The sequence below is a fragment of the Haliotis asinina genome, chromosome 10 (genome assembly GCF_037392515.1).
Source record: "Haliotis asinina isolate JCU_RB_2024 chromosome 10, JCU_Hal_asi_v2, whole genome shotgun sequence".
NCBI lineage: Eukaryota > Metazoa > Mollusca > Gastropoda > Lepetellida > Haliotidae > Haliotis > Haliotis asinina.
The window spans coordinates 39,882,679-40,164,199 of NC_090289.1; the positions used below are offsets into that span (position 1 = coordinate 39,882,679).

Genomic DNA, 281,521 nt, shown 5'->3' on the forward strand with positions numbered 1-281,521 from the left:
TGGTTTACAGTAAAACAGGCGACTAAGTGGATTCTGCGGTCAGACTCAATTACTTGGTTGAGACACGTCATCGGTTCCCAATTGCGCAGATCGATGCTCATGTTGTTGGTCATTGGATTGTCTGGTCCAGACGTGATTATTTACAGACATACGCCATATGACTGGAAGTGCTGAGTGCGGCGTAAAACTAAACTCACTCACTCTTACTTGTACGAGTTAAATATCCTTACCTCACTTAGCAAACACCAGTGAGATGAACCTTCTTGAAGTAAATAAATACATGAAAACATGCAAACAGTAATGAAGAGAACTATCATTGTTTGTACATAATTGTCCCATATCCTGCCTGTACTGAAACGCGTGCTCCGAGTAAACATAAACACAGAGGATGACACACAATTCTGTACTCTTCATCAACTAATGATTGTCTCTCCAGGTGAGACCAGCAGTGAGTTAATAATTTCGATGACAAGGAGCCAGTGGATCCCTGCGATGATTTGGTCACAGATGGCGCCACAAATTAAGTGTCAACGTATAAAATGACATTTCAAAAATGCCACAGCAAAAGGGAGGATGGCGTCCCTTAAACATCTAGTGCTGCTGACGTCTCTTCTTGGACACGCAGCATCAGCAACAACTGCCGTCAATATACCCGGCCTCGGCATCATCGTTGGCAACGTCAGACCCGGGTGTTACGAATACCTTGGCATTAAGTACGCCACGGCTTCGAGGTATGTTTAAGTTTAAGGTAACCTCGGTGAAAACGACCTGGATAATCCGAAATTCCCCCTTTTCTGGATGACTGAGTGATGCATTGTTACGACTGACTGATGCATTGTTGCGACTGACTGATGCATTGTTACGACTGAGTGCACTTGCCACGCGTGAGTGTTGTGATCGGATAAGGTTAGTTACTGCTTCTTTATGATCTTTAACATTTGCCTATAGTACTACGTTGGAAAATTCATGAGCGAGGTTTTCTCAAAGTCGTCCTTTTCTTACCTGTCAATGTTCAAACAATACATCTTGTAAGCATGTCATGTCTTACTTAGTTACAATAGCTATTGATATTTCCTAAGTTAGTAATATGAGTAAATGATGCCATGAGTTGCTTAAACCTTCTTCCATTGTGAGATAATCAAGACACCTCAAAGATTTGAACAAACACACATTGTATTCGATTACCAGCATATCACTGTTGTTCAATTTTGCCTGGAGCGATACAGCCCAGTGGAGCGCCCGCTCGTTACGCTGAAGAACCGGGTTCGACTCCGCGCGTGTCTGCAATGTGTGAAGCCCATTTCCGGTGTCCTCCGCCGTGACATTGCGGGAATATTCCTAAGATGGTTGTAAAAAAACCCACGTCCTGTTTGTTTCATCTTAAGTCATCGTTTTTGCTATTGATGCGTCAAATTTGGCAGTCTCCTCCATATGTCCACCTTTTGAAAGTATTACCAGATCTTGATTGTTGTACTCCTTATCAAAAGGTTTGGAGCATGACAGTTTGCACAATTAATTCCATTTCAATTAGGTTTGAAGAGCCGAAGCCTGTGCGTCCATGGCCAAACCCCTATAACGCAACATCACGTGGTCCAATGTGCTTCCAGAAATGTCCTGCTGTTCCACGCTTGGTGTGCCAGGATAAGGTACACTTACGTTTCCGTATTTCAAGAACTGTTGAATTCCTGTATCTCGTATATATCCTTTAGTCAACAGACAAACCCTTGATATCTCCATTAGTCCCATCTTACGATAAGCATGTGTCGCTGAAGACCAGTTGTAACCCGGATCGTTACGAGTATTATACTCATTGTTAAAAAAACCCATTTTAGTCATTGTACTCATCATTTGTGACCTGTATCAGTCATAAAATGGACACCCACTTCCATTTAAATGGGATTATTTGTTATGATAAAATCTATCTATCTATCTATCTATTTATCTATCTATCTATCTATCTGTCTATCTATCTATCTCAGTCATAACAAAACCATACTAATTGTTCTACATCTTATATCATAGGTTTCAAAAGTATGCTTCACATACGTTAAGCTTCATACACACATTTAACCAATCTTCCGCAAGGTCTCGGAGGACTGTTTGTTTCTGAACATCTTCACACCGACGGGAGCGCCTTCTGATAGGTGTGTCATGGTGTTTGTTCATGGCGGTAGCTTCACCTCATACAGTGGAGGATCTCAGCTATACGATGGCGAGAAGTTTGTCCAGAAGGGTGGATGTATTCTTGTAACTATCAATTACAGACTGGGTGAGTACGTGAAGTTTATAGGTTAACGTTTCTCGTGTCAGTTGGCAATATAACGCTGTGGTGAACACAACATCTGCACCATGAGGTGTGAAGTGAGAGAGTTTAGCTTCACTCCAGAAATGGGTTTCACATTTTACTTATGTGGAGAATCGAACCCAGGTGCTTGGTGTGACGATTTAACCATTACGCTGGCCCACTGCTCCCTGTTTAAGGGTTCAAGTCAGGACCACACAGTGAATGATATTATGAGCAACGAGCCACGGTGTCGCGGTAAACAGAGGTGGTATTCATAAAGAATTCTTAGTTTCCATAACAACGTTCTTAACTTGTAAGAAAACATTTAGATAGTCATTTTGTTCTTGGTTTACTTCTTAACTTCAAGAAACCTCATGACACCTAACTAGTTAAGAAAATTCTTAGTTATCCAATATGGCAGCTAATGTTGTGACAACATTTTCAGTTAAGATTTTTTTCTTAGTTCAGGTTAAGAGAGAAAGTAAGAAATGTTCTTAAACTTAAGAATTCTTAAGGAATCTTAGGTGAAGAATTAAGAAAATTCTAAAAAGCCTTATGAATACCGCCCAAGGTACCCCAGTCACATGCAGCCCGAGCAATAAATCCACCACATTCTTTCATGGCATCCCTACGGATTGTTGGAGGCATGCACTAGAACGGGTGGGTGTTGTTGTGTTTGATGAGACACGATTACGCTGTGGGACATCGGGGAGAAATAAGGAGGGCGAATCGGGAGTTCCCATGGTCCACATATCAAAGTGGATTGAATTTCTCATCGTAAGACAGGTAAAGACAGGACTAATTACAAACCACCTTCCCACCGCTACTGAAAATGCTGAATGCGGCTTTGAACAGCAACAGTTCGCCGACATTTGAAATTTATGAATGCAAAACTCTATCCCAACGTCAACCGTTATCATACCGAATGAACTGAACGTAATGCCTTTAATGTACAAGCAAAATGCAAATGGTTGCAGCTGCCTTCGGATTTTTGGGCTCAAGAAATCTGGGACTGAGAGATCAGATGAAGGCTCTTGAATGGATCCATAGGAACATTCAATACTTCGGGGGAAACACAGGGAAGGTAACTCCTTGAAAAACAAAAATCCATTTGACGGAGATAAGCACAAGCCTCATCTAATGCTAACTGGTGTTTATTCTAACCATTGTTTGCCTGATAGAGAAGTGTATCACCCTGTGTTTACCTTCTAAAACTAGTGTGTTTCACTCAGTGACTGACTGTTACAGTAGTCTTTTATACAGTGATCGACTACTCTTTTATCTGTAAAATGCTTATGTAAAGTTGGTAAATTGGTCGTGCTGATGTTTGTTAATCCTAGACAATGAAGGAAATCTGCAAATTAAACTGGCTCTTTCCATAAATCAGCATAATCCATAACGGGACGAAATGCAGATTAATACGATCACTTTGACTTAGCGTGTATTTTTCTACTAATTTGATAAGTAAAACACCATATCTTCCCAGATAACTGTCTTCGGTCAGAGTGCTGGGGCCCAGTCTACTGCTCTGTTGATGAGCATCCCGTCCGCCAGTCAGTACTTCGATCAAGCCATCATTCAGAGTAGTCCTTTCACATTGCCCTTCAGAACCGCAGCTCAGTCGGACAGCCAAGAAGCTCAACTGGCCACCTTGATGGGATGTGTTAAGGGAAACCTCAAGTGCTACCAGGAGGCAGATGCTGATGACATTCTAGCCCTGCAGGATGAGGTTGAACTTCCAGAAGCTTCCTTCTTAATGTCCTTTGAGTTCTGGGGACCTGTCATTGATGACTCTCTGGTGAAGGACCACCTGTACAATATCTTCGCACGAGGTCTTCATAAGAAAATGAATATAATTATCGGAACTGTCCGTGATGAAACTTTGGGGTATGCATTCAGTTTGTCAGCATCTCCTCTTTCCAAGCAGCAGCTTGAGGAACTTCTTCGCATGATCAGTCCTAAACTGTCGCTAGAGCTTCTTAGCCCTTTCTATGATATTGATGGCAACGATGACAAACGCTTCGTCCTGGCTGAAATGTCCACAGACTACTTGTTTCGATGTGTTAGCCAAGCCGTTGCAAACATTGTGTCAAAGAATGCAGTGGTTTACAGCTACGCCTTTGACCAGGAGTTCCATGTCGACATCTGGGGCGAAGGCAACATCTGTAACGACTACGCCTGTCACGGAATGGAACTGCCAATGGTGTTCGGTACGTATGGCCTCTGGAATTACACTCTGACGAGTGACGAAATGAATCTCTCTGATGACCTCATACAGTACTGGAATAACTTTGCCAGAGATGGGAGTCCCTCGAACCAAAATTCCTCGCTTCACATGTGGTCATCGTTCAAAACTTGGCAACAGAAGTTTCTCCTACTCCAGGCTGGAGGCACAGAAATGCAATCGGACCCATCTACTTCCATTAAGTGTTCCTTATTGGAACAATTTCTTGGTTTTAATCCAATTTGATAGCAAACCAACTGAGAATTCAGATTGGTTTCATGTTAAAAGATTTAAGACACGTTCAGAACAATATTATGGATTTCATATAAATGTGCAAGTTGGACTAACGCTATTGGCTTCGTGGTTAGTGTTCTAGCATTAGTATAGTCGTCTGTACATAATCGAGTCATGACTAGACAAACCAGCTGTTGCTGTCATGAACCCAACTATATCCCTTACCGCTGGAATACTTTTGGAACCCCATGATTTATTGAGGGGAATCAGTTTAAGTAAACTTAGTCTCTTACAATAATACTGAAACTAGGTTTACTTAGACTGTCATGGAAATGTGTGTAAGGATTTGTCTCTAACTGGGATTGTCATACAAGAAAACGTATGGACGATGAATGGGACAGTGCTTAACCCTGACATCATCTGCATTAGTTACGGAACCTGGCTGGTAAACACCAGCGCATGAGAGAATGAGATTAGTTTTACGTCACCTCTACCAATATTCCAGCAACATCATGGCGGGGAACACCAGAAATGAGTCTCACACACTGCACCCATATTGGGAATCGAACCCGGGTCTTGAGCGTGGTGGTCGGACGCCTTAGCCAATGGGCTAAAAAAATAATATAATAAACATAATAAAATAATAAAAAAATAAGTTCGAACCAAACCAACAGTCTCCTGATGATTACGTCACCCAAATTCATGAGCCACATCTCTCGATCGATGATTACGACGAGGTACTGGAGAATAATGTAGTATGTCAAGAAATGTCAGAACACTATACAGTGGAAGCTGTCTGAACCGGCTCTCACTGAGACTGAAAATATGCTCTGGTATAGACAATGTGCCGGATTGTAGAGCTGATGATAAATGTACAAGTCGTGGATGGGACAGCTTATGTGCTGGTGTTGACAACTTGCCGAATTGTACAGATGCTGATTTTGACAGCTTCCACTGTATTAGATTTGTATTTGTTAACATCCAGGAAACATTTACAGACAGGATGAAATGTGGAGATAGGACAAATCCGAAACTTTGACAATCATTTATTGACATTGAAAGTTTAATACAAATATTACCAAAATAGTGCATTTTCCTTGTACAAATCCACTGGATTATTCATAATACCACAACACGTATACATAGATGGTTTTTCAAGACGGGTGCTCTGAAATCGAACCAAGTGAAACAACTTTCAGAGTGTTGGGACTAGTTTTACCGAAGACAACGTATTTCCACTACTCTCAGAGTGTTAGGACTATCCTTATTTCAAAAAAAGAATTGCGGTAACTTCTATCTAAAAGTGCTAGGACTATTGTTATTTTAAAGTGGTACAGCACCCTTATATCAGAGTGCCAAGACTACTCTTTTCTTAAATATAATATTACAGCAATTCGGAAACAATTACTGCTCTTATCTCAAAGTAAATGTTACTGATCCACGAACCCTGCTACTACAGCACTTAGAACGTTATTACTACTCTCATTTCAAAGTAAATGTTACGGCTACTTGCACAAGGAGTGCTAGTGTTACTTTTCTCTTAAACTGAGGTAACGACAGCAGAATGATGGCATTGACCATCGAACACGACCTCTACACAACAGACTTTCGCAGTTGTATGTTAACCGTTTTAGGTGTTTTGTGTTGTATGATGTCGGCCTGGGCACTCCTATGTCGGGACAAGAAACACAAGTGATGTTATAAAACGAGCTACGTGAGGGTCCTGGGGTAGAATAGGCCTTCAGCAATCCATGCTTGCCATAAAAGGCGACCATGCTTGTCGTAAGAGGCGACTAACGGGATCGGGTGGTCAGGCTCGCTGACTTGGTTGACACCTGTCATCGGTTCCCAATTGCGCAGATCGATGCTCATGTTGTTGGTTACTGGATTGTCTGGTCCAGACTCGATTATTTACAGACCACCGCCATATAGCTGGAATATTGCTGAGTGCGGTGTAAAAGTAAACTCATTCACTCACTCAATTAATACAAGCTATAATCACTACATGAATAGAAAACATATCAGCTTAGATTTCCAGTATATCATTAACATGCGCTTAGGAATCACTAACAAGACTCCTCATGCATTTAAGCCGCTTTTAGCAATATTCCAGCAACATCACTGCTTGTGGACACCAGAAATGGCCATATTGTACTCATGCGGAGAATCGAGCCCGGGTCTTCAAACTGAGGAGCGGACGCTTTAACCACTGGACTGCCCCGCCACTCCTAACACGAGAATAAGCTGCCGATCTGAAGGCAATATCGCCTGTCATATCGTTTGTCATTTTTTATTAAATGTGTCCATTTACACGAGGAAGACATAAAGCAATATATATGAACTTGACTGTGAAATTGATGTTGACATTGACTTAGTATGGCTGTAAGCAAACCTGAGATATACATACATATTTCAGATCGAGATTTATAGCAAGTTAAAACATTTAGGACTTACAACATTGATGGCTCTCTGTATGACCCAAAACGAACCCAGAAGATGATGGAATGATGTTAGATCATTTAGATGAATAAATATAATTGTATCTTAAGGATTACATGTCATGTTTGCAGTTAGACAATAACCTTTAAAGTATTTAACACATACTCAAAAATTGTTAGCATGCAAAATCAAACGTAATGTAAATATGAACATATATACCATTTGAAAAAGATAACATCAGTTAAGTGTGTGAATTCATTGAGTTTGGGCCGAATTCTATGAACGTGGTTCCAGGCTGCAACGTCCATACAATGTAAACAGTCGTGTCTGGACAAGATAATGCAGTGACTGAGTATGGTCAGTGGATTAGGGATACGTTGTCAAGCATCATCACCGAGACAGACCAAATGATTAATCTCCTCATCTACCAGCAATGACCGACCGCTGAATGAAGGAGCAAACGCTTTAACCACTATGCTACCGTACAGCTCCCCCTGGACTGCTGAAGATGAGCATGCATGTAAATAGTACATCGTCACAACCCTTTGCCATGAGTGGGTATAGTCTGCAGTGAAAACATACCGATGAATTTCACTTTTAACATTAACGTAAATCAAATATAGTGAAATTGAGGTTGAACATTGTCATAAATACCCTTTGCCAATTGAACATTTAAATATTAGAATTTCATTTAACAAAGGATCAGTGATTCAAATCAACAGCATTGGCTTGTATCATAAGGGGATAAGTTCAGTAGTTGGAACGGTGAAACAAATGCAGTGAGGGACGTGGTGAGTGTTAACTCAGACAAACCCTACTTGTTCTCGGTGTTACATTTAATGGGTATGCCCCCTTGTCATACAAACCAACAATAGTTTGTGAAACAACTTTTACCCTACGTTGAATAAAATTCTGAGACTTAAATGTTCATATGACAAGTTAAAATTATGAGGATTTGCAATGTCCTTGCCCGATTAATTTTTTTGTTTGAAGTGAAATTCATCGGTACATTTTCACTGCAAGCAGACTATAAGTGTGACGTCCTTGCCAACATTTAGTATGGTAAAAATATACATAACATATCCTTTAAATTCATTACATATGTAGCGGTCATTAAGTTGCGGTTTATGTGTTACACACAACTCATTGCCTGTCATTGTATAGGAAGAAAATATTTATGCGATCGTGAAATAGATAAGTGGCTGTGGACCCTTACAACACGGATCAGACACAACTATAATAATTAGGATTCGAGGACTCGAACTTACGAAGGGCGGTCACTGAAAAGGACGCTATCCTGTAGTTCACTGGTTTCATAGATTTCTCGACTTGTCCAGATATGTTCGAAAGTATATATCAAAATTAAACTTTCATCGGAATTTAGGTCCTGACACAAAGTATATTCAACCTGTCACCTGTAGACTTGTTGCTTGGAATCGTTATACTGTTGGGTCAGGTGCGAACATACTTTTCATAAATGCACGTAATCAAGATCAAGTACTTTACGAACAGTCATCAATCTCCATTAGTCACCGCCAAGCTAGGTGATGAGTTTCTGGTTTTACCATAAGTTAAATAATGTACCACGATCCTAAATTTTACGGATTGGTTTCTACAAGATGAGGTGTCCTCGATTTACTGACAGTTTACATGATGTCATTCATAATTAATGAACAGTTAGGTCGTGCCATCATACATTCGGGCGCAACAAACGTAGCAATTTCACTGCCATCAAATCGCCGACCGTAACAATTTTACTGCAGTCCAGTCTCCTAACGTCCATTTCTACTGCAGTCAAGTAAGGAAAGGTAATAATTTTACTGCAATCAAATCTCAAAACATATCTTAAAATGTTGTACTTTGTATACAGCGGAATCTCTAACAAATCTCCAAAAGGTAGTACTTTCACTTCAGTGAAAACTACAGAAATGTGCGTTGTGATGACGAACCAAGAATTACAATCACGGCAAATCTGGATCTTAAGTCTACAGCCAGCTGATCCAGTTTTGCAAAGGGACATAACTCTCCAAACCAAACTGGCCTTCCACTGGTTACCCACGTAAAATAAAGGAATATACACATTTATACAGACGCACTTTGGCATACAAATAACATTTCAATGTGCCAGTTTAAAGTATTAACTATAGCGTGCAAGCATGCGATGAAAGTTTAAGTATTAACAGAAACAACATGCAAGCAACAGTGCACGTAAGTGCCAACTAGGGCATGATTAAGTATCCGCCGTGATAACTTGGGTAATAACACACGGTAATATATGAGCCCCCACCCCCAACCCCACCCACCAGCCACAGAATCTTCTGTGTGATTCCATGTTTGAAACTTGTGTTATTTACAGCTGACATCAAGCTGAAGGGTTCATGGCGGCACCTCTGAAAATGAGTAAAAAGGTTCATAGATTATTTGGTGATTGCTGATAAAGCTACACGCATGATCTTTCTGTGCCTTCCATATTGCATCCTATTAACACGTTGGCTTTACACAGCACCCTGTAATAAAGTCACTATATCATAACCAAATGGCAAAATGTGTTATACAGTTTCTACTTTGCGTTGGTTCCTCTGTATGAAGTCCAAGCGCAGTGATCCAACATCAGGATCTTCTTTGACATATGACTCCTGTATCAGCCTGTCTATTACATTTGAAATGTTCATAGTCTTCTATGTAGAACTGCTCTTCGTCCACGGGCAATCGAAGCCAGGTGAAATCTCCACAAACGTGGCAATGTTACTATAGTTCAAATTCCGAAAGTAACAATGTCACTGCAGTCAAATCTCTCGAGGTAGCAATAATACTGCAGTCAAATCTCCAATACGTAGCTGTTTTACTGTATTCCCATCTCCACACGTAACATTTTCACTGCAATGAAATCTCCGACTGTACCAATTTTACAGAAATACAATCTCCAAACACTGATGCTGGTCTTGTATATCCTGCATCTCAGATGCCAAGAGTTCCTATCACGATGATCTGTGAACGAGTCATGTGGCATTTGAAAGCAGTGGCCAACCCTCTCAAATGTGTGGTTTTTATTCGGACGTTTGGTCAACAACACCCTGCATAAACTCGTTAATTGCTGAAATCATTAATTTTAGGTAAAGGAAGCCTGTTAGCTGTAAATGTGCCGCATGGCGTGTTTGCAGTGTTAAAGTCCAATCACACTTGCGATGTTTCGTCAATGTACATAGTCATGTTCAAGCGATATGGGCTTAAGCTGTGACAACGTCGTGTTTCATGCCTTTGGTTTCAAAGATTTCATTTTGATCTCTGTCACGTTCTTCAGTAACAACGTCTCCTTTGGTGTCAAGGTCTTTCTAACTATGGGCAGTCCCGATGGTCGTCTATGTGCAAGACACGGAGTCGTGGATTCGTTGCAGCGTTTTAATGAATGGTTATCCATCGTACAACATGTCTGGTCGGTGAGAGACGTGGGATGACCCATCACCCGAGTCACCGGACTCTTCTTTGGCGTTTTGCATCTACAGAAGGCTTTGGCAAGGCAGTTGAAAACAGGTAATCTTCTGAAACGGACAGAAATACAATGTTTCAGAATGAAATACGGGATAATTGAAACTGAAACTCTGCACCTTCTTGAAGTCTAGAGTCGGTGGCTGTTGGACAACACTGGCAATTTTGGACAAAGACTGCGACAGGTATGTATAAAACAAGTATTATCTCTTAGCACATGTTACACTTGGGATTACACTTCCTTCTTAAAGTACAGATTCTAGTACTTTTGTTGGGTTGAGTCCCATTCGAGATTCGAACCCACTTAGAAATAGGCGCCTAAGCACTAGCACACAAACTCAGCATCCTCACCCGACCCGTGGAAGCCGCAGTGATTGAGTGATTGTCTTTGTGTTACATTTGACCAATTTCTACATGACATTCTGTAATCAAAGCATTACCTTGATTATCACCAAGCATTACGGATCAATGTAATCGTTCCTGTTTCAACACACATGTTTTAGGCTCTCTCTGATGTAATGTGCATGGTACTTAGTGGTTATTAAGTAGTTGCGACTGTGCTGTCTCAAAATTACGACTTCATTGTCCGGGAAATAGGACTTAATCACAACACAATCACGACCTCGAAGTTTCGTAAACGCTATATATCTAAAATGTTTTTGGGATACTTCCTGATAATGATTTAATATTGCTTCTTTGTCCAAATCCTGAAATGGGCATATAAAAACATGTTCCAAAATGTATGCTTGTATGTACACTTTTTACATACATAATGAAATCATGTGGTTAATAAATCTTCTTCGAATGAAAGAAGCATTTTAAACTTTTTTTTATATTTTCACTACTTTGAATATAATATGGCTACATTTACAAATAATTATATCTAAAATTGGACATCTGAAATAAAAGTACACTTCCATCCAAATTTCAATTCATGAAATCTAGCAACAAAAGAGCGGAAAGCGCATGTCTGTATACACCATTAATCAATACCAATGCCAGAGAAATCTATAGATCATGCTGTGCCAATCTCTCGTACCTTCTATGAAGAATTGATTCGAAAGTAATAAATAATATGTTCGCTGATTAGGAGATGCTGTTGATGAAGAAGATGTCTGGTGAACTGACTGGGAACATGAGTAGGTGGATATGGGGTATGGATTATTCACATCACGAAACAGACATTTCTACGTTTATGACTGATTGAAACCGTGGGGTATTAAGAGCACTTGCCGTCACTACCAGCTTCTGCGCAATGTTTAACATTAATGGATCGGACATGGTCGCAATAGATTAAATCTTTCCTTTCGTGGAAACTTAATAAAATCATTAGGTAAAGTTCTGTCTTTGTTGGTGCTACATTCGGTTTTTCATAGATCCCAGTAAATCATTCCTGTCGTAGGAACTTGGATCAAAATATTTCGTTAAATACTGTCTATATTGATGCAAAATCTGTTATTCAGATCCCCAAAGTGAAAATTATTTTGAGACGGATTCGGCTGGATGTTAGTTTTAATCAGTTGCGGCCATCAATATCATCCTCGACGATCTGGTGTATTTTCCATTCTATTACAACAGGTTCCCTGAACTTTGGGGCGGTGTGGTAGCCTAGCGGTTAAAGTGTTCGCCCGTCATGCCGAAGACCCGGGTTCGATTCCCCACATGGGTACAATGTGTGAAACCCATTTCTTGTGTCATCTGCAGTGATGTTGCTGGAATATTGCTGAAAGCGGCATATCACCATGCTTATTTCTTGAACCCTTTCGCTGTATTCTTGTCTTGAGGCTGATTCGTACACCATGGCATTATAATTATACTGCAAATGCCCCTAGGGTATTAATAGAATGGAAATATTACGCCCTGGGTTATCGAGGATGCTGTACTGAACTGAAAGGATGAGGATATACAAGACGACAAAATGACGATGTTTGAAAGACTTTTGTTCAAATTAATACATCAATTACATTGTCAAGTTGTTGGTACCATCAAAATAGTGCCTGACACTTATAAAGGTCTTTGAGTAGCATTTACAAGCCGTAGGGGATAAAGGAGAAAATTTATGGAAGTCAAAGTCTTTCATATCTATATTAAGCTGACATTTGAATTTTTCTCCTTTAAATATTGAAATAAATATAATGTACCATATCTCGATATGGTTTCAACTGTACACCTTCATGTTTGTTTTGGAATATGATCCACTAGAATAACAATGACAGTCTTTCAGACACTGGACAAGTTGATGAGTGTTTGGACACCAGCAGCGAGCAGAACGCAGATAGTTGGTGCGCAGCTATAGGGATCACATGACAATCTACATTGTGATATCAGAGGACTGGGATCGGATGCTGTTACTATGGATACACATCATCATCGAAAAAAACTGACGTTGAAAACGTCCAAATGACTTCGAAGGAAAATTAGTGGTGTTTCTGTCATATTAAAATATAAAGTTACATCAAAGAATGTGTTCATCATGAAAGCAGAGATCCCATGCCTTGACAACACATTCATCGCATTTTGACGCTGAAGCGAAATGGAAAGTCTCGTATGTGTTACTGTACCGGCTGCGCTCGGCGGGATTGATCGACGTGCGTTGGGCGACAGTTCTGAAATAAACACATCCAGCAAAACATGAACCTCTTCACTGATAGAAGCATTTCAATAAAAGGTTAAAGCACTAACGTCAAGTATACCTTTTTCTCTTCACTGACTCATATTTGAAGAAACTAGGGACGGGCACGAATTACGTACTTATATTACGTTTTGATCGATGTCCATTAAAGTCAGTTTGAAACATTTCAGACAATTAAATATGTCTCATGTTGCTTCGCATTTACTGGATCGTGATTAAAGTTTAACGCATCCCCCTTTATGAATAATTGGTATAAAATTAAATCATGTGATATTTCTTTACATTTCCTGATGTTAAAATGGATCACATGAACAACTGTAGAATCACACCAAACATTTAATCAAAATTGAAATAATTAGAAATTCTGTGCTTTCATTTAAACTGGTCGTGAACGCTGTTTCTTTTTTGTTACGGAATAATTGGAATGTAAAGAGTCCGTGGTCAAATACAGTGGTCAGTTACATTGTCTAAACAAAATCGGTATATTAATTTGTTAGACCAAAGAATATTTATGATTATTTATATAACATAGAAAGGCTGCAAAAATGTCATCTGTATCAACGAAAGTATTCCATAATTTGTTGCAAATGAATTCTTTGAAATGAAACCGGTTGTGAACATTAAAAAAAATATCCATATGTTTTGTTGAATTTGTGTCTGTAAGCTATAGCAGTTAACATCATGAACATCCAAAGAAAACTATAGACTATTAAAAAGAGACTGGTATTTTTCTTATGTGCCAGGGTGTTATATACATTTACATAGGATGGGATGGTCGGGTGGGGCTACTGGTGGTAGGTGAAGGGATGGATGTGGGGCTGAGATGACGCGACTGGACCAGATCCTAACAAGGGTGTTACTGAGTTGGGATACAGGACTTGTAGAACTGTTTACCGGCTTTGAGAGTGACTGTTGATAGATCCACCGCGACAACCTCTGCAAATGTAAAAAGCTCTGAAATTAAACACTGGACAACCGATTTGCATGCAAACACACCGACGTTGTGAGTTCAAAGCAAATCAATACACTCAATGATGATCAATGAGTTTCTGTTAAAGCTAAGCGTTTGATCGCATGCTGTCATCATCAGCCACATGAGGTGCAAATATTTGCAAGAGCAGTTGCATGAGCGAAGCGTCTTTAAATGAAAGACAAGACAAACAAAAAGTAAGAAAATATTATATACTTTGAATATACATGAGTTAGATTTAATGTCTTTAATAGTTTTATCACGGCTGCTTAATGTGGGAGAAAAACCCGAAGGAATGTATGTCTCGTTTGTGAAACCCACGGGCATGGTGCTGAAAACTGGAACATACAGTAGTTGACCATACGTGTGCCATCATTAGTGAAATTTCCATAAACGTACATGTTAACTAGCTCTTGTACGAAACATTTTCAGAACTTGATCAGATGTAATTTTATTTCCATATTGTGCAAACATCTCGGAAATCATCTTCAGCTACGTGTACATAATCTTCTTTCATCTTTCCGTTGATTAGTTATGGAATGGCATCTGATTATGCACCATACATAAATACAACAAAATACAACTAAATACAAATCTATCCCATAGACATCCATGTTAAACCTGGTTGATATGTCTTATGTGTGTTGTGTAAATAGTTGCAGTTTTCTTAAAGTCATTGGGAAACAGAAAGGAAATTATGTGTATGTAGCAGAGATGATATCATAGCTGGCAGATAAGTAAGAAAGCAATTCGACAGAAACTCACTTTATGAAAAATATTCTTGCAAGAGTTAATTAACATGCAGGTCTATGGGAATTTCTGTAATGATGACTCACTTATGCCAACTACTTGTAGGTAGAATTCCGAGAATAATTCCCAGTACATGCCTTTCGGAGGACAGTCATCACATAATGAAGTATATAATCTGAGCTGATTTCGAAATAAGCTTTAATTATCATATACTTATCAGTTTGTGAAAAAATGGGAAGTTGAAAAACACATATCTCCAATAGAAGCAGAACTAACTGATAACTATAATTATATTAAATTAAATTATATTAAATTGTGAATTTCTTTCTCTCTCCAGATCTGTGCACATACATGAATATATCATTTCAAGAACAAAGTTAACACAGTTGTTGAATTAACATTTTTTTGGTCAAAACTAAACATTTGATACACTGTTTTAAATTGATGCAATGAATATATAAATATCCACATATATATTTATTTCAGAAATAATATACAGTACTTTTGCATTACCTTGGGTGATTTTGTGAAAATTATTGGAAATGTGAATCTATCGATGATGCTTGGCGATTGTGATTGACAACTTGTAATCAGCTGTAGTCTCACCTGAGATTCCTGCATATCCGAGTACTGAATATGCCGTAAATGATGGGGTTTGCGGCGCTGTTTAAGGGCGCCACACTCTGTATTAGTGTACTGAGGGCGTTGTTGGACGGGATGTGTTCATACAGCTCCAGAATGTTGTACACAATGTAGGGGCTCCAGCACAGGATGAACACTGGAACAGTGGCTTAGTGGGTTAGTGAGATAGAATGCGAGTGTGCTAGTGAGGCAGATAGTTAGTCACTGATAGTGAATGTGTTAGTGAGGCAGTGGGATAGTGGGTTAGTGAGGCAGTGAGTTAGTGAGTGTGATAGTAAATGTGTTAGTGGGTATGTGGCATTGAATTGGTGGCTTTAGTGAGGAAGTGAGTGAGTGAGTTTAGTTTTACGTCGCACTCAGCAATATTCCAGCTACGATAGATATATATACGTATATGGCAGCGGTCTGTAAATTTTCGAGTATGGACCAGACAATCCAGTGATCAGCAGCATGAGGTTCTATCTGCGCAATTGGGAATCGAGGACATGTGTCAACCAAGTCAGCGAGCCTGACCACCCGATCCCGTTAGTCGCCTCTTACGACAAGCATAGTCACCTTTTATGGCAAACATGGGTTGCTGAAGGCCTATTCTACCCTGGACCTACATGGGTCAGTGTGAGTTGGTGGGTTAGTGAGGCAGTGAGTTAGTGAGTGGGTTACTGAGGCAGTGAGTATTAGTGAGGCAGTGAGTTAGTGATTGTGCTGGTGAGTTAGTGATTGTGTTATTGAAAAGTGGGTTAGTGAGGTTAGTGAGTGGGTCAGTAAATGTTAGTGAGGCAATGGGTTAGTGAGAGTGATAGTGAGTACACTTGTGAGGCAGAATGTGAGTGTGTTAGTGAGGTATCAAGGAACTAAGTGAGTCAATGAGACACTGAAATAATGAGGCAGTGAGTTAGTGAATGAGTTAGTGAGGCAATGAATGTGTTTGTGAGGCAGTGAGTTAGAGAGTGTGATAGTGAGTACGTTAGTGAGACATAATTTGAGTGTGTTAGTGAGGCATTGAATTAATGAGACATTGAAATTGTGAGGCATTGAATTAATGAGACATTGAAATAGTGAGGCACTAAGTTAGTGAATGATTAAGTGAGGCAGTTATTGTGTTAGTGAGGCAGCGAGTGCGATAACGAGTACGTTAGTGAGACACAATATGAGTGTGTAGGTGAGTTAATGAGACACTGAAATAGTGAGGCAATGAGTTAGTGAATGTGTTAGTGAGAAAATGAGTTGGTGAATGTTAGTGTAACTGTGAGTTATTGAGTCATTTGAGTAAGTATTGCCTTCGTATTACCAGTGATGGTTTAGTATCAGTATACATTCATCTTATCGAAAACAAGTGATTGTGTATTGCCTTTCCACTGGCAACAAAACCAGAATAATTCCAAACTCGTCTTTCTAGCTAACACACACTCACGCATACACGCTCAAATGCACGCTTGTTGTAAAACAGTAGTAACGTGTCACCTATCACAATGATAAGGGTCATCTTGATAGTCCTGATCTTAGCCTGAGGGATGACACCACGACCGGCATTCATCCTATTGCACTGCAGCGTCACACGGGGGCGCTCCGTCCTCAGGCTGTCATCTGAAGCAATGTGTGAGTGAGTAATACATCACAGCGTGTCAGCTCAATGAGGGGCAAAACGCAAAGTTATACGTGTCAACTTGGTGAAACCAAATTACATGAGACTAATAGACCAAGGGTAATAATCGGTGTGGAGCAGGGATTCGAACCAGAACTAACAGATCAACGAGCCATCTGTTTTACAGTCAGGGGCGACTGAGTCAGTGATAGTTTTACTCCGCTTTTATGAATATTTCAGCAAATTCAGGGCTGGGGACACCAGAAATAGTTTTCACATATTGTACCATTATATCAACCGGCGGAAACACAAATGTTATTAACAGCCATAAATACGATTTCTGGACAAAACTGAAATACTTAACACGGGTTTACACTGTTATCGACAACCACGTACAACCTTTACGTAGCGTTCATATCCTACGCACGGTCACATGATTACGCATTTGGTTCACTCTACAAAGCAATGAACCGAACCTTAGCTCAACAATAAGATAAAGTCTACAGGGCAATCGTGCTACACACGTACAGTCTTTATCGGTGAGGTTTCTCTGTTCCGGGACGTCGACGCTGTCTTGGCCTTTGGTCCATATGATAAAGATGATAGCGACGTAACAGGCGGCGATGATCAGAGCAGGTAGGATGAACGTTACTATGGCATTCAGCGTAAAATATAACTGAAACAAGAATAAGGCTCAGTGATGATGGAAAAGATACAGTTAACGTAAAGAGTGACTGAGCATGGTTTTCCACCACTTTTACCAATATTTTACCATTATTTCAGCAATATTTCAGCAATATTATGGCCGTGGACACCACACACACGTCGCGTCGCATGAGGTCAATCGTGGAATGTCACAACACGTTAATAATTTAGAGATATTACTTAAATGGTTTTACCGATTACCGAACAAAATAGTCCACGGACATCCAGATGTGATTATAGTGTACAAGTAACCCGTCAAGTTTGCTTTTATGAAAAAAATCGATGTTGGTTAAGTTGGCCATTAGCCTAAAATACACATTTTCAATCAACAGATTAAAATATTTTTGCACATATTTTTTGTTTCTATGTAATTGATGCACATATTTCTTGCCATAAAAGGCGACTATGCTTGTCGTAAGAGGCGACTAACGGGATCGGGTGGTCAGGCTCGCTGACTTGGTTGACACGTATCATCGGTTCCCACTTGCGCAGATAGATGCTCATGTTGTTGATGACTGGATTGTCTGGTCCAGACTCGATTATTTACAGACCGCTGCCATACAGCTGGAATATTGTTGAGTGTGGCGTAAAACTAAACTCACTCACTCACTCACTGACGTTACGAGTGTGTATTTTCTGTATATTTGTGTTATTAATTAAGTAATAATTATTATTGGGTCACAATGTTTAGTGTTTGGAATAATAATTATGATGGATCACATTTCGTTTAATAGATGGTCAACACTTTTAGGATTTTGGTTTTCCGGAATTTATCTGCTCCTAGTTTTCTATATGTTTACTTCCGGGAGACTTATTCGAGGGCATTCTACAGTGTTGACGATTGTCGTATGTGTCCGAACTTTCGGAAAGTGACTGTATATATATAAAAGGCTGGTTGCCGTGTTGAGGGCGACACACATTCACACAATTGGAGGATAGAAATCACTGCCAACGTTTGATCATCAAAACCCATTAACGCCTGTATCTGCATCATCCGCTGTCAGACCGATCGCTGTGTTTACATTCTGCATAGTTGATTCTCTCTCACACAAAGGCTTTGGTGAGTTTGCTACTAAATATATTTTGTGACCCATTGTCTTAGATTTTGTCTCACTTATATTGTATTTGTATTGTATTGTGAAATTGACTTGTGACTTTGTATACCTTGCTCTCGTTTCATAATAATACAACATTTGAACGTTTATGACATGTCTTTGTTCTGGTTTGCTGGTTCACAATGGGATTTCTTACATCGTTTGTCACGGTAAATTCTTAACCGTAACACTCAACATAACTCATAACTACAATAGTATGTAATGTTGTATAAAAATAAAGATGAGGGTGAGGAAAGAATGGGCAACCATATGATCCTATGTTGGAAATGTATTTTTGAGCTGTAGTGTAGTATGCAGTGTAAAGTGGATGCGCTGATTGCGAAAGGCATGCAGATGCCTCCTGTACAGATGTCACTGACATCTGAAGTAACATCGCCGTCACAGCAACTTAAGGGTAATGTATATAAGATGCGACTCAACACTCTAATGAAGACTGATGACAGTGTTAGTTGGTGATCAATATGTAAGACCTAAGGTTCGATAAGGATTGTCCTGTTATTTTAGATAATGAATGTTACTGATTGCTTGGAGATGTTGTCATTCGATATGATACATCACAAAATCGATAGCAACTTATCCCACTTTTGCCGCAACACCTCTTAATGGTCTTAAAATGTATTTTGAAATCGAATTAATTCACTGATATCTACGCGGAAAAAGCTGATAAATCATTATTATTTTAAATGAACCATACCATTACAATAATATGATTTTGACATGTCAGTTAATCATTGGCCTCTGCGTAAAAATCATATACAATAAATCACGATAATAAATATAATTTCACCAGAATTACACCATTGTTGAATACTATTGACAATATCAAAATTTGTCATATAAGTTAATCATTTGCCGAAATCTAAAAATCGAATTTCACTAATCATGATTACTTTCACAAATTAGTACGGAATGTCAGTAATAGAATCATATATGATATCAATTTATCATGCAGTGACATCAGCGTATGAACTATTAGGACATGAAATAATGAGTGAGTGAGTGAGTGAGTTTAGTTTTACGGTCTCAGCAATATTCCAGCTATATGACGGAGGTCTGTAAATAACTGAGTCTAGACCAGGCAATCAGTGATCAACAGCATGAGCATCGATTTGTACAATTGGGAACCCATGACTTGTGAACCGAGCCTGACCACCTAATCCCGTTAGTCGCCTCTTAGGACAAACATAGTCACCTTTTGGTTGCTGAAGACCTATTCTACCCCGTATCTTCACGGGCTAAGAAATTAGGAATGAATAGTAGGTATCAATCTGTGGATGATTAAGACACAAAACAAGGAATACATAGGATGCATTCATATACACTGAACACCAGAAGAAAGGCAACTTTATTTCCTTGTCACGTTTTCAAATTCTTGCTGTTCAGTATATGACTTATCAGGAGATGAATTATGGAATGAATAGAGGATATCAATATCTGAATTATTAGGGCATGAAATTTAGTCTGAATAGGAGATATAAATCTATGAATTATTACTACACGACACAGTAGAACGCCACATCCTAATCCACATTTTACATTTCTATATATACCATGGTGGGTTCTTGCAATAAGAAGTTTTTAAGCAATACGGCGATGATCTGTAAACGGCGTCTGGGCCAGACAATCCCGTGATCAATAGCACGAAGATCAATCTATTCGATTACATGTGTGCCAACCAAGTCCACGAGCCTGACCATCCGATCCCGTTAGTCGCCTCTTACGACAAGCATGGATTGCTGAAGTCCATTTCGAACCCAGATCATCACGGGTATGCATATGTACTGTCTTGTGACAAATTATATATATATATATGTGTGTGTGTCTGTCTGTGTGTGTGTGTGTGTCTATGTCTGTGTGTGTCTGTGTCTGTGTGTGTTTGTGTCTGTGTGTGTCTGTCTCCCCTACCTGCCAATGCCAGTAAAACGGGAAATCGATCCAGCATTGCTTCTTGTCCTCCCTGACGTCTTCAGCATAGATGAATATTGTTGGCAGCGCGAACAGAAGACTCAATAGCCACGCCATGGAGACTAGCATTCGTGCTTGATAGGCTGAAACATACAACACAAAACGTCAGTGAAATACTAGCATTCGTGCTTGATAGGCTGCAATATACAGCACAGAACGTCAGTGAAAAACTAGCATTCGTGCTTGATAGGCTGCAATATACAACACAGAACGTCAGTGAAATACTAGCATTCGTGCGTGATAGGCTGCAATATACAGCACAAAACGTCAGTGAAATACTAGCATTCGTGCTTGATAGGCTGCAATATACAGCACAGAACGTCAGTGAAATACTAGCATTCGTGCTTGATAGGCTGCAATATACAGCACAGAACGTCAGTGAAATACTAGCATTCGTGCTTGATAGGCTGCAATATACAGCACAGAACGTCAGTGAAATACTAGCATTCGTGCGTGATAGGCTGCAATATACAGCACAGAACGTCAGTGAAATACAAGCATTCGTGCTTGATAGGCTGCAATATACAGCACAGAACGTCAGTGAAATACTAGCATTCGTGCTTGATAGGCTGCAATATACAACACAGAACGTCAGTGAAATACTAGCATTCGTGCTTGATAGGCTGCAATATACAGCACAAAACGTCAGTGAAATACTAGCATTCGTGCTTGATAGGCTGCAATATACAGCACAGAACGTCAGTGAAAAACTAGCATTCGTGCTTGATAGGCTGCAATATACAACACAGAACGTCAGTGAAATACTAGCATTCGTGCGTGATAGGCTGCAATATACAGCACAGAACGTCAGTGAAATACTAGCATTCGTGCTTGATAGGCTGCAATATACAGCACAGAACGTCAGTGAAATACTAGCATTCGTGCTTGATAGGCTGCAATATACAGCACAGAACGTCAGTGAAATACTAGCATTCGTGCGTGATAGGCTGCAATATACAACACAGAACGTCAGTGAAATACAAGCATTCGTGCTTGATAGGCTGCAATATACAGCACAGAACGTCAGTGAAATACTAGCATTCGTGCTTGATAGGCTGCAATATACAACACAGAACGTCAGTGAAATACTAGCATTCGTGCTTGATAGGCTGCAATATACAGCACAAAACGTCAGTGAAATACTAGCATTCGTGCTTGATAGGCTGAAATATACAACACAGAACGTCAGTGAAATACTAGCATTCGTGCTTGATAGGCTGCAATATACAGCACAGAACGTCAGTGAAAAACTAGCATTCGTGCTTGATAGGCTGCAATATACAACACAGAACGTCAGTGAAATACTAGCATTCGTGCTTGATAGGCTGCAATATACAGCACAAAACGTCAGTGAAATACTAGCATTCGTGCTTGATAGGCTGCAATATACAGCACAGAACGTCAGTGAAATACTAGCATTCGTGCTTGATAGGCTGCAATATACAGCACAGAACGTCAGTGAAATACTAGCATTCGTGCTTGATAGGCTGCAATATACAGCACAAAACGTCAGTGAAATACTAGCATTCGTGCTTGATAGGCTGCAATATACAACACAGAACGTCAGTGAAATACAAGCATTCGTGCTTGATAGGCTGCAATATACAGCACAGAACGTCAGTGAAATACTAGCATTCGTGCTTGATAGGCTGCAATATACAACACAGAACGTCAGTGAAATACTAGCATTCGTGCTTGATAGGCTGCAATATACAGCACAAAACGTCAGTGAAATACTAGCATTCGTGCTTGATAGGCTGCAATATACAGCACAGAACGTCAGTGAAATACTAGCATTCGTGCTTGATAGGCTGCAATATACAGCACAGAACGTCAGTGAAATACTAGCATTCGTGCTTGATAGGCTGCAATATACAACACAGAACGTCTGTGAAATACTAGCATTCGTGCTTGATAGGCTGCAATATACAGCACAAAACGTCAGTGAAATACTAGCATTCGTGCTTGATAGGCTGCAATATACAGCACAGAACGTCAGTGAAATACTAGCATTCGTGCTTGATAGGCTGCAATATACAGCACAGAACGTCAGTGAAATACTAGCATTCGTGCTTGATAGGCTGCAATATACAGCACAGAACGTCAGTGAAATACTAGCATTCGTGCTTGATAGGCTGCAATATACAGCACAGAACGTCAGTGAAATACTAGCATTCGTGCTTGATAGGCTGCAATATACAGCACAGAACGTCAGTGAAATACTAGCATTCGTGCTTGATAGGCTGCAATATACAACACAGAACACATTCGTGCGTGATAGGCTGCAATATACAGCACAGAACGTCAGTGAAATACTAGCATACGTGCTTGATAGGCTGCAATATACAACACAGAACGTCAGTGAAATACTAGCATTCGTGCTTGATAGGCTGCAATATACAACACAGAACGTCAGTGAAATACTAGCATTTGAATCATAATAATGTACGTACGTGGTAGAAGTAAATTAGACGAGGATTTCACATAGAACAACTGATGATGCGTTCATAGGTTTATAAGCTCATAAAATGCTACTTTCACTCTTTGCATGAAAATATTCAAACATTAGCATCCGTGTACCAGATGCATCCGGTGTTATGCCACTTAACGGAATCCTGTTAACCAAATCATGATTGGCATCCTCAAGAATGTCTTTTTTGTAAATTGATATTAAAAATAAACCAACACCAAACAGTTATATTCGGATCTAGTACCAATCCCAGTCATTTGCCTTGAAATCAATAATGAATACCCAGAACGTTGGTGTTACAACAGCACAAAACAAATGTTTGCTATTTCCGGAATAGCACCACATTAATAGATCATTCTAACGTCATTATTGCCATCTTAATATATTTAAAACCCATCAAGAATCTTTACCCTGCAGTCTTCCTGATGACCTTCTCGGCATAAAATAACCATCTTAACTCAGGGAGGAATTCATTAGGTTATGAAAGAGTTTAACGCAAGCAGATTCTTTTTCACATTCTATCAAATTGCAAGCACCTTTGACACATTCAGAATACAGCACGTCACGTAATGCATTAGACGTGTCTACTAAGGAACCTCACTGCAATCGATAGTATTTCACGACAGGTCTTCGGAAATGGTTTTTGCGTAAGACTACTTTGGCACCAGTGGCCTAAAATGTAAAGTAAATTTAAACAATTTCATCTCTTGCATCTTCCGCTGCTCTGGTGCCATGGTTAAGAGGATCATTTGAAGCCACACTAACAATGGTTCTTGAAGGTGGCGGAAAGAAATTCGAATTACGCTCAAAGGGCCGAGAAATATCTTTGATTAGTTCATTTGGCATTAGTTAATGTGGTTACAAAGGTCAGTTATTGTACATCTCGGGTCGTAGCTGAAACTCAACTATTAACGTCACAGGGCTAGTACCCTTTCCTATTGCCTTAACCTACCCGGACACCCGTTGTGTTAATTTGCAAGAAATGGCAATATCTCCTTCAGCAAAGAGGCTTAAATTTCGATCATGTATTATATATATTCAATAGAAGTGACTGCAAATCATGTCAAAATCTTAAAAAACAAAATAAAAAAAACACAAAAAAACCCAACCTCTCTCTCTCTCTCTCTCTCTCTCTCTCTCTCTCTCTATATATATATATATATACATATATATATATATATATATATTGGTTGGGTTTTCTCATATATATATATATATATATATATATATATATATATATATATATATATATATATATATATATATATATATATATATATATATATATATATATATATATATATATATATATATACCACCCAAATAATCATACGTATGGCTGAAGGAGTCAGGTGTTCTTTATCATCCCAGTTTTATCAAATTGCAATAGATCTGTCGGGTGTCATCCAACATGGATAGTTTTCACTAACATGTTACTTTATATGGAAAAACACAATTAACCGAGTTAATTGGTTAATTGAAGAACACAGGCACAGTAAAAGAGAGAACACATGAGACAAATTCAATTATAGTTATTCCATTGATATTTATATTTGTCATTTCAATACAACACAACCCCCTTGATGACACAGGTTTATTCCACCCCATTGTTTTGACATATTAGTATGGCTGAAAGGCGCGTCTTTTGATTTGATTATATTACTGAATCTCCAGCGTTTACAGTTCTGTTGCACAAATCATATTGCTATAGAGGAAGTAATACACGGAACCAATACATTATTCGAACCTAGAACACGCATTAAAACATGTTGTTTTGAGTATCAGAATTAATCTACAACACAAATGGCTCCGAGTACATCGCTATCCCATTTACATCTGTGGTTCTTTTTTCCTAGTTGATTACTTGTAAACTTAATTTACGTGTTACCATTTTGTTTATTATATCTAAAGAAAATAAGAGGTTTGTATCACTGAGGCTAATTATCACAATGTGCCGCTCGTAACGGCATACGAAGGTATTAATAGAAGAGAAACTCCCGAAGAAAATTTGCATATAACAGCTGTTTATTGTCTGTGTTGTGGGCGATGAAAATGTAAGCAGAAATATAAAAAAATACTAGGAAAACGTTAGAAAAACAAATCAAATTAAAATGACACACCAAATCACCCCCCTCTCTCTCTCTCCCCCCCTCTCTCTCTCTCACACACACACACATACACGATCAAGCAAAGCCAAGCAAAACAGTTCAACAACAACTAAGAAACAAAATACAAGGTCTACGTCTATAATTAAGCCCCTAAAATTCAAATTTGCAAAGATACTTCAGCTGAGAGCCTCATGTCTCTGACATGACATTAGCTTCAACTGAAAGGAGAAATAGCGTGCCAAAGGACATTAAAAGAGACGTCGTTTCAAGAGCGCTGGAACATAATGAACAATCAGCAAAGATAGTGGGCTTGTTTTTCTAGTTCGGTTTAAATAATTGCCCTTTCAGAACCTTTATATGTGGAAACTCTGGGGATTCCGGTAAAGAATGGATGTTTAAGAAACTAATAGTATTTCATAGTATATACAAAATTAATAGACTGGTCAATCTGGGTCTCTCTGTTTGATTGTGTCTCATTGTGTCAATAGGCGATGTTAATATTGTGGATAGGATTGTCTGGTCCAGATTTAACTATTGTAATCAAATCGCTTGAATACATGTATTTTATTACAACCTTTACAAATGAAATGATTCATACCTGTCGTGTGGAACATGGGAGTATATCATCTTGTGGCATGAGTCATAGACGGTTATTAGTTCGCCCGAGTCAGAATCGCAAGGGATAGCTTAATGGTTAAAGCATTCGCTCGTCACACGGAAGACCCGGGTTTGATTCCCCACGTGGGTACAGCGTGTGAAGCCCATTTTTGTTGTACCCCGACGTGGTATTGCTGTAATATTCATATACACGGTGTAGAACCAAACTCTCATCTCTCTCCAAAAGGTCGCGCTCACTATTGTTGAAATACAGTATGGTTCAAAATTATTGAGAATAGCTAATGCATTTCATATTATTAAACGAGAACAAATCAGATAAAATTGAATGTATTGTGAAAGTGAACTGACCTTTTCATGTTGTGTAGGTAACAATTTAATATTTTATCAAGTCTCCTTGAGCTTCACGGCACAGTCTAAGACGGGTAGGCATACTTCCTATCAGAGAGGTTAGTGTCTCGTGAGTTATGCTGTCCCAGTATCGGACCACTTCTCTCTTCATGTCTTCAATTTTTGTCAACCCCTTTTGATTCACACATTCCTTCATCATCCCCCAAATGTTCTCAATGGGATTTAAGTCAGGACTATATGCAGGAAATGGTAATGCAGTCACATTTGTCTCCTGAAACCACTGCTTGGCATGTTTTGCGGTGTGTTTAGGATCATTATCTTGCTGCAAAATCCAGTCATTTCCATAAAACACATGTGCACTTGGAAGGAGAAAATTATCTAATATGTTAATGTAGCGTTGACTTGTCAGATTTCCCTCAAACACACACAGCGGGGTCGTTCCTAATAAGGATATCCCTCCCCATACATGAAACATTGGGCTGTATTTAGGTCGTCGATACAACGGTGCTGACGCAGACTTTGTCCATATTTTCACATTATTGGGATATACCCATATTGAGCTTTCATCAGTAAAAATCACATTTTCCCTGTCAAAGTTTTCATGTGCCAAACACCACTCAACACGCCTGTCTTTATGTTCTTGTTTCATGAGAGGAGAAGGAATTCCAGTCTTTTTCTCCCATCCAAGATCAATCAAATTTCTTCTAACTGTAGATTTTGATACGACTGTTGATCCCCTTTCTATCATTTCATACCTGATGTTGGAGATGCTTGCCCTTTGCTTTTTAGACGCTAAAATTCCCAGCCGGACGCGATCTGAGAAGTCCAATTTTCTGGGTCTCCCTGCTCCTTTCTAGTGCCCAAAATCCTTTCCCTCTTTAAAATTCTTCCTAATCCTATACACAGTAGAAAGAGGAGTTCCTGATCTCTCTGCCAATGTATTTACATCATCAATTCCTTGATTACACAACTCAAAAATCAACCTTCTTTTATCTTCAGCAGACATTGTTGACAGTGCTGAGGAAAATGACGTCTGCTACAAATTCAGGGGAGGTAACTCTAATTGTACTATACTCAGTAGGCCAAGATGAGTTACCTCCCTTATACCATTACTTAGTTTTAAGTATCAGTGAATCAGTTGAGGTGTTAGGATAGCTCAAAGTAAGAAGAAAAATTCTCAATAATTATGAACCAGACTATATATGCCAAAAAACGACAATATTTCTCCAATATTACACGGGTTGCCCAAAAGAGCAAGAGTGGGGTATAAACTCCTTAGTATAGCACTCCATTCCTACCATCAAACTGCTCAATGCGTTTGTGAATAAACGTGCCATCGAGAGCTTTACGATCAGCTGTTGGTCATCCCAAGACGTCAACTAAAATCCTTTGGTTTGAATGGAATCCAGCTCGGTGTAACTATACGTATATATAAACAGTGCTACTACATGTGCACATTCTGTTGATACAGTTTGAATATTGACTGCGTCGTAAAACAACATAAAAGATGTGTCCTTCATCACATCAAATTAAATTACACACTGATAGAATGCTACATCTCCAGATTCTTGCTCATGTGCGCTCAGTCGTAAGCTCTTTTGAAGGGGTCTTTTGAAGACATGATTGAAAACTATTGATATTCTGAGATGTTTTGATACTTTCCGTCAGGGCATTCCTGACAATAACGTGCGATGTCCCACATGTTCTCTACCAGTACGCTGTGGTCAGAGGATGTGACTCTGGTGACTTGTTGAGTGTTCGTCCAGACTTAATAAAATTGACTCGTTTCTTGAGAAAGATTGGAGAGTGTCGTTAGACGGACACAAAGGAACACGACATGAGTGGTGAAGGGGTTAGAACACCTGTCCGGATAGTTGAAGGTCAGTGTGAACGATAAAGGTCAAACTCAACGCGCCCCCAATCTCACAGTTTACTATATATATAATAAAGATAAGCCTCTGGAATTAAAACCATTGAATACATCGTTTATGTCTTCTCTTGGTCAATCCCATGTAATCAGATTGTCCCAGATGAAAACTTTACCCAAGATTGAGTGACCCTGATTAATTAGTCCTGACAGTTTCCGGGTTTCTGGTCCCATGCCCGTTTCTATAATCATTTAGATTGTACTTGCATTAATTTTGTTTTGAACCATAGATATTATTCTACTCCCCCCAGACAATGCGATTAATTTTTGTTGCGTGAACTTATTGCAAAATATCATCTTACATTTTACTCACCTTTACCCCAGGCTTGAGGACAGGTGAAATGGTATCCTTGGCTCTGGGATTCCTATAGGCTTTTCCTTACCTTTAAGCCATGAAGGTCCACGTTTGAGAACAATGGTTAATGACATGACTGTGCGATGTTTGATTAAAGGATTCGCACAAACCTCTGCACCTATATTGCTCCTGTGGGTTCTGCGGTACAGCTGGCCAATAGGTATCAGTAGGTGTCAATGGGTGCACGCCATTGAAAAGAGTACAGGAGAGTCTTTGTGACCAGGGCAACTGCGTCTTATCCTGAAGTTCTGAATCTTACGTTCAGTTCGGTTTAGACTATATGAACTGGTCAAAATAATATAGCTGGTCTATATATAACTAACAGTTGCGTAAAACAACATTCACTCATTGTATCAAGAAGTATTTCTACTTACCACTTCTTGAGAAGTTCATAGGTCGAGCAACGGCGTCGTAACGGTCAATGCTCAGTGACACCAACACGTACGGAGATGCATAAGTCACAACAGCCTGGAATAATATGTATTATTTTTAAAACAAAGTCACGAAAATATGGAGGAGGCTGTTACTCAGAGGAAACTTTACTACAGGACAACCAGCTTTGTAGAACGTGTTTACGCTGTTTCCGTTCACTTACAGGCACAATGACAATTTTATTAGAATACACAATAAACATAAAAAACAATGTACTTTGACAGACACTGTAAAATGAACTAGAGGTTATGTTTCCCTCATCGCCCTTGAATATGTAGGGACCATATGAAACCAAAATGAGAAGAAACAAATGAGACCAACGAGCATTTAATGAAAGTGTTGTTTCAGCAGCTTTAAGCCATATTCCAGCGACATAATGGCGGATGGCATCAGAAACCGGACTGATGTCATGTCGGGAATCGAACCGTGCTTGGCAAACCCACATGTTAGGTACAGATTACCCATGTTGCTTCTGGGCGCTGAGAATCCTTTGCACAGGCGACTTCATTTTATTACAATACCTGTCACAGTTGCCAGCTTAGACTAACATTTAGTGGGGAAATGATCCTTCCAGACTTAAGGCTATTACGTGGTTTCAAGCTGAACATATTGCTTCAGTGTCGACGTAGCTCTTACAAACTGCTTGCACAGGATGCTTCTTGTAATTCCAACAGTTATGCATTACCTCGTTTCATTACCCGACTAGAGACAATGTGCCTCTACCACACATCCAACTGCCATATACTCATGGGCGATAGACGAACGTGTACAAACTGATGAACTGACAATGACTTAATGATATCCCTCAGAAAACGAGTGAGTCTACTAAAGCCATAACCTCTCCCGTTTATATCTATCAAAGTCATATCATTCACCGATACAGCCGCTGAGTCTGGAGTCCAACAACAGAGAGGGTTCTTCATCTTTTAAACATCTAATTCAAATGAAAATAATCACTTTCTGTCGAGATGAAGCCAAGGATGGATGGTCAAATTCCTTGAGGATCGTGAATACCTCACATTTCAATCCCCCAACATCATTACCAAACAGGAAGGTCGAGCGTTTACTAGGTGAGAAAGTTATCTGGATGAAATAATTCATATTCTGTGGCCCAGAAGAGGAATGAAGATTTCCTACACATGTGTATTTTGCAATTGAAAGTCATGACAAATGAACTCAGGCCTCGTCAGACAAGACAGCTCATCAGTCGTCTGACCATGGCTTGTGCAACCCCTTGTAATCATTGGAATTGCAAGTTATATCAAAATATACGTCATAAGGACTCCAATAGACCCTGACATTCAGTATTCTTCCTCTGAGATGCAGTTGCAGAGTCCACTGTATAATAGGACTTCTGAACTTGGAACAACTTTCAAATTTTGCTGCTGCTGACATAAATGGTGGTATATATTCCGTGCAGGAATTGTATATTGTGCATAATTCATTTCTGAATGTAAATATAGAATGTTCCAGTCAGAGAATAATCTGTTTCGATTATATGCCGATGCAGATTCCTTTGAGCATTGAAAGCAAAGTAATGGTTAAAATAATATAAGTGGATCAAAGAGAATCAATGAAGCACCAGGTGTCGCGTGACGAGTAAACATGGTTGCAGATAACACCCTGTGAGAAACAGTAATGGCGACTTAAACATTTCACAAATAAGTGAGTTTAATGCCGCCTTTGCACAGTATTGTGTCAGCATTGTGTAGAGGGTGAATGGGGAGTGAGACAGGTCCTAGAGGTTCAAGCACAAACAATAGGCGTCACGGTGTAGACAAACCGGGAAACTATGTTCGAGCCAATCTGGGATTCGAACTCATTCCAATTCCTATTTACAGGTTTCTGGCTCGCTGAGAGGGCAATGTATAGTGGCGTCTGAGAGCATGGGGTCAGGAAGGATCAGTATATTGCTGAACTCACTCACTCACTCACTCATTTAGCACGATGTGGCGTTCATATGAAGCTTCGGTATTCCTTCTTGAAAATGCGATTTTATAAATACATTTCTTATAAAAAATATTGATCTGTTACAAGTTATGGTAAATTATACCGTTGAATTCCAAAAGGTACATTATTCCATTAAAATTTTATCTTCTTTAAATCGCTAAATCGTTTTTCAGACTTTTCCATATCTATAGACTATTAGCCTTGATTTGTCGTTGTGTGTTCTATCTGCTTTCTGACGTGTGGCGTGTGGTCAAAACCATCTTTACGTCTTTATCTTTACGTCATATCTTACGACATGAAAATACGCCATTCGTCATGCATATGGCTCTGAACAATTATCGATTCTGCTATGGAACAAAAAAAACAACTCCATAATTTTCGCAAAGGTTGTTATCTTCAACAAAATGCTGTTGTCTCCTTGTATCAAATAAGAGAAGCAGTGCCACGGGCGTTCATTACCCTGTCGTTAGGTGAACAAAGTACGGAGAACTGAAAAATATAAAGGACAAAGAACGAAAGAAACGAGAAATATTAGGCACTTGTGTTTGAAATGCCGACAGGCAGATGATACTCGAGGTTTGACATGTTTGTCATTACCCTTAGATTGGTCTTTCTAAGCAGGAAAACGGTAGCATCAGAAGGTATAAATTGGAAAAAGTGTCGAATACTATAGAGTTTTAAACTGGCATGATATTATTTCGGTGAAAAATTGAAAAATGTAATCCCCTCAATCTAAATTATAGATTACAACACCGTTTTCAATATGGAATACTGTCAAGGTTTTTTCATAGTATTCATGTGTTGTCTTGCACCATTGGTTGGTATTGATATCAAGCTATACATGTCCGTTGTTGTGTCATATCTCCGATTTTACACAGTTGGAGCTGGTAGCTAGCCTAATAGTTACGAAAAGCAGTTAAAGTAGGTTGCTCGTTCGAGACCCGGGTTCGATTCCCCACATGGTACAATGTGTAAAGCCCATTTATGGTGTCCCCCGCCGTGATATTGCTGGAATATTGCTAAAAGCGGTGTTCTCACGAACTTACTAGAACGGAGTTGTGCATTACGAATGGTATTCTTCATACGCCAGTCCGTAAGTCACGAAGACTGTGTGGCAAACGTTTATTGAAAGATTTCATCTCGGAAAAGAAACTTCTCTTTTCATTACCTCTCAACTTTGCCAATACAAATATTGACAAGAGCCAAGGATGGTGAGGATGAATGATTGAGATGACAGTTATTCTGATGTTAAACCGTTTCACTGTGAGACGTGACATCGGCTGAGCTAGGCTCATTCAAAGGTGTCACGGGAATCGTGTTAGTGACAGGGCCTCGTTCTGATTAAGGATGCAGTGATTCCATATTTACAAAGAACACGCTTTTAGTTGTCTTTGTTAAGGGTTTATGGCCGCAGTTACGGCCATCGTATCGCTGAGGTCAACTGTACAACTGAACTGAAGTTATAAATTCAGTTTAAACAGGAATGCAATAATACACACACACACACACACACACACACACACACACACACACACACACACACACACACACACACACACACACACACACACATACACACATACATACAGACATTCTATTTTCTATTTGGCTTAAAAAGTAGTATAGTCTAATAATTATGAATACACAATGCCATTTAAAAAGTGGTCAAATGTAACAAGTATTATATTTTGGGTTACATTACGCAGTAAAGCAGAGATTATAATACTTTTATTGGGCTGTGTCTCATCCAGGATTCGACCCCTTTCTAAAAACTGTATGAGAAAATCCCTGGTAATCAGTGATAATACAAGAATTTTGATAAAAGGGTACACGTGGCTTGTTCTAATGGTATCATCCACTACTTTTATGTTTGTGAGTCTGGTTTTACGCCGATTCTAGTAAATAGTCCCACAATATCACGGCGGGGGACACAACAAATGGGTTTCACACATTGTATCCACTTGGGGAATCGAACCCGGGTCTTTGGCGTGACGAACGAACGCGTTAATCACTAGACTACCCACCGCCTCTGTTCCACGTAAATGGAATGTATATGTATGCAGTATGTGTGGTCCAAACGCTGGAGTGGTGTCACGGAGTCCATTCTCTTGGCATTTGTGACAACGCTAAACAAAACCCCACATCGGGGATCACGTTCATAAAGTATACAGCCCCCGGCCCGAAGCTTGGGCTGAAAACCAGTCGCTGTACAGCCACAATTAAAAGGACAATATCTCTCAAGTGAGTCTTTGAGAAGCGCTGTCTGGAGCGTGATATTAGGAGACCAGAACGGCAGGAGTGACGTGGTCAAATTTGTCTTGTTTATGTGACGTATCAGCGTTAAGCAGGCATTTGGGAAATAGCGAGCACTAAAAGAAATTGCCTTAGGTTTTCACTCATTTTGTCGGTGACTTTATTAGTCCAAGGCCATTAAGTCAAAGTTCTTTAGATCGTATCGTCGTGTAATTAGAGTACAGGGTGATGGCGCCTGACTGAAATAGTCAAACGATTGTGTGATGGCGATCCGATAGATCCCTAATGTTTCAGTTGTCCGCAGTACACTGCAGTGTATAAATATTTGAAAATCGATATAAGATCAATAAGTGTAATGAGAAGTCGGTGATATCGAGGGTTAGTTGAGAAAGGTTATTTTATGGTGCTAGATAAAACGTTTGACGAATTAAACGTTCACGTGTCTTGAGGAAACGTTTCTGTTTAGGGCGTGGTGCTAACAGTTGAACGATTTTTTCTGTAAAGTACAGGTTTGAACAGATTTATGTTTTGAATCTCCAATCTAACGTATTTTGCATCAGGCCACTTTCTTAAAAGGCACTGAAATTACAATCAACACGTCTCTGTTCAAGGTGTTAAGAATTATTCCTCTGTGGTAAATACTTGAGGGTAAACATTTTAGCGAATCCTCATTTCTGTCAGTATCAACCTGCTACACAATGGACATGTACCCAAAAACACTGACGAGTATTTCTTCGATGATTTGTTGACGGCTGAACATATTCGTACGTTTACAGGCTGAAGTTCATGGTTCATGCCATAGCTGTGTTCAACCTGACGTACCGAGGGATACTAAATATTTCATTGATGTTTAATCCTTGATCTGATTCTTCGACCTTCAATATTCTTAATCGTTGAATCATACATAATCGTTGAATGATGCCTAATCGTTGACTTAATGCCTTATCTTTGATTGATAATTAATCCTTGATTGATGTTCAATCCTAGATTTGATATTTAATCCTTGAATGATACATATTCGTTAATTTGATGCTTAATCGTTGAGTAAAACATAATCTTTGACTGATACTAAATGCTTGATTAATGTTTGATCCTCGATTTAATACATAATCGTTGATTTGATACTTAATCCTTGAATGATGCTTAATCGTTGAATGATCATGAATCCTTGAATGACAGTCACGTTATCCTTGACTAATATTTAATCACTGATGCACTTTCCGGCTACAACACCTAGATATAATCAGGACATCCAATATATACGTCATGAGGTGTAAGGTACGTAATGCGGAAAGACAATTCTACACCATTCCTACACTCAGTTGCGGGTCTGGTGCTGCTGTGTTCTGTGATGTGATACTAACTTTAACGCGTGTTTAAGACGCATCTCTAATACATCTCAGGGCCTTTTCTCGAAAGTATCCCAGCTAAGACAGATACTAACTACATGTAGTTAGGACGGGAGTTAGGACATTTTACTGTTAGAATAAGACCCATTCTCGAAACGATCCTACCTCTGTCCTAACTTGGGCTACCAACCATAGCTAGGATAGCGCGCTCTTCGGTCGGCGAGATAGAAAAGTCAAGGGAATTCCCGTATGATGTCACAGCTTTAGGGGAAATCCCCAAGACGACGTCAAAATGCTATATTTATCAGGTGAATCCACTTATCTACAATATAGATTTTCTTCAGACCGTTAATCAGTCGAAGCCTCATCTCACCTGGTTTGAAGATTAAAGCATGTAATGTACCGTTGGATATGATAAAAATTTTCTCATTAGGTTAATTTGGAATCGGAAGGAATCGAATCCTTCATTGACGCAATAAGCGAATTTTGTTCGATACCCTGATTAAACTATATTATAACATCCTCTAAGAAGATGCTAATTGTGAGAAACGGCAACTGTGTGTGTTTGCCGTCAATCTCAACAATGGTACAGTTGTATCCAATCTGGACCAGACAATGCATTGATTGATATGGTGGTTGACGTAGCTGAGGAACGACGACAGCTTGATAATAAGCCACGACACCTGGGTGACCGCTCGATCCAGAAAGTCGCCTTCTGTGATCAGGATTCTTGCTGAGGACCAATTCTAAGCCGAAATCCCCGCGGGTACAGGAAAGGGATTACATCAATTATTAATAAGCAGGTGTCAGATAGTCATTAGTGGACATGACACCGGACAGGGTTCAGTCTGACAAGATATAAACCATCAACGTTAACAATGAGTTGGTGCTGTTCCGGCAGCACATATGTTCTATGGTAGCATTTAGACTTTCTGCGGAAGTAGAACATGTAGGGTTGGTTGCTTCGTGATTGTTTAACGCCAGCCTGAGCAGTACTCCAGCTATACGAAGACATGCAAATGATTGAGTCTGAACCAGTCAATCCTGTGATCATTAGCATTAGCATCGTTTTAGGTATTCGGAAAACGATGACATGGGTCAACCAACTTAGTCGCCTCTACAAGGTTACTGAAAATCAAACCTGTGAAGGTCCCGGGGTAGAATAGGCCTTCAGGAACCCATGCTTGCTATAAAAGGCGACTATGCTTGTCGTAAGAAGCAACTAACGGGGTCGGGTGGTCAGACTAGTTGACTTGGTTGACACATGTCATCGGTTCCCAATTGTGCACATCGATGCTCATGTTGTAGATCACTGGATTTGTCTGGTCCAGACTCGATTATTTCCAGACCGCCTCCGTATAGATGGAATATTGCTGAGTGTGGCGTAAAACTAAACTCACTCACTCACTCACGCACTCACTCACTACTGAAAACCAATTCTAACGAGGATCTTCACGGGTCAGAACATGTATGGGTGTAGACAGAGGTTTAGCTTTGGTAAACCATTAGACATGAAGATGGTGCCGAAAAGGAACTGGGCTTGAAACCAGAATTTATCCTGGCGTCGACCACAAGGCTAGCAAGGAACGTGGATTTTGAGTGGGCCTTTTAGGGTATCGAAACATCGCTAACACGCTACATCGGTCCTAGAAAGCGACTGCGTGATTAGGCTTGGTCGACTAAGTGCCTATCATCACACAAGTGAGTCAATCTTTGCTCATAATATCAGTCATTGGATCGTTTATTCAGATATATCTTCTTATAGCTCTCTCACCTACGACCGATAATCAAAATGTTTACGACAAGAAGGACGGTAAACACGCATGTGATGTTTTTATTCCAGGTAATAATTCATCCCCACTGCTCGTCGTAATGGACTTATATGAGGAAAGTTGCGTGTCGAACATGTTAATCTGTGCTGAAAACACCAACGCACCAACAAAATGCAGCACTAAATTTGCGAGGAAAAGACTGACAGTCGCCGGATCTGACAATGATATGGTCATTGGATGACCATGAGGTGACCATTAATTGGAGTTGTCCTGGCGGTCAACTGCATGCAGCACGAATAACTCGGTAATAGCCGTTGAGTGAGTGAGGTAGTGAATAAAGTGGGTTTAGCGCTGAATAGTATTCTAACTGTATGGTGTGTAAGATTGCTTTGGGAGGATGGTCCGAAGTTAGGCAGGTCTCAGAAGTCTACTGCTTTGGTGACACTTAAGCTCGGGTTTGATATTCACAAACCTAGAAAAAACAATCAGAAGGAGTCGACATTCGAACCGACGATGAGAGTGAGTGAGTGAGTTTAGTTTTACGCCGCACTCAGCAATATTCCACCTATATGGCGGGTTCGGGCTCATACATTTTGCGGGTACCCAAAGGACGATGTTCTGAAGAGAGACACAACTGAGCCGTCAGAGAGCCCAGAGAGATTAGAGATCGAGGTGTGCGGCAGAGGTCTCAGCTTTCAGAAGAAAACATCATCATATACGTCAGAGGCCATTACTAGCGTTAAGGGTTGACGGAGGTCAGAGCATAAAGCTTGAGGTCACGATATACACCACAATGTGTTCGCAGTAACGATATATACGACCTCGTGAACAGCGACACATTGAAATGATATGAGATGGAATGACGGCGGATGTTATGAGCATCTTCTGACTTTCATGTCAAGGTCAAGAATGTACCGATAAAATGATCATTAAAGAACGCCAATTGCAGGGCAACTTCTGAGAATTTTTAAATGCAATATTATTTTGAACGTGCGTCACATGTCATGCAATAACTTACCTGCAGATACTGAATGACCTTGCACATGAAGTTCCCAGCGTACCATTCTATTGTAATCTTGGAGAGGAGGTCAGTCATCACGCACATGAGGCCCACTAATAAATCTGAAAGAACGAATAATAGTGGTCAGAATATGACAGCATATCTGAGGTGGTATGAAACACATATCTGTAACGACTCGAAAAAGGAATGCATGGTATATTTCTCTTATGACAACCTCGACAATGCAAAGGGTCATGTATGTTATTAATGAAATGTGATGAAAATTTAGGTATTCCACTCATAGCCTCAGTTTGGAAGTGGCGTAAACATCATCATTCACCTGTCAGTATTTCCTTAAGGTGTTTATCTTGCATATGACTGTAAGCGGTTGGCTGTTTAATGTTAATCCTGGCAATGCCGGAGATTAGTCAGTCTCGATTATCTGCCGAAACATGTCCATTTCAGTTTGAAGTGAAAGAAGATCTGGCAAATATATGAAAGGATTACCGAATATCAGTAAGGGCACAGTCAGGTTTTCGCAAAAGGTAGTAATTTTCTCGCCTACCAGTAACACTGACCACTAAAACTGAGTAAAATGGATGCTGTGAGAGAGTGAGTGAGTTCTACGCTGCTTTTAGCAATATTCCAGCAATATCATGGCGGTGGACACCAGAAATGGACTTCACACACTGTACCCATGTTAAGACTCGAACCCTGTTCTCCGTCGTGACAAGTGAACTCTTTAACCAATAGGCTACCCACTCCTCGCAATAAAGGAGTACGTCTCAAATAAGTACATCGACTTCCTCCTAACAAACGAGTCCTGATAAAACAGTCCAACAATCAAACCAAACAATTTCGTCTCTCCTCAATCGACGTGGACACTGAACGGCGTACACAATAAAGTACACATCTGTACCACGATATCAATATGCCCATCCATGTCAACTTTTTGAAATGAGTTTCGACTGTACCTTTCAGTTTACAGACATCGTGTACATGTTGTCAAAACACCTCAGATTGCATTTACAGTGTCGTGTGTTGGATGCCAAAACACCTCAGATTGCATTTACAGTGTCAGTGGGATGCCAGAACACCTCACATAGTGTTTACATTGTTATGTGTGGGATGCCAGAACACCTCAGATAGCACTTACAGACAGAGTGACCTCCAAAGACCAGCTGTGCATTCTCCATCTGCGCAACCGGATGCTCATAGTGATGGGTTACCGCAATAACAGAAACACGATTGTGTAGTGTCGGAATGTGCGCTCATGAACCGTTTCGTGACGTACGGTTAACCCATAAACAATTACCGCGACGTGTCTGCGTTGATCGAAGAACGCTAGCAAAGTCACAGTTATGTGCGGTGGTGTTTTGGCAAAGCGTGCACAATGTTTAGAATTTGTTAGTCACAACTAAAACATAATTTTGACGATTTTTTTAAAAATAAGTAATCCTTAAGGACTTGTTTACAGAGGGCGCTAAAGGTCATGGCATTATCAATCCAAAGTGACATACAAAATAGATTAATTAGGTCGATGTCATTAGTTCTGCCTTTGCTTGTTCATCGACTAACATGACCGTTTGGATGAATAAGTGTGCTTCCTCATGGGACTTCACATTTGACATGTACTTTTTCATCAACAGTAAACTTCACCTTACTATTCCCCATAGTGAATACACTTTAACCGTGAATGTTACATGTGAACATTGCAGAATGATATCAGTGTCAGCTCCAAAAACATGGTTGATTGATTAAAGATTAAAATGAAAGGATATCACTTTTCCTTTCATGTACGCATCAATCAAAGCGTTTAATCCCCTTCCCAGCATCAGTGTTTATTAAACCCTAGCAACCATATATCACTCTTAAGACTGTCTCGCATGTCATTTTCTCTCAACCCAGTAAACTGTGTGGAGTTCCTCATTTGTCAGTCTCTTAATTACTCTTGGAACTTCCTCTTGTTTGTTTCAATGATACCTGAGGTCAACTGCCAAATTGATAAGACCCATTTAGGGCCGCATGAGCAAAGAAAGTTAAATGAACAGTGGATATTTTACATTATAACGTGTATGAACCTTACGTTCCCGTCATCTTTGCGAGATCTCAGTTTCACGAAGATGTAAATGAAGGGGGACTGAACCCTGTAATCAATTAATACAGCCACTATCAACGGAAGAGCCTGGGAGATTCCATCTGTTTTCGATACGATCAAAGCTCCCCGTAGACATACCTGTCATTCACAGAGCACTAGAAGGGCCTAAAGTATCATGTATGGATAATTGTGACAGGTTCTTGTTTGGGGTGGATGCTTGTACTTATTGAAGTGATGTATATATTCTCACTGTTTCAGAAATGGTGGTTTATTTAAGGAAAAATATGCAAAAGGGAGCTGAGCTGAAGTGGGTGCTATTACATTTATATACCGGCATGCGCTCGACGACTGTGCGTGCGTGTGTGGAGAAGGGGTTGGCGTCGGGGTTGGGGTATGGGTACTACTACTCGGCAGAACCAATGCGTTTTTAATAATGAACGTCCTTGCACACAAATACTAAGTCCTGGCAATATTCAGGAGCAAATTCCGTTTGATGTAATAGGGAAATATAGCTGTGGAAATTGTGGGGATGAGTCACCAAATATAGGGACTGACATCAGGTGTCCACGAAAAGAGAAGGCATTTCGTTCCCTTTGCTAGCCCACTGAACTCCCAAACAGCACGGACACCCTTCCAAGACACATCATACGAATACCAAGCCTAGAGTCCACACCTTATCCGCACAATTCCTGGCACCAAAGCAACAGAGAGATCCATCGTTTCTTGTGCTTTGGTTTGTCGCAGTGAAGGTTCCGTTCTTTACCTCCTTAACTTAATCCTCTAGAGCACAGTTGTTTAATGAAAGTAAGAACAACCTGAGAGCTTGATATATAGATTCATGACAATTCAGAGCATAAACCCTGAAGTTCGTTTAATGCGTGTGTTTCTTTTACATTTTGAGAGTATCACTTTTACGCCGCTTTTGCAATATTCGTCGGGGGACGCCAGATATATTCTTCATACATAGTAGAAACGTTAGGAATCGAACCTTAAAATCAGAACTAGACTGTCCTACCTAACAGTAAAGTAATATATCAACGAAGAATACATCAAAAACATTTTTTTAAATTTTGGACAGTTTGAAAACATGCTGGTAAGCATACTGGTTGATGGAGTAGTCTGCATAGCTATTATTAGCTGCATCTAAAGCGTGTCCCGAGGCAGGGCTATATTTGCTGTCAGTTCAGTTTTCTTGAGTGTCAGTTCGTGAGTATGACTAAACGGCCTTCCAAGTGCAATCATGCCGCACCACAGTAGGGTAAACTAACTGGTTTACCGAGTGACGGAGCAGACTTGCTTCGTAAACAAACCACCCACCTACTGAATTAACATGTGTTGAATAGCTACAAGTGGTCGTTGTGCGTAATGCCCACATTGTACGATAGGTTTGTCCTTACCAACAGATGAGCCCTCAATGTATACTGGACAAAAATAATTATGGATATATGTAGATTTTGAATTAGGAATAACGATCTATCTACTCACTGAGACACTGATAAAATGTCAGTCATAAAAATACCAATATCCCTAGCTTATTGTGTCTAGTATATATTAATTCGGCTTCTGTAACCCATAGCGAAGGCGAGGTAGGGGCTAAATAAAGTGGTAACGAGTCATGCCGATGAGGGTGGCGAGTGGTTTTACACACACCGCTTTTGGCAATGCTCCATAAATATCACGACAGCGGAATACCCGAAATGGGCTTCACACATTCTACCCATGTGAGCAATAGAACCCAGGTGTGACGAGAAAACCCTTTACACCCACTAGGCCACACCACCGCCCGACATACCGAAGACCCAGGTTCGAGTAACTGATGAGTACAGCGTGCCAGACTCATTTCTGGTGTCCTCTGGCCGTGATCTAGCTTCATTTTGCTTAAAGAGACGTAAAGCATATTTACCCATTCACTATACATAGCACACTCGCTTATTCATAAAAATACCTAAAGGAAATTAGTACGAGACGTCAAAAAGATAAAAAAAAATATGCAGCAATAATAATATCCCTGTATTAATTTCTGCCTGCGTTTTATCAATTAAAGGCCGGTACTAAACTAAAGTAATTAAGTATCCATGATCCAGCGGTTTAACAAGGGATATAAACATGACACTCAAGTTCAACGTGACTTTGATGAGCGCGCAAGGTGTCTGAAAAATGGGAGTTACGCATCCCTCGCACAAAGACCGGCAGCGACCTCCCCGGACAGTGATATTGGCTGTATAATGTGCCTTCATGTCAGCAACCACAATAGTTCTACATGTTCTGCCAGATGCTCTGCCAGCTCCAAAACAGATATAGTGCGTGTGTGTGTGTGTTTGTGTGCGTCTGTGCGTGTTTGTGGTGTGTGTGTGTGTGTGCGTGTGTGTGTCTGTGTCTCTGTCTGTGTATGTGTAATAATTGTTAGTGTGCAAAAGAAATCTGAACACATGTCTTCTATTGTTTCCGTCACTTGAATACAACAGCATTTCTACACTTGATACGGAAGACATAATAAAAAAAATTACATGTCCATTCAGATGTTAATAAAAGGTCCTTTCGAAAATAAATACGACAGGCATATGTTAATGTGATAAAAGTAAACCTTGAGTACCAGATGAGTTGTCACTAATGTATATAAAATCAAAACGATTACAAATATACATGTTGGCATCATTTACAGTTATCCTCAAAGAATCAAAGCAGTTTGAAGTATTGAAGGCGATGAGTCATCGTGTGATTAGGTTCTCCTCTCTTGCGCCTTAAAACCTATCAATATCACTTATCACCGTATGGATATCAAAACAATTCTCCTCTCCTTGACACTTGGTTAATCAATCATGAATAAAATGCGACATTTTCTAGAAAAATGTTTCCATTTAATCATCTAAACATTTTAAAAGAAATGCAAGAAGTCTTAATGGAAAAGCTTGTCGTCTTTAATCAATTCTACTATTTGTAAAAAAACAGGTTTTTAAGCATTGAATAAACTAAAGATATCTATTCTTTGATGATTATACTACAACAAGCCCCCAATAACACGCTAAAATTGTAACATTTCATTGTCACTTGCAATCAGATGGACGTTAAAATATAAGGTCGTTGATTGGTTCAGGGCTTTGAGGTGTCAAACTGTTTGACTGGTTCCTTAAACCCACGACAGTCTAAGATGCGCAGTGATTGTATGCTGACAAGGCGCCTTGGGGTTTGAGAGCACTGAAACAGTAAACATCCTTGAACTTTTAGAATAAAAGATGGAATCATATTTGCTGCATTTCGCAAAACCACGTTAAGACGAGAGTGTGGGTTTGTGCCGGTTTGCAAAGAAAGATTTGACAACGCTTGCGTTAGATGAAATTATTCATGACGAAGGTTTTTATCGTCATGTTGCTGATTTTTTTTAGAAAAATACAACTGAAAGTAAAAATCAAAATTAAAGTTTATGACACCTTATATTTTGAAAAAAATATATATATAATAACGAGAGGCGTGTGGTTGCGTGGCATATAAAGATATGACAACGTTACGAAAATATCTCCGAATATCGCTGGTTGTAAGCTCACAGTTCATCTAGTGCAAGAAAGGTATGAAAGCCTGAACATGAAATTAGGCGGTTTATATGATTTGTTTTATTATCAACCTGATACATCACAGATGTTTGTGTTGTTCTCTAAATGTCTTGTTTTGTTCATTCTGAAAAGCCCTAAATGTGAAAGACATGACTTGTGGTTTAATAAATGTCGTGGATGTTCTATTATGCATTCTGGGTTATGTTCGCCAAGTCAAAACCATGTTATTTGGCATCACAAGGTGTTTTTGCCTTTCAAACTACTTTCGAGAGTAAGCGTGTGTGCATATGTGCGTATGTGCGTGTGTTTGTGTGTGTGAAATCAGGACATACTGCTTTACTCTCAAAATGTACCACCCGTGAAGGTCCCGGGGTAGAATAGGCCTTCAGCAACCCATGCTTGCCATAAAAGGCGACTCAGCTTGTCGTAAGAGGCGACTAACGGGATCGGGTGGTCAGGCTCGCTGACTTGGTTGACGCATGTCATCGGTTTCCAATTGCGCAGATCGATGCTCGATCGATTATTGACAGACCGCCGCCATATAGCTGTAATATTGCTGAGTGCGGCGTAAAACTAAACTCACTCACTCACTCAAAATGTACAGAGAGTACAATTCTGACCTCGTATAGAAAGACGTTACCATCACAACGCATCTACTCGATGGATCTATCAATGATGAAGAAAGCCCTTGAAAGCACATCCGTAATATATTGACGCTGGCGGTTACTTGGCCATTCATAACAGCAATTTAGGTGTACGTGCCACATTTGATTATATATGCATCAAGAATGTTAAGTTGGCATCTTGTTGGTTCATCGAGTTAATTGTACGAAAACATTTCCACAAAAAAGTCAATTAACGAAAACTGAGTAAATGAGGGTCACGACCTTTTAACACCCAAGTGGTAGCCTTGACACTGCTACGTGTCAAAGATATCAGCACATTTGGTGATCTGCAAAGCCACAAGCGTGGAGTAAATAGCAAGTATAGAGCATCTGTCATCTTCCGTATCAATCAACTGAAAATGTAGACCGCCTATCAATGATTCACCCAGCCAATTGATGCTATAAGAACTCCTGAACCTTTTTAATTAGGAATACGACAGATCCTGGCGCAGGTTTAGCTCAAACATGGAGAGCAATAATTTCATTATCATACTATGAATAACTGCCATGTGAAAACAAGCTTGAACTCAATTTGGATGTTGTGAATTCGTTGAAACCGAATTCAGAACCTGACGCTTGGAGTTGAACAGACGGTATCGAATTGAACCTCTTACGTTACGTATGGATAATGAAATCAGTAAGCATTACACCTATCTTCGAAATAAGTTTTGAGTCAGTTTGTCGGATGAATAAAGTTTTGGCTTCACCCCATTGGTCTATTCACACTGATTACTGGGACTGCCGACGAAGGCACCTTGTAACGTGACGTCATATCAGTATGTTATTGTCTGTAAATGAGATGACGTCATTCATTGCTCTGGACATCACAAAAAATAACGTGTTTGACATTTGTTTTATTTTTTAATTGCGGACTCAGCAATATTTCAGCTATATGATTGTGGTCTGCAAGTATTTAAATCTGGACCGGACAATCCAGTGATGTGGCTGACACCATTAATATCGATCCATGCAACTGAGGTCAAAGGTCCTGAAAGCCAACAAATCACCAAGCATGTCCATCCGATGAAATATTTGCTTAACACGATAGTCGTGGGTTGCTGGGGACGTGAATTCTTAAATAGAATCATCACGCGTATGTTTGTCAAATGCATTATGTGCTGATATCACCGGCAAACGTCAAGGTTCAAAAGACTGGCTAACGAATATATAGTTAGGAATTCAACGATTATCTGATTGTCCTGATGTTCCATTGTGACTTTCAGAATGTGTATTATCATGTTTTTCTAGGTAAATAGCCGACTTGACTCGCATGTGTTTGTGATTATAGCATTGTCTACAAGTAATTAGCAAATAAACGATTACCTGATTGCCTTGCCCTTCTCATATGGAGAATAATGTCTTCATAATGTTACCATGCATTTCTAGAGGAACTGCCGACATGGCTCTGCATGTGCTTGTGATGGGTTGCTTACATGTGAGTGAGAAATGAACGAGTATCTGATTATCTTAGTGACGTTTACCATATAACTCCATGTGTGTGTGTGACATGTATCGTCTGCGGAAGTGGACATGCTCTCTTTTTCTATGAGCACAAGGTATCATCATCACCATCTGATAATCATTCATAAACATGTGATCAAGATACGGACGGATTCGCACAATAACACGTGAGGTTTTACACCACATTTAGCAATATTCCCGCCATATTACGGAGGAGGATATCAGAAATAGTTTTCACACATTGTACCCATGGGGGAATAAAACACGGGTCTTTGGCGTGACGCGCGAACGTTCCTCGCACAACAGACTGTGCTGATAGTAGATATTTCATTTGATTACTGAAAGTCTCTTATCGCTGTTGTTGGTTTTGTGAATGCCTGCTGAAAAATGTATTTAAAACAAAACGAGCAATATAAGTTTACAGTAGCTTATAAGGTATTTTCGCAAGTATACTTTTGACATTTGGCCGAAAAACCAGTAGTAATGTAAACTTCCGGCATGTGTTTCTGATGCAACAAAACCTGCACAATAAACAAAGCTGCCCTCTACGAACCCCGTGTATATCACAGTGTAGATTTAATGGGCACATCAATGACATCCACAACACTTGGACTGGTCAATTTCAAAATGGCTGCCCGTCATTGTGATTATCTCCCCCTAATCTACATGTCTCAAGCACGTTTCCGGCAGCGATCAACCCGACGAGGCCATTACAGACAAAATGTGACATAAATACCACCCACCTACGGCAATTCCCGACACAAGAGCAGGGTCAAATTGCGCGGGACCTCCCTTTCATTGTAGATTAACCGTTGTGATTGAGCGGCAACTTCCATTTTTTGTGTTAACCGATATTCCTCTTCATCACACGGTGTATGATGGCGGGATGTAGTATAATTCATTATGTCTCATGCGTGGTATTAGGAGCATCGCGTCATATACCATACCGATGGTACTTCTTTGATGACTTACAAGTCTTTGAAAACGAAAATAATACGTAAGTACTAGTCTTTAAAATCCTTTGAAGAAGATAACCCTTGGGTAAGGTTTTTCCAATAGTTGAAGGGACGATTATTGATGAATTTAGGGAAGCGTATATTCTGGGTATTGGAAATGACAAAGTAAAACTTCAATATTGTGCGAAGTTGGTCGTAAATTATCACTTGCTACAATAATACCTTTTACCTCGAATGCCAGAAATAGCAAGACATTATAGAATTATCACTAGTTATTACTATTCCGTAGTTAGAGCAACACTTCAGTTGCAACATATGGCCATTATGGAAGCTAATAAGGATCAACTGGACCGATATCATGGTAGCCAGCCTACTCTCATCGACTGTCAGGAACCTACGTGTTTATCTTGATCCTTGTCTCACCATGGTGCAACTTATGAACCATCTGTAGAGTAGGTTACTTTCAACTTAACTATATTGGTAACATCCGCCATCTTGTCACCGCAGATACAGCTATAGTTCCCACTCAGTCACTTGTTCTCTTCTAAGAATGACTGTTGCAATAGTCTATTGTTTGGAATCTCCAATGACCTTCACTTCAGACTTCAAATACTTTAAAATGCAACCGCCAGAGTTGTCACTAACACGTCCAAATGATCTCGCATAACCCCAGTCTTCCAGAGTCTGGTTGAAGGTAGAATTCAGTTCCAGATCCCCAATCTTGTCTTCCGCTAAAGACACGGCCCAAGAATCAAAATCTTCTCTCAGTCATCTCAAGCACTTGACATGTCCCCACGACATCGTCTTCTCATATCAAAAGCATTCATGTCAGGACACAAAACCTACCTCTCATAAAATTCTAAAACCTGATCTTTAGAGGAGCTGTCATACTTTCCTCATGAACTTCAGCGATCTTTGATATGTAGCGCTTTAAGCTTGCTTTGAATTGACAATGCTGCCAAACAATAATATCTGTTTTATTTTCAGGCTAACAGAAGGTTTTGAACAATCTTCGCCGCTCTTAAAAGTCAATCCAACCCCGTGTACCGCCATATATATGAAACTCTAGTTGCCTGTCTAAGGCAAAGCAGAAAAAATGGAGCAGAAAATCTAGTATGGCAGCAGTCGATTTACTCGGCTTTTGTAACTGAAAACGAATTGTTAATTTTGAACAAGGTCCTGGTTCACCGCTGTTACAAATGCAGAAATTCTGCAGTATTGACGAAAATGAATATGTTCGGTTTGCAGCAGGGTTTGGGCCAATTTTAATGTGTCGGCACAGATATCTGTTTTGTAGTTTACTTAAACAAGAAACAATAAATTTTACTGAGGCCATAAGTAAACTTTGGACTTTGTTGATCTCGAATAATTAGTACCCCGATCTTGATACTTTTAATATAAAACATGGTATCACAGACTGGTTTCAGGGCACCGATATATGGCTGTTACAAGCGTGTGGTGTGGAAAACAACAGGAAGAAGACGTGCATAGGCTCCCACACTATGCCAATCCCAATTACATTACAAATTACTTATCTTCTTGTACATTGGCGAGTCTTAATTAAATCACTTTGGTTTGTAGACTATATTATTGTAGAGGACAGGATGGAATGATAACAAACCCACGCTGATGACTTTACGTGAAGCAGAAACGAGTTTGTAATGTGACAGATAAAAACACACTTGTTTCCAGGGCCACAAAAACAACACAAACAACCCAAACGCAAGATAATACATCTGATAACCCATTGTCATTTCAACCGCAGGGCAGTGTTGCAATTATACATGGTGTTACTACTGGAGTGACAGTCTGGTGCTGATCGATAAGGGAGGGTTAGCAATCATAATCCAGAACTGAATGAGAGCCTGAAAATCTATGCTGCGCTTCATGAGGAAGTGGCTACTCTCCTTGTTACTAACATACAAGTAATCAGGCGACATATTGATGGTAATTACTGTAGGATTACTAAGACGCCGGTTGATGCTGGGGATAAGGTGGATATCCTTGAAGCGATCATGGCTTGACCATTGAGATAAGGCTGCGGCAGCTGGCCAATACTTGATGGACATGCTGGTGACAGCTATTATTGTCAATGAACATATCTAGACATGAGTATTAGTGTAATGAGCACAACGAGGGGCAGTTCGTGGAGAAGCCACCTGTCCTTGAACTGAACACGAGAACTGTATTAATGCGACATACTGGCGTGATTAAGCGTAACGATGGAACCTTTGGAGACGTTTTTCTCTCATTTTATACCCGTTATCGATTCTTTTGGCATTGCGGTTGTTAATATGGTGGGGGTTAAGTTCTGGCTTAGTGTTTGTTGCGGATGTCACCACTACAGGCAAAGGTGCGGTGTGTTGGTACGTTGAGAGTTTTGTGCGGTGCGGTGCGGTGCAGTGCGGTGCGGTGCGGTGCGGTGCGGTGCGGTGCGGTGCGGTGCGGTGCGGTAGTATCATACGAAGTGGTATGGTGTTGAGTGGTGTGACGCAGTGTGGCGTAGCGCAGTATGGTGCCTAGCGGTGCAGATGATTGTTTAACAGTACTTTATTTAGACGTGCGTTGCGTTGCGTTGCGTTGCTTTGTGGTGCAGTATGGAGTCTAGCGAGTTTTGTTGAGCAGTACGTTATTTAGAGCTGCGGTACGGTGGTGTAGGGTGCGATGCGATGTGGTGCAAACATTATATGAAATGATCACTTAAAAGCAGTAAGAACACCAAGCGATCAAATTTAGTAAATCTGACATAGAGTTACAATGATTTACAACAGTCGTAGTTCTAACATTGCCACATGAAATTGGGCCTTTAGTCATTATCACACCATGCTTTCATGTTATTACTTTCAAGATTCATGCATGTGATATTTTGTACCACATACCAAGAACAAGGCATGGACCGTATAAAGAATAGTGCAAACCTAGACATGTAACAACAGAGTGCGTTGAACTTGCTTTTGTCCTGTATATTGGTGAAGCGATAGGATTGGTTCATAACGCCTAAGGCTGGAGCTCGATTCCCTGCTTTGGTAATAATTATTGATGCACTGTATCTGTCAAAGGTCATTACTTGATTAGCGCTCCACGAGGCCAGGGTTCAAGAGGGCATAGATTCTGGATAGGTGAGAAATGGGGTTTAACGTCGTACTTTAGAATTTTCGCTCATACGACGTGCGTGTGTGCGCGTACGTGCGTGCGTGCGTGTGTGTGTGTGTGTGTGTGTTATCCTTAAGATTTAAGCACTTTTATAATGCTAGCTCACTGAGATACAAAGCCGCAGTTAGACATTATACGACGAGCGCTAGGCAGGGATCGAACCAGCGACTTTCCGCGCTGTCCGGAGATGGTTAGATTCTGGATAGAGTAATATCATGTGATCACGCTACAAAGAGGCGGTTGACGCGTCGTGTGACCCTTTCTGTGATCATGTCTTTGGTTGCCACAAATCAAGTACTATATTTAACGTCTTTATGATGCGGTCGGAGATCGAAACCGCGACTTTTCGGTCTCTGGGCGGGCGCTCTTACCACTACACCACGGAGGTGGTTAGATTCTGGATAGAGTAACATCATGTGACCACGCAGTTGTACAAAGAGGCGGTTCATGCGTTGTATAACCTCCTCTGTGACCATGCCGTTGGCTTTCACAAATCAATTTCAATTTATTGTGCAACAGTTATAAACGAAAAGGTTGGAAACGACAGATCATAATTATTTCATCATTTATGGAACATGACCCGGAATCAGAGAGAAATGTTTCTCGTTTTTTCTTCTCACTTTTATTGATATGAAATTGAAGCTTTTGGATGTTGTCTCAGGGGTGCAGTGAAAAACTCTGAATCAGTTTCCATGTTCACTTGTTGCATTTATAGCGAGAGCGACAATCTGGAATATGTGTTTTTCTACAATTTTCATCAAACATTCGGAAACACGTTTTTCTTTTATTTCGAACGCGTTTGCACGAAACATGATAAACATCTTTGCCATCTGCCAATGAAACAGCAGGCTTGCAAAGTTTCTATTGGATTAAGGAAATACACGACAACAATGAACAAATGTGATTAACCTATTTATTGTTTCAGATCGACAAGAGAGAAATTTGAAATTGAAGTGAGAATTTGTTCGGGGTCTTTTTAAATAAATTTAATTTTTAATTTCTTATTCCTTTTTGTACATTTAATTGATGTACCTGTGTAAATATTTCAATATACAAGTCTTTCATTACCAAATCCTTTTTCGCAAGTAAGTGTCGCTGAAAGTGAGTGCGTTAGTTTAGTTTTTACGCCGCTCTCAACAATATTCTAGCCATGTGGCCGCGGTCTGTTAGAAATCGAGTCTGGACCTGACAATCCACTGATCAACAGCATGAGCATCTACGCTGTTGGGATGCGAACCTGACCACCCGATACCGTTAGTCGCCTCTTCCGACAAACATGGGTTTATTACTATAGATCTGTTCCAGCCCTGATCATCGTGGACCCGGCTGAAAGTGAACTTGCTTTAAAATAATCTCGCACACACGCATGACCTACAGGTTTTGTTCGATCATTTTGACCTGATTAGTAAAATCTTCTTAAACCCATATACAACAAACACAACAGCATTTCTCTTTCGAAAGAAAATAACAAAGAACGTCTCTCATTGACATAGTTTACGTGAGTGACAATCACTACACCACTGATTTGATCGATTTGACTCCAGAAAGACGTGACGACATAAAGCCAGTTTGGTAACTGGCTGCATTCCTCAAACCAATTTGGCTCCAGTGAGCTTCCATACTACTCATTTAGATGCATGGATCGCCGGACGCTGTTTGCAATTTGTTCAAGTATGAACCGGAATATCCTACAAAGCGTGTCACGAAATGAGACATTTGGACAAAGAAACACTTGCTTGGTTAATGTTGAGCAGATTTAAAAGGCTTGGAATGAAGCATAGGGCAAAACAGGGTGAGGAAGCGCTGGTTTAGAGATGCAATGCCACCATTTATGTATTTACTGGAGGAACACAAATTAGAAGTAGGCTCCAGTGATATGTTTGTGGTTTAACGTGTGAGTAAGGAGAGGCTTATACATGAACTGGGGTATTGTCTTGGATTGGATGAGCATCAGTCCTTGACGTCAACGAATGTCAGGATTTGGCGCGCCAATCAGTGGATGTTGTAGACGAATAACGGTTCTGTGATGTGCTGATTGAAGTATAGGATCAAGTTCTGTTTTTTTTCGCAGGCGAGGGCATATAAAACAGATTGACACATATTTATTGCATATTCCGGATTGTTCTGTTCAATAAACCAAATTACGATCGATATACGCGCGCTATCACTTTAGCTTTGAACCAATTCAAAGGGGTAGTTAAATACAATTGGAGATTAATTCAGTGAGCGTTGCGTTACGAAATTGTAGCTATCACCATTTCATGTTTTAGTCATGACACAGCAGTATTATTTACAGTAGGTGTATGGGTAAGTGAGTAAATGAGTGAGCGAACGAACACAATTTGTATGTGAACCGATGTTTTCTTAAGTGTTTACATAACTCACTAGCTGACAATAGTAATTAAATGAGCAATCTAGCACATGTTGAATAAAAACACTGATGAACCACAGCTACGGTAGAAGTTAAAAAAGAAAAGTATTTTCCATTAACGACCGGCAATTTTCCAACATGTGTTACACGAAAGAAAAGTCAACGCAACAATAATGATAAAAATAAGCAATATGAAAAAGACAATGAGCATAAGAAAAGCCAGATTTAGGGATATCAACTTCTTTATTGTGGATAACACAATGTTTCGAAGCGTGTGCTTGCTACATTATCAGGTTGTGTTATCCACAATAGAAATTAAACAATCAGCAGTATATGAAAAAAAACACTCATTTCATTCCAACCAATGACCCCCAAAAGCTCTGACAGCAGTTGGGCAGTGGGGTAGCCTAGTGGTAAAAGCGTTGGCTCGTCACGCCGAAGACCCGGGTTCGACTCCCCACATGGGTACAATGTGTATCCAACGCCGTGATATTGCTGGAATATTGCTAAAAAGCGGCGTAAAACTAAACTCACTCACTCTGACGGCAGTTATGCATGATGCGGCAACACCCTCTATTGCTAAAAGGGATGCCGATTACCATATTGATTCTAGGCGTGTTGGGCCGGATTGGGTCAGCAGCTTATCAATATGTCAAAGAAATTTATATGATAATAACTCCTACATAATAATGCAGATATTTCTCCGAGGGCCGATCTAACGTGTGTAGGGAGAATGGACTTAATCACAGTAATTATTAAGATCACTTTCATGTCGTGTTGATAATAGGTTCATTGGCATTCACTATTCAGAGAGATTGGTATCGAGTCCCTGGCCAAGGAAAATGACCGATAAGACTTAGTGGTCAGACACTTTGTTTATGAAATAATAAGTCATCTTCTATAGCGCATTCTCCAAACGCCAAGTGATTGCTCGCTGCGCTTAATCAGAATCTAATTCTTGTTACCCCGGGTAACCCAAACTGCCTGTTAGGCGCTAGGGGGCTCACATGAATTTATCAACCGGGTACCCATTTTATGCTGGGTGAACAGAGTCAATTTGGAACAAATTCACTTGCCTAATGTTTGACCATATGTATCTCATATGGTTCGTTATGGGGCAGGACTGGCGTCCTAGAAACTCTCAGGAGTCAAGCTGCCAAGCACTTCACCTATCCAGGGATTGTCCGAGCTCGACGTTGCTAAACTTCAACTGCTTCGTGACCTGAGCACTGTGCACAATACCATATGCCACCACACGTGACACCTTCAAATGGCAGCAGTGAAGGTGTCCCCTATTTTGACAGGATATCACAGAATTCAAGGAAAGTATTTTGAGATGACTGATGAATTATCACTCGTCACGAGGCATTTGAAAATATCAATATAATTTTTACACAACATTTTCTGTCGGTTAAACATTTATATTATACAAAGCTTAAGAGTAATCGATTAGAATGTGTCACAGCGTATCATTTAAATTTCTAAGAGCTTTGACAAGTTAGTACTTTACAATTTGTAAAGTGTTTAGGACATCTCACCCTGTTTAGTCATCTTGCGAAATATACGTCAATTATTAAGTTAAGTCTTTTGTGCATAAGGTTGTGGAATTCATCCTCAATTACGTAAGTGCTCGTGGTAAATTATCGTTTTGGCTTGTTTCTATTTGTAGTTTCTAATGTAAAATACAATAAAGGTCTAGACGTTTGTTGAATGTGGGTAGTAAATTTTCTGCACTGGTCATCATTGCAAATGAGTGTTCATATATCATGTTGGACGGCAAGATATTTCTGGAGTGGGTGAAAAATGGATTGGTACATGCTTTTCCTGTCAGGCCCCTTATTATCACGAACCGTGTGCGAGATTCAGAGAGCAAGGCCTCAACGTGTAATGGCATTAATGAACTATGGTGACGTGGCTGCAATGGCTAAATGAAACCTTTTGTTCCAGGACAACACACGAAGCTTCAGATCCGCTGAGTAGCTAGCACACCGGTCAACAACGGCGTGTACCATATGGCACGCGCAGGACGTGTTTGCCCTGTTCCTTCTTCCGTTGTGCCCCCTCCGTTAAAGGTATCAGCTTGTGATAAGTATAAGCACACTAATGAAAACAAAACAAAACAACAACAAAACAACAACAAAAAAAGAAAAGATATTGTTGGGTATTCGTTTAAATTCAATTCCTTAAATACAACTTCTACCGGTATTTCTCGCTGATCGAAATGTTTGCATTTATGCTGTCATCTGGATCGGTCATTTAGCATTGTGACAGGTGTTGTTCGTGTAGCACAGAAGCCCTTCGATTTCAAACGTAAAGAAAAGCAGCAAGACCTATTCCATATCCTTTACAAATCTCTGCTATTGAGAATGTGTTTATAAAACACATACACAGATATTTAAAACAATGATGATATCAGATGTGCTGTCACACCCTGTCGACCGCACCTGTTACAGACATATGCAAAAGTGTTTTCAGAATAACAGATTGAAAACGCCACCCATAACAGCCTATGATGGCTAATTCCTTACCTGCAATGGCCAAATGCATTATGAAGAAGTTCATCCGAGTCTTTCGTCCATTTTTGGACAGTTGTATGGCAGCAAGGACGCACAAGTTGCCAATAACGATGAAGGCGAGAAGCATAGACACCAGCACCAACTGGGGTGCCTGCAACATAACATAGATAATATGGTTTTTATATATACATGTAGTTAAATATTTCGGATTAACAATACGAAGTAAGAAAGGGTGAAACTTCAACCTCATATTTACAGACAGAAATGCTTCAAGATCGTGAAAATGATATCTATAAACATTGTTTTTAGATAGTTTTCTGTATTATTGTCATATCATATCTGAAACACTTTTAAAACAACCATTAAAATAGAAATATTTTGTAAAATTGTCACCAAAATTAAACAAATGTTTAAGAATTCAGACATGAAAATTTACAAATACAGCTGTCATTTACAATTACTGATAAACTTGTTTGTTTTGTCTTTTGAACTAAATTCAGTCTGTGTATATCGGTCCAGTATATTTATTTCATTTATCTAAGATGTGTAGATGATACATTTTCGGAGCATTTTTCTCGTCCTTCCTACAAATTATAAAAATAAGACCTTGAATGTAAAAACGAACGTTAAAAGATAATATACGTATATTTCATCAATGCACTTAAAGAACGAACAGATTGTTATCACTACCTAGATTAGCTTACGTACGTGAATGCGTGATGTTTTTAAACATTGTAGCAACAATACACATACTTTGTGTGAAAGAAGAGGTGATGTAAAACTAAATTGTCACGCCACTTTCGTTAAACTCACTGCAGAATAGAGCCGTGATGTGACACCGAAACACTGCCACGATAGCATCTCTTTACATTAAAGACAAAGAATCCCACACGCTCCAATGGAAAGGGCAATGAGGTGCCACTTTTATACTTCGATAAAGGAAAAAGAGGTGTTAGGTCCGAGAATTTTAGCATTACCAAGCATCAGGCTCAGCATGGAATTTCTTACCTTTCGTTTTCTTACACCCCCAATTTGACATCCATAATTTTCAGTAAGATACCTCAAAGACCACAAAGTATAAAGATTGAGTTGTATCCTACTCACATAAAGGTAAAACAAAGGATATACAAGAACTGGGAATTTATGAGTAAAGGAAAACACGAATAACTTGAATTTTTAATATCATGGTATTATTTCACTATTTCCATGACACCTACCTACTACGGTCCATTGTTATCGTTGTCCTGGAGGAATTTGAATAAGTTGTTTCAAAGGCATTTAGAAGTTGGAGGAATCAAACTAAAAGTGCTTTATGGTTCAACTTCTTTATTATACAAGGTCACAACGTTTCGAGACAGATTCTAGTCTCTTCTTCAGGTGAAGTGAGGGTAAAACTAAAGGGTTGTAGTATATATACACATAACAGTAGACTGATAACAATGGGTAACAAGATATACAGGTTTCTATTAACTGATGTACAGGCATAATAAAGTATAATAAAGTATAATAAAGTACAGTATAATAAAGAAGTTGAACCATAAAGTACTTTTAGTTTGGATTTGAATAACTCTTCATATCACATCCACATTTAAGTGTAACTCAGAATGAGGGGTGTGCGTAAATAAAGGTAAGGACGTATACCTATATATTCCATTGAAGCACCGACTTAGAAGTGGCTTCATATCATTTAGGCAAAAGCGATGTTGACAAAAATATATTTGTTGGAGGTTAGTATTTGGTAACATTTTATTTTGAATCTAAATGGATCAACTGCCCACATGAATTTAAACAATTATAGAAGGGATATATGTATTCAATTTAAAAATATATTGGATTGATTGACCAGCTCGTCAACACTGCAGTAACATCGGTTTCTTTTCGACGTATATAAAACGAAAGCATCGAAATCAAAAACGTGACTTGAAATAACTAAGGTACCATCATGTCTGCCCAGCATATGGACATCAGACGTCATCTGCGCATTTAAGAAAATTGGGTTTCATTAAATATTATCATCCAAAGTATCAGTTTCCCGCGTCACTAGGAGGACATTATCGGCACGGATGATGAGAAGGAGCCGGATGATAGTTGCAGACTTGTATTGTCTGAGATAATACGCTAGTACCGCACTCCATCTATGGCTAATGACTAGAGGATGGGCGTCTTCCTGTAGGGTGGTCAAACTAGATGGCAGACACAGTCGTGGCATTAATGAAATCAACACCCACAACTTGATTTCAATAGTGTGCCCGTTTCACGTTAGTTCTGCCTATCCTGTGTTGTTTATTGCTCAAGCTTCAGTAATGTCAGACATTAAAGTAGGACGTAATTATATATTTTGCAATGCATGTGTTAGTGAGTCTGGACCAGATAGTTCACTGGCTAATGACTTAACAAGGAAACAGGTTACGATGACTCACAATAAGATTATGTTAAGTTGAGTTGGTTCTTACGAAATTCTTGGTAATTGAAAGTGCGTCCTCATTTTAGGGGGAGAATATTTTAAGCATTGGGTAATAAATACGTAATACCTTTTATTGTGCCTTAGTAATACTTGTTATATTTTGGATTACCCTTCTCAGTGAATACGGATTCTATATAGATTAGCACTTGTCAGAGGGGTACTGAAAGAACGTGACTTAGGCGTTATCTGATGTGTCTCTTCTTCAATTGTAAATTAAAAATGAAATCCCCAACATTTTTAAAGTTAGACTATTTGTACAATGTTTGTCTTCGTAGAGCTGTGATAGCCTTGGGGTAGCCTTGTGACTAAAGCGTCCACTCGTCACCCTGAAGAACTCGGATGGATTCCTCACACGGGTACAATGGGTGAAGTTCCTTTCCGGTGTCCATCTAGCTGGATCTGCATATTTAGTCCCGGGTCCCCTTACGGGTACAATGTGTGAGTTCATTCCTAGAGTTTCCCGCAGTGACATTGTTGGATATTGTGGAATAAAACAATGCTCACTCCTCCGTCTGATGACGTTATGTCAGTGTAAAGGCACTGCGCAAGAGTGTACTCAAATCTCCAACAGAGTGGACCTAAGGACCATGTACTTTCAAACACAGACAGGAAAACTACAACCAATTCTTCTTCATGTCATCTGCATTAACGTTACCTTAGCTCATTCTCACGCAACAAGGGGACATTTGCCGCTATTTCCTACCTCCAATTTATGTCCTTTCTCACAACTGTCTCCTCAGACTTCTCAAAAGGTACTTAACCTATAAACAAGGCAAACGTTCAACGAGTCGGGAAGCCTCGCCACAGGCCATTGAGTTGATGACCATTTCTAGCTTGTAGCGTCGTAATGACAAATACATTTACAGGCTTTCAGAGAGTATATGAGTGTTATCACTTGCATGCTGAATCTTTATTAGGTCGTCTGCCCTGCTGAGTAAATATTTTCGGTTGACGTACTTGCTCCGGGCATTGGGTACAAGTTTAGATAGGTGGTGATCAAAACTGATGGTAGGTCGTATTGATAAATTATACGGTTTACTTTGATGGAGTATGTCAGATTCAATTCTTGAACAAGGGACAAGGGCGACGAGAACCCGAGATGGCACTCCTTTCGTTGCGTCTTTTCCCATAACTCAGTCGGCCATTTTCTTTGGGAATTGGAACTCTGAGATGACGCGTGGTCATCGTATACCGGGACTTAATTTAACCCTTGACCTCATTAGAACGTGAATGTCACGTGCCCTTAGCATTTCTGTCAAGCTTAGTGGACGCATATTTCAAAGGTGCCGACAGTTCTTTTATCAGGCAATAGCGTATACGGTTTGCACAATGTCACACTGTATTGAATTCACTGCGCTATTCTAGTCTGCCCCTCCTAATCTAACATACCCTCTGCACGCTAAATATCAGTGACTAATATTACAAGTCAGCCAATACTTCCGTTTTGTAAGATGGCAACAACTGTCTACCATACTGTGCGCCATAATCAACTTTGTTTGTCACCTTGACCAGGTAAATGAACTATGCAACGTCCTGCGTGCGCGCGTCTACGTACAGTATATTGAATACACGGATGCAGTTGTCGGTGGTTATATCCTCATTGAAAAATGGTGTCACCATCTACCATACGACGCATCCATCTTGGTTACACTTTCTCTCTCTCCATCGTCTCTCATCTCTTTCTCCTCATTCTATCTCTCGCTCCCTTTCTCTTCTCTTTATCTCTCTCACTCTTCAGTCATTTGTCCCATCCTCTTTCTTACTCTACCTCTTCTCTCGCTCCTTATCGCTCTGTATTTCTTTCCCTCTCCTCCTCACTCTTTCTCTCTCGCTCTCTCCTTTCCTCTTTGTTATCCTGTCTCTTTCCTTTCCATTTCTCTGTCCCACACTCTTTATCTCTCGATCCCTCTATTTGTCTATTTCTTCTCTCTCCCCCTCTCTCTGTCTCTCTCTCCCTCTCTCTTTCTCTCTAAATCTCTCTCTCCCTCTCTCTCTCCCTCTCTCTCACTCTTTCTCTCTCTCTCTCTCTCTCTTTCTCTCTCCCTCTCTCTCTGTCTCTCTATTAAGTACCGCGGAGGAGGGCTTTACTCATGTAGGTAGATATCAGTCTCATCCATCCCGTTATTAGCTAAAATTGCCAAATCACGCCCAGCAGCTTGAGCTCATTTCCAAACGTCAATGTGAAGATTTTACACTGCGCCTGTCTACAGAACGCCCCTCAATAGTGGCCCCGGGGACACCACTTGGTAAAGTAGTTAGCCGTGCATTTCGGTCAAGTTATCCCAGATTGTCGTACCAGGATTATTGGTAATACTTTTACGCTTCACTCAGATTTGTATCCATCCATAAACACCCCTCGGCAGCCCTTGAACAGACCGCCGCTATCACTGCAAGAGCCTCTTGAATGAAGACGTCAACATGTGTACGATTGCTACGTTCAAGTCTCAGTTACTAAATAAATAAAAAACACAAAACTTTTTTGTCCGCAATAAAAGCAAGGACATTTCCTCTAAAAGCAAAGTTCATTGAAGGGTTTAGTGTATCAATAGTATTTGATGAGTCTCTTTGAAACGGCGACGGCAGTGAATTTTGTCACTGAAATTAGTACATACTCTCCAGATATCTACCATAAAATATTAATAAACATTTGCTTGGATTTCGTTATGTAGTCTACACTACTGGAGAACATGCTCTGTGATCAAATCACTTGAGAATGCACTTACGTACATTTGATGATCTAACCCTTATCTGACAACTATTGATCCATGCATGTGAGGACGCATTCAGGTAGATTTGATTGACTGTATTGGCGTTTATGAATGAGTGGTGAGAAGCTCAATACACAAAATGCATGAATGTCCATGAGAATGATTGAGTAGAGGTGCAGTAACTAACTGATGGATGCATAAAGGTAAAGATTAAACGAACGGTGTTGCACGATCAGCTGATTCATCAAGCAGTGACTGGCCAATGTCATGAAGAGTTTGTGGGCGATGGCACTTAGGTTTTCGGCGTGACCAGCGAAGGCTTTAACCGCTAGGCGACCCATCGCCCTTGCTGTCGTGGAAGTGAGTTCAGAACCATCACCACAGAGTGCCAGATGTTCAATTTAACCCCGTGAATCTGCCGGTTAAAGCTGGTCATTAGCAACCCATGTCGCAGGAGGCTACTAACGGGACCAGGTGGTCAGGCTTGCTGACTGATGCATGTCAATGCTTCCCTTTTACATAGCTCGAAACATGTGTCAAACATTTGATTACCTGGTTCAAATTCCTTTATTTAAAGTTCACTGTCATGTTACTGGAATATCGCTGGATGCAGATTAAAAATGGTAAATTGAACAAGTCAAGACTTTGATTACACAACTGTCTCGTTTCCTGCTAACTGGGTTCCGTCCTATTGAGCTTAGTACAAAAGCCAGTCCAAACGTTTGAAAACCAACTCATTCAACTGGATATAGGATATTAATCAATAGGATACTAACAGGATATTAGTCAGTATTATTTGATAATCTAATCACTTACATATTGCAACACTACGCGCCTTCTAATCAAACACGTCGCGCAGCGTGCTGTGTCGTGCAGCATGCCCTGACAAACAGAAATCTGGAAACCATGGAAACCTGAAAACGGGGCTCGGCCGCTAGAAAACGTTTGGCGGTCTGATATTACGCAATTATATGTTACAAAAATACACTTAATATGTAGAAGGAACACATAACAGGTGTAACCAGTAAGCCAGGTGAATTGTAAGACCTCTTCTGAAAGGGCCAGCCTGTGACGTCCGAGTTAACGCGACATGCAGCCTGTACCTCGACATAAAATGTAAAAATACGATTTCATTCAACTTTTTACTAAGATCAATTTGGAAAAAAACATTTTCTTATGAAGCAAGGAATTGGAATTCTGTGTAACCATACTTGTTTGTTGCGTCTCTTTTCACTTTCACTGGAGAAAATTCGATTCGGAGGAAAATTTGGTCATTGAATAGGTTTATGAAACTCATGTTTCGGTTTGGACTATTTGAGCCATGAATTATGCATTACGATTTATCTTTGGTGATTGCCGTTAGGCATATACAGAGGGGCTCGTCAGCAGGCATGTAAGAGAGTTGTGCTCTTCTTCTCGGACTCTACACATGTCAAAACATTTAGGTCCACTTTTCATCTTACGTTGTCGTATCCAGGCTTGGACATTGTCTCTCCAATCCCAGACTGATCTCTCTCTCTCTCTCTCTCTCTCTCTCTCTCTCTCTCTCTCTCTCTCAACTGTTGAGACTGCCTTCCAGAAAACAGGAAATCAACTTTCTATTGCAAAATACCTTGTTCTTCTAAAGAGGTCAGTGTGTTACGATGCCGAAGAGCTGAGTCACTCTGTGGAAGCTGGCAAACTTACAGACTGCAGGTGCCCTTTCGTATGGACCACGTGCCCGAAGCTAGTCATGAGATGATCAGATTTAAGATGAGCAACTATCTAGCGCAAAGGAAAGACTTCAGACACTGCCCGTCAAATATTGCCGACGTAATCAGGTCATCGCTTCCGGCACTGGCCTACTGTCTGCAAGTGCTTCCGGTATCTACCAAGATGGCGGACAGGTTCTAATTGCCGTGTACTCGGTGCTCTGTGCCTACAGGTAGTACATGGAGACGTCGCTACGTTTGATGACCTTGTTATTGGGTGTCCAAGGAGCGGTCGTCGCGAAGCATGAGCTATTAGGGATGGTGACACAAAGCGATACAGAATGTTCGTATGGCACTGAGACTTGGCAACTAAACCACTCCCAACCCTAAATGTGTCACGCCATTAGTGGCCGTGACATTTAGTTGATAACTGTCCATCAAGGCAAACATAAAAATGAGGTATTTGGAGTTATCACTAATGGAGGTTGGCTTCTGGGTAGTCCTATTGAAACGGTTAAAGTCTCCATTGTCAAGGACGTTAAAAGGTCATGGTCGTGACCGTAAGCAAGTCCGAGGTTTGATGGATTTCGCCCCTGTGAACGGGGTTAAATAAATGCTATACCTGCTGAATCAGCAGTTCAAGAAGACAATCCGTTGATGGCATGTTAAATACCTGAATCTAAACAAAGAAACTGCCGAAGCAAAGTTCAACGTTCAAACGTTAACGTCAAAATGGTTTTGAAGGAAGAGTGTGTTAAGTATTTACCCACCAGAACGGTCTAACTCCCTCGTAGAACATATAACAACCTTCGTATTATCACCACACAGTTTTCATTTCCTGTTACTACAAACACCTTGTGCTGAAGTGAGTGAGTGTGTTTAGTTTTACGTCGGTTCAAGCAATATTCCACCAATATTACGACGGGGGACAAAAAATAGATAAACCAATAATTAAAATATTAATATTTCAGTGGGTTTGTGCTTGAGGCACTAACCCGATGAAACGGATCAATCCTGCCCACAAGTTATTTCATACCTGCCAGTTGAATTGATAGTATTGTCTACTTTCAGGTTAGAATCTTCTCTGTTGTCTGGCATATCATGCGTCCTGTATTCATCACAGTTCTGTGAAGCTTTGTTTGTGGCATGAATTATGCATTAGTGATTCAGACGGTAATTAATGTTGCTGATACCGGATAGCGATCAAGACATAGATCGTGACGATAGGATGTCTGCAATCTGATACAAACCTCCTCCCGATATTGTTCATTTATACCAATTCAGTGGTTTTTAGTTCATTGCAGAAAATCTGTATTATATTGTTGAGGGTCTGTTTCCAGAGTCCTTGAAATAGCCGTGAATACGATTATAGCATAAATAAGATATCATTAAAAGGGCGGTTATCCATGAAGACATATCCTTTTACATTACTAGAAATGCTGCGGGGGCCATGGAATGATTGTTTCGCAAAGATGCGGGACATGTGTCGGAAAACAGCAAAGTAAGTCTTGTAACTTGCAGTTTAAAATGATTTGTTTCTTGTTACTAGGAATTCCGAGTCACGTAATGGGATCTGAACCACGAAGGTTCTGATACGGGGTCGGCTGTCCTGTCCACGTGACCAGAGAGGTTATCCCCGTCAACCAGCAAAGTATGGGATGACTCCAACCCTGCTCCACGCTAACTCTTGATCAAGTACTGCTGGCGTGGTCATGTGTGACTGGGTAGGTCTGCAAGGTATTACCGATGTACCGGTATATCGCAATACGCTTTTAAACTATATGCATTGCAAGATATCGGGTAAAGAACATTTATGAAGTTTTTGTAATAATCTTTACGGTTTCAATTAAAATACACACACATGTTTATTCACAATAGATGTTTTCATTTGTTGTTCCATAAAAGTGCATTCTGTAATACACTAGAATACTTTTATAACGAACTCATATATATCGAACTGACGGCTATAGCAAACTGTTTTAAATGTCCCGAATTAACCTCTGTATATTATCATATAAAAACGTCGTGAATAACGAATTCGCTTAATGGCTATAGCGAACTGATATGCAATCCCCGCGAGTTCCAGGTAACATCAATTAACGGTGTGAATAACGAACGGAGCGAACTGTACTATAAATTGTATGAAAAGGAAAATAGTATCGTTGACTATGCAACCTAACATTGAGATTGCTGTTATCAGAACCATAACATATATCTTTCAGGAGTTGTGATATAGAAAATAGGACTGATATGCACAATTAGTGCCACTCACTCTCAAACACATGAAGTGCCAATATATCGCAATACGGGTACCTATATCGCTATATATCGCAATACAATGGCAACACACACCCCTATGAGTGAGTACCTTTAGTGTTACACCACTTTTGGCAATATTCCTGCAGTATCACCGGGGACACCAGAAATGGGCTTCACACACTGTACCCATGTGGGGAATCGAACCCCGGGTCTTCATCGTGACGACTTTGATTTATGTTATCAGACCGAATAACTACCTGTTATCTTGGTGCACTGCCGTATTCCTTCTTTAATGTAACCTAGAGTCTCGGTATGGTGGGGACACACCCAGGTTCATAGTTAGTTGAGATTCGAACCAGTAATCAGCGGGTCCAAGCTCAACCTGTCACCTGTTCCGGGAATTCCGGAATCTGGACTACTGGGCTACAGTTAACTATTTCTGACACTTGATTGAACAGTAAGAAGTCCCAGGAGTCTTCGAAATATTAAAATCCAGTTTCCTTGTCTCGGAAGAAGATCGATTTGGTGAGCAAATTGGTAACTTTAACGCTGGATTTTTGGGTTATTTTTACATCGTTTGGTGTGTCAGGTTGATGAGGGGCAAACGTGGAATCGAACCCGAGCCTTCGATGTGAACGCTTTAACCTTTGGACTACCCAAGGGCGATGGGGTAGCCTAGTGGTTAAAGCGTTCGCCCAACCACTGAAGTCCGATATAATCCAGGACTTGTAATGATTTATCTTGCTGGCCGGAGACAAATCACTGAATAGGACACAATGTTGTCTTTTTAATAAGAACGTCAGAAACGAAGAAAGCGTCGAACATCTTTAATATTTCAGCAGATATGTAGTCAGTGTGTTCTTTATCTTCGTATCACTGTTTGTAGTTGCTACATAACAGAACGCACATTGGCTAATACTTTGACGTATTGGACATATCGATCCTGTTATTTCCGGATTCCGATTGATAGTTTTTAGACTAAGTTCCTTTGTGTTTCAAAGAACGGAAGAATTCTTGGGATTGGCGTGGTGTTCCCGTACAGTGTTGTCTGTTCATGCAGTGGGAGATTTCATCAATCTCGGAACAATATAGCGTATAAAAGGATATCCAATCGCGTCAACCAACTCAAAGAATTAATATGTATAACAGGATGTTGCGAGTCTACGAACAATTCACCGTGTCAAATTACGTTATTCAGCGTGACCTCAATGTATACTGTTCATGAAAATGGAATGTAAACAATGGGATATGAGTAATGATTTCGGAGTTTATGATGGCATTGTCAAATTGGTTTTTCTGCCTTCAGTTGAAAAATAATTCAGAACTGATTAACCTGAAACTCACAAGAATAGTTTTCATTTGCAAAGAATTAACGACATATTTGATAAGCAAATAAGAATGTAAGTTGGGTTTTAAGCTTGTAAGTGTAACTTATAAAGAGCTTCTTAACTCTTAAGAAATACCATTAATTTCACTTTGCATAAACGTTGGCGGTGGGTTAGACATGTACATGTGGTTAAACCGTTCACGAGTCAGGCCGAAACCCCGGGTTAGACACCCACATGACTACAATGCGAGAAGCCCAATTCTGGTGTCCCTTGCTAAAACCGGCGAGAAAAGTAATCACACTCACTCACTTATTTGAAACCCACAAACAGACGCGTGGCGCAGAAAAAGGAAGGAAAAGTCAGGGACCTGTTTCACGAAACGGGAGTAGCTCTATGATCATCAAAAGCCTGCGTTAAAGTACAGGAGTTACGACCGCTTTGAGTAACTGGATCCGGGACCAACAAGGAATCGTAACCAACATGTTTGACAATCATGTTTGACTTTACAGTTGAACCATCATGTTGACGTCACGCAGGCATTGTGGCACACTCTGAATTAGACACTCTAGCTATTCGGTGTGTGTACGCCTGACCCAGTGGAATGTCAGTAAACAAAATAATAAAGAAAATACATATAAATTGACCATAACATGCTATACATCAGAGAAATCATTTTAAAGAAAGCTGGTTAGTAACGCGAAGATATACCGACATTCTAGCCTCAGTGTGTTAATGCTAATACCGTTAGCGCAGCGTATGCTTACCTTTTTGCGAACACCTGGTGTCATCACTGATTTTAAACGGTCCTTTCGTATGATTTGCACAGTTGACCTTGCAAAAATATTGGTGTCTGTTTATACACCGAGACAAATGGTATATATTTTTGAGAAAAGTCAAACCGGACATATTTTCCCATTTTTTACCAAGATACTAGTTCCCAAATCAACAAAATCCGGTGATTTCTCCTATAAGTAATGCGCATAGAGTTACTGTTACTTTCCGATTGGTCATCCAATATCTGAGATAGAAGAAGAAAACACACAATATATATAACCACATTTAGATGGATGTCACACGAACTAATTGAGGGGCAAATCTAGATCGTGCTGGACAATTATTGAAAAATGTGCCGAAACGGAGAGTGACTCCCTAGTTTCAACCTCCTTTCTCTTACCTCGACATTAAACGATATCGGACAAACATGACTTTGTGTGTATTTCAGATCCACAAACCATAAAGGACTTAGAGATCGCTTATTCAACCATTCCTCAGCACACACAACCATACATCTGACTTGTTCGTGGGTGGTGGGGTAGCTCAGTGGTAGGAGCGTTCGGTCATCATGGAGAAGACCCAGGTTCGATTCCCTACACGGGGCCAATGTGTGAAACCCGTTTCTGGTGTCCCCTGCCGTAATATGGCTGGAATATTGCTAACAGGGGCGTAAAACTAAATCACTCATTCACTTTGATTTGTTCGCACTCTGACATATCAAGCTTCTGTAATTTCCACCATAATTTTCAGTTCTCATTCCACGATCCTGATTATTACATTTTTCGCAAACAATTTCGAAACCCAATTGAGACCACATTGCATCTCATCGCCCCCACTATCTACATCACATATCATCGTAACACTGGTGAAATAACCGTCAAGAACATGTTCATTAACACTCCACGTAACGTGTTAATGGCTTCGCTCTGTTCGATATTAGATTTCACTGAGCGCACGCTAAAACAGCACCTTTTCAGATCGGGAGCTTCCATCACAGGCTGTACGCAGTATACAATCAGTCATTTGTAAATGCATTTTTTAAAAGACGCGTTGCTAGTAGCGTTGGAATCACTGGTAGTAACTCCTCACTGTTGCCTCTAGATCAAGTCACTGGTTGAGTAGGTCGGGTTGAGTAGTGCTACGTGTCTCGTCAAGTTAAATATGGGTCGTTCAGAAGCGCGCATGAATAGAAAGCGTTTTCGTTTGCTGAATAAAATGTATTACCGCTGCAATCATAAAAAAAATCACTTGAAATTTAATAGCGTTTTGGTGGATATAACTCAGTGTTGTGGAGGTACGGTTTGTTCCTTGTGTTGTTCAACAGTTTGACAGCTGTTTGACCGTGGTCTGCCATATTAGAGTCTGGACCAGACAATCCAGTGATTCCACTGTGTACAGTGTGTCGCAAAGATGGATTATGACATGTGTCTACCAAGCCAGTGAGTCAGCCACCCGATTCTGTTAATCTAATTTTACGACATCCATGGGCTGCCGAAAACCTTTTCTAACCCGGATGTTTTGAGGGATGATGAAAGACTGTCAGGGCATGGTCAATAATGGTTAAAGTCCTGAAATTCCAGAAATGGACGAATTTGTCATCTCCCTTTCAAGGAGGGACTCTTCCTATGCTTCATCCCATAACGGCCCCGTGAAGGTCCCGGGGTAGAATAGGCCTTCAGCAACCCATGCTTGCCATAAAAGGCGACTCAGCTTGTCGTAAGAGGCGACTAACGGGATCGGGTGGTCAGACTCGCTGACTTGGTTGGCACATGTCATCGGTTCCCAATTGCGCAGATCGATGCTCATGTTGCTGATCACTGGATTGTCTGGTCCAGACTCGATTATTTACAGACCGCCGCCATATATCTGGAATATTGCTGAGTGCGGCGTAAAACTAAACTCACTCACTCACTCACTCATCCCATAACAACATGTGACATTTTGAGTCTCTCACTTCTCAGTTTAGTGTTGACGATACAATATGCTGTTTAAAGGTAACTGGCAACTAAACCTATTTATTCAAAAAATAATAGGGTCATATGCTAACAACGGACAGAAATGGGTGTGAATCTGTATCGATGGTCCAATGTATCTTCATCAAGAGATAACGTTCGACAATAACATTGTTTTATTGTTCGGAATGATTTTGTTTATTTATACATATTTTTCAGTCTGCGTCCATCGAATGTATCTATAGTCCGATGAGATAGCCGACTAGTCGTTTTAATAAAACGTCCATGTACTGACTCCGGATGATGTACAATCGCAAAATCATAACCGATCTCAATTATGAATTAACATTTTTCCATGTATTTTCACACATACGATAGGTTTACTCTGCGATATTTTTACAGTTACATCTGAGTTCACCAGCCACTATCACGTAAGTGAGGTACGAAGCTCATCTATGGTTTTCCGGCCATGACATGTTGGATTCAGTTGAATCAGCGTAAAACCTTAGGTCATGAACTCCAATAAACACATTTTCACAATCTTGAAATTCATGAAACTCTTCCAAATCATCGACATTTCAGTTTCCCCCACACACATACGTAACCAGGGTCATCATAAAGCCATTCTCCACACAGCGTGTAGTTTTGACACATCTGTGAGACACCGGATACAGACACATGACACTTGCTGAGAGCTAGGATGTAACATGTCGACACAGAACACTGGTTCATTTAACATGGTGCGTTTTGACAGCGTGTACATCTGGGATATAAATGGATCTATACACTGACTATATTACCAACGGAAATACATAAGACACCGTCCTCCGTGTTGCAATATTAACTTTGAAGACAGAGTACTTTGACTGGATATGTTGTGTTCTTTTGTCGTGGATTAAAACAATAACCAGGGTTGAATTCGATCCGGATTCCGGAAACTTGCTGGTGTAGATTTTCTATACACTATGCTAATTACCATGGTCATATACAGACTGACAAAACATACGACGGTTTCTCGTTTGATGAAATCTATGACAACCTTTCGAAGTTTATATTTGGTACACGTTGAATGTTTTTAACTAAATGAAACGCTGTAACTTTAACTAACATAGATTGTATGACTACAGCTTAGTCAGATTTAGCTCAGTTTAAATTAATTAACTGACAGCAGACCCAGACTCATTTATGAGGTACAGAATAGTAAGGAGGCTTTCCATACTTATAATACCAGATTTAGTTTTTAAAGTTAGTAAATATTATGTTTTCAAGTAATTTCACTTGAAATAGAAACGGTGACCTTTACTCTTATTAGTTTGAATTTGCACATATCAATCCTGTTCTTTGTTTGTTGTTTAATGCAGCATTCCAGCTATGTGGTGGCCTTCTGTAAATTGTCGAATCTGATCCAGACAAACCAGTGGTCAACATCATGAGCATCGACCTACGCACTTGGGATACGATCTCATGTGTCAAGCAAGTCAGTGAGCTGACTTCCCGACCGCGCCGTTTGGCGCCTCTTACGACAACCATGGGTTGCTGAAGACTAATTCAAACCCAGACCTTCACTGGCTCTGTTCCAATGGTAAATAATCGAGTATCGACAATCCAGTGACTGCCAGAATGAGCATCAGTGCCCTGATATTCATTAACTTAATCAGTTAGTCTGACCACCTGATCCCGTTAGTTGCTCCTGGAGACAAGACTTTGGACAGTATGTCGGACCAGTATAAACTAACACTAGTTCACGTCATGCATTGAAACAATCCGATCCCCATACATCGACCCCACAGAAGCTGGTACTGAGAATGTCCTCTGCACAACAAAAAGCAACACGTACAATGACCTAATCACCAAGTTTAAAAACTTCATAATCAAACACAAGCAGAAGGGGAAAGTGTGAGACTCAGATATCAGTTTTCTTCAAATTACACCTTTGAAACCGACATACTAACATTACCCTTTCGGGTATTGGATCGATAAATACAACGTGTCAACAGACTACTTTAATGTCCAAACACAGAGGTCCATTTCGATAGGCAAGTAGTAGGTGAACGCATGACCTAGATTCCATCTTGACAACGTTCTGGAACTACTTAGAGGCTTCAGAACTAGACACGACCTACATAGTACCAACCAACACTCAATAACAACAAACATGATCTAAATCCTTGACTTATATACATCAACCTGGTATTGATCATTAGCGTTCATCATCCATTGTGCTTGTCTGGGTCAGTTCGAGCTTATATTCCTTGGAGGATAAGCTGATTAAATAGCAGTTCTTTGACATGATGGACACTTGTCTTTGAAAGGCTCCACAGATACTAAGATGACATGTTTGGCAACATCAGGCAGATAATGTAAGTTCGTTTCAAGAACATATCCTGATAGCAATCACAAATATAGTGTGGTTATTTTTAATAAATGGGAAACTAATAGCAATGTAGCTTCGTTTAGCAGGAAATACATAGGCGATTCCTGGCAATAGACCTCACAGACATTGGATGGTGTCCTAAAGACAGTTCATATGTATAATATGGTTGGTTATTTTTCTGTACTAATTAAACAGTTCCTTGTTTCATTATGTAGTAAGTTTGATTCCTGGAAGTGAGAACTTTAAAGTTCTGAATACGTTTTTCTTGTGTTTAAATATTGATGAAATGATTTTTCATAAATTACATTTTTAACTGGGCTCTTTTGTTCTGACTGTCTGGGGTTTTATCAAATGTTCCAATATTCACTAATTACAAAAATGTTGTGAACTGCTCTGTTGGAGAATGTTGTATGGTTCTGAAACAAATTATAAAACAATATATAGAGTCGGGTGTTTGGGGGAACATCAGTATGTTCAACTAAATACATTAGCTTCAGTCTTGAACAGCGTTATGTACTCCACACAATATAGATAACAGATCCCGATTTCATGTGTTAATACAGGATCAAAGACGCCACAGTTGGGAATGTAGACCAAGAGGTGCGACCCACAATCGGACTGGGTTCCTGATCTGTTGATAGTGGGTTCGATTTTCCTATATTCTGTGTAATCAGGTCTCCCCTAATCGCTCGTGTGTCGATAGCATCCCTGGGCATGTGGGCTTCTTCAAAGTGGTCTATATACTCATGGAAACAAATAAGGGAACATATGAAACTAGAGATGTTCCGTTCCTTATTTCCAGAATTTCAACCACATTGCAGTCCATACCTGGAAAAGCATAAAGGAACACTTGTACTTTCATGTGTTCCCTTATTTCTGTTCTTGAATATATTTCGGCTTTGACCATTCTATGGCAGCCGGATGGCTTTTGAAGAAACTCTATATCCCTGAATATACTTGAAAAAATATGACTGTTAGAAAAGGGAGTGTATGCCAAATAACGAAAATTTGTCAAAAATTAGACGGTTTTGCAACTGTTGACGATAAACATGTAGTTTTTACACACCTAAAAGTCGTGTGGTTAATATTTCTATTCTTGATATTTGGAAACTTGCAGATTTAAATATGAAATTAAATCTAGTAAAAAATGAAGGTTTACCTCTTTTGAGCTATATTAACTACCTAAATATATAAAACCTCTTAAGGAAAAACATGTATAATATCTTTTAACGTTTCACATTCGTAATATTCCTGAAGCGATAAAAAACACAACACAACGGAAGATAAAACAGGTCCATATTTTCACGATGTAGCAAAAATCACAGCAAACTGCTTGTAATCCTAATTTTGTGAGGTCTGCAAGTTTTATGCGTCATTCCACAAGCCGTCAATAAGAAACAGACACGCTGTGTTTTCATGGTGATCTAAGAATCCAGATCACTGAACAGGAAGCTGCATTAAGATCAATCTCTTTCTATGTTTGGTACAGTTTTTTCTCTTAAATAATTCAGAATAAGGCCTTGTATTCTGTCCTCTTATAACTAATGGCGCCATCGTGACCTGTACCAGTTTTGTCGGAGGACATAGGAGCCGCTACGAAACTTTATGCAAAAACCATATTGATTGTACTATCCTTAACCTTTTACGCATGACCACCCGGTGTTCGTACTTCTCGTTGAACTTGCTAGTATAGAAATAGTGTTTAGTAAGTACGATTTATAGACAATGATCTGAATGGATGTCAATGTACGTATCTGTGATGTTGGATGTTTCTGTTTGGTTTAATGAAGTAGTTTTCGTGTTTATGTTTTTTTATTGTGACAGGAGAAGGAAGAAACTCCATTTTTGTATCAAGTCAAAGTAGGACAAAGGTCGAGTACTTTGAAAGACAATGCTTAATAGCATGGTTAACTGGTCACATAAATCTCCACTTGACACGTTGTTTTGTTTCAGCCACTGTTACCGGTACAGGTATGCTGTTACAATAATGAGTCATACTATTTATTTGGAATCGTATTCATTTTAGACAGACTCGAGCCATTATTTCACAGACACGAATTCATGAGACAGATATACTATCAAAGTATCAATTGACTCTCACTATCGGTCGTCGCACGAGATGACGAACTCGTGCCATCAGTTGACAGACACATTATATCAATTGTGAGACCCGCGCCATCAGTGGACAGACACCCGATATCAGTTAACAGACACGCGATGTCAGTTGATAAAGCCGCTCCATCAGTTGACAGACTCGCACCATTAGTGACAGGCATGCGATGTCAGTTAACAGACTCGCGATATCAGTTAACAGACTCGCGATATCAGTTGACAGACTCACGTCATGAGTTGACAGCCATCAGTTGAAACACACGTCAAACTAATACAGTAACTAATATGGCGAAATATGATTGACTGTGTTTGATAACAGTAACACATGTAAATGAACTGTATCCTACTAGTGAGTGAGTGAGTGAGTTAAGTTTTACGCCGCACTCGGCAATATTTTCCAGCTATATGATGGCGGTCTGTAAATAATAGAGTCTGGACCAGACAATCCAATGAACAACAGCATGAACATCGATTCGCAACACTGGGAACCGATGACATGTGTCAACCAAGTCAAGGGAGCATGACCACCCGATCCCGTCAGTTGCCTCGTACGACAAGCATAGTCTTTATGGCAAGCATGGGTTGCTGAAAACCTATTCAACCTCGAACCTTCAGGGGTCCTAGAAATATTTGTGCATTCGGTGTTATTTCGCAAAGGCCAGGGTTAGAAGGTTAGCTCATGGTCTTCAGCAAGCCTTGCTTGTCGTAAAAGGCGATCAAAGAGATCGGGTGTTAGGACTCGTTGTTTGTTCAATGTTATTGTAACAGATCGATGTTCAGGATGGCAACCATTGTATTATATGGGCCGGGCTCAATTACGGGCGGATCCTCGTCATAAAGTTACATGTCTCAATCCAACGTTAAACAATCATCCAGAGCAATCAGTATTAAAACGTAACGAGTAAATGCAATTTCAAAATGAAAACCGTAACATTATGTATTGAATATAAATAGAAGTAAGCACATGTTATGAAAGTTTAAAACTACAACCATTTCACATTTTACTCCGTGGGTTTTCTTTATGGACAAATCTGAAACACATTTTGCCTTAATGGAGACATCCTATTTAAACAACCTCTAAGGATAATGTAATGCAATAATCTCCTGTATTTAACGTCAGAATTAGATCGCATTACACTCTGATGTGGCTGATATTAACATTCGTCAAGCTTATCTTATTGGTCAGACTGAATCCTCTGTCTGCAAAAAGTCATACACTGAGATCAATCACACGGATGCCATACATATAATCGCTTGAAATGAGTGAGTGAGTTTAGTTTTACGCCGCTCTCAGCAATATTCCAGCCATATGGCGGCGGTCTGTAAATAATCGAGTATGGACCAGACAATCCAGTGATCAACACCATGAGCATCGATCTGCGCTGTTGGGAACCGCGTTAACCAAGTCAGTGAACCTGACCATCCGATCCCGTTAGTCATCTCTTACGACAAGCATAGTCGCCTTTGATGGCAAGCATGGGTTGCTGAAGGCCTATTCTACCCCGGGACCTTCACTGGTCCATGTATAATAATATTATTAGGCACCCGCAGCGTAATGGTATAACTCAGTTAATAACATATATTATTATCAAATAAATAACAATATAATTTCTATATTTTCATGTAATCATACATTTGTTTCTTTTTTTATAAGTATTTTTCTTTCCCGTTGCATGTTAATGTTGTACATCATATTTCAAAACAAATGAAAGTTTTGTAAGTTATTATATAGAGTTGTTGCAGCTATGTTATACACCGCTTTCAAGAAATACACATGCCACAGTTAATATTGTTGGCCTCCTTCTAGATTGTTTGAAACACATTTTATTCATTTACGACATGGCCTCCTGTTGTGTAAGCACCTTGTACAGCTCTTGTCAACATATATACATATTACATTCCCTCTTTTTTTATTTGCACATTTTTTCTGGGTACAGGTCACATTTTACATGTTGTAATCGTCAAAACGGTAGGTAACAGTTGTATGGTCTTAATATTTCCAAGAGAGCATGCAGGACTGAATTCAAAGATTGCTATCCTGCTTGTACCACGTGCAGCCTATGACAAGAACCCAGCTGCACCAGCCAAATTCCAAAACTCCAGTTGTAGAGTAGTGTGTAAAACATCAGAGGTTTCGGTGTATATAAACTTGATCAGATTACATTTTATTATGTAAAAAGTCTCCAGTATCAATGGCCATAAGTCATATTTATTACATAGCTGTTTATATGCATATGTGCTCACAAGTACATACAAGAGTTTTAAAGGATTGGTGTTTACAGTGTCTTATTATGTTTTATCATGTATGCAAAGTATGACACGTAAGTGAAATAATGCTTCATTACCTGTATTTCTGATATGATGATGAGAGGATACGCAAGGTAATCCGAGTTGCTTTCATCAAACTTACATTCCTGAGAACAACTCAGGAACCATCCACAGTGAATAAGAATATTTAAGTGATATCTAAGCATTCTCTCTTGATATATGGATGAAATACATGTATATAAAATTTGACTAGGAATTTCTTTCATTGTCTCTATGGTGACAAAACATCTGACCGGAGAGCGCATGTCATTTCAACGTTTAAATATTCTGCTTGTTGTTACCCTGCCTAGTGTTCGGCATAAAGATGAGAGTGAGTGACTTCAGTTGTACGCCGTTTTAAACAGTACTCAAGCAATGTAACGACGAGGGACACAAGAAATGGGCTTTACTCATTGTACCCGTGTGGGGAATCGAACCCGGTGTGGCGAACGAACGTTTTAACCAATAGGCTAGGCTTGGCATAAAGGGGAAAAAAAGGACTGGTCGGTTTGGGGTCACTATGTTGTGCTAAGTGGGACTATTAATTCACATCTAAGCCGGCAATAATTCACACAAGAACAAGCAGTCATACTCACTCACAGTCACACACGCACACGCATACGCACACGCATACATCTGTGCAAGGAACATTGTAATATACTGAATCTATCATAAAATTAGGGGGTTTGTCTATGGAAACAATTCTTTGAACGAGCTTAACAGCATTTTCCATACTGGTCAACGTAATGCTAATCCCATTAAAATGCAAATATAGAACTATTACTCGATGTCCTGAACTATAATCTAAAATCATTTGGCTCAAGAACCTTTTCATATGCAGCACCTTCTCTGTTGAACCCTCTTCCAATCGAGTTAAAATCATCTCCTTCCCTAAGTACATTCAAAACACGTCTCAAGACGCATCCATTTCTCCGCTACAAGTGTCTCTTAATCATCTGTACCTGCCAGATGTATATAGGTTTAACTAGTCTGTCTCACACTCCCTGAGCCACATTATTTTGCCTACTGCCCAGCATTCTCTGCAGTGCTAAAGCCTTGAATGAAGCAAGTCTAGATTTTCTTAGGTTCAAGATCTCTGATCTCCCTTGGGCTCCTTTTCAATTAAACTGGGTTTGTTTGTTACTATCAAAAGTATATATATTCAGAGACTAACCCTTAGTCTAGGGTTTAACTTGAGCTCAGGAAGGTCTATGAGCATATCCCTGTGACGTGGAAAGGCGCTATACAAATGACCTTTTAATATTGCTATCACCTCTTCACAACCTAGCCTATATTTCAACAGTTCCGACTAGCATGGAATCTATCCCATGTCCACTGAAGCACCTTGTTGTTAGTGGGTAATGTCTTCACGCCTTCGGGAGATTCAGGAAGCGCCAGCAACACAATAATTACATCACTGTAGCTTGGAGTCGAATATGATGAGTAGCAAGGAACTGTTTTAACTGACTGACATGCTCGCGTATAACACGTGACGTCCACGTGCAGTGTTGTTAAGGTTTAGGTTGAACAAGGCAATAAGACCTGTTTACTTAGAAGTCAGTACAGCCCAGATTATGGATCTTCGACGCGGTGTTCGATGATTAGATAGAGCCACAATTTGCTCGTTGATAATATCCAGACGGAATTTGTCCTCCAGAGCCTGAAAAAACACATCTGCATCCGGGAAGGGTTCTCCAGCTGTCTACATATGGTGCATTTTCAGTCAGAAAACGGATACTGACTCGCGTCGTGACACTGACGTCTCAAGCAGCCACCACACCTTACGTGTCTGACTTTTGGGCTCGAGTCTCGGGAGATGCTACTTCCGGTACTAAGCTGGTTCACAGCTCCCTTTGTGCACCTAACTTGCGATATGCGAGACGGAGTCCTGCTTACTTCCGGCACAAGATTTCGGATGAAAAACGTATAATCAAGAACCAGTTCTGGTTCCAAATTGCGCGATCGCCAACAAACAACCATTCGAAAAGGTATGTATGTCACCGGAAGTACTAAGGTCTCGCGAAGTGCTGTAACCTACTTACGGGCATTATGAATGGGGTTTGTGAGAAATTGAGATAGAATGGAATGAAATATATATGAATAACGGTTGTGCATTCGAGGAAACTCATGTGGATCGGTAATCAACTGAAATCAACCAGAAGTCAGGTTTCATGCGTTTTAAATCGTAGCTTCATTCAAATCGGATCTTTGTGATTGCAATGCTACACAAAGGGCGACCCGATAACGATCTTGTTTAAAATAAAATCTTGTTAGTCTTCAGCAACCCACGCTTGTCGTAAGAAGCGACTAACGGGGATTGGGTTGTCCAGCTCGTTAACTTGGTTGATACATGTCATCGTATTCCAAATGCGCAGATCGATGCTCACGCTATTGATCACTAGACTGTCAACTCCAGACATGATTATTTACACATCGCAGCGATATAGATATCAAACCAGAAAGAAACAAAACACAAACAGATAATGGACACCCCATGACCGGTCACGTGAGAACGACCTTCCGCGAACTACTACTTCCTACCCCTGAATGCAGCACTACATGAAAGTGACCAGAAGCAGGAGACGCGGCCACAAGTAGGACTCGCTGTTGACAACATGCCGCTGTATAACACGGGCATTAATGATGAGAAGAGTCTCCGAGTTATGGTATTAGCAGCCGCTTGGCTCTCGGATTAGGCCTTGTTGCACCCTCTTACGCATTTAATTGAGACCAAATTGCAAGAGACGTGATAGAGGATTGACATCTTTTCTACGGCACGGAGAGATGGAAATATAATGAAGTAATCTATCGCAATGTTAACCCTTTATCTGACACGGTCTGATTCAACACCTTCGAGAGCAGGAACGGTGGTCTATAGAGGAAGGACGGTTTTTGAGATGGTATAGCAGAGTTAAGTTATAGATAGTGAGATAGTAACTGATTGTAAGTGAGTGAGTTGGGTGTTACGCCGCTTTTAGAAAGATTCCAGCAATATCACCGCTAGGGGATTCCGGAAATGGGCTTCATTCATTGCACCCACGTGGAGTAGCAAATCCGTGTCGATAACCAGCGAACTCGAGGATACCCCATTGCACTTATCCGATTGTGAGTTGCAGTTGTGGCGTTAAGAGTAGTGGGAAGGAGAGGGTAGTTATTACAACTCAAGGAGATGGGTTGAAAGAATAGAAATACAGGAGCAGAGATAGAAAACAAATGAGTAAGAAGGGCTAAGTGTATAAGCGGAGCGACTGAATTTATGTATATATGATACAGATGCGGTTTTGTTGAGGGGGTTAAGGGTTGGTTGGTGGTATAAATGAGACCTAGAGGAGTGAGTGAGTTTAGTTCTACGCCGCGCTTTAGCACATTTCCAGTAATATCATGGCGGGTGACACCAGAAATGGGCTTCACATATTGTACTAACGTGGGGAATCAAACCCAGGCCTTCGGCGTGACGAGCGAACGCTTTAACCACTAAGCTTCGCCACTGTCCAGAGACTAAGAGGCAGTGTGGAGCAGTGTATTACGGTGCAGTTTGAGTGGTAGTTATTTTTATGCATATATGTAGAGCTGGCTACTAGGATCAATGATTATCGTAAAGAAAACTGTGACAACATCGTACATAAACTCTTGTGACACAGTGAAACATTTCAATACATGATGATCTGTCTTTACTGGTGGGCAGGTTCCAAATTTTGCTCAAGAAGCGAATTCTATCAGTAATCCATTGAATATGTGTCTTCACTCACGGATGATGTGAAATGATTTCTATCAACGATCGATGTTTGTTTAACTTTTATCAATCAGTATGATCTATATCAAAGTCAGCCGTAGCAGGTACTGTGATGTGAATAGGTGTGCGTTAAGGTAGCAGGGGTTAAATGTAAAGAAGGTGTAGGTAGAAGTCATGTAAACTTCTTGTGAGCTTGGGTTGCAGGGGCTGAATATAGACGAGGTTGGGTACAAATAGCTGAAATGAGCACTTATTGTGAGTTAGGTTAGGAGTGGTTAAATATAGAGAGGATGGACAGAAGCAGTTGAGACATAAAAGTATTGTACGTTGGGGTAGCAGGATTGTATATATACGGAAGTGAGTGGATATAGTTGAGATTGTGTCTTGGGATAGTAGGAGTCAGATATGCACGGGGTGGGTAGAAGTAGGTGAGATTGATCGGGGTTGTTCATATAAGCTATGAATGGGGCCAACAGAAACTAGTTATTAAGTGATAAGGTGTGTAGTGTTTAGAAAGGAGGGGTACTACAAAATGCAAATTAGATTACGATAGCGGGGATTAGGGCTAGATTTCCCACATTGTACCCATGTTTGGGAATCGAACCTGGTTTTTCGGTGTGGCGAAAGAACGCTTTAACCAGCCAGCTGCCCCACCGCCCCGATTCCGATCTGAGGAAGGTGGGGTTAAAGAAGACGGGCAGTTTGGGTAGTCACTGTAAAATGGGAGAGGTTCAAGAGAGAATATCGTGTTGTTCACGCTTTCAAAGTTGTGACGTAATTGATTTAAGTCATAACTCCATTACGTCGCCTTAAACCCTTACAAGTTACGTAGCTTGTAGCAATTCAAAAACAGAGGTTCCTCTCAGTTTTAACTCCGTACAAAAAGTGTTAAAAGCTCAAGCCTTTGTTAAACCCATTCATTCCAGAAACTGTTTCTTGATCTCCTACTTCGTAATGTTATCATTACTTGATCACACACACTTGATCGTGATTTTAACGGGATATTGCAAGTTGGAAATTACAGATGCGGCAACTTCACCAACACAAGTGTCCCTGCCCATGCCGTTGATCTTCGATCTCTTGATAAGAAGCTGATTGCGACTTTTACCTGCAATGTTCTGTTTTCAAAACTTAATGTGAACACTGTTCTGAAAATCTGACACACGTTTTAAAAAAATAAGCGAATCTCTGAAAAACTGTTATATTTCTTGAGATTTTTCCAAAGTACACATTGAATGATTATTGTTATTGACCATGAGTGCATTTTGCGTTTCGATATTATCCGAAGTTAAGCATAATGGAGTGAGTGAGTTAACTTTTACGCCGCTCCCATGACAAAAAGGGTTCACAAGACGGGAAATACTTATGTCAGAATGTCAGAATTCCTGTATTTCTTGACGTGATCAATACAACAGCGTCTGAACTGATATCTGTCCTTAGAGATGCGATTGTTGTCATTTATCATGCTGTTTTTGTACATATACAAAACATAACAACACCCTATGCAACATCTGCAATAATTACTATCTGTCAACCCGGACAGTCCTTGGATGGGTGGCCGTGTTTGACAGTTTAACTCCTGGGAGTTTCTAGGACTTCGGTCCTGCCCCACAACGAAGCACATGAGAAACATGTGGTCTCACCTTAGGCAAGCGAGTTTGGTCAGATTTGCACCTGTTCACCCAGCAGAAAATGGGTACCCAGTGAGCATCTAGTCAGATGGATACTAGGCGCTATATAAGTGAATTATTATTATCAACCTCAAAACACTCTTTACTTATAGTTCTAAAGCTAATGTGAAAATATCACATTCAGTATTCATGGTAAAATGGACAAGTTTTTGTTCCAGAAGTTACTCAAGTGGTCTCATAAAGTGAATGAAGTCTCTGCAGTCAGGTATTTGTGGTAAAGTATGGAGAGTTGTCTGCCCCTGTTCCATAGGTCATATGTCATCATACTTACTTCAGTTTTTCATTTCAACTCACAAAGTATATGTTGGCTCCTATTCATGTCTGACTGAGATTGCCGTGGAAGTAGACATAGCCTCTCTGACATTTAATGAAAAATCCAAATATCCTTTGCTTTCCAAGAGAGTGTGTTTCACATGGTGGATGGTGATACGACAATCAAAGTATGGTACTTGTCTGGGAGATGTTATGTGAAGTTCACTGTGGAATACTTGAGACAGACCTTTGAAGGTGAATAGAAAAAGGGAACTAAACAATACATTGTCTCGGCGGTTTAAATGGCGAGCGTCAAACAGCAGTTTTTTGGAATCAGTGACTCTTAAAACAAATATAGAGGGGCACGATACTCATTTTATCAAAATCTGTGAGGTATTCAAATGTGCCCAAATGTGTTACATTTATAAATCTGTTAGCAGTACATGAATGTTTCTGTTTCAGAACCCTTGAAAACCCCACATACAATTGGTCTTCAGCAAAACACTAGTGTCGAATTTGTTGACACGTATATCATCGTATTCCATTTTCAAAAATGGATGATCATGATGTCAGTCTCTAGATCGTCTGGTCCAGACCTAATTACATACAGACGGCCATCGTATAACTGGAGTGCTGTTCAGTGTGGCATTAAACAACAAACAAAACACTAAGAGGACAACAAATACAATATTGTGAGTGAGTCTAGTTTTTTTATGCCGCTTTTAGCAATACTAGTATTCCAGCACTATCACAGCGGGGGACATCAGAAATGGACTTCACAAATTTTACCCATGAGGGGAATCGAACTCGGGTCTTGGTGTGAGGAGCGAACACATTAAACACTGTTGATATACGCGTCTAGCTACACTCATGGGCGTGGGTGTGCGTACGGATATTTCAAAAAACATCAATGACATTCAGACGAAGTTCATTCCCAAGGGCCTCGTTAAGATCAGGGTGAGAATCTGTCGTCAACCCATGCTGGGCGACTGAAAGGATCGGGTGGTCAGACTCACTGACATGGTTGTCACATGTCATCGAATCCTAATGATGTTGATCACTGGATTGTCTGGTCCAGACTTGATTATTTCAAGACCACCACCATACAACTAGAATATTGCTGAGTGCGGCGTTAAACAACAGCCAAACCAAACCAAATCATACCTCAAGGGGGATAACAAAGTACAGTGGAAGCTGTCTGAACCGGTACTCATTAAAACCGATATACAATCCGGTTTAGACAATGTGCCGGATTGTAGAGCTGATGATAGATATACAAGTCGTGGATGGGACTGGGATGTCAACTTGCCGAATTGGAAAGATGTCGGTTTTGACGGCTTCCGCTGTAACACTCATATTGCTCTAGCGGGTGATAGATCCATCTGTTAAGGTATATTAAGGTACAGATAAAACTACAGCACAAACATAGACTAAATAACTGAGCTAAGTGATAAACTACAGATTAACTTACTTTGAGTACTACCACCAGAAGCGTTCGACGTCCGTTTATTCTTGTCAGACGTCAGTTTATTTTAGGAAATACCATGGCCACCGTTGAACATGGGGACGATAACACTAACAGGTATTAGTGAAAGTTATTGTTAATCACCAACAAAATTATCATGGTTGGACCCAAATTACACCCTTAACTAATAACAGACTTTAACCAGACATCGCTCCTAATCCTCAGAAACACGATGCATCCCATACATAATTAGTAACGCATACAAAACTCAGTTTGTATTGAAGGCAACTGTGAAGGTAGGTAACATGTCCTATACAGTGTTAGCACTTGCGAGAAGAAATGTCAAAAGATCGTCTACAAATTGGTTGTTCACCTCGAAGATCAAATTTCCATTTTGGTGAGAGTTATTAAGGGGAGGTCATCGGGATATTGGGGATCACGTTGTCATCACGTTTCGCTCGAGTTCACGCGAGAATAGTTTGTTGAAAGAAGAGCCAGCGGCCGCTTTTGGCTTTCGCGCGGTGTACAGTGATAATTGCCTGTTGAAATACAACCCCGGAACCTGTCTGCCAGACAACACGTATATCAGATGGTTCCACGAATATTCCGTCTGATTCTTTTCTGTAAAACATGCTTAGCTTGTATTGATTCGCTGCCAAATAAAAAACACTATTTTGATTTGATGTAATACCTGAGATTTGTTCATTTTATTTATCATCATCACCATCATCATTCATGAAGTACAGTAGGCAATGAGACCAACAGTACAACATACGTAACAATTATACAAAAACATGCACATGAGACACACTGAAAATATAGATCTTATTACATCAATAGATTGTGTTCACAGAGTTTTCGTTTCGATCGGTAGTCAGAATAGCTTTTTGACTTGTTCTCATCAGTTCAATAAATATTGCAACATGAGGGTAATTAAGATAGTATTCGAGTCAGTTGGGACGTTTTAACATTATCATTTGATAAGATCTGTATCATATCGCTAGAAATCGCCTTCGAGGACGTGCGCGTGTACTAGAAATAACCAAAAACCTACACAACAGTATACCATGTATGGGATTAATACCAATACTGGTCAACGTATACAATTAAAAATCGTTTCGAAGGCCTGTTTTCAAGTGAAACTCCAAACTTGAAGGAAGTCATCGATCGTTACTCTACAATGTAAACTCAAAGCACCACGTGGCATGTCCTCTCTATGCATAGCATCAGTGCTAAAAGGGAGAACTGGGGAAATAGAGGTTCAAGTATTTTTCACGTAAACAACGACGCTTGTGTACATGCGTTTGTTAAGACACAGTCGTAGGCTTCACTTTCCGCCCTCAGCAGTGATAATTCACCCATCTGGACAACGTAGTGGATTCAGGGATGATATAATTTCATGAAATGTGGATTTGACGTCAATTTCATGCCCAATTGGTGCCTTTTATTAAAAGATTTGCGTCACTTTGAGTAAACTAAATACACAATTATTAATGTCCAGGTGAAGGGCTATGTGACTACAGAGACAGCAGTTGGCACCGAAAGGGTTAATACTGGTGTGAAATGTGTAAATCAAACAATAACAGTTGTCTCTCCCCTTCACCAGCCTTATTACGTGTCACAGAATAACAGTAAACTCCCGTCCGGTTATGCAGTGCAAGGTTCTTGCGGTGTTCTTCAGGGATCTTCTCTTATTAAGACTTGCAATGAGTTTTGTACGATCAGACATGGTGTAATCAAACGTCGGGGCAACTCAACATCATCTGCTAGTCATATCATTGCAGAGTGACACTGGGGCAACGGTGACTGAGATATTCTTTATTAGGTTTTTCCTAGTCCTTAAAATGTGTTTAAAAAGACATATACACAATTCCAGTTTGTCAAAACGCCATCAGTGTATGTTCAAAGGTCCACTTCGGCGCCCTACCGAGCATGGGGGGATGGGGTGGGGTTTATATTCGGTATTCGGGGTAGTTGCACTAACCACTTTTGATGCTTTGAAAACATAATTTTACGTCTTCCTTTATAGACAGCACAAAGGATGTTAATATCTGTGTTAATATTTTCAACATAATAGCTAGTGTTAGGATGTATATTTTTTTATACACCACTTTCAGCAAACATGATGACAGCATGTAGATATTCTCGTAAGTATGTAACAATCCAGCAATTGATGTTATGAGCTACGATCCGCCATCAAAGGTTCCGGTGTCACCCAACCAATTCGTTGTGTCACCACCCGATCCTTAGATCGCCTCTCACGATTTGCACAGATTCATTGGAAACCATGTAATCATGGAACATTTACGGGTCTAAAGCTAGTGCTAATATACACGTAATAATAGTTTATACAAAGCATGACCATGTTTAATGCACCCAGGTGAATAATCCGTATACAAAGTACTCTATTCCCATGATATTTGTTCTTAAGTAAGTGAGTTTGTGACGGTTTACGCCATTTTAAACAATATTCCAGGAATATCACCCAGAGGGATCACCAGAAATTCTCTTTACATATTGTTCGAACAGGGGAATCGAACAGGGGTCTCCGGCATGACGAGCGAACACTTTAACCACTAGGCTATACCCACTGCCCCTTTTTGTCCTTGAGACAAACCACCGATAACCAGCAATGTGCTCTTGTTGTTAAAATTGTCATTATTATTCTACATATACCGCTTACAAACTTCATTATACGACCAAACTCACACGTGGTCTATGATAATTAAATTTAAAGATCATGGAACCCGTTGCACCGCTTTCATCTACGTACTTGACAGTGACATAAATGGCCAACTTCTAGACAGTAGAATGTTTATATGTTTACACAGACAGGAATGACGATCGTAAAGTGGATGTGATATTAAAACTGATGCGTGTCTTCCAAATGCCATTGTATATCTTGCTTTGAAGTTCGGTGTCAGTCTTTATCGCTGGAATGTAGGTTCAAGTGAGTGAGTGAGTGAGTGAGTTTAGTTTTAGGAATGTTCCAGCAATATCTTAGGACACCGGAAATGAGCTTCACACATAGTACAAATATTTCATTGGTTCACAATGTGTCTTCGGCACCCATACATCTGCTGCAGTAGCCGTAGCTAAATAACTCTTTAAACGCCCACACACAGCGCAAAATACTTGACAGGGTAATGTTTTCGGGGTTTATTTGCAGTATTAAGAAATACTGCTGTCGTCATCGGAAACTATTGGTCTCGCAATAGCTATAATTATTAGATTAACCATCAGTCATCCTGGGTTTCGTATTTCCAGAGACAACAGTCTAACGTTTTTGAAAGAAGTAGCTTATCAACGTCTGGTATTTATGTGTCACCTCATCGTCACATAAGCTCGGCCAGACTTTTGACGCACATAACCGCAGCAACGGCGTTAAATATCGAGAGATTTAGAACTACTGTTGCTGATGCTGCTAAAATTATTCTGTCTGTTAAGAAAATGATGTTTTTTGTCTTGAGACGGTGTTATCCAAATGATGAATATATGATTGTTGTACATTAATAACAACTGTAAATGTGCAATCGTTTGATCGGTGAGCGAAAACTGTGACAGGAAGGAAATGTGAGATGCCAGACCATGTCGGTAAGTACGCAAGGCGTCATTCACACTGCATTCGCAGGACACTAGATTCCATACTTCCGTACACTTTAATTTCATAAAGGATTTAAAAAAAACAACACTCATGTTTTCGTTTTAGTGATGTGAATGACCAAATATGTGTCGCCATGCTATTCAAGTTCAAACGACCATAGAAAATATATCACGTCTATTTCTGTACAGATCACCACTAAACCAAGCTGTGAATTCCTTGTTCTACCTCCAGGTCCATGTGTACATTCTTGTGAAGCTCTTTCAAAGAGCCTGAAGTAGTAAATTAGTAAAGAGGCTTACATTTGAATAATTACCTAGACACGTAGGCTCGAGAACATCTAACGATTTTGTTGGCACCGATAAAGGTCAAGGATGGCGCGAACAGACCGGAGACAACGGTGAGATTACAACGCTGAAATCAGGTACATTATTGCCATTAAAATGCCCCCTTCAGAACACAATAACCGTTGTGAATTGAATTTCTCAATGACTATTGAAAGGATTAAAAGTTTCAGCACAGAGGTAAAATGATAGTCATGTGCATTACTCTGTGTTGGAGACCCGAAAGGACATGCCTGGACGCCATTAGACGGTTGCGTCAAGGACTTTGGAGAGCAGTAATATAAAATATACTATCACTTGTCATCTTTTTTAATGTTTCTTTGCGTCACAATAGTTTCTTTACCGATTAAAAGGATGCATTGATTAAGACCACTTAATATATGAAAGTGTTTCAGGAAATACTCCAAGTAGTTAAATCTGAAACCCGTGATGTGTATTTATCAAAATTTTATTGTGGCTTACAGACTGTGTCACAGTGATACTTTGTGCTCTGAATATTTTCAGAGAATATACCTGAAGCAGAATAGTTGCTTCTGTTGATTCCTCAAACATTCACTGCAAAAAATATCTTCAGAAGATACACCATACACGGCCCGCGCTTGTGTGGGTGTGGGTGTGTGTGTGTGTATGTGTGTATGTGTGTGTACTGGACAAAATAAGTTAGGGATATTGGTATTTTATAATTGATAATGTATAAGTGTGTCAATGAATAGATAGATGACATAGATAGATTTATTGTTCATAATTTAAAAATTTCAGTTTACATATATCCCTAACTAATTTTGTCAATGTATATAAACATACTTGGAAATTGGTTTAAATATTATACTGAATACACAGGTAGTGTAATCTATCTAAACACACTTAAGGGCCAAAAAATGAAGTGAGCTATAGTCCCAAACACCCCATCACATAGGATATTAACAACAATTAGTTAGAAGAATAATACTTGGGAAATTCCACAGAAAGACTTGAACTTTAAGACAGAAAAATATGTTGTCCACACTGTTGTGTTTATGCCAACCATTTAGGAAAGAATTATACCCTTCTCGGTGGAAACTTAGTATATGACCAGATGGTGGCCACATGAATACATGCATACACCTAGTTGCGGGTACAGCAACGTGCAGTAAACTTGGGTACCCCACAATAAACTCGGGGTGCCTAATGGCAGCAAGAGTTGTATACTCATCGGGGAGCTGAGATTGATGTGACGTTGAGGTTGACATCCAATGAAACAAGAGAGGCACAAGTTGCTACTATGACGCAACAGATGGGCCGAAATGGGTTTAAACTTGAACTATTTTCCTAACAAGTTTAATTACCCCATGCTCTGTCGGCTACCCTTGAATACCCTCAACAGAGCCAAAAGGAAGGCTACAAATAATGGTGTCTTTTATTATCCGTTCCATATTCTGGGCGTATTATAATGTCAGTCGCGTACCTATCATTGGACATTTTAAGCACGTGCCTACACTAACTCTTTTCGGCAATTTTTGTGCATGTATGTCATGGGTTTATTTTTTCAAAAGTTGTCTCCCTTTCTATGAAAGGTGAATAACTCTCATGCTACTTTGACGCCAATATTGTGCCTACCACTTCGGAAAACAGACGTGTCATTTGTTCAAATTATGTTTATAAAGTAATAAGGAACTAGCATTCCGGCATTCGATATGTATTCATAATGCTATACTCAGCAGTTGGCTTCAGCCGATGTAACTAGTGCTAGTCCACAGATTTTTCTACACGCATATACCCAAAAGTAAATCAGCTGGTATATACCACTGTATGGCCAAATACAACACTGGCTTTTGCCGAAAGAGCTATTTTGTCATTGCTTAAATATGCTTTTGATATATTTGTTAGAATTAGATTTTGATGTTAAAATACAATTATATACATTTACCTGACGAAAAATGGGATATTTGTGAGGACAGATATTTCTAGCTGTTGAGCCAAGAAATATTTTGATTCGTTCGTGATAAACTGATATTAGTCAAGGTCGACATTTTGTATCAAACGTTCAGGTAATCACGACCATAGTATCTCAACGTTTGCATGAGTGAGTGAGTGAGTTCAGTTTTACGGCACCCTCAGCAGTATTCCAGCTATATGGTCTGTAAATAATCGAGTATGGACCAGACAATCCAGTGATTAACAGCATGATAATCGATCTGCACAATTGGGAACCGATGACATGTGTCAACCAAATCAGCGAGTCTGACCACTCGATCCAGTTAGTCGCCTCTTACGACAAGCGTAGTCGCCTTTTATGGCAAGCATGTGTTTGCTGAAGACCTATTCTACCCCAGACCTTCACGGGTCACGTTAGCATGAGGCTCTCCGAATTTAATTTGACTTGTCGTAAGGTTTACTTGCAGTGAATGCTTTGGTGTCAGGGATTCTTTCACAGGGACATCGGGTCGGATGACTGTGTAGGACAGTAGGAGATAGTGGTGACTCAAATAAAAAGAGCTTCTCGCTGCCATTGATTATGATCTCTCGTTTTTAGTTTCAAGGCATTTGGTCCTGGTCAATTATCTAATCTGATATATAACCTGCAGTAGGAAAATTACCACATGTAACATTGAGGCATAGCTTTGCAGACTGATGGGCATACATGGCCTGCTAAGTTGTACAATATCGATTTCATATTGTTAATAAGCGCCAGACAATATTTGTGCAGCATTATGTTTCAGCAGCATAGTTCTCGAGCAATACCCAAACAGCTGCTGCCTTCGTGTCTACATTTTACATTTTTATTTTACAATTTTCTTTTATTTTAAAATTTCAAGTATGAATTAAAAATCCGTAAGATTTTTTTCAAAAGAAATTCACTCTGCTTTTCGACCATTAATTAAAGCTGATCTGAATTTCATACGTTGGTTTTGCCTTAATTTGAATTTATATTCGTGCGCTTAATGTTTTCAGAGTTTTGAAACGTCGCTCAATGAATACGTAATGACAAATAAAACCTGACTGAAGAGCTGAATTGGAAATTCCTACAAGTTTTACGTATCGTCTTTTTGCCAGTGTCGCCTTACGTTGACCGTGTTTCTAAGGTGTATTATGGGTTAGAGCATTATACAGAAATGACCATGCCAAGCAATGTTGTGTTTCTTTGTTCGAGTTCTATTCACAAAAGTTCCAAAAGTTGTGGACACCGTTGTCGATCTAAACGGTAGTTCGGGTAATGACATACAAACCTTTATGCACTTACGCCGCCTTAACACTGTAGCCAGCACATTTCATGCTACAAGATGGGCGTCTGTATATAAACGAGTCTGGACCAGACAAACCAGTGTTTGACATGAGCATCCACCTACAAGTGCATAGCGGAGATTCAATGGCAGCGTAGCTCGCTTGTCACGCCTTTCTACAAGCACAGGTTCGTTGAGGAATTCGGATCTTCGTGATTTTCAGGTTGGTTAGACTCATCATCAGCGCTCTTACAGCCCAGACAGCGTATCGAGCCCCCACTCCACTCCACCCCCACCCCCACCCCCACCCCCAATAGAGAGGCCTTCTTCATAACAAATATGTGCCGTAAAGGCTGTGTCCCTGACAGCGAAACTGTGTACCATCAAATGTCTCTCAACAGATTAGTACAGAAAATGAGGCACAGTGTACAATTCTGGTGTCGGCTGAAGAATGCACAAGCTCTTAATGTTCCAATGCCATAGTGTTTGGAATCTGTTTGTCAGGAAGTGCCAACACTACTTACGGTAAGTCGTAAGTTCTGGTATGATTCAACCGATAACAACGTCCGTGTCAGTTTTCGGCACTGGAACATAGATACTGATAAAGTCGCTAGTACGTAGATTACAGGGTATTTACCCGAAGTCGTAAAATACGACCCATAAAAATATTCCGTTCCCACGTGTCCCGGATCAAAAAGACCACAAATGAAAATAATCTCCTCAATAATTAATTCTGATTGATCACATACGCTGAACGCCCCTGCCAATGCTTTCTCCACAACAAGATTATATAGCAACAGAGTTACCATCTCCCGCAAGAGATTTTATCTTCATGCCAGACTGATTACTGTTGCATTTACCGGTTACACAAGGAGTTGCCTCCCTTAGCCTTGTCCATTTAATCTCTTCCCACTAGTGAAAGCGATAACATGGACATCGTCGGGAAGAATTTCAATTAACTTTCATCGGTTTGCAGACATAATCGCCACATCTGTGATGCTATTTGACAGGTACAGCGTTTAGAACGGTGACTGACTGAATGTTTATTTGGTTGACTCGGTTGTATGTAACACACTGGTTGTCTGTACGATTAAACAGCAGGTATGTGTGTTGCAAGTCTGAAAGATGAACATTAAAAAAACCAAGTACGATTCCAAATTCGAATAGATAGTATATGCCACATGCTTTAGACTCTTCTGTAGAAAGGTTTACGAGTTGCTGCGATTCATTCATAAGCAAAGCATATGAACAAAGTATTTATATATGCTTCCGTCTCTCAGACATAAGTAATGCACATGACCAAATCATTTATATAATTATGCTTCCGTCTTTCAGGCATACGTAATGCACATGAACAAAGTATTAATACTTGCTACCGTCCTTCAGGCATTAGAAATGCATGTCAACAAAGTATTTATACATGCTACCGTCTTTCAGGCATACGCAATGCACATGAACAAAGTATTAATACTTGCTACCGTCCTTCAGGCATTAGTAATGCATGTCAACAAAGTATTTATACATGCTACCGTCTTTCAGGCATACGTAATGCACATGAACAAAGTATTTATACATGCTATCGTCTTTCGGGCATAAATATTGCATGTAATCAGGCTGCTTGGGGCTATGATGCAGCGTAATTTGGGCTCAAGTAATGCAAGTAAACGTGACATCATTCGACCAGGGACGGGGCCTTTTGTAATCATACACAAACCAGAACGCAGGTAAATTCAACAACGTATGATTACTATTGATGGCATTGTCCGCAGTGGCTTGTGACCAAGGGTCATTCCGAGTCCCACTCAAGAGTAGCCTTTACGCACATGAACATGACATGCAACACGGCCATTTATAAGGCGAACAATGCTAATCTGCGGTTAGTTATAGTGCCTTAACACGAACAACCTCTTTCATTGAGTAGCACTGAATATAAATCCATATTGATTGTTAAGGTGTAAGTGTAATTGAACTCACACTGCTGACAAGGTAATGACAGGTAAACCATGCAAGAAATACAGAGTTTTACGCCGGTGTGAGCAATATTCCAGCATACCACGGAGGTGGACCCCATACATGGTTCGTCGTTCTTAACCAAATATTAAACGATATGATAATATTGCTGTGTTTGGTGAAAGGTAAAGGCTGGTGTATGTTAAAACTGATCTCTGTTTAAATATTTTTATACTGTCAGCTGACTCACCAGAACACTATCCCGACAGAATCCATTTCGCATTTATGGTCTAAGATTGATATATTTTCGATGGCCTCTTGCAATATCATATTAACGAAGAAATGACTGCGTTAAAACGAAGAAATGACTGCGTTAAAAAGCGATTTACCAGTGTTGTGCTAAGTGATGAAGGTTACAGACATTTCCCTGTTTGGTGAAAACGACAAACAGGAATATGGTGGTGAAAATAAGAAACGAAATAGTTGGGAATCAGCGTTCCCATCTCTCCACAGCTAATTGCGGCCCCTTTTGTTATTTCACTGTTCTTATCGACGCAGTGAAGGTCCTGATCACTTGCTAGTCTGAAAACGTTGTTGGAACCCACGCCGAAACGTTACGCTCAATAAAGAGTAAGTGAGTGAGTTCAGTTTTACGCCACACTCAGCAATATTCCAGGTATATGGTGGCGGTCTGTATGGATCAGACTATCCACTGATCAACAGCATGAGCATCGATCTGGGAACCGATGACATATGTCAACCAAGTCAGCGAGCCTGACAACCCGATACCGTTAATCGAATCTTAGGACACGCATAATCGCCATTTATGGCAAGCATGGGCTGCAGAGGGCCTATTCTATCCCGGACCTTCACGGGTCCAGTGCAATAAAGAAGAAGGTTAATGAATGAACATCCTGATGTGTGGAGGCAACAGTTACAGACGCATGACCAACAATGTATAAGCAACAGTCATGTTAAAGCAATGATCCGCACATTTAGATGCCGCGATATAACTTCCCCAGTGAAAATATTTACATGTAAAGCTTTGAAGCCTTTTCGCTTACGTATTTAAGGTCAAGGTGTCGTTAATTAAAATTTCGCCAATTCTTTTTGTCTAGTTTTCGATTCATGGAATTGGTATTTGGTATAAACTGTACACGTCCAGCTATCCTTTGGTTCATCAAGACTATAGGTGACGTTTTCATGTCAGGGAAATCATTTGCCTGTAAACAACTATATTCATATTCGGCCCTTGGAAACCAACAAAGGCATTTTCAATCTATCACGGCAGCAGGGAGACTGAGTTTCGTTGTAACACGTTGACAGTCTCATTCAGCATTGAAGATACGTACGACATTTCATCCAAAAAAGTCCATGAAATGCCCCAAGACTGCATGGGTAAACTACATAACAATGAATAATTCAACAGCAAAGAAAACTGGATTGAGTAAAAACCATTTGTGTTTTTTTCAACTTTCTGATGACGCGGAGGGATTTTTTTTTAAAAATGTTGACTTGATTTTCGCTCTTTCGAATACAGTCAGGCATGGAAGACACGTAAGTGGACAATTATGTACATTAATGGCGTAAGTACGATATGTTTGATGGAGTGAGTGAGTGATTTACTTTACGCCGCTTTTAGCAATATTCCAGCAATGCAATATCGAGGGCATTGGAACAGACTTCACATATTGTTCTCACGTGGGGAATCGAACCCGGGTCTTTGGCATGATGGGCGAACGCTTTAACCACAAGGCTATCACATCGCTTCATATATTTGATGGTACGAGAAACTTTAAGATAATCTGAGACGCAGAGATGATGAAAATAACGACAGCCATTAAAGATTCTCGTAGACATGTCGCTTGTTTAAACTGAGGTAGGAAACAAACTTCAACCAATAACCACTGCTATCAACTGATGTTTAGTAGGCAGGAATTCACTTCAGTTTTCTTCGTGAATATTTGAACGAATGATTAATATTACAAAGCATGCTAGTTCTTGGAATATATTCAATATTCGCGACAACAGTTAATTCGACACACCGAAGTTGGACACAGTGTTAACTGGTTGCAACCGAATAAAGTGGATTTAAAAATAAGGCTTCATTGCACTCACCGTGTAAAACTCGTACATGCTTGAGGTGTTGTTCCCATAAGGAGACAATAGTTCGCTGATGTTCAGATAACCAAAGCTTTGGTTGTCCATGGTAGCCATATCCCGTCTTTAAGTTAAGATTGAGCCGTCTACAAGTCTTTCGGTGCCGTAGATAGTCTTCGAGATACCGTAGATACGCTCAGCTACGGCTAGACACACAGCAAATCAGCTCAGGAATGTTCCAGCTACTCACTAAGGTCCAAGCACCAAATCCAATGAAGACGTGCACAGCACAACTCTTAAATACCAATTTGTTGACGCTCTCGGGACATATGTTTCAAGACTCCAGGTGGTGCAAGCATGTGATATGTACAAGCATATTTGCATCCATTTGAGGGTAAAAACAAGTGTTCAATAACATATATCCCAATGATAAATGTTTTGATGTCGATTATCCGTTGAAATTCTCCATAGTTATTTCTAGTAATGGCTCAAACCCAAAAGCAGTTTAGAATATTAAGTCTGAAATTTGTAATGCAATCCTGAAGTTCAAGGCATCAAAACCTTTGAATAGCTGCGGAGAGCATTAGAGTCCATTAACTCTTTCCGCCAGTATCCGGAACAGGTAGCTTTGACAGGGAACAGGAGTATTCTGGCTCTTGTTGATGTCTGGCAGTCTGACTCTGTAACGATAATGACAAACCATTAATTCAGTTTGATTAATTTGATGGATTAGAAATTGGCACAGATGTCAACCATGGGACAGACATGCCATGACGAGAGATTTAAACATCGTTCTGGGGCATCTTCTATCAAAGTACATAGATAGTTTCCAACTTTCCTTCGCTAAACTGTAGCTCATTGGACATATCAATAAAATCAACAAAGTCATCTCCTTGTTGAATGCAGCCGTGTAATTGTGTTGTGGTTTTCAATTTGTCAAAGTACCTTTAGCGTTTAAGCCTCATTGTTTTGGACGATTATCGCCGCGATGAATTTAATTGGTTACTGTACTTATAATCCGTTGTTTTTCTTTATTTTCTCTCTTTTCACTCTGATTGCTCTGATGTATATTTCATGACATCATTACATTCACACAATAGCAGATAGGAGGTATGTAACTGATGTACTGTATACAGTGTATACGTAAGTCAGAGACTGAAGCAATGACCGTGTGGTATTCGTTTTCTATCTTTTAGCAAAACACATTGCCCAACAACTAGTGAGTGTGTGAGTTTAGTTTTACGCCGCACTCAGCAATATTTCAGCTATATGGCGACGGTCTGTAAATAATCGAGTCTTGACCAGACAACCCACTGATCAATAGCATCAGAATCGATCTGCGCAATTGGGAACCGATGACGTGTCAACCCTGTCGGCGAACCTGACCACCCGATCCCGTTAGTCGCCTCTTACGACAAGTAGAGTCGCCTTTTATGGCAAGCATGGGTTGCTGAAGGCCTATTCTACCCCGGACCTTCACGGGTCCTAAAATACTAATTCACTATATAATCACAATGGCATATGCAATTCTCGTGGAATTGGTAACGATTCTTTGCACCACATTCACCAACATCAAACAGTCCATCCACCTGTTTGCCTATCCCAGATCGACCCAAGCCACAACTACTCCCTTACCATAGGTCCTTACCCACGAAAATGTGTCTCGATAAATATTGTAGCACTGTATATTTTTTTTTTACATTTATATCTTCATGGAAGACTACGCTCTGCAGACAAATAATATTTCCAATATCATATTATTCTTCTGGCGAGACTAGACACACATTAATTATTAATGAAGTCAACAAAGAAGACTGTTGTTGCTATGTTCCTAGGGCCTTACGTTGTTAACCTCTTGTGTTGTGCAACGGCGATAATGAACTTGTGTTATGAATGTGGTTGAGAGAAGCCATTGGTTCATCACCATCAGTCGTTATTCAATGGAGAAAGGCGTTAGACTTTGGGATACAGTATATGATAACATTCATTACGTTAGCACTTTGCTGCTTGTATGTTTGGCTTTCACGTTATAATGCTGCTTGCATCAGTCTTCGCGAAAACATTCAGGGGTCTCTTTTATCGAATGCTAAAGAAAGAGACTATAGGATTATCGTCTGTGTTTCGCCATGTCATTAGGTAGTTTCATACCGGAAGTATACATGTGAAAAGATGTGTAGTGAGTGAGTGAGTTTGCTTTAACACAGCTTTTAGCAATATTCCATTGACATTACACGGGGAACGCCACAACTGGGCTTCACCCATTGATATCATATGGGGTATCGAACTCTTTCTTCAGCATGAAGAGCGGACGCTGTACCCACAGTTCTAACTCACCGTCTCCGAGTGTGTAAATAATGCAGAATCCTGACAATTTCATAACAAATTGCAACCGTTTTCAATAGCGTAATAAAGCATAATTAAACTAAAAGCTAATAGTACACATTCATGAACACATTCATGAAACAACAACCGCTTCCAATCGCGTAATACAATAACAATTGTTATACTATCACCTAACGATGGAGTCTAGAAAGATAGCCCACCTAATGTGATAGTAAACGTCTACAATAGCTTTCCGTCATGCGTTGGTTTAATCTAAGGAAACTGATTGCGTGCGCATGAAGTAGTCTGGGCGTTGTGACTATTACGGAACTTAGTCTGCAGTAGGCCTCCCAGGAACCAAGCGCTGACAGGAGCCAGACATTCGTTTGACAACAGAATCCATAGGAAATAATTATTCGTGACAAGGACGAAACGAAAATTCGCAACGTAGATGATAGTCGTACATTAATTGTACATTAGGACACCAGAAATCGGAATACACTCCTGTTGACCACGTTCCACCATTCTCATGTGAAACGACTGCAATTCTGCGATACAGTCTGGTTCAAAAATAAGTTTCCACATCGCAGTGATCAGGCTGGAAATTAACTAATGTCCACACAAGTATGAATAAATACGGAGAATAACAAGTACTGATTATCACAGTAACATATTCGGTTTGGCGTTCGCCTCGAATACCATACATAGCTGATGCGACGTACATCAATACTCACTCACATTTTAGGCGTAAAAGGTAAAAGCTCTTAAAAGTGCATGAATGGATCACTTGAAATCACTGAAGCCAAAGAGGGTTAACCCGTTGTCATTTTTTGCTTTTGAACTTTTACCTTCACATTCAATACAGCCAGACAGAAAAGAACACTTCTCACTGCAGGAGTCTACTCCCAGCGGTATTAACCGTGTGAATCTTGACATAAAATATGTCATATCATCAAAGTGAACTCCACACGACTGATAATCACCAGAAACCATTTAATGGTGGCCTTGCCTTTTATGACAAAGCTCCTGGCAGCGACGTTACCCCAGTGACGTCATCGCCGAGGGCCTGCGGCAGACTGGGTGTAGAGCAGGTGCGACTCAAACGGTATTCCGAGTTGTGCCCGTTCGGGCAATGGCTCTATGGCCGGGATTAGTGGAAAAGCACAATAGCCTTGGGAGGCAGACAAATAATGAACGGACGCTAATTATGTTTAAGGTTAAGCTCCGAACAGCTAAAGAAACAAACATTTTAGTTTAACCTTACAGATCGAAGTAAACGTGTTTGAAGACAGCTTTCACATTTTGCCGATGATGAGACTTCACTGTCAAGGGGAATTTAAATTACTGAAAAACGAAGAGGTAATGGTTTAAACAACATCTTGGGTGTGAACCAAATTGTGAAGATTGAGGTTGAAGGTGAGGTTGAGTGGAATTGTTGAATACCATCAAGGCGATCCGACATGTGCTGCAGCGAGCGTATGTGCGTGTGTGTGTAAACCACTCCTTTTCACTCATCCAGTGGACTCTCCAGCTACTGATTAGGTGGTCCCCAATTCATTGAAACTAGCAGTCACGGACTTTTACTAAATTATACATATACCTAGGCTTTGGGTCCCGTTCCGCAAAGTGACTTATCACTACGACAGTAGTTAAGGTAAGTCTATGTTAAAGTATGGGAGTTACGATCACCTTAGCTACGATAGCTTTGAGGAAAGGGGCCCGGGTCCCCATCCAAAAGATTTCGGAACGTTACGACATGTCGTAATTCAACCGTTTTTCATTGACATATGAATGTTGTAGTTCTCCGAACGCCTTTGGCTCGGGGCGCAGATCTTTGCTATATTAGTGCGATCAGAATACAATGTCCTGTATTTACTAAATATGCAACACGGATATGATGCCTGGCCTTTACTAAGCAAGCCGGACATTAAGCTAAACTCCTACATGATTATTCTAACACGGATTTGCAGGCCGATATTTATCAATTTAGTGCAACACACAAGGGTTTGTGTTACGACATTGACTGTGAGGGATCTCGATGTCGTAAAAAAGAGATACTACGAAGACTCGAATTCGAAAGAAGTTGACCTCAAAATCACGACCCCAGTCCCTAGTAAATCCCTTTAACTGAACTACAATCGTAATCACCAACTCAGTGAATTAAGGAACGACATGATCTGATTCTCCTCAGTTGAACTTCCATGGCAATGCACCCGTGAACATTAGAATTGGTCTTCAACAGTCCATACTTGTAACAGGCGACTTAGATGATCATTCTCTCCAACTTTATTGACACATATCATCGTATCTCACTTGCGTACATTGATGTCCATGCTGTTGATCACTGGATTGTCTGGTTCAGATTGAATAATCTAAAGATCGGCGAAATATAGCTGTGGTTTTAAACAACATGCAAATAAAATCTGTTGCAACGTATGGACAAACCAATGAATCATACACCGTGTGACGCCCTGTACAATTCTCACAACGTGACGACATTTTAACATTCTCTCCACACTGGCGCCAGTATCGTCATTTGCATTCCCACCATAAACTGACATACCTTTTTAACGACTTTGCAAACATAACAAATTCATTATTTTCTGCACGTAAAACACAAACAGGCAGATGTTATCGTCCGGGCGCTCGTGCATTCCGTGATAGGCGCGGGTTCGTTTCGCACGACAAGAAGTCAGTGTTTTCAGCAGGGAGAGATAAACATAACCGAATTCTGAAACGTCTCGTGAGATTTCCAACCTTTTCGCTTCAAGCTATCATTCAAAGGATACCATTACGATGTTCATTGACTTTTCATGTGTTTTATGCAGCATGTAAATACCGAAAGTTGACATTTAAAATTTAGATATAAAATACACTGAACCGCAAAAAAAGTCAACCCCTTTTGTAATTTGTAATCTGTTTCATTCAAACACATGTAAATAACATATTGATGGTCGGAAAGAATTCAAAATTGATATGCTTTATCATCAATACTTAAAGGCGAATTTCAGACAATTAGAAGTCAAAATGATGACAGGTGGTACGACAGTGCGATCCGAACGAGAGTCAATAACTAGTATAGCCTCCTTGAGCGTTGACAATAAAGATGCATCGTCTATACATGGTGTGGATAAGACAGTTGTTGAAGGCCATAGAAACTTGCGCCCAGACACGCCTTAGAGAGTTCTGCTGCAGTTGTCGACTTTGGTCTCACATCACTGAATCTATATATATAACATGCACAACTGAATATACAATGGAAGCTGTCAGAACCGGCATCTGTACAATCCGGCATGTTATAAAAAATCCGGCATACAATCTCAGCCCCCATCCATGGCTTGCACATTTACCATCAGTTCTACAATCAATCACTTTGATAAAACCGGATTATTTCTTCAGTCCAGTGAGTGACGGATGACGGATTAGACAGCTTCCACTTGTATATTAGATTGTTTCCTCAAATAATGTTTCCTGTTTACAGAGGTTCGGCCGTATTGAAGAGCTCGAAAAACGATGAAAGTCGGTTAACTAACTATTTTCTCCCCATAGAGGTCACCGAAGTCACATCTTCCTACGTGGGATAATGTGACCCGAGTAACCTCTGTGGTAAGCGAACGGCTAACGGACGGTAAATCATATATGTTTAGCGCCCCCTCTACGAAGCTATTCGGGTGGCCAGACTCTGTTAATGCTACCGAGAGCGACTTTAAAGAACAAATAACTATATATGGATCTTTTTGGTCATAAACTGCCTTTGTTGGTGCCGTGAGAGTTTTGAATGCTTCTCTTCCTTATTTTTATTTTTATTTTTTTAGAAGTTGACAACTGGGACTTCTCTTCTTAAGATATACTGCTGCGTTTTTCGATGCAAATAGTCATCACACGAATCCCCGTAGGTGCCATCACTGCCACCAGTCTAAAGACGGTATTCCGTCAGCTACTGTTGGGAGCTATGGTGTGCGTGGTGACAATTTAGACAGCTCCAAGGATAGGCAACGCTACCAGAAAGACAGTTACGCTAGTCGTGTAAGACAAGAGCACTCCTAATATCGTATTGGTATTATCAGTGCCTGTCTCTTCCGTAATTAGGCAGAAGGGTTTCCTTCAATAACATGAGATCAATCATAGTAAGGCTCGCGATAATCCTTTATCGGTTAATATATTGATCTGTGGATTTATCTTTTCACTGCTGCAAAGTCCGCGAAGATTTCAGTTATAGTTGATAGTTATAGATAGACAGAAAGACACCCATGACACAGTATCCTCGACAAAGTCATTATATTTATACGGTCCAAACATAATGCGTCAGGTTTGGCTTGGTGTGATGAATAACGCCGCACTTACCACTATTCCAGCAGTGTAAATAATAGTGCATCGAGGTTACGCCGCCACTTTCTCTATAATCCCTGCAAGTTTTGTTTACCGTATAAATTGATCTACGTTGTCTGATGGTCATTTACATATTAAGTAGATAGGATATTTATATAGCGCACATACCCACGCACTAGTGCATGCTCAAGGCGCTGGTATTTTTCCCTCGATCACTGGATGTCAATCTCAACAGCACATCGTATTTCAATCTCAACTCCCTGGGGTGTATACAACTCTTGATGCCACTAGGCGCACCGAGTTTATTGTAGCTCTCTCATCCTAACGAGGTACCCAGTTGACAGCTGGGTGGACGGGGACACATAGTCACAGCACTTTGTCCAAGTTTACTGCACGTTGCTGTAACCACAAGTATATGTATGCACGTGTTCATGTGGCCACCATCTGGTCATATACCAACGGATTCGTGGGTTCTTTTAAGTGCACAGGGTTGTGTACTGTACACTAGTTGACTCCAAGGTTTTTACACCCGGTCACAGGTGGGCTCGATCCCGAAACCGTAACCTCGCTGGATCACTCACCCACCATTACAAAGAATATATTTTCACGTCAAACAAATATTTATGCAAAAACAGGTGGCGGTCGGGGAGGGTGGGTGCACGTGGGTGTTAGCTTAATCATGACACGGCCTTTCTTCTCCCAGGCAGACGCTGAAAGCTCCAGACCCTGCATGCGGCCATCATTCTTAAAGCTTCTTATGAAGAACGTATTGCATTAATTATGGGAACCTCATGTCATTGGCTCTGTTGTTCAGGATTTGCCTAATCGCATTGCGCGTAATATCCCAGTGGACGCTGAATGCAAATGTGTGTCCAACACACGAATAGCAAATCCCTACAGATGTATGAGGTTTATGTCACATTTAATTAAATGATCTTGGAATCAGCGGACACAGAACTGCTAACTGGTCAACACATTGACGTCACTGCAACTGTTGACCCTGGAATAACCTCAGGTCACATCATCCATGAGAGCGTATGTCCATGATCTTAAGATATCATATACTATCATAGAAGAAATTCCGTTGAGCTTGAAGAACAGTTCCGTTACATGATATACGACATTAGTGTTGCTCAGGGACACTGTTCATCTGAAAATATCTTTGACCTTCAGTAATGACACCGTCTCTTTGTTTGTTTGTTTGTTTGTTTGTAAGTGTGTTCGTTTCTTCAATATTTCATCTATAATTGAGTCGCTGGGACACAACGACACGCAATGAACAAAAACTCCTGGCCACCCGATTTATTTCCCCTTAAGACTAACACGGGGTGTTGTGTGATTACTTTAAGTGAAGACTCACAAATCCTAATCTAACCTGCTTGCCTTGATCCAAGGCTGAAATATATTTTGGGCTAATCCTTTAAAGAGGCAAGTCAAGATATAGGAAAAGATGCCAGTCTGTTAGAGATATGTTTTATATATACTCATAGAAATAAATAAGGGAACACATGAAAGTACAAGTGTTCCCTTCTTTATTTCCAGATTGTCACCCACAGTGCAATACATACCTTGTGAAGAAACCTGGAATCTAATAAAGGAACACTTGACAATGTACTTTCATGTGTTCACTTTCATGTGTTCACTTTCATGTGTTCACTTTCATGTGAATAATTACCTAGGAGACGTGTGCAAAACTATTAACCTGAAGCAGTAATGCTTTTGTGTTTAGTCGTAGCCAAGAGCTTGGCTTTAAGTACACGTACCTGTCCTACAGATTGTAATTACATGTTGTTTAGTCCTCGTTCTCGTCAACTGTATTGGTAACACGTATTCTGACGGTATCATTATCAAGTCATTAAGATATCGTATAAATACGTAGATTGGCCTTCATGTCCTTTATCCAAAGGTCAACAGGACTTTGCAGCGTTGTCATATCTATCGTATCACATAAAGTAAATTAGAATAGTTTCAAACGTAAATTGGTAAAGCAGATTAGTAAAGCCCAAACAAGAGAATTTAGCTAAAGGTGCTAAAGGTAAATTGTTGACCTGTTATGATTCAGTGTCTATGAAATGTCAATACCAGATCTACCCATCTGAGCTAAGATAAAAGGAGAAACCTCAGATGTATCATATTTAGATAAACGTAGAAAGAATAGGAGTGACACACCTGTCTTCAGAAATGTATGACAACAGAGTGGTATATACTACAGAGGTGACTTCAGCTTGTCAATTTCCTTTGCTGTCGATCAATATCACATCAGTTCCTGCCGCTGGCCATTACATTTTGAGATACAATCGCGCATGTTCTTTCTGAGACGATTTCAAATAGCGTTGGGCCATTCTTGCTCAAAAGCTGTATGGTCAATGTTACAACTGTAAAGGTCTCAGTAGAACTTTCAAAAGTTTTATAATGGTCATGTCAATGACATTGCCAAATCTGACCATTCCAAAACAAAACTGGTGTCCATTGCAGTTCGATATTTTCACTTATTCCATATGTTCAAATGTTATTTCAAGAGAAGTTGACGTGTCTTGTATACATGTATCAATGCTCGGTGCTACGAATAGTGCAACGTTCTACAATTTGTTAGTGATTCTTAAATACCTGCACAGGATACAGTCAGTGGGGTTCGTCTAAATAGTTATCAGTTCTGCATTTAACGATGATTCGTGACGATGAAAAAGGTTTTATCGCTTGCTCAGCATATAATTAACACGGACAACCCAAGCTCCCTGTTAGGCGCTAGAGAAATGCAATGGATGACACGTGAATGTGGTGATTCTACTTCCAGAATTATCAATCCATGACAGAATATTCCGATTTACATATGGTTGGCTTGTCAAATTTCTCAATTTGTCCATATGGCCTTTAGTCGCACGAGTTTTATGGACTTTTAAAGGCCAGTGAGTGCTTTTGCTTTGTGCAGGATCATTTGCAACAACAGTTGATGGATGTCATAATAATGTAACCGTTAAGGATCATTCCTGCGTCATTAACATGTCTTGTCCATGGCTTCGTTGGGTGAAAGTTGATTGTTGAAACATACACAGATTAGTAAATATTCATAACTCTATTCTCACCCCTATTAAGGGGCGCTCATCTCTGACTGAAGTACCCTCAGTATTCAGCTATATTACATGCGTGAGTAATAATTATGCAATTATTTATTGTTATCCAACTGTGTTATCGAGCGCCTGTTAGGATTCGCTCTTCAAGAAGTCGTTCTTGGTTCCATGTACTTGAACACTGGGTGTACCGAATAACTGTCACTCAGCGATTTGAAACACGCTTTTTACTTGCGAGTAAGTTTTAGACGTTGCTCAGCAAGACAATACAAATCAATAAACACTGATAAGTAAAAATGAAGTATCCATAAAGTATTCAATTAAATAAGTCATTATGAAGACCATGCATGTAAACAATTTACGATAACATATCAATAACCATTACAACAATAAAAGTTATAAAGGCGGGCATTGTACTATGCCCTGGTTAGGAAATGTTTTGCAAAAAAAGTAAACCTTACCAGGAAATAGTAATCGATAAATATATCCACTAAATGACGCAGATGGATGCAAACAATGAAATAGGTCTTACCTGTCCCACACGATGTATACCTCCGCCACTGGCGACTGTGTTCGCGGACTGACACAGCTCGTGAAGTGACAACAGATAGCGACCCTTATACGTTGTCTTTCCTTTCCGCTTAAAGCGTTGGCGATATCGATCGGCACCATGTGTATGCCTTCCTATATCCGGTTTCGACAGCGGCATGGAGGCTCATTACGGCATCGTAATACCATCAATGTTTAGTTTGTATTTCTTAACGAACTTTATTATTAATTGTGTCCACTAATGTGTTTAGTATGTTTTATTTTGTCTCTTCTGTTTTTGGATGTGATTACACATGACATCTTAGAATTCGGTATTTGTTGATGTGAGGTGAGACTAGGTTTAACGTTGAGTTCACCACTACTGCATTCTGACTGGCATGAAGATATTAAATTCCTCCTGACTCCTGGCAGCACCTCCTGGCCAAGTAGGCTGTCATTTGGATTTGAATATGTACGAAGTAAACAACATGGCACATTCAATTGACGTTACCCTGTGTTCAAAATTTGATATAAAAATCCGTATGATACTTCCGCATGTACAAACTCTTAAACAAGCTCCTTTTCCTTAATGGGTTATTATGAATCATCATACAACATGTTTTCGATAACAATTCTGCTTGTACCAATTCACACACTAAACTGATTTAAATTCTATGTGGTTAGACCTTTACTGTTTTTAGCTTTTGCTACACTGATTGAAAACATTTTTGGAGGAAAATGAAATAATTACGGAATTTGGACGCAATATCCAGCATGTCTCAATACCACGGCATTTGTGTATTCATGGTCGGTGGGTCGTCACGCCTGAGGTTCGGTTCTCTTCTCATTCTCATGAATACAGTGGTACGTCTCTTTAATATCTCCAGGATATCGATTTAATAAAAAAAAAACATTGTAAACAAGGGCGCAAAGATTATATGTTAAAAGAACAGAGCATTTATGCTTTCGACTACACGTCTAGACTACTCACTCATTCTTGGCACCGTGGCCTTGAAAAACCACAAATCCATCACGCATATACCCACTTCGCAAGGATAGGTGACAGCGAAAATTATCAGGTTGATTTCCGGAACCTAACGTAACATTAGGCACAATCGTAACAGTAAATGTCTCACTTCATTGTGTTAAGGGTAGTTACGGTTGAATTATACTTAAAATTAACATAATCAAGAGTAACATTATTGTCTTTAGAAAAGGTGGCGGACTGAAGAAAGGTGAAAAGGTTTTTCTTAATAATAACAACTTAGAAATTGTCTCCTCATACATGAATTTTAGGGTTCACCTGTCAAGCTCAGGCTCATGGTATACCACTCAATAGGTTTTGGCCAAACGGGCGTGGAAAGTTCTATCCATTGTCAGATCCTCAATACCTAACTTTTCTAATTTACCTGTTCATGTCTTGTTTCAAATATTGGTGTGAAAATTCCACCAATTCTGCTATATGGCAGTGGAGTATGGGGCTTTCACACATCACCGAATGTTATAAACACCCACGACAAATTTTGTAAACAAGTTCTTTGTCTTCCAAGGAATACCCCAAATATTTTTGTCCGTGTTGAACTTGGCAGGTACTCATTGTAAGTGAATATATACTGTATAATTATTAAATATTGGACTAGATAAGTTGATAATGTCATCTTAAAGAAAGCATATGAATATCAACATAACCTTACTGAGAAAGGACGCCAGTGTTGGGCACACAAAGGTGTATCGATCACGATAATCAATCATGGAAGGATGAGCCTTTGTGCTTTCCTAAGGTCCGGGGTAGAATAGGCCTTCAGCAACCCGTGCTTGCCATCAAAGGCGACTATGCTTGTCGCAAGAGGCGACTAACAGGATCGGGTGTTTTGGCTCGACTCGGTTGACACATGTCATCGCTTCCCAGTGGCCTACTTAACTCCGTAAATATTGAATCTCACCTAACGCTGGAGTATACCACATTTAAGTTACTCTAAGACATGTCAGCTTGACAGATGCACTGACTAATCCAGGAGACAGGTCTTGGTGAAGGGTTTCAGAAACCTTACTTGGTGACCCTGCATTCCATGATTCAGGCTGTAAACGTTATCCAAGCAAATGAATACGTGTGTTTGTAGTTTAACGCAACACTCAGCATGTGTCATCTATATGATGGGGGCCTGTAAGTAATCGAGTCTGGACCAGACAATCCAGTGATCAACATCATAAGCATCGATCTACGCATCAGGGACACTATGACATGTGCCAAATAACTCAGCGAACCTAACCATCCGATCCCCTCAGTGCTGACAGATCAAAGAGCAAGATAGAGGGAAAGATTTGCTGATACTTATGTCAGTGAGTGGGTTAAGCTTTACGCCGTGCTCACCAATATTCCAGTTATATGGCGGCGTCTGAAAATAATCGAGTCTGGACCAGACAATCCAGAGATCAATAGCATGAGCATCGATTTGCGCAACTGGGAACCGATGACATGTGTCAACCAAGTCAGTCAGCCTGACCACCCGATCCCGTTAGTCGCCTCTTACCACAAGCATAGTCGCCTTTGATGGCAAGCATGGGTTACTGAGGGCCTATTCTTCACCTTCACGGGTCCTGTTGTCAGCACTATGTCCCTGTTCCTAAGCTTTACTGAAGTGTTCAAATCAGCGTTACGCCCAACTCACACTCGTTCTCACTATTTTGGTCACGTGGACTACGTTTTTCTTCTAATAAGGCACTGTAGAGTATATTCATACTTCTGTTGCGCGACAAGCGATAACAACTTGATAGCAAAAACCGAACAAGTTTTTTTAATGGAGCAGTTTGCTTCGAATAAACATGGCGGTGCTTGTGAGATCTGAAGTGTGTAATCGTGGAATTCAAGAACATTGTTATCGTATACAGATAGATGACTTGTGCCAACTGCTATCGGGATTAAAACGTACGACGCAAGAACAAAGGGTTTCTAATCCGATAAAGGTCTGAAACTTGAATCTTGTCTGTTATAGATCACACAATACAGAAATGTTGATATCCTGACGTGAACATGCATGGCAAATTAGATTTAAAAGTGACCCTGGAAGAGTAATCCTACTTCTCTGTAGAGAAATCGACGGCTGATATTTGGTAAATGTAGAAGCGCCATCGATCACTCAGACCTTACTACCCAGTAGCCTAAACTATATTCACTTACTATTACATATATGGGATATATAGAAATGAGAATATTTCTTCTTTAACAGAATACTCTTCTATATTGAATATCGCTTACTAATTTTGAATTCATTATACTTTCAAGGAGGTTTGCTCAGAAAGCGTAGTTTAATCTAATCCTGGCGTCTGGTCATTCGATATTACTTTGTAGCGTAAAGCGTTCGATAGACCAGGATCCAGATTTTCGAAGTTCTCTTTCGGCTAAGATAGTTTTAAGTGCCGTACATTAACATTAACTTACGACTTTCTTATCTTAGGCAGACCCGGGTTCGATTCCCCATATGGGTACAATGTGTGAAGCCATTTCTTGTCTCTCCCGACGTGATGTTGCTGGAATATTGCAAAATTCGGCGTAAAATAAACTCACTCACTCAGAACGGCTTCAGGGACGACTTCTAGGCGATCAGAGTGTGTTAGTGCGTACATGCACATGTGTATGTAAATATGTTACAACTTTCAGTGTTTCAGTGTAATGACACTGGTTGTCATTTTAAAAGTCGAGCCATGCAGACAATGCAGTGATTGGTACAGAGGTACAATGGGTACAGTTTCACACCATCAGTCCCGTCGCCGAGCCTGACTACGAGATGTACTGTATTAGTCGTCATTGTGAAAGATGTTGTAGTAGCTGAGCATATGGACGAACCGGTATATATATGCTTTGCAGTATGTGCCCTATATTCCGCGACATGTAGACTTTGTACAAACGTGACAAATATTGATTTCGTTGTCATTTTTTTCTGAAACATCCAGTTTCTCTTTGTCTGCCATGTTTCTGAGTCCATTTGCCGCATTGTCAACACCTCGGGTGTTCAACCAGCCATTTGGTGGATGTCATCATCCGTCGTGACACGGCGTGAAACAGTGCATTTCCAGTTGTGCCTTCAGATCTGCAATTGTTGGATCCAGTGGCGCTAGGCGATATCAAATATTGAAAAACTCGCATTCACAACTATGTCTTTCTATACCAAATGTTTTGAATGCTCATAATGTGTGAAGCCTATTTCTGGTGTCTCGTGATATTGCGAAATATTGCTAAAAGCGGGGCACAACTAAACTCACTCACTCACTCATACATTAAGACGCCAAACTTGTTATTTATTGTTTAGGCACTGTTGGAACATAATGAGACATCATCACAAATGTAAAGGAGGCGTATAAAAGCCTCCAATGTATTCCAAGCTCGGCAGTGCTTGTCTCTCGGATTCAAATTTTCACTGTGTATTTTGTCCAGGGAAATTTTGTGAAAGATGAAAAACGTCCGATCGTTTTAACCAGTTTTTACTCTAGGCTGAAATCTCCATGGGAACCATTAATAACAACTAATTAGGAGTTCCATTAATAACGACTAATTAGGAGTTATTTATGGAACTTATGAACCGATTATATTCATCAGCAATTCATTAAACAATGTTGACAAAAAGAATGAAATAATTCCTTTACACTCTGTTCCGAATATAATATTCCGAAATATAAGATATATGTGTATATGCAAATTTTCCATGGATGATTTCATGATGGAGGTGTGCGAAACCGTCTCCTGCTAAACGTGAAGAAAACCACTTATCGCCGACACCACATACGTCGAGTCTGATGTAACAGAAGCAGCTCCCAGAACACTTGTGTAGTATCCTACAATCAAACCCTCTCTTCACTCATTACTATAACAAAGAAGCCGCTCAGGTGAAGGTCCTCCTGATGTATAGAGGGTAAGACAACAACAGCTAACCTACACGTGTAGGAGTTGATATTTATCGAGGAAGATTTACGTTCAAAAATAACTGCTTGACGAAAATTTCAACTTTTACAAATTACACGGTGGGGACTCCATGAATGGGCTTTGCACAATGTACCTATGTGGGGAATTGAGCCTGGGTCTTCGGTGTGACGAGCGAACGCTTTAACCACAAGGCCACCCTGACTTCCCATTCCCCAGTAAACTCTGACTACTTATGACCAAAGTGTTACAAATATTTCATCAAATTATCTATCATAAGAATAATTAATTCTGTTGGCAGGTTTCTGTGAAAGTCAATATGCATACACATATATCTTATAATTCGGAATATCATGATTTCAAAGGAGGTGATTGAAAATTATTGCACTTTTTCTCTAGTCTGTGTAGTAAATCACAGCGCGTTTATACATCTCTGTTGTTTGGTGACAGCCTATTGCCACCAATCAACACGTTCAATGAACCAACGAGGCCATGGATTTTGCAGATATTTACCGGCATATTTTTTCCAGTTTTCCAAACGATTTAAATTAGTTTCCTCACCTTTTGTACTCATGACCGCCGTAATATTGATTGAATTTTGCTAAAAGCGACGTACAATAAAACTTTAACACATACGTGACTATAAATTTTCGCTTTCTAAAATCTTTTCATGGCGGGAATCTAGAGTCGTTGAAGTCTCACTACATCACTGCCATGATCAATGTGTGTTCCAAGCCACCCCACCGAGTGAATCAGAACAAATATTTGCACAGAGGTCTCACCGGTATAAAACATATAGAGTGCATCGAAGAGGTCATCTGCACTGGAGAGGGTCGTACTGTGTCCTTTCTTCCACGTTTGAACGTACACTCAAAAAATGGAATTTACAAGTTGTTACTATGCGGGAATCGAACTCGGGTCTTCGACGTGAGATAGGTTAGCTGTACGCTGTTCTTAGCAATATTCCAGCAATACCACGGTAGAGAACACCAAAAGTGAGTTTTACACACTGTACTCATTAGGGGAATCGAACCCGGGTCTTCGGCCTGGCGACATATATCGCTTAGCACTGCCTCTTTATTGTGTTCTCTACGGAATCCTGTACAGTAAAGTGCGTTCAGGGAGAAAGGGCCAACATTCAAAAATCTGTATGGAATGAATTCCTTGAGCAGAATATGATCTATGATGAGTAAGCGGGAATTTGCGCTAGTAAAATGTAATAAAGTCTCATATTCAAGTGAATATATGACGACATGTAACAGCCGTGAAGCAAAACAGGTTCTCTTGTATGTGGGCAAACGAGGGTCCATTCGGTCACAAATAGTTGCAAGAACCTTTCCGAACCAGCTTCAAACAGAACGTTTATCACGAGACGTGCCTAGTGCGTTTTTATCAAATGTTTGAACCTCTGACACCTCATCCTTTGTTGTTTGACAAAGTTTCAGATGATAATGGAGTAACTTCTCTTCAGTTTAATACCCTCTAGAGATCGCCGTGAGATCTCAACGTCGTGAGACCATTATTTGTCTATTGTATCGATTCTGCTTATGGTAGAGTTGTCGCTTCCTTTATTTCATTCATTGTTTGTTTATGACGTCAGTCGACAGTGGACAATACCGTGAATAATTCATCATCTTTGAGTGAATGAGTATGGTTTACCCCTTTGCTGTCCTGACTTTCAAGGGGCCTGAGTTTACGTGTTGTTTAAGGTCAACACCAGAACAAGGAAGTCGACTGCCAGCTCCACCATATAACACCCTGGCCTTCAATGAGCCCACAGCTATCCCCCAATGGGACAAACTAGGCAAACATCTGCATTAAAGTCAAAGGCCGTTCACCACATTGGAAGAAGTTGGACAGGCGCTGCACGATAAGTAGGACAAACTCGCTCAATTCGCTATTGGGAGATTTATACGTAGTATGCCACGTGGATCGAATGCATATTGGACAAATCGTGACGCACTGCGCACCATTTATCTAAAGTCATCAACTTTTAAATTTCTCATCTCACCGTGGTGTCCTTCAAGTACGTCAGAACATTTACCAACTCATTAAGGCGACGGACAACTATTAGTAGAAACTCATTTCTTACACAGTTTTTGACATTTTCATTATTCCTGAATATCCGTACTATTTTCTTTATGGAGAACATACCACGCAATGGAAGTTAAAGAACGCTCCATTCCTCCCATCGTAAACATCCCCAGGCCTTGCAGTTCAGTAAATGTAAGACAAAAATTATCTGCCCTTGATTTTCATTACGATTAGACCACAGGCAAACTGTAGAGCAAATGTGGTTGCGCACCATAGAGAATATGACAAATCTTGTTCTCGCATCGCTTGCATATATGAAGATTGGTCATTTTCTCTATGCTGCGCAACTCATTTGCGCTACAGTTGGACTGTGATTTGACTGACCAATCATAACTATCACAGACAGCATGCCAAAAGGCAGGTCAGAAATGTGAAACCCTGGATTTCGTCGCGCAGCTTTAGTTAATCTGTCATTTACAAGTTCACAAACGACAAGCAAAACGTCTACAACCGTTACACCTTCCAAACAGACAACAGAAACAGCCAAACTGAACATGACATTTTATTATTACTGTGGGGGAAGTCTTCAAATCCAAACAAAGACACAAAAAAAACAAAAGTCAAAATTCATAGAAACATAAAATATCAACATTCAAAGCGCTATGTCTAGAGCTATGCTATCTACTGTGGAATAAATTATTTCTTCATTCTATCACAAAGATGACATAAAATCTAATGTTTTTTCCATCCGACAGATCTGTATTTTGGTAAATCATTATCCAAACATGAACAGTTTTCCATTCACTGTGTAACATTTTTTGTGGGGAACCATTTTATAAAAAAGCATACATAACAGCTACAGGAAAACTCAAAGATTTACCTTCGGTTTGGCATCTTTAGTACTGATACCTAAATTCTTAAACAGTAGTAGCTTGTGTGGTTGGGCATGACAAAATAAAAAATCTCAGCAAAACAATCATAAAACTTCAGTAATGGAGGACAAGCTTATCAAGGCCCTGTTCAGATTAATTTCAACTTAAAAACAAACATTAAATGCCTTGTGTGAACAATTACTTATTTAACAATTACAACTGTTTGGGAAAGACAGTTACTAGTTTCACCTTAGGGGCTATAAGACAAATATGAGTTACCTGTTTCACACTTCTTCAGTCATTTTGTAAAGGGTGACAAATACTTCCTCGTGAAATTAGTTGGTAAGTGAACTTCACAATGCCAAGTTTCCAACTAAATGAAAACGTTTCAATTTACCAGGGGCACTAAGTATACACAGGTTAATATTCCTCTATATGTTTACAAGGGAGGCAAGTCGACAAAGGAAAATACATATCCCACACAGTTATTCACAGCTGATATAGAAATGAGGTACAGATTGGTGAAAACATGCTGGCAAGCTTTTATAAACAGAGACAGCCAAAGAAACAGATTGCATTACTTAGTATTTTGTTTAATGAGCCAAACATTTTCAACATGTATATGGAAAGATACAGGATGGCTTGTTTGTGCTTACAGCCTTTCAAGGATATTCCAAAACAAAATCAGTGGCATTACTTTGTGAGTACTTATGAGGTAAACCAAGAAACAAAAGATTACAAAAAGAAATCACTGTCTCAGAAAATGTTTGACAGGTTTTCTCAACAAGGAAAATGTAGAGTGACAAAAAAGCTCATGCATAATAAATAAACAAGTCTATGCTAGTAGATGAAACATTTGCATATACCAGTGAATACAATGATTAATCTTCAAGTTATCTACAATAGCACTTTCTTGCTGAGGTCTGCTTTTACTGTTACGTAATTTGCAGATTAACAAACACAATCCTCTGACATAAGCACAGAAACGTCCTCACATGTCCAAATATACCTTAAGAAAGACATGACTAACAGATTTAAAACAAAGAGCATTCATAAATATATTTATTCAGTATTCAAAGTAATCAAACATTGTCATCCAACTGTTGAAAATCTGAGTGAAATAATCCTTTTAGAGAAGCATTCCTTTTTCTATTCTGTGTCCTAAGTGTCAAAATTTTTATTTATCTAAATATCAGATTTGATTTGTTTAGACAAATTTGTCACTGAAAGAATTTGAGACAAGCAAGGATATTTCCCCTTTCTCACATCCAATTTCAAACATACAACATCTAGGCTTCCACACACAGATTGTAATACAGGGTGCAATAGTGTCAGGAATATATACAACTAATCACCACTGCAGGATTGTACCAACACAAGCTTAAACAAGATATAACCATTCAGGGAGATAACTAGTTAAACAAAACAAGTTCTCACTACTGGTGGCTTGCCCCAACTGGGATTACTGATGATAAACCTGAGCAACAGCATGTTTGAGGTCTTGGGTAAGGGATTTATCTCAGAGAAGAATGCATTCATTTTCAAACTAAGAGAGCATTTCTACTTGCCACATTATTTTGCCTAACTGAAATGAGAATGTGCTCTTCCTTGGCATACAGTTTTTTAACTTTATTAACAGTTTTGAAATAATGCTATAAACAATCAAAATATGTCACTTGATGAAAGCCTTACTTCAGAATCTGAAATACAGTTTTCAAAAATTATAATTGTTTCAAATAATAAATTTGATGTGGCTATGTCAACATGCTAAAAATCATTTCAAGCTCACTGACCAAAATTTTCTACTTCCTGAAAGAATGGAACAAAATTTGGGATTCGGAAAATTCAAGTGGACTAGATATACACTAAAAGTATCTGTTATGGTATCCCAGTTTAATGCTTATATGCAAGTACCCACCTTTCAGCTATCACAGTTTTACATACATTACAATACACCTTGACCCTAGTCTATAAACAGACATAAAACAGTGATAGAAATACACATATGCTAAACACTGCAAATGAACCATATATCACATTAGAATCATAATGATATGTCAAAGTCTAATCTAGGCTTAAGTTATTCAGTATTCAACCACATTCCTTGTGAGCCAAAATTCCTTGTAGTAACAATAATGAACGAGTTAAAAAAAACATTTTAAACATTTTCATAAATATTTCCATCAGCATCAACGCATAACATGAATGGCTAACACATCTTCAGGGCATATTAGAGAAAGATCTTTGCTTGAACCTTGAAAAAATATCAAGTTACCAATAAGGTAAAATCAGTTTCAAAGCCAAATAAAGAACAGATTACGTTTAAGCATAATCTCATTGACCAGAAATTTGAGACTGCACAGTCAAAAACTGGAGATACATAATGCCAAACTGTTGAAGCAGGAAAATGATAATCAGTGTGTATGTATTATAGAAAATTTGCTTGTTCATGTGATCGCTGTACAAGTGAGTGTATGCTATTATCCTACTCTACATCTTCACTCCAACTATGTACATCATTCTAGGTCTCTGTTCCAACCAGTCGAAAATGCATCACACTCCACACAACAACCAGACGCTGTTCAAATAGAAACTATCGCTCTCCTTTCGACATGATCATTCGCTCAGTCTTTCTCTCTCGTCTGGCAACCCATGTCACTGATTGGTCGCCCCATGTCTGGCTGCTGACCAATCCCTCTCCGACTGCTGCAGCAGCTCTTGAATAACCGGCTCCAGATCGCCGTTGAAACGTTCCAACAGCCCCTTGTTCAGTTCACGGTTGCAGAAGCCCATCTCCATCAAACGGACCATGGGATCACTGGTCACTGGCTTGGGCTCTTGTGGGCTTGGACCAGTCCATGTGCTCTGTGGGGGGACATAATTGTCCTCTGGAGGAGTCCAAGTACTCTCAGGAGGATTCCAAGTGTTCTTGGGAGGTGTCCAATTGTTCTCATTGGGTTTCCACTGTAAGATGAAGGAGTTTGTATACTTGGTAGGAAGAAGTATATTTTCAGCTTTCTCTAGTGACTATAATACGATTAGACATAAAAGTCAATACGGCCTGATATTTGCTTCTCTGCTATATTCAAAAGGATTCTGGTTATGAAACAAATTCTCAGGTGCATTCTATTGATATTAAAGAATCTTATTTAAAAGCTTGATTTGTATCATTAAGCACTGTTATTCAAAAAATGAACAAACACATCTTGGTCTAGTTTGGGTCCTTGCAATATTATAACTACTTGGCATGTAATAATGACTTAACTGATGGACACCTTTCCAGTCTAAACATGAAAATCCCTCAGCTTATTCTAGTAGTTAAAGTCATCTAACTGTTGGTGGTATGTATAAGGAAGCTTTGCCACTCATTATATATATGTCAGTTCAGTTCCCAGTTTTCCGTTCCCAAGCTCTGAATAAAGAAGAACTGTAAGGCCTAACTGTTACTGCCATATAAATTTTCAAACTGCTAAGGCAACCAGTAAAACTATCTATCACTGATCCCAGATAATATGTCTAATAAAGGAGAAGATTGCAAAATACGGCAGGCCAAGGTCATAATGATGAAAAGGGCATAGAGAGGTGGTGACAAACCTACAATCATTTGTGGATTTGTGATTTGAGCCCACATCAAAGAACTCTATCAGAACAATCAGTGAGAGTTTTGTTTTTATGCCGCTTTCAGTAATATTCCAGCAATATCACGACAGGGTACACCTGTAACGGGCTTCACACACTGTACCAAAATAAGGCAGAACAAAGAGGGACAACCATACAGAGAAATGGGGCACTCAATTCCCATCAGAGAACATGCATACCTGTTTGGCCTGCATGGAGTTGAACACATCCTTGGTGGTGCTGTAAGCCTTGGCGCCAGCCTTCGTTGCTGCGATGATAGCTGTGTGGAACAGCTGGTTCACAAACTCTGAGGGACTGTAAGAGAACGGCACATACTGTTGAGTTCAACTCTGACAATCAACACACTGTATAATAATGTAAATCTTTAAATACTTGCGTCTCAAAATGCCACACCTAGACAAATATGTGACTCAATATTAACGTGACATCCCCCTTGGGCTAGATATCAATAAAGTTTATAGAAACCACTCATTGTTAACTAAATATCAATCGATTGTTGATAAAAATCTGAGAAGTAAATTTGCGCAAATATGCCAAATCAAGATACTTGATATCACTGAAGAACAGTGACCATGGATCACGAATCAAAAAGAAAAATGGTGTCTCAAAATTAGGTCAAGCAAAAGATTTTATGACTGCTTCAAATTGCTCACGTAGACTGAATAGGAGATGTTCCCTCCCGATCCTCTTCTGAGTTCTGATTCTCATCCACCACCTTGGCTGACTGTATTGGCACAGCTGCAGAAGCTGCTCCCTGCTCCTCCTCCGCATCCTCCAACTGCTTTGTCTCAGTCTCGTCCATCTGGGGTTGTTCTCCTTCCACTTCCTGTGGAGGAACCGTGACCTCGTTTCCCTGGACAGCTGGTTCGGGGTCAAGAGCCGGAGTTGAGACTACATTGGACGTGGTCAGCATTTCATCCAACGAGGGCTGAGGAGTAACGCTCGTGTCCTCTGACAGATTCTCATCTGTATGACAGAGGCAAGTAATTGTTACTGCATTCCACATTCATTAATATGCAAAAGCACTATACATAACCTGATATGTGTAAACAAAGTTACCAAGATATCATTTGGAAAGGGTATTTCATACTTCAAAATATTTTAGTGATCATAATGCTTGGTAAACATATATTAACAATATCAAAGTAATATTAGAAAGTTGATTAAAGAACATATAACAGGTCCAACCATACACAGAAAACACCAACTTCAGAAACAAGGTCACCCAGACAATAGATACCTACATCGAGTAGGTTACTCTCCAAGTATGTTATAGTGGCATACTGACATGTAAAATATATATAATCATTTTGAAAGGACATGAAGTACTAAGTAGTTTGATCTGTGTAGACTATCCAAAAACAAATGATTCTGATTGTTACTTGGATCCCCAAACAATGATCAGTGCTGAATGGATCAACTGTTTCTTGTACAATCAGGACAGATTTCCTCACCTGGAACCCCTATCTCATTCTGGTTGTCATCCACAGGGCCTGCTGCTGAGCGTGCGAGTGGCACCTCAGTGTTGAAGCAGTCTGGCAGTGGGACGATGCAGTAGTCGTCAGAGTCGTCATCAGACAGAGACAGGCTGCTCAGAGACTCAATGTCAGCTTCATCAAATGTGTCTGAAACAAAATCGGTTCTTGGTTATTTTAATATGCTTAATTTTCAGTGGCATCAAATCTTGTCAGAAAAGCCTATAATATATATGGTTGTGAAACACTACGTAGTGGTATTGAAGACTGGATGTCAAGCTCACACCACCAATTAGACCTGTGACTGACGTAGCAGGCACTTAATGGAATGGGAGTGAGTGAGTTAGTTTTTCACATCTTTTAGCAATATTCCAGCAATATCATGGCAGGGAACACCTGGAATGGGCTTCACAGATTGTACCTATGAGGGGAACTGAACCCAGGTTTCAGCATGATGAGCAAAGACTTTAATCATTAGGTTACCACACCATTCCAAATGGAAGAGGAAGTAAAGAATCAGAAACTTAGGTGCTCATAATATCAATCACTTAAGTAAACAGTCAAAACACAACTCCAGGCCATACCTTTAATCAACACTTGCAAAAAATGGCATCTGTCTTACTGGCATTGCTAGTCTCCGTGTTTATGGAGCAGTGTAGAAGCCTGGTGGTTAAAGCATTCACTCACCACGCCAAAGACCTGAGTTTGATTAACCACATGGCTACTATGTGTGAAGACCATTTCTGGTATCCCCTTGTTGATACTGCTGGAACATAACTAAAAGTGGCATAAAACTTAATTCACCCACTCACACTTACTGAGGCAAAGAGATATAATAACACACTGAGACAAATTGGTACCTGGTTTCAGCTCTAGACTGGCCATTCTCTGCTGAACATACTCAGTGAGGTGGGGCAGGTTATTCTCAGCCTCGCTGCCCACCAGCTCCACGCTGCTGCTGTTGGACACAGTTGCAGGAATAAATGGTTCTGGAGCTGGAGACTTGGGAGGACTTACATCTGGAATACATAACCACATATCATCAATGGTCATTTGGGAGGTGCCACTTGTAATGAGTGAGTTTAGTTTTACGCCGCACTCAGCAATATTCCAGCTATATGGTGACGGTCTGTAAATAATTGAGTCTGGACCAGACAATCCAGTGATCATCAACATGAATATTGATCTGCTCAATTGGGAACTGATGACATATGTCAACCAAGTCAGCGAGCCTGACCACCAAATCCTGTTAGTCGTCTCTTGCGACAAGCATAGTCACCTTTTATGGCAAGCATGGGTTGCTGAAGGCCTATTCTACCCTGGACTTTCACAGGTGCCACTTGTACATCCTAGATTATAATAAGCTTATGTAAGCTACCCAAAACTATACCAGACTGATACTCCAAACTTGAGGACAAACTCCTGCCAAATTTCTGTGGGTAACGTCCCTGTGTTATTATACCTAGATCACAGGCCGTGGGTTGGCCATGTGATAAAAGTGTTTGCTCAGAATGCTGTAGCCCCGAGGTCGATTTCCCACATGGGTACAACATATAAAGCCCAGTTCCAGAGTCCTACTATGATATTGCTGAAATATAGCTAAATGCAGCATAAAACTCACTCACTCACTGTACACAGGTCACCTGGACTTGATTTCAGTAACAGAGATACATTTCTTGGACTACCAGTGTTATCACTTACAGTTCTTCACGCTTAACTCATACAGTACTAACCCAAACACACTCTTATTATGCCATGTACAATACCCACCAAGTGGCGTGTTGTTGGGGGTCGCTGTCTGTGAGGCCTTGGATGTTTTTCTATCTGACAGATCTAGGAACTCAAAGGAAAGCAGGTCAACCACTCCCTCTACTGCAGTAGCTTCACCAAATTTGGGTAGGCCAGCTTTGCTCACCACCTCCAACATCTCAGTTTCCACCTGTATAGCCACACTTTCTGTGACCTTGACCTCACTCTCATCAACCTTAACCTCGCTCTCTTCGACCTTGACCTCAGTAGGTTCAACTATTGCCTCTTCCTTGACTTCCGGGATAACAGCGGCAGGGACAAGCTTGGATGCCATGATGAGTGGGGCTGTTTGTTTCTCTTCTACAGCCTCCAAGAATATTTCTTCAGCTGGATCATCAACCTGTGGCTGCAGATAAAACAATAAACGGGTTCAGTACACAAACGATCTCGTAACCCTTTCCTAGTCAATTCACTTCTTTCAGTCAAATGAATTTTGTCACAAGCCAAGAGCAGAGCCATGATCTTAATACACTTGTACAGACAATTTGAATTCAACCAATGAAAAATGTTGCTGTATGGTAATTCAATACTCATTTAGAGACAGTAATACTCTTACTCAGCAACCATGACACATGCTCTGAGCTCTAATCAGCCTGACTGTTAACAATTTATAATGGCTGATAGACTGTGTAGTCACTGATTGTGTACTCAAGGACAGTACCTCCTCAAACTTCTCCTCTGGATCTTCCTCATCGTCCTTGCAAACAGCGGCTGACTCTGCTTCTCCCTTCCCATCAGTAGAATCCACCATCTTCAGCTGGTCTGGGCGTGTTGGCTCCAGGACTTCTTTGGGCTCCACATCAATGGTGCACCACACTCTGTGGCCAAAGTTCACCCCTCGGTCGAACAGCTTCCAGTGACTCTGGTATCTTCCTGCAATCATCAATATGTATCACCTAACAGTGATGTGTTTCACATAGCCATACCACCATCATCTGTTACTTGAAGTAATTCTATATCTTAAACACGACTTTAGGTGTGAACATAGAGGATAGTAATATTACCAGTAATTCACAATTTGGTATATGATACACTCCACGTACATGCACATACACCTGCTTTGTAACTGGCTTTCTAAACAAATCAAGGCTTGAATTCAACCTTGAATTCATGGAGAGGGGAAACTGAAACATCTTTGCTCCTTGTGTAAGTAAGATGTATCAAAGTCTTATGGAAGCGTATGCACTGCTTGAATGACAGTAAAAAGGGGGATACTGGAGAAAAACTTGTTCTAAGAGCAAATGTATTTAAGAGCATTTTTACATATTTCAGTATGGTGGATGCAGGTGTAGATCCTTGTCTTTCTCATGTTTGTCTGGGACAATGACCTTGGTGTTTCTCATGTGAGTTTGGGCGAGTGACTTTGATCATATTGATATGCATTTGGGACAATGACCTTGATCTTACTGATGTGAGTTTGGGACAATGATCCTGTGCCAAAGGCCAAACAGCAATTCAATACTGTCAAGCTAAATGGGCAAGGAATGGCATTTGACATGCAGGCTGTAGATATAATCACTTGGTTTGTTGCTGATGTAAATTAGTTGCAGGTAATGACATGCCTAGGGGGATGCAACTCTGGTGAGCAAATGAATTGCATTTTTCCTTCATGATTTGAGAGACTGAAATAATGCTGGGTATTAGGCGACTTTTACAAATTTTCAAGCAATGTCACAAGAGTGAATAATGGGAAGAGACTGTACCAAAGTTGTGAATAGAACCTGAAGCTTTGGGGTGACAAGAAAACAGCTCCACACTTTAACTTTCATAGTGAGCATTCAATATGAATATGAACAAATGACATGTACACAAAACAGCCTACCATTTCTTGCATGTGTGACAGGCACAGTGTGTCTAGCTAAGTCAAGTGCTTTACCAAATTCATTGCTAATATTTAGATAAGTTAATTAAGACAAAGATGACAACCTCAATGTCATCTCCCTGACCTTGACAAGAAACATGAAAATACAAGCAGAGAAGTAATAACTGACCTGGGTCCTCTGGTGCAATCAGCTCCACAGTGATGTTCCCCTCCTGGCTAGGGGGCAGGGCAGGGACTGCCACCTCAGTCTTGGGAGCAGGGATAGTACCCCACATCAGTCGCAGCTGCAACAAATAATCACTTCATGGAGAACAAAGATTATCTGGATTTACATCTGAGTATCCAATTCAAGCCATTTTATCTTCTGTTTAACAAAAACTAAAACGAGGTATAGGCACATTCTGTGAGCTAAGTAAATAATCAAGTCTCAAACAGACAATCCAGTGATTGACAATGTTAGCAATGACCCATCCTATCAGGATACACAAAAGTTGGGAAGATTAGTAACCGAGTTCTAGGTACAACAGGACACATTACATCTGGGCAAAATAGAGAGGCTGGCAGCTGTGTGAGGCACTGACCTGGGTGGAATCTGACCACTGATGGCTGCCAGTATTCTTCATCCTCCAAGTCTTCTGCATGCGAGTTCCAGGCTGGACACAAGTGTAGTCAGGGATGGTGATGTCCCTCACAAATTCTGCTCCCAGAACCCTGCAATACAGGCACAGAATCATTTTAACACTTTAAGACCATGGTAGGAGTCCTTGGCTGACTCACAAGAGTACTTCAGCTGAGCCAAGTGGATGGATTAGACGTACTGATAGAAGTATTTCAAGAGTGGCAAGGGAGAGGCTGGATTTACAGAAGGGGGTATGTCAACTAAGGCAGTGGGAGAGGCTGGACTGTCTGATAGGGGTATGTCAACTGTGGCAATGAGAGAAGCTGGACTTTGATAGGGGTATTTCAAGTGTGACAATAAGAGAGGCTGGACTGACTGATTGGGGTATTTCAACTGTGGCAAACTTAGTGACTGGACTTACTAATAGGGGTATTTCAACTGTGGCAGTGAGAGAGGTTGGACATATTGATAGGGGTATTTCAACTGTGACAATAGGAGACGCTTACTGATGCACATTTCAACTGTGGCAATGGGAGAGGCTGGACTTACTGACAGGTATTTCAACTGTGGTAAACAACATGGTTTGACTTACTGATAGGGGTACTTGAACTGTGGCAAGGGGAGTGCCTGGGTTTCAACCTTCTCCTTCTTCTGAGGGTGGTCCTTCATTGCATGAACATCCAGTTTCTCCAGCTTACGCTTCAGCTTGTCCTCCTTCCTCTTCTGCTTCTCCTGCACCTTCTCCTCACGCTTCTTCATCTTTTCCTGGCGCCGAGCCAACTTCTCAGCCACTCTGAATAAGGGGCAACATACATTGACTCTAACAATCAGGGGCAACATACATAGCAATAAGGGGTAACGTACACGCAACCTAGCAACCTGACATATCTGAAGCATTCAAGCCAGCATGTGGTTCTGTCTTGAAACATAAAAACGCCACATCTCGGTATTACCTCTTCTCCCAAACATGGGGGTCTCAGTTACCCCTACATATTAGACTTAAGCGCTCTTGTTGACAACTATAAGCATCCACTGAAGTAACATTTTAGTAGAAATGTAATTTTCTGAATAAAATTGGTATTTTATACTTATCCTAACTCATGCTTACTATGCGTATCTCCTCCCTCTCTGCGAAGGTAGCTGAACACTAGAAATCCCTTAAAGTTCCCATCCAATTGAAGCAGACGTACAATACACTCTCCCATCGGCGAATACGAAAACGAACATGACACAACCTAGATAATAGGACTGAAAATCAAGCAGAAACCTACTGCTGCACCGGGACCAAAAGCACCTCCAACCGTCCTCATCAGGAAATGAAGTCAAAAGTGAGAAGCATGGCTGGTCATGAAACTGTATTGGAGGGAGGCTGATGATCGGTGAGTTTATTGTACGTGCGCTTCGAATATAGAACTTCAAGGCATTTCAAGAGTTCCACTATCTTCACATAGAGGGAGGAGATAAGATATTACGCATTAGTCAGGATAAGGAAAAATCTGTATGTTTTGACAATTTCTTTACAGCCTTGAATGAATCATTGAATGCATGGTGCATGTGACTGCTCTGAAAGAAACAACCAAATTCTCAGCGAAGTCATGGATGTGTTGAGGGTCAGTGAATAATATTGTGCTTCCTACCTGTTGCAGAGAACTAATTTTCCGTGTCCAGTCTCAATATTTATACATACAGGGAGCACATTTGCGTGCCACGTAAAATCTTGCCACATTATCCCATTATTGTTGCCTTTGTTCAAAATCAATAATAAAGATCTATTTCCTCATACACAATGCCTGAATGAATATGCTTCCTGTCATAGAGGACACCTACTTCCTGGCTCGGAGACGGTCATGCTCCTCGGTGTGTCTCTCTGTGTTGTCTGCATACAACAGGTGTTTCAACAAAGGCACCTTCCGGCCATCCTTCAGCCCAGCGTCCAGACACGGGCGCCGTAGCTTGATGAAGACATGGTCCTGATCATGAATACCCGGCTTGCTCTCACACTCTTCACACAGATCGAAATTAGGGCAGTTGCTGTCAAGAAAATGAACATTTTATAACCATTGAAATACGATGTTCTTTAGTTGTATAATGCAGCATTCATTAATATTCTAACAAGAAGACAGTCATCAATATCCCCCGCATTAACTCCAATTTCAGTCTAAGTCACACTTGTTGCCATGGAAACACCAAAAATATCTATGAGTCAAGGTTGGTGACGAAATATTGAACGGATTTAGAGTTCTGCTCCGGAAAAGACAAATGTGCATAGACGGATGGGGTGCATTTTAATACCCCCAGCAAAAAGCATTGGGAATCTGGACCACACTATTACATGGCTGTCATCAACAGAATATTGGTGCAACTTGTACAACTGGGATATATGGTGGCATGCACTGTTGCAGGAAGTGAGTCTGATCTGCTTAGTTGTCTACAAAGTCTACACAGGCTCTTCCTGGTTAATACAAATGAAGACAAGCCAGTGATCAATAACATGAACATCGATCTAAGCACCTGCGATATGATGACGTGTCAACCAAGTCAGCGAGCCTGACCACTTGATCCCATTAGTCGCTTCTTATGACAAACATGGTTTCCTCGAGACCAATTCTAATCCACATGTTCACAGGTCAAGAAGCACTGACACGACAGTTTCAAAATATTCCTAAACACCTTGCTGATAGTAAAGATTCCAAATGGTCATGGAAGAAAATACATTGAAATCTACAAACCATTCCTGACCCACTCCAGTACACTACATGCAAGGTACATATATCCTTGTAAATGTTTAAGTGTTCCCACTTTCTTTCCCCATAGTTAAACTTACCCACACTTGTATCTTGGTCCGATGATGGTTTTCTGACACTTGTCACACAAAATCTTCTCATGTAAATACAAAGCTGTAAAGGGAACATTAGCTGAATAGAAATGTCACAGTCAGCAACATTTTATGCTACCAGTGTTTCAAAATGACTATGACAGCTTGTATAACCCAATCTGGGCCAGACAAATCTCTCGTTGATACAGTGATATATTTCCCTACCCTTAGGGGTTTAATGAAAATCAATTGACCATGCCCCTCATTCCAATTTACTTCATAAATACTACACCATTACGTTCATAGTTTATGGATCAATACGCTTTCAAATGTCATTCTCAGCCCCCGGCAAGTATATAACCATGAGATGCTAGGTTAACAGTCTTTCCTATCTAATGCTATTTTGGGCAAACTCACTTGGTTAAAAAGATGCATTTTTCAAAGAAGTCATTAGCCCTAGATACATAACTTGTATTTGAAGCCCTCGCGAAGGTCTGAAATTTGGAACTGGTCACAAAAGCTTCAACTCTGCATGACCAAATGCCCTTAACTTTCCCTGATTTCTGATTTCTGTCCTGTGCACTGTATACAGAACAATGAGAGTCCGGGTTATCCTGAAATCCCCAAATTGTTTCAAACACTTCCCCTCCACATCTTAAAACAAATCATACTAAGCAAAAATTTGAAGGTAAGTGTACATACGGTGTGAGCTGCGATTCTCCTTACGATCCCTGGCACCATAGGGCCAGGCTGAGTCCAGGCCACGAAGCACCTGCTTGACCGTCTTCTTGGTGACATCATGCACAATTTCATTCCTTAGCTCTTGCTTCAGCTGAAAGGGAAATGCTCATCAGGACCTTAGACTCATGAGCCCTATTTCTCTTTGTGACTAACTCAAATAATGAACTACGTATACAAAGTATGAGTTGATACGGAAGGTGATTATGCAGAGGTACTAGCATGGCTCGGTGGAAATCATGGGCCTTTTTCAAGTGATCTTATCACTGTGGGGATGGTAATGCCAATACTTTCACGTAAGCTAAAAACACTTTGCCATACAGGGCCTCCTTTCATGAAGCACTAAGGTGATCAAAGTCACTCAGGTAACCTTATACAGTGGCCCATAACACTCTAACAAATTTTAACACTGTTTCCATTTTTGAACTCCGTCTAGGCATTCAAGTCCTCCAAACATACAAATCCACCTTCCATCTAGGACAGTTTCTTAGAAAATCTTTCCCCACTATCTTGGACGGATGGACAGACAAACAGAGCTCAAACCTATATCCCCCTCACCTTGTGAGGAGGGATGATAACATGACGAAGCTGTCAACATCATAACACTACTATATCATTTATATCACAGATATACAAAAGGACAACAAGGTGTACTTCCTAATCCATCATAATTTAAGTCTCTCAAAGATACTGAACAGCAAAGGAAATGCAAATTAAACAAACAAAAATAAATGAAATAGCATAAAAGTAGGCATTCATGTTTTTGTTTTCTACTAAAAAAATTTACAAATAGACAGCATGGCGGTTCTTTTATTTACAGTACACATCACTGATAAAGTAAGGTGGTGATTTCCAACACAAGAGATCACTCATCAAGATTAATACTCACCTTCTCCATGAAGTGCACAAATGCCTGGTATGGCATGGCCTCTCCATCTCCTTCATCAGACTTTGTGGAGGATAGTTCTCCCGACTCCTGGTCCTGATTTTCGCCAAGTTTGTCTGCAACATGCTTGATCAGCTTGTCCATCTCCTTTGAGGACTGGTCACTGCCCTCAATTTCATAGTAACAAGCTTTCTTTCGTACAACAGGTTCATGGTAGGCAGGCTTGATAGGCTCTGGCAGTATCTAAGCACATGAAACAAGACTTAAATCACAACAAGACATGCATTTTATCTGGGATCACACTTTCTCAGTAATGTATAGAATCTGGTAACTGAGTGAGTTGAGTACCATCCCGGATTCAAACAATTACTCTCAGAGTGAGGTACCTGATCGCCTGCACACAAAAGCATTGGTTGCAGCATTCATTCCAACATCATCCAAATCACACCTGTCTGCTCTGCTCACCTGGTTGTGGATGAGTCCAGTCTCTTCATCAAACACATGTTTGGGTGTCACTTCACCAGTCTCAGCAAGCTCTGAGGCTACTTCAGGTTGACTACAGAACAAGAGACGATAAATACATGAGTTTCAAGAATCAGTTAACATATGCTCAGCATTAGCAAAAGCAAGGGAAGCAACTCGTGTCAAATCAGTTTTCAGAAAACAGTTCATAAGCTTGTGAAATGCACACAAAAACAGTTAATGCCAAGATTTGTCTCGATTAAATGCACATCATGACATCATGCACTTGTTAGTGAAATGGGTTCTCTTCTCTTTTAGCTGATGTTACATGTAGGCAATAGTTCATGCTTAACAACTGAAAATGGAAATCAAGGATTCGCTGCATACTTGGGGTTGACAATAGGTCTCTGAGCAGGCAATACTGGGTGCAGATTTTGTGGAAAGTTCACAAAAGACTTGTTAGCCCGGTTGTTTTTCGGTGCATTTTAAACACCTGAGTGATGGTATCCATCACAAAGTGTTCACAACCGACAGACATGCAATGATCAAAGCTAACTGCCTTAACTGAACTGTGTTCACTAAAACAATCAGAGAGAGAGGTGGGATAGTACTTGTGTCAACATGACAACACCTGTCTATGCGAGATCAACTTACAACAAATTAAGGAAGAGTGCATACTAGTACTCATGATGACTAAACATTGAAATCATAAAGTAGTGTTCATTGTTTATGAACATGTGTTGTTCACATGGTCAAATGGTTCATTGGCTGTCGGTTGTTCGTACTTGAGTATTTGTCACAATTTGACATGAACATATTTCACCTGGTATGATTATAGATGCACGATCTTTTAGTGCCAAAATGCGAAAATTAATTCCATGCGAAAATAACTCTGATTACAGTTGTCTGCCTTTGACACAACATACACAAGTCGACTGTACATATGACCTCACCTGTCTGTGTGCTGTGTAATTTGAATCTCCACTTTCTCAACTTCCTTTGATGCTTCAGCAATGGCCTCTGCTTTGGCACATGCCTGCTGCACAACCTCCCCAGTACCAGGAGATAGCAGACTCTGTTCCTCCTTCTCTGCATCAGTGAACAGTGACTGGGGGTCCACATGGATCATATGGACTTCTGCTGGGACATACTCAACATCCTGGTCCATGGTCTTCACATTCAGCTGCAGCACGTTGGCTGTAGTTGATGCATACTGGAGACAGACACTTGAGGTCATTATGCCCCTCACCCAATGGTGACATTTTTCACATGGTATTATCAGATTATCGAAATTCCTTTATGTTGAAATATTACTTCTAAGATGCCTGCACCTTGGTCAAGGGATAGTAACCAGTTATATCAATAATCTTCTCGGTATATGTTCTGATATATCTCAACTAGTACATTGGATGCATCTATGGCTTGGACCAATCATTGTATTACCTCCCTTTTTATCCAATGGTGTCTACACTGGGAAGTGGAGCATAACAATCACAAGACTTCATATTTATAAAAATCATAGCATATCATAATTCACTTTCACTTCTTTCATATAACCGAATAATATTGGCAACGCAATTGTTGCAGAGGTACCCTGAAAGAGATAGAAGGTGTTCTTGCATATATTTTCTTCAGGTGTCAGAGCTGTCAATTTGAAATCTGAGTCATACAGCAGAAAGCATCTTTGTTGACACTGGAAAGCTTGGTTATAATGTCTTATCTGAATGACTACTGTGACAACCTGGATCTTGCAAAGTGTGGTAATATAACTATAGGGCCAAGTCGTAGATGCATATTTGGAGATATATTAGAACATATACCCTGGAGGTCCCCGTGGATGGGTTACCAGCAAGGTATGGAAATCTGTAAGAAACTTCACTGAAAATCCCCTTTTTCTCGTAGTGTACAGATGACATGCTGTGGATATGAATCCAGGGCTCCAGATAATATTTCAGCATGAGGAGTATGTATCCCTTATGTTCTAAATATAAGAGTACTGGCAAAACTTAGAGTACTGAATGGAAATTAATGGCATGTAAGTAATCTTGTATTTCGTTTCATATATGCACCACAACATTGCTACTCTTATGTAAACAGGTCAATAAACAATAAAGCAACGTTTTTCACCATTGTAAATTATACTAAGACTGGACATCATTGCTTTTGCATATCTGCTACATTTTCTGATTTTTTCACTACTGTATTGTGCATATTTTTTCTCCATACATATGCCAATACGGCCGTTATCTGGACCCCTTATTCGTCACCAGATGATGGAATTCATACATTAACTATTCTAAATAGTAAAATACTGCTGCTGCCTAAATACCTCAAGTACTTTACATAACCAAATGACATAAATACACCAAACTTTGAAAAAAAAACTCCAAAGACTCAAATAATAATTAAGAATCTGATTGATTGACTGACTTATTTTTATCACTGTTTTAAATATTTGAGTTCGGATACAGATACCATTAACCTCATCAAAAACACATCCAGCCAAACCTATACAAAATTAACACAGGGTACACAGAATAGAGAATGACAGAGTAGCAGAAAACAGTGTTTAATAACTTAGAAGAAACATACACTGCCTTAATAGAAGAAAACACTGCTAAAGAGTGCCTTAAAAGGAAACTACACTTAACAACACCTTGGAAACAAATTATACTTAACAATACTTCAGAAGACAGATATGTTTAATAATGCTTTAGATAAGAGATTCTAAAGAGAGTTTAAAACACTTAATTACTTACCCTGAAAGCTTCTTGTAACTCATCATTGCTGCTCAAAATACACTGAAATTAAAGGTGAGATATTACAAAACATTTGGGGCATCATCTCACTGACAAAACATCTGAAAAATCATCATGGCTGCCTTTTTTCATTTTGACATGGTAAAATGTGAGCTTTACGAAAGTAAATAGCAGTTGATTCTTCTGAACATAGAAGGAGTGAGTGAATGAGTTCAGTTTTACGCTGCACACCACAATATTCCAGCTATATGGCAGCGGTCTGTAAATGATCAAGTCTGGATCAGACAATTCAGTGAGCAACAGCATGGGCATCGATCTGCACAACTGGGAACCGGTGACATGAGTCAACCAAGTCAGCGAGCTTGACCACCCGATCCTATTAGGTCACCTCTTACAACAAGCATCGTCGCCTATTATGGCAAGCATGGGTTGCTGAAGGCCTATTCTTCTCTGGACACCTTAACAAAGGTCTACAAATCTACATCAAAATGTTGCAGGATGATATCATAAAGGGGTCGTCAACCATAAAGTATAATGCACTTCTTATTATACATCAACTTCTAAAATGCCAATCAAACGATCAATGTGTGTAACTCTTATACATAAAGTCACCTACCAGGTCCCCATCTTCATCCTGGTAGCGGACATCGAGCTCATCGGGCTGGTTATCATACAGAGCCAGTAGCTGAAAGACAACATCAAAAGTGAGTAGATGTTGTGACTTACCTAGGCTCCACAGTGAGTGAGTGAGTGAGTGAGTGAGTGAGTTTAGTTTAGTTTTACACAGTTACCACTATCACAGTTGGGGGGGGGGGGGGGGGGGGGACCCCCAGAAATGGGTTTCACATATTGTACCTGTGTAGGGAATCAGCCCTGGATCTTCAGTGTGATGAGCAGACACGTCAACCATTAGGTTACCCCACTATCCCATACCCCAGATTAGTGTAAAAGGGGGAACTGGGTTAGACTATTGGTTAAAGCATTTGCTCACCATGCAGATGGTTCATGTTTAATTCCCCACTTGAGTACAAAGTGTGAAGCCCATTCCTGGTGTCCAGTGCCAGTATGTTTCATTTGTCCTCTGGTGGGTAATATATTACACAAAATCCTACATGTTTCCTTTTCGTAGTTGATGTGACAATGTGGTACCTGTTTAAATAGTTTAATACATCAAGGCAACCATACTGACCATACTGAATCTCTCATGATGCTAAACCATACCTCAAGTGACTACTTCAGTTCATGCAATACAGTTTGGTAGCCTACGAACCTTACAATCTCAAAATTACAATTGTTCATAGTACATACTTGTTTAAAAATCACATACTGTCAAAACCAATTTAACATGTACTGCTTGGGAGTACTTTTATCAAATTACCTAAATCCAATGCAATTCTGATTGGTTTGATATTTTCTCACATCACATTCATCAATAGTATGACAAGTTTTCTGCAGTTTACAGAAAAGGACGAGTTGTGACCCAAATCCTATCAACTAGAGGAAGTAACCACCCATCAACCAACTATAGCTGTGCAAGCCAACTAGTGTTGGTAATTGGTTGAGCCTTCATCATCGATCATTGGATTATCAAAACAATCGACCATCGATTAATGATTGATCATTCAGTTAGTATCTAACCTCCAGGTGATATGATACGAGACCATTACAAGTCTTGTCACTGGCTGTTACCGTCACATGCAAGCATCACATCAGATAGTTCCATGTTATGTGCTTATATGCTTGCCTTTATTACCAGATACTGACTTATTGTGACCTGAGATGGATACACATGCTATGATGTAAGTGCTAAGTGAGTGAAATTCACATTGAAAACAGTGTAAATACATATTGGCTTACATAATACAGATATATAGATACATATTAACCAGTCATGATCGATCACAGATGTTATCATTGATTCTTTTATTACTATTCAATCATTGATGAGATCAATTAATTGGCACACTACTAAAGCTAATCAATAAACACTATGCTACCAAACTTTTGGTTTGGTTTGTGTTTATGCAGAGACATGTTTAAAAGTTCTACAGCACTATCCTAGAATTATTCACATTTCCTTTTCATATTTTGGTTTCATTCACTGTTTCCTTGTTTAGCTACGATCGTGACCCTACCTGACTCAATCAACAAGAATAGTGTTTGACCTGTGTGCATGGCTCACGACAGGATCCTCTTGTTTATCATTGTTTATGTATCGATTCTAACCAATCCTGCTATCAATGCACATCCTCATTGACCTTCAGCATGAATGTAACAATCATGTTTAAACAAACTGAGATCCAACAACCTAAACATCTGTTGGTTTGTTAAAACCACAGTGAGCAATATTCCTGCTGTATGCTACGGTCTGTAAACAATCAAGGCTGGACTGAACAATCCTGTAACTGAGATTATGAACATAGATCTATGCAGGTTGGATACTATGACATTGACAAAGTCAGTGGGTCTGATCCTATTAGTTGTGTCATGCATGGGTAACTTCAGATTATTTCTAATCTGGATTTTTATAAGTATATCCCTAACGGCTATGGTTAATTCTTTCCAGCCATTGCTAACTTGTTCAAGTGGCCACACTTCACAATATTTCTTCATACTGGGAGAAAATGAATCTGTCATACAGATCCTGAAACGTTCTCAATACAGTTCATGCAAGTCTAGAATATATTGCAAGTTTAGATTACTGCAGTTTTTCAAAAGAATAGTCCCTGGGCTTCTTTTACCATTGTTTATGAAAATAATTTTGAAAATGTTTCTTTCTATAAAGCATGTTTATCCAAGGTGTTAGTCTAGGAGAAAATTGTCAGTGTTAGTCCTCTTGCCAACTTGTCTTGAGACTATCACTAAAAAATGAAGTAGCAGGCAAGTGTATTTGTCTAATCCTCACCATATTCTTCAAATTGCCCATTGCAAATTAACAGTCTTTACTATGATGGTGCGTATTAATTTGAGCTTGCTGACACATATCCAGCAACCAAAATTAATTTCACACTGAGCTGACCAGATATCAGCCTGGATTGCCTCTTGAATACAAGGAGATTGGGTAGCTAAACATGTTGGCTCATATTGCAGCAGGTCAGGGTTCGACTCCCCACATTGGTACAATATGTGAAACCCTTCTCTGGTGCCCCCTCAATGCTACTGCTGGAATGTTGCTAAAAGCAGTGTAAAACAATACTCACTCATTCATCCAATGCAATTTAGTAGACTAATTGTTATAACAAACTGTATTGGAAAATGAGAGATGGCCCCATTCATCATGCTCAAGTTTACTTTCAGCTTTCCATTGGCTCAGACTGTGTCAGCTGACTGGATAACTGTCATTGGGGCGAGGCACATATAAGCTTACACAACATGTACAGCGTGAACAAGGGATTCAGATACAACAGAAGCTGCCACAGCAATATAGTTCTTGGAACAGTTATCTCAAATGAAATGAGAACTTGTACAGACAAACAATACCAGTGGCTATCTATCTACTAACTGCCATACACAGCATGTTATGGTACATAGATTTCTAATTCAACTACAACACATTTGGACCAAATCAATGATTTGTATACTATGACTTAATATGGAAGTGTGTGCATGTGTGTTCTTCTCCAATCATCAACGATCCAATGAAACCTGCTTGCTACTAAAATATAACACCCATTATTACTCTAAATCTACACGGCTATCTACACCTGTCTAAGGTTAGTTTGTACTTTGCTAACAGAAAGGTATTATTACTATTAATTTTTATCAGGTGTGAAATACTCTAATTGGTTACCAACACAGAATCATGTAAGCTGGCCCCTTCATAAGCAAAATAAGCACAGTCATCCTCACTGATTGTACGGAGCCACATAAAGAAAATGTTTATTTACTCAATTAGATTTGACAGTATCGTAAGCCAAATGATAAATGACTAAATCCTGTTTACAAAACATGTACAAATACTGACAAAGACACCATCACAGACAAACTAGAATTTGAATGGCATTTTGCATGTTTTATGAAGCATCGTTTATTTGGTCAACAAGTCCAACTGGATAGTAAACCTTGTATTGACCGACTGTCACCTCAACACTTGTCTACAAGTGTGATGAGGTCTACAGAACCTACAGCCATATAACTTAGTTATACTGCTGAGTCATTCATCACAGATGTCAAAACAGGACAGTTCACACAAAACAACTAATCTTCATCCAAACAACTCTTTGCATGAGAATTCAGGAACAATGTCATAATACCCATATGGAATGTTCTACAGAAATGTTCTATCTTGCTATATTTATTAATCCATAATAACACAAATATTCTGAAAATGACTTGAGATGGAACACATATTTTCACCTCACTAACAATCCTAACATGGTTAACAGGCAAAACATGAATTTCCACATATTAAATTTTGTACCTTTGTAGTCCTCTCAGATGTCCTCTTGTGTGAAAGGACTATAGTTCTGGGTGGACATGTCACAACTCTATGTGGACTAATCCCCAGGATCCACAAAATATTTCAAGTAAACAAGCCCCGGCATTGTTTAACAAAGGGATCTTAGTGATAAGATGATTGTAACTAGTGGTGGTCCTATTAACTGAAATAATCGAAGACAGGTCATAGTGACATAACAACCAAGCAATCGATCATGTTTCCACATAACAAAAAATTGCGGAGAAAGTGTTTGCATTAATAATCTTTTTCACAAAGTTGGTTTTGTTACATTTATAAAGCACAAGAAGTTCTTTCCAGGTCATGGTTGAAGAATTTATCTTAAAGACTCCAGTATGTTTATGTTTCCAACAATACTTCTCATCATTTTAATATGTTAATTTTGTAAAATTTGAAAGAAACATACATTTTTCTTTATTGTTTTCAAAGCACCACTTTTCAACAAACTGTAAAATATTATACCTTTCCCCAATACTTTTGTAATGCTTTTTGATGACCCACCCTCAGCTGATTCTCAGTACTTCTAAACACGAGAAAGATGGACACCACAACGTAACATTTTGGGTGGTCTATCAAATGACCCATGTCTAAGACAATTCACATTTGACTAAGCTGATTGGAACTTTGCCAGTTTATGAAATGCTATGCTTGGTAAGCGTGACAAAGAGAAAAGCTGCGGCCAAAAATGTCCTTCCTGCTTTAGTAATTACATCCTGTTTCATTCATCTATGGTGAGCAAACCAATTTTTAAGTTTAGATTTGACAAAATAACAGTAATTTACACATTCTTTATTTATATCCTTGACAAATAGATTCTATTCCACGTACACATGTAATGAAACAGACATATCCATGTCTGAATTTTTATTATACAAAAAGACACATCTTCATATCCATATATTAACATTATTGAATGTTCATGATAATTTGAATGGTAAACCTTCTGTTCTGTTCTTGAACAGCTGTTATTAGAGCGGTCGCCAATCTAATGGACTTTTTTCACAATCAGCTGACGGCTAGACAACGGCGATGCGGTAAACCTTTGACCTCTTTAGTAGGTCATAACAATGTCCGTGAAAGGGTATTTTGGAATAATTCAACCCACAAAGATTGGCAAACACTTTGTAATAAAGGGTACTGTGTTGTACAAACCAACCCGTTACGCATATCAGCTGACATTCAAGACACTTAGTGTCTATAAGGAATGACAACACAACAAAATGTCGGCTACCATTGCACCACAAGATGTAAACAAACGCTCTTACGTTCAATCTAAGAAGCTATTCCATGACACATGCATCCCCTTCTCACAAACTTTTGATTACCAACTTATAACGTATCAAATAAAAGTAAAATCAAGCAAATTCACACATATTTAAAGACATACTCAGAGGTAAATTTTCAATATTGTTGTCTCACCATCGCTCGAAGATCTCGCCATGAAATTCCTTGGCTGATGTAAAAAGGCTCGGGCTGCACATCGTCTGATTGTCCCAGAAGCTTCACTGCTATCACTATAGCCTCGCTCATTTTCTCTTAATGTCGGATTTATGTTTCAAACACAGTGACAACTTGTATAAGACTGGTCACATATAATTGTTTCAAAGCCCTAATCGTAGATCAGGGAAACCCAGCGGCCATCTTTGCTTCGTGATCCTTACAACGCACCTTGTGCAATGTGGAAGAATATAGTCCAATATTTCTTCTCAGGAAAATCATAATTGCACAATTTACATTTCAACAGTTGTACGTATTTGGAACGTAGGAGTAATAGGCAATGTATTGGTGTAACAGAAATCTATGAATAGTCATTATTAAGAGTTTGGCGTATGAATATTGCATTTTCCAAAACAACAACAAAATTAGTTACTATTTATAGAACATGACGCGCTTCCTTGTGCCATACGTAAACACACTGACACTCATTGGTCACGTGCGTTGGTATCACCTCCACGCACAGTACATTCTCGAAAGACACGTACACAGTTCTGTCAGTAGAGTGCAGGAAAGTCTCTTTTACAGAGTCTGTACGGCGGCATACAGTAATTTAACAGTCTCATATGTAACTGACCAAAAAGACACAATTGTACCTCGAGTGATTTTTTTAAAGATTTGATAAAAATCCATATTCAAGACGGAGATAGGGAAACGAAGCCCGTCCATTATGACATTATACGGATGAAAGCTGTCAGTATTTGTTCTGATTCAGGTATTATTTATTCAGGATGCTGTGGGTATTTGTATTTAAGGGCGATAGTAACAAAATTAAAGTTTCTGTTATATTTCACGGTCTGATAGTTTTGTGGGTGAGGGATGCCAGCTGATGCAGAACGAAGGTAGATAACTCTACTTTGTGATTATACCGCCGACCTTTTCGCGAGAGGCTATACAACGCCAACTGTTTTTCCCATAATGACTGCATGGCTAGGGACTTGATGATTGAGGGGTTGCAGATGGGTCACACAGGGTTTTTTTCTGGGGAGGCAGGAGGTGTCATCAATTTTGTACATTTTGCTTGAGAGGTCAGCAATTATTATGTACATGTAAGTATTACGAAAAACAAACATTATGGTTAGGGGAGGGGGATGTTGTCAATTTGCGCATGCTTTTCCATAAAAATCATCATCACACACGCACAGAGAGAGAGAGAGAGAGAGAGGGAGAGAGAGAGAGAGAGAGAGAGAGAGAGAGTTTAGGACTACGATAATACTTTTTAAAGAGACAATCCGTCATCACACAAGTGATCCTTATAAAGTGCCCTCTTCATCATACCAAGTTCTACATGCAACTGAAAGTAGTCTTGGTTGTTTAACTGATGTGTCAACGAACAATATGGGCACACTTGGAATCGGATTTTGGCATGTACAACGAACAGTTGTGACTCCACCAGCTGACTCGGACATAGACGTAGTGCTTGACTAAAGCTTCAACGTCAGATGCAACGTAAAACACAAATTTGCAGATTCTGATACCTTTCGGTATGCACTTACCGAAACAAATCATCAAAAAAGCCAATTCAACCTATAAGGTTAAAAGAAACGCGGTGAAAAAAGGCCCGCAAAATCGGACTTCAAACGATTCACTAATTTCCCCCTAGAGCTGGGAGGAAAAGTGTTTACAACAACTCTGATAATCTACTCGTTACATGAACTTGTCTACCTGCCTGTCTGCTAATGACAATACGCAATGCACAACTTCAACCACTGACCTAATGCAGTTTGAAATTATCACATCATATTATCATCGGGCTTATGAGCCATAAACAAAGAGCCAATGAAAAGGTTTCGTTACACTTGAGTGCACAGCCACCGGCTCTGACTGGGTTCGGTATCGCGTCTGCTTCGTTTCGAGGCCGGTAAACCCAAGTACAAAATATTGCACTTTTGATTTGCGATTATGCGCTTATTATTTTGTTTATTTGTTTTTTCTTAATCAACAATGCATTTTCCATATCATGAATAAAAGATAGCTGTGTTTTAATTATGTTTGATTTTTTGGTTGCATGTGACCTTTAATGTCTGACCATTATATTTTGGGTCAATGAAGTCTCAGCCATACACACTGCGCGTAGATTTTCTGTAAGCTGTGGCATGAGGATGAAATTAACGCGATTTCCACAACATTCCAACGCTTGAGAATAATCAATCGTTCTTTAATGTTTGGTATGTGAACTTCATATGTCAAAGAGCATGCAAAAAGTGAGTAAGTTCATTGTGCACAAAGTGCACATGCCATGCGCGATACGTGACATCTACATGTTTTCTTCGGGTTACTTTTATAACTTTTCTATTATTTGTTAGTGCAGATTTATGTACTGAACAGATACCCCTTTCCGTTAGTATGTAATGACTATACTTTAATATTAATAACGAAAAAGAAAGGCATAACATCAAATAATACATCGTTAGGTTTTTTCCAGTTCTATATTTCAAATGTATAGGGCCCTCGAGATGAGTGGTCTACAAACATTCCATACGCCGTTTCGTCATGTTTGAAATATGCGTAAATATTCTTTTGCATAAATCATTCGCATCAGTTTCAGACCACTCTGAAACAGTCTACTCATGAAAAACAATATATAGAAATGCACTATTTCACGCAGTGTGCGGATATGAATTGCTTTTCGAATTTAATACTGATATCGTTTCTGTAGGGGATTGATTTTGGCCGTTTTTGGTGGTAAACGATCATTCACACTGGGAGAGCATATGCTGACAAATTTTTTTAAATTTCACGGTCTTTTCGTCTCTAAGTTTGCTCGTTCAGGACAATCTCTCCATTCTTGTTTCATAACTCGAGGTGAGTTTTTAGGAATTCCTGTAACAATCTTAGCTTATCAAATTTTTCAAAATTGATATAGGTCCATTTATCCAAAATGGCAGTTCAGAAATTGGCAAAACATGTTTTATTTTACCACCGACGTGTTTAAACTATATTATCAAAAAAAAAAAAAAAAAAAGAAAGAGAGAAAAAGAAAAGAAAAAGAAACGCATCGACGATTTGTATTTAATAAAATCTATTAATAATCTATTGTGTTCAAACAATGGTCAAAATATGCGACAAATATGTCGATAACATGATTTTAGACATTTGTACAAATTAACAATCGATTTTACCTGTAAATGTTGATTTTGATGAAATTTCTCACAAGGATTAGAAAGACATAGATTCCATGCAACAGAAAGCACCTTCCAGTTGAAATTGCGCAGCAAAAAGTATTCCCTGCTTGGCAATAAAATTCCAGATTACTTTTAGAAATTGGCATTCGTTTTGAAGGAGTTTCAAGGTCAAATCACTACGTCGCCTCTTGACTCTGCGACACGGAAGATCGCACTGGAAAGAATGCATGCTGGAGAATACCAATCTTCTGTTGTCAGGAGTCTGAATGTTAGTCTGAGCAAGACATCATGGTTTGCAGCTTGCTGCAACCAAACAGGTGCAACAAATGGCCGTCCCCATACAGACATACCTCAAATGATCACTCGTGACGCTTAAGACCCGGGTGAGCTCTAAACTCACTCACTCAAGTAATAGCGGTACACAATATGAGCTGTATGATCTGATATACAGATCATACAGATAATGTAGTATTAGTTGTAGACCTCTCCCGAGAGCAATACGGTCTAACGTCCGCCTCTTTGTAGAAGTGTGATCCAATGAGATTAAAGTATTTCACATGAAGGTAAGATAATACATTATCTCATAGAGCAAATCCATCGACATGGTCCACACCAGCAGCTGATATAGACTAATTGTGTGCCTTTGTCTTTTCTTGTGTAAACAATCGGCACAGTGCCTATTACCAGAGGATTTAGAGAGGAAACTTTTACAATGTGTCATAATCCACGCCCTTAACACTCTTTTCAGATTGAACCAGATTCTTCTCGCATTGCTATTTGCGGAGATGCATGTACAAACAGCCTAAAACCATACTCTCTCTCACTGTTCATCAGTGAGTGAATTTAGTTTTACGCCACAATCAGCAATATTCCTGCGATATGGCGGCGGTCTGTAAATAATCGAGTCTGGACCAGACAATCCAGTGAAGAACAACAAGAGCATCGATCTGCACAATTGGGAACCAATGACGCGTGTCAAGCAAGTCAGCGAGTCTGACCACCCGATCCCGTTAGTCGACTCTTACGACAAGTACAATCGCCCTTTATGGCAAGCATGAAGGCCTATTCTACCCCGGGACCTTCACGGGTACACTGTCTCTCACCACAAATATCCTCTATACGTGCAACATGACTTGTGACATTCCTCATGATGTATTCATTGGAAGATCTAAGTTTATAACTGAAATGATCAGCTTCCATGTTGATATTAAATATAGATGTACGTACGCACTTACACAAATTCCAAGATTGACTGGGTGATCTGTTCTGTTACTGTAATACAGAGGGGCTGCATGCCAAAACAACATATTATGTTTTGAATTTTAGCAAGTTCACAGGAGAGACGAAAGTAGCATTTTCATTTTTAATAGCGATAACAAAGGCGAAATGAGCTCAAATAATAACATGAAACATACAATGAAGGATTATGAGTCGTTACACGAGTGTTCAGTTATATTTCAACATTTATTGCTAAAAAGGTAATTTGGAACTACTTTATTACCCACCAAAACGATCTACACTAAGTCAGTTCAAGTTCCATGCCAAAACAACTGAAGTCACGAACGTTACACGCCAAAATAAACTAAAAGTCACTAAAATACTTAATCATTTTGATTATTTCAGTGTGAATTACTCTGATATTATGGTTGTAAGTATATTCATTGGTTTATTTCAATACTAAGTGATAGCAATGGCAGCAGAATGAGTCCTTGTGTAAGTAAGCCTAATGAAATATGCAGTTCCCGATTCAGTAGTTATTGTCACTTAAACAAGATGACATAGTCAAAGCAGGAGCCTTACACTGTGACAAGCAAGGTCATGGAGTATTGAACAAATCGTTTCTGTAAACAATATGATAACATATACTTAACAGTGCATTTGACCAGCAGTTGCTGTAAGTGGGTACACATGAGACGGAACCTTTCAGTAGTCTGTCACTTCTGTGTCAGTGTCCTTTAGTTGTGTAACCACATAATGGTCAATGTCAATAAAGAAACAACTTTACAGTAATGTAAACTTTTAATTTCCAATAAAAATGAGCATGGATGTCAACAGCTGATTAACTGTCATAAAACAACATGATTTCAGCAGTGTCTATCATCAAGAAATATATTGATTCAAAATAAAGGCAATTCAACTGAACACACTGAACAGAAATTACAGCAGGTTTCCCTTTGCTGTTCATGTAACATCAACAAAATATAATGTAATACTTTACGAAGATGCTTCGGTGAAAGATCAAAGGCGCCGACAATACTTTATCAGACGATAATGTGCACATTTTACATTACGTCACAATGTGTTGACGTCGCTGTGCCATACCAGTCTGCCCCCTCGTAATCGAAGTTTGTGCATTACGTCACAATGTAACCGACGTCACGATGGATGTCAGTTGCCATCGACTCGTACAACCTCCCACAGTAAACTACTTCGTCGCATCCCGTTTTTTGGTTTGCAGTTGCATCAAACAGCTAACATCACCGGCGGTGGAAACATTATGTTTATGTTTTCCGAAGGATAAAATGCCCCATAGTTCGACTCAAAACTTTACAGAGACACGGTCATGTGTACAATGTTTACATTCCCACAATGCAATCGTGGAATGTCGCATGACTAGTCAAGGAACAATGAAAAATACCGAACATCTTGAATGAGCAAACGCGGGAAAGAACCTCTTGTGATGAACACATGGACATCATTAATGTCATTTTATAATCTGTTCATTTAATTTTTCAAGGCAGTGTACCCAAATGCCTGGGTTCAAATCCAACACATCACCTGTAGCACCCAATGTCATCATAACATCTGAAGTCACTAGTCTCTGTCATCACATAACTCATCATCACCTTCATCCTCATCACCTTCTTGAGGCAGTGATTGGTGGAATCGACGCTTGTCCACATCGGAAATGTATGGAAGAATTTGTGAATGTCTTTCCATTTAACGTTTCTCAGCTTTATCTGCTCTGTATGCATTGTTGTCAGTTCCTCTTCAGAGCATTAACCTTTTCCCACGGTTCTCGATGATCTTGTGTATACCGACGCCACACGTCTGTGTTGTGTGGAATGATCTTCAATGCACCTCAGTGAATATCTAGTTTCTCGCTAGCTCCATAGCTGAACCATCTGTTGCTGAAAGAGACGCGGTCACCATTTTGGTCTGTAAAAGATGTCTTGGTGCTGTTTTGACTGAGGGTGAGAAAGTCCACGAAGCCATAGTTTCTCCTTTCCATGACAGGAAATGGCCTTGGGTGGGTTCTTGTTTTCTTTAATGACTGGTGTTATATCGCTTGGTACTATCAACCCTCTCAGCTGTATCAAACCAAATCCTCTATCATTTGCCAGACGTGTGTGTCTCCCCAAAAGAATTTTATGATCCAGGAGGTCCTAACCTGATCCTGAATGAGTCCCTGCAAAAGACACACCGTGTCATGGTTCTGATTCTGTCCTCCACAACCATCAGAAAACACTATGCACTGTTTTGCACCGGTTCTTCTGATTGCCAAGATTTTTCTGAGACACGACGCTACATCTGCGCTCATTTTTTGGTATAGTTTTTTTTAATAAACACACATTATACCATCACGTGTGTATACCGAAATTGTATAAAGTGAGCTGTCTGCTATAATACATTTCACTGTGAGTGAAGGTCGGAATCATCAGGTTTACTGATAAACAAATGTGTACATGTCGATACTGTCAATTGTACAGCTATCTTTATCATGGACACGATCAGGATTCTCCCAGGGCAAGTTTGCTCTGTTGGCATTATTTCGCATTTTCTGTACAATTGTTCAACCAACAAGTGATTTTCTTTTTCTGCCTCCAGGTCATTCTGTCCCTCTTCACCATTTTCCGAATTAAGTTTGGCATCAATCATGTGTGCAATATGTGTCTGTGGAAAACCAAAGGGCAGCGAATATTCATTGAAGACGTCCCTGTATACACGTTCTGTTAACTCTCCTGACTGTTTTTCACCTTGCAGAATGTGTTGCCCAGCATCGGGATCATACTCGTAGATACAAGGACTCCACAGTCTCCTGATATTCAGGTTGTGTGGAAGATGATGCTTGTGTGAGTTGTCATTTGGTGACTAATGAGATTTCATTGGTGCAAAGCTTCTAATATGTGTCTTGATTGCTTCGAGAACACGATCTGGTGTGGAGGGTGTGTCTGCCTCGCTTATGTGGTGGGGGTGACACTGGATTATCACTCTCCAGGATAACGTTCAAACGTGATCTGTCTATCACGTACACTCGAAGAAAACAGACACAACAGACTTCAGGCCTTTCTGCATGGTGTGGCCCCATGTGTAGCTACGAATCTATGTTGTCTAGCAACCTGATGTCTGCCTCTAAGTTGTTGTTTTCAACCTAATGGTCAGTCAGTCTGAAGGGGTACATGTCTTGGTCTCTCTTTGTGGTCAATCTGAAAACTCATCCCGAATTCTTTTAGCATTATCCTCCCTCTTCTCAAAACATTTCTGTCGACAGTTCCTGGACAATAGTTCTTTCTTTGCTACGACTTGATGCTAATACTTTACGCGCTCCTGTACACTAGATCGCTTCTGTTTTATAATATTCTTTGTCCATGAATCTGGATGAGCTTTCTTTCTGCTTCACTTATGTTCACTTGTTCTTGTCTCTCATTTGAAGATGTTTGAATTTCTATAGCCAGGTGCGCAAGAGTCTTAATCGGTGATGGACTGTCAATAGCTGTCGAGGCACCTTCTACATCCATCTCCAGTACATCGACTTGTGCTGCAACAGTATTGCCATTGGCAAGAGGTGTTGCTTGAGCTGGACTGTTGTTTGGTGATAGACACTTCTGATCCGGACATGACACGAGAACATGGGAGTGCTTCCTTGTCTCATGATGACACTGAGACATTGATTCTGTCTGGACACATTCCTCAGATAAGCTATCCTGTGACAAGTGCTCATTATTTCTCCATGGCATACCTGAAAAATGTATCTATTACGTGTTCCATTATTCAGTTATCTCTACTTTAGGCGGAGCGTTTTAAAATGAATTTTCGGTTACTTTCCATCTGTACGTTACCTTACAAATTCAGTACATTAAAACTTCAGGATCATCACTTTCTTCGCTGACACCATGCGAAGCAATGCCCCTGTTATTACCGTGGCTCTTGCCTGTGCTTGTAGGAGGCGACTACCGGGAACGGGTGGTCAGGCTTGCTGACTTGGTTGACTCATGTCATCGGATCCTAATTAGGCAGATCATTGCACATGGTGACAGTCACTGGACTGAGTGGTTCAAATGTGACCATGTTACGACTATCGTCATGTATATGGAAATATCTGAGTGCGTAAAACTAAAGGGAAAGCAATTAGATGTGTTCATCAGTTAGAGTGAGTGAGTGAGTGGATTTTATGCCGCTTTTAGTAATATTACAGAAAAATCAGAAACCAGAAATCGGCGTCACCTATTGTTCCCCCTGGTTCATTAGATTGAAGATCCGTCGTCGTTGCAACCAGTGCGTGGCTTTAGTATAGAGAAGTGTCATCGGAAGGTGACAAGTGCCCCGGCCGACACCAATTTGAAAGAACAATTCATCTAGCAGTTAAAGTCCTACTTTACTTTCTTTGACTAAATCCAAATAGCTTCCTTGGAAATCCCGAAACTTGTCATAACTTTGCAAGTAGCAAAAGGCACAGTCACTACTTCAAGATTTGTTTGATGCATATGTCAAGTCTTGTAGAAAGATACTGAACAGTTTAGAGTTGTGATCTGGAAACAAAAAAACACCCCTCCCCAAATCCAAAACGTTACCATGGAAACAAAGAAAATTAAAAATGACAAAACTCTGTAAACAGCAAAAGACATTTTAACTTCTGTTGATATATCTAACAGGTTTTGTTGAAAGATGTTGACGGTTTTTGAGTTGGCCTCCGGAAACGAAGCTCAACCATCCCTTTTAAGACAACATAGAAATTCAAATCATTTCCATGGAAACCAAGAAGAATTCCATCAAGTTGGGATCTGCCTTTAATACCTACCAATTCTTGTTGGAATATATTTAACAATATTCGTGTTATTGTCGATTATAAAGATGTGATTTTTCTTGGGTTCGACAAGAGGGCATTTAATTCTAAACGTGATATCATACTTGGATTTGTTTATACCCATCCTATGAATACATGTATTGTGACCGACAATAGGAAGGAGTACTTAGACAGAACTCTATCAGCCATCATAAATGGCCACCCTGATTTTGACATTATTCTACCAGGTGATTATAACGCGAATTCTAGTAATACGAAAGACAACATTGTTTATATTAAAAACACATATATTTCAAGCTTAGAGGATATGGACTATGTCTCTGATACATTTAGTACCACTCGCTATTCCAGAGATGATAATTATGTGTAATGACTGTGTGAGAGATTTGATTGATTTGTGTCATATATTTGCAGTACATATAGTTAACGGACGATTCGCGGGGGCGTATAGGGGACGAGCAGGGGGCGTATACACGTTTTAAAGAAAACCATGCAAGCCTTGTTGACTATGTGCTGTGTTCATTTAACATTTTCCATAGTATTTCAGAATTCAAGACCCGTGAAAGTCCCGGGGTTGAATAGGCCTTCAGCAACCCATGCTTGCCAATACAGGCGACTGTACTTGTCGTAAAAGTCGACTAACGGGATCGGGTGGTCAAGCTCGCTGACTTGGTTGACACACGTCATCGGTTCCCAATTGCGCAGATCGATGCTCATGTTGTTGATCACTGGATTGTATGATCCAGACGTAAAACTAAACTCACTCACTCACTCACTCACTCACTCACTCTTCAAGGTCGACACCCTCTCTGAGTCGGACCATTTTCCAACCATAACTACACTTAATGTTAGTCGTGCAAAGACATCCTGTGAGCATGATGAAGTGAAAGTGAAATGTGTTTATGATATTCATAAGTTTGTCCGGAGAAAAGGAATATGTGATGATTATATGTGTAATGTGGCTCAGTCTCATACATCCTTTGATGTTGATATGTTCACTGGTATATTGCAGGAAAGTATTGACTCGGCTGTGAAGGTGCTAACTGTTGTCACGTGTGGTGTACAATCACATGGTAGTAGGTCTAGCGGTGGATCAGTGGATAAGTGGTTCGATAAGGAGTGTAGGGATATGAGGGCTATTACTGGATGAGGTTAGACTGACTGGGAACACGGCTGTTTTGCAGGAGTATTGTAAACTGAGGAAGATTTATAGACTATTATGTCGAGAGAAGCAGAAAGCGTATGAGGAGCCTTGTATTCGCCAGCTAGATAGAAAGTCATTTTGGAGAAGGCTTCGTAACCTAACTAATAAGGTGAATGTTGATACTTCAGCCACAAGCATTAGTAATTTAATGAGAATTTGTTCGATTATTCCCAGATGGTCTTCAATTTAATCGAAATAAGTATAAACAGTGATATCATTGAGCATGTAGAAGGGTTTTTAATAATAATCATAATTTGTGGTCGACGTTTTGATGTAGAAGTCAATAATATACTTAATTCTGACATTACACTGGGAGAGATTGAAGCACCATAAAGGATCTTAAGTAGGGTAAAGCGGCAGGTCCGGATGTTGTCTTAGCACATATGATTGATTGTTGTGGTCTTCTCGCTCCTTATCTGCTACTTTTGTATAATAGTATTCTATCTACTGGTACTTTTCCTACTGAGTGGTGTAAAGATTTGGTTGTTCCACTCCATAAGAAGGGACGGTATGATTATGTGGATATAATTATCGAGGCATACTCTTAAAAAAAGTAGGGGAACTGTACTTTCAGTATACGGTTGTCGAAATTGGGAGATATATGGGATTGAATCAATGTTGATACAGTAATAATGGATCTTTTGAGAATGCATGACCGCATTGATTTCTTTCAAAGCAAAGCTGTTCGTTCAGTTATCCTCCTTGTTAGGTGACTGAAGTATGACAAGGAAATTTCAGGTTTACAATTTTCAGTCAGTAGTGTGTGATTTGACCCTGAAAACCCTGACTATGCACAGATACAGGAAAACTATCAGAAAAAATGGTATATAGTGATTTATCGACCTGCCTGAAAAACGTCAAGATTCATAATGACACACCATGCACGTGTAGGAGGCTCCCACTTTGTGCACGTGCTTCCCATGAATGTGTTTGCGTGTGGTGATAACGTCAAATGATGTTGTATACACAAGACAAAATAGGAACAAAAGGATGTGTCCTCAGTCCATTTTTAGTTTCAATGTTTATCTCAGAATTTCAATCTATGACAGAAGATTCTGATATCAGAGGTATATTATCGGGGAAGATTATTTGGAGTTGTTATTATTGTTGTATGCTGATGATTTACGTATTTGTGATGATAGTGTGGTTGGGTTGCAAAGGAAAATCGACATCTTGTGTAAATATTGCAAGTATTGGGGTTACAAGTGAATATGTATAAGGTAGAGATATTAGTATTTCGAAACAGGGGACACCTTCGTAATTATGAAAAATGTTGGTATTATGTTTTCTACTAGGCTGTTTGGACTGTTTGTTATAAGACTCTTGTGGCTAAAGCCAGTAAAGCCTTATTACAAATGAAACAATTACAACATAATTTTAGAAATATTCCCTTTCATGTGTTATTTTACTGTAAAATATAGCCAATACTGCTGTACGGGGCAGAGGTGAGGGGATTTCAGGACAGAAGTGTTGTTGAAAATTTTCATAGCAACTTATGTCAGTTTGTTATAGGTGTAAGTAAAAATAAAAAATCTAGTAATGCCGCATTAGCTGAATGTGGAAGATACAGTATGAATGTAGATAATCATCTTAGATGTGTTGGTGTAAACTATTAAGAATGTCTAATGATCGTCATCTCAAACAATGTTATAATTATATATTTAGACTGGATTCTGTTGCTAGGTTTATTTGGGTTTCTCAAATATGAAAGTTCGATTATTAAATGAGTATGGATTTGGTAATGTTTGACTTTACCAACATATTGGGAATGTGTCATTATTTAGTCATTATTTAAGCAGAGGTTAATCGAGTTATATTATGGAATCATCCAATATTGTATATTTTAAAAGTATTCTATCACCAGTACCGCCTGATAATCACATTTTAAGAATTAGTGTAAGAGACTTAAGGAGATATGTATGTTTGTTAAGATTCAATGCATTGCCGTTACGATGTAATAAGGAAGGAAACTACGAACTCAGATGTAATTTGTAAGATGTGTAATAGTAGTAGAAATGAAAATGAGGTCCACTTCCTATTTGCGATAAATATGCCACGCTACGAAAAACATATTTACCTATATCGAATAATTTAACAAATTATTGTAAACTCATAAAGTTAATAACTTCTAATGGCAAGTTACTTTTATTGAATTGTGCTAATGCTTTCAAATCAGCACTTAAATGTCGATCTTCTACATAATTACAACACAGATGTCTGCCTATTGTCATTATGCAAAGTATCATTTTTGTTGCTTTTTGTACATGGGCCGATGGCCTATAAACTGAAATAAACTTCTTCTTACCGAACAATATTCAAGTTGTGCTCTGATCACGAAACTCAACCCTCCCTTTTGAGACTTAGTCCGAATCGTTTCCAGGGAAACCGAGAAAACCAAAAATGATTAAAATCTGTAGATACCAAAAGGCACCACTTTAGGTTCTGTTGGATATATCTACCAAGTTTTGTTGGAAAATATTGAACGGTTTTTGAGTTATGCTCCGGAAACAGAATGGTTACGGACGGACGGCGACTATATTCCCCAGCATTACATGCCCGGTGGACAAATAACATAAACTACACAAACTGCATAACAAAGTGACCTTTATCAAGAAGATTGTTTATTTTTGTTTCATATATGACCTGATGCCAGAATCCGTATATTCCTCGATGGACAGTCTAAAGGTGTCGGTATAGTTCAGTGCATCTGGCGTCTTGGGGAGGTCAAACCACCTCTCCCATCTTCCACCTGATTCTCACTTTCCATAAGCTGTAGAATATATAACAATCGAAGGTCAATAGGACAATACAATCATGTTATGTGTTAGTTTTCTACAGCCTTGATGAACAGATGGGCAAAAATGTTAAAAAGTATGAAAAATGTTTTCGCAAAGAGAATAAATTGCTGTATTTTGATTTAGATGACAGGCGGTTCTGCACGTTATTTTTTTACTGTTAGAACAACCTGTAGCTGCAAGGGAGGGGCAAGAAACAAGGATAAAAGGACAGCCAATTTGATTCAAGCGGCTCTACTTGAGGCGGTGGGACAACACTAGTGGGTAATGCTTTCACTCGTTACGCCGACGACCAGGGTTCGATTCCCCACAATACGAATCCCGTTTCTGGTGTATTGCTGGAATATTGGTGAAAATAAAGTAACTCACCCACCCTCTCACTCAAACAGATCTTTCTTTCTTTGTTTACCGGAATCATACAAATATATTTTTACGTGTCACTCAAACCCCTAATTCGACTGAAATCTAATTAAACCAGGACTGATATTGAACATCTTCTAATTAAACCTATCCCCACCCAGCTTTAAGTTTGTTGGTCGGTGACACTCAGAAATAGTCCAGCTATAAGGCTACTTGTGTGTGTGTGTGTACATAATGAAGTCAGGAAAAGACACTCCATGAGCATGTGTCTGCTCATCTGTCAACCAAGTCAGCCAGTCTGACCACCCGATCCCCTTAGTCGCCTTTACCACAAACATGGGTTACTGAAGACCAATTCTAGCCTGGATCTTCATGGGTCGCCTAGTGTCAAGATTGAAGTCAGAAATTGCCAGAACGTAAGCGTAAGCTGCTTTATGAATATCGATCTCTAGTCTGAAAAAGTGAAAAACCTTTTTCATTATCTTATTTCAGACTTTCTCTATGTTCTGTCTCTAAGTTTCTCTATGAATACCGCCCAGATCTGGAGCATAGTCGTCAAGTGTTTTCGACAAAACATTTCTTCTCATTCTTCAAGGGGGTCGGAATACTGGTGATTGCTTGATCTGGATAATTTTGGATCTTCACACCTCTAAGGCATTTGTATCCACCTGTCCGTCTCTCCACACAGAGTTCCTTCCACTTGCATCTGTGGTGTTGACAGGCACCGGCGAGAATCTGTGTGTGCAATAATCAAATCTTCAGAACATCTGGTCATGATGACCATCTAATGATGCTTGTAGTTACTGATTGAACTCGGCAGATATGTTCATGCTTTGACATATACATCTGTACGTATATTAATAGACTGAAATAACTAATTCTAGAAACATTAGGACAATACATTCTGGAAAATAATATCGTAGTTACTGTTTTCAAAAAACGTTTCTGTTCGTGACTTAAAGAAGTGTTTGTCAAACACCCTGTGAATAATTTGTATTGAGTATTTAAACATGTGATAGGGCGGAAGTTTTGGGATCAGTCAAGTCTCCATATTGGGGAAGGACTATTGTGCGACCTTGCAGAACCATGGCGGTATTATTCACATAAATGATGAGGTCATAAATGGCAGCAATGTGGCCATCGATGCCAGAAAAGGACAGTGATTGAAAATGTATGACTTTGATACGATACAGTAATGCTAATGGTGGAAGGCAGTAATAAATGTCATTTAACCATCTAGTGTTGGAAACGTTGGTTGGTTGACGGTTACGTGGTTGGTTCGTATGTTGTTTAATGCTGCAATCAGCAATATATCAGCTATATGGCGGCTCTGTAAATGATAAATTGTCTGAGCCAGACAATCCAGTGAGCAACGGCATGAGCATCGGTCTACGTAATTTGGATATATTGACAAGTCAAGTCAGCGAGTCTGACCATCCGATCCCTTTTGTAGCCTTTTACGATAAGCATTGGTTACTGAAGACCCGGATCTTCAGGGATTGATTGGAAGATATGGTATATTGCTGAGTGCGGCGTAAAACTAAACTCACTCACTGGAAGATATGGCAGTGGAAAGAAACAGTGGAAGAAACAAGGCCGCCAGTGGAGGCAGTGAATGAGGCAAAGACGCCTCGACCATGACAAGGACATAAGGCTAAATAAAAGAAGTGAAATGTTACTCTGGCATCGTCGCGTCACATTTATTTATGCGCGTAACACTTTTAATATTAAAAAAATAATTTTGACTGGGCCGCGTCCTGATCATCCATTTGTCCACTACAATAATGAGTGTCTGTAAGAAAGAGTGTGACTGAATCTACATGCAACTCATCAACACCTGCTAAACCTCTCAAACTGCATTTCTGAGAGAGAAAAAATATGTGTTCCTCTCTCGTCATAAAAGACGTCCTACCGTGCTAGTCACTTTTGAAAAATATGTGCTCGTGAAACATTTAACTCTTTTTGTGCAGCTTAAATAATTAGGTACTAAGGCAAACATGCAAAATACGAAACAAGGCTCTCTAAAGGCATGGTTGTATGCATGTCAACTGAGTGAGTGAGTGAGTTTAGATTTACACCACACTCAGCAATATTCCAGCTATATGGTGGCGGTCTGTAAATAATTGTGTCTGGACAAGACAATCCAGTGACCAACAACATGAGCATCGATCTGCAGAATTGGGAACCGATGACGTATGTCAACCAAGTCAGCGAGTGACCACCCGATCCTATTAGTCGCTTCTTATGACAAGAATGGTCGCCCTTCATGACAAGCATGGGTGTCTGAAGACCTATTCTACCCGGAATCGCATGGCAGCTGAATGACAAATCAATTTTGTCTGTTATTAATTGATATGTTTCAACGAGATAGTTACAATATGCTACTTGTTTCCTTCTTCGAAGCCTCCAAAACTAGTGAGAAGACATTTTGCCATAAACTGTATTTCTCTTTTTTTTCGTTTGTCGAGGCAAATGCTCGGAAAATAGCCCATATATCTGTTTAAATTGTTCTTGTCACAAAGAATTAAAAGTTTAATTTATGTCTTGACGAATGCGGTAAGTTTGTAAGGTATTCATTTCAAAGTAATGGATCGGTGAGATGTCTCTCTTTTTCCCAGCCATATTTTGCTCTAATCGGGGACACAGGCAGGCATACGTAATGTCCCTGGGATATTGCAAACAAAACACACAAAAACAAGGAAAGAGCATAAGAAAAACTCACCTGGCCAGTTAGCGTTCATCTTATACACGACACCGCGTTCCCATCAACTGGTCTCTTCCAGCGACTTTAAGCAACAAACATAAATAAAACAAGACGAAAAACATACCGTCGGGATCGTGTGTATGAGTATCCGCCTGGACTCACACAACTTCGGGTCGACCATCTTTGTTGAGTTCTTGCACTTAAACATACAGGAATATGACTTTAGGCCGCCTTTAATTTCAGTATACCCAACTTCCGTGCAGCAGGCTCTCCGGAGACATTCGTTGATGCAGTGAAGGGGACTCTTAGAAATTTTCTTTGTTGCCTCTTCTGTCAACCCTAAAAAGACTTCCTCTAAACCGTAACTAGATGTTGCTTTAACTAGAAGTGCCAGAATCAGAGCAGAAGTAAGAGACAGGCATTCCAGCTCCATCTTGTCTCTTTGTTTTCATCGATTTAGTCTCAGAACCAATTCCACACCATTTACGTGTAATATTAATGCAGCCTCGAGAATGTCATTGATTGTACTCACAGTTTACATCTTTCTTAGATGTGATTTTTCAACTTCACCGTCCTCTAATTTCCGCCAAAATTGTAACTGATTGTATTCCCATTTTCGCCATCTGGGAAGCACCTATTCACCAGTATATTCTTCATGCTTTAAAACTTCATGCTTTATGCTTCTTAAGAATTCTTTGAGTTGTTTGATCAGCATTCTAGAAGCCGCAGAGTCAATAACGAAGCAAGCAACTTAATGGCTAACAACTGTTTGTCTATTTGCTCACACCGTCATCAAGGTAACATCACAACCAGGTCATAAGAGGTGTACATTCGTTGTATGCTGTGCCAAGCAACATGTTATAGTGAGTGAGGTTAGTTTTACGCCACACTCAGCAATATTCCTGCTATATGGCGGCGGTCTGTAAATAATCGAGTCTGGGGGACCAGACAATCCAGTGATCAACAACATGAACATCGATCTGCACAATTGGGAACCGATCACACGTGTCAACCAAGTCAACGAGCCTGACCACCCGATCCCGTTAGTCGACTCTTACGACAAGCATAGTCGCATTTTATGGCAAGCATGGGTTGCTGAAGGCCTATTCTACCCCGGGGCCTTCACGGGTAGCAACATGTTAAAACCAACACTGGGTAGTTAATAACTAACAACAATTAATTAACAGAGGTCACGTTAGCAAGAACAAGAAATAACATGATCTGAGAAGCCAATGTACAAAAAGAGTTATGACATTATGAAATTGTACGCAAGATGATATGGGATGATATGAGATGTTATTTTGGTTGAACAGTGAACAGTTGGATGGCTCCCTATCTTGTAGACGGATGGGTACAGAATTCTACTGATCAAAGGTTTGTGGCAGCTGATTGGTAACGTTTCTTTGGCTCGTCAGTTTATTTTCATCCACGTGTCATGACATTTTGATCTTAGGCATGGAATATCGGTATAATAAATTATGTTCACGAAGTAAATGAGTTTTGTTTTATGCCGCTTTTGGTAATAGTCAAGCAATATCACGGTGAGGAAACCAGAAATGGGCTTCAGACCTTGTACCCACGTGGGAATCGAACCCGGTTCTACAGCGTTGTAGCCATTAGGTTACCCTACGTATATTTATTCACGTGATGAGATTTCATCTTGATTGTCGAGTGTTTGTTAATCAGAGGTCTTAACCATTCAGGTTGAATGAGCTCAATCAGACATTGTATAATTATGTCTTTGGCCCTTTGATAGATAACAAGTAGTTAACAAGCAAACGAATCGAGGGAGTGGTGATTATCCTGTTTTTACACTAAACGTGGCATGGTGCTTGTCATTATCTTAATTCCGTAGATCAATGTTCATGTTGTCAATCACTGGATAATCTGTTCCAGAGTCGATGATATACCGGCCACTACGGAGCTGGAACATTGCAATGTGAGGCGTTGAATGGTACACAACAAGTAAGTGTGATTAAAAGGATCATTGAGATAGACAGGTTTCCATACTATCTTGATGGGGAGGGTAATGTCCGAGTAACTCTCCATTCCTTAACAATAATCCCTTCGGGTGGATATTACTGTATGAGGATGTTACCCTATGAGGATAATACCCCATAAGGATGTTACCCTATGAGGATGTTACCTTATGAGGACGTTACCATATGAGGATATTATCCTATGAGGATGTTACCCTATGAGGATATTACCCTATGAGGATATTCCCTATGAATGCTACCCTACGAGGATGTTACCCTATAAGGATGTTCCCTATGAGGATGTTATTCTATGAATGTTACCCTATGGGGATATTACCCTACGAGGACGTTACTCTATGAGGATATTACCTTATGAATGTTACCCTATGAGGATAATACCCCATGAGGATGCTACCCTATGAGGACGTTACCCTATGAGGACGTTCCCTATGAGGACGTTACCCTGTGAGGATGTTACCCTATGAATGTTACCCTATGATGATGTTACCCTATGTGGATATTACCCAATGATGATATTACCCTACGTGCATTACATTCAAAGTATTCGGAACATTTCTATTATCATAATTTAATGTTAAAATGACAAAATGAAGTCTTTAATCTGAAACTGGTACACACGGGCTCCATTCGTCAAAAGTAATGGAGCGAGCAGACAATGGAATGGTGTCACAAATGTAAATTTTGGTAAGTGGCCATTGCAATCAACAGATTACGTTCAATACGTTCAAAGCTAGGTGATGAAATGTGACTTTCCGTCGGTATGACGTCACCTGAAAGAGTTATTTTCGATTTTCAAACCTATGGGTAGATCAACATACACCGTCAGTTCCTACAGACCAGTAATTGTTTTAGGTTGCACTTTCACATTTTCTCGCGCACAGTTTCCCCAGGAGTCAGAGGCGAGGAATGGAGGGCAAGCAGATCATTTCGTCATGGATTCGATGGTCTTCCTTGCTTTTAAGATCCTGAACTCGATACCTGAAACATAAAAAGAAACATGACACACTTGAGGCCATTTTTGTTCAATGCTTTATTTGTTTGTTGTTGCAATCCAACAATATGACGGCGGTCTGTAAATAATCGAATCTGGACCAGACACTCCTGTGATCAACAGCATGAGCATCGATCTGCGGAATTGTCATAGCAATATGACCAGCTTTATTAAGCATGTAATGAATGACTAAATGTGGGCAGATAGAAAGCATTAAGGTTTGAACAAGATAACTGCTTCATGCTTGTGCGAGCTTTTGGGGTGGCCTAGTGGTTTAGTTGTTACCTCATCATGACTCAGTTCGATTCCAACATGGGAACTATATGTGTGAATCCCATTTCTGGTGTCCCCCGCCTTGATTATGCTAGAATATTGATACAAACGGCGTTTGGGAGTTTAAAAGAAGGAAGTTAGGATTCCGATGTACGACATCATTAAATGGAGACCGAATACTGCACGTGTTTGAGAAATTATCGTTATTATTATTTTTTTATAATTTGTTTCAGTCATAACCAACGAAACAAAGAGAGTAAATACACGTATGTTACTTTGTCTCGATTTTCTTGTGAGTGAATCAAAGCTTAAGTCACCTAGGTTTTACAGCCATATCCTGAATTTGAAAGCTATATATCACAAACTACCTTCAACGAAATAAACATCTGACAAAAATCGACAGTAAATAAGTAGAATACGTCAGATTTACAACGCTATCATACAACAGCAAGCCAGCAACCCAGCTATGTACTATACAACATTTAAACTAGATATAGATCGACAACAACGGAACGTTAGTTGGATGGTCTTTGTTTCACGCTACACTCAGCAATATTCCAACTATATGGCGGCGGTATGTGGACCTGGACCAAACAATCCCTTTATAAACGGCATGATGATCGATCTACGTAGCTACGAAGGTAGATCACCACACCAAATACCATGTGGGCTTTGGGTTTCTGCAGGAACCATATCTGGATATGCATTATCACTTCATATGTTAGCCATTATATATCATTCAGCCATGAATTTAAATAACACGTAGTTTGTGAAAGTGACATGTTACGTGTGACTCCTATTTGCTCTTTAGACATGTGTATCCAAGTCTGTCAGGGACACATAATTCGTCGAAGCCACACTTGTGATCTTGACAGGCACCTCCGACAACCTGCAAAAAGAGTTCCGTAAAGTGAGTTAGTGAGTCAGTTTAGTTTTACGCCACACTCAGCATTATTCCAGCTATATGGCGGCGGTCTGTAAATAATCGAGTCTGGACCAGACAATCCAGTGATCAACAACATGAGCATCGAACTGCGCATTTGGGAACCGATGTCAACCAAGTCAGCGAGCCTGACCAGCCGTTAGTCGCCTCTTACGACAAGCATAATGGCCTTTTATGGCAAGCATTGGGTAGCTGAAAGCCTATTCTACCCCAGACCTTCACTGGTCGAGTTCAATAAAGAACTGATAGGGTCCGTAAGTAAGCCCACGCACGACGAGTCCTTAATACTTCCGGGGACAACGTTTCATACCTTTCGAATGGTCTATATGGTTGGGAGTTGACAGTAAGGAACAGATAACAGATGATCCTTACAGGAAAAACAAATTTCTTTCAAATACAGTGCGCCCTCAGTCTGGAATGCTCTTCCAAATGAACTCCGCAATTCCCCTTCTCTAAGTTCATTCAAGACTGTGCACTTTCCATTCAATTTTTGTGAGAGAAATGCGCAATGTGTCCTTTCGGAGATTAGCGCTATATAAATGCTATCCGCTATTATTATTATTTACAGATTAAGATAGAAATGCAGCGGAGAGGGTTTGGGTGATCCTGGCACAGTCAGGCTGGTCAAGGTCATCATCAGCTCAGGGCCCTCGCTCCCTCTACACGCAGCCCAGACAGCGAATGGGACTTCTTCCAGGAAACACTGCCTAGTCGAACCCACCAAGAACTTTTCGGAGAATATGGAGGTTGCCCAACACTGCAGCCTTCTGCATTACCCAGATTGTCAGAAGGGCTGTGCTCCCGGTGGAGAACCCGGGCACTCTCCTGATCTGCGGCAAGAGATCAGGAGGTACCAAACCAAGGGCACCGAGAACAATGGGGAGCCTGACGACCGTGTACTTGGGATGCAAGCGAGGTCCGCATATTTATAATGCTTTTCCTGAATCTTGCCAATCACATTGCTGTCAAAAGGGACAGAAAAAAATTCAATGATATAAATAATTTCATTTGTTTTATCAAAAAGAACAAGATCAGGTTTGTTAGCTGGAATTCGTCTCAGGCTGTATATTGGCCTATTCCAGAAAAGTTTGAAAGCATCATTTTCCAGGACGCCCTGGACATGTTCAGGGTCGTACCATGGATGGACCTCGGGGTGAAAGCCTCAGGCATGGCGGAGACGATAGTAAAAGCAGCGAGCCATGTCTTTTAAGATAAGCTGTTTGTGCCAAGGAAGGGCACCCACTGACAAGGTGTTGGACAGTCTCTGTAAATTCATTGCAAAGACGACATTTCATATTGATATTTTCTTTAAGAATCACATTCTGACGATTGCGAGTGGGAAGTGACTGGTCTTGAGCAGCAAAAAGGAAGCCCTCAGTTTCACATTTGAGACCAGCCGACTTCATCCAGGCGAAGAAGTCGGCTTGATTGCTGTTCTGTTCCTCACACTGCATGTACACTCGGTGCGGTGGCTTCTCAGACAGCTTCTCCACAAAGGACCGACTCTGAGTAGACTTGGTGAAGGACTTCACCTGGTTTGCTCCCATCACTGTACCGTCCAGCAGTACATCGCCGTGAGCAAAATCAACTTCAAATTTCAGATTGTGTCCAACAACCGTGGCACGCTTAAAATAGCTGTGGAATTCCTTGCTTTTATCATGAGTCTTGACGTGCATCACCAGAGGATCATCCGATAAATAAATATGTGCAAAAGTACACAATAAAATTCTATCATGAAGAGCTTCTACATTAATCAAACCCCGTCCTCCCGAATTGATTGGCATATACACGTATAAATGATTAAAACAACGAGGGTGGTGTGCTCTGTTATCTGACATGATCCTTCTGGTCAGGCGGTCAAGACCCTGGATGTCTTGTTTTGTCCAATCAACTACTCCAAAGGAATAGGAGAGGACTGGCACAGCAAAAGTATTGGTGGCTTTGACCTTGTTTCGAGCATTTAGCTCGGAGCTCCAGATTTTCTTTAAACGAGATTTATACTCGGCCCGAAGTTTATCTTGAATCTGGGCATTCTGGAGCCTGTCTCGAACTTGCATTCCAAGAAAGGTGTAGGCATGATCTTCCACAAGATGCTCAATAACTCCTTCCCCTTGTAACCTGACCGATCCATTATTGGTTACCTTGCCATGTTTCAAATGAAGAGTATTACATTTGTCGAGTCCAAATGTCATGCCAATATCATTAGAGAAGGACTCGAGAAGGAGAACCTGTTCTTTCAAATTGGTCTCTCCTTTGGCAAGGAGTTCGATGTCATCCATGAAGAGGAGATGAGTAAGAGGTGTTGGGGATCTGTGCTGAGGAGGGCCGGGATGGCACCCTTCCTCCCTATTGAGCAGAAAACTCAATGGATTTAGAGACAAACAAAAATGCAAAGGACTAAAGGAGTCCCCCTGGAAAATCCCCCTTCTGATTGGAATAGATTCTGCAGTCTGCACCTCTGCTTGCGAGTACATCTCAAGTTGAGTCGACCAGCAACTCATTAAAGACTTGAAAAAATCAAGTAGTCGCTCAGGGAGGTCAATACACTGAAGAGACTTCAGAATCCATTCGTGAGGGACAGTCATATGCTTTTTTGTAGTCTACCCAGCACATGGAGAGGTTGCGATGATACGTTTTAGCCTCTTCCAAAATCATTTTCTGTACAAGAAGTTGATCCTTGCACCCCCAACATCCCTATCTCGCCCCCTTCTGCTCTCTGTAAAGTATCTCATTGGACGAGCAATATGATGACAAGAGGTTCGTCAAACATCCTGTGAATAATTTGTATTGAGTATTTAGACATGTGATAGGGCGGAAGTTTTTGGGATCAGTCAAGTCTCCTTTTTTGAGAGAAGTATTGTGCGACCTTTGCAGAAAAATATTATTATTATTAAGTAATAAGTATAATTATTAAGTATGTCGTGAGACATACCAATCAGGTTTAACATTACTGTCTTTGGGACTGATTAAACTCAAGCTGTACTTACGATGCTTAATCAGGTGTCATTCTATAACTAACCAACAGAAAGATAAAAGATGTACACGCGGCTGAAGATAGTTTCCAAGATGTTTGTCAAATATCAAATAAAAAATAACATCTTCTCAATTTATGAAAACTCCAAATTATACAACTGTTAATTAACATATAAGTGTATGGAAATTTCACTAATAATAACTCACATATGGCCAACTACTGTACACGTAAGCCGCATTTTTCCAAAAGCTGTCGAAGTGAAACCTAGTGTCTATATCATGAGTATACATGTATTTCATCACTAATACAACTGCACGATGTTGTTTGCAAACAAATCGAGTCTGGACTGAACAACTCAGTGATTGTCACCATGCGAAAACACACCACTGTCGTGACATGAGAAAACACAAATTGTAAAATCTTAACGACCTGGTACAAACAGAGTGCGCTTGAAACAATTACACTCAATTGTTACAACCAATTGTTGGGTCTTCGTTTCTTTTAATGTCAAGCAACAGCAGGTGTCGACATTATATTCGAAGTAACGCAAAGAAATGAACATTTGGAAGAAGACTCTCTTCATCTCAGTCTAGTTCCCCGAATACAAACCTGAAACATACAATGCCACTAGCTCACAGGGAACCTTTGGTCCGGACCCGTCACTGGTGATACGACTCACCTTTGGAATGGTGCTCATAACGAATACCTTGTCACAGCCGTGGAGATTGTGATCGACCGAATTATTTTTACCCTCCAGAAGGCATTGAAAGGGTCCAAGAAAGTCACTTGTTATTGAGGCTACTTGATTACAAGATGCTCGTCTGATGCATTCGTTGATACAGTGAAGATGGCTCTTGCCTTGTTTTTTCAATGCTTTCTTTGTCAAACCTTCAAATACGTCATCTAAGTTAAAGGCCAATGTGATGGACACAACGCTGACTATCACACAGAAGGAGCCAATAGCATTCATCGTGCGTCTCGAAATCTTGATGCCTTAATCTCACTGTGCTCGACAGAGAATGACGGGATCTTCTAAACGAAATTGATCATGAAATAATTCATGCTACATTTAAACGTCATTCGTTTGAAGAAAGGGAAGCATTTGACAATGACTGAGAGAGTTGGATTTTAGTTTCGAGGCGGTCCTTACCCAAAACATTGCACTTCGACCATGGGTAAGGGTTTATTCTTGATTTACACAATTCACGAAAGGTCAAGTCTCCGAGTCATTAGATTGGTAATTTTCATTATTCTCAGTCCACATGGTACTGAGCACAAAAACGCTTTTGGCATATTTGATAGTGGGAGAATATGTGAATGAGTATAATTTTACGACGCTTTTAGCAATATTCCAGCAATATCACCACGGGGGACACCACAAATGGGCTTCACACATTGTACTCATGTGGGGGAATCGAATCCGGGCCTTCGGCGTGACGAGTTGAAGCTTTAATTGTTAGACTTCCCTACCACATCTGATGCTAACAGAACAAGGAGAGACACAGCTGATACTAACACAAGGCGAGACACAGCTGATACTAACACAAGGCGAGACACAGCTGATACTAACACAAGGCGAGACACAGCTGATACTAACACAAGGCGAGACACAGCTGATACTAACAGAACAAGGCGAGACACAGCTGATACTAACACAAGGCGAGACACAGCTGATACTAACAGAACAAGGCGAGACACAGCTGATATGTTACAGCTGTTGGAACACGTTAAGTGAGTGAGTTCAGTTTTACGCTGGATAGTCTGGACCAGACAATCCAGTGAAGAGACACAAAATGTTCAAGGTCTGAACTTGGTGCACAGCATAGGTCCACTACCGACTGATCTATCAGAAACCAGGGGCAAACAACCAGTCAATTCACTGTTATCGTGGATACAATGTGCTAAACCAAATTTTCGTGTCCGACAAGTGATATTGCCTACGCTTGACGCTGTGTTTTACCATTTTTGAAACAGACACATTCTGGACAGACGTCAATTGTGTTTTGGGCGTAGAAAGTAGCTTAATCGCTCAAGACTCACTCTGGGCGTTATGGTTTGGCATGTAGGCATGCAAAAAGCAATAGCAAGACTGATAGGTTGGTTGGCGAGTGATTAATGATCGGTGTCGTTATGACTGTCAGGGCGTTTCTACACATGGAAATACTACTACTACTACTACTACTACTACTACTACTACTACTACAAATAATACTAATAATTGTATATTTGTAGTGTGCATTTTGTATGTTCAAGGCACAGGCTCAAAGTGCTAATTGAAACTCTGAATATTATTATGATATATCCCACCGGGTACCCATTTTCTGCTGTGTGAAGAGAGGCAAGTTGAACAAGCTCTCTTCGGACCACATCGACCCGTGAAGGTCCCGGGGTAGAATAGGCCTTCAGCAACCCATGCTTGCCATAAAAGGTGACTATGCTTGTCGTAAGAGGCGACTAACGGGATCGGGTGGTCAGACTAGCTGACTTGGTTGACACATGTCATCGGTTCAATGCTCATGTTGTTGATCACTGTATTGTCTGGTCCAGACTCGATTATTTACAGACCGTCGCCATATGGCTGGAATATTGCTAAGTGCGACGTAAAACTAAACTCACTCACTCACTCACTCGGACCACATCCCTAAGATGAGACAACATATGACAAACTATCAGGAGTCAAGCTGCTAAACACGGTCAATAAACCAAGGCCTCTCCACGCCTTACGTTACATGACTTCAACTGACCTAAGCCCTGTACACAGGACCACACATCAACACGTTGTGTCGCTGACAACACAACAGAGACGACATATGTTTGATGCGTTTTTGAGAAGATGTCAAACGTTTAGGATTGCGTTTGGTGCATTTGTTCAACGCCGCACTCGGACGTGGTCTGTAAACAGTCGAGTCTAGTTCACACAATCTAGTGATCAACAGCATAAGCAACGATCTGCTCAGTTGCGAACTGATGACATGTGTCAACCAAGTGAGCGAGCCTGACCACCCGATCCCGTTAGTCGCCTCGCACGATAAGCATTGGTTACTGAAGACCAATTCCAACCTGGATCTGCAATCCAACGAGGTGAAACTAATTGTCTTTCTTCGCCCCGAAACATTTCCTCTTAATATCATAAATGTAAATGATCAAATCATAGATATAAATGACTTTCAACTGTGAATGTGACATGACAGAATGTATTCCTGTTATAAATACATGGTTAAAACTAAGCCCCATCGTGTTTGTTCTTAAATATTATTATAAAACTATCAACCACACTAAACGGCATTGTTTTGGTCGATGTTCATCCACATACCCTGGCGGCTAAAAGTACAACACACAAAATAACTTCTTCTTATCGGGTTTCACGCAATATGTTTTGGTCTCTAGACAGATGATCAATACAACTCTTTTCTTCGATTAATCATTTACAACTGTTCCAAAGTGCCCATTATACATTTCAGGGCGTGTTTCCAAGCAACTGCTAAACGTTTCAAATACATATATGCAGTTGTTCATTTGAAAAGACGAACCAAGTGATGTCTTAAAGAGCCACGATATTCAGAATATCCTGGACATTTAATGAAGATGATGTTTTAAAAACTATGTTTTCAAGCTACTAAAAACAAATCCGAGCATGCATCCATTGGTCATGCGACCTGATTATGTGTTAAAAATAGAGATTCCGGAGATTTAGAGTGAGTGAGTGAGTTTAGTTATACGCCGCTTTTATCAATATTCCAACAATATGATGGCGTGGGGCACCACAAATGGGCTTCAAACATGAGGGTTTAGAGAAGAGGTTTGAGCGGCAATGTCTTTCACAGATCCTAGAGGAAGTATCTCCCACATCCACTGACGGACATCGTTGAGTCTTCGTATTTCATGCAGGGGGCATACCACACACCAACTCCGCGGAGGTCTGTCGTGCTTATACAACAGGCTTTCGAGGTCGTCGTACCAAATTTGGTACAACTCGTTTCTCGATGGTTCCTGCAAAGGCAAAGTGAAAACATTATTCATCTTTGTGTTTGAAACATTCAACTCGTAATTGTAGTAATAGTGAGTGAGTGAATATGATTTTTCGCCGCTTGTACCAATATTCCAGCAATATCACGGCCGTGGACACCAGAAATGAGTTTCACGAATTGAACCCATGTGGAGAATCGAACCCGATCTTCAGCGTGACGAGCGGACGCTATAACCTTAAAGCTACCCCTTCGCTCCAATTGTAGTTTAGAAGGCGGTGTGACTGGGTTAAAACCGTTAATAACAAAACACAATGGGGCTTAGTTTTAACCAGGTATTTAAAGAATACGAACAAGCAAATGCAGTAATATTGTGAATGAATGTTGTTCAGGTTCGCAGTTTACACACGTACGAATTTGACGCATTCGTTCATTTTTTAAACACTGAGAACATATTACTGTAGCAATTAAGCGTTGTGAGTGAATGTTGTTTCGCGCTGTAGATTAAACGTATGCGTGTCTGACGCATTCAGTCTGTTACTAAACAATACAAACAGTTTATTGTAGTGGAATCGTTAAGATCCGGGGTAGAATTGGTCTTCAGCAGCCTATGTTTGCCACAAAAGGCGATTATGCTTGGCGACTAACGGGATCGGGTGACCAGGCTCGCTGAATGGGTTGACACAAAGCCCGGTAGTTATAGCAACGGTTGTACACACAGTCATGTCCGTACGACACACCTACAGTCACCTGGAATACGTAGAAATATTTGATTAAACATTCAGGAGCAAGGCACCAACTGTTGGCATGCTGGGCACCGCAACTCGATTGTATTTATGATACCATAGCGCAGAACGCGTGTACAAATATATGTTTTTTAAGAAAGCGGATGCCAATATTTCAGTGATGGAATGTAATTTAAGTGTTCACCGACGGTGACAAATCAATGAAATATTTAGCCCTACGCTTAGAATAACGCATTACCATGCATCATTTGTCAACAGTCCAGACTAATAGTTTACAACTACCAGCAGCCGGCACTGATACGACATACAAGATCTTGAAGACATAATGTCAAGCATTTGTCACATTATGTTGGCCTATGTTATATATATTGGGGCACATTCACTTACGCTAGCTTCCAACTGATTAAATACGAGACTTATTGTTCCTTACGACTTACCTACAATGGATAATTGAAATTTTGAGGCGCACAGTTTCCAAACAACATGGGTTCGAACCGCTGAAGATAGAATTTCCTGAAATATTAATTTTCTCACCGATTTCATGCAAAGTATATGTTAATCCGAAAATATGAAAACAACATACTGTGGCAGAAATGTGGAAATTTTATTTCTAAAAATGATAAATGTCCAAACAGTTATTCGATCCCCTATGTTGCAAACAGAGTGCATGTATATACGTACATCGAAAACTTACACACACGGTGTTTTCAGTTTTCTCCGGACTGGTTTCTATCACAAGTTGTGCGAAGAACAGACACAACTATGTTGGATTTGCTTGCATTAATCCTCGGCCTGTTGAGCGCGTGAAAATCGATTTAAAGCAACGTTGTATTAATTCATTTGAACTTTTCAATTTAATCTTGTAATCTAAATGCGTAATGTTTTAAAGGAATTTTATGGCAAATTCCTTGGGGTATGATAGTTGGTATTATTAAGAGAAATGCATTAGTCGTGGTTTTAAAGACGTGCAGTGTGACACTGTGCTTTTAAATTAAGGCTGTTGGTATAGTTGACGCCCCTACTGGCACATAAGGAGCTCAGTTCTAGATAGCAAGTATTATTGGTTGAAATGAATGAGTATGTTGTACGCCGCTTTTAGCAATATTACAGCGATATCACGGTGGACAAAAGAAATGGACTTCACATGTTGCACCCATGAGGGGAATCGAACCCTGGTCTTCAGCATAATGAGCGGTTGCTTTAACCACTAGACTGCCTCTTGCAACGGGTGTTCCAGTAAGGCCAAAAGAGTCCTTAGTCATCAATAATTTTGATGAAATTCAAATGGCTTAAGGGGTCATATACCTGGAATGAATCTGGGATTCAAACCCAGATATTCGTTTCCGGAACACCCAAAGGACCCAACTCTGATTAGCGAATATAAATTATAAAGGGCTGAGCGTGCTTCTGAAAACACCTCCGTTCGGGATAAAGGACCATAGGTCATATGTGGGGTGAATCTAGGACAAAAACACATGGATCTGCGGATCCTGCTTTGACTATGGGACACAACTTCGAACACTACCTTATGCCGTTCACTAGGCCATTATTCTCTCCAGACCTTCTAGTGTCACCAAAGATTTACCTGAGAATGAGGCCGCGCATGTTTGAACGTCTTGAATAATTCACTGACAAGAGCAATTAACCCGTCGGTATTTTCAAAGTCGACGTTTATGCCGCCAAGGTAATTGCTAGTGACAGTCTTGAGTTGCGTCTGCTCCTACGCGTGTCTTTTCTGTGCATACGTGAGCTCAGGGGTCGGATAACCAGCTGGAATAGAGACAAAAAATAATATTAAGAACCAAAAATCATGGCGTCATTTCTAACGCTTGGGGCCCAGATCGTAGCAACGCTAAAGGGACATATTCGCGTTTTGTATTAATTTGCATAATTCTTCAAGTTGGTGTTAAAGCATGGGGCTCCAAAATGAACTACCTGTCTTGCATAATAACAACGCATGGGGTCGTAACTCTCGTAGCGAAATGCGTGTTTCGTTTATCGTTCAGTGTATGGCGAAGTGGCTATCTTACTGACAGACACTAAAAGCATATCTAGGCTTATCTGGGATTCAAATCCACGTGGAATGCTCTAGGCACAATTTTCTGAACAATCAATTACCTGAGACGGTACTCCTGAGATATGAGTGCCAGTCGAGCCACCTTCAAATAATAATGGTGAGTGAGTGAGTTTAGTTTTGCTCCACTTTGAGCAGTATTCCAGCAATGTCACGGTGGGACATCCGCAGATGCACTTGAGCGGCCTTGTGTTTAAAGTGTTTGTTTATTACACCGAAAACTCGTGTTCAGCTACTCACGCTTGGTTTAGCTCTGGTGTCATCAGCAGTGATATTGCTCAAATACCGCTAAATTCCTATGGTGTAAAGCAACAGAAATATATTGGTGACGTACTCAGAATGACAACTCTCGTGTTGTGTTCACTGAGACACATGACGTCGATGTTGATTTAGTCAACTATCGCTACAGTTGTTGCTTTCGTCCAGCCGTTTGGTTTGTCTTTTTATGCAATATTCCAGCACAGCCCGGTGATCAACAAAATGAGCATTGATCTCCCAACAGTTTTGGTATGACGACACACAATGTGCTAAATATTAATTTTGATCAAACCAGATCAACAGTGCAGTGAATGATCTGATAGGCATACAACCCCAAAGTAATAATGCTTAAAGGCATTTAAACATGAAAATAGCTGGTCAAGTGCTAGTTAGTTGTAAGCCATCTTTGCACAACCATTTCACAGTGTCAGATATCTAAGTGGATTGCAACGACTGTGCAGTGTTAGATATCCGGGTGGATTGCAACCATTGCACAGTGTCAGATATCTAAGTGGATTGCAGCGACTGTACAGTGTTGTATATCCCAGTGGATTGCAACGACTGTACAGTGTCAGATATCCGAGTGGATTGCAATCCGAGTGGATTCCTGGGTCAGCCTGGGTTCATTTGCATCATGACAAGCACGGGGTCATAGTATGCATGGACAGTGAGAGTACCATTGTCTCAGGTGTGTACAGCTTTACCTGTCTTATCTCTACGTGTCTCCGAAAGTCGCCGACAGAAGTCAGATGCACAGATAGTGTAGTGATTGCGAATGATGTTCTGACATCAGCTCGCACAATACAAATATTCCATTAGCATTTTTAGTCAGGAAAGACGCATCATTTACAAATCCAGTTCTACACATTTTAGTTAAATAGATCTGTCAGAAATGATCCAACCACCATATTAAATTTTCTCCAGTGGCGCGCAAAGCGACATGGCTGACCGCCATTGTGCCATGACGGACTATTTCGCTAGGGATATATCAGAGACCATATACCGATATACCGGTATATGATCTCTGGGATATATTCACTGTTTGGTTTGTCGGCCTCGGTTTCTTACAGCCTGACATCAGGCTGACACCATGCAATCTCTGGAAAGGGGAAAGTGGTGTAGGCCACGGAAACCAATACAGAGAGAAAGGCGACCGGCTGGAGCTTGGTGTCCATGTTGGGGTCAGTCTCAGTGCTCACGTCACGACCTGGCCCTTACTATATATATAATACATAAATATAACGGCATAATCTTAACTCAATTTTATGGTCATGCTCCAATTCGCGCTCTGTTCAGATGTGTACTCAAAGAGAGGTCTTAAATAGCTAACAACAGATTCGTATTCAACACGAAAAACTACCCCAGAATATGTGATTTGTTTGCTGTTACTCAAAAATACCTCATGCTTCTTTAAAATCCACATTTCTGTGAAATTTGACTGTTCGGCGGGAATCATTTGTGACCCACTCGTGGTATTTCGGGACAAGCCGAATCGCGAGGTTACGGAAAGGGGCGAGTGGTGACAAATGGGCGTGAACATGCTCAGTGATACTCTTTATTTAAGACATAATCGGCGGTTTAGAAGTGTTCTTTCAAGAAAGGTAACAATACAACCCTGTCGTTGTCATCTGATTACTGACAATGACAAAGATGCCCGAGGTAAGAAAGTAAGGTACAGGTTGTACCGAGGGTTTCTGATCCAAGAAGCCGAGCAGATGGAAAGACTATTTTATAAAGTGGAGTCGACAACGTAACGATAGATAGGACCATCATGTTTCATTGAAGTACTGTATGTGTAAGAAAAACACTAGTTATGGGTGTCAGCTTCTTTAGTGTAAATAACACGGAACGTATGCTTGTTCTTTTGCATTACACTGCATGCTCTCCAGAGATTTCACTGTACTGTAACTCGTCATGCAGAATCGCCCTGGTATAATGGCGAACTTCTATCAGCTAAACGCCTGAGGTGTAAACCTCTGAAGTAGTTTACACACACCAAGCTAACCGTTCACAAACAGATGCATGACAACACAACATGCCCAATCTCTTATTGGGACAGCCATGTCAAGCTATTACAGAACTGCGCTGCAAGATGTTGAGGGAGAGAAGAATGTGTTCAGGATAGCTAACAGGCTTCTGTTTAAGGATGATTCCTTGTCACTTCTATCTCATACAGTTCTTGATCAGTTAGCTGACAAGTTCTCAGACCTCTTTTCTCGGCAGATTTCCACATGATGACCTTCCAAACAGAGATCCCAGTCATCAGCTGCATCTCAGTGCCTATCCCATATCCGACCAGCAACAGACAAAGAGACAGTCACTGTAAAACATGCTTCTAAGACATCGGCAAAGTCAAGTATTCTTGACCCAATACCTTCATGGTTTCTTAAGAACTCTGGATACCTTTTCCCCTACACTGGCCTCTGTTGCCAATAAATCTCTTCAGGGGTGTGCGATGGAGGGATACATTGAAAGATGGAATTGTAGCTCCACACCTGAAGAAGAAACGTTTAGATTTAGACCAAGAACTCTTTAATAAATTATCGGCCTGCCGCAAATTCACTCGAACGTTGACTGAGTGTGTCAACACACAACAAGACTCAAAGACACATTGCCTGCAATGGGTTTTTTCGAAGTTATGTAGTCAGCATACCGGAATTTCCACTCAGTGGAAACCGCACTCCTTAAAGTGCAGAGTGATACCATGTTAGCTGTAGACAAAGAAACTTTAGTTCCACTCAGTTTGGAAAGTGCCTTCGATACTATGCCTTCTATACTATCTATCATAATTGTCTAATATATTCACTTGAAACCATGTTCTGTATTAGAGAGGCACAGCTCATGCACATTAGGTAGGCACCAATCGGTGATCATTCATGGTCACGTTTCAAGTCCTAAGGATTTTGTTTACGACGTGCCCCAAGGATGGGTTCTTGGACATCTACCTTACGCATCTTCACTAGATGATATCCTTCAATCTTCAAGTCTTCAAGAAAGAAAGACTGGATGTCGTGACACTACCTCAAACAGAACCTACAGCTTTGTACCTCAAGCGTCTCCAAACCAGTATCTCTTAATTCAGCATCAATGTGAGATTTCGATAGAGTCTGAGATGCGAAACTTGGGAGCTATTTTTGATTCCCCACTGTATATCGAGCCAAGCAGGTCCTCACCTCTGGAACAGTCTTCAGAACACCACCAGGTCTAGCAGTTGTTTTTAAACCACTGACCTCACTGGCTAGTGAATTTTCATACGGTTATTTTGCAAATGCACACTCTCACCGACATACTTTTAAATCATGCAAGATTATGGCCTGATGTATAAGCAGCTTAATGAAACCCGTCACTACATTTAAATTTGGGACATGAAATATAAAGTATTAGGTGAGTTCCAGGCATGGCTGGTCCAACTAGGAAGCGAAATTTGGAAACTATGTATGTATGCATGTGTGCGTGAGTGCGTGTTTGTGTTTGTGTTTTTCGTTTTGGGTTTTTTTTTTGTTTGTTTCGTGTGTCTGGGTTTTTTTTTGGTTTTTTTGTTTTGTTTGTTTGTTTGTGTGTGTTTGTGTGTGTGTGTTTTTGTGTGTGTGTGTGTTTTTTTTTGGTGTGTTTTGTGTGTGTGTGTGTGTGTGTGTGTGTGTGTGTGTGTGTGTGTGTGTGTGTGTGTGTGTGTGTGTGTGTGTGTGTGTGTGTGTGTGTGTGTGTGTGTGTGTGTGTTGGTTGGTTGGTTTGTTCTATACCTCCGCACTATTCCAGCTGTATGGCGGAAGTCTGAGCACCGATCTATGCATCTACGCAAATGGTATACGATGCATGTGTCAACCATGCAGTTGGCGGAGGGTACATCAGATACTGACATTCTGCTCAGTTATTAATAGTTATGTGATATCTGCAGGATTGTAATGACCGCTCTTTTTACGCCATATGACCAGTATATAGCTATCAACAGTATAGTATATACGTGAGGATCCGTGATAGAACTGATCATGCTTGCCGTAAGAGGCGACTGACGGGATCCGGTGGTCAAGTGGTCATCGTATCTATGATGATGTTGTTGATCACGTTGCTGATCACTGGATTGTCTGGTATAGGCTCAATTATTTACAGACAGTTTGCGGCTTTAAACAGGAAGCCAACTAACCAGCATGTCAAGGGCGGCTTCGATTCCAAATCAGGGTAAATGTGTAAAAGCATATAGATGGAATATTGCTAAATTCAACGTTAACCAACAACCAGGCCAAACAAGTACAAAATGAATCTTCAGTACGTTCCATTGCTATAGCTGCTTAATGTTAACATAATTATTGATGATGTGAAAGATATGGCGTTTATCCAATTTATCAGGTGTTAAATTGTCATTGCAACCTCCTTCCATGTTTATCATTATTGCTCTTTAGTTTAGATTTTTCTTTTTCTTTTTTTTTTTGACGTTCAGTTGCCCATTTGGCGAGAGTGGTATCCGTCATCCAATTTGGTATATAAATTCCTTACACAGTTGATCCAGGTCAGATATTGTGCCTTACGCTACACTGACGTACTGTTTTACGCCGCACTTAACAATGTTCCATCAATATCATGGTGGGAGACACCAGATATGGGCTTCACATATTGTACCTATATAGGGAATCGAACCTGGATCTTCAGCGTGACGAACAAACGCTTTAACTACTAGGCTACCCAACCGCTCCAATAACGAAGAAAGGGGGGGCAAATTATTGATGCTATATTACAAAATGAATAATATATTATTGCAAACTTCAAGATAGATTTAGGGCGAAGAATTTGGATGTTAGCATAATATCTTTTAGCAATATCATTGAACACTGAAGACATTACCAGTCAGTCATACTCATTTATCTGCTGTACATAAGAAGTACATATATATGGTACTAAGACATTTTGAGGGGAGTAACATAATCTATGCAGGTAGACAGGTAAATTCTATCCATTTTGAGGGGAGTAACATAATCTATGCAGGTAGACAGGTAAATTCTATCCATTTTGAGGGGAGTAACATAATCTATGCAGGTAGACAGGTAAATTCTATCCATTTTGAGGGGAGTAACATAATCTATGCAGGTAGACAGGTAAATTCTATCCATTTTGAGGGGAGTAACATAATCTATGCAGGTAGACAGGTAAATTCTATCCATTTTGAGGGGAGTAACATAATCTATGCAGGTAGACAGGTAAATTCTATCCATTTTGAGGAATTGTTTCTTCTGGTCGTAAGCGCCTTCATATCTTCATGGAATATTGTATTTATGGACCTGTAGCCTTTTCTTAAGATAAAGAATTGATACTAATGACGACATCGAATTTGTAATATATAACGAACTTGTCAAAGCAAACGAGTATAAAATAAATGCACATTTATCTTCATATAAACGTGAAATTGATCTCTTCCTCTACTTACCATTTACTTTGTTCATCGCACGATACCTTGTATGTAACTGTGATATCAGTTGAATTTGGTCAATTTTGAGACTACTAACAGTAAGGGTTTATCGAAGGGCATCCCCATCTTGGGTAGAAAATTGATGTTCAAGGTTGAAACCTGTTCCACTTACTCCCTGCAGTTAGTATACCTGTTAGTGGAAGTTTGAGTTTATGTTTAAGTGGGTGAGAGGTCGAAGTAGAAACATACGTCCAACCTACCTGTACGTTTCTGCTTATAATGGGACACGGGCTAATGCTATGGACTTTTCCATGTACTGGGGCAGGGGGGCCGCCGTGTGGTCACAGCTGAGAGCTGGGTTCGATTACCGATATGAGCACAGTGTGTGAAGCCTATTTCTGGTGTCCCCTGCCTTGATTGTGCTGGGATATTGCTAAAAGCAAGCTAGAACCATACTCACTCACTCAATCACTCACTCAGTGATATTGCTGAATTATCTTCGTCGTGAAACCACTAATCCCCACTCCAGTCCACAGTACATAACAACCTATGAACGTATGTTCTCTTAACGTAACTTTTGTTCTGCGTGTATCTGAAACATTGAATTTATTTGGTTGTTTGTTCGTTCTTCAACGTTGCATTATCTTCTACTATCTGACGACGGTCGGGAAATAATCGAATTTGTATTAGAGAATGCTGTGATCAACATCATGAGCATCCGTCTACGCAACTGGGATACGATAACATGCATCAACCAAGCATCACCCTGTATATAAGTTGCCTGTTACAACAAGCATGGGTTGCTGAAGATCAAGCATGGGTTGCTGAAGATCAAGCATGGGTAGCTGAAGATCAAGCATGGGTTGCTGAAGATCAAGCATGGGTAGCTGAAGATCAAGCATGGGTTGCTGAAGATCAAGCATGGGTTGCTGTATCAAGCATGGGTTGCTGAAGATCAAGCATGGGTTGCTGAAGATCAAGCATGGGTTGCTGAAGATCAAGCATGGGTTGCTGAGGACCTAGATTTTCTACCCGTGGAGACCCGAGGTAGCATAGGTCTTCAACAACCCATGCTTGCCATGAAAGGCGAATCTGCTTGTCGTAAGAGACGACTAACGGGATCGGATGGTCAGGTTCGATGACTAGGTTGACACGTGTATTTGCGCAGATCGATGCTCATGCTATTGATTACTGGATTGTCTCGTCCCCCGGACCACCGCCATACAGCTGGAATATTGCTAAGTGTGGCGTAAAACTAAACGCACTCACCCTCTCACCAAGATTTTCACAGGTCGACTGTGAACAAATTGACTGGAATGGCGTGTTCATGTTTCCAAGATGCTCTCACCGTGTTCTCGGATTCAAAGATGTGAATTTGTGCTTCCAGACGCAGAGTGTAATGTCGTGTAACTTATTTGGTATGCGGTATGTGGTATGCTTGACAACTCTACATGTTTCCATTCCTGACGATCACGTGATCTCATCTCACATGTTTCTAAACCTCTAATCCTATATTTTATTCATGGCTGCGATGGCAACCCAATCCTTCAGTACTTCTTGCGAGTAAATAAAAAATTAATCTTGCGAGATGTAAATATTAGCGGAATCTCTTTTTTCATAACTTCTCAATACGCATAAGTGAAACGTTAAATTTGACAACACAGTGTGTTTGCCTTGTATTTTAACATATTCAGACGCTTTCATCAAACACTCAGTAAAGCGCCCATAAAATATGCAGAAATCTGTTAAAGGGAATGAACTCTTGCATCCTTGCTACAATCATCTGACGGCATGATGGGATTGTGGATAATATGACAATGTACGATGTTAATTTCATTAACCGTCAGAAAATTCACTTTGCAAGACCCGTATAATACAATTACAAGTTTTACCGACAAACTGACTTTACATATACGTTGATACCTGCTTTCAATCAAACCCCGACGACCACTCAAAACGTTACACCTCTGACCTAGCGGGTACCTATGCATGAAAGATCTATTTTATTGTCTCAAATGGGCGATTGGGTAGCGGCATGGTTTGAGCGTCCACTCGTCACGCTGAAGACCGGGTTCGAATATCTGCATGGGGACAATGTGTGAACGACCATTTTTGCTCTCCCCCAACTTGATGTTGCTTGAATGTTGCTAAAAGCGTTACAACATCATACTATTGTCACAAATCATCTTAACAACGAGTAACCAGTTTTTTGTGAAAAATATTTTCAGCCCTCACCCAACGCTGGCGTATCCTGTCTTTTGCGATGCAGTTTATGTTCTTTAAGTGAGTCAGATATAACAACTGGTAACTTTGTACTACATACGTATCGTTGCTTTCAGATGAAAAATTCTCATATACATCATGTGCCAGGCGCAAGAACATTTTTCACATAAACGAGGAGAGCGAACGTGGGAAAAGTTTACAATGATCTTCAGATATTGAGTGATGTTATGTGTCACGTGTTGAGTTGGGAACTGATTATTACCTTTGGTCTGGATAGTTACACCAGCGTATATGTTTCCTGGCAGAACCCGCATTCTTCAAATACAACTTGACACGTCATGATTTGAAAACAATACACTGTCGTGATTAATGATCGTTTGAATTTTAAAAATTATATTAATCTGAAGAAAACATGATGAATTTGTATTTACAGTGAAACAGTATGTACGCTATGGCAATCAGAATATACTTTCTTTTATATATTTTGTTGCTGTTGATTAAATATGTCTATGAACTTGTATGAATGGATTTGTAATAACCTCAGAATAATGTATATATTACCCACTAGAAAACTGTCTACAATGTGGACGATGTATATACATATACTTTTGTGTTTTTTGTTGTTTTGTTTTTTTTCGTTAATTTTAGTGTGTGTGTGCGTGTGTGCGTGTGTGCGTGTGTGTGTGTGTGTGTGTGTGTGTGTGTGTGTGTGTGTGTGTGTGTGTGTGTGTGTGTGTGTGTGTTTGTGTTTGTTTTCGTTTTGTATTTTTTTCCAAACAATGTGAAGTCGTATAAGGTAGGGAGTCATATCAAACGTTTGTGATTTTATGCAACATTGGCACTGCCCACAAATCACTGAAAGGAAGCTTTGAAAATCAGATATTTATGAGGCAAAGACAGCGTTCTTCGAAATAGATGGACATAGAAAACTGCCGATGCTGCTAACACCGCCATAAGACGTCTTGAAGCTTGAGTGAGTGAGTTTAGTTTTACGCCGCACATAGCAATATTCCAGTAATATCACGACGGGAACATCAGCTTCACACACTGAACCTATGCGGGGAGTCATACCCGGATCTTAAGCGTGACGAGCGAACGCTTTAACCACTAGGCTAACCCAAAGCCCCTTGTCCGGGTTTGAAGATAGCATGAACAACCAAGCACACTGTTATTATGGTACTTGGTCATCTGTCAGCCAAGCTAAACGCTCAGTCCGTTGAATCGACCAGCATGGGTAATTTGGACCTGGCGCGCAATCATCACGTTGTCGATGTACATGTAGATGAAACGTGTTCTTAATACAAGAAGTCTCGCACACACTGAGATTGTCTTCTTTCCTCCAGCTGTAGATAGTATTTCCCCAACAACCTGTGAAAGAAGCAAATGTATTACTCCAGATGATGATATTTTCAAAACATATGAAGCAATTCTCTTCTTTATCTTATTTACACCAACAGATTTGCTAGCTGTTTTGCCCAAAAAGAAATATGTAATTATCAAATTTTTTTAAAACTTTCCATCTGCATGATACCATATATATCTGTGTGCTTTGGTACAAAGCTTAAAAACCTGTAAATTTTAAATGAAAAATAAATAGAAGTCACATCTACTATAACTGAAATGGTAAACAACCAAATTTTTAGTGCCCGTATGTTCACTTGTTTCTTATGTCTACTTGGGAACACAGGACGTAGTAGAGAAGGGGAGTGAGAAGACAAAATGCACATTAATCCCTTTAGAGCGGTAATGATAATATAGTGCCACGAGCATTCACCTCGTAAATGGAATCATAAATAGATATCATGTCGAATTGGATGATTACAGGAGGGGGGAAGTGGGTCGACACTCAAGTGATCAGATGTGGATCGACATTCGAACCGTCAGAAATAGATCGACACAAGAGCCGTCAGAAATAGATCGACACAAGAGCCGTCAGATTTAGATCGACACATGAGCCATCAGAAGTAGATCGACACATGAGCCGTCAGATGTAGATCGACAAAAGAGCCGTCGGATAAGGATCGGCACAAGAGCTGTCAGCAGTGGATCGACACAGTAGCCATCAGAAATAGATTGAGAAGTAGATCAACATAACAACCGTCGGAAGTAGATGGACACACGAGTCGTCGAACGTAGATCGACACAAGTGCCGTCAGAAGTGGAACGACAGAAAAAAACCGTCGGATGTGGATCGACACACGAACCGTCAGCAGTGGATTGACACAAGAGCCATCAGAAATAGATTGAGAAGTAGATCAACATAACAACCGTCGGAAGTAGATGGACACACGAGTCGCCGGAAGTAGATCGGCACACGAGCCGTCGGAAGTGGATCGACACCTGAGCTGTCGGATGCGGATCGACACCTGAGCTGTCGGATGCGGATCGAGTGGTCCATTTAGTTGATGGTTTCGTAGACAAAGCTTGTATCTCAGATATAATGATAAGTTCGATATCACTTCAAATACGAGGACCATGTTCACGGAGGTATCGACTGTTTGATTAAACGAGTGATTCCAGTTTTAGGAAAACATCCTCGTCCTCTGACCGAACAGGAAGATTCACAGCAGTGAAATGACAAGCTGTACTATTGTTAGAAGCGGTCGTATTAGATTAGCTGCCACGTGTTGCCAAACATGTACTTACGGTATGCCTGCATTAGTACAGGATGGTGTGCCTCACTTAGGACAGAGGAGTCCACTAAATATGAGATGACTTTTGCAAAATGTTAATCAAAGAGACTTATCAGACCAACCCAACAGTCTCTCAAGTTCCACGTTTTTAGCATTATAAACTGTAAGCAGCTGCTGCACCTTAGTAAATATGTCTGTAGGGTTGACATGTTAACAGGTTTACTGTACGAATGTAATGCAAGTTCATTGTCTTTGTATATTATATCTTTATCCCGATGATTAATTAGATGCGGGGGGGGGGGGGGTCTAGTGGTTAAGGAGGTACAATGTGTAAAGCCCATTTCTGGTGTTCCCCGCAGTGATTTTAATGGAATATTGTTAAGGGTGGCGTTAAACTAAACTCTAAGTGTGATGCTTTTTTGAGCGTTATTCTTATAAATGTATACACCGAAAATGGCATGAATTGTACCCATGTGGGGAATCGAAAACGCGTCTTCGGCGGGACGAGCGAATGTTGCAACCATCAGGCTACCCCACAGTTCAATCAAGCATATGTCGACCATCCTAATAATGTATAGGGGTGAGATAGCAAAGTAATTACTGCTCTCGCTCCTGAGGCCTAAGGTGTGGGTTCGATTCCCCACATGAACATAACGGCATGGTGGTGCTGGAACATTGCTATAAAACAGTGCTCACTCACCATGTCGATTTTATTTTTGCTTTCTTAAATTCACTTGCTAGCTCTACATATTGTCGGCAAATATATATTTCTTTGTTCTAAACCCACTATTGTTTTAGTTTTTTCAAACTCTTTTCTAAAGTGACGTTTCTTTTTATATACCCAGGGTTTAGTGGTGATTAAATCCAAGCAAATACTGGTTTCTCATGAACGATCGAAAGGGTCCGTTGTTGTTGCAATTTTGCCTAACAGTAAATTGAAGTGACTTTTCAATTTGCATAATAAACAATGCTCCCTTCATGTTTTTCAATATGCAAATAGCAGTAATGCTATATATTTCAGATGGGCTTAAGAATTCCTAGGAACCATGTGGCGCTTCATTCTGATGAAAATAAGCATTTTAGAAGCCAATATGACGAAAAATCTACATATGGATCACTTAATAACATATGGCTTCGTTAAACGAGCTAAAGGTATATTTTGTTACATGGTGGAGATCGCCATTTGGCAATATATTCATCCTGAAGTTGCGGCTATTTCAGCAATTTATTTCAATTTGGGTTCTTTGTTTTATAATGGCTGAAACACAAGAAACGCGAAAAACACAAACCACCTATTTATTACAATAGGGGTATGAGACGCAACGCTTAAATCGAAAATAATGATTGATAATATTTTCTCAAATTACGCGGCATATTGGAGGAGAAACGTGGAGCTGGACATAAAGTCTTCCATATAGGATTACACGTGTTGCCAAATTATGTTCCTTCAAACCGAGAATGAAATATTTCAAGACGATCTTCCAATTTCTCCAGGGATCGCCATTTGGCAACAACACGTGCAAATAATGCTGGCGCGAGGTGTCACGTGACACGAACAAGAGGAGCGATAACCACTGGTTTCGTATTCGTCTTCAGTGTATCTTCAGTGGATGAAACAGTCCAGATGAAGAAGCGGGGAAATTATCAGATTTAATAACGGTTTTTCTTTGTTCGTGAATTTTGTAATTTCTCTAACGATAGTGTGTTTATTTCACAATGTGACAGGGGCCTCGGGCTACGAAACTAACCCTAGAATTTGCCGTTAAGAGAATCACTTGCAGAGAAGGTGATCAGAAAATTGCAAACTTTTTTTAGCAAAGCCTGATACTTCAATCACGTCCTAAATACCCGCATTTTAAGTAATTTGGCAGAACAATCTTTTAACCGGCGTATCACGGTTGTCATTAAACATTTAAGAATGAAACCCAAACGATAATAGGTCATACATCATACCTCATGTATCGTTCGCTCTTCAAAAAGTCTACAAGGCTATTTGTGTACAAATTACCCATATTATAAACAATGGTGGTATTTACTCGGCTACACAAAATACAGCTTGATTATTAAAAACACCAACCAGACGTCATAAAATGATTGTTTTGATACGGTGTTCTGTAAAAAAAATCGCCACAATGCATATTTACGTATGTTTAATCAAATGTATTGTGGATGGGGAAATAAATATATGCTAGTTCTTATTAATAAAAAAAATGGAACGTGCCTTTAATGCTTTGATGTCTGATTGTTGTATTCAAAATCTGCACTCGTATCATTATTGTAATCTTATTGTTTCGTTCATTTATTTCTAATTTGTCATTCCAGATGTTTTTACATTGTTTAGTATTACACTGCATGTTGCGTTTTATAGACAGCATAATGTTCATTATTCAAGTAGATCCAGCTGACTTCGCTTGTGATTACGGAAATGCTGGTCGCTTATATTCATAATGATGATAATCTCATGTATTTATATACTCAGCTAAAAAAGTTAAGGACCTCCCAAATTATTAGTAATTATTAAAGTATTTCATATTTCACATATTATTCAAATAATGCTACAGTATTGGGGTGATCCTTAACCGTTTTGGAATGAGTATATTACGAAAATGTTATTTTTGTGTTACCTCATGGGTTTGTGGTGTCTTACGCTTTTCTACACCAGTTTTCCCTTTGCACTCACGTGTCCTATGCCCAGGGTCATACAGAACAGTGTACTATATTCCCAAATACTATCGTTCACTGTCAGCGCGGCGACGTATTTATAAACTGTTCAGGTAACCGAAATCCACGCCCATGATCGCATTCCTCCAACAACTTGTGATGTTGTTTCTTTTCAAAAGGTTACATCCAACTAAACACTGCAAGCTAATAGTGCTATCATGGAAAATATGCCCATTTTAATTGTCACCCTCTCTGATTTAAAGACAGGACTTCGTGGAAGTAAGCACAGTATCAGATTCATGTTGTCAGCTTTCAACTCCTTTGTTGCGGAAATTCAAATCTGTATCAAACGCTACGGCAAATTAGCTTATTTAGCCCACGAGTTTTTCATTAGTGGGGTTACCTCCCCTTTGACCGGGCCTATCTTGTAACGTTAGTGCTGACCGGGCTTTAATCGCTCCTCTCAGTGGGACTGATAAATGCTGCCGGGGAAATGAACCGATCAAGCTTCATCCTAATGCACATGAGCTCAATTTTCTAATTTATTGAAAACACTGGTTTCAGAGCATTTAACCCCGTCGCTAAATCACGATGTCAGTTTGTAACTTAGAAAAGTGTTAATTTGGGAGCGAAATTCTCGGCGTGTGATACATAAAACATTGACACAGACAGCTGCCCTGATGTGGACGGGGGCTGTAATTACCATCAGTGATGCTACGCGAATCCAAGTCGTGGTCCTGAGCTGACACGCGCATTTTGTGCCCTCTAGTGACAACAAAAAGCATGCGTCCATACCTCATCCTGTAGTTCCTTTACCCCTTGCTGCGTGTCGTCGGGAACTGCCCCTTTAATGAGCGGGTACCGGGTGTGTGTTACACATAAAAATATCCTGTCGGACTAAGATGTGAATGAAATTAGGAATCACAGATCCAATCAATTTAAATTTCCACAATATACCCTGTCGGACACGAGGTTAAATTAGCTTCTCGCGATAAAATTGATAGCCATTCACACCTGTCCAGTTTTGTGAAATGAAGGGATGTTGAGCGGGGATTTGGAAAAGCGATTTGTAGAAATGTTCATTTTGAAATGTGGAGAAAAGAAAATATACCTCTGATACTCTACAAAGGTGCTGAGAAAAATACCTTATGTTTCATAACAAAATATGTTCTGGTTTCAAATAATGTGAACATAATATATGAATTTCTAATGTTTCCACCTGAAAATACGTAAATACGACACCCAACATCCCCCTACCCCGTGAGTTATTGTATGCATAAGGGACACTTATGATTATAACGTGTATAAATATCCCGAAAAACTCGAAACAAAGGAAGGAAATGAAATATCGGTAGATTCCCTACCTGTGTCCAAATGCTTTGGAGTAGACCTCTCCCACGAACATAACGTGTGAATGCCGTTTTTATTAAAAAAGGAAGAACCTTAGCGTGGTCTTCAATTCAAGGAAGTATTCGTGTCGGTAAAGATTTTATATGCCTTATAAAGAGCTTGCACAAATAACGGCAACAGTTTCAGGTATAAAATGAAAGGGCATAAGGATCGATTTGTCCAAGTGAAACAGATATTTTTACTTAAAGGAAATCTAAAAATATTGTATTGTGAAATATATTTATGTAGATATATTTATGATCTTATCAAATAACCCAAATGAGTGAAATTAAGCGGTTTCGTCTATAGATATGAGGAAGACCGTGGCTCAAGCTAAAATTTATGTGAGGTAATTCTGTCAATATTTACTGAAACTGATCAGCCTTGTATATATAAGCAGGTCATACAGTTATTATTGAAAACTAAATACAGCTTGCTGGACATTGTAAGTCTAGCTCTTAGCTCTTTCTTAGGAGGTTTAGGAAGGAACAAATCAATATCTCATTCATGTAAAGATACCCGATCACATTTAAAACAAATTCCACATATTTTGTTAGTTTCTTGAATAACTCAGACATTTTTGTGGATCAAATTAGGCCTGTCATAACCGGCTCTTTGTCTTGATGCCATGAGGGAAATATCCAAACCTAATGTGCCATCCAACCCAAACAAACAGATCCAAAGTCCTATCGAAGTTATTGCCTACAAAATTTACCTCAAACAAACAGATCATTAAATCTAAAGTCCTTACCTTAAACAAAATCCAAAGTGCTATGGAAGGCTTCACTGACAGAATATTATCTAAAACTGAACAAAATCGAAAGTCCTATGGAAGTTATTACTGACAGAATATCTTTTTGCTTTGCACGTTAAGTAATTTAAAGTATTTGGATTTTGTTTAACATATTTGCTCTTCAAAACAAATTTAATGAATATATGACGACATGGTAGCTTTGTATGCTTCTTTTCGTAGAAACATGACTAAATTAACGCCGATGTGACGTGAAATTTCAAATTTTAGGCGAGTTAGTTAAAATTTAAAGTCACATCGGCCATATTTCAGCCATACCCTGACATTTCATCTCTGAAACGTAGATTTAACAGAAACATATATAATTTTTTTCGCTTTAAACATATGAACACAAAAGAATCTCCCAGCATTATAACTGTTATATAGAAACAATCTTTTACTTCACAAATAAATAAATAAATAAATAAATAAATAAATAAATAAATAAATAAATAAATAAATAAATAAATAAATAAATAAATAAATTCCATCCACAAACGAAATGTCTGCATAAAATGTTTTCATGTTTCAAATATTTTCAGGAACAGCTAGTCTCATACATTTGTATCGCTATATCCTGTTAAATCCACGTATCTTTATATAAATAATCGCATTCTTTTCAAAGAATTCCCTTTGACAGTAAAGCAGTATATCAAGTGGAGAGACCACAATACGAGTTTTCTTGTCGTTGCTGTCGAGCCGTTAGGTAGGCTTGCACAGAGATGTCTTGTGTCGGTCGTCAAAGGGAAGAGGTTGTTAGAGGACGGAAGGGGTTGGAGGGGGAGGGTAGGGGATGGCAAGGGTGTTAACGCTCAGGGGAGGGTCGAAAGAGTGGGGCAAGTGGTAGTTGAGACGGGGGAATACGGTAGGGCTGTAAAGGGTGGAAGGGGTTGGAAAGGGTGTTTCGGGGGCCGGCAAATGAGTAAGGCAGTCCCGGGGGGTTGAAATCGGTTTAGCCATCATCTTGGTGGTGCCTAATATGCATGTAACACGTCCACAGACCATTCAGAAAGGTTCAGTCGGTGTGAGTGGTGGTTGTGAAAAATAACGAAAATGAACGTTAGTCTGGATTAACATGTCCGAGTAAACAGTTGCCATGAGCGACGTTCCTTGGGTCAACGACGTCTTACTTAACAGTAGCTTAAAGGTTTAAGGGTTTCACTGACCCGTTTCGACTTTCCACAACAATAAATCTACCATATAAACACATACGGGCTATTACTTCACTGAGGCTGTGCTGGGTGATTTGGTAGATGAAAACAAATCTGTGAATTCTGACAGAAACAGTTCTCAAAATTTCATGATTAATATTTACAACAGATCATTTTTTTTTCAGGTCAAATAGTATGTAGAACAAACAATTAATATTTTTGTGAAACATTCTACTTTATTTTAACGATATCATAAAGACATTGGTGGATTAATATAATTTAAAATGTATATGCGCGACACTCGTTGATGACATTTAACGTTTGTCAAAGGCCAACACATCGATCACTGGCTAAGTGATGGAAGGCGTGTGTTTGGTAGAGCGATACCATTGAAAACACGGGTCACTAAACACGTATATTCTCTTAACAAGCAAGACTGCATGTATGAGTTATATTCGTTTCTGGATAGTCACAGCCCTTTCATGTTAATTCAACGCACTCCGATTTTTTTTATTACGTTTTATCAGATGTATGTGTATATTTGACAAACGATGCAGAAACGGATGTGATTGTCGAGTAAATTTCCTGAAGACACTCTTGAAAAAGAAAAGAAAAATGCTCTCTAGTGTGAGACTACTTTTGACACATAAGGCAACTGTAAGTCTGAACTGTAAGACTTGGAACCCGTGTTTTGTGATGGTCCCACTACCGAGCTTTGGACCATGTCTCATGTTATCTCTTGATCCCCGTCCTTTTCTCACGATCCTCTTCCTTCTAATTTCTCTCTATCGTTCTTTCTCTCAAATATTACCTTCTTCTTATCAAAAATACACTTCGTGTCTCCATTTGATGTTCTTCAATCTCCTGTCGTTTTCATGTTATTCATTCTTGTATTCTTTCTCTCACTTGTACTCTTATCTTCCCTTCCTTTCTTCCCCCTCTTATCTCTCTTCCGCTTTCTCTTTCCCTCCCTCTCTCCCCACCCCACCTCTCTCTCTTTCTCTCTCTGTCTCTCTCTGTGTCTCTGTCTCTCTCTCTCTCTCTCTCTCTCTCTCTCTCTCTCTCTCTCCTGTGGGAATGTCGACTACAGGAAATGATCTCACACTCAGAAATTCCCACTGTCAGAGGTCACTGATTAAATCAAGAGACCCGTCCGCGGTGGATTGAGTGGAGTGGCTAGGCGATCAAATAATCAAAAACCCTACCTGTCGAGCGATCTGGCGCTAAGCTAAATTACCTGTGATTTGACGGTAAACTTTTCGCTCTTGTAATCCAAAATGGGGTATAATTCACAACGTTGGGGGACACCGCATGTGAAATTCGACACGACCCGTCTCAGTGGCCACGGCATGATAGAGAGATACGCCGACAGGAAGTGTTATCAAAATTGAGGTCTTGAAACGAAACTAACTGTCAGCCATTCTTACCAGGAGCGACGCCTATGTGACGTTAATGAACGTTTACATTGCCATCTTGTTACCGCAACACGGAGGGGTCAGACGGGGTAATGTGACACCCAATTCCGACACTGCCTTTCCGAGGTGAGATTTATTAAGGTAACATAACCGATGCTCTGCACTCCGCTCGATAATAACGTCAGTCCTACATCGTGATGATCTTTGACCTGATAGATATCATCTCATGTCAAATTAAAGTGCCATCGAGATTTGACTAAGAGTGGAATGCCAACATACTTGTACAAAATTACCCTATTATCGTCAGTCAGTATTTTCGTGTGCATGGCAAGCATATCTCTATGACAACAGACTATACTTGTGTAAACGATACTGAGGTAAACATATACTTTCCTCATAACATTGCATCTAATTTCCTTTTTAAAAACTTGATAATGAACTTGAATATATTTGTGAAACAAAGTCTGAGCTATCGTGGCGTTTTAGATTGAAGAATACAACGGCATCGTCAAGATCAGGATTTCGTAACAAAACTGTCCGTGCTCTTTTAACCCGACATTTTTCATGTATGACTCCAGTCTCGGGAAATTTCATTTAAATGGCCCACTCGGCATTTTAAAACTGAAACGTCTTCGCAAATGATATCACTATTCCGTAAGAAAAAAGAAAAACGTTCTTTATCACCTCATAAGTAAGATATCCAACGGCTTTTTGTTTCTGGATAGCATATCATTCTACTTTAAAACACACAAAAGATCTAGAAGACTCCCAATTTCTCGAAACTAAAAACAACCCTCGTTCTCCCATATTTAACAACTTTCGAAATTCCACCGTCACAGTCCATTCTTTATTCACCTTAACATAATGAAGCAGAAATCCAATTTATAGGTTTCAAAAGACAACGAAATACACGGTGTTCCAAGACTACCGTCTTCAGTTTCCCCCTGCCTTGTTGTGGGTCACCCCTTCACACATATTAACATATCGTTAGTAGCTAAAGTGATTTTCAAAGTTTAATGAGATGCTTCTGTATTATCTGCGAGGATCCAAGTTGTGAAATAAGAGAGAAATACAACGTTAGGGGCCATCGGAGATCACCTCTCTACCCGGGAACGGATGAGACTCGAGGACTGGGAGCTTGTCGCATTCATCATTCCCTGCCCGGGGCGGCAAATTAAACACATCGGAAGAATGGTGAAAACTAAGACGGGTAGTCTCAGCCTCTATGCCTCTATTTACTGTAACCCGCGGGGAACACGGCCTACTTCTTTGCGCGCACGTGACCCGTGGTGAAACCGCACAGGCGCATTAATCTCTCGCTGTGAAGAGGCGAAATGCGAGAGAAGCTGGGGTGAAATAGCCACGTAATTCGATTTTGTATTAAACCTCATCAGCTTCTTGTTGTGAGACTCAAGTTCTACCCCCCATCCTCTCCCCCTGCGAGTTCATCCCATCACACCTAGGAGGAAGATCTCTGTCGACGCCAGTGCCCATGCTGCGTTTCGGCGATTGAGTTCATGTCACGCACATTTTTGTTTCCGATATGTTTTTCTTAAAGTGTTTACATACCTTTGAACTATAATTTTCCCTCCACACTGAGTTATGTCTTCGTATCGGGTGCCAAAAGACCCACATTATAAACATGTGCAGTAGTTGATGGTGTAAAAACAATATCCACTGCAACGCCCCTGGAAGCCTTAGGACATGTACGGAGTAAGTTTTTGCAAGTGCAAGTGAGCATGAGTATGTGTGCTTGCGTCTGTGTGTGTGTGTGTGCATCCTCGCGCTTGTGCTCGTGCTTTTTCTGTTTGTGTATGAGTGTGTAGATGTAATTAAAATACTGTTCAAAACGAGAAAATAAAACACATTTATTAGCAGGTAAGTAACACTTTTTAGGCGGTGGGGTAACCGAACACCAGAGTTCGACTCCCCAGATAGGTAGAATTTCTGGTGTCCGCAGAGAACCATACTCATTCACCAAAACGTTGGGTTTTTTTTTTCTTTTTTAAAGCCAAAACAAAACAAAACAAAACATTTCAACGCATTTCTTTCTCCACCATACCCAGTTGAAAATGTACTTTTTAGGAAATATTTTCATAGCCAGGATAAAAAAAACACGTTTATCTGAAGGAACGGAGCAGTTTTCATTGACGCTGTTCTATCAACGGGAGAGGGCAAGGAATGAAGAGTATTTGGGCCTCCGTGACGGGAAGTGAGTAAAATTTAATGTCATACGATCATAATGTTCAAAGTTAGCAAGTGATAGACACATATCCTCTGAGTTCTCCTTGATGCCAGGGATGTGTTTCGGTCAGCCGTGACATTTACACATTAACCTGTCTTCAAAATGTCACATTACGCCCAGTTCAGTACGTTGCTTGTTGTTGGTAGATATATTTATCACATAACTTCATCAGATATTCCCCTGCCTCATAAATATGCCATTGCTACCATTAGATGCACTGTGGAAACTTGGAGTCATAAGACATGTGCATGAAATGATAGACTGTCATGCTAATCATAGGGATGTACACAATGAGTATCATAAGCTGATGGTATGTACATGACACATCTACGAAAGCCCACGCACGTCAAGAAAATGTGGACCGTCTAGAGCTTCACAGCTACAGGCAAAGTCTCGGGCTCCTTTTCATTACATTATATTATTTACATGAATGTTTTTTTCTGTAAAATATGTTCACTTCAGGTACTTCGTGTGAAGCTCTGTTGAGCTTTACTATGACATGTGAACCTCTGATACATTTTACTATAACATGGGAACCTCTGTTACATTTTACTATGACGTCTTAACCTTTGTTACATTTTACCACGACGTGTGAACCTCTGATACATTTTACTATGACGTCTGAACCTTTGTTACATTTTACTATGACGTCTTAACCTTTGTTACATTTTACTATGACGTCTGAACCTTTGTTACATTTTACTATGACGTCTGAACCTCTGTTACTATGACGTGTGACGCGTGATCTTACGTTCTAATATGACGTTTCTTATTGACCTTCCATATGTTGACGTCACTCATTAGCCTATAATGTTTCTAGTATTCATGTCGTAAAATGTTCACAAATCCATAACGTAATATGTTTGTTACATTTTACTATGACGTGTGAGCATCTGTTACATTTTACTGTGACGTCTGAACCTTTGTTACATTTTACTATGACGTCTGAACCTCTCTTACATTTTACTATAACGTGTGAATATCTGTTACTATGACGTGCGACGCGTGATCTTACGTTCTAATATGACGTTTCTTATTGACCTTCCATATGTTGACGTCACTCATTAGCCTATAATGTTTCTATTCATGTTGTAGAATGTTCACAAATCCATAACGTAATATATGGTAATGTGGGCAGCTGAGGCCGAACTCCGAAATATACATCTTTTCGTCTGTCATATGGTTGTATCAAAACCTTTTTAGCACAAATTCAAAGTTTTATGGAACTTCATATAGTTCGAAATTTCCAGTGTTCACAAGGGGCCTTGTCGTGACATGTCAGGATTCAGGCATACTTAGACATATGTCATTGAGTATGCCATTGGGGGTGACGCTTGGTGTGACACTGGGTGGGTATGTGGGTGTATGAGAGTAATGTTTTACGCCTCTTTATTTTCATTTTAGCATTATCACTGTTTTTAACACAACATGATCTACTCAAGACAGCCTTACAGCTTTGCGTTATGCAAACATTAAGGTGAAAGTTTAAGGTACGTTTCTGGCTAAGGGTCGTGGAATAAAAACAAGATAGATATATTTCTACGCAAACATTCAGTAAGAATCGAATTGTTTTCCTGTGAGATGGTATTTATTTTTTCAAATACGATGCTTAATAAATCGTGTGTTGGTGGGTATGCCGCATAGAAAGACAAATAACTATTTTCAATGGACGTTTGATGACACTTGTGTGCCCAAACGTTCAACAGTTTTAATAAAAAAAACACTCTTAAGAATTAAAAATCGAGACAAAATAATTAATCAATATATAAATAAACAATAAACAATATTTCCCCTACACCCTGCATCTCTTTCATACGAACAAAACAAAACCGTTCTCGGACACATCCTGTTACTTCGCCAAAACGCACGCTTCATCTACCTGACGTATCAATGTACCCCGTGAAGCGAACCCAACAGAAGGGGAAGTACGGACTAATTTGTAATGAAAACTTTGCCTTCATTTTTCTTATGTCTGAGCTGTCAGGGGACCAATATGACACACATTAAATTACCTCCGATTAGGCCAGTTTAACACAACACGAAGCAAAAAGAAAATAAACACCACGCCAAGTTCGCGTGTGATCCGAAAACTTGCTTCAGGACAGAAAACATCGACACACGGTAGAAAAAAAATGCAAATCTGAATTTCGGAAAATAGGAAAACAGTATCAATTTACACGCAGGTGATGAGGTATAATATGCAAATCCTCGTATAAACATATATATGTTGTGATTACTCGTACCCGCATAATAAGGGCTGATTTCATTACTTTTGCACCGTTTAATCTGTTGTCCTTAATACATTGTCTACGTTTCTATTGTAGTTTAACGTCATGATAATTTTCAAATTACCCGTCACAACAAAAAGGCGCTAAATGTTAATCAGCTTGTTATCAGAACGCGTGCGCACGTGCCTTGTCAAAACATACCTGTACAGTTGCTAATGTCCAGGTTTAAGAGCGTTGTTCAAAACGGTTGGGATATTTCAAAGTTTGAAGTAGTACCTCAAATATTGGAAACTCACATATGTCGCGTTCACGTGGGTATAAGCGGAGATTATTTTTATTACATACTGAACGGCAAAAGAAACGCAACTCTGGTGGATTTTTTGTTTGTTTGTTTTGGTTTTTTTGTCTACCTTTTATATTTTTATATACAAGACATGAAGAAGAACGCTTAATTTCACTAGGTTTCATTTTTTTCGAAAATTGCGCTTCTCTCCTGTAGTATATTTTAAGGAAATGGCACACAACTAAAATATACACTAATTTTTCTGAATCATGTTTTCAACTTCGTATGGTAGTTCGCCGTTATGTACATTTGGTGTCTAAACTCGAAATAAAACAAATGATAAGAAAAAAGTTTTTGATAACCGAAACTGCTATCGAAGACACAAAGCAATACGATAAACTTGCCATCGAAGAGCTAGGGACAAACATGCAAATGAGACGACCAAGTAGGAGTTACTTTTGGTAAGCTCCGCACAGCGAAGCGTTCTAGATGTGCCCAATAAAGAAATGTACTGTTCTGATAGACAATGGTTTAATGGGCATTTCGGACTGTAGATCCCGTTTCTATTGTCAACCGGGAAAATGTTGGAATATTGCTAAAAGCGGCGTAACACTATACTCTCACACACTGGAACTGTCTTGAACACTGTTGCTGCCAATCAGAAATGTCTGTGAAACACACTTGCTTGTATAATCAGAAGTCTCATTAAAACAATCTACTTCATATTCACAGCAAATGATACCATCTCTGTAAATCCTGCTATACTGATCATGGCAGGCGTTAATTAGCAATTCCTGGTAGCCACGCGACAGATGCTAACCGTCTTGTATACAGTAAATAACGCGTGTTTTAAGGATGGTTTATACTAGAAGCAAAGTATGATATACAAGTAGATAAATAAAGTACCAGAATCTGGTTCACCCTCTTACATGATTGACACACGCCTTGTCGATTACTTCAGTCTTTTGACATTGTAATTATTTTCCAGATTTTTTTCCCGGCTCCTAAAATCAATTTCCGTCATTGTTTTTATCGCAAACTAGACAGTTTTTAGACACAGCTATCTGGTTTTATAGCCAATACCATTAGTGGTAGCTTTAACTGTCTTATGCCATCTCCAAGATTACCCCTGCGTCAAAGAAAGTCAATTGCAGCCCTTCTAATGGAATTGAACTGCTTTCTTTGCACTACGGTTTTACGCGGACCTCGGAGAAGACACCTCAGATAACATCGAGAATTAGGAACTGTAATCAAACGAAACGAAAAATGAGCACCGTCAATTGATTAGCATGAATTTTGCGACAGGGACAAATCTGGAGATGGGATCGCTATGTCCGAGTTAGGAAGATCGTATCTCACTTTATTGCTTCTTAATGCAAATTGCAAATATCCGAGCTTAATATGGTGACTTTTAAAGGACTAAAGCACATCAGAGGTTACTTGAGGAAGAATGTGCCACATTTGTAGTGCAAATCGTTGTAATAGAAGATTTGCTATTCCGTGCTGTAGAATAATAGCGAAGTGTTTAATGCGTGGCGTTAAGATGGCTGGTAAAGTGCCATGAATAGCGAACAAGCCACTGTCCCTGTCCCCGAAGCCATGGATTAACAGGTCCGTCAAACGCAAAGCTGTTTTGCGCGTGCTCTGAAACCTTTTGTAAACACGAATCTGATTGGTACATCTGTTGATCGTCCGTGCTTTCAAAAGTTCGTGGCATGGATTTTAAAGATCAGCATGACAGAAAAAATGTAACGCGTCTGCCGAGAGAATTCGTGCCTCTGAAAAATTTTGTCAATTATTTGCGGGTTTGTGGACAATATCTTCCATCTGTCGGGCGACACGTAATGTGCCCCTACCCATCCCCCGACCCCCGGGCGCGCCATCTTCCACGCAGGGAGGGATGTAAAACATGTCATGTTAATTGTTTGCAGCCTGGCTTTAATAAGAAGCACATAGCTGTTTAGTCGTTATTGTGTCGCGGGTCAGACTCGCGCCGGGATGAACCAATTAGGTGCTTTCAAAATCAATTTGTTTTCATTAAGGAACTACTCAAAAGATAGTTCTCCATTAGATGCATTTAGAGGCTCGTCTGCTATGACGTGGAATATGATGATGAAGCTGATAAAAAATCAAGACATCAAAAATGAACCCACATTTATCATCATAGGCTGCAGAAGATGAGGTGAGGTAAACTTGGAATTAATACTGCGTATATTTACATTTATAAAGGGTGTAAGCCTCCCATGCCAATACTGAACCAAGGGCATCCAATGACGCCGATACAAGTCTCTAATATTTGGCAAGTTTATATTTGTTTAGTCTAAATTTGACGTTGATCCATATTAATATACTTTAATAAAGCAACTTAACAGCTGTTTTGGCGTTTTCCGTCTTACAGTTCCAGTTCAGCGCAATGGCGGTGTTTTCAGGCATTCCTGAGACCATATACTCAGGGTATTCACTTCGAGACCACGATGGATACAGTGTATGAATCTAGTTTCTGTTATCCCTTATAGTGACCTTGTTGAAATTTTACTAAAAGCGTAAAACCACACTCTCTCACTAGAGGGCATGGCTTTTTTTTGTGTGGGCCTTTTTGTGTAAATTATGTTCATTTCTGAGACTAGTTCGTCTAGAACGCCTGTAGTATTGGAGGTCTCTCTTCCCTTTGGTGACACCCACGAGCTCGTGTTGAGACCCGACACATTTTCACACATGGGCGCAGCATCAGATTCGTACCAACCATCTCGATAGAGTCATCCCTTTCCTGAATCTCACATACTCCTCAATGACCTCAGTTGGAACCGAGAGTACCAGTGACCGAAATGAAGAATGAGCATTTCAATGTGTTTCCAGGGCCGTCGTTAACTTTTTTTCAACAAGTTTGACCAACGAATGGATGTTGTTTAAAGCCGTATAACCATAGCCATCCTTTTGCTAGCAGCCCATGTCTAGACAAGATAAACCTGTGTTTGATATTATAACCACAGCCAGGGTATGATGGAACTCCATCAACCATTTACGTATTAAATGTAATACTTTATTCAAATTCAGTCGCCTCAGCTACATCCGACAATTACCAGACTGGTCTATAATGTATCAGTATTGGTTATATTGAGTAACAGCAATCGCTTATGAATATGTGCAGCCTCTTGACCCTATCAACAGCGCCCCAGACAAATCAAACAGTTGAATATTTCTGTTGTTCGCCCGGTCAAATAGGGTTCAGAGTCATCACGTGTAAGATTATTGTACACAGCAACGCATGTGAGCGTGTGTGTGTGAGCGCGTTTGAGCTGGAGTTTGTGTGTGTGCTTATCCTGACTAATTCTGTTTGCTTTGTCCTAATTTGATGATAAACCAGTTGACTGTTTAGTCTGAATACACCGAGGCACGGTGAAACTAGATAGTGTCTATATGTATCCGAACACACTAAAATCGAATAACCGAATGTCAAGGCGACAGAAGCCCAGGCACTACACAACGTGTTTGATTGTTGTTTAATTTCTTAAAAAGCAATCTTACGACTATGTAACGGCGTTCTGTAAACAACAAGTCTGGACCAGACAATCCAATGATCAATTTCATCAGCATCGATCTACGTATCTGAGATACGATGACGTGTGTCAACCGTTCAGGTATACTGGGGACGGGGCAGTGAGGTCCCTAGTTGTTTGAGCTTTCATTCGTCACGCAGAAGACCTAGGTTCGAATCCTCACATGAGTGCAATGTGTGAAGCCCATTTCTAGTGTCCGTTGCTGTGATATTGCTGGAATATTGCTAATAGTGGCGTAAAACTAAGCTTAATCATTGTGATAATGAGTACAACTTGAAAAGGTCAGGACAAGAGTACAACCGAACCGCTTAGACGGGCACACAGTTTACGACTGAAAGAGCGCATCAAGTGAATACAATTTCCTTACTTGGTGATCCCGTGCACCGCTGTTCTGAAGAGAAATGTCTCAAATATGATATGACCTCGCTTAATTCAATAACCTTATCTCAGCTTTTGAATACAACGTAAGTTGTCTTACTGAGATAATTACACGGCGACTTATTCATCTGTGATAACCTTTCGATTCTTCAGTATCAGAATAAATTGTACAAAAGGAAACAATAAATAAAAAATATATGTAGTTTCGAATTTCGTTGCACTGCAATCGGTTATGTGTAATACGCTGGAGATATAATAGACTGGATAATCGAGGCAGACAGGTGAGGTTGTCCACTCCAACATAACTGAGTAATATTCACCAGAATTATGTGTTGATTAACAGCGAACAATGGCAAAACTCGGTATCAGGTATTCGTATGGATTTGCGAAGTAAAGGAAATTCAATTAGAGGAACTGTTTCTCACATTACATGACCATCGCCATGGGTTCGGGAATAGTATGCAACAATTCTAAATAGGTGTTGGTAATTATTCAAACAAGGAGCTACCATACTAAGGTGTCGCAACATATTTTCCTACCCATGAGCACCCACGTGGCAAAATAATTTCAATAGTTTTGAATGTGGCGTTTAAACTAGCTCACCTCAGATATTTCACAATAAATAGAATAGAATATTTATATAGCGCACACATCCATGCTGCTAGCACATGCTCAAGGCGCTGGTATATTTCCCCAAATCATTGGACGTCAGTCTCAACGGCACATCGTATTGTCAGTCTCAACTTCCCGGGGATCATACAAATCTTGTAGCCAATGGACGTTTGGCAAAAATAATAGTCAGTTTAGTCCGATACTGAGACGACATAAAGAAGTTTCGCAGCTTCAATTTTAAGATGTCTGGATTCATCCTGTCAGTCTGTCTGGTTCTGCTGCGTTTCGGAGCAACGTCTTTCACGCTGCGAAACAGATCCTCGCCTCAAGTAGCTGGCGTTGAGATGCTTGTGTTAGTTAACCGCTGGTTTCAATGACACAAAGATTAACCCCATAATTATGATTGACCAGTGCTATGACATGACGCCAAGGGTGACAGCAATTGTGGGGACCCTCGTAACGAGTGGGGTGGGAATGAGTGTGATAATGACCGGTGAGTCTCCGGAAATCCTTTCGTGGATAAGAAGGGGCGGGGGATTCACAATCACAGCTCAAATGTGCCATAACAGGGTAGGTTCTCGCCCATGTCGCTACGGCCCAACACAGAAGCCTGTTAACCAGAGCGGAAGTACTTTGCGTTTGGTACTCGATCCCATCGTGCCCTGCGGCACAGTGCCATCTAGCGGCATTATGAAGAAACTGTAGAGGTTGTCTCTCTTTCGCATCACCGGTTATCGTTTTCACTAAGTTTCCGCAATATGGACAGTAACTACAAGAATAGGCGTGACATTTCCCCATGCTGGTTCATTAGGTTGAATAACAAACTAAGCCACGTCTCATGTGTTATTCTGTCTACCAACATACCTTGGGCGATTTGGATGAGAGACGGGTTATAATAGGAACATAATCAGGTTGTATTCCGTACCTCATAGAATATCTAGACTATGACGTGCATTCACCCTGCTGTCGATGTTCTCTATGCCCCGAATTTGTTGATCTTTGTTGACTAAATAAACTACGGAGTTTCAAGGTAAACTTTGTTGTTAAGGTGCTGCCAGTAAGATTTAAGCTGTCACAAATGGTTTCGGAATAGGAAGTCTGTTTCCCTCTTGGGTCCATTTTTAATTCACAAACCACGTGCACAGATACAACAGCTCTGTATAAGGAAAATATCAAATACTGAAATTATTCTCATTTCTTTACAACGACAAGTGTGACGTAAATGTGTGAAAGTTTATTTTACGAAGGAAACTATACTACCCGATTTGGCGTGAAGTAGAATATGACATCAATAATTTTCACAATGACAGATTTAAGCTAGTATATTCAATGGGAGGTATTAACCCATAAACTATTCAGCAATGTAAAACGAATAACAAACAACAAATTGAATGTAATAAAACTGTTGTTACGTATGGAAAAAAGAAACGTTATGAAACAACAAGACTATTAAAAAATGAAAGTGGCTCTAAATAATACCATAATTTATAGTCTCATCCCCACCCTCAAAACCACCCAACCTCTTCCAGCTTCCCCACCTACCCGCCCATCCTCCCATACCTTCAGCGCTAGGGAAAGGACCCCCTCCCCTCTTCTCACCACTTCATCCTCTCAAACTTTCATGAAATGGACAACCCATTTTCTCTGCACTGCTAACACCTCTCCGCCATATTTCGCCTCGTTTGTTTCTGAAGGAGATAATTGCTAAAAGTATCAAGCTCTTGGCTTCAACATCGTCTTATTTATGACAGTGGTACAACTGCTGAGGTTAATCAAGGACGTAGTTTATGGAAGGTGCACCTCTTTAAACTTGCTAATTGGACGTCATCAACACGCCTTCTAAGTGGATGTGAGTCTCCGCAGGTGCCACCATCTAACACACTTTTAACTATTTTGTTAGAAGTGTCAGAAACAAGGTTATAGCGTATGTGGATTCGTCTTATTTAATGCAGCGTGGTCCGCTTTAATATGACGGAATAAAGACGCGATGTAACGCGGAACATATGTTTATTACTGAGTTAGATAATACACAACGGCTGCCGTCTCCCCCTAGACGTTTAAAAATCGTTATTAACACATCGACAAAAGGCTACTCCATCACTGATGAAGTTACATGTAGAAATCCTTGAAAAAAACGCTTTTCTGGGACCGTTTGGCAAAGCGATCTTAACTTTACGACTGTTCTCAGCTTAGTTAAAACCGCAGTGGTTACCAATAGAAGACCTCGGTTCCGGGTTTCAGAAAGCGATCTTAACTTTACGACTGTTCTTAGCATCGTTGAAACCGCAGTGGTTACCAATAGAAGACCTCGGTTCCGGGTTTCAGAAAGCGATCTTAACTTTACGACTGTTCTTAGCTTAGTTGAAACCGCAGTGGTTACCAATAGAAGACTTCGGTTCCGGGTTTCACAAAGCGAACTTAACGTTACGACTCATGCAAAACATGTTTTAGAATATGGTGGTCACGATACATGTACCCCGAAATCAGATTCAGATTACCGTGGGTCCGGCTTCACAAAGTGACTTCAGATCTACGCCACTAAATCTTTGTTATACAATGTGGCGTTATAAAAGTTGTATCCCGTCAGGTTGCATTTGGTGTCAGGCAACCCATGTTTGGAGCGACTGAATGGTCTAGACTTGGTGTGAAGGGTACACATACTGTCTATGTTTCATGTTGTTTTCACATTCATCTCTGCGATGAGAAACAAATGTGAGTCAGTTCGGAACCTCAACGATACAGACAGTTACGAATACACAATTACAAAGACATTGTGACTGAGTGGGTTAGATGGCTGACTGTGATAAGATGGACAGCTCTAGAAGTGTGCGTTCCAATCCAAGTCACAAAACGTAGGGATTACTCTGAACGTTTGGGTTCCCATCACGGATATGTCCCAATCTTTGACAAGCACTACAAGTTGTTCGTTTCAGAGAAAGTGTAATCCCAAACATAACATACATTGAATATAGACGGTTGAGCACAATACTAATCACTGGTCAGTCTGGCCCTGATTCAAGAAACCTGGACCAACAATATCACTGCGTATGACTTTAAAGAACAAACCAACAATCCAAACGACAGTCGTAGTGCTGTCACCGCTTTGTTCATATACTGCCTGTATTGCTGACTGCACGAAGTGGCCAAGGGCCCCCGCTAGCATCTCTGTGCAGAAAGACGCGGAATATCACGTCAACCTGAGGGCCAGCAGATCTGCACTGCCGGAGAAGTACTCGAAGCTCTGAACTGAATATTATAGACATCATTGTCGAACGAAAGGTTTGTGATTGATAGAACAAGTATATATGGATGACAACTTCTTTAATTCTTGAGTACGACGCTTCGATACAGGTTCTTGTATCTTTTTCGAGTGTGAATGTATCGAAACGTCGTGCTCTAGAATTAGAGAAGTTGTCATCGATATACATGTATAATTGTTCTCTGACTTCGAACTTCTAAATATGCCACTCAAACAGGTCACAGGTTCGTGGTTGTTTTAATGAACGATACAACTTATAATGAAGTTTTATTCGTGTTCACATGATTTACCATATCTCTATTTTAATGTTTCAAGTTCTCATGGTATTGTATGTTATGGCCGTTTCGTTCCATCTACTTGTAATATATTTCCAATGATCTTATTCGTTTCGTTCCAATGTTCTTCTTTTCACATGGAAAAATTCGTTCGTTAGAGATAATACTATATTTATCAGAGGTATCTATTATATAAATTATGAATAAGTGCATGATGTTTAATCTTTGTTGCCAAGAAACTTTTTATAACATTTTGTCATTTTGAATGTTCTCAAATAAAGTCAGTCCACAAAGATATTCTATTAGTTTATAAACTGTAAGCGTGCCATACGCTACTGGTTAAGATGGAACTAGGGGGATTTAGGCGAAACTGCCAACCGTCACAGTAACACTATATGTAAATGCGGCCAATATTGTTCAGAAACAAATTTCAGAACCTTCGAAAGTTTGACGATTTGCATTAATAAGTGAAAGTTATTTTGTGTATTGCACGATGTAAACAGATTATTGAAAGAAATCTGGCCGTTATCTTTCGTTATCGTATTATAAATTCAAATCTCAAATCACGCTCTGCAAAAATCGCGGGCAAATTTTCTCACTTTTTTGACCGAAGAGGGCTTTCTTTTAGCATAGACGTTCGACTATCTTTGACAAAGGACAAGGAAATTGAGCGGTGCACGGCTGATTGTTGCCCGTGTCTCACCAGTGACATATTCCATACAAGACCGTTTCGAAGCACACGTATTAGTTCGGGGCTCTGCCGTGGTTTCGTAGGAACACATCTGTAATTACGATCGAATCATAGGCAATGCATGAGGTCTTCTTTCCATCTCCCGTCAAGACGGACTGGTACTTGGAGTTATAGCTCGATAATTTTAAGTCTGGACTTTCTCTCCGCTCTGTAAATTGAATAAGACAGGGTTTGCTTCTTTTAAGGGGCGTTGTGGTCATAGCGCTTTTCTCGACCAGATTGCTGTTGCGATTCACAGCTGTTTCGCTCGCCCATCAGCGTCAGGAAAGCTCTCTAGTGCTATCATTATCCTGTCTGGGATCGAGGGTTGGAAGAAACATTGCAAAAACTCGCCTATATTTTAGGGAATTATGTGATTCTGCCTTGATTCACCTCTGCATATACCGTTACTTCATATGAACTTTGATCTATAACTTTGTTTTGAGGAGATGTTCAAAATCGACGTCAATCATTTGCGATAGCTTTGTACCAGGGCCGTCACTCTCTGTCGCTGTAATTTCCTGAAATGACTCGTGGGGTTTGTTATATCCTTATTCCAACATATGCCAAACATTTCTCGAATTTCGTTCCGTATCTCCCTCCGCATCTGCATATGTTTGGCACGTGCGTTTAAGTCTTGACGTCAACGTAACGTCACTGGGCAATGAGTAATGGCGTTAATGATATTCTTGCTACCTATTTCATCAACAATTACGGAAACAATTTGACCTCCTCGACGTTGACTTACGCACAGTCTTGACGCGGGCGGTCCTTTCATGTTGTAAGATTAACAGATGATGTAAAGTGCGCTCCAGTTGCGTCAACCTCATTCCGCTTTAACGTTATTAGAAACACCGGTTTAAACCCAAAACTTGGCGACGCATAGGAGACCGTTTCACTAAAGTGTTAATTTCAGCCAGGGAAAAACGCAAGAAAAGCAAAAATTAAACAGATTTGACTTCGCCAGCTGTTAACGTGATCCCCAACACGCAATTATCTTAACGTCTACCGCGAGAAAGCACGGGCGTGTTGTCATGGAGACACGCGCGCTTCGAGCTGTCCCATTAAAGGTACCCGCCCATTTCCCTTTGACGTCATTAGGGTTAATGCTTGCGGGTTGTCTTCTGTCCCTGGGGAAAGGTAATAATAGGGTCTCGGTCTTATCCCTACCTAGACACAGTGCTGGACAGGTGACGTTCATCAAGATTGGCCATCGCTTAATCTCTAAACCCACAGTCTTCAATTAGAAGAATTAAAGGAAGAGGGAGGCTGACGGAAGCGCTTATACAGTGGCTCTCAACTAAACCTGCAAACACGCACCTGCTCGGAAAACGCAAGATTTCCGTTTCCTACAATGAATTATATCTCTTTATTCAAAGAAAAGCTTAGTTTGGTTATACATTCTCATTTCACTAATACCCTCAAAATTAGAAGTGGATTTCAATGCCTTTAGGATAAGGGTCTTATTTGTCTCTGATGTCAGGTCGTATTGCTTTTTGTAAGTAAATATGATCCGCAAAACGCGGAGGACCTTTTAAGTCTAAAAGCAAGACATGTTTTAAATCCAGGTTTCTCAACCTGTGTTCAGCGTGTGATAGTACCATGTAATGACAGGTTCTGTGAAGGTAACGACAAGAATAGGGGGTATAGGGTCAAGCAACGTTCCGACCACATGTGAGAGATGACACGGACGGTGATAATAACGCTTTATGCCTTTCTACTTGATTCACAAACATATTGATCATGAAACCCATCGAAACCTCATTGATCCGGACGTTAATTCCACTAAAATCGCGAAGATTAACAAAGTGTTAAAACAGTTCCAGACTTGCGTTACTTCGTTTTACGTTGACGATCAAACAGTGTTTGTCCGGAATGCGGGGTTTGTAGATTAAGGAGGTTCAACTATAGAGGTCTCAGTGATAATGAATAAGTTTGAAGCTACAACAGCACAGTTAGAGATAAGATAGTTTATCACATTCACCATTTACTGCCAATATATAGTCATTGTCATGTGTTTCATCAACATTCTTTGTGTAGGAAAAGTAGCCCTCTTGGCCTTTAGAAGTTTTGAACAGGGATGACAATTTGACCTTTTGGTAGTTTTTGTATATGTAGCAGCTCTGTGTGCAAAAACATCAAAAATATCACAAACATTCCAATGTATTTTCATATAAAGTAAATGCAGACTTTTAGGTGTATGGTTTTCCAGAACTACAAGACTTTGGCGATTAAAGAAGTTGTTGATGGCTGACACTATTGTGCTTCGCGTAAAAGGTGCCAGTTGCAAAAGTAATGATGTAATTTTCCATAAAAGTTGATTTGTTATGTTTATAGTTGTGAATGTCAATACATGTATCAGTTTTGTATATATTTGCCTCAGAATTCTCAGGATGTAGTGAAGCACAAACGTTCACATAAACGCCAGACTGTTTATAATAAAAGACTATTCATTTTGCATTTTAATAACTCTTATAAGCTGAAAGAAGAATCAAATCAGGAAGCTTGACTTTATGTAACTACTACACTCCCTTTCAGTGACAGTTCGGAAATGTAGAGGGATACATAAACAAGCAAAACATTTGGATATAACAGGGTGCGTACAATGAACACGTTATAGAATGCTTTCACATGTTAATTAGGTTAAAACAATGCGGTATTGGCACGCATTAGTACCTTTATGATCCACATACAAATGCAAAAATGTATTTAGACTTAATGTTTATACACAGGGTAGCAAAGATAGCTGTATTTGGTAAAAACTCGAGCAGGACAGAAAGTGAAAGAATTTGAATCTTTAGAGAAAAGATACATTGCTCCAAATATAGGGTTCAGTGTTTGCTTGTTTACATTAACAGCTGATTAGAGTTGTGAAAGTACCTTCACAGACAATGGTACTAACAGGATATTGACCTTGATTTGTCTTCGTGGTAATGTTTGTGGACCTTCGCTGTTATCTTTGACATTCTTTACGAAAACGATTAGTGAACAAAAGGTGCATATAAATATGATTGAATAATACTGATTTATGGGTAATGACCTATTAAGTGGCGTTCATGTATAATTATAATATGCAGTGCAAGCTAAATATTGCGGATATTGTTAAAATGGAAACGAGTGCGAGACGTCCACATTAATACAATGGAGTGTCCATGAACAGCCCTTAGTACGGTAACTATAATGTCCGGATAAACGGGGTTTTTATGAACCTAAGACACCATACACTGCATACCGTGAAACTGACAGTGTGTTTGTCTGCAAGCCCCAGTCTTCCGGACAACCATCTGTGATAAGGTCAAGACCTTTAATTAAAGGGTAATATCACACTGACAATTGTTACAAGACAATTCTGACAGAGCCGTTAAAGTCGGATTAACTGGTTCTTATTGCAGATGCATCTCCAGATGGACTAGAATGCGTATATACTGGTCAGATGCCCAGTTTCTGAGTATGAAAGGTCGTGTAATAGAAACTCTACTAAAGACAAAGTCAGACAGAAATGGTGGTCATTTGTTGTTTAGGTTAATTTGTATACCCAGACGCTGCAATACAGCTGTCAATCTGAACGACATATATTAACTTGTTTTTTTTACTGTCGCTGACATAACTGACGATTGCAGAGAGAACAAGATCGTTGGCAAAAAAGTACCCCTCAAATGAACCGTATTTGTCACCATACTGACTATGGATCCTGTGTGAAAACAGTTCATCACGGTCCCTGTTATAGCACCACGTACCCGACACGATCACGAGATATCAGACTCATTTTAAAAAACCAAAGTTTGTCTATTTTATAAACTCTACATATGTTGAAAATGTACTCATATATACACCATGGCGACTGATAGTTGATGATGCCCACTGAGGCCATCCGTGCTGCCGATGGTTGCTGGGGATGGATTTCACTCTCGTCATCTGTAGAACATGCACTGTATGAAACTAGTTCTTAACCTGTAAGTAGAGCAAGTGCATATTTAAACCCAATTATTGTTCCCTTTTCATCCATCAGGGATGACCTGCTGAGCTTCAGACTCTGTATCTACACTGTATTTTCTGCTTTGCATGATTTGAAAATATGAATGCATTGCACTTGTACCAAATTAGACCCTTCCTTCACTTAATTATGCTAAATACAATGCTGAAGCGTTCATATATCACCCGCGATTTGTGACGTATACATGTATTTAAAACATCAGCGACAGATACCAATCTCTATTCTCCGAGGAAAAACACTGAACTCGCTACAAGTGCCAAGAGTTTGTTATAGCACTTAAAATCATATCATGGAAAATTGGTGATGGCATTTAGTTAACGCGCAAAGGTTAAGCATGTCCTGCCCTACAGCGAGAACCCGTTACTCACATAATTTGACATGAAAAGTAGGGTTTTGTTTCTTACTATCGAGCTTAACGCTTTGAAAAGTGCAGTAAAGTATAGATATAGCGAAAGGACTACTAATTTATGCTCGTTATAACCATAGCTCGCTATATGCATTTTAACTAAAAATACACAGAGGATATTATATTCTGGACAAAAATTGTTAGAGATATTTGTAAATTTTGAAATTATGAAAAATGATGCATTTTTTCATTGTCATACTGATGGAATACCAGTCATAAAAATACCAATATCCCTAACTTAATTTGTCCAGTGTATGAGTGCCCATGTTAGGTATATCTAAGGGGATCGGGTGGTCAGGCACGCTGACTTTGTTGACTCATATCATCAGTTCCCAATTGCGTAAATCGATGCTCATGATGTTGATCACTGGATTGTCTGGTCCAGTGACAGACCACCGCCATATACATTGTAGCTGGAGTATTGCTGAGAGCGGCGTAGAACTAAACTCACTCACTCACTCACTCTAAATGTTGGTATTTCTCGAGCGAGAGCGAGGAATATACCGATATTTATTCACGAGTGCCCTAAACATAGTAAATACTATATTATGGGCACGAATATAATGCCTTGTTTACTACCGAAATCGTTAAATTGAGGAAATAAACCCAAATCTTCTTTCAAACATGGGCTGACTACCCGCCGTTGTATAGAACGCAATGTGGCTAAAGAACCGTGACGTCATGGCATTGTGACGTCACGTCACCATCATAAAGTGATATTTTGCCCAAGGGCATCGTATGAAATATATGTACTCGATATGTTCGCCCTCGTAGGTAATAAAAACAAAACAAACAACAGTTCGTCGTAAACATGTTCGTTTTAAGTGTGCCTCACGGTAAGTCGGTTTTGTAAACGTTGTGTCTCGTTAATGTTTGAGGAAAACCTAGAATGACGAATGGTAACTATAAGCGTTTACACCTTGTTAAAATCTATGAGAATAAGCATTGTTCTAATGAACAAATGATCACATCCTAAGAGTCGAACTGAGATTACTTATCTGAGACTATTTACAATATTTCACTCAGACTCCTTCTGTTCTCGATCACGCGGAATGAAGGGTCACATATTATTGCATTTACTGTATACGTTCCTCCGTCATCTTGTTTCCAAAACCACTTTTTGATTTCGTTCCAAAATCCTTATTCATCGCCGGGTTTCTTTAAAGTCAGGTATGCTGAAGGTATTTCATAAGGCAGATATTTAGATAGAGATGTATGCATATTTATTTTATAAATCATTTGTTTGTAACGTGGTTTGGTACAATTTAAATGATCGTTATGAGCTGTATTATTGCTTTACTTTCTTACACGCCGATCCCTAGCTCTGGATAATAGAAACTGATGTATAGCAAATAAAGAACGGTTGTGGGTATGTTGCAACCTTAATTCTACAGGCGCTGTCACTCGAGTCTATTCTTAGATGTAACACAGAATGAACAGTATTTTAAAGTAGGTTTGGTTGTTTAGGCAGCCGAGTTCGTAAATCGTTTGCTGAAGACCATCTACGATTCCCTGAAGGTCAGTTTGGGAGTTCCCTTGTGCTTAACACGACATGGGCACAACCTTAACCTATTATTGTTACATGCTTGGCCAGTAAGTGGGTAAAAGTGTTTGCAAACATCTGAAATTAAATTCGACAACAATGGCGGTTAATACATGTTACCATGGTGTGACGTCACGTGCCACGGTAGGGTTTGCATTTCTGCACCCGATGCGTAACATATCAACTATTTCAGTATTTATTGCCAAGTAAAGCCTCTCGATAATTGAACATTACCTGGTAAATAAAGTCGAAGGAACTTTATAAAATGAGCTACATCCTCAAGGAGTGTAATTTCAGCCGTTCCGAGCGGGATTTATGTGACCAACCGGCGTAACTTAAGATGCGTACAAAGATGCCGCCATCTTTAAAATGTGATGCCACATTCTAGTCTCTATTGTCGTTAACACAAAGGGGACAGGTCCTGCCTAACGATTGTCGTAACAAAGCCCCCACTAACAAATTGAAGACGATAAAAGTAAATCCAATTCGATTATTTCGCTATTAAACGTTTCTGATACTGTTATGCTCCCGATCTTCGTGAAATTTTACTTTACAAACAGGTGGCAGTACAAATTGCATTTCGGATATGTTTACATTTAATAAAACCCGCGTGAAACTACGTTTTATCACATCTATAACAGTTGTGGGATGAAAAACACGTAACGCCGTGACCGAAATCGAAACCGGTAATTTAGACAAAGGATACACCGAAGGACAATTACACCGTGATAAGCCATATACAACCGTTGTGGTACAAGATCTCGCAGCATAAAGGTGCACATTAATCTCGTGTGGACGAGACTCTGAAACGAGAGTACGGGAGGAATCAATTGTAAATGTAATACGATGTTATATCACCCCTAATCGAGGACTTGTCAAGAGGCAGGGTCCCTGTACTCCCACTTGTCACCCCCGTGCTCCCAACAGCGCGGACTGCATTAAGCGACGCCTCCTTCCGACGTTGATGAATGGAGCACGTACGCACTTGTCAAAATGGCGACCCCCGCGCCAAGGAGATTCGACCGAGGCCCTGTCTCTGTTGAACATTTGTTTTTGTCACAACAGATGTTGTATATATCTTCATTTGTGTCCAGTAAATTGATTCAGACTGCAAGAATGATTTCACGTTCCCGCGAAAGACACAGTATATGTGTCTTTGTGTCATGGCCGACAATCACCGTCTGCCAGCTGAAATCCCATCTGTGAATCGGAACGATGATAAATGTAAGTTCCACAGAAAAGGTGTCCTTATTATCATAATCGCCTGTATTTAAATACAACATGAGCAATTTGTTAGACTTTTGAAAACATTGGAGTTATTCGGGTGAGTGAGTGAGTTTAGTTTTACGCCGCTATTAGCAATATTCCAGCAATATCACGGCGGGGGACTCCAGAAAATGGGCTTCACGCATTGTACGCATGTGGGGAATCGAACACGGGTCTTCGGCGTGACGAGCAAACGCTTTAACCACTAGGCTACCCCACCGCCCCTGGAGTCATTCGGACTTTCTAATCCAGATAACGAGGGGGCAGTTGTCGGGGGGCAGACACCATCGCTAAAATATACCAAATACAAAATATTTGGCATTCTGCATTTCAGTAGTAATAATTATCAGTAGATTATTATTGATTATTTGGTTCTAGCCACGGATGTCCTATTCGAGGACTATCCTATTAACGAATTATACTTTGTGTGTTCAAAATTAAACGTTTTCAGTCCACTGTCACCGGGCACGTCCCACGTCTTAAACGACGTTTGAACATTATCCCTCTGACACATTCTGTTACAATCACACACTGTTTCGACACGCATTCCGCCTTTTCTGACACCCCTTCCGCCTTCTCTGCATCCCACAGCTTTCGCCCCCACCCCTATCCGCCCTCGATACCACCCCAAACCACCCATTTTCATCAAGTTCCAAATCCACTGTAATTTCCAACACAGCTAATCGCATTTTGATCAGTGTTATCAAATGACTGCGCATCCGCTCTCCCAGGCCTTAACACATACCTATCGCACCGTAAGCATCCATCAGGTAATATGTCGGATTTATGTACTGTTATCCAAATACGTATTCCCTATTACCGATAACTATAACGGGGATATTGAAAATCGATAAAAAGGGGCGATACTGTGATTATATAGACGTCGGAGCAGGATATCAAAAATAGCCATACAATGATTATACAGGACCCTTACCAACCCTTGCTTCCGTTAGCCGCCAAAACCCTTAAAACCATCTAATTATTCAGCCATAACGTGCGAATCTGTAATTCCAATGCGACGCGTACTCGGCAGTGGCTATCAAGAGATTGTGTCCTTCTTAGGGACCGGGAACTGTCTTTGATGTACACACTCCTTATCGGTAATGGTGCGTATTCGTCCTGGACCAATCCAATTATGTTTTACGAACAAGTGATGTATCTCCTAGTGGACACAAAGTACAGACTATCGTAGACAAATAAAATTAAAGACTTCGGGTTCGAAATTTCAAGCATTGTCTATTATTATTTGGTAAAAGGCTGTGACCAAAAAGTATGGGTGATTGCCGTTGCCACGTTTCGAAATTATTCGCGCTTTGTGGAAGGATCTTAAGTCCAAGGTTCGCTTTGAGAAGAGGACTATCCTGGTGGTATCTTCCCATTATGATTACTCCCAGTTTGACTACTCGTTAACATGAGCATTACACGGAGCACCTTAGTATTGTACTACACCTGTTGTGAATCCGGGATCTTGTGATCATTCATTGGTTCTTGTGATATTTGGAGATAACTCTTCTACTCAGTTTACAGCTTTGTAAACCTATAGTGCAGGTCGTTTCCTTTCAAAAATGGACACAACTTCCATTCAAACTATTAGCAGTAAATATATTCTCCATCATTTATATACCGAACGTGATTATGTCAAGGAATTCAATGCCCGGTGGAGCTGGTAACACTATTTCACTGAATCAATTTAGAACCAGTATAAACCCAACAGAAACACACAATTGCTTTCAGTTAAATTGTGGGGTTATCAAATCATTTTGTCAGATCATCCATTGTCGCCTCAAGCTCGGTTGCAGTGATATATAAGCAGACAGATATAATCGACAAATGTTGGAAACATCCAAGTGTTCAAATGATAATAATAACGAAGCTTCAGATTTTATTCACTACCTTCTTAAATGTGGGAACTATGAAAATTTAAGAACAACGTTGTGGGGTTTTTTTATATTCAAGGGTATGACATGAAAACTACTTTGTACGGTAACGGCTCATTAAATAACGCAACAAATAAAGACATTCTGAACTCATTACACCAGTTTCTTTCTAAAAGTAACTGCTTCCAGTGATTATCACCTCTACATTTATCGTCAGTGTAAAACAAGTTTTATATATAACCTGATTTTGTTTTGTTTTGTTTTGGACGGGTAATCAAACTGGGAGTAGTCATAATGGAAAATGAACCATCCTGGTTTGGGTATTTAGATGTACTGAATGAATTCAAATCAAGAATATTTCACAGAGGTTTACAGTTTACAGTTTCAATGATTATCGTAGTCAAACCCTGGTGATCCCTGATTGGAGCTGGTCCTCAGCAGGTTAGGCTTGTCGCGTGTGTAGACGATTTGGTGGTCAGACTAATCGTGGATCATTGTATTATATTATTGTATTATTATATTATTGTATTATTCATTATATTAATCACTAGGTTGTATCCAAATGAGACTAATGTGAAATTTCTTTTAGCCTTGAAAAGATGTAAGAACGAGCCTGGGGGGTGGTCACCAAAGAGACCTAATAGGAGTATTGTTCAAATATGTATGTCAGCGCTGAGGAATGTCCAGTCTCGCTCATGCATTAGATCCCATAACGTGTAAAAGACAAAACTATTGTAAAAAGTGTATTACTAAATCACTGTAAAATATCGATGTCAATAGGTGTACAAACTATGCTTGGAGTCAATAGCATCGTTTTGAACATGTCAGTGAAAAGTGGTGTTACCGACCACTGAACAATATTCGAATTTCAGTCATATTGTCGTAGTTTCACACTCTCGACATCCAGCGTCACTACTTCATAGATTGCGCCAACCAATCCTTGGGTTCAAACCAGGACTTTCGGGTGAACGCGTAAATCACTGCATATTGCAGAATGGTCCTCGAATGTATTAATCAGGACATGTATATATTGAGCAAAAGATATTTCATCGACAAGCACCCATGACCTCACTGCATGTTGTCTATGCTCGTGGTGCTATGCAGGGTTGCGTCCCTTAGGTGTGTCAGAAACCGATCACAGTAACTTCCAGTTTCGTCCTGTTTGTTTTTACGTGTATCGTCAGCCTCTTTTCGGTTTCACCAATCTGCTTAACACCTAACACTTGTATAACGTCAGGTTTTACACCCCCGCCAAGCTCACATTATTGCTGTATTCTTGAAAGTGGGTTTAACTCGCAAAGTCAAATCGTCACCCTGCTCCCATCAATCCGGACAAAGGGAATGGCAGTACCCATCTTCCATACATACCTCGTGCACCATATAAGTTATTTGGGGAAGATATATGGGATGTTAAACCACGAGTCTGCCAAGGGGTTGTAATTCGGGGTTCGGGCTTAACCAATGCGTCTGAATCGAAAGTAATGATACACCTATCTGTATTAGCAATCTCGACCCTGCTCCTAGACGCTTTAATGCATGGTTTCGAGAGTGCCACGATGAGCGGTATGCAAGGAGAGGTCGGTTTATGCAATATTATTGATTGCGAGTGCGAAGGTTTGTTATTTCTGTGTATTTCGGGTAAGTCGGAGGTAATGGTTCGAGTAAAATTCTTTTGGCCGCTTGGACATTACAGAGATATTCGACAGCCAGTTACAGAAGATTAATATTTGTGGTGGGCTCTTGTTTGAATAATTGGCTATAGTTATTGACAATTGTCATTTGTCACCGTGTGCGTGTGTTTTTTTGTGCGTGCGTGTGTGCGTGTGTGCGTGTGTGTGTGTGTTTCATGCTGCAGTGTATGTTTCAGTTTAATGACAGTGGCCCGTTTTGTAATAACCGAGTCTAGTGCGGAATATGATCAATACATTAGTGCAATAGGTTTGATTTTGTCATCTTAACCAATATTAATATAGTCTTGTGCCATGAAATGTTTGTTTATTTGTCTGTATATCACCGCCCACGAAAGAATTTCCGTCTTATGATGGTGCCATGATTTCCGGTATACCGAAGAGACGCAGCTCTGCACAACTGAGCCACGCGTTTCCCTTAAAGGATCTTAGCCAGGAATGGCAAACAGAGAGACGGATAACAAACGAATACACATGCTCAAGGCATGATTCAGCAATTACTATTTGACACATGACTTTTTTCAGTCATAATTGCCCCTTCTAAGTTGCACGGGTTTACATGGGAATTTTGACCCTCATATCGTCTGACGTTTCTTTGTATGACTGATGACAAGGGCCATGCATTCGGTACCTCTTCATAGCAGTGACTGTGTCTGGTCTCCTGATTTGACAATCATTCTTTCAAACTTAGTCGGACGCTCTAAGCCACAGATTCTTCACTAACACAAAACATCAAACCTGTCATTCAAAACGAATATTGCTTCATCTGAGCGTATATAAATTCGACGACAAACGCAGCCTTTTACCCGCTCGTTTCATCCTTTGTGCTGTAGAAACACTCGCCATACGCACCTCCACTAACCTGAATGTCGCTTGTGTTGAACACAAACACAGCCATGCCATAAAAGTTTATAACTGAGTTGATCGGTTTCAGTGCAGCTCCTTTCCATGTCGTCCTCAAAACCATTTAGTGTATTCCGAGTAATTTACAAATCTGCGACTATGAAACCGTCGTCTAGAGGCTAAGTCTGTGACATACGTGGCGCCACCCTTTGATTGTCTAGCGTTTCTCACACCTCATCAGAACCTGATCAAAACGTACTATTCTTAAGAGTATTTGAGTGCCCCGTCCTTCCAGGCTGGGAAATGGCCAAATAGAATACTGCAAGTTTCAAAAGGGATTCCTTGCGGAATAATGACAGCTCCCTGGCAACGTCACACTGAACATAAAAGCTTCCTCCAACGTGAAAGAGTTCAGCGCGAGAGTTTATACGGCAAGGTGGCGTCGAAAGGTGGAAAACAACTTTATGAAACTGCGCGGAAGTATCTTTATTCTTATCAAACGTCGTGCAAAGTCACAGTGCTTTAGAAATATACCACACCTTTGTCAAACTAACAGGGGGAATTCTGTGAAAGATTGACTCTCCCTGATTGGCGCTCTTCAGAGGGGAGGGGTTGGGAGTGCCAGAAAGCGGTATAACACTACTCAACATTATTATTGGTGACCTGCGGTTGCTTTCTCTTACAAAAAACACGCACCTGGACCAAGATTTTGCAATAAATCGTGTTTTGTCAAGGGGTTGTAAAAGATTCAATGGGATAATGGACGCTGGCGATTTCAGAGTGAATGGACGTCAAACCATGATCGAATGCATCAGACGCACGTTCCTTTCAACTTGCGAATCATCAGCATCACATATTTTCAGCTAATTTTCCGACCGAGTGCTGGAGATAATATGTAGTCATAAAGGTCGAACATCACGATGAGAGTGCGCCTGACTGTAGCTTTGTCACGTGACACTACCTCTCGTGTGTGGGTGTTTACTCAAAGCGTTTATCGCACGTGCTCTTCTTTATTTTCAGGTGTGCAGGATTTCAAGCCTTGAGTGTTGTTTGTTTGTAAAAGTGACACATTGTCTCTGGGTAAAAAGTGAGAGACGAATATGTCACGTTTTTGGTAAAGGCCGTGCTGAACATGAAACTTTGAATATGAGCCGAATACTATCATTTGTTTTTTTGTGAATATATTTACTTGAAGTACGAAATTAAGTATTACATTGCTATACTCTTATCTTGGTTGAAAAATACATGGGGTCTTGAAAGGAGACAGTTAAGACAAATCGAATGGCAATAATAACTTTATCGTAACAGCGACTACCACGTGAGGGCGTTGGTTAAGTCGTTCACTACTGACGACGAAGACCTGGGTTCAGTTCCCCAGGGAATGCAATATGTGAAGGTTAATTCTAGTTCCCCCTCTTCGTGACATTGCTGGAATATTGCTTAAAGCAGTGGATAACTCGAATTCGACATTGTTATATAACAAACAATTATAGAATAAGCTGCACACATTGAATTTCAGATTAATGTAAGTATGCTGCGGCCATGTGATAGACTGGTGAAAATGAAAACCGCTTAAGACAATCATGGGTCACTTGAAACCTTTTTCAACCTTAAATCTCTAAGGGACAGAAACATTAATTTAACCCCAATTTGGCATGTACATGTATGTTTTCTCTTCAATCCCGAACTAATATTTTTCTCCATCCGACGCAATGGATCAGTTGTAGGACTCGATGACTTGGTTGGTGGTGTCATGTTGACCGGCTCTGTTGCAAGTTGGTCATGATATCAGTCACTGGTTTATGTTGTGCAGAAGTTGTGTACAGACAATATTGTTGGAATAAATCTGGAATGTGTCAAGCAACATGTAAACAAAGTAACACACTAATCATCAATACTAAGAGAAGGACATATGGTTTGAATCCGTGTCATCATAGAATTATAGACTTGACTGAAGCTAAGGGTATTATAATATTATTTATGATATCATTAAAACAGTAATTATTCGGTCAATGTCAGGGATTTTGGAACGTGAAGAAAAATAATTATTTTAACCGAAATTGCATTTATCTGAACTGCGCATGCATTTGACTCCCCTGGTCCAAAACCTGTGAATTTAATCGCCAATTTCTTAACAGCCTTTCTCATTTTATTAAACAGAGGGGGTCTTTCTAAATCCTCCCCCAAGGGACGTAACTCACTTAATTAAATTGACCAACCAGTTAACGTATTGTTTTATGCAAAAACTGTCGAGATGGAATCAATAACACCACTCGAAGATGCGACGATCTTAAGCTTCCCATAAATCTCCCAGAGCGCTAAAGGGACAAAAGAGCAGCGATGCATTCGAACAAATTGCTCAGTTGTTCTAAGGAGTTACTTAATTACAAAATCATTTCATTTGTAAAACACTCACTTAGGTTTTGAATTAGTCTAATTACTTCCAGGCCAGCTCACACTAAATATTGAATAATTCTTTCAATAAAATTGTAAGGTGCATAAGATCAATTCACGTTAATGTGACAATTACTTTAAGCACTGAATTAATAATTCCACGCTAGCGTTTTACGAAATTGAATAAAACATGACACCCGGTGGTGTAAATCTGTCTGCATTGCGTGGAAGGTGGTTTTAATTCACATGATAATGAAATGACAGCATATCTTACCTGGCTGACCCCGATACATTCCAATGTACTGTCATCGCGTCCTACACACTGCGAACTTTTCAAAGCCACATATTTGAAAAATGCGTACCTACATGGTCCAGTTCATCGAAGCGTTCTTAACACAAAGACTGCCGAAAGGTTATCTGCGGAAGTTACAATCTTCTTGATGCTAAGATCGGTTTTTGATTTGATGCCCTTTTTCTTAATTCAGTTTTAGGCTACGATTACCTCTTGTCGATGTAAATACACACGTGATAGCTTGCTATGCTCATAGTGTAAGATCGGTTTATGGTTTGGTCCCTGGTTCTCCGTATTACAATTCAATCTTAGCGCTACGAATGCCTTAGGTTCTCCGTATTACAATTCAATCTTAGCGCTACGAATGCCTTAGCTGTGTGTACGTCTATGGGAGTTACGGTCGTGTTAACACAAAGATCTCGCAAGACTGGGTCATAGTAGAGTGCATGACGCGAACTGTTAGGATTCGAATCTGTTTGTTGTCTGTTGTCAAACAATCACTAAGCAATTAATATCATTTTGTCCCAAGAGCGATCGGATGGTCAAACTCTCTGACGCCATCAATGTATATCATTGTGTGTCGAGGATGTCCAGACTCAATTGTTTTCAGACCGTCGTCACAGAGCTGAAATATCGCAACGTTAAACAATGAACAAAGAAACAACTTCATTAAAGAGTTATTGCAAAAAATGCATACTTGCCATGAAATACTCAATGTATATTCCAGGACAGAGCGGACTCTCGGACGTGCTCCGCATCACTTTTTTTTATCTAACATAGATTTAGAGATTTAACGCTGAACTCGAGTCGTGAAATGGGTCTCCAGTACAATAACATTTATGGAAGAGGCGACTGCAGCAGTAACAGGCTGTTTACTGTGTGTGACCCGGCAAGGTGCATGTCACAATAACCTGGAAAACTGGATCGCATCCAGGGTTATATGAACATATTTACCCCAGCCCAAACCAATCATTTAACATATTGTAGTCTATAAATACATGTCATATGCAGATGTACAAATTATGAAAAAACCCGAATCAAATAATTTTATTGAGTTAATGATTTATTCGCAAAACGATATATTCATATCGACAAGCGTAATAATCAACAATCTCACTTTGCATAATATAAGTTTCGACAACTATGTATGTCTGAATACACTATGTTCTATTTGTCCATGGTTATATGTCCAAATATTCATAAAACGAACACAACTGCAGCTCGTTTGATTTCATCATGGAAATATCCAAGGGCATTCTTTCGTCACAATACTTAACTGAAGAGTGAACGCACTAAACCCAACCTGACAAGGCAATTAGCATTGTGGGTATCTCTAAAGGTTGTAATGCTTGATTTTCCTTTCTGAAACGAAATAACGTAGGCATAACTCTCATCAAAGGAGTGAGCTCATGCGCACATCCAAATCGTCTTTAAGGATCTGTGCGTTGTAACCTCCGAGTTGTATAGGATCACAGGCGAACTTTTAAAAAAACATGTTTATAACAAAGTGGATCGACAAAATGCGTTACGTCGATTTTGCCCGTTTGGCGTTCTATGTCACTTTGATATGTCACAAATATAGGGATTAGTGCTCATGTATTTTAACCATGTTGTCCGCCCGTCCGTCTGTCTGTCTGTCTGTTTGTCGATCTGTTTGCAGTGTATTCAGCAACCCGTCATATAATTCATAATCTGTCCGAACATCTTTACCAGCACGTATAAAATGTTGTCATGGAAAGAAACGAAGCTGGTTCAATTTGAATTTTTCAAACTTTTATTAATATATATTCATTAACTGTCGTAAAATTCCAAGACGTCATGTTTGTGTGTGGAAATACAATTATCAGACGCTAGTGGCGTTTGAAAATGGCCTTAGTAGCCAAACGGTGCTTTTGTGTGCACGGATTTATCAAAGACATGTTCGTGGGAAAATGATGCGCGTTTGTGGGTAAACTAATTGAAGCGCAATATGTTGTCCAGACCAAAACCAACACGATCGCGCGAGTATTCAAAGTGGCACAAAATCGGCATCTGTTTTTGTCTAACTGCATTATGACTGGTTTTGAAATGCAAAATTCCCAATGACAGAAGGCATGGCACTGATTATGTTACATCGAAATCCGGTTGTAATTCTCATGAATTTTAAAACACGTTTTATACAATGCAACAGTCGTCGCGCAGGTATCAGCAACGGTGAGAACGGCAACTCGGTAGTAGTGAGTGAGTATGGTTTTACGCCTCTTCAAGCAATACTTCTGCAATATCACGCCACCGGAAATGGGCTTCACACTTGTACCCGGGAAATAGAACCCGGGTCTTCGGCGTGACGCTTTAACCACTAAGCTACTCCACCGTAGTAGCAGTAGTAGTAGTAGTAGTAGTAGTAGTAGTAGTAGTAGTAGTAGTAGTCGCAGACGTACACGCATCACTATGCGTTAGTTGTAAAAGTAGCATTAAGAGTAGCAACTGTAGTAAGAGAACAGCATAAACCACGCGTGTAGAATAGGAATGTTCAATTTGTAGTGATGGTGATGATGACAATGACAATGATGAATATGACGACGACGACGATGATGGCGATGTTGTTGATGATGATGATGATGATGATGATGATGATGATGGAGAGTGTGGTGATGATGATGATGGGCCTTTAAAGCCGTTTCACCGTTCAGTACACCATCATGATGGGAAATGTACGACATGTCGTAAATCAAACCGTATCCTATTCACGGTTGCGCAATTCACGCTTTTTAAGTGATTCTTACACTCTCCTCATCAACATGACGATCCCATCCGAGTAACTGTGACACAATTTACAGCAGCATCACCCTTCAGGAAGACGCTCAAGGCTATGTTCCCCCATTTAGAACCCCATGTCCTCAATCAAATGCCTATCAACTACAATTTACCTGCGATTTCTGTAAGTCGACATTGAGTAACTGTGTTAAAAGACAAACCCTAAACCCTCTCATTGTAGCATTTCTATAGTGTCTACTTGCCGGCGACGTTGCCACAATGAAGCCCCTCAAGACTCTCCCGATGTTTGGGACTTAAGTCTGAAGAGCCCGGAATCCCTAACCTCGGACCGACACTCGTGTACGGGTGTGAACAAACATATTAAAACCAAAATTAAATCACAATCTTAATACACTAGGATGTTTCAAGCGGCGTAGTTGACAAAGGGCTTCGAGCGCGAAAGAGACGTTGAAGTTGCGAGAAGTTGCTTGTACGATCCAGAGTATTGAGTTTCGTTGTACAAAATAGCTTTACTTGAGAGGCAAATAGCTCCGTTGATGAACTTTTACCCTGCGAGAGAACGCTTTATTGTACAGAGTCTGCATGAGGTGAATTGTGGTTTGTTCAGGCATAGACTTGGCGAAGTGAAAGGCTGTCAAAGTATTGTTGAAAGGTAGGTAGAAGAATTAAAAGACAAACTGTTAGTGAGACAGAGAGAGCGCCTCGTGATGGCGGCGTTTGTTATTTGTTGTATATATCTGCTTGGTGAAGATGTTACTGTAGTCGTTAACGGATGATAAGGTATAGTCTACAAATATACTACCCTAAAAAGAAACGCATAGGCGAATTGTATTTATAAAAATTTATTAATACCTATTGTGCTCAAACAATCGTCAAAATATGTAAGAAAAGTGTTGCTAACATTATTTTACACAACTGCACGCGTGAAAAATCGATTTTACCTGAAAATGTTGATTTTGATGAGATTTCTTACAAAGACTAGAAAGGCATTGCTACAACGCAACAGAAATCCCCTTCCAGTTGAAATTGCGCATTAATGAGCATTCACTGCCTGGCTATACAAACCCAGATTATTCTCAGAAAGCATTGGTTTTGAAGGAGTTTCAAGGTCAGATCACTACCTCACGTCTTGACTTTGCGACACGGAACATGGCCATTCAAAGAGTGCATACTGGAGATTACCAACATTTGTTTGAAAATACTAGTGGAACATTTTTGCAACAGATTTCTGGTCTATGCGTTTCATTTTTGTTTTTGGATAGTATACTTCAAAGAAACCTGTTCACTCTGTGTTATTTTATATTCAAATATACTTATTCCTCGGTATGGTTAATCTACGAGGGATGACTGATACATTCTCAACTTCACGCAGAAAGATAATTCGTTTGTTTATGTTTTGAACATAATCCCTTTCAACATTCATACACTGTACAAACGTTGTCGTTTTTGGTTTCTGTTTTCAGATGCCCTCCTTCAGGCTGTACAAAGGGTTCACCAGACATTATGAGGTTCGTTCGAGAGATAACTTTCTTCATGTCTTGGAACAGATGGAAATATTTCGGCAGATGACCTAGAAATCAGGAATGGACTACTGGAACTACTCACTCTAGGATTGCATGCACAGCAATGACGGATTCGTGCAAAACATGACAGAGGTTTTAGAATCCGTCCATCGGATACTTTCTCCATTGCCAAAGTTTCTGTGACATGAAATGTACGCTCTCCAGAGAAACACCTACTGGACTAACCACGTGACGCTCATCAAAGTCAAGTGGATCATGTGGATCATATGGATCATTTCTGACGTTGCTTCCAGGACTTTCGGTTGTCTTTCGTGGCTCTCTAAGTGTTGTTTGATCTCTGCTGTCCATCGCTTCCATCACCCTTCCTCAGTGGCGTACTTCCATCTTCATGGATAGCCTTTGATGCTATTTCCTTTTTCTTCAGCTACCATATCGAAGGACATTGGACCTGTATACTCTTCTAGCTTGTCATAGTGGAACAGTTTTTCCAGTTGAATCGTTTTGTGTGGACATACCTTTGTAATATAGTGTAAAGTCCACAATCAGAGATTTTACCAATGTGCAATAATTTTCATACAGGCTCTGGACAGGCTAGTTAGGCCTTGATCAGTAATAACGTAAGACGGTCATCACATGTTAACGTAAACCCTTGATGAAAGACAGGTACAGCTCTTGTAGTCAGTCCACTATTTATATAAAGAATGAGTATACTATACAGTTGCACCTGCGCAGAATTAAGTATTACTCAATCCTGCCCGATGTTTCTGAGAAAACCCTTCAATCCAGTTATTGTGAAATCACAAGTTAAAACATTACCAGCGGTAATGATGCTTGTCGTATTTAGAGCAGCACGGGGTCGATATCAAAATATGAAATTTCCTAAAAACATGTAATCATCTTTAAATGGCTGGAGTTAAGAATTTTGGTTACTTTAGGAGATACGGTCTTAACATAGTGTCTATCTGCAGCGCAGTAATTTATATTTCTATGTATATTAAATATTTGATATTTGAAGATACAGGTACCTTGAATTACCCAAACTACCGTTTATGGGAAACTTAATTCATTATGCATGTTAAGTATATACATTTTGACTTGCCTATTTATACACATGTACTGTGGGCTGGAGGCCTGTGATGTTGAATAAAGAATCTTGAAAAATCTGGAATTACCGATGAGAACTGAACCAGTTAATCATAAGCAGACTACATCGAGAAAATGCCAAGATACACATTTTTGCTGGTATTGCTGGAAATGTATTTTTCTTCAGTTCCTAGGATTACTATTTTTTTCAAAAATCTTTTCCCTGTTCAAGTGATTACAAACTTAAAATATATCGCTTTTATTTACTCCAGGAAGAAAATTCCAAGAAACTTAAGGCCATCTCATTTTTTTCGGCCTCAGTGTTGTGACTTTGTCGATCTCAAGGGATGGAGGGAGGAAAACTGGGCGGTGTTGAAGCACTTTGTCACCCACTTGAATTCCACCCCTCCCTGCCTCCTAACGCCTTATTATATTGACTGACTAGCGGGAGATCCATCATTTGCACCGTTTGGTCACTTCCTCGCGAGGAACGCACACCGACATGTAATCCCAGCGCATGGTTATCTCGGATTTGCTCAATGCAGAGGAACATTTGCTTCTTGAGATACGCTACAGTTTAATTTGAAAAAAATATTGTCAAAAATCAATATCTACAGTTCACTTAATTTGACTAAAGATTGGAGGTCTTCTGTGAGAAGGGCTGTAATGTGATTAGTAAACAGAAACATTTAAAAGAATGTGAGAGTCATTATGTTAAGATAATGTATGTTTGTGTCTACAAGAGTGCGACCATCGGCAATACATCATCCTAAAACAAAATAAAACACTCTATAGGTCTTGCGAGTGGTTCTAGATGTCAAGGGTGAACATGTTATTATGCACACTGGATAAATAATTAGTATGTAACATAATGTACGGGTAAATAATTTCTCTCAATTGACACCCTTGTTCATCTGGTTCAAGTGTTAACCACATTGTGGAAAGTCATATACTCACCCGCAAACCTCTTTCAAACTGTAAAGGTTCTTATTTCAAAATTAATACAAATGACAGCGTTCCGGAATTATCTGACACGAAATTCTGCATTGTTACACTCAAAATTATTTCAAAGTGCTTTTGATTATAACTGCGAATTGAACCCTTTGAATGGAAGTGGTTAATGTAAATTATACTGGAGCCCCATTATTCTTGGATATTCTTCCCTAACGCCATCTTGTTATGTTCAGACTCAGCTCGAATGTTTATATTTCGTTCATCGCTTTTTTTTTATAAATTTCAAATGTATATTCTAATGTAGCGTGGTTTCTATGCGGTATTTGGGGTTATATAAGGACACTGAATGAATCATAATGCGCCCAGTCGTTTTGCTTCGCGAAATACGTCGATTCTGAAAGCTCCATTTCTGATACACAGACAAAGCATAGCACGAAAAAGGAATTTTAATTATACGTATTGTTCAAGTCAGCTGTCATTTTGAATCAAGCCAGAAAGCGACAACGATTTGCTCAAAAGAAGAAAATGAAAATCGTCTCGGCTCTTTGAACAAAAGTTGAATCGCGAACACGGCCGCTGAAGTTGAATCGTTGTCAGATTTCGATAGTATTGAGACATTAGGGCAAATTTCTATCCAAATCCTTTGAGCGGATTTCAATGACAGGCGTGTCGTTGGGTGATTTTCAAGCAACATGAACACAATCTAAATCTCCAAGAGGAACACTTTCTCTAAAGAACATATTCTGTAGTCTAGCTTTTTGTCCTTACACCACAAACCTATAGTGAAGCTGTGAACAGCGGTCTGTCAATTGCAAAAATATCACCATTAGTTTTGCTCAAGTAACCATGTAAATGCCGGGCCGCGAGTCTTCACAATCTATATTGTCCCAGCCCAGAATGACAGGATTTATCTCACGATGCACGGCCGTATCAACACCAATAGATTTCACCCAACGATAGAGAACCGCGCTCAAAATTGCCGTGACCTGCCAATGTTGATTTCAGGTGTAACGCTCGCAGGGAGTCTCCCGCAGGACTCCGGAAGATCTTGACATTGATAGACAGGTGAAAATAGTATGTTTCACTTCAAAGACCTCTTTGCCAGGTGTCAAGCTCCGCATCATCGACCTGCTTCGCCGGTCTGACTTGTGCTTCTATTAAATGGTTTCTAAAAGCACCAGAACGACATGAAGCACATTTCGGTGTTAAATATTAGTTCAGCGTGTATGTACTATGTCAAGCCGGATGTAGTTTTCAGAGAAATTGTCAAACTGATTATTATCGACGGTATATTGACAGTGATTGATCAAATTGTTGCTTACTGGTATGTTTCAAGACAATTACCAGTTAATACGTTTCGAATTCAAACACGGTTACGACCGATCAATTTTTCGGACAGGGGACATAACTCTGACGAGAAGAGCAACCGTCACATCGATTCTCTCAAATCAAGGTGAACACAAAGGCTTTTGAAAGATCTTATCTTTCTGTAAGCAAGAGTAGGTTTAAAAAATAGAAATGTTAGCATGCAATCCAACAGTGGCGTGTCAATTTGCTAACTTGGAAATTCGTGTTTCCGAGTTAGTCATTCTTCGTGTAAGTAGGTCAAGTTCTTTTTCAGTTGTCTCGTACCTCGGATAACCTGAAGCATTCATGTAGGTGTTTAGGTTTTTCAAACACAGATATGAAATCAGCAGATTTGTTGTTTCTTAAGGCTTTAATCGACACATGCTTCTCCAATGAGATAACAGTGATAGCATTGTGAGATATAACTGAAAACATTCATTGTGATGAGGCGAAATCATAATTTCCAAAATCCTGCCAAATAATTTTTGACCGAATCAGGGGACGCCACTCTCTCTTTCAAATTTGTCTTTTCTTTCAAAATGTCTTAAATAGGGAACCATCCATGAAGAAAACATATGTTGAAAAGTGTATTTTTTGCTAAAAACTCTATTAATGATTATCTTCACAATAAATGTAAAGCTAAATGTTACAAAACGCTTGTGTGTTCTAAACGCTATTTTTTAATCCGCAAATTACACTTCAAAGTAAAACAAACTCATTTCACAGATGATAATGTACAACCGCAATGTTTTCAATAAAATTACAATCAGGTTGCAATATGTTTGCATTATACAAAAAGCACGATAACAATTCATTACTTTTAAATGTTAATATCTAATTCATTTAAAGTCGATGCACTGACGAATGCATTCACTGTAAAGCATATTCTTCTGTAGTTTTATCCAGTTTGAATTGAATCAGGTTTTATTGAAATATTGTCATGTAATTAACAACGTGATTGTTATTTCATTGCTCTCTCAGCAACTTCTACTTAATTCCCTAATCGTAGAAGTTCCATTGTCCATCGTTTCCAAATCTTTCCAATTTAAGCCACATTGTATCTGGAGCCCCTTATTAAAACGTTTCTTTTCGCCACAATCGCAACAATCACCACCCTGGGGCGGTACAAATGTTCCACAAAAACAGCATAAAGCATTTATCAAAGCTAATCAAGTTTAAACGATAAAATAAGAAAATACAAAAAAAGATGGACCAACAATGTTAAAAGGCTCAGTTAAGTGTTTTTACAATTTCTCACCCGACAAAAGTTTACTCTAGCTGCAGTGGTTCACTTAAGGCTGCCGTATGCCAAAAGCTTGAGTAAAGAAAACGTTTGGCTAAGTTTACAAAAGTTTCTAAATTCATCTTATATGAACCGTATCGCACTTGGCACCCTTTGGTGGAACTCACAATCAGCAAATTGTATGGTAGAGAGTGTTTGCCTAGTACCATCTGTTCAGTGTTAGACTATTTCTGTTGCATTAGAACAGCGATTGTTGTCCGTCCCAATACACACATTGTGATGAATTAATTTCCAATTGCCACTGGCCATGACGAGTAGTGCTATTTAGATACGAAAAAATATGAACAGTTCGTCGCCTCGACACCGAGCATGTTTTCAAATATACCATACACCACTTAACAATCCTACCTAACCAAGGTTGTCGTGAGTGGAATTCATGCCGTCAAGCATGTTAAACATATTTGAAATCAATAATATGAATAATTGAGACAATAAAGCTTGAAACATGTTACAAGGTGTATTGTGAGTTGCTAGATATGTATATATGTACACTGACAGCATGTCAATTTTACGTTTTCTGAAGCACATCAAGTTTAGATTGTGACGAAAATATAGTTTTTTATGTTCTATTTCTGTACATTGTAACAAAAATCAATTAACACTGAGGTATTAATACCTTCGGATATTATTTGTCTGTAATAAAAGAATGCATACAGCTGCTACATTTCGTCATGTTTGTTTCAATAAAACCAATAATAGCAAGGCCGTTTTATAGTCGTACGGTGTAGTCTTTACAAACCAGGAATTATTTGTCTTTGGAAACTCGACTTTCCCAATGCTTATATCGCGGAATTGATTGGGATCAATACCAGTCGTCAATTGCACAGTGTACATGTCATTACCACACAAATTCCACCCATCAATATCAATTCAGTCCAACAGGGTGATAAAGACCTTATTCCAAGAGGCTTTGATCTTCCATCTTTATGATGGATCAATTAATTGTTGAAAAAACAACTTTTTGATGTGATAATCGAGAAAAAAGTAATACAGTATGTAAATTTATAAACCCACCATCGTCCTTATTGATGGGGAAAATATCCAGAATAGTCAAAATTACTCGAAATCAGATAAAACGTGTATTAATGTGTCTAAGATATTTTTTTCTTTTATATTAAAAGGCTGGTAAGACGGGAACTCAAGCATTGAGCCATAAATCAAATTATGACAAATTGTATCAACCGGTGTGCTCTCTTTTGAGCGTCCTATTGGACATTTTTAATATTTCTGCTCACTAATCGCTCCCTTGGGTAGTTTTCGCTCATCTTTTATCCCAGCTTTATGAGGGGCCGTATCAAAACGGGATTTGATATATTTGTTTGATTGCACTTCTAACTCAACACGTCATAAAGTCATATCTTTGTAATGAAGAATAGCTTTGAGTTTTATGAAAAGGTTTTGTTTCCAACATATTTTCTGCCGCTTTACTCGGGGCTAATTGTCCTGCAGTTGTGTATCAGGTTTTACCCACATCAGCGTGGACGCTATGAACTACACGTGTTTGATATTGTAAATAAGGTGGCGACTCAAACTGATGTTAATTCTTCAAATGAGACATGCCACCAGCTGGTGATGAAGAAGTCAACTCAGATCACGCGTTAATGGTTTTCATGGCGATTATTCCTCAATCAAATACAACAGAACCCGCTAGCAATGCTTATAGCCAATATTACACCCTCATATGAGGATTGTCTCCGTTCTTAATATTGATAACGGATTTTCGACTTTGTGCTGGTGGATATTGCGAGTGCTAACAACATGTTTCGATATAATACTTCCCACAACCGATATCTATGCTAAACCATATCAAAATATCAAGTTTGTGGAGAGGTGAGGTAGTCTTGTGGTGAAAGCGTCGGGCCAAAATCCTTGTCCGATTCCCCACATAGATACAATGTGTCAAGCTCATTTCTCGGGCTCTCCTGCAGTGATATTGCTGGAATATTGCTAAAAGCGGCGTAAAACAAACCTCACTCAAGAACTCAGTAAACAAAAGATCAGTCTTTCATACACAACGCCAGGACAAATATTTCAGAAAATGCCCAAGCAAGTCTACTCTTCTTTGGCGAGATTTCTCAAAAGGTGAAACTATTCCCTGTCAACCTTTAAACTTTACGTTTGCAAATAACAATTTAACAAATACAAAATTATTAATATTTTGTCATGCGTAATTAGTAAATGTTGTACTGATATCATGTTGGGTATTTGGTACTTTGAATTGTACAGTATTGCCATTAAGGTCTCCGCGGGATGACGTTAACAAAGTCTTCAACCAAGAACAAACTAAGTAACCCCTGGTGTATGTATGCTGAAAAGTGGGACTACATTGTAGCCACCCGACATGCCTCGGTTAGTTTATACTCTCTTTGACCTCTGTTCAACTACCATGACAAATACCAAATACAAACATGCATACATACCAGCTAGGAGAAACTTATAAAATGTCCTCAATTCACCTTGCAAGTTTAACAGATGACGCATGCAGTTTAATCCCATAACGTGGAATAGTTGTTTAGAAGCACCCATTTATGTCCTCATCCTCCAAATAAGATTGGGAAAGTACTACAATTCATTCGCTTCACCAGCGGCGATCGGGATTTGACCATTTTGTTCATGGGAGGTGATCGCATTGACCACTTGGCCATTTTGATTTGAGTGAGTTTAGTTTTACGCCGCTTTCAGCAATACTTCGGCAAAAACACAAAGGAGGACACAAGGTATGGGCTTCATACTTTGCACCCATGATGGGAATCGAACCCTTGTCTTCGGCGTGACGAGAGAACGCTTTAACCAGTAGGCTACCCCACTGCTCCTATTTTATTTTGACTGGCAGCTGTTTGGGCAGCTCTATACGAAAGAAACGAGGATGCTGCTTTATATTTCATACTTAGAACAAATACGTTTATTTCTTTCAGAAACATCCTATTCAAAAGTGTCTCAGTGTAGGGACGGTAACCCTAGGTATTACATACGTTACACTGCCACACTCTAATGGCACTATACCCATGAAGATTCGGGTTAGATTGATCTTTAGTAACCCATCCTTGTCGTAAGAGGCGACTAACGAGATTGGGTGGTCAGTCTCGTTGTCTTGGTTGACACATGTCATCGTATCCCAGTTGCAAAGAATGATGCTCACTGGGTCGTCGGGTCCAGACTCGATTATTTACAGACCGCTGTCATATATCTTCAATATAGCGGAGTGCGGAGTAAAACTCTCTCACTCAGTTCGTCTCAGTGAAGTATAGGTCCTGGTACAGTGGTACTGTGCATTCTGACCCTGGTGCCATTTTCGGGCAATGGAATCGGTACTTCACTGAGAAAGTACCCCTAGATATTACATACGTTGCACTGTAATGACACTCTTTGATGAAACTATTTTAGGACATTGTGGGCATGCGTGGGAACAGATCACACTTATCTTCGAGATACTGTATACACTGCTGAGATGAAAACCTTCGAGATGTCGTGGACCATTGTACACGATGTAAACCAATTAACGTTCGTTTCGTGTTACCTGTCCAGGTGTATCACGTGTATTATATCACGATCCTTCTTTGGACGACAACGGGGACACTCCCCCACTGCAACGTTGCAGACATGACCTAGACCTCGCCACTAATCCTATCGCACTAATTTAAAACAGCTTTCTCTAGCTGGCATGAATCTAACGGTAACAGGTGTTACATGAGGGACTGGTCAATTATCATAGGCTAAAGGTGGGGTATAGGGAGGAGGGGGGGGGGGGGGGTAATTGTGGGAGAGCATAACCATGAAATAGCTCACCGGCAGAGACAAGAGAGAGGGGAGGTCTTCAACAATTATGATATCTGTAGAGGGGAATGGGTGAGTATGGTTTTACGCCGCTTTCAGCAATAGTCCAGTAATATCACGGCAAGAGACACCAGAAATGGGCTTCAAACATTATATCCATTTTGGGAATCGAACCTTGGTCCTCGACGTGGCGAGCGAACGCTTTAACCACAAGGCTACACCATCGCCGTCTCTGTAGAGGGGAAGAGGCATAGAAATTTAATGAAAAACCAAATAATAAAAGTGAACAATATTTATGGACTGTTCATTTATGATATGGGTGGGGGGGGGGTTATGGAACATATGTTACATGTATTTGGGGGGGGGGGGAGGGTGAGGTTGGGAGGGGCATGAATAGAGGCATGGATAAATGTTTCTTAAACTCCGGGCTGTTTACCCAAATCTCACTTTTACATATTTGTATGATCTAAATACAGGTTGCACTTTATGTGTGACATCGACATGTGCAAGGTGAACACACTGACAAAGACGTTCGTGAACACACCAGCACGTGATATCTATTGAATGCCAATTATTCTAGACATCAAACTGTTAAAGACAAACATCGGGTGATCGTGATAAGACTTAATGGTTGATGTGTCCATGACACATAGACAGGCTCGTTGGCGGGTATGATATGATATCGACATTCTATAGATATCAGCAGTAGTGTATGGGAACTGTACGAATGCGTATTTCACGGGTGGCACGCTGCAATGTTGATATCCTAAACCGGGGACAATACATGCAGATGAAATGGGCCTGGAATTAACTGTACAGAGAAATGAAACGTTCTTCTTGATGCAGAATGAAAATCAGAAAAAGATGAAGGGAACTGGTCACCATGATCTGTCACGAACTTGGATATCTTTGTCTGAGAGTTACTTCCATAGAGTTAAGGCAGTGATATCTCCCATATCTCCGAACACAGACCTACCACAATCTTAGCGCTAAGAGTGTTTTGGGGACACGAGCCAGAGTCCTTCAAACACGGACACAATTGACCGGGTTGTTGACCCGGACGTTGACCCGGACAATCCTTTTGCCGCTGGTTCGAATCTCCCCTTCGTTATGGTAAGTTTCGCTAATAGTAAATATCTATGATAGGGTTCAGTTCGGGTTTTATTCCCACATCAAGTTGACACGTCATGAGATCACTCCTTTGAGGGGCATTTCTAGAGGGTGTGAAGATGAAGGAAACTAAGGTTTATGGATCCACAGAACTAGCTTTCCCAACGTCATGATATGACTAGAACATTGTGTAAATCAACGTTAAACTCTCCTTACTTTCAAGTTCGCGATGAGGTTGACTTTACATCCATTGTAAGTGAGATATTGTACTATTGTACTATTCTATATTGACGTTTTATTAACCAAATATCGTGCATAATGTCGGGTAAGTGCCCGATGACTTGGGTTTTGTTGGTTCAAGCAGTTCGACAAATAATGACTAGAAATGTCATCATCTTATCTAAACAGATTAAATTGTGAGTTATTAGTCGATCGTGCTCCCTCATTGATTGAAACGCTAAATTCTCATTAGTGAACTTTCATTCTTTCACTCTATCATCTGTAAGGTAGTATAAAATGTGAACGAAAAACACCAAAATAGTGTTCCTATTTCAGGGATCATCCTGTACATAAATCTACTAGGCAATATCGTACTGAAAGCTGAAGACTCACTACTATTGACAGAATCGTTTTTGACACAGCCCCTCAATATGAAAGCATCGTTCTTCATCGTCGCGGTCCATTTCTCCTTATTAGGGGGAAAAGACGAGTTCGCCAGGGACAGGGGTGATTGCTACATGGCTAGCCGATATAATGAGGAAAACTCAGGTGCTTCCGAGTTAATTTCACCTGTGCTGAAGCTCTGCTTGATTGCAAACACCTGCCAAAGGTAAAAAAACAATAGACAGGTCGATATTTCGAGGAGCGCGAAACAAAGACGGCTACATAATGAAGGAACAATTATGGAGATGCCACTCTTGTAGGGAGGGGGTAGTTAAGGGTGGGGTGGGGAGGGGGGTTGGGCGGGGATGGGAGGGAAAGGCGTGACAAGGGTGATGAAAAGCATCCATTACACCTTAGAGGGTCTCATAGATTTTGAAAAGCCCGTAACACTTACTCATATATATGAACACGTAATCACATATTATGTTTATAATAAATATACATGCATTTAACAACGTATTATTGACAACAATATCGTCATGATCATCATGATCATCATTGTCGTCGTCATCGTATCACCCCCATGACCTTTCAGTATTTAATACATCGTCTTCGTCGTCATCATCCTCCTCCTCCTCATCATCATCATCAATTAATTAATTACATTTTCGTATTATCATTGTTATTAAAATATTATGAAATGTTGCAAGTGGCTTTGCAGCTTAAATTCGTTTCCACAAACAGCATTCACATGCGACATCCCATCTGGAGATGGAGGTTCACTTTAAGTGCACTTAAAAAATGAAATACAAACTATAATATGCACTGATATTTGATATTTGTCAATTGTTTCTGACGTACCAACGTACGTGATAAAAATACAACCAGTTGCTATGGACATGGTGAATGCATCCTGTCCCAGTGTTGGCACTCAGCATAAACACCTGCAAAGGCAAGTCAATTGCTCACCTTTAGAAACATATAACACTGACACTTCAAACTTGGAAGAACTCAACATGTCTAGTATATACGCTTCGGAATGCTTGACTGTAGACCTAAATTTTATAACCCTGATTTAGCGATCGCTGAGGAAGAGTCGAATGAGACTCTATGAAATCTCCTAGTTTCGATTGTACCAAAGGATTTAAAATGTAGACACCACTGAGCTACTGGCTCAGACATAAAAGGGAAGTTGGCTACTGAGAAGTTAAGCCACATTTGTGTCACACAGACTTGTGATTGCTTTATTTTTTAAATATTTTTATTCATTTTATCCTATTTAAAACTTTCGGGTTCGCCATTTCATTCATCCCATCCACAAAAAGTCCATCACTGCTGCAGGAGTTGTTTGTTTAATGAAATAATAACTAAACATGTTTAAACGAAGCACAATGCCAGGCTCAGCAAATAAACAGTTTTCATTCGGTTCATCCCCTCTCTTTAAACACTCTCGCTGCAAGCGCTTTCTGTCATTCCCAATCAAAAGTTCCATCTCAACAGATTGTCCAGCACAGACGTTAGAGCTAGGTATCCAGGCATATCCCTTATGCCGATAAAATACTAAACTGATTGAATCGATTAGCCAAATCCAATATACGCGTTGACAAAAGATGGTTAAAGCAAATACCGTCCCCGGGCTAAAAGCGAGCTGTGAAAGAGTTGATCAGGGTCGCAAAGGATCACGGGTAACGAGGTCTGAGTCTCATACGAAAACTAAATCTGCTACACTTTTAGATCATGTTTTACCTACGCCGCCCTAGGGGGCACTTAATAATGAGCTTGTATCAAACATATGCCGATAGCCAGCATGGAAACCCGTATTCACTCAACACTATGAGCAAATACACCAAAGTTAGGGTAAATACTGAGAAATTGTTTTTATTCATTTATTTTCTCTGAAAAAAGTAAATAGCAAAAATGCTTAGTCTTCATGTACTGGTAGAAGAAACTGATACAACAATTTTAGTGTCTACATTCATTAGTTGGTATATATGAAAAGAGTATATATATATTGACATTTGCTGTTATGACATTCCACTGCGTCAGTGATGGTTGAAAAGGTCCATACAATACAAGTCCCGCTAAAATCTAAACTAACAAATACCCTTGAATTAGTAAAATGTATGTTTCAGAATTATGTTTCCGAACGTATTCTTTCACAAAATCCCCTAACAGACCTAGAGTGATATTAAATAATTCCAGCAATGACGAAGTACGCAATTGCCGTTTCAGCTAAAACCAGCTAGCAAACTAAATTCAATTATTTCTTTGATTTAATCATGAAATCAGTTTATTTATTTTGTTGGGATAGCTGTTGACGTAACACGGTTCTAAAACCTCCAAGGGGTATTCGGTAATCTAACAAATTCCTCCCATCACATTAAAGGTGAGTTAAATATTTAAATGCATAAAGCATGATTTATCTGGTGTTGTCTAATCTCTAGACAGAGTGCCTATCGGTTTTCTCTGATGATATAGGCTGATAACAATTAACCCGTCTGAAGCCTATGTATACATACAAATATGGCGACGATCAGCTATATAACCTCCGGCAATTAAAAAGTGTGAGGCGTCCAGCCTCTGCGCGATAGTGGTGGTGGGTGTTATTGTCCGTATCAGCATGTCGGCGGTTAATCCCTATACACGTACTTGATATGTACAACTGCGGGGCATGTCTATATCATGTTGATTTCACCTTGTACCAAGGTACCTAACACCCGAGGGCACGTGGCGATTGTGGGAATATGTTCAGCAGAATGAGGGTTAATGCTTCAAAATGTTTCACTTCGAACATTTTTATAAATATTACTCACCATCACCATCTTTGTTCTGTACTAAAAGAGTACATTTCATCTAACATCAGAATGCAATACCCTGATATTACTACCAACATTTTATTTATATTGTAGATGAATCTGTTTGATAAGTAATGGCAAACAAAATCAATTTTATGATTGATGTATATTTTTTTAAAAACTCATTTGAAAGAGATATTAATTTTTAATGCTTCGAATTCACTTGAGGAAATACAAAATAATCTGTTTACATTTCAGAAAATATGTAGGCATGTGTATGCAGTATGCAGTATGCACTGCTTTGAATATTGCTTAATACGAATATTTTTTTATTTATTTATGTCTGTTTATGTAATTTCCAATATTATTAAAATGTTTTTTTCACACTTTGAATTCAAATTAGGAGTGTAGGGAAACATTCTCGTGAAGAATACGTTTATTGTAACGATCCTGAGTTTACATCTGTACAGGGATACTCTACATAGTCCGCCTGATCTGTATAACTAACAGGAACAATCAGAACAGTAGATAATACCTGTGAACAAATAGTCCAAAAGTTTAAGCTATCAATTTAAGTGCGTTGTTTCGTTTAAAAGTTAATTACATTAAAGTGAACAAAGACCATCAACGTCTATTACGATCATTCTAAAGGTTTCACTGAAAAGGTGATCGAAACCTGCTCTAAGTTAAATGCTTCAATTAGCATTCCAAAATTCGAATCAATTTCACCAAAACCTGTCTTATTTGATCACAGTTTCAAAATTAGAAATTAATAGCAATCAGAAATGGAAAACTTAAAAGAAACGCAAATCCATACATAATGTTAAATGAAGCAATGTGTACTCCTCCAGTCTCCAATCAAGGATATGCACGTTTTCAATTGGAGTCAAAGTTGTTGACAAGTTAGGGCTTCGCGTTTAAAGCAAATTTCACACATGGCGATAAAGAATAAAACATATAAAATGCTTTTGATCGACTCCAACCTACACTTATGTAAAATCGCGGCAACTTCCAAGAAAGACTAATTGTCAAAATCCTTTATTTTATACGTTACGGCATTTCTCATCCTCTTTTACGTCACGTGAAAAACCACCAATTATAGCTACAAGTGTTAATATTGAGGATAATAAAGAGGGGTCTGGCACTTTATAAAGGGGCGATGATACCGATTCACCTTCTTAACAAGCACACGGCAACATCAAAGAGGTTTGATTGTGAAATACCTTCATTTTACCTGTTACTTCATGCCTTGTGCCCCTACCTATTGCAGTACGAGGAAGCCTCTTCCCGCTTTGTGTGGATGTTTAGGGGAGGGGCGGTGATTTGGCGGTGAAGAATGAGAGGCGACCCCCCTCCCCTGCTAGGCGAATGATTAAAAGGTGATTGAGCGCTTGATGGGTATGCGTTGTTACCTGTGATTGCTCAATGTAATTAGAGTGCGGGTCAGTACCTTCTGTCCCTGGTCATTTAATGGACTTTAAAGACAGTCATTAGAACATCTGTCTGTGCTTAAAATAAATTAATTCTAAAATTCTTTAAAGCCACTTTACCCCCATTTGTTAAAAAATCTAAACAGGCTAAGGCGACATTGTTTTGAAGTATAAACATTTAAACAAACTGAACGTCATCATCATAATCATCACCACCACCATCATCATCATCATCATCATCATCATCATCATCTTCATAGTCATCGTCGTCGACGTCATCGCCATCGTCATCATCGTCAACTTATAAGATTATGAGATTCGTTACAACTGCATATATGTTACACTAATCACACGGTTTAATAGACAATAACCAATGGTATTTTCGATCGTTATTTTGCCAAGAATGGACGTAAAACATCCCCAATCTGTTCCCCTATCTAAATGGCATATTTATCGAACAACGGGGATTTTCACCCTATCAATAAAGGGGGTAACGTCAAAAGAATTTAAATCAGGACAGCCGGGTGGCTTGTTGAACTGATGATCCTGCAGCCACACCAATTTCGGACAAATATGTGACATTCCTAGTTTTATAGTGGCCCAATCAACAGTTTATTATTCTTCATCGTTTACTTCAATTTAGTTGCAACTGCGAACACCGGCTTCCGAAATCCCCGTATAGAGAATGACCTCTGACCTCTCAATGAATACTAAATGGCGGTAATTTTAGGGTTATACAAATTGTCGGCATGGGTCCTCAATTCCGAACGGCACAACCGTTTGATCACAGAAACGGAAGAGTGGAACGAAATTTTTGATCGGTCCATTGAAGGCTTCAACAATGTCCCTTATAAGAGTTCCTGGTAAAAAAAATCTAAAGAGTCTTATTAAACTATCCGATTTCTTTTTAAGGAATATGATTAGTACCTTCGGGGATATATTGCTGTGGACACCACCAACAAGAAAATCCATTCAAATAGATTGGTCCATAATTTTGGTATTTATCGCTTTTTGCTCTCCCAGACCTGTCGCGGAAAATTTGCTTCAATATACATCAACCCTCCTAAGCAATAATCGACTCCTTCGTCTTTCTATCGGGTTATCGGATTTCCTCTATGACCGTCACAAAGCTAAGACGATACGACAGTCGTAAAGACATCACTATACGCGATTACAACCCTCGGAAGGCACTTCGCACAGGGGTCAAAACATCCTAAGCATATCTGATTTCCCACTCTCTCCCTCTCCTCTTCTTAACATAAATGAAGTAGTGTCATACCTCTGCTTGTCAAAAAGAGATTAAAGGATTTTCCTGATTAGAGTTGATTGCGACCATTGATATTCTCTGGTTGTCAGTTTAAAGAATATAGGTCTTTTTATTGGGGTAGATTTGAAAGCGCCGCGACACTGGAAGCGTCAGGGCTTCCGAATACAATACTGTTTCATCATTGTTGTATTGATACAATCTTCGCGTAATGCGTACCCGCTGACGAAATGCACGATAAAAAAGTGCTGCCATTTGAGCTCCTTGAATCTAGTCATACATCATCTTGGTATCTGTGGCGGCTGGGTGTATTTCACATGATTGCCGAGCGTTAGCAAGCGACAATAGACTATTTAAGATTTGATAAATCATTTGGGTCGATTTTCAAAACACAGCGCCAAGATCGTATAGTTAATATTGTACATGTTTGCCGGTTTGCATCATGAAGATGTATGGCTGGGCTCTTAACGAGGAGTATTGGAAGTAGATTGTAAATATAGAGTTGGAAGTGATGGAAACAGACAAACATTGTTGCCAAAATAATTGTGCTATTTACGAAAAGAGAATATCAAATGTAAAGTTTTAATCAAAGTGTGCAAACCCAATCGCAGTTTTGAACATCGCATTATGTGTCCCGACATGAAAGGTAGTTGAAATGACGCAAACTGTATTCAATCAAGACAAGACATAATAGTGTGATACTCTCTTTGTCCCACTCACTATCACCACCATGGACGGACAAAGGATTCAAATATATAGTGTTTTACATTTTACGTTTCATGACACACACTACGCAAGAGTTGAGGGAAGAAGGTGTGTGTGTGTGTGTGTGTGTGAGGGGGGGGGGGGGGGTTGGTTAGAGAGAACATGAGAAGGGAATTAGTTTTTCGTATTTTCATAAGTTATGTTTTATCAGGGATAATCTACTCTCTATATAGGCTCCCTGGTTTTATCAAATCCTTTAAGACGCAGGTTGATATTACTTGAAGCAGCATCTTAGGTTAGAGGTTAAGCAGAGAATACAGAGTATAACGGATCGGATGTAGAGTATAGCTGGTATAGCTAGAGTAAATTTTTCTTTTCCATTGTTTTGCGTTAGGGAAATCGAAACCTCTGAGTGAAGCGGTGTGAGACAGATTGGCTCAGGTGTAACCACAAAGACAAAAAGAATAGCAAATATAAATAATAATAATAATAAAAACATCAGTAATTACAATAGGTCTTCTGCCTAGTGGCAAGAAGCCCCAATGAGGGGGTGCACATTTACTAAATTTCGTTCCCGTTTGTACCCAATAACCCCAATATTAACAGAAGTGAAAAAATAATATGAATAGCCCATTTATTTCCTCCTTGCCAACATGTCAACGATAAGAACTATTCATTTAGAAGTATCCATGTTCATATATATTTCCCCATGTGGAAAAGGCGTGGTATTTATGGCTTCCATTGACGAATTCTCCCTCTAAATGACGCTAACATTCTACTAACTAGCGTTAATTGGTTCCACAAACAACAGGTGCTTTAATCTAAGGCCCATAATTTGTAGAAATCTGATGTGCTTGCTACCTAATTGGAATTCACGTGTACGGAGTTTATCGCTATTTGGCGACGAGGCTAATGCAATGTCACTTGCGCCGATGGCCAAATCGGTACACGATGCTGTTTAATGCGCTTTGATACTGGAGTTAGCACTGTCACATCTTGTAGCAGACAGTTTGTTGGCATCAAAGCCTGGAATTCATTATCGCAATCCATGTGTCGAGTTTTATTTCATTCCTTCTGCTACGATGTGCATTGTTTCTTAACATCTCAGTCAATCATCGGTGATAGTGGGGAATGCACTCATAGAAACCACGCAAATAGGCAAACAACTAGTTTCTGCAATGAACACATTTTACAGAAAACGAGTAAATATTCATACAAATAAAAAAGAGTTAATATGAAAACAAATAAAATATGATGAAAAGGGTCTCATTCTTCATTTTCAATTGTAGTGTCTAGACGTGAAACAAAGATTTGCGTTGGTTTTCTTGGATATATTTGCTCCAGGGTCTGTATAATAGACTGGCACTCAAAGAACGCTTCAGATTTAATTCGTCATCTGTCGATTCTGAAACGTCTATACAACTGGTAAATATTTTACAAATCAACACTCAAATGACCTGTTCCCATCATATTTCGTTCTCATTTATATTGACATACGAGGATATTTCGCTTCCTCAAGTTTTCCATTTCAGAGTCTTACACGTGTGATTTGGGATAGGGATAAATATGTTTTTTTAATGTTTAGTCTTATTTTTTCTAATTTCGCAGTTTCGGGAACACACGGAGGCTGGATCTCAGTTCAAAGGACTGTATTTCAAACATCATCTTTGCATGGTTAACATTAATTTCTTGTTTCCCTGTGTTCATAATAACCAAACTTCATACAACCTCGACAGATTTAAGCCTCCAGGTTTCATAGTTTCCAGATGAAGCTGTTGCCAATGTTTTGTGAATTTCAGTTCATATTTTTCTCCCTTAGAAGATTCATAGTTTCAGTGTTTCCAGTTTTCTACGCAGGGTGTATAACTTCTTATGTGCATCATAGTTCCGACGTCAATGTTGGCCCATTTATTAGATATCCGATTTATAACATGCTCATTGCACAGGTCCATATGACAGATATTGGCAAAATATGATGAAACACAGGAAACAATGGGTTTTTTTCGTTTCAATATTCGACAAAATGTTTGTTAAAATTCTAGTATTTAAAATTACAGATAACGACTCTTATAACGAACACAGTGGGCGAACTCAAGTTCTGAATGACCTTCAAACATTAAATTTTAATACGTTACAACCGTTTTTCTTTACATAGCTTTCGATTAAAATGTGTAACAAATGCTCGGAGTTAAGACAGCATTTCTTTAAAAAACAGTTTTCGAGCAAGCGTGTTCGTTATAGACGTAATGTTCATTTAAAGTAAAGTTCGCCTTTTCATTCGTTCGCTGGACTAAAATTTAGATTCTGAAATGAACATATTTTACAGATAAAAAGTTCACAAAGGACAAAAAGATATAATGAACGCACTTTGCAATTTATTGTCAGTTATATCTTGACCGGTGTTGGAAATCAAAAAAAGAATTGTTTTGTGTCCTGTGGAAAAATCAATTTGTCATCCTTCTTAAGTCTTTTATTCCCATTTATTTGGCTATTTCATCACAGATTTGATAGGAAAGACTTTGAAGTATGTCACTAAACCCATTATGTTTCTCAAGCGAATATCACGACGAACTGTTAACATCCGTTCGTAAAGAGGTTTGACGATCCATCGTAGAACTACACAAAACATAACCCACCCGATACAAATTAAGACCGTAATCAAACCATTGTGACGTTTGGGTGATGAATTTTATTATGGCCACGCTCGTGTTAAAGTTGACCGTGGGCTCTGACCCCTAGCGGAGTTGTTCAGAACCACGAGAGCGAATAATCGTCATTTTTAAACAGGGAAAGTATCTTGGATTTAAAGTGTCGCCCAGGCGAGACATGCTGGGCAAAATGTGTTGGAATTTTTGGTGCTCATTCCCGAGCCTCGGACTATCTTGTTTGATGGACATGTCCGGTGTCGATTTCAAAAGTACACTTATCAATATCTCCCGCTAATAGGCCGGATTGAAAACCCGTAAGTTCATTCCAATGAAAATTCGGATTAAATAATATATGTATCCTTTTTATAGGAAGTTATTCTCATAGAAACTTACCAATCACACGGCATTTTAGAAATATCATAAAAGCATATACGTGTATAATGTGCATATATTTGACATACTGTAAATGTACCTGGGTTTAAGAATAGGAACACTTTCGTAATATCTCACAATTTTAAAAGGTGGTACAAAATGCACTTGTCAGTGTAAATATACAATTTCATCACCACTTAAGTATCATCCTCAATTGGCCGTTGAAGACGACGTAGTGGTGACGAAAGTCGTACCTGTCTCGTAAACCATTTTTTAAGCAGGTCCAGCAAGTGAGAGTTCTGATGGTGTTCTTTCTTCATCCTTTGTTGGATGTGGTTTTGTTTGTCTGTTTCATGTCATAGTTCTTGTTATTGTGGTGATGGTTGTTTTGTTTTGGATGGTAGGGACAACGAAACCAATACATTCCTTGTTTTTTGCATTCATATTGTTTTCGTAGATAAATGGAGGTTCGAGAGAAAGGAATGTACGGTCTGATATTGCGTGATAACAAAGAAAGTCACAGGAAGAAAACGCAATGCATGGGCATCGGCATACCAATTGTAAGAAACATCGATAAACCAATACATGATCTTTGATCAATGAAGATACCTTCCTTCTTTCAAATAACACCAGATCTTTGATCTTAGAAGATACCTTCTTCTTATCAAATACCATCAACATTTTTCGTTCGCAGATCTTCCAATATCGACAAAATTGAAATACCGCAACTGTTAGTCATAGCCAACGGAGTGTCCGTTATGTCATGTCAAAGAGCGTTATTCTAAGAATGCAGCCTGCTAATTGAATGTGTCTAACGAAAGATCCGAGGGCATAAAACCCAAAGCTTTGGAATGAATGTTTCCAATGATAATAATCAAAAAGAAACTTGAAGGTAATTTCAAGAACAGTAAACACAAATATTTTAATTGAATAATCTGCCCATTGTCCATAGACGTACCGGATGTTGAAAACAAGTGTAATGAAATAACAAAATGTATCAATGGGGTAAACACGTTAAGCCTTAAATCTTTACTTTAAAGGCCTTAAACCCTTACTTTTAAAGCTTCACTGCTTTTCTGAAGCAGCTAATGGTTGTTCGAGTCTTTGAAGAACTATATTTCTCAAACCTCATTGCTGGACTGTATCACCGTATATCTCGTTAGCCCGAGATCCGCAAAATACGGCAATTTTCTTGGTATGCTAATGATCCTGTTTAGACTCGCTTGGGCTATAAGCTTCACTGCTTTCTCGAAAGATAGAAACTTTGCGTTGGCTCCGTGATAATGATTCGTGACAGCACGAATGTGATATGACAATTTTCCTAGCTATTAAAAGTAGGAAAATCGCGGAAATTTTGAGATAATGTTAGAGATTACTCGACATCATTCTGCAACCTACTCCCGGTAGTCGTCAGAGCTCGCCTAACCCGCTGGAAATGATTTTGAATAAGAGAAAAAAGTGGCATGCGCTCTGTTGGGGGAAGAGTGTATACATAGGGGTTATTTTCTTTTCCGCAAAGTCACGTTGTATTAAGTCTCGATGGAGATCAAGAATATGATATCGCATTGAGCAAAGGTATCTGGTTTTATGTTAACTTTGAAGTTTAGTCGAACAGAGGCATTAGCAGGGAGAAGATGTCTCCTTGCATTAAACATTTGGCTTTGAAAACGAAATGCATGTCATCCGAAGTATAAATATCTTTTGCTCTTTTAAAACATGTAAGATTTTTTAAAGTTTTGTAGTTTCCCTTCTGACATACGACCGGGCATTCGCTGAAATATTTGGCTTTGGGCACGTTAGTCCCAGGTATAAACATGTTTTGCGTTTTGAAGGCTTGCTAGACATCTTTTAGGGTTTGTTGTGCCATAACTTAAGAACGTGTAGGTATTCGGTTAAAGCTGGATCGAGTACACGTATATAATATAAATAAATAAAAATAGTAAATGGACGAGACGATCCAAGTAGAAAAAATATGCGTGATGTGAGGAGTTGGTCTTAAAATAACGGTGTGGTAGAAACACGAAATGAAGGATGGATAATGCATGACATGAGTGATGGTCCGGGTACTCGATCAGTTGATTGATCTGGCAAATGGATTATTTATAAAAGAGCTGAACGTGACATGGATAAACGAGTGCTACGATGGATGGATGTGATGGTAAAATGGAAGGAACTATTTATGGATGGCGTGGTTGTTAGATGAATAAATGATTTGCACGATGGATGGATGGATGGATGGATGGATGGATGGATGGATGGATGTCCGGAATGAACGGTGGATGGACGTGCGTTGGAGAACGTGGCATGATAGACGGAACTGTGGATATATAGCACATGAGGACAATCATGTTTGATGGACTTGAATGCATTTAGATGGAATGACTGATTGAGAAGCGTCAGCTGGATGGATGGCTGAGTCTTGATGGTGAGGTCTTTCAATATGGATCGATTTATGGATGGAAATGTAAGTAAGATAGCTGGCTGGCTGGAAAGATTAATGGACAGGCTGGTTTTGTTCGATGAACAGGAGGTAGAGCATAAAATGGATGGCCGTATTGGTCGATATTCGTAAAGTCTAAAAGATGGATCGATTGCTAGATGGAAAGGTAAAATGTATGGCTAAAAGGGTCGATTACTAGATGGACGTGAAAGTAAAATGGATGTCTAGATGGATCGATTGCTAGATAGAGGTGAAAGTACAGTGGATGGCTAGATGGACCGGTTACAGATGGTCGTGAAGTTAAAATGAATGGCTAGATGAATGGAGTACTAGATGGACGTGAAGGTAAAATGAATGGCTAGATGAATGGAGTACTGGATGGACGTGAAGGTAAAATGAATGGCTAGATGAATGGAGTACTAGATGGACGTGAAGGTAAAATGAATGGCTAGATGAATGGAGTACTGGATGGACGTGAAGGTAAAATGAATGGCTAGATGAATGGAGTACTAGATGGACGTGAAGGTAAAATGAATGGCTAGATGGACCGATTAGTTGGCAGTTGAGTTGTCGGATGGTATGGATGTGCCAGATATAATTAAATCCAATGACTGGACATGTCGGAGAAATAAGGGTTGTACAGAACGAAGGATGAATAGTGAGGTGATGTATGAAAGAAAGTGTGAGATGTGGACAGATGAACTGGACGATGAGTGAGTGAGTGAGGTTTTATGCTGCTTTTAGCAATATTCCAGAAACATCACGAGCGGGCCATAAATGGGTTTCACACATCGTACGTGAGACGGAGATGAGATCCGGAATCAAACTCGATTCTTTACCGGAAACTTTAACCATTAAGCTATCTTATAGATAAGAAGTTCGTTTATTTCGTGACTGCAATGCTGCAGTACTTTCGAAACAAAGAATTTGTTATCCATAAAGTATGATCAGTACGTCCCATCTTCTAAAATGCCACTCAAAGAAGTCAAGTTACTCCTGACATCATTTCAATAACTGGTAAAATGTTCAATGTACACCATTTGTTTGGACGGATGAAGTAAGTGTTACATGATTAAACAATCAACATTAAACGGGATATTTTCAAAACACACAAGTTATTTATCCTCCAATGACCAAAACCAACCAAGCGTTATAACGAAATGCATTTGACACGATTAAGCACTATATCCGAAGTATAATTTTAAGCAAATTCATTTTATCGATTAGGAACCATGTCGACCCACTTCACAGATGTAGATTGGCATCGAATGCAGCATGACGCGTAATTTAATGCAAAGCATTTTCTAAATACTAATACGAAAATAAATATTCTGTGTACTAAAACACTGTCGCCAGTGAGTCGGTGACAAAATTGAGTTGGCACGAGCCCAGAATCAGAAGTCGTTTCGATTTTGCAATTACAAATTTGAGAAGGAGCTGTTCAATATTTCGTGTACCAGTTCACCTGAAAACGATGGCAAGCTGTCACGTGATCGTCGCCTCACACCTCAGGTGTCAGCATTGAACCAGATTCCTATTTCCTAGTTGGCTATTGACAACTGTGAGCGACAGATCTCCCGTCAGTCATACGTAACAAAACAACCTATCAACCCCTTGTGTATTTTTGAGTTGATAGGCATGCTGTGCAGCACTGTTCACTCCAGTCGATTTTATCGCGTACGATCCTGAGTTGTCTGGCTTATTTCAGTATTCATCCTATGTGAATAATATATTTCAATTCGCTACCTGCAAGTGAATTTCAATTCGCTACTTGTAAGTAGCGAATTGACATGTACAGTTTCAAACTAATAAAGACATGTATCGCCAGTGCTAGAGAAATACTTACTTAATGTATCTCGATCATTCGGCGAATTAGACTCATTTAACCGTAAAAGGCAAAACTGTGGAAATATTGTAAGAGGTGATCACCTGAAAGCAATAATGTCCTAATGTGTTTACTTAAGAACTCGAAATAAGGATGGTACCTTTTCTGCACGTATCTCACTGTATACTTTACAGTGTCGTTGTAAAAGATCGATACTCACGATGTTGATCACTGGATTGTCTGGTCCAGACTCGATTATTTACAGACCGTCGTAAAGTAGCTGGGTATTGCTGAACGCGGTTGTTGACAACGAACAAACAAAATATATTAGGTTTTTGAGAATGCGAAGAACCACGCACGCGGTGTATTTACACATTTATCCATTCTATTAAGTATTTCCACGAGAGAGAGAGAAATAATGTGCGAGGTTTCAGACGAGAGATGTTGGCGTCCCTACCTGATCAAGGTCATGGCTGCGAATACGAGAATGAAGTGTTGAAGACTTGACCTTCAGCAACTCGTGATTGTATAAGAAGGGACTAACGGGATCGTGTGATCAGGCTCGCTGACTTGGTTGACAAATGTCAATGTGTCCAATTGTATCGATTGATGCTCATGCTGCCGATCACTGGATTGTCTGGTCCAGACTTGATTATTTACAGACCGCCGCCATGTAGCTGTAACGTTGTCGAGTGTGGCAACTCATTCACATTCATTCACATTCAAAAAGTGTGTGTTATAAGCCGATCTGGGCAAATGATGACTGCCTAAATAGGCATTGCAGGATTTTTATTTGCGTTGACCCTGCTCAAAGCATGCCATCTCTTTCTGACAGTGTGTTTCTGATTTGTTGTGTCCAGATTACAAGATCTACCAGGCTGTCGCCTGAAACACAGTACAATATTTATCTGAATGTTCACGAGTTGTGGTCTTAAACACAGAACAATATTTATCTGAATGTTCACGAGCTGGAACTCCATACAGATATGTGCAGCAGCCCCGAACTAACATCAAAGTGCAAAACCTTTTCATGTTCAACCAAACACAATCTAATTGCTCGGAAAGCATCGCCATGCTTTTTTCACTTTTGCGTCACAAAAGAACTTTTCATGCATATGTTTCGATCTAGTTTTAATACGTTTATATCAACATATGTTTTTTGTTCGTTCGAGCAATAAACACGATTTCGTTGGATCATAAAGTTATTCAGTCATTTGTTTACGCGATTGATAGCGTGTTGCACATGGCAGAATGTGGTTAAGCCGTCAACGTTTCAACTTCTTGATATTTTGATTTAAGTTTATGATTTGTTTTATAATTTGCACATATGCATGTTTTTATTCATATTGAAAAAGACACGTATCGTTGATTTGTTATTATAAACCTGAGGTATTTTTTGAAAGAGAAGAAAACGTTTGATTTTTGAATAGGCATCTGTTACATATTCCAGCATACTGTTTTCTCATAGACTCTTTGTACAGCAGTATCACAGAACAAATCCTAGAAAAGTCTGTCTTTTTGGGTTCTCAGCAGCGGTAAATGTGGTATCCAGTAACTTGCATGACACCTTTCACCCTCCAAAATTTGACCTGACCTGATATGACCTGATTTTGATGCTGTCTCTACAGCTGGAGTAGAAAATATATTATATGTGCCAGTCTTATGTAGGTTATAAGGAGCACGTATCTCTGTGGTTGATTTGAACAAATATCTCAAGAAATGAGTATCAGTTTGAACCATATTTCTTTGATTATAAAGGTAATATGAACGAATTGTTACCCCGAACACGTGCTACAAGAGCTCTCGGCTTATCAAACGTGTCGTCATAACAACGTGAATATTTTCCATGGGCTTATAGTGCCGACGATAATTGACGTCATTGTAACGTGTCCAAATTGACGTCATCGTAACGAATATAAATGACGTCATCGTAACCTATCCAAACTGACAATTGTCATCGTCAGTGTAACAGCTCTATATGAAACAACGACGACATATTTGTATCAAATAGATTTATTACAGCCTTGAACATTTTACCTAGCACTCTGTACAATAATAATTAACTATTTACATCAAGGAAGAAACATACCCTCCAAATATTACAAACATATTCACAAGGAACATGTTTTGCGTACTGCAGCATAATTTTTAACAAACCATGCTGTCAACATTTATCTACTTCAGACAGACAGATTCACACCCATCAAAACCTCACAACCGGACACGTTAAAAATGCATACCTTTCTTCTGTTTTAAATCTCTAATGGTTCAATAATCATGAAGAATAGTTCTTGCATGTAATTCCTAACTAAAACAAATTGTGATTTTATTTTGATCAAGCATTTCTAGCTGGAAAAAAGCGTCTTGCATCCACAATATGTTCCAAATCTCTTGAATTTTATAGAACTTCGGATGGGATGAGCAGCGTTATATTATCTAAAAACTTTTCATAACAGATGCGCTTCATGTGATGATTCAACAATATGAATAGCTGGATGCAGTTTTTGTTACGTTGGGTGCGACTATCTCAAATACATCGTGGTTTGAATTGACCTTTCGGGGAAATCTGAATGAAACAAATTAGTGAACAATGGCAGACTTTTGGTTATTTAAATAAATTGCCTCGGTTCGTCTAAAGTTGAAATTGAAAAGCACTAAAAATCCAAAGAAAACAAATCATCTTCTAAGGATTCAAATACAGTAGCATTTGCACACTGTCAATTGTTAAGTTGTAATAAAAGACAAGTTACACATTGTTTCCAGTTAGCGTGTATTATATACCCGCTCTGACATACACGTACTTGCTAGAACGCACATGAACAGTGTAAAACATGTTCAATGTCATCCGATAACAATTTTAAAAAAACACTTGTAAAGGTATGAACATTTCTGGACTAGTAACAAAGTATATCCAACCAAGACCTGTACCGAACTCCTTTAACCCAAGAATTCAGGTGTCAAATATGCCTTTGTTTTTAGTCTGCATTAATTTCAGATACTCTGAATCATATGAAATAAGGATATGCGCATTGCAGCAACTATCCATTCGTAACAATTATACTAAATGTGTTGTTGAAAAGATACAGATATGAGCGACTGAAATGAATTTTACCTATGGGATGTAAAAGTAACTTTTCGTTGCTGCAGATTATCAATACAAGTCACTACACAGATCCTCCTGTCACAGATAATACATTTATAAATAATATCAAATATCGTTGTGTGAATAAGATCAAAGAAATATGCATTCCCCGTTAGTCTGAAAGTGTGACCTGTGTCTTTAAACTTCCGAAGCTGCGGTATGAGAATAGTTAAGATTGACAAATGTACTGATGACAAATTAAACTGTCTCTTGAACCGATAATCTGACGGTTTCTCTACAATAACATGAAACAAGCCATTCTAAAATGTGATTAAAATGGTTATCACTGGAAGTGACGTCACGACTACGTCATAATGACGTCATATGGAGTTCTATAATATTTGTGTCAAGGGATTGTCACAGAGCACGTTCTTCACAAAAAGTGAATGTTACACCATCACTGTCTCATTGAATTGACAGTCAAAGTCATATGTTCAAGGACACAAAGGGAGATAACTCTATCTCATTGCCTGTTCTTCTTTTATGGGTACTTGTGAGATTTGTGCGGCAGTGTTAGCAGGAGATGTGTTGACATTGACAGCTTCCTGACTGTTCTCCGTGTCACTTCCGCTGCCTTTCTTATCCCCTGACTGACTATGGGTCTTCACATGCTTGCTCAGATGATCACTGCGCATGAACCTTTTATTGCACACGGGGCAAGCGAATCTCTTCTCTCCGGTATGCGTTCGCAAGTGCCGCTGAAGCTCATCTGACCTCGTGAATCTTTTCCCACAAAACAACCAGTTACACACAAACGGTCTCTCGCCAGTATGCCAACGTAGATGAGCTTTAAGATGTGAGGTTTTGTTATACACCTTACCACAGCCAGGGATATGGCAACTATGAATGTTCCGTTTCCGGAGATGTTCCCCGGCGGGCCCGAGTCTATCTGCTTCCTGGCAGTTGGGACAGTCGCAAGTCGCCCTTCCCGTGTACCTTCTCTGACTCCGTGGACTGGGGATCCCAGACAAGCCCGGTCGGGTGAGGAAGGGGGTCACACTGGACGCTCCCAGTTCCCCTTGGGCAGGGAGCATAGATTTGTAAGTGTCCTGTAACAAATGTTGGCCCGAGGAGAGTAGAGAACTAGGGGCGGATGGTAGGCTGTACCCCAGGGGATATTCTGAGGATGGATATCCACTGGATATCTGAGAATGTGGTCCAGAGGCCGAACTGGGAATGTCCGACAGCCAGTTGGAAGGGTTGGAGTGCATGTTCGCAGAATGCATCTCCCACCACGGCGATCCGCCGTTTACCGTTGTCGTCATCTCGGTCTTCAACGTATGCGTCGCCGGGGGGTGTGATGACGTCATGCCTGCTGCGAAGGGCCACGCTTCGTAATGGTGGCCGGTGACTGAAGGAACCCTTGAGTACATTCCTCCGAAGCTCGAATTTCCTATACCGCTATCTCCGTGCATCTTCTGGAGGAATGCCGCCTGGGAGATGTCGCTCTGAGAGGCAGACGTTGTTGTTGGGTACAGCATGTCGCTTCCGTAGCTTCCGGAACAAGACGAGTTGATTGTTGACCGAGGGTAGGTTAGTCCACTACTGGTCATCGACAACGAGGGGTTGAGAGTAGGGACTCTCTGTGATGTAAGATGTAGCGGGTTGCGGTTATCGCTAGTAGCAACACCCTTCTTCCAAGGGACAAAACTCTTGCCGACTGTCGCCTCTGCTAATGGTGGGGGGCTCTTGTTTGTGATTTTGCTGCACTGAGCTGCTAGCATTGCAAGTGGTGTTCCGCCAAATGGCTGAGGATCCTGAAAAATATAATAAAATATATTAAGTAATTTTTAGAAATACATCATAGAAATATTCGAAAGTTAAAAAAAATACATTTTAAGTAAGTATAACACAGTAATTATCAAAGAATACAAAGGTATTTTGTATTCGCGCACAGGAATACATTGGCATAATAATCATCATACAAACGTACAAAAATCATACAAGCTAAAATAAAGCTTAAAAACAACTATACCAGCCCTCCACTATTCTGTGACCGTCTCCCCCGAGGTCTCGGAACAACTGTGAGATGGCCTACCCATCCCAAAGCCAGCCCATCCTCATCCCATCACACTGCAGTAACATAAGTAAAGTGATAAGCTATCATCATCAGATTGACGACGACGAGTACCTCTAGATTATCGTCGTCACACTATATCTGTGAGAAAACCCCAACTTAAAGCCAGGTACCTCAGTGTCAAGACAGATCTGTCATCGTGGACAGGACATCTCTATAACCAGCCTCCCCCTATCCTTCCTGTCTCAGCTTTAGACGGGATTGTGGGGGTATTATCCAAATCTTTATAATATACGAGACCAGATGGCAAAATATCACAGATGGGGGAGATTAGTGTCGGCCGGGTGTGCATAGAAACACGAGGGTCAGTCGGGTAGCCCTGCCTCTTGAGCTAAATAACTCGCTATTAAGATTCATCGTTCAACCCCAAGAAACACGAGTTAGTCGTGGTATAGTGAATCATAAAGAAACCTCTCTCGCAATAGTGGCTACGAATAGACGCAGGTGACAGGTCAGTATCACGGGGGACCTAAGTAGAAAGTTAGAATATAAGAAATATTTTGTACCAGTCCACATTGTTTGGTCTTTGTAAAACTGCAGGAAAAGAGTTTTATATCTGAATTCTGTTTATCCATTTTATTGGCTAACCGTGACGTGTGTGAATGAAAGATTCAGGAGTGATTCCGAAGTTCGCCCGTGGTGACTTAGGGTTTAGTTTACTTCGCGTGGAATATTCCTATATACAACATGCATATGAGAATCAATGAGCTGCGGTTATTGATTGTACATTTTCATCTTAAGCATATGTCGAGGCAGCATTCAAAGAAAACATCAATACGTCTCTTGAGGTATGCACTGGACACAAAGCCAGAGCCAAATATATCGTGAAATTCGAAAAAAAGCCCGAAACCTCCCGGAAGCATGTTGTTTCAAATGTTTAAATGGTTTAGAAGTTTTCATGACGTTTGTCTGGTTTGACATAACGCACAACGATTTAGGAAATAGACCAGCTGCTGGTTTGAGTATATATTTGAATGAACAAATCGAGCCTTTGAACAGTGGGACAGTGCTTCTCAACATGCTCCATCGATCTATTGGTCAAATTACCGCCGTTTGTGACAAAAAGTTTGCCCCCTGAGAAACTTGTTAAGCATTTGAGTTTTTGATGATTTTCGCAAATTCGATATGAAATTCGCTTTAATATATTATTCCTATATACATTACACATATATAGATCTAGATGGTTTGTTTTTTGTTGACAGAACTTTTTTGACCTTGTGCATTAACAGGAGTATTTACAGTTGAAGAAATGTATTTGTTTCAGTGTTTGGTTACTTTCTTATTACATAACAACCGTAGCATTCACACTACATCGCCTGTTTCAAACAGACTTACTTGTCACTTACTCTGATGAAAAGGGACGCTAATCAAACCCTCCTATTATTTTCTCTCAAAGTAATGACAAAATCCAGATGCAAAATGGTCCTTAATTGCTGTTAGTTATTATGAAATATGTTTCCAGTTTTCTCTGTCACACTGAACAAAACATCTCTAGTTTTGATTAACATCTTTCCTCATACCACGCTCTTTATTTGACATTAGTGTTCCGTGATATAATGAATTAATTTGTTTTATTTTCTAGAATTCGCACAATTTACATTATGTCGCATCGGCACAATGCTTCAGCTTGCAAATAACACTATTTATCAAGTTCCCCTGTTTGATGGGTTTGTATTGTTTGACCAGTGATCAATTGTGAGCAGTTCCAACTGACCACTATTTACTGTTATCAGAACAGTCAATAATAATTGCAATTATTCCTTGATAAAATGTAAGCGGTGACCACTCCCATGATTGGTCTGCCAACTCAAATCGACAATCGACACCCCCGTTAACGCGATAATGGCTGAGCCTCGTGGCTTTTCTTTTCATGGAGACAAATATTTGACCAACTCATTTCTATTCCAACGTCGTTTTCATTCGTCGGACCATCAATCATATTACAGTATTTATAGAAAGATTTGCACTGTGTGGAATGAAAACGAAGATTGTGTTAGTGAAGAAACTAACTTTGTGATTATATTTGCGAACAAGAGTAATAACACGATAGTTATTCTTAATTAGTAATTGCAAAAATTAAAGTAAATACGGTAATTACATCGTTAGAATACGGGTATACTGTGTTGAAACATTGTCAGACATTGAAAGATTATGTAGATGACACACTGCATGAATATAATTCCATGTTAAAAGTCTTATTACGTGTTGGCTTAAAATAAAATGAGATTTATCTATTTATATTGTCATTGAAATTATCATAAAAATATTTAAAATAATTTTATTTATTTAATTATTTATTGTATTTATTTTATTTACATATCGGCAATGGCTTCGTCGCGTGTCTCCGATTTCCTTCAGAATAAAAACATACACGTGTATATTCTATAGTTTATGGTTCAAACTAATCGTTTGCAATCACAGCCAAGTTTCATATTGTTAAATGTTTTCTATTCAAACTGAAATGGTAAACACAAAAGGATTTTATCAATAATGTTTCAAATGATACAATAAAGAATATTAGCAAACATCCATAAATTTCTGTGAACGTAATTTTCAAATTATTATCATGAAATGACACATAATCTCAACGATTATAAGATTCTAAATCTCACAGGTTTGACTCTCTATTGTCAGAATTTTGTTCGTTAAATTCAAACACTTACAATTTCATTTACATATAGGAGCGCTTGTCTATATTACTATGATCTTTCAGAGCAGGGAGTCGAAAAGATATATCTTATTGTGACAACTATGAATATCTCCTAAAGAATCAGGTAAGCCTATATTTGAATACATAATCCTACAGCACAATCAATATAATCCAGAAAAAGGAATTTAATCTTACATCTAATTTAATAAAGGTGTGTTGGATTTCCCTCTAAGGAGCAATTCACAATGACTTTGCGGAATATACATTACATTTTTGTGTCATCGGACAGGTTTCTACAAAGTAACTGAGATCGAAAGGGTAGGTAATGTGTCTGCTCCTGAGATGCATATCATGGCTATTTACTGATAAACTATGTCATCGGCTTGTCAGAATATATTCCTAGTCACAAACGGATTAGCAATTTGAAAAGACTGCAAACCTGCATTTAAACATCTTCAATGTGACAGTACCTAATTTAAAACCACCTCCGAAAAATGATATCATTTGACTGTGAGAAAAATCGGCAAAATGTTGTGAAAAGATACGGCAAACATGCTATTGAATGTTTTAAACGCTTGTTCGCGGGGGATCTCCTCTTTCAAAACAAAATCTCTCTTTTAATTTATTGCACATGTGCACGCGAGGTTAAGAATATCTAAAAGTTTCGCGTTTCACAGAACTCCTTTCGTCTGAGTATGTAAACATGGCATGCATGAGACTGATGAGGTATATCATACAAATAGTGTAAACAAACATCATACTTGCAATGGGCCCCCGCTGAGAGGATAACGCGCGAGAAGAAACGATCAACGTCCTGTAGCAACCATGAACTCATCGTCAATGATTCTCCACAGCAGCTAGTTGCTTTAATAGTACGAGTCGTGAGCACCTACCCTTACAACACAACCGCCGTAAGATAAAACAGTAGCCATCTAATCCGGCATCAAGGGAATCAACGATCGGGTGACAATGAAACAGACTGGGTATTTTTTCCGGCAAATTTAACCCCCCTTTCCTCACTTCGTTAAGGCCCGATTCGTCCTACCGTGGGAAGGGGGGAACGCAGCCACGCAGAATGATTTCACAACGGAGCGGTTGGAGAACACATCAAAGGGAAACGCCGACTGTCTTAAAACTAACAATGATAGAGCGAGGCTTTGCGTTACCTGGGCGCGCCTAAGGTGACAAAAATCGGAGTATATTTTTTAAAAAATTACCGGTACATTTTTATTACCCGGATTAAGTTAGGTTTCCCCAAGGCTAAGAAAAAGGACTTAGGCTGTAGGATGATACTTTTTCCTGTCTTTCGTGAAAGATCAATTGTACTATTCTTTGGTGAAAAAACATAGCCGATTGGATTACTCAGGGTTTACAAACATGTTTCGATAAGTTGGTGTATTTTGCTAAGTCATGCATTTCTTTGAAAATTGAACACAATACGTAAACTCTAATCTTGGCATATTCTATCTGATCTTCTAACCTCTGTCACGCCTGTTTGTGTTTCAATGAATCGACAGTTTGCGTTGAGTTGAAAGCTTTGATCATCTAATCTGGTGTTTGAACACAGAGGATTAATTTTACACTAAAACATAAAATATTTTAAAGCGTTTGTCTGGTTTAGTACTACTGATATGACATATATTAGTTATATGAACTGCACTCTTAATAATATATCAGGATCCTCGATACGTGTAAACAAAATATTAAGAATATGATAACTGATTACCAAACTAAAGGTATTAGTTTACATTTATCCCAGGTGATTGAGTGATATAGACTTGTGCTATAAAGTAGAAATAATTGCGTCTGGATTGCTCAAAGTTCTATATTCCATCCAGACACATGTCTTGCATAATATCCGATTTCGAAATATACTCAACAGCTAGCATTCTATGTATGGAATTCTGAAAAAAAAACCAGATTATTACCAATTACTAATCATAACGCTTCAATCCGAAAACAATTAAGCAAATCCATAAAATATGAATGTTCATCCTTAAACATTTGCGAAGCTATTAGCGAAAATCATATCCCTTTATTGAAACCCCAACCCTGTTCTGAAACAAGTTCAACTATTCAGGAAGTGTTTTGCCTACAGCTGATGAATATTTCATGAAAACGGTCCCACGACTTATTTGGTGTCGGAATCACAATTCTCTAAGAGCCAAGTTCATGAAATATCCATGGAATTAATTCAGACGTGTCGTAAGATGTCTGTTCTTGGCATTCTTCTTCTTGAAGAATATTGAATGTCAATGACTCCCATTTGTTTAGGTAATTGTTCTTACTACGCTCTAAGGAATGAAGATCGACACATTTCCTTATTTCTGAAACAACGACGACAGCGAAAAGTCAATAGATCTGTTTAATCTATATTTGTTGCTTTCAAATATTAATGCTAGGTTGAGTTTAGAATCAAAACAAATAATAAACAGTGGGAGCCTGTCACGACGTTCTTAGTGAAAATAATCACTGATAATATTAAAACGTTGTTGAAAATATCTTTTTAAGCAGATGCTTCATAAGACAACCAGTGTGATATTTCCCCAATACAGCCAAAGCATGACAGATAAAACGATAAGTAACTGAAGCACAACTTAAAATTCTGAAAGAATGAACGAACAGAAAGGTGTACAAGAATGGTTCAGTTCCTCAGATTAACAGAGACCTGTGAAGACATGATACTATACCAGGAACAGAAAAAGACGGTGACCATATCGTCTTGAAACCATACACACTTCCCCCTTCCGTACATCAGCCTAAACCATCCATCCCATCAACCCCCAAACTTGTGTTTCAAACTGAATGATTGAGCGACGAGTTGGATTCGACGGAGTTTTTAGCAAAATATTCAATTGTTTAGTGATTCCATTGTCGCTGTCCAGAGTGCGGGGTGTCCGAATATCCGAGGTCTGGAGTATCGAGGTTTTACTGCAGAGAATCGCAATACAAGGTTACATTAAATGTCTTTTATTCCAACATGAACACACCTATCGATATCCACATCGCTTTGAACAATGTCTTCCATACTAACTACCAGTGTCCAAACCCGTTGTACCTATCCCCTCAACAATGTTTATGCTAAGAAACACAAGATCGTATCAGCCTGCTATTGGTCCTTATTATCAAATAAAAGCAAGGGTTCCTTATTGTCAAGGAGCCTTAATGCTTCGACCTCACCATGTTCTGTATGCTACCAAAGGTTGGGGGCGTACATCATTGCCTATTGTTCATTACAAGTGTTTATAATGTTGAAGTTCTCCGAGAACACGCATACTAATTGAATAAGCAAATGTACTCCTCTATCGGAGGTATTCATTAGCACGCAGTGCCTACTATTGATCTGCAAATCAACACTACTTGAAATATTAAAAGCTAACCGAATTCCGCCTTTAAAAGTGTCTCTTTTGTTATAAATGCTGAGAAAACTTCACCACATGTACCCAGGTGCTTTGTTACAATGAGCCACAATTTCGGCCTATCTTACTCTCAAATTTCAAAGCGTTTTAAATCTGTCAACTTGCTTCCGAGCCATGTGCTGGAGGAGAGGTGGCCCTTAAAGGATTCCATAGATTGTTGTTGGTTCAATAAGTGGCAAGGAGCATATGGTAGACTAGCAGGACCATAATGGACCGGTGTTGTGGTTGTGAGGTCTGTGACTGAGCAAGAATAACACCAAAGTTGACGATGTGATAAATAAGTGATGAAGAGGAACAATGCTAGAGTGCACAGAGTTTGGGTATGGAAGCGTCACGGATGACCATTGTGTATGACCATTGGTCTGAGCGCGTGGCCACCAGCCACCTTGACCATGACAATATGGAAACATGTCAGAACAAATCAAAAGACGATATTAAAAGGTTTTCTTTGAGCACTGGGGGCAAAGATGGTTGAATGGCTGTTACAGCCGCGGGCTCATCAAAGGTTCTCTAAGCTGCCTTTCCTTAAATACGTCACGTGACAAGCTCGATGTGTCCTCTTAAAGTATTCACCAACTGGGCTTCGTCAAACTATTGCGATAAGCTGGAGGTCCCGAGTATTCACGCTCAACACACTAAACCCGCTATAAAGATCCATCGGTGTTTAATGGTTTGCTTGCCGCGAACAGCGGGTGCCCTTCTTCCCCCCTCCCAAACTCACAGATCCACTAAGGGCCACGTGAGCGGGATAATACGATGTATGTATTTGAGCACATATAACACTATGTGCCCTAGGGGTCGCCGGTCCCGTCGCGTTGCAACGGCAAGGGAGGATGGGGTTCAGAAAGATATGGGAACATTTGAATCAGGCAGATCAACATCATTTTGAATTAAAATGAATTAAATAAATATCGTAACTATTATACGCTTGCTTACTCTACCACAAACAAAGTGTCGGTGTGAGAACATACTGTGTTAAATGCCTGAGAATTGTTATAACCATGACGCGTTTGTCTGACATTCCTATAAATGAGTAAAGTATGAGTACAGTCAGGACATCAGAATTTCATGTGATCCCTTAAAATATCGAAATTCAAATAAGGAACAAATAAAGGAACACGTGAAAGTACGAGGCTTTTTCACTAGGTATGTGTTGCAGTTTGAATGAAATTCTGGGGAAAATAAAGGAATACTTTCATATGTTCCCTTATTAGTTTCCATGAGTATATAAGCATCGGTAGTGTTAAACTATTTATGTTGTAGATTCTAGTTAAAAACCCTCGCAAAAAAGAAACTAGGGCAGACAATGACGACCATCCGTTTGTATCTTGTGTTACGAGTCATTCTTTGCCACAGAGTTCATGATCATATCTCAAAATGAGGAAACGAAAGTTTGTATACAAATAGAATATGCCCCCTCTGAAAGGTCATTTCTTCTGCTACGTTTCATATCCCCAATGTCTGTTCCAGTCGAGAGACTTAATCCAACCAATCAAGGGCTCGTCTACGCCATGACTATTATTTCATCTACAAAGTGCTTCTATTTGCCCGACATCTAACATGAGGCCTTCTTGAATCCATTGACCGAGTGCATTCATTATTTATGTGCATTAAACAACTATACGAAGAGGAGGGGACACGCCAGAGAGTGTACGCTTGCCGTCTCACCATAGACCTTTTCTCAAGCGTATCCAGTAATCTACCTCAGACCTCACAGACCACGAAGGAAAGTCATGTTAATATTCATCCCTTCACTGTTTGAATGTGATAGTATTTGGTAATTTCGATCCGGGGATTCGTGACACTTCGAAGAATAACTTGACATTTGAAGTTAATCGAATTATATCCTGTACGAGGGGACTTTGTTCTGAAAATATTAATACTAAATTTCTATGACATATTCATTAGTTTCTGGCGCACCCATTGACGAGTGTCTGAAGTATGGAGTAGTTCTTCGGATACCCTTAGCCTGACGTATGAATACGGATACTGATGACAGATGTGCCTAATAAAACTCTTGTCGTCCTGTTTTGATCTCAAATTATATTAAACCATTAGTCAACTTTGACACCTGGTTTGAGTGAGTATCATTCTCGATGAAATGAAGCATATACACTCACAAACAAGCCATACAGAAGTTTGGATACGGGTAGGTGACCCTATTCATCACCAGATTGGGAAATAGCGAAAACCCCACAACAAAGGTCTACCTTTTATCTGCTTCGAGTCAGTCGGTGCATTAAATGTTTAATATTCAATTACTTAATAAACTAATCCGGCCATGGAAAATTGCGACTAGTGACAAGATACAGCGAGAGCAGAACCGTGTTTACTTGTATAAAGACCGGTCCTTTAATACTATACTCTGGCATAGGGCCCTACAAAGACTAACCATTGTATTGCTACGTGTCTTCCACAGAAGCTCACTACAGGCTCAAAATATTAACTGCCACGCATTGACTCAATCAAATTTGTTCAGCTCTACTCCCAGCACTTAATGGCCCAGCGTACCGAGATCCCTTTCCACATTCACCGTGGTCCCGTCTCTTGGACGACGGCTGGGGTATCGTTCGTGAGGGATACGTCTTCGGCCGGATTAGCCACCAACTCAACCCCTTTGTCTTGCAACCAACACGGGCGTTTAGCAAAGCAAAGAAAACTGTTAACGAGGCCGCTCAAGATTGGGTGTTCCGGGACAGATAGATAGCAATAGCACATAGAATATGTTTAATGAAAGCTTGGACCTGGACGATAATACGGTGAATATAGGAAAAGATCAACTCGGCTATTTGATGTCCATGATGTGTAAACATGCAACGTTGGCAAAGCTGTTGTGGTAACACGAACAGCGCTGAGGTAAACGGGGGATCTCTTTGAAGTTTCAGTTTTGATAGATTTTCATTAATTTCTTAACCCACACAGGTCTTCTAAAGGGTAAAGGGCTGAATCAAAGGTGGGGCTTTTGGTTCTGTTCAACGCCATATCTATTACGATGGAAGTCAGGCGCACTGGGATGAAGTACAGATGGGTACCTCGTTTCTGTATTGTCAATAATACCACTATCGTACTCAGATTGATTTAAACCCAGTGATATCAGTGCAGTGATGTTCAAAAAGGAGTTAACCCTACCTTAAACTCCTGTTTGGCAGAAGTTAATAAATCGTCGCGAACAGTTTGCTGACTTTACGATATATACGAAACATACAAGTACACATTACTCATACAGAATGCTAAAAGCGGCAACATGAATTTAAAGGCTGAATAAAAATATACAAATACGTTTATTATATATATGCCTGATTATTAAATTTCGAACGCGAATATGCATTTAGCACTAATTACTTTTGTAAGGGTTTGTAATTTTTTTGTTCGACTGGATTTCAAAGCTTAATTGTGCAAATCAGAGATAATTGCCAAGCAATGTTTAGTTGTTTCACGATTCATTGCTTTAAACTGTCAGATGAAGGAATGTACATTCCTTACGACTATATGTGTTTATAATGACAAACGTGCATGTTTTCCAATATTAAACAGAACAAATATTAAAGCGGGATGATGAAAAGGCGTGTTGCGTCTTCCATCGCAAATATGTACACCAATCGAATATCACTATATGTTTGGTGGTATTTAGGTTTGAAATTAAACTATAATCATATATACACGAACGTGATACATACGTTTTACACGGTGTGGGCATCGACATGACCCATAGAAGGCGTTCTTTAACAAGTTCACACATTGTCACTGGGCAGGTAAGATCAGCTACAAGCAATGGGACATATATTGAATGTTCATGATTTGGACAGAATTGTACAGTTTACTCTGCCTTTAGCAGAGATTTGTTATGGGTTTTGTAATTTCTATTTACAACAAACTGTTTGTCATAACATACTGTTCGCCATAACCAACCATTCGTTACAACCAGCCATTCGTCGTAAGTGGCTTTCATAAGATTGTTTCAGTGATAAACGCTGCTAGCATGAACATTGCTGTCACTTTTCATCAAGCTTACTCCGATCTCACTTCCTACTTTGGGTAGTGGCATGAAATATTGCGGAAAGCGACCCTCTCATTATTTCTCAATCTGTGTCACAGTACCCCCAAAACTAACATGTCATTGTTATGACGTCTACAGAATGATATATATGCTGGATATACAACAAACTACGAAAACAATTTCAGTTTACAAAAACCCCGCAGAGCGTCACCTTTGAAGTTTTCACCCAAACCGTGATATGTGAAGAAACTTGCCATTTCTCGATGTGAAGTCCCTCCATCGTTTCTAAGAGTTTCTTTCTCCAAGGGAGGCCAAATTACCGTAATAGGACCCATGTGCCGGGCTAGTTTTATTCCCAATTTCATTCACACAGCTCGAGCGACATCGTGAGAAAGAATCTACATCGGGTCACCGCCTCGCATGGCAGCTTTGACTGAGCAAAATATTCCACTTTGCATTTCAAATAAATGCAAATTTAAACTTACCGCAACTTACTTAAACTTCTGACACTGTGCTAATGGAACTTATTATTACACGTTTGATCATAATTTCCAGATATGTAAAGACATTAAGTTTGTGTCGCTCGTTAACTACTTGAAACTGAGTTGTGTATTTGATCGTTGAACTATTTTATAGTCACATTAAAGGAAGGCAATAATTCTGGGTTTGCACCGACAGATTTACGTAATAAACAGATAAAAAGATTTAAATTACTACTTTGTAAAAAAAATAAATAACATTTATTTGTTGTGTTTATTTATACATTTAATTGATCTCATCTTGTATCAACAAATCTGATTACATTCTTCAAGCCTTTAAAACCCACATGATACTTGTGATAATCATTTATATTGGACTAATGTACTTCAGTTTGTTTAAAAGCAGTATGTTGTGCAGCGAAAGACAAAATGGAAAACTAAATGCATCTCCCCTCATTTACACCGAGAAACAAACACGCGTCTGTCCTAAATCAAGATTTGGTTTCAAATTGTGTTTATTTTCCTACATATCACCAAAGCACCTTCATGTAGTTTTCGGGGTTAAAGTTTCAGTTCTTCTACCCTACTGGGAAGCCAAATGAAGAGAAATTGTTGGGGCCCTCCCTTTTAAGATCTGAAACACCGATTATTACTTTATGACCATCCCTTGGTCCCCCAAAGAGGAACATCCTGCCAACATCCTCCACGACAGTAAGTTACTCACACGACGCTCACTTTACAATTGAAGTAAGATGTTAAACACTTTGAAGAAATACATATGTAATTCTAAAGAGGCAATTATTAGAATTAAAGCGCTGAAAAGAATTACACATACTTAATGTTTCAGTAAAGGGGTGAAAATTGAAGACATGTTTTAAAGTTATGTATTTTCGTTTAGAAAATGATTTAATTTGAGTCTGAGAAAATTACGGTTTTTTTCGAATATCACAGTTGACTTCGTCCGGCATATATGTTCGGGTTTTTTTGTTGCAAAAGTAAATGACATTCAAATTAGGTTTGGAGCCAAGCGTAAATCATATTGAAAATAATTCTGGTTTTAAAACTCTAAAGTTAGCAGATTGACATCCTCTAAAACAGGTTAACCAAACTTAATTTAAAAGCGTGTCGTTAATTTCAAATATTTCCCCATCCATTTAAATTCTTCTCAAATTCCTTTTGGAATAGCTTCCTTTCGAATGTTCAACAAACCTGGCGTCAAGCCGGCAAGGCCAGGCTGCTGGTGTCGATCTAAGACCATTGAGACAGTCGGAGACACGCGACAAGGCGTGCAGAATTCATAGGTTACGTGGGCTGGTTGTTTTCTTTGCACCTTCCGGAGGTCTGTTACGTCATTGGAAAAACGAAAACGAGGCGAGACGGGAATTAAACAAATAATGTCTTAAAAGACGGACAATTTGGTTGATAGCTCACTAATGTTATGCATTTTTTAGCTGAATGTGGATGATTTGGAAATACGAAGGCGGTTGAAATGAAAGGGAAAAAATGTGTTTAGAAATAGTGAGCATTATTTAATGATTTTGGAGTCATCTCGTTGAATCCCACGACGTCGTTCAGAAGAATCTTGGGATGGATAGGTTCGGCTTATCAAATTTTGTATTTGAAGAAATACACGTGATAAATGGATGACTAACATTTAACAGGTTTGAGAGAGGTTTAGTGTCGACTGGTGTTCAGTGTTCAGGGTGGAAGTGGGGTGTTTGGGAATTTGACATGGAATGACAAATATCGTATGACAAATGGGATATTAAGCTTTTAGGAACCTTGAGGGAGGTTTGGGGGTGGAAAGGATGAGGTTTAGGGGTGGTTAAGGGGAGTGTTAGCAATGTGAGGTTCCATGGTGGAAAGGGACAGTATTAGATTAATACTTGCATGGGGGCGGCGGGGGATATAAGGGTGATTTGAGAAGGGTTCCAATCGGGTGGGGATTTGGAATGAATATTGAGATGGGAACGTTTAAGGGTTGAATGGAGGACAGGGGGAGGACAGGAGGAGGAGCTGACTATACAAAATAGGGATTTGGGAAAGGATACGAAACGAACAAAACCGTAAATGCCATGAAATTGACCGGTTGGGCTTTTCAAGGAATCCACACAATTGAGGAGTCGTTGATGAGGGATTAATGAAAAATGTGTTAACACGCCAGCAATGAAAACTCTAATACTTAACTGGTACATTTTAAACATCATGAAATACTGTAAGAGGCCAAAATCAATTTTATTACTAGAAATAATGGCATATACTTTAAAGCAAAATCCCGTAGCACCACGTTCATACATTATGCTCCTATTTGTCATTTCATCCAGTATCATCAGAGGTTATGATGATACAAGTTCATCATCATCATATTTCATATTTATGCTCTTTAATGTTCATATCAGAAGAATATATGCCACGCCATCAATAAAGTGTCGTATTTTGCGGTAGACATCTCAAACCTATTTATTCAGATAGGTTGTTCTGCAATTCTTTGGACACAATAGCCGAAAAATCCGAATTTTAGTCTTGGGCAAACTTTGAATGTCCATTGTAGTCTAATTTGTTTAAATTGAAAATTAGATACTTGATCATCATCGCGCAGCCCATGGCACGGATATTCGCATGACGCTCGCCGTTCATCGTCATGTGAAGAAGTGCTTCTTGGGCTCTGTTGGGTAATTTAGTTTCTCGCGAGATTTCGGCGTGTCGTAATCGCAACCTGACCGCGCAAATCACGAGAGGCGGCGCGATAATTTACGAGCAATCGCGAGAAGTGGCTGAAGAGTTGTGTTCAATGGGATCAAGTGGCCCTTAGAGGGGTCAAGATCACGCGAGACGTCTCGAGATTTGATGAAATAATGGAAAGCGAAACTGTGTCCATAATTTAATGTAAAGATTTTGGACGAAAAATGAGTTGTTTCTTTTGCCATTAAACTTCCCAGATAAATAAGATTTACTTTCTTGGTCTTGTTTCAGATATGTATATTAAGTATTTCGTTAAAATTACACGCCTTCAAGGCCTTAGTAAGCGCATAGTCGTGGCGCAGTTACACATGGGAAGACACCTTATCTGTTTTCAAGACACACTATCACCTTGAGAAGAAGGAAAAAGTTTGTACAGGTATATATCAATCATACCCTACAAGCTCCATCTCAGCTACAGGTATAGGACCTGACTCCCACGGGAGTTGGGCCTGTCTATCCCCAACCCTCCCACTTATCAGCAAATCTGATAGGAGACACATTTATACGGCAACGATCGTGTGAACCCAAGAAAAATGGTTACATTCGGATTAGTTGGGTGGGACGGGTATAGTAAGGGTGGGCTATGTTTGACCGGGTGGGATGGTGTTAAGGATGGGAATTGTCAAGACCTCGCGATGGAAATGTTTTGGATTTCAGCAACAGTTTATCCTTCAGTTTTATGGATGACAATATCGGTGTTTAAGTTCATATAATCAGCGATGCATTTAAATCATCAAAATGCGATTGTTGAAGTAAACCTGTCTTTGTACCGTATATTTGGGTTTCGTAATACAATACTGTATCATCAGTGTTGCCTTCACTAAAACACTATGTCGAAAAGTATTCACCTGCATTTGTTCAAACTGAACATTATAGAACAAATATATTACAGTTATGAGACGTTACAAGCTTTAGAGGTCTTTTTCAGCCAACAAACGTTTCAGTTAACGATGTGTTAGTCAATTATTTTGCGTTGGTATTGTGTGTGTGTGTATTCTCTCTATTGCCTTTTAAATTTTGCCGAGCTGGTTAAATGGGAAATTATACCAGTTTCATTACCTTGAAAATAATCACTGTAGAGAAATCAGGTCATGTTTGATAAGAGCCATAATTGTCGGTGTCATCTATTACATGAACCTTCGCTCCGCTCAATGCCTTCTACAGGTAAATATCTCTCAATATCTCAATATGTACATAAAAACTACTACAAACAATTATCATTGTCCTAAGAAATATCTAATACCTGCAATAAATGTTCTCATCGAACAACGTTCTGCTTTACTTAGCAAAAGAATGCTCTTATGTGTTACCTTGTTTGGTAAACACGCACACACTGTTCGAATGCGAATGTGGTTTCTGAGTTTACTTTTAAAAAATGTACATGCTTTTTCCATTACATTCATGCGTGGTTTCAGCATCATTCCACCACCTAAATTTAAAACAAATATAATTATATTAGTGCAGAGATATTTTGGAATTTATTTCATCTACACTACGTGTTACATTCACTTAATTAAGGGAAGAATTAAGTGTTAGCGGCAACAACTGTAGTGAAGTCAAAGTGGCCCGAGGGGACACTTGACAGTGGTCGGTGACGCCAAACTGACCTCTCTTACCAATCGACGGTGAGAAAATTCTTTCCTGTATAAAACTATCTCAATTGTCTGGACACGTTGAATAACACGGATGCGCGTTTTGTTACGCTATCAAGACTATCACTCCCACTGATAACGGCACGCATTGGCACCGACCCCAAGAATCCTCCCCTGACTTAGAACTTATCTTAGACGATCTTGAATAAACAAAACAACGCCGTGAAGGACCGGGGGATGATCTGTTTGGCTTTGATGCCATGCTACGGTGACTTAGAATTAGTTTAAATGATCCTATACAGTTATCTTATTAACAGCGGTGTTAAAGGTTCATTTAAGTGGTATTTGAATCGAAAATTATTTTAATTTCGTTGGATTTCGGGTGGGAGGAGTTTTCAGAATTTGACCGTTATTTGGATACCCCCTTGGGGAGAATTTCATGGAGATATTATTCGATTGTCTTCGAAACGAAAATTAATACTTAGGCGTCACTGTGGGCGGTTTAAATGTACGATGTGTTTTTCAATCAGTTCGAATGATTAAGACAGGCTAGACTATGTGGCGTGGTAGAAAAATGGCCCCCTAATCGATATCGGTGTCTAAACTATCAAGTTGCGGACGACTGTAAATTAATTACTTTGAAGGCTCTTGGGGTATTGTCACAAGAAAACAGTTTTATAAAAGAAAAAACACCTGAATACGTTCGAGAGACCTACATGTCAATACAGTTTGCTGGAACCCTTTCCAAGATCATAAACTCATTTTCAAAATGTGAAAGAGTTTCGCACGTTTCGGTGGATTTATTCATATATTAACTCATTTATCTATGCCAGGGGACTGACATTCTGAATCTTTAAAATAAGACTTACTCTGTCAGTACAAATCATCCTGACGTATGTTTCTACAACACTACATTTCTAAAAAACTTCATAAACATCCAGTGTGTCTTCGTCACACATATGTTGAAAATAGAAAGCATGTCGGGTAGCAGTTACTTGTATTTACTATATTTACATGTACACATTTTGGATTATTTTAAAATAATACCTAAATGGCCTCATATTCAAATCAAATCAAACTGTTGATTTTCAACAATTGTGAACACAAATTACCAAATTAACTGAATTATTCATATGTTCAAGTACAATATTGTTTTACAAATTGAAATTTTCACATCATACACGTGAACTCATTCCCAAAGCTCTTTGCGTACCTATAATTGCAGAACAGTAAGTCTGCGGTGCACGATTGTATGCCGTATTCTCATAATGATTAATCTGGAAATGACTTTTATACAAAGTCCAGAACATGACAATGTTTGTATTCATGTCCCATAATGCATAACAACATGTACTGTCGATATGAAGGCCAAGTGCAATATGTTAGCAACCACTGTGACAGTAGTGACAGCAATGTGTTTCACTCCAATATACCATATGTTGACAATAATGAAATCGACATGAAATTGAAATTTCTGATTTCAAAAGTCAACCATTCTTGTTAACAGCTCATGGTTAATTTATATCATTTGTTATCTTTGAAATAATGTTGAAATTGCTCAACTATTAATATTAATAATTATTAAAGCTTTAAACTGGAAATTAAACTGCTATTAAAGCGTCCAATGGTAGCAAACTATGTCTACATGAAATGTGGATCAAAATAACATCCCAGCATTTGAAAGTATAAGATAAATGTTAGAAAATTTATTTTTATGCCAATAACTTTGAATAATAACACTTTGAAAATGTAAACAATACTCTTGATCTTGTTAATGTTTCTGAGCACTAAAATCTTAAAGAAAGGGGGGCACTTGATATATAACTTCCGAATTCTCCTAAGCTAATTAAGCGAACTGATAATGGCGAAATCAACAATGGAGGTAGATGGACTGGTAGCTAGCAGTCCGATAGTGTTACACAGTCTGTGCGTGTTTTAACGATAACAGCGACAGGGGAAGATCGCTCAGGAAGTAACTATCATCCGAAATTTTAAAACCTTTTTAAGTCCTTAATTTCATTCCCCTACCTTAAGTAAACACCGTTCTTAAAACTTGGTCTATGGTGCACACTGCTACACCTTGAACGAGCTCAAAGATCACACTTTAACAGTCGAAGATATATTCAACAACATCATTGTATAAACTGTTTGGGTTTTCATTTCTTTCAAACGTAAAGGAGATTTTTTAAGTAGGATTCACCACTCAAAATAAGAAACGAGTACTAGTGTTTGGCATTGAATACTTAAATTCAAAGCAAGTATCTGTATTTCAAAATAGTTTTGAAAACAGTATTTACCTAGAAGACAAGTTGTCGCCCATAGCCTTCAGTTCCATATTTGGAGGTATTTGAAACGTTCCATGTGTAAACATTTAAATCCTAACACGGTTTTTGTTGGCAAGAACACGGCTCAACGATGTGTGAATGGTAGCATCGAAAGTAAAACGTTCTCTTAATTGAAAACCTATATTTTCAATGTAGAGTATATTCCCTATTGTCGATACAATTTCATTGACAACAGTGATGTCATACTTCTTTCGGGTCACTTCGGTACATATGTTTGTCGTTAGAGGTAAAGCGAAATCCACATGTCCACACTCGAGAATATACACACTAATCGGACTCCAAATATCACTTACACTTTCCTTATCCGGATCCTTATCCTTGGTGTCATCCATATCGTGATATATTTCCAAATATTGTGAATTAAGAACTACTAGACCTTCCAGGTGAGACCTATGTTGCCTTCCACCTCCAGCCTACAGCCCGACTCACTGTGTTTGAAACCGGTGTTCCGCTATATGCATATGAAATATATTAATCTCAGTCGACTGTAGCTAAATACCTGCTATATGAATGTATATTTACACAGAACTATGTCGAGATTTATAGCTATAAGCAAGATGGGCAATTACAGGTGAACTGGGTCACACAACACTCGGTTTATACTGCTTAATGTACATGGCGGTTCTACCCTATCGGTTTCATAAAACATCCGCTTAGTTTAAACACATATGCATTTATTGTGGCATATGAATTTATTGTGATTGATTTATGGGTATACATACATAATTGACAACTGGTCTGGACCGTGTATACAAAGATATTCCATGGCCAATCATAAGAAAATGACAATCTGCAGACCGTAATAAGAAACAGATCCATGACAATTATAATTATACAATTTCACAGAATAAATTTATTGTCATTTTGCATAAAATGTATATTTCAAATGTTGTTATAAATAAAATATGTACGTCATGTGAAGTAATGTTATTAATAAGAACTCATTGGGCTCTGGCAAAATAATCAGATTTTGTACTTAGAAGTTTTAAGAACATGACTGGTTTTGAAATCTTTGTTGTCAATGCTTTAATTTAGGTGACAAAAATGATTTGAATTTAAATGTTTATAGCAATATCAGAATGTGCTCCGAATTCAGTGTGTTTTCTCTGATGAATATAGAACATTTATTCATTTTAAATCATTCAAAAAGATGCCAACGTAAACGAAATAATAAGCAGGAAAACGTGACTTTTCATTCTCATTGTGATGAATCTTATCTTGCAAGTGTGGTTTCTTATCAATATAAACGTGAAAAGCCGGCAACGAATGTGAAATAAACACGACCCCATATCTTGATACATTAACACGACATGCTATCATTGCTGCACCTAGCAACACGCAACGCGCGTGTTACAGTTACGAATTACTACAGCTTGACTATTGACGAGCATGCATGCTAGATGTCAGTAGTCTATTTCACTTATCAGCACGATGATAGAAATATCTCAACGCCGCTACTGAGCACATCGGCCGCCTTGTCTAAACACATCAACACCAACGCTTCGGTTGCAATGGACAACCAGCACACTTCTCGCCGATTCTTGTCAAATTTGGCGCCTCGTTTTAATGCATTGTTTATAGATCATAATGTGTTTTTCATAACTAACATTCTTGAAATATATGCACATATACTGTTCTGATTGACAGTTTGGGCATTGATTCGGATGAGATATACTAGTAATATAATCTTTGACGGTTCATCTTACACTTACTGCACTCCACATGTAATATGGCGGATGTCGTTGGGTGTTGGATAAACGATTAAACATTCGCGGTTCATCTGTGGAAACATACACGTTGACAAGTAGTCAGAAATCATTTGTCTGAACAGACCCAACAAACATATTTTGCAATGATCTGAATATCTCATCTTAGAAAAAAAACAACATAAAGCATTAGTTCGCAATATACAATTAAGTGGGATGATGATTTCCCGTCAATATCGACCATACCTTTAGGATTTTTGCCTTTTTCTCCATAAAATGTTAATTTCAAAATTACTCATAATTAGTCATATTTGTTGAATCATGAAAGGAAACGGCGTTAGAATAATTGTGTATCGTGGCCACGGCGTCATATTTCAAACGTTTCGATCCAACCTTCTGACAACACAACATTCATAAACTCGCAATGAACCAAATTAAAGATGTCGGAGAATACTACTTGAGATGACTGACGTCATGCATTAAACTGCCTGGTCCCAATACAACCGGTAATTTCGAAATAAAAAATCGTGAAAGAGCCCAATGTCACAGTGGTATCGACAGGTAGGGAAGTGTGACACAGAGTGCGTGACAGCGTGACAGCGTGACAACACAAGATTACTTACAGGTGGAGAATACTGTAGCATGGATGTCACGTACTTATGTCCCAGATGATATATTCCTTTCTTAGAGTCAGTGTCTCTCGATCAGACATCCATATGCCAGTTCACACTCAAAATCACCCCTTCGGAGTCAGTGTGAATTGTTTCGTGTCCTTATTCCGCATGTAGTCCCCGACACGCCTCTTGCAATCGCTTCGATTTTCATAATAACCGCTTAGGCTCGTGCACTCAGATATATGGTACAAAAGTGAGCGCGGAGCGGATACGGGAAAAGAATAAAGTATTAATATCTCTCCAATGTGCAACATGAACTTACCCCAATGACAGTTGCTGCCATATTCTCTGCTGAATAGATGGAACGCCTTCAAATTGTGTACTATCATTAGGTTGAGAGAGAATGGATGCACAGCGAATGCGAAGCTTATGATTATAAACGCCCCGCCTTCAAAGAGGCAAGGCGATCACTGAGCCGTAAGACAGAACCCATTGATATCATCAGCCAATCAGAAGGTCGGAAGAAATGATTGATAGGTGAAGAAAGCCGGAGGCGTAACTAATCCCCAAATCGAAAACGACCTTATCAAGCTCGATCAGACTACCCTGCAGTCTTGGCTTAGAAACGCATTTTCATGTACATTGATTTTATACTGTCGTTGAATAGCGGTGGGAAAAACCATCGCTTCTTGATTTGATGGTAATTGAATCATATATTTTATATTCTTCTGTCTGTATTGAGAGATAAGGTAGCCACGGAGAGTTAAACGATGCTGTCAGTTATTGCCCATAAAAGATAGCCTTATCATTTAGCTCGCTATCGTTCGCTACACACTTACTGAAAACTGGGAGGTAGCAGAATTAATCAGTGATACTGAAAGTGTAACATTTCTCACTTTATGACATTAAAAAACTTTTGATTATAAAAGAACTTCGTCTAACGAGTCCGCGGAGAATTTCAACAGGGCAACTTTATTAATTAAAGATTTTAGAAATGGTAATTAGTAATCATGCCACTAGGTTGTAATGAATTGAAGTAAGAATAATTTTAACAGAACTTGATTCATGTATTTCCTTTAAAGCATGTTTCATTGATAAACAATACCTCAAACGAATTCGGTAAAAGTTCATCTAACGTACAAAGTTCCATTAAAGTATTAATAATTAATTTGGCGCGATTGAGGCAACGGTATTCTTGGACACCAACTACAAAGTCAGGAATAATTTGTACTATGAACGTGGAACTGTCGACGTTTGCTTCAGCAGAAACCCATATTGATGATCTATTTCTGGCATAATCAATTGTCTCTTACTCAGGAACGCTCAAAACGTCATAATTACAACGAAGCGTCGCCTTCATCAAAAGCACCAATGAGGCGAGCATTCAGTTTCGTCATGGCTTAGAGGTTACGTAAGCAGAAATACAAATCCAGCGATTAGCAACGACCCAAGTACTCGTCGTTCTTTACAACCTTTGTGCAAAATTATAGGGTTAGGGACGCATGAGCGCTCGACCAAACGCATCCAAGATCTCTCGTCGAAGCCATGCTTTCTGAACGCGTGCGATGGTCAAAAGGTTCCTGGGGCCGTAAACATTTCTTGTTGAGTAAAGTCTGATCATTTCATTTCGGAAAACTTGAAATAGTTCTTTCTTGCAGGTCATGAAATTTCCCGGAACGAAATCGGTATTTTATACTTGGAGCACGTGCCCCCTCGTCCTCGCCGACATAATATATCGAGTTAAATGAAACATGAAATGTCGCCTGATTTAAGGGTCGAACTAGCGTTAAATATGTTTCTTGACCATAAATAAAAATACCATTGGCGTCGGCATGTGTTTTCAAAGGTATCTGAACAAAGACTTTGATAATAAATAGTCATAACTTTCTATGGCGATGGAAACGATGTGAAGCTGATTGTTGTAAACAACCAGTTTGCTTTTATCCCGAATCACATAAATTCACCGTCAACGTGTATAAATGAAAACAATGTCTGCTATTATTTGTATGTATTAGTAGAGATAAAATTCGTTCTAACCAAGGAATACGCCCACACTTCCAATGGCCTATTCAAAGCCGAATCGAAATAGAACTTCTTTCACGTTCCAGCATTCCATGGAATCGACAGGGGCTGATGAGAACACATTTGAAATGACTGTTTAGTTTTGCCAGTCCTTAGATATCACCAGGATGAACTTTCATATATTTTACACAATTAGGTGTTCACACAGCTAATGATTTATGGATCATTCGTGTACGAATGCACATTATTTAGAGGAAATATTGCCAACATATTTGAAGTTATATCTTTTAAACTTTATGTACCAACAATTAAAGGAATAAAACAAATAACATGAAAGCAAGTGCGCAATCACTAGGACTTGCGGCTTCTTCACGACTGCTCCTGTGATGACGTGGCATGCAATGTTTGTTTATAACGTTTCTCTCACAACGCAATACATGTATCACGACAGCTGGTAATTAACGGATTCTGGTTCAGCCAACCCAGAGACTGAGATTATGAGCTGACGTCGGCGTACAGTAAAACGCCATCTACTACGACACCGTGCCCGACAACGCTATCTGCTAAGTCTCCAGTTACGACCTCCGTCTATCAGTTTATGTGTCTATCCATACATGCCCTAAGCATTGTATGTTAAGTGATGTAAATAGTAGAAACGTAGGTCTACATATGAATCCGAGAATATCTGAATTAACAAAACGTTAAACAACATACAAGAGGTTTTTTTTCGTTTGTTTACTTTTGTATTTGTCTGGGTTTTTTAGGTATTCCTAAGTTATGCCAAAAATGGTGTAACACCAGTTTGAACATTCTGCTTGAGTCTCCTGTTCCTGTTGTTTCTCTGTTTACAAATGTTACAGCAACAATTATGTATTGTATTGTTTGTTACAGAGCGGTTAGGTGCAATGCTTCCTACAGTCGGAGACAAAGGTTTTATTTCCTCCATCGTGCCATCTTCCAGGGCCATTCTTACAATCAGAACCTTCAACAATACTTATTGTACAATGAACGGCGTGATATTCCCAGATTACAGAATCGAGTCTGAACACTTCACCTGTTTGTGTTATGTGCTTACTTCAAGGAAATATCTACTATGTCTGAAAATGGGTATTTTGACACTTACAATGGGTTTTTTGATAAGTTCTGGCACAGGATAACATGCAGCAATATTTTTTCGTTTACCCTAATACTCATTTAAGGAAGAAACATAGAGACAATAGTGTGCATCGGAAGACGTGTTTTGCTATATTGCTACAGACAATGGTTATACATTGCTCTGCATTAAAAAGTCAAAGCCTTTGATGCTATAAACATGTTTGCAGAGCATACACGTCTACTTCTCATTGTTATTTATGTGTGGAAGCATGTTTACAAAAACGAAATGGTAAACAATACACCTTACTTAAGTCAGGCTGCACCAGTCTCTCTCTCTCTCTCTCTCTCTCTCTCTCTCTCTCTCTCTCTCTCTCTCTCTCTCTCTCTCTCTCTCTCTCTCTCTCTCTCTCTCTCTCTCTCTCTCTCTCTCTCTCTCTCATATTAACACTCGTTAATTTCCGAGCAATTTCACGTTAACTGTTCCATCTGAAATAACGGAATTTGACCATATGTTTCATATGCGCTTTAATCCTAATCTCACACACAGATCACTTCTAAATCACAGTACATGTGCTAGCAGCCAACGTATAGAAGGATATAATAACGATGTTTATGGTAATATACTGGAAGTCTTACAAAAGAACCATCATGCTTGAAATATACACACAACATCAGACGTTTCAGCAGCTGACACGCTTTGATGTACGATGCGGATTTTTTAAATATGAGAATCTTAAGAAAACATGAAAGTTTAACATGAATGGTTGCCTTGCCATTGAACTGCCAGATACAGTTGACGTTCACCTCTGTTTGCTTTACGGTTTCTTAAATGAAAGTTTGGAACGTAAACATACACTTTCAAAATAATTCCCAGCACGACGACAATTTTAATGTTTATATGAAGTCATTTGGTGTTAAAAATGATGATAATTTGGAACAGTTTAGTTATTTAGTTATTTTCAGAACTATCGTAGGCTATAGTGGTGCTTATATGTTTAGTTCGAAAAGTCACTGAACTTAAGTATAGATCTTATTTTGTTTTAACATGTATAATTGCTTTCATGAGGGTTAGAGTCACAATTAAAAGCATAAGCATCTATAACATGTTAAAGAATGTATACAGGGTCAGGTGACGTCAACGCTTGACAAACCTGTGCATGAGTTTGTGATGGGTGTCACCACTGGGGCAGGATACGATCCCCTTTTTAGCTAATACCGTTCTTCACTATTATATACTGGCCCATAAACACATATTATTAAAACGTCGGAATCGTACAAAACATTTTTTTTGTAATTTTTAAGGTGCTGCTTTACTAAAAAGGTGGTTATAGATATATGTGATGTTAATGTGAAGACAGCCAGTATCGTTTGATATGAAACGTTCGTTAACGTGTGTTATCAACAAACTGAAACGCCGTTATACCATAGACCAGCAGTGTACTATGTGGACTATCACTAGTTGTAGAAAGTTCAAGAAAAAGCCGCCAAGGACACATGCTTCAAAACTGGGTTACGTATTGGACAAATTGCCTAATCAGTATCCGATCGATTCCAGGAACACACAATGTAGAGGTTTCGAGTTTACATTGATAAAAAGATCGGTTCCGTGTGATATTATTTTTTCAAATGGGAATTGAACATGTGTTCGCAGAATGTTGCAGAATCATTACTGTTCTATTGATGAATAAATTTCGAACTCTAAAGAATTAAAGAAAACTCCCTTTTTTATTCTAATTATATTAAATAGTTTTCGGATAATCATTGTGCGTGTAATAACTGACATTTAGTTTAAGTGTTAATATGCTTAGTGAATGCTAAAACCAACAAATTTGATCTAAATGGATTTTCATATCTTCAGCTACAGCAGGGTCCAAGGAGTTATACGTTACAATGGGACGATACTTTAAACGTTTATTTATTTTATTTATTATTATTTTTGTCTAAAAACCAAACTATTATTATCATTGTAGATGTCATTTCATATACATGGTCGGGTGTTAATAAGAATAATCCTGTACATATTACGAGGACGCTGAGGACAATTTTCTTTTTCGTTTTAAGGCTACAAATGTCTCGAACATTGTTGAACTATTATTAGACAGATTGAATATTTTATTAAATGCTCTATTTCATGAAATAATATTTATAAAATTGAAATGTTTACATGTTTAAAAGCTAAAAGTCAAAATTACGTCGAGATACATCGAGATCTATAAGAAAGGACATTGACAGTAACATCACTCAAATCAATGAATCTTCCTTAAATCCCTCTAATTAGAAATGACATTTCCAGATACAATACTAAACAAAGATAAACATAAACACGCGAGTTATAAACACTGGCAAACACCAACACCCTTCGGCTCTCATTGTTCGCTGACACTCGTGTCAAAAGACCAATCTTGTTGTCACATTCTTAATTCATCTAATTCATGATCCCAAGACGGAGGTCTTTTCAATTGCCCGAGTATCATACACGGAACACAATGTGAAGACGCTACCAAAGCCAGTCCCTACCCTAATGAGAGTAAATATCTGGGGGCCAGGACTGCTGGGAACACGTAATCGCAACATGATTTGCTCCGTCCGGGAGCCCCCCTCAAACAAATAAGCGTTCGGATGTAGTGGTCAGTCTAGTAGATCACCATTGTCCAGTCTCAGCAAGATGACTTCTTGTACAATTCAAAAACCATCACCTGTAATCCCCTGGAGGCTAAGACGCTGATTTTGTATGTAACGTCAACAAACAATACAATTCTTACCTATGTTTTCTATTGAGTGAAATTTGTTCTAGACCCCGTAAATTTACTACTGTAATCGATTTGGATGATCGCCCCGCTGATGAGCTTAAACTGCCCTTGGCAACGAACCTCCGTCGAAATCCAGACCTCTGTTTTATTTTTGCGCAATCAGACGTGTTTGATTAATGATTCGTGCCAGAGCTAGCCTATAAGTCGGATCCCATCTCCGCCCATGGGTCGCACCAGACACGCCCATGCCCCGGCCCGGGGGTTGTGAGTGATTGTGTCGGAGCCACGAAATACGTACCTAGTGATTTTCGGTAAATCGCTCACTGTGATGTTTCAATGTTAAGTAATGTCCATTGTTGAAGGGGGAGACTGGGAGTTCCACAGTGGATGACCACAGGGGCGAGGGGCGAGGGAGGGGAGGTGAGGGTAAGGGATATGGGCAGGTGAGGGACAGGTGACAACTGTCTTGGAATAAAGTAAACTACAATTTGATAAATTTGATCTAAATAGGGTTAATGCCCGTGTCACCCAATACCAGGTTTCTCTATCAAATGTATGACACTCACTAACGACAACCTCAAGTTTTGTCATTTCCGAAATAAATTGTGATAATTGTAACGATAATCTATTTCCTTAGTTTCAGAAATACATATATTTGAAATATTACTCGTAGTTTATTGACCATGAGAACTGGTACCTTGCTAATATCGGAAACAGGTATTTGTCGTGAACTTATCAAAAATATATATCGCTGTGGCATAAACACATCGTGTCCATTTCGCTGTAGGTGATATCTAAATATGTCATTTGTCAGGTTATGATTAAATCACACAAACTGTGTCAGGGTTACATCTGAAACAATAATTTCATCTGATTACATCCATAATTTAATTTATTTCATTTCACTCGGTAAACATACACTTTATTACATTTTAGATGATGTATCAATATTCATCTTAAACCACCTTAGAATTATGACTCACACATCTGAATATATGTGACAACGAGATCACATATTTCGAGATTTTAGGTCAGAACATAACGTATTTTTGGAAGTTATTAAAACTAGTTCTTTTGATTCAGTGACGCCAAGGTCTTTACTGCTGCATGTGAGTCAAAATGAGTTAAAAGACACACGATTTTTCCATACAGCTATGCATAAACTTTCAAAAGTGACATCACCTGCACGCGTCTTTGTTTCTTTAGAATAGGCATACATGTGTTGAACCATACACGCTTAAATGACAACAGAAAACTGAAGTTTTATGTATCTTAACCCGTATGACTACAGATTCTAAATATTCTTACAAATGATAACAGTGACTCATCTGAGTTAGACATCGTTCTTTTACCAGGAGGAGATGTGTATAAACTTTCATATGGATTTAGTTTTGAAAATAATGCCCATACCACTGTGCATTTAGACAAGAGAAGTGACAAGATATTGTCCAAATGTAATGTACAATCGCCAATCATCCTGTTCCGGACAGAATGAAAGTGGTTTATGCCGAGTAGAGAAATTTATGCCATAAGACATCGTTAAGTCCTCTTTTCTAAACATAAATATATTTGACATCATGAAATGAATGTTTGCTCAATATTGAGCATCTTGTTTAAGAAATATATTCTATAATTGACTCAATTGTGAAACAATTCGTTGTTTATAAAAAGAAAATTTTGTTTCGATTGTGTTAAATTTTATTCGATCGCTATATTCGTTGAGTATGACAAAAGTATAACAGGTTTTGTAAATGAAATTGTTAAATAAAGATGACAGATGATATTTTATTCTATTTGAGGAGTTAAAAGGCAATGTCGTGTTGGCATTGTGGCAGCCTCTTTTCTGTACAGGTAAGAAAGCGGAAGTTAATTGCATTTAACATAAAATCTGCATATTGTATTGTGGCGACCTTTTTTCCATAGAGATAAGAAAGCGGAAGTTAATCTCATTTAAAATAAAACATGCATATTGAAAAACAGTTTTCATCATGTAGAAGGTGAATCGTTCCTTAGAAATATGCATACAACTACTTTTCGATTTCAGTTGAGAAGCTAAAACCTCATTGCGTTCAGAAGTTCGTCAAAAATGCTGTAATACAATTTTAACAAGCAAGGAATAACCCAGTTCCATGCTACGAACTTGTTACACGAAATCTTTCCACAAAAGAACATATGTTCAATATAGAAGTGTCGGAATACAAATAAGACGTTCTACTCCACGGATGTTGACAAGTCTCTTGGCAAGACAGGTTTAACAGCCCCCCATACTACTTCTCATGTTGCCAGAGCTCTTGTGTGAATGCTGGGGGTGGCCCGGGCGTGATGGCCCGGCCCGGGGGCTGAGGGGGGTGGGGCGGGCGGGGAAGAGGGGTTGGGAAGGCGGTGTTGTGATATCGGCCTGGGTTATGGATCTTACTAGCAAAAATTACGGCTTGTCACGTTGAAAGACACGCCCATATTGGGGGACAGGACGGGATCATGCATCTTTGTTAGGATAGCGAACTGTCAACAATACGGTACCGTATTTCATGTATGGAGAGTCCTGTGTTTTTGGTACATGTATTTTGTCTTACCAGAGTAAGAAATGAATCGATTTGTGCAGACACTACATGAGTCTGCATGAAAGTTATCGAAAGGGTGGATGGTGGGGGCTGTTGTTTCGTCGTTGTAGTTGCAGTGACGTTGTATGATTTTGTATTGACTGGAGCGTTGTCGTAGCAACTGAGGAGATTGATCGAGGGTCACGGTACAAAGTCTTTGTTAATTTTTCACAGCTCCGACAAGTACATAGACACGAGGCATCCGTGTGTTGAGTGTGTTTGTGTGACAGGCAATCACAGGATAGGAGATCGGGAATGTGTAAAAGCGTTGTGCTGATAGACGCCGTGGTATGAGACGTCGTTGTCGGCGATGATGGGGTTTGTGGGAAGAGGAAAGGTGCTGTTGTTGACGGGGAAAATGTTAATGGTGTTGATAGAGGTTATGATCGTCATGGCGATGGTCAGGATTGGGGTTCATTGATCGAAATCGAATACAAAACAGGTATGATTTTTCTGCAAGGTGATAGCGGTGGTGATGATGACGGTATTGATGATCGTGGTGATGATGATTAGTGATGATAGTGGTGATGATAGTGATGTCGGCCATGATGACTAGTGACGATTTAGGGAAAGTGAGTCGATTGTTGATGCTGACAAGGAAGAGGACACTGGTAATGAAGTCGTGAATGTAAAATACCCAGTGTTAAACTTCAGTTTGTGTTTTCGATCCTATTTGAAAACACACCACGAAGATTTACTACGAAAGCCACCTCATGTCCACTGCCTTTGTGGATTGTTAAATCGACATCTCAAAGAGGTTAAATAATCAAATAACCTGTCACAGAAACTTCGAACCTGAGTTCATACAACTATAAATCACAGGTACTATGAAGTGTCTTGGCAAAACCGAACTACTAAACAGACATGGGGGTGATAGTCAGACTCATATATATTATGTCCATTGGACTCCGAAACAAAAGATCTTTCTCAGTGCAAATATGTATATTCCTATTTCACACAATTAAAGTCTATTTGCTTCCAAGTGGGTTTTGAGGGGATGTCTGATTTTCAAAATAAAAATAAATAAACAGGTTCCACCGAATTTCATTTGCGCTACTACGGTATCTTTGTTCACAGAGCAGACGGGCCTTCCACCATCTGTCTCAGTGTCCCCCTGCCAGAAAGTTATATACCCGGGGAGGAAAATGGGGGGCTGGGAGGGAAAATTAGGGGTTGCCAACCCAGCGTTCGATTCTCCCCAACGCGAGATACGTCAGACCCGATTGGGTGTCGCTCAAGGCTCGCTACAAGATTAACTGGGACATGCATAGCTATAACAGAATTAGTTAAATTACCCCGTACTGCTGTACGTGAGACTGCTTCGTGAACGCTAGCTTCTTCAACTGTGTGTTAAAGTTATATACTTTTATGGGAACCCTTGGTCTGGGACCGATTAAAGAATTATACTTTATTACTTATTTGCGTTAAAGTTTCAATCGAGTTAAGATGGATGTGTGGGTTGACAATAGGTGTCTTATTTTAAAGGGTGAATTACATTTGAAACCTCCTTGTTGGTAATTGTTAATAATTGGAATATTTAGTTTAAAAGCATGAATATTTTTTTCAAACCGCTGTCGTTTGGCATTGTTAATAATTAGGATATTGAGTTCAGTATCTAAATTTTACGCTGATGGTAAGTGAAAAAGTACTAGTGTATCAGGAAAAGGAGCGGGTGTTATTGCTTTTAATATAGACATAATTATAAAAAAAACTTTATGTTTATGGATTCTCAAATATGACGACTGAAAAATATACTTTTTGAAAATGCGCGAATACGCCTTTAAGGTTCTTTGAAGTTTACATCAGTGTTACATTTAAATGGAATGATAATCTAAAACGTTGAGTCGAAACAATGATTCAAAATATGAAGTACATCACTTTACCAAAAGCGACTTACTTTTTTTGTTTGCATTGTGAATAATAAATATTGCACATCGTAATGATGACTGATCTATTTTTAAGTAGATGGGCATCCACACACAAGTATTTGAAATAAAAAGTTCACTTGAGGCCTCGCTCAAAATAGACATCTTCAACAAAACTACATAAAGCATATGTAGTTATCCTTGCAACCGACGCAACAATAATAAAAGATATATACTTATGAGTATTGCCAGCATGTACCTTAAATGACATTTTATGTTTACAACAACTAAGCAAAATAAATGCCGTCTTTGTTTTGGCAAGTAAAGTCCACCTCTATTTGACCACATCTCTCTTTTTTAACCAAAAGTATTTTAGCATGTAATATTGGGACAGTAACATGGGTTCTAATCTAATTTGCAACCTAACATCATATATTTCTGGCTTGTGTATGCATCATTTTTGATAACCAAACAACATTTTAGGGTGGAAGGTTATTGTTCAAATGGTATAATATATATCCATAACACCAAGTTGAAAGTGGAGGAAATAAACACTGATTTGTTACAAATACCATCAGCAACAAGTATGAGTATATTTCTGTAAGTAGGCCATCGGCCTATGTGCAATCATATGATACCAAAATTCATTTTTGACAAGCAATATACATTTTATACATTATTTACACACATTTGATCTTATCACGAGGACATGCATAATAAACTGCACAGTTTTAGAAGAATTCTGGTATCGTCACATTGCATTATTTCTTAACTTAATTTAATTCGGACACTGATCAAAATTTGGTAACTATAATCTTCGTAACACTACACATGCATCACAGACAAAAAGAAAATGTAATTCTTCCTCTGGGATGTTACACATTGTTGAGGCATAATTATTACCTTTACGTCTCACATTACACAGAAATGGTGGGTGATGAAATCTAAATAAATAAATAAATAAATAACGTCTATATCCTTTAAAATGTACCCAATATACAATTACATCTAGTACAGACTTAATGGTCTTGTAGTAAGCTACTTGCAAGGATTCATAAATTCAACTCAATATGCTTTTAGCAATGTAGTATTACTGGAATCTGTAATGCTCAAAATCTACCTGCTTCAATTCTTTACAAAAAGAAACTAATCCGAATAACGAAATGATATATAAGGCTGACTGTTTAACACCTACAACATAATTTAATTTGGAAAAGCAGCTTTGACAAAAGACATGAAATGAAATAACCGAGCTGGTTTAAGATGCAATACATACGTCTAGAAGCGGGGTTATTTTCATGGCAAAACACAACCATTGCGGATTTTCATAAATCGCCTGTTAGAAAAAATGCTGTTTAAAACTGAAATTTATTTCAATTCAGTTTCATAAATCACGAATACAGCATTTTAAGGAGATCCAAATATTTGTCTCATTTAACACGATGTAAGGAGGAAATATATCTTGATGAATCGAAAACCTTTTACATGTTTCTTGCTGTAAATACGTGTCAGGAACACACAGAACAGCGCTTCAAATACTAAACTTATCTACACGGAGTTGCACGTAAAATACCACCAAACTTACATATGTATAATCACCGATGTATAATGATATGTAGCCTACGTACGTCACTTCTTGATCCAAGCGGATAAACTGGGCGACATAGCCAAGAAACCTGCATTATAATTTTAAGTGACAGACCATGTATTGTTTGTGTATTATGTGGCATGAAAGCAATATAGCAATATACAGTAATTGAAACAAAGTTGTTGTTTTTTTCTGAGGGATGTGCGTTGTGTATAGAGCAGATAAATTAAATCCCACAAACCACGTGTATACTTTCTGCAGTTACATTACATATGAAAGCCATGTGTATACTTTCTGTAGTAAACAGTTAATTTAAATGTCCTAACTATGTGTGTCTTCTAAGGTAAGCAGTTAAAATATTACGTCCAAGTCAGATATATACGTTCTGCACAAAACAGTGTAATTAAAACGTCCTAATCATAAGTACTTTCTGCAGTAAGCAATTAAATACAAATGTCCAAACCATGAGTATACGTTCTGAAGTCAACAGTTACATCATATGCCCAAAGTATGTGTATACATTCTGTAGATAACCAGTTAAATACAAATAACCAAAGTATGTGTATACATTCTGTAGATAACCAGTTAAATACAAATAACCAAAGTATGTGTATACATTCTGTAGATAACCAGTTAAATACAAATAACCAAAGTATGTGTATACATTCTGTAGATAACCAGTTAAATACAAATAACCAAAGCATATGTACCCTTTCTGCCACTTAAATAGCTATACAAAAATATCCTCACCATACGTATGTTTGCAACAGAATTATTATTCCACCTAAAGCGAAATTTTAAAAAAGAACGCTTTTGATTTCGTAACAAATACAAAAGACGGGACCCAGCATGTATGCGGACATTTGTATGTACAGAACTGTTAACAGTCCTCGAGGCTTTCAGACGTCGTTCTCCACACTCTCGTTTAGAAGTGGCATTCGCCTACCGATAAACTGAACCTTCCCAGTTGCATATTCAATTTTGAGTACATAATAATGTTGAAAGCGGTTTGATTTCTTACGGAACCGACCTCCTACCCTTACATCTAAACACGAATACGTTTATGCAGTTGGTATTTATGCATGTTTCCATGCCTACGTTTACCTGATACATGCAGCTGTAAACGAATTAACTCTTCCGATTCTTCATACTTCAATATTCCAATTTTCTTCTATATCCATGAACATCCGAGTATTGTACTGAACCAGTTCTTGATAAGTATCTAAAATATAACTAATTAATACCTGTTTTAGCATAACACGTGTTTTCTGTGTTTAAAAACGTCATTGCTTGCGGTACAAGGAAACAGATCGCTATATTGAAAGTCAAGTACCATTAAAAAATTATTTACGTGACTGTGTCTTTCAACAGTTGATTATGGATTCAGCGAGATTTATCTTGAAACAGAAACAAACGATTTTTAGAAACTCAATTCAGTCTACATGGAATAATAATTATTCTTTTATGGTGAAATACATAAAGCCGTGTTTACTCTTTTTCAGGCGTATAATATGACGTTGCAGAATAAACCGCGTACCTATATGTGTACATGTTGTTATGTAAATACCACATGATATACGGATCACTGTGTAGATCACACGTGTGCACAAGTCGCTTGTCAGCATGATACGAGGGTTTCTCTCACATTATCACCTTTACAGGAGGTTCAAACACCTCGAACTTGTTAACGAAAATTATGCGCGACGCAATTATAGGAAGAGCAAGACACGCCAAGCCTCTTTGATAGCACCTGGTGTCAATGCTGATTTCAGTAATACTTCATCAAAGTTTCATCACTCTTTTGACTTTTGCCCTGTATGGAATCTGTTTCGTCAGATAGTTCACGCTGATTTCTCAGGTTTGGTGTTGTGGGTGTATACATCACTAGAGAAAGAAGAACGCCATAGTTATCTGCCTGGTAACATTTAGACACATGCTTTTCACGATGAACGAGTGAACATTACGACCCTGTTGCGATGTATATACATAACGATAGATGTATAGATACAATATATTTGGACGTGATTGGCAGTGATATGTTTCTTTTCAATTTACAACCATATGAATTTGTTTATGAGTTAGAAATGGATGTTTCTTGGTAAAGCTTGAATTTTAAGTTTAATATCAAAGGAACAGAAACTTCTCGGTTTCTTCGGAAAGGAAGTTAAACGGCTGAATGTCAGATAAGATCGATGCGAATATCGGCTATGGTCTAACCGGCTAGATACCCTATCCTTCTCAGTCACATACTTCCCATTTTACTATTCGTTTATTACCGCTTAACAAGTCCTTTAAACATGCCTTCATAGCTCTAAAATATCAATGATAATCTTGCTTAAAGTCAAGAACCTCATTAAATCACTAACATCCTTTGAGAACAGTCAAGTACAGGCTAATACTAATGCTTGTAGTACCGATTGTCTGAATAAGATTAAATATAATTTTATGCCCCACTTCCAAAGACACGTATATGACACATACAAGTTCAAGAAGAGTGTAAACTTTGAATGAAACGACAATATTAGTTTCTAAATGTACAAATAATTTGGAAGACGTGCATGCGAGTCATCATTTCTCGCAGTAGAATGTAATCTTCCAGAATCTTTTCTCATCAATCTATTGTGTTGGACTATATATTGCACGTCAATTACTACTTATTGCAGCGTCATGTTTAAACTACTATTTCCCAACAGCCATTACGAAATTTGTTCACATTAAAAATCCACCAGCATCTTGACATTGCGTGATGGCAGGTGTCACTTCGGTTTACAACCAGTCTCAGTTGTAAACTTGTGTTATACATATCGCGCGTGACTTGGGGCCACCTCTGTTGAAGTCTATGACCATATTGTTGCGACTCTGTTTCTGGATCCGTCAAGTCACGGTGCAGAGCTATTACAACTCTCGCACCCCTAGTGTCAAAACGGAGCCCATAAATCATCATTGGGACATGGGGTCTTAGAAAGGGCGCGGGTGGGTCCCTGTATAGGCGCCCCTACAATACTAATAGTCCTATTACTCCAGAAGCAATGTTCGGGTTCATCATATTCCAAAGTTCTATCAAAAACAAGCAGGCTGGACAACAATAGAAGTTCGCTACCCACTGAGCTCTATTTGAACAGACTCTGGGCTCTGAACTCCGAGCAGGGCTGGAGCTCAGTGTATCGCGTAGCCTCGAGTCACTAGCTTTGTGGTCAAGCTGCGGGGAGTCTACGCTTGTGCCCAGACAATAATGCCCAAAGAAAGTCAGAAATAGTCACCAGTGTTGGAAATTTGTCCTTCTCGGTTAAGCATTGTCACCGTCAACAAAAAGCATGATTTAGTAGTTCCTCTCCTAGGCCGCCATCATTGTCGTCTGCCGAGGTGGGTGTCGTCTGCTTTCAAAGTGTATCCATACGTATTTTAGCGGGATATTTTCATTGCTTATGTATACAAACACACATGAAATAAACTTTTTACTGGATCAAATATTTTTTTTCATAATAATTATTGTTATTCTGCCACAACTTAATGAATTGGTTCTAAGTATAATAACACTCAGGACATAAATCTTCGACCATAAATATCAATTAAATAGCACAATGCAGAATTATGAAAATGAATATTCAAACAATACTCATTTTCAAAGGACGACTGTCAATATCTGTTCGTGATTAATAAATTATTGTCATCATAATTTGTATTGATGCAAAAAATAAACAAAGGACGGTGAAAGCGTAAGTTATATGTCTTTATAATTTTTTACATCGTCTGTATGTAAAACCAAAATGCTCCTCTAAAATATCAGTCTCAGTTATGTTAATCATGAACTTTGACGTTATTATATAAACGTCTGCTAATTACGAAGCGAGCATATTAAATAACACATATCGCATTTCACGTGATAGGGTGTTGTCTGAAATACACGTGACCATAACGGAGATTATAGGAATTAGGAATCGGGTTTAATCTCGAAGACCTGGCTACGGTTTGGCTACGGTCTGCGAGCCAAATGTTCAAATTTTTGCTGCATCAGTTACACTATTAACGCTGCTTCGTTGCCCCAGGCAATAATGAAGATATTGTGTAATCACGGGAAGGCGCATTATAGAAATTTACGGTACTGAAATTTTAACGCGATATGATCATCAGACCTTCACGAAACCATTCTTTGCGAACATTAGATCGCCATCTTTAACACAATCATTACTGAAATATATAATTATTAACCTTGTAAACATATCAATCTCGTAAACAAACAAAATATAATTCATGCTATAATGTTTATACTAATACTTTTAAATATTTCCTTGCAACCCCTCATGATATATATTTTATTAAAATTAATTTATATTCATGCTATAACATGTAATGTGCCTACAAAACTATGGATCTCTCGCGACAAGAATACTCACAATGTAAAACACAATCACGACAGGGTTAAAATGTGAGTGTAAATATTCAACAATTAAATAAATACAAGACATTCTATAAATAAGCCTCCACAAAAATACCATTTTTCACACTGAAATGTATGGTCCATATTGGAACTTATTTTCATAGCCAAGAAATCCGGTTTCTCAATGTTCCAACTTGACGCCTCGTCATAGTGACAACGTATAATGGCAATAGATGTCAGCCTTCATTAATCCCGGGTCAATCTGTTTAACGGCACAATCTGTTACAAGTAACAAGCAATCTAGATCGGAGACTGATTAGGTATCTATATTCTCTCCCTACTAGCCCCAGGCATCAGTGTCCATACCTTCACACTTTCCGGAGATCGCAAACATACCGACAAGTGCGGCGATTTAGATCCGGGCAGATAGCCGTTGAAGATCGCACCGTACAAACACACCGCCAGTGTCCTACCAGGAAAGCGTAATTAGTCTTGACGAGTATAAAGAGCGTAATGATCAACCTGGGCCAAGCCATCGCCTCTTTAGGTTAATTTGGAGGAATTATGCCGCTCTGACAATCATCGTGAAAAACTCGGCGGGGGAGAAGATGGGTTGCGAGGAAAGGGCTACCCCAAAAGAATCCACGACTGCACAAAAAGTTCCAACAATGCCAGGGACTAACTTCAGACAATTTCGAGCGGCGAGTCGGACACCGCTGTGCTCTCAGAGCTGCTTAAAAATGTGTGTTTGCCTTGTAAAATTGGCGAGAGGTTTCAACGATGCTTGTGGACCCTCGACGGTGCTTGACACAAATTAGAAGGCAAATGAAAACCTCAGTTGAATGTCTACGGTCTGTTAAACATACCAATCGGCTTTCTCAAGCATATATCTTTGAACTGTTCCGAAACAGCCAAAATTTCCGCATTTGTGGACGATAATTCGAGATGCTTAACTGCCTGGCTCGGCTTTATGACAAAACAATGTGGCGCAGGAAGGAGAAGGGTCGGAGTTGTTTAAACTTCATTTACCATTTTGATTAATGACCTTTAAAGGTTCGATGTTCTGTCGGAAATTAGAACTGTGCATTGTTCGGAGTTATAAGGATGAAATAATATGATAGTTAAGCTAATAAAGATGCTTCGGTGATTATTAATCATTTTTTGTACTGTGATATTTTTTGTTTAGTGTGAAGAAAGATTGGCATTTTTGGGTAAAACTGTCTGATTTAGTTTGTTTAAGTTAACCACTTTATGCCAATTCATGACACATAATCAGCAAAAAACAGTATTTTGAAACCTGCGTTGATCTTTTCAGGATTTTCTGCTTTAGTTTGTTTTTGTTTAATGCAACAATCAGCAATATTCTAGTTTGATGACAGCAGAATATTAACAAGCCAACATGGATTTAACAATCAAGTGATTGATGTGGAGTAACGATCCATGCTGGGGAATCATGACATGCACTCTAGTTAGTCCCCCAGCTCCACCACCAGAGTTAAAAAAACATGTCCTCTTCCAGCCTAGACTATGGTGATACAATGGGTCTGCAGCATTCGTAGGAAGCTGTGTACTGAACGTCGTCTCTGTCCGTTCATTCTTCTTATATTCATGAACAGAAATTTCAAAGCACTTACTTTCAAATATAAGTCTTCAAACCTTATTTACTCTTCAACTTAGGACATGAAAGGTTAAAAATGATGTACTGATATCACGGCTAGCATGATTAATATTTATCAAAAGGGATATTATTACACTGGGTACAGAAGTCGAAGCATGCGGGTTAAAAGGTAATTATTTTCACCATAAAAAGTGAATGATGAAAAACATGCACCAATTGTAAACTTAAGTGACATATAAGCATGTTTGTAATTTCCATATAAACACCACGATTTAAACTACAATTGTAGTGGCATTATATACTTGTATATTTGCTATTCAACCCCCGACTCTTTCATATCACTACAGTTAATCTGTTCGGCTTAAATACTACCAAACATAATTTAAGAAAATCCGATTCTTTCATATGTTATAGTTAATGTCATGCTATCGGGTGTTCTTTAACTTCCTTCGAATAGTATACATGAAGCAAGGTTTCTTGATAAAGGTGTTGGAATTGACATATCTATAATTGTAACGAATAAAAGATGGTCATAACTCGTTTTTCACTATTTACATATTCAATTTCAAACACAACACAAATGTCATAAACACTGTTACCGTCAAACAGCGCTGACATGGCGGATATCTTGGCGCCGTTTTCTGTTTTAGGCCCGTCATGTAACGTCGACCAGTGAGCCAAACGGAATATTGTGTCTTGAACGTAAGACACAATACATGGATACCGTGTATTGACTTACTACGGTTCTAAGTAAGTTAAACAGATCAATATCGAACAAAGAACAAAACCGCCAAATATACTGACTGTTTATTTTTGGTGATGTCTCAATGTATACATATGTTCGCAATGATGTCTTTCAACATCTCAACAATCATAAACCCTTTCGTATGAAATGAATATACATGGTATACGAAATTTGTGTAAAAATGGGACCAGCAGTTGCAAAAGGGATCATCTCAAAAGCTGTCACAAGATACATCGTCTTATACACTGAAATTCAGTCCCCGGACTAAAAGCCAACGGAAAACGAATGTGTACATATGTACCTGTTTACGGTACTGTGACAATATACTGTCTCTTTATATTTAACTTTCTAAACAAACTATATAAATTATGTTATCTTAAAACGTTCTCATTTAAAACATACTGACTTTAGACATGATCCCTGGACGGATGGTATGTAAATATTTATAAAAATGTCAAATACGATATGGTCG

At 39.5% G+C, this 281,521-nt stretch overlaps 4 protein-coding genes across 6 annotated transcripts; 1 reads left to right on the forward strand and 3 right to left on the reverse strand.

Annotated features, from left to right (window-relative positions):
- Positions 1 to 573: 573 nt before the first annotated feature.
- LOC137299189 (cAMP-regulated D2 protein-like) lies at positions 574 to 4,769 on the forward strand. Its single transcript, XM_067831762.1, has 5 exons — positions 574 to 731; positions 1,532 to 1,646; positions 2,086 to 2,269; positions 3,262 to 3,368; positions 3,771 to 4,769. Exons 1-5 carry the CDS (start codon positions 574 to 576, stop codon positions 4,752 to 4,754), a joined length of 1,548 nt encoding a protein of 515 aa, XP_067687863.1. The 3' UTR covers positions 4,755 to 4,769.
- Positions 4,770 to 10,431: 5,662 nt separating this feature from the next.
- On the reverse strand, positions 10,432 to 92,791 carry LOC137298691 (cardioacceleratory peptide receptor-like). Its single transcript, XM_067830972.1, has 9 exons — positions 92,702 to 92,791; positions 54,391 to 54,529; positions 37,629 to 37,732; positions 29,229 to 29,322; positions 20,969 to 21,111; positions 17,772 to 17,919; positions 17,123 to 17,245; positions 15,626 to 15,797; positions 10,432 to 10,720 (listed from the first exon to the last, which is right to left on the reverse strand). The coding sequence occupies exons 1-9, from the start codon at positions 92,789 to 92,791 to the stop codon at positions 10,432 to 10,434; spliced, it is 1,302 nt and encodes a 433-aa protein (XP_067687073.1).
- A 17,637-nt stretch (positions 92,792 to 110,428) lies between these two features.
- LOC137297616 (next to BRCA1 gene 1 protein-like) lies at positions 110,429 to 133,911 on the reverse strand. Its single transcript, XM_067829489.1, has 19 exons — positions 133,651 to 133,911; positions 128,392 to 128,460; positions 127,776 to 127,817; positions 125,970 to 126,229; positions 125,020 to 125,110; positions 124,558 to 124,797; positions 123,633 to 123,762; positions 122,940 to 123,012; positions 121,943 to 122,146; positions 120,708 to 120,908; positions 120,078 to 120,207; positions 119,666 to 119,780; positions 118,336 to 118,547; positions 117,636 to 118,020; positions 116,726 to 116,884; positions 115,845 to 116,015; positions 115,044 to 115,356; positions 114,570 to 114,684; positions 110,429 to 113,715 (listed from the first exon to the last, which is right to left on the reverse strand). The coding sequence occupies exons 1-19, from the start codon at positions 133,759 to 133,761 to the stop codon at positions 113,407 to 113,409; spliced, it is 3,330 nt and encodes a 1,109-aa protein (XP_067685590.1). The 5' UTR covers positions 133,762 to 133,911; the 3' UTR covers positions 110,429 to 113,406.
- A 105,711-nt stretch (positions 133,912 to 239,622) lies between these two features.
- Positions 239,623 to 262,781, reverse strand: LOC137299047 (transcription factor Sp9-like). 3 transcript variants are annotated; one of them, XM_067831525.1, is made up of 2 exons: positions 262,711 to 262,781; positions 239,623 to 242,524 (listed from the first exon to the last, which is right to left on the reverse strand). In XM_067831525.1, the coding sequence occupies exons 1-2, from the start codon at positions 262,729 to 262,731 to the stop codon at positions 241,226 to 241,228; spliced, it is 1,320 nt and encodes a 439-aa protein (XP_067687626.1). In that variant the 5' UTR covers positions 262,732 to 262,781; the 3' UTR covers positions 239,623 to 241,225. The 3 variants fall into 3 exon arrangements, with proteins under 3 accessions (XP_067687626.1, XP_067687625.1, XP_067687624.1); XM_067831524.1 differs by lacking the exon at positions 262,711 to 262,781 and adding an exon at positions 262,398 to 262,638; XM_067831523.1 differs by lacking the exon at positions 262,711 to 262,781 and adding an exon at positions 260,362 to 260,485.
- Positions 262,782 to 281,521: the final 18,740 nt, after the last annotated feature.

Coding starts and splice junctions, on each gene's coding strand:
- LOC137299189 (XM_067831762.1), top strand. CDS start 574: ATGGCGTCCCTTAAACATCTAGTGCTGCTGACGTCTCTTCTTGGACAC. Junction 1,647..2,085: donor GCTTGGTGTGCCAGGATAAG/GTACACTTACGT, acceptor ATCTTCCGCAAG/GTCTCGGAGGACTGTTTGTT. Junction 3,369..3,770: donor TCGGGGGAAACACAGGGAAG/GTAACTCCTTGA, acceptor ATATCTTCCCAG/ATAACTGTCTTCGGTCAGAG.
- LOC137299047 (XM_067831523.1), bottom strand. CDS start 260,400: ATGGATGACACCAAGGATAAGGATCCGGATAAGGAAAGT. Junction 242,525..260,361: donor AGGATCCGGATAAGGAAAGT/GTAAGTGATATT, acceptor TATATTTTTCAG/GATCCTCAGCCATTTGGCGG.
- LOC137297616 (XM_067829489.1), bottom strand. CDS start 133,761: ATGAGCGAGGCTATAGTGATAGCAGTGAAGCTTCTGGGACAATCAGAC. Junction 124,798..125,019: donor CTGGACTCATCCACAACCAG/GTGAGCAGAGCA, acceptor TCATGTGCTTAG/ATACTGCCAGAGCCTATCAA. Junction 115,357..115,844: donor GAATGAGATAGGGGTTCCAG/GTGAGGAAATCT, acceptor TCTGTCATACAG/ATGAGAATCTGTCAGAGGAC.
- LOC137298691 (XM_067830972.1), bottom strand. CDS start 92,791: ATGGACAACCAAAGCTTTGGTTATCTGAACATCAGCGAACTATTGTCT. Junction 15,798..17,122: donor GACCCTTATCATTGTGATAG/GTGACACGTTAC, acceptor CCACTGTTCCAG/TGTTCATCCTGTGCTGGAGC. Junction 10,721..15,625: donor CGGATATGCAGGAATCTCAG/GTGAGACTACAG, acceptor TGTCCGTTTCAG/AAGATTACCTGTTTTCAACT.